The sequence below is a fragment of the Panthera pardus genome, unplaced genomic scaffold, assembly GCF_024362965.1.
Source record: "Panthera pardus isolate Hobbes unplaced genomic scaffold, ASM2436296v1 HiC_scaffold_8, whole genome shotgun sequence".
Taxonomy (NCBI): domain Eukaryota; kingdom Metazoa; phylum Chordata; class Mammalia; order Carnivora; family Felidae; genus Panthera; species Panthera pardus.
Window position 1 is genome coordinate 149,870,038 of NW_026527013.1, and position 236,182 is coordinate 150,106,219.

The 236,182-nt window shown below is 44.5% G+C and overlaps 6 protein-coding genes and 1 long non-coding RNA gene across 22 annotated transcripts; 3 read left to right on the plus strand and 4 right to left on the minus strand.

Moving 5' to 3' along the window:
• Positions 1 to 1,573: 1,573 nt before the first annotated feature.
• Positions 1,574 to 73,492, plus strand: AGBL3 (AGBL carboxypeptidase 3). 6 transcript variants are annotated; one of them, XM_053897299.1, is made up of 20 exons: positions 1,574 to 1,934; positions 3,090 to 3,197; positions 4,125 to 4,185; positions 5,288 to 5,316; positions 6,950 to 7,136; positions 21,433 to 21,540; positions 24,627 to 24,765; positions 25,960 to 26,739; positions 30,756 to 30,918; positions 32,513 to 32,639; positions 33,823 to 33,923; positions 34,144 to 34,256; positions 34,755 to 34,821; positions 40,110 to 40,196; positions 43,308 to 43,365; positions 44,880 to 44,951; positions 61,795 to 61,843; positions 63,018 to 63,214; positions 67,779 to 68,010; positions 71,704 to 73,492. In XM_053897299.1, exons 2-20 carry the CDS (start codon positions 3,099 to 3,101, stop codon positions 72,101 to 72,103), a joined length of 3,069 nt encoding a protein of 1,022 aa, XP_053753274.1. In that variant the 5' UTR covers positions 1,574 to 1,934; positions 3,090 to 3,098; the 3' UTR covers positions 72,104 to 73,492. The 6 variants fall into 6 exon arrangements, with proteins under 6 accessions (XP_053753274.1, XP_053753273.1, XP_053753275.1 ...); XM_053897298.1 differs by lacking the exon at positions 1,574 to 1,934 and adding an exon at positions 2,010 to 2,134; XM_053897300.1 differs by lacking the exons at positions 1,574 to 1,934; positions 40,110 to 40,196 and adding an exon at positions 2,010 to 2,134.
• Positions 73,493 to 87,577: 14,085 nt separating this feature from the next.
• Positions 87,578 to 91,112, minus strand: LOC109269044 (uncharacterized). Of its 2 annotated transcripts, none has more exons than XR_002080915.2 (3): positions 90,956 to 91,112; positions 89,770 to 89,877; positions 87,578 to 89,026 (listed from the first exon to the last, which is right to left on the minus strand). It is a non-coding gene; the product is annotated as an uncharacterized LOC109269044 (long non-coding RNA). The 2 variants fall into 2 exon arrangements; XR_002080914.2 differs by having other exon boundaries at positions 89,770 to 89,882.
• Positions 91,113 to 91,128: 16 nt separating this feature from the next.
• Positions 91,129 to 105,296, plus strand: TMEM140 (transmembrane protein 140). Of its 3 annotated transcripts, XM_019452832.2 has the most exons (3): positions 91,240 to 91,348; positions 101,810 to 101,905; positions 103,815 to 105,296. In XM_019452832.2, exon 3 carries the CDS (start codon positions 103,852 to 103,854, stop codon positions 104,404 to 104,406), a length of 555 nt encoding a protein of 184 aa, XP_019308377.1. In that variant the 5' UTR covers positions 91,240 to 91,348; positions 101,810 to 101,905; positions 103,815 to 103,851; the 3' UTR covers positions 104,407 to 105,296. The 3 variants fall into 3 exon arrangements, with proteins under 3 accessions (XP_019308374.1, XP_019308377.1, XP_019308376.1); XM_019452829.2 differs by lacking the exon at positions 101,810 to 101,905 and having other exon boundaries at positions 91,129 to 91,348; XM_019452831.2 differs by lacking the exons at positions 91,240 to 91,348; positions 101,810 to 101,905 and adding an exon at positions 101,923 to 103,246.
• CYREN (cell cycle regulator of NHEJ) lies at positions 105,180 to 109,197 on the minus strand. Of its 5 annotated transcripts, none has more exons than XM_019452836.2 (5): positions 109,149 to 109,197; positions 108,243 to 108,316; positions 107,433 to 107,713; positions 107,097 to 107,172; positions 105,180 to 106,186 (listed from the first exon to the last, which is right to left on the minus strand). In XM_019452836.2, the coding sequence occupies exons 3-5, from the start codon at positions 107,570 to 107,572 to the stop codon at positions 105,932 to 105,934; spliced, it is 471 nt and encodes a 156-aa protein (XP_019308381.2). In that variant the 5' UTR covers positions 107,573 to 107,713; positions 108,243 to 108,316; positions 109,149 to 109,197; the 3' UTR covers positions 105,180 to 105,931. The 5 variants fall into 5 exon arrangements, with proteins under 5 accessions (XP_019308381.2, XP_019308379.2, XP_053753281.1 ...); XM_019452834.2 differs by lacking the exon at positions 109,149 to 109,197 and adding an exon at positions 108,894 to 109,007; XM_053897306.1 differs by lacking the exon at positions 109,149 to 109,197 and adding an exon at positions 108,894 to 109,001 and having other exon boundaries at positions 107,433 to 107,585; positions 108,242 to 108,316.
• Positions 109,198 to 111,928: 2,731 nt separating this feature from the next.
• On the minus strand, positions 111,929 to 140,146 carry WDR91 (WD repeat domain 91). The gene is made up of 15 exons (XM_053897302.1): positions 139,974 to 140,146; positions 138,280 to 138,459; positions 137,521 to 137,728; positions 135,867 to 135,949; positions 134,755 to 134,885; positions 133,500 to 133,665; positions 124,804 to 124,959; positions 123,102 to 123,295; positions 122,227 to 122,377; positions 120,581 to 120,675; positions 120,271 to 120,439; positions 118,155 to 118,263; positions 117,251 to 117,363; positions 115,769 to 115,966; positions 111,929 to 113,355 (listed from the first exon to the last, which is right to left on the minus strand). The coding sequence occupies exons 1-15, from the start codon at positions 140,094 to 140,096 to the stop codon at positions 113,191 to 113,193; spliced, it is 2,241 nt and encodes a 746-aa protein (XP_053753277.1). The 5' UTR covers positions 140,097 to 140,146; the 3' UTR covers positions 111,929 to 113,190.
• A 13,241-nt stretch (positions 140,147 to 153,387) lies between these two features.
• STRA8 (stimulated by retinoic acid 8) lies at positions 153,388 to 175,817 on the plus strand. 2 transcript variants are annotated; one of them, XM_053896958.1, is made up of 9 exons: positions 153,388 to 153,493; positions 158,102 to 158,330; positions 162,404 to 162,479; positions 163,066 to 163,150; positions 165,211 to 165,432; positions 166,333 to 166,618; positions 170,893 to 170,966; positions 172,589 to 172,700; positions 175,743 to 175,817. In XM_053896958.1, exons 2-9 carry the CDS (start codon positions 158,139 to 158,141, stop codon positions 175,815 to 175,817), a joined length of 1,122 nt encoding a protein of 373 aa, XP_053752933.1. In that variant the 5' UTR covers positions 153,388 to 153,493; positions 158,102 to 158,138. The 2 variants fall into 2 exon arrangements, with proteins under 2 accessions (XP_053752933.1, XP_053752932.1); XM_053896957.1 differs by lacking the exons at positions 153,388 to 153,493; positions 175,743 to 175,817 and having other exon boundaries at positions 158,112 to 158,330; positions 172,589 to 172,823.
• LOC109269047 (solute carrier family 23 member 1-like) lies at positions 169,944 to 227,637 on the minus strand. 3 transcript variants are annotated; one of them, XM_053896956.1, is made up of 14 exons: positions 227,507 to 227,637; positions 226,817 to 226,946; positions 224,315 to 224,461; positions 213,872 to 214,029; positions 196,502 to 196,661; positions 189,428 to 189,609; positions 188,403 to 188,523; positions 187,161 to 187,317; positions 185,593 to 185,846; positions 180,761 to 180,925; positions 180,247 to 180,355; positions 180,056 to 180,151; positions 178,542 to 178,712; positions 169,944 to 171,612 (listed from the first exon to the last, which is right to left on the minus strand). In XM_053896956.1, the coding sequence occupies exons 1-14, from the start codon at positions 227,620 to 227,622 to the stop codon at positions 171,575 to 171,577; spliced, it is 2,004 nt and encodes a 667-aa protein (XP_053752931.1). In that variant the 5' UTR covers positions 227,623 to 227,637; the 3' UTR covers positions 169,944 to 171,574. The 3 variants fall into 3 exon arrangements, with proteins under 3 accessions (XP_053752931.1, XP_019308388.2, XP_019308387.2); XM_019452843.2 differs by lacking the exon at positions 169,944 to 171,612 and adding an exon at positions 175,352 to 177,837 and having other exon boundaries at positions 224,315 to 224,458; XM_019452842.2 differs by lacking the exon at positions 169,944 to 171,612 and adding an exon at positions 175,352 to 177,837.
• Positions 227,638 to 236,182: the final 8,545 nt, after the last annotated feature.

Genomic DNA, 236,182 nt, shown 5'->3' on the forward strand with positions numbered 1-236,182 from the left:
GAGTGTTTTTAATTGGTTTGCCTGTCTTCTCCCATAACCTCCATGAGGAATGTCTGTTTGGTTTCCTGCAACAGCCTTACACAGCAACAATCCCTGACTAGTAGGGGGATTTCAATAAAAATTAGTTGAATGAATGAAAGAATAAAGGATTATGATTTTCAAAGTTTTTTTAAATTCCTCAACATTTATTTACACGCTAAAATAATGTTCATCTATAGGATTGCTTGAAATATGCTCATGTAAATATTTGGACTAAAAAATCATGAGACTTAAGTAGCTGCTCTGCCTTTAATTTCCTGTGTCCCCTGGTTAGACCATTTCTTGGGGCTTCTTCACCTTGTTCATCTGACATTCAATGGCTTGCAACCATGACTCTAAAGTCCAACAGAAAAATAGAGTCCTTATTTAAATATTCTTTGCGCACGTCACCTTTAGTTACATACGTACGGCGTAAAACAAGGTGCAACAAGGCACCTGATGGGGTTCAGGGCAAGCATCCACCACCTGCATGCCACTTGGCATGCAGATTATTTTGAGCTGAAGACAGTGTAGGCCCAAAGGCTCAGGAGCAGCTTTTTATAGAGTGCCGGGTCCAGGAAAACAGCCATCACCAGAGATAACTGCAGAAAGTATGCGCTAGGGGTAGTAAGTTGGAGGGAGCTTGGCAGGGCATGTTCAATTCCTCTCTTTGTCCCATTGTCTCTGCGTGGCAAAGGCAGGTAAACATTTGTTTACCAAACATTTGCTCTTCCCATCTTCCTATGAATTGTCTTCCTGCCCTTTGACGCCCCAGACTCCACTCTCTCCTTAGTTCAGGATGGCATATGAGCCTCAGGTGTCCATCTTGGAGCCTCTCATGCCAATGTAAGGTGCCCATGTGGAAGAAATTAAACTTATTTTTCTCCTATTAATATACCAGCCAAAAGAACTTAAAAAGAGTAAAAATGTTTCCAAACATCTTAAGACTTTTTTTCAGCTACACTGGGACAACGGTTTAGACCAGGGGGAAATCAAGGTGATTTCAGGAATAACGTCTTCAAGTCTCTTATGGACCAGGGTGTCTACGTCTGTTATGGAAAGACCCCATTTAATTAGAAAAGACCATGCACGTAACGTGATGTGCGTAGCGCCTCAGAAGGTCCGAAGTGCTCGGTGTGTTTGCTAACAATTATGATACTTAAAGAATCTCTGAGCTGGGAAGAATTTAGAGTTCACCCTGGTATATCTATCACTCCTCTACCAAGTATTTAGAGAGAAGTCTCGTTTCCTGAATAAAGATTACTAGTCACACAATCGCGCAGAATGCAGTTCTGTGTGGGTACAAATAAAGACTAACAAGGCTCAAGTCTTAACCAGTACGTTCTACTGCCTCCTTGGATAAAGGACAATCGACGCGGAGAAGCGAAGGGACAAATCGCTGCCCGCTCCTCGCCTCTCCTAAGATTCCCCCCGCCCCAGGTAGGGCGCTCCACGCTAACGCCCTTGGGAACTCTCTCCGCCCCCCTCTCCTCGGCCCCTCGTTCCCGTCATCCTCTGGGCTCTCCCCTTCCTCTGGCCGAAATCCCGCGTGGGCTCTTCTCGGCGCTGGTCGCTAGGTGATTCCCGAGGGCGCTCGGAAGTCTCGCGAGGGTGGTCCCGTTGCTCAGGAAACGGAGGGCCTCGCCTCTCGGTGAAGGGCGTGGCTGGAGCTGTTGAACTACCCCCGCGTTCCTTCCAGACGCTGGACCTTAGGTGTCTCGGGAGGAACGGCTGCGCCCCGCAGGGACGGGACGACTGGCCTGGGCGGAGGACTCGGGGCGGGGGCGAGGGCCCGGCCGAGGCGGCCCCGAAGGAAGAGACTTCGCAGACGGGCCGCCCCCTGCGGGAAGTGAGCGCGCGTGGAAAGACCGCGCGTCCCAGAAAATGAGCTCCTCCCCACACTGCCTGGTCCCGAAGTGAGCGTGGGAGGCACACCTTGCAGACACAACTTGGGGCTTAAAAGTCTTTCCCACTGAGAAAGTCACCGTGGCTGGGCGTGGAAACGCCTGCTTTTGCCTCGTCTGCTTCAGCCGTGGGAGACACACAGGAAGCGCCCATTAGATAATCTGTGTGTGTGAGTGTGTGGCTTTCCTGAAATTCAGGTTTCACTGCTCAGGTCAGCACGTTGGCGTGCCTCCTATGTTCATGTTAGGAAATAGAGCGAGGATTTATGCCACGTTTTCCAAATGTGGAATTGTGACGATGCCCCCCAGGCTGAAACTTCGGTCTCTTAATACTGAAGGTGTCATCTCTATTGCATGAGTTATTTGCTCTCTGTAGAGAGGAGCATAAACCAATAGATTCGAAATTGGTAAATTCCTTTGGTCTCTCAAAAATAATAGAGTCTTGGCAAGGAATTTGGTATTCCGTTGTCTTAACCACTTGGGAGGATGTTTGCATGGAAGGAGTAGTGGTCACCGCCAATACAACCTTCGGATAGCTATTGAGATTTAAGAATAATTGACTATTAGAACAGAGACAGTATCTTACAGAATAGTAACCAAAATCTAAGGAGAAAAGTCTGTTGTAGTCCTTTGAACTTTTGGTCAATTGAAAACTAAAGCAGAAAAAAAGATTTTTTTTTAAGCTGTGCTGTTAGATATCATTGCCTGAGTAACTATAATTTTCCTTTGACCCATGATCTTTTTATTTTTTTTATTTTTACTTTATTTATTTATTTATTTATTTATTTATTTATTTATTTATTTATTTTTGATCCATGATCTTTTTAAATGCCTCAGGATCATTCTGAACTTACTATGCTGTGTGGTATTGGGAATACAGGATGTGAATGATTTGGCTGTGTAGCCTGGAAATTTCTTTTTCCAATACATTATTTACTTGATTAGCCTTTCCTTGTGATTTTTGCCTCTTTTTCATGGAAATGGAAAATGTCTTCAGTTTTTTGAAATTGAATGTCTAATTAGCTGAGTCCTAATATAGCTTTTAGAGAAGCCTGTTGTCACTGTTAATAAAATTGACTAAAAGGTTGGGGTACTCATTTAATGTAATAAACACCTTCAACTTAAACAGAAAACTGTCAAATAAGTTCCCTAGAAATTGTTTTACAGCCTACCTACATGATAAAAGAAATTTCAAGCCAGATATTGCCAGAAATGTCAGAAGATTCAGAAAAGGAAGACTATTCAGACAGAACGATCAGTGATGAAGATCAATCAGTATGTTTTTCTCAACTTCATTCCACTTAATTTCAGATAAACCGTATGTTATAAAATATAAATTTCCCGGTAAAAATATTACAAAATCAGTTGGATGTGAAAATCAATTCGATGTTTAAATCACTTGTCACTGAAGTTGGAAAATAATTTGAAAGCCAAGATATTGCTGTGTGCAGTATGCCCTGTCTAGAAAGAGAACCCGGATTGGTATTGTTTTTTGAGAAATTATTTTGGCTAAGATTCTTCTCAGTTTTACTTAAAAGTGTGTATTAAATCATTACTAAGGTTTTATTTATATAATTCTTCTTCACTTACGTGTTTTCTGTGTTACATCATAATATGTATCATAATACTGCAGCCTCCTATGTTCTAAATCTACTGTTTGTCACCACAATAGGTTTAATGTGGCTCTGATGTAACAAAGGGACACGGAGGAAGAAAAAGGGAAAAACAAAGCACAGTATTTCAAAAGAGTTTGCCTGGTTCTAGTACATATTTCTGAGAGATTTCCTTCACATTTTAGTAAAATATAAATTACCATGTATCTAAGTTAAGGTCCCAAAATAAGCTCCCTATTAGCCCTCTAAGTCTATGGCTTTTTGTGCTTCTTTTCTTTTAATTTTATTCATAGCTTAAATTGGGTTGCCAAGTTTACCAAGAATCTTTAAACTTTATTCCCTCCCTGCAATCATTAATCTGACCTTACCCAATGAAAGGAGGATGAAAGATAAAGGCTTGAAGGTTTGAGGATATTTGAAGTGTTTGGCACTTTGAGACTGGTAGTCCCTAATAATCCTTTAATTTTTTTCATTTATTAAAGATTAAAAAGAGGCACTCAATTCTCACTACTAAAATAGATGTAAAAAATTTCTGGATTTGGAAGCTGTTGGTTTTTAAAAGAATATTTTAAAACTCTTTTTGTTTTAGGATGAGGATAACTTCATGAAATTTGTAAGCGAAGATATCCACCAGTGTGCGCTTTTAACAGGTTTGAACTTATCCATATTTTCTTCCTTCCCTTTATGATAAAACCTTGAGTGAATAAATAGCAAATGAAAAATTCACTCAAGGTCCATGAAAAATAAGAAAATTAAGAAACTAGAAAAAAAGATTGAATAATATAGGAATGTATTCTGATACTGGATAAAGAGAGAAAATGTATCCACTCTTATAAGAATTTTTTAGAGCTCAAACTGTAAAGGTTTTAGGTAAACCTGATATTGAATGAAACTAAATAAAAGTGGTCATTACTTTATGAAGGACTACACTTAACATAAAGATTTACATAGGCATTTCTTTAAATAATTAGCTCTTAAATTTACAGTATGACTCGAGTTACAGTACACAGTGTTTTTAAAGTACATTTTTATTTTTTTTAATGTTTATTTTTGAGACAGAGGGAGACAGAGCGCGAGTGGGGGAGGGGCAGAGAGAGAGGGAGACACGGAATCTGAAACAGGCTCCAGGTTCTGAGCTGTCAGCACAGAGCCTGATGTGGGGCTCAAACCCACGAACCGTGAGATCATGACCTGAGCCGAAGTCAGTCGCTTAACTGACCGAGCCACCCAGGTGCCCCTACAATACATCTTTTTTAATTTATTTTATTTATTTATTTTTTTTTAACGTTTTTATTTATTTTTGAGACAGAGACAGAGCATGAACGGGGGAGGGTCAGAGAGAGGGAGACACAGAATCTGAAACAGGCACCAGGCTCTGAGCTGTCAGCACAGAGCCCGACTCGGGGCTCGAACTCACAGACCGTGAGATCATGATCTGAGCTGAAGTCGGCCGCTTAACCGACTGAGCCACCCAGGCGCCCCAATACATCTTTTTTTAAATGAAGTATGCTTGTACAGAGTTTTTTTAATAAAGCCATTCACTTGCAAAAGTACATATATGTGGAATCTTTGTGTATACTTGATTTTTAAAAATGTATACATTTAGAGTTTTAAAATACTAAAATATTTCTTCTAAATATCCACATATCTATCACAGATGATCTGAAATTGAAGATAAGGCCTTAATTCTTTTCTTTTTTCTTTTCTCTCTCTCTCTCTCTCTCTCTCTCTCTCTCTCTCTCATCGTAAAAGTCTTTCAAGATACCTACTATTCTCAGTTTGATATGTATCCCTCTAGACCTTTCTCTTTGCACTTAGACACATCTCTATGCCCATACTCATAAAATATTTGTAGTACTAGTTTATGGACATCTTGCCACCCTTTTTTGCTTTTTAAAATTTTGCCAGTCTGTTGGAAAAAAGAAGGTAACTCACTGTTTTAACCAGTGTCATCTTTATTGCTGAAGAAACTGAGAATTATTCCATATGCTTGTCTATTTATGTTTCCTCTTATAATGAATTCCCTGTTATAGTAATCCTTTGTTAATGTTGCTTTCATGATTTAGAATTATTTTGATGTTAAGTTTATCATTATTCATTTGTGGCTGTTTATTTTTAAATCTGTTTAAGCTACAGAGGCCTTCCCTACCCCAAGGTCATCATTATAATCATATAAGTTTTCTCTAAATACTTCGAATTTTGTATTTAATTTCTCTATAATTTACACTCATGAGCAGTATGAGATTGATTTAGTTTTATTTCCTACTTCATAGCTACCTTGCCATTTTTGAGTCATACTGTGAATTAGACAAAATGTGGTCTCTTCACATAATGAAAAACTAGATGCTTAGTAACTGTTGAAAAAATGGATCTAAATAACAATCCGGAGAAGTAGCAGGGAATATTATTATTCCTTATTTACATATAGTAAAATTTATGTTCAGAGAGGCTGCATTAGCCAAGAAAAATCATATAGAAACAAAGTGATGGAATAGAACTCAGTTGGTCTGACATCTAGTCCAGCTTGATATATCTGTTATCGTACAAAAATAGCCCAAAACTAAATCTAGGTAAAAAGCCACATTTTAGAGGTAGAAGAGCAAGAGGAGTCAGACAAATGGAAAACGAAATATGTGAAAGGGAGAAAACAGGAAAGTATAGCATCATAAAAGACAAGGTACATGAGGGGTGATTATCCACATCAAATTGATGTCCCACAGTTATCCCATTGAAAGAGACAGGGCCTCTGCGCTGCCTACTTGTGTTGTATTCTTTGTGAATTATGTGCTTGGGGTTGTGTCACACAGTGACCCTAGAATGAGCACTGAGAAAAATTTGTGACAGAGTTCACTAGCAACCCTTGAGAATATTCTTCTAGTAGGCGGTGAGGAATTATGATCGTGGACAAATCGTTGCCTCGGTGTGATTAAGTTTAAGAAGACTCGGCAGTAAACAGTTTGCTAGAATAACTGCGAGAAATAAATGTTTTTGGAGTAGCACGGAATTTAGCATAATAGTATCTGAGGTCAAAAACTACTTTTTAGCTATGTAAAGATCAATTGTTACAAAATTTCAATAGTAATTTTTATTTGTTTATTTATCTTTTATTTTTTAGAGAGAGAGGGAACAAGGGATGGGCAGAGGGAGAGGGATAGAATCTTAAGCATAGGCCGACTCAGGTCTCCCATCTCACAACCATGCGATCATGACCTGAGCCAAAATCATGCGTTGGAAGCTTAACCGACTGAGCCACCCAGGTGCCCCAGTAATTTTATTTTTTAAGTGCCATGAATTATAATATCCACAAATATTTATAAATTGATGGTATTGAAAGGGAAAAAGGAATGTATTAAAAAATTATAGAAATTGGGGTTTTGCTTCTTATCACTCATGATTGTGTTGAATCATTTTTCAGCTAACTCTGTTGGTGACCCATTTTTCCCCCGGACTACCCAGATACTGTTGGAATATCAACTAGGGAGATGGGTGCCACGTCTTCGTGAACCACGAGATTTGTATGGTGTTTCTTCTTCTGGTCCGCTGAGTCCAACACGGTGGCCGTACCACTGTGAGGTCATTGATGAAAAAGTCCAGCATATTGGTATGTTCCTAGATGTTTTTGGAATTCAAATATTAGCAAACTTACTTTGCCAAACTTAATGAGGAGACTCATGGTGTTAGAACAGTGCGTTCCAACAGGAATATAACATAAGCTGTATGTATCATTTAAAATTTTCTAGTGGCCACATTTTAAAAAAGGAAAAAGGGGCCCCTGGGTGGCTCAGGTGGTTGAGTGTCCGACTTCAGCTCAGGTCATGATCTCATGTCTCATGGGTTCGAGCCCTACATCGGGCTCTGTGCTGACAGCTTGGAGCATGAGCCTGCTTCAGATTCTGTGTTCCCTCTTTCTCTCTCTGTGCCTTCTCCACTCGCGCTCTGTCTCTGTCTCTCAAAAATAAACATAAAAAATATTTTTTTAAGGAAAATAAGTGAAATTGATTTCAAAAATATATTTAATTTAGGGGCGCCTCGGTGGCTCAGTCGATTAAGTGTCCAACTTCGGCTCAGGTCATGACCTCAGAGTCCATGAGTTCGAGCCCCACATCCGGCTCTGTGTTGACAGCTCAGAGCCTGGAGCTGCTTCAGATTGTGTGTCTCCCTCTCTCTTTGCCCCTCCCCTCTTGAGTGCTTTCTCTCTTTCAAAATTAACATTAAAAAAATTGTTTTAATATATATTTTATTTAAGCCAAATATATCCAAAATATCTTGCATTCTTTTTTTTTTCATATGAAATCTTCAAACTCTGGTGTGCATTTGCCCTGCATTTCAGTTTTAAGCCACATGTGCTTAAAAGAGGAACTTAAAACGTGCCAGAGTTTTGTAATTCTCAACAATTCCAAATAGCATGACGGTTCCAGTCACATTCAAACTCTTATGTAGAGTGAGGTTGCAGACAGAGGGTATGCCAGATGGCTGTGTAATCTTGCTCTTTTTTTCTCCCTACCTCTTTCTCCTTCCCCTCCTGCCCTACCACCACACTGAATATCTTCCTTCTCCTGTGTGTCTTTATACTCTTCACCTTCTGCCTTTCTCCCTTTCGCCATTGCCCTTCCTTTCTTATTTTCTATCTTTGTGCCCCTTTGTCGTTTTTCTCTCCTCTCCCACTTTATGCTTCTTTCCTTCAGTGTATGTTTTATGGACGTGAAGTGTGCATATTTCAGTGAATATTTTTATGTTTCTGTATGTGTGCATTCTCAAATTTAGTTTTCATTCAGTGGTTTACAGCCTTATCTTCCCAATTCTCACACACAAATGATAGAAACATTCCTATTAGCACTTCCTCATTGCCACTGTTTTCCACTTTGTGTTAATTATAGCATATTATAATGCTATAATAATATTATTGCCATGTAGAGATATTATTAGACATTCACTGGTGAGTAAAATTAAAAACCATCTATACTTACTATAATTGTCTACACTTACTTAAATTAGATGCTACTTACACATTCTTATAAACTAACTTTTCTCTTTATATTATTTGATGGAGAAAGGGTAAAGGAGAAGTCTGTCTCCCCCTCTCTGATTGACTCTCTCTCCCTCCCTCCCTCCCATCCTCCCTCTTTCTCTCCCTCTCCCTCTCTCCCTCTCTCCCTCTCTCCCTCTCTGTGTGTGTGTGTGTGTGTGTGTGTATATATATTTACATATATATACGTATATGTATATATGTGTATGTATATATATATATATATGTATGTATATGTATGTATATATGTATACACACACACACACACAGGCTTCAGATGACTTCTAAGTCAAAAGTTCCAGCTGAGTGTTTATGCCCCTGTGGTCATATGGTCAAGCCAGGCTGTCTGATTCTGCCAAATGAAAACCACCAGTAGATAAACTGCCCATGGTGGGTACCAGGGGAGTTTCAGACTTTAAATAGCACATTATAAATCTTAACTGTCCTTATCTTGGCCAACTGTCAAAGCTAGATATCCATACTTCCCCGGATATAAAAATAGAGCTTTTCTGCTTTAGCTATAAATGAACTCTGTCCTACACAACTATATATCTTAAAAGTCTTTCCACATCAGCTCACATATATCAGTCTTTTTTTATATAAATTGGTTTATTAGATTTAATTGGGTAAACAATATTTTCTGTAACTGCTACCTTATTAATGAATTTTAGATGTTTCTAGTCTTTGGCTCTGACAAACAGAACTACATGAACATTCTTTTATATGTGTCCTATTGTGTGTGTGTGTGTGTGTGTGTGTGTGTGTGTGTGTGTGTGTAGTGTTGGAAGTAAATGCCTAGATTTCTGGTTAAAATAATACTGCCAAATTGCCCTCCAAGAGGAGCTGTAATAATTTATAGTCATACAAACAATTTATATGAGCATGGTTGGGGTCTTCAAGATTACCCTCAGGTTCAATGATTATAGAAGGACTCCTAGAACTCAAAAAACTGCCATACTCATGGTTATGGTTTATTACATTGAAATGATACAGATTAAAATCAGCAAAGGTTAAAAAAATCAGCAAAGGTAAAAGGTACATAGACTAGAGTCCAGGATAGATCAGGCACAAGCTCCAGTTGTCCCCTTCTAATGGTGTCTTTTGTACAGTGTTTAATACTCCCAGCCATGTGAGATAACACATGAAGTATTGCCAATCAGGAAAGCTCATCCAAGCTTTGGTATCCAGGATTTCTATGAGGGGCTGGTCACGTCTCCATGGAGTATATATATGGTTGGCCTTAGTTACTCAGTCTCTAACCTCTCCTGTTAAAACTGATAGCATATGGTACAAGTCCCTCTACCATAAGTCACATTAGTGTAAATTACCTGGTGTGACCCAAAGCCCCAAGTAGACGATAGACTCTTATCAAGCAGGATAGTCCAAAGTCTGAGAGGTTATCTTCTAGGAGTTTTACAAGGGTCTAACTTTTCTTTGGTATGTGCAGAGTTTGGACAACCCAGGCCTTCTGAGTTAATCCTTCATTACACCGTAAGAAGGCCTGTTTTTCCATATACCCATAAACACTGTTTAGTTCCCTGATTTTCAACAATCTGGTGTTGTTTGCTTTATATATGTTATGTTTTAATTTATATTCTTTCTTTATTAGTGACATGGGATATCTTTACATATATTTATTGGCTATTTTAGTTTTTATATTTATTTTTTTGTGGTAAGAGCACTTAGCATGAGGTCTACCCTCAGCATATTTTTAAATGTGCAATACTGTATTGTTAAGTATAGGCACAATGTTGTTATAAATCTTACTCATCCAGTATTATTGAAGCTTTAAATATGTTGATTAGTAGCTCCCCATTTTTCCCTCCTGCTGGCTCCCAGCAACCACCATTCCACTTTCGGAGTTTGACTATTTTAGATAATTTATGTAAGTGGAATCATGTAGTATTTGTCCTTCTGTGACTTCATTTAGCATAATGTGTCAAGGTTTATCCATGTTGTTGCATATTGAAGGATTTCATTTTTTAAGACTGAATGCTGTTTCGTGTGTGTGTGTGTGTGTGTGTGTGTGTGTATGTGTGTGTAGCACATTCACTTTGTATCATTTGTCCATCAATGGACATTCAGATTGTTCACACATTTTCACTAATGTGAATAGTACTGCAATGAATAGGAGAGTGCTAATGTCTCTTCAAGATCCTAATTTCAATTCTTTTGGGTAAAGACCCAGTGGTTGGACGGCTGGATCATGTGGTAGTTCTGTTTTTAACTTTGGAATTTCTATACTGTTCTACACAGTGTTTGCAGCATTTTTTATTCCCACCAACAGTGTACAGGGATTCCAGTTTCTCCACTTCCTTGCCAAAACTTTTTTTTTATAATACCCATCATAATAGGTGTGAAATGATACCTCACTATGGCTTTGATTTTTCATTTCCCTGAGGATCGGTTAACAATGCAATCCCTATCAAAATCCCAATGGCATTTTCATAGAAATAGAAAACAACTCTAGGGGTGCCTGGGTGGCCCAGGTGATTAAGCATCCGACTCTTGATCTCAGCTCAGGTCTTGATCTTAGGGTTGTGAGTTCAAGCCCCATGTTGGGCTCTGTGCTAGGTGTGAAGCCTACTTTAAAAAACTAAAATATAAAAGGAAGGAAGGGAGGAAGGAAGAAAACTGAATGGGAAAGGGAAGGGAAGTGAAGGGGGAAGGGAAGAACTCTAAAAGTCAGATGGAATCACAAAAGACCAGATGGCCAAATCAGTCTTCAGAAAGAAGAACAAAGCTGGAGACATCACACTTTTTGATTTCAAAATGTATTACAAAGCTAGAGTAATCAAAAAAGGACAGCACTGGCATAAAGAGAGACCTAGAGGCCACTGAAACAGAATAGAGAGCCCAGAAATAATTCCATGCATATACAGTCAATGGATCTTTGAAAAGAGTACCAAGAATATACAATGGGAAAAGGATAGCCCTTCAACAAATGTTGAGAAAATTGGATATCCACATGAAAAAGAATGAAGTCGACCCTTAACATCTTACAGTATGCAAAAAAAAAAAAACCTCACAATTTATTATGGATTAAAGACTTAAACATAAGACCTGAAACTGTAAAACTCTGTGTGGCAAAGGGAACAATCAAAACTGAAAAAACAACCTATGGAACAGGAAAATATTTGCAAACCATATGTATGATAAAGGGTTAATCTCTAAAATACATAAGGAATTGGGGCACCTGGGTGGCTCAATCGGTTAAGCGACTGACTTCGGCTCAGGTCATGATCTCACAGCTCGTGAGTTTGAGCCCCGCGTCAGACTCTGTGCTGACAGCTCAGAGCCTGGAGCCTGCTTCGGATTCTGTGTCTCTCTATCTCTCTGCCCCTAACCCACTTGCATTCTGTCTCTGTCTCTCTCAAAAATAAATAAACATTAAAAAAAATTTTTGTTAAAAATAAAATACGTAAGGAATTTCTACAGCTCAATAGCAAAAAAAAAAAAAAAAAGTAACAAGATTTAAAAACAGGCTGAGGACTTGAATAGGCATTTCTCCAAAGAAGACCTGCAATTGACCAACAGGTGTATTCATTGGCTTTTTATGTCAACTGACAAAATTCTTTGCCCATTTTGTTATTGGTCTCAAAAGTCTTTGTATACTGCTTTCTCTTAAACCCTGTCCAGCCACCGTGGAACAATCCATAACTAGCTTGCTGGGTATGATGAGCATGAAGCAGAGATGAGCCAAGATTAGCCTACATCGTTTAGCCACTAGCCAAACCTGCAGCTTATCAAGATAAATGAGTGAACCTAACCCACCAGAAGAATCATGTAGCTGAGATAAATAAATGATTATTGTTTTGTGTCACTAAGTTTGGGGGTGGTTTCTTAAATAGTAAAAACACATATACTAGCATGGTTAGGAGTTCAGTCTCTGTAATAATAAACTATGGTCCACAGGCCAAATCTATTTTGAACCTTCTATTAATCATTGAAATGTGGAACATAAATTAATCTTGGAAAAGGAATATCTTTTATAATCAATACCCAAAAAATTTCTTTTAATAAAATACTATATAGTTCTGGGAGATATCAACAGATTTTCTAGTCTCAGACAAAGTTTACAGGGATAGCCAATGATATTCCATACACAGACATTAGGTTAATTCCTCCAAGAATTAAACAGGCTCCTTTTGCATTTAAGAGAGGAAAAAAATGAAATAACTTTGTAACATCACTAAGAAAACTCATCTTCAAACAAACTGCATGTACAAATATATAAATGAGATTACTATATTCTTTTTAAAAAATTTTTTTATTTCTCTTTTGAGAGAGAGCACGAGCTCTGAGCTGTCAGCACAGAGCCCGATGTGAGGTTCAAACTCACAAACCATGAGATCATGACCCGAGCCGAAGTCAGGATGCTTAACCAACTGAGCCACCCAGGCACCCCAAGAAAAATTATCTTCAAACAAATTGCACACACAAATATATATATGAGATTACTATATATTTTTAAGGGCAGTATATAGTACCTTATATTTCAATATGTAAAATTCACATGTTTTTTGATTTAGCGTTTCCACTGCCAGGTATCTAACCCACAGGTATTCAAACACATGAATCGAGGCATATTATAAGTAATGTAGTATAAAGAGACTGTTAGAACCAAAATGTCCATCAGTAAAGAAATGACTGTAATGTCTGTCAGTGGTCAGGTAATGGCAATCCATATTAGGGAACTCTACACGGCTATTAAGAAATGAGGGAGATCTATATATATTAATAAAAATCGGAGAGGCTGGGTGGCTCAGTCAGTTGAGCGACCGACTTTGGCTCAGGTCATAATCTCACAGTTTGTGAGTTCGAGTCCCGCATCAGGCTCTGTGCTGACAGCTCGGAGCCTGGAGCCTGCTTCAGAGTCTGTGTCTCCCTCTCTCTCTGACCCTCCCCCGTTCATGCTTTCTCTCTTGTCTCAAACATAAATAAACATTTAAAAATTTTTAAAAAGAAAAATCACTAAGATATTTGGTTAGGTGGGGTAGGAAAAATTGATGATCAGTTATACATAAAGTGATATAATATACAAGAAGAGGAATTGTAGTTGACTCCCAAGTATCCATTTCACCTCAGTTAAGTAGTATATGTCAGTTAGTCCATGACACTGTTTTACTGAAAGCCACATTGTTCTCATTTTACAACAGTAAGGGATCCAACCTTAGGAGGACCTCAGATCTGAAATGACAAAGTAGAAAGACATAAATAAATTGTGCCTTGAATGGCCACTGAGCCACTGATTGTACCAGACCTTGAATCCTCTCTGTTTCTAGATTTCTAGATATGTAAGATAATAAATTACTGTGTAAGCCAGTTTGCCTTAAGAATTGTTGTTACTTGTAGCTGGAAGCATCTTTATGGGATAGTTGAAAAAGACAAAGCCTGAAACTAAAAACCCAAATGTTCATATTTAGATCTGTGCGATGAATTATGGATAATTCTTTTTCTTTTGGCTTAAAGTATATTTTTAAATTTTTATACAGCAAATTTGTTTAATAAAAAATACTTATCAAAAGCATCCAAATTAAGCACCTTTAATTCAAGTTTTATTACTCCTGAGAATTCTGTGACTCTTAGACATGTTTTGTAAGATCACTTCCTTCTACTACATGTCTGTCATCAAAAAGTGGGATAAACCAAAGGTGAAGGGCAGGTAAGTCTTACAGAAAAAAGAGAGAGAGAAAAAATGCAATATTCACTGTCATCTACTTCGGGTTTTAAATCAGTGCTATGTGGGTGCCTCAGTCAGTTAAGCGTCAGACTGCAGCTCAGGTGAAGATCTCACGGTTCGTGGGTTCAAGCCCCACATCTGGCTCTGTGCTGACAGCTAGGAGCCTGGAGCCTGCTTCAGATTCTGTGCCGCCTCCTCTTTCTCTGCCCCATTCATGCTCACTCACTCTCAAAAATAAATAAACATTAAAAAAATGTTTTTAATAAATAAATCAGTGCTGTAAATGGTTGAATCAGTACTGGAGCTATTAATTTTCATTGCTTTTCCTCCATAAAAAGATGATAGGTATAGTACAAATAAATGTATTCCACAGATTTGGATTTACCATCATGAAAACGCTTTCTAAATTTATATTTATTGACTTTCTGAGAAACTAGTAGTCTCTTATTACCAAGAATAGTATCATTTACAGATTGGAACTTAACACAAACTAACGAAGTCAAGGAGGGAAAACACCAAGCAAATACTTTAAAACAAAATATTTGCTAGTCAAGTGTCACATTCTAAATTTATTTTTGCATAGAGTTTATAGCTTGAATGAATATAACCTCTTTTCAGACATGTCTAGGCTTGTCTGCTATCCTGGTAGTTAGGGCCTCAAGAGTCTTCTTTAACATGAGAGGTGTTTTATTTTTGTTTTTGTTTTTTTTCCTTAAAATGAAATGTATGTTATAGGGCTGAGGGCATAATGTTATCTCAGTATTAACCCTCCAAGCTAGACCTGAAGACAAAGGAGAAAGGAGCTGAAGGCCAGAATAAAAAACTTCACAAGATGATCCAAGAGACACAATGGCACAAACAGCACTGATTTGGTGCTCATGTGACATAGTAAATGCTAACTAAGTCTCCTGGGGACATGACTTTGACCCAAGGAGAACTCAGAGCAGTGCTGTTTTGTTTTCTTTTGTTTCTTGTTTTTGTTTTCCATTGAGTATTATGTTAGCTGTGGGTTTTTCATATATGGCATTTATTATGTTGAGGACATGTTCCCTCTAAACCTCCTTTGTGAGAGTTTTATCATGAATGGATTTTGTACTTTGTCACATGCTTTTTTCTGCATCTGTTGAAATGATCATATGGTTTTTATCCTTTCTCTTGTTGATGAGGTGTGTATCACATTGATTGTTTGGGAATATTGAATTACCCTTGTATCCCAGGAATAAATCCCACTTGATCATGGTAAATGTATTGTTGGATTTGATTGTTTATTTTGTCGAGGATCTTTGCTTCTATGTTCATCAGAGATATTGGCCTGTAGTTCTCTTTTTTTGTAGTGCCTTTATCAACTTTGGTACGAGGGTAATGCTGGCCTCATGAAACCTCCCTTCCTCTTCTATTTTTTGGAATAGTTTGAGATGAATAAGTATTATCTCTTCTTTAAATGTTTGGTAGAATTCACCTGTAAAGCCATCTGGTCCGGAACTTTTGTTTGGAGTTTTTTGATTATTGATTGAATTTCATTACTGGTAGTTAGTCTGTTCAGATTTTCTATTTATTCCTGATTCAGTTTTGGGAGGTTATATGTTTCTAGAAATTGATCCATCTCTTATTGGTTATCCAATTTGTTGGCATATAATTTTTTATAATACTTTCTTATAATCCCTTGTATTTCGGAGATGTCAGTTATTTCTCCTCTTTCATTTCTGATTTTGAGTTCTCTCTCTGTCTCTCTTACTCTCCCTCATTCCCTCCCCCCTTCTGTCTCTCTTCTTAATGAGTCTGGCCAAAGTTTTTTCAATTTTTTTTTTTTTTTTAATCTTTTCAAGAACCAGCTCCTGTTTTCATTGGTCTGTTATATTGTTGTCTTTTTATATTCTATTTTATTTCTTCTCTAATGTTCCTTCTATTGGTTTGGGGGTTTTTTTGTTGTTGTTGTTCTTTTCTAGCCTTTAAGTGTAAGGTTAGGTTGTTTATGTGAGATTTGTCTTGCTTCTTGAGTTAGGCGTATATTGCTATAAACTTCCCTCTTGGAGCAGCTTTTGCTGAATCCCAAAGATTTTGGACTGTTGTGTTTTCATTTCCATTTGTCTCCATGTATTTTTTTATTTCCTCTTTGATTTCTTGGTTGACCCATTTATTGTTTAGTACCATGTTATTTAACCTCCATGTATTTGTGTTTTTCCATATTTTTTTCTTGTGGTTGTAGAATTCCAGTTTCATAGCATTGTGGTCAGAAAAGATGCATGGTATGACTTCAGTCTTTTTTAATTTGTTGAGACTTGTGGCCTAATGATCTGTTCTGGAGAATGTTCCATGTGTACTTGAAAAGAATTGTATTCAGCTGTTTTAGGATGGAATATTCTGAATATATCTGTTAAATCCATTTGATCCAATGTGTTATTCAAAGCCACTTGTCCTTGTTGTCCAAAGTGTCCTTGTGATTATGTTTGGATGATCTATCCATTGATGTAAGTGGGGTGTTGAAGTTCCCTACTATTCTTGTATTATTATCAATTACTTCCTTTATGTTTTTTATTTGCTGTATTTGGGTGCTCCATGTGGGTGCATAAATATTTACAATTATTATATCTTCTTGGATTGTTCACTTTATGATTATGTAGTGTTCTTCTTTGTCTTGTTAGTCTTTGTTTTAAAGTCTATTTTGTCAGATATAAGTATTACTACCCCAGCTTTCTTTTCACGTCCATTTGCATGATAAAACTTCCTCTATCCCTTCACTTTCAATCTGCACTGAATCTGCATTCAATCTGTGTTTAGGTCTGAAATGAGCCTCTTGTAGGTAGCGTATAGATAGGTCTTGCGTTTTTATCTATTCTGTCATCCTGTGTCTTTTGATTGAGGCATTTACTCCATTTAAATTCAAAGTAATTATTGATAGGTATGTATTCACCACCATTTTGTTACTCATTTCATAGTTGCTTGTGTAGTTCTTCTCTATTCCTTCTCTTGCTCTCTCGTCTCACTATTTTCTGGCTTTCTGTAGTGATATTCCTGGATTCCTTTTCTTTACTTTTTGTGTAGCATCTATTATTAGTATTTTATTTATGGTTACCATTAGTTTTGTACACAACACCTTCTGCATATAGCAGTATATATTAAGTTATGGTCGCTTAAGTTTGAACTCATTCTTTACTCTTCACCTCACCCCTTGCCCCAAGTTTTAGGTGTATAGTACCATACTTTACATCCTTTTATTTTGTGAATCCCTTGACTGATTTTTATAGATATAATTAATCTTTTTTTTTATTTTTTTTTATTTTTTTTTTTTTAGATATAATTAATCTTACTGCTTTTGTGCTTCCTAATATTTTCTAACTCTTGCTTACAGTCTTTTCTTTTTTCTTTTTTCTTTTTTTTTTTTTTTTTAATTTTTTAATGTTTATTTATTTTTGAGAGAGAGAGAGAATCCGAAGCAGGCTTCGGGCTCTGAGCTGTCAGCACAGAGCCTGATGCAGGGCTCAAACTCACGAACCACAAGATCATGACCTGAGCCGAAGTTGGACACTCAGCCAACTAAGCCACCCAGGCACCTCTACAGTCTTTTCTTTTCACATAAAGAATCCTCTTTAACATTTCTTGTAAGGCTGGTTTAGTGATGAATTCCTCTAACTTCTTTTGTCTGAGAAACTCTTTCATCTCTCCTTCTGTCCTGAGTGATAGACTTGCTGGATAGAGTACTCTTGATTGCAGAGTTTTTTCTTTCAGCACTTTGAATATATCATGCCACTCCATTCTGGTCTGCAAAGTTTCTGCTGAAAAATCAGCTGCTAACTTTATATAAACTTTATGGGACTTCCCTTGTCTATAACTGTTTTCTTTTCTCTTGCTGCTTTTAAAAATTATTCTTTATCACTGCTTTTTGCCATTTTAATTCCTATGTGTTTTGGTGTGGAACTCCTTGGATTGATTTTGTTGGGATCTCTCTGTGCCTCCTGGATCTGAATTCCTGTTTCCTTCCCCAGATTCAGGAAGTTTTCAGCTATTATTTCTTCAGATAAAATTTCTTCCCCCTTCTCTCTCCCTTTTCCTTCTGGGATCCCTATATATGAATGTTATGCTTGATGATGTCACTGAATTCTCAATTTATTTTCAATTTTTCTTTTTCTTTTTTCTTTCTCTCATTCAGCTTTATTACTCTATATTACTCTGTCTTCCAGGTCACTGATCTATCTTTCTGCTTCCTCTAGTCTACTGTTTATGCCATCTAGCATAGTTTTAATTTCACTTATTGAGTTCTTCATTTCTCATTGGTTCTTTTTCATGTTTTCTGTCTCTTTGTTGAGGGTCTCACTGAGGTCTTCCACTCTTTTCTCAATTCCAGTGAGTATCTTTATGACCATTACTTTAAATTTTCTGTCAGACATATTACTTACCTGTTTCATTCAGCTCTCTCGCTATGATTTTGCCCTGTTCTTTCATTTGAGAGATATTCCTCTGTCTCCTGATTTTGTCTCTCTGTGTCTGTCTCTATGGGTTAGAAAAGTCAGCTACATCTCCTGCTCTTAAAAGTAGTGGCCTGTAGTGTGTTGTCCCCTGTTCAACAGAACCTGGCGCTTCAGAGTTGTCTCCTATGTGTGTTACATGCACCCTACTGTTGTGGCTGAGCCATGTTTGCCATCAGTCTGCATTGGTTCTTTTTTCCCTGTTGTGGATGGGGTTTGGTCCCTGTGTTGTTAGTGAGCAGTCTGGGGCTACATTGGGCTTGAGTTGAGTCAGACTAGGTGTTTTCCAGAGGTGTATAGCACCAACCTGCAGGGTACTCTCACTGTGTGGTCCCCTGGGAGGCTTTTGTTGTTGGGTGGGACCTGCAGTCAGATCATATACCTGCCCTCAGCAGTTGAACTGGTATGTGTGATTTTCTTCCCCATTTACTCAGGGAAGGAGGCACTTTGGGGTGGTGCTGGCCCCTGCCAGGGCTGATTGCACACTGCCGTGCTTGTGGTACTGCTTTGGATGGACTCCTGCTGAGGATGTGTTGGGTGGGCTGGATCTGTAAGAGAACACAAGGGCAGAGGAACCATGCTAGCAATTTCATGCTGGTCCATTGTTGAAGCAGTGCTATTTTGGTACCTCAAAAGTTTGCAGCTTTAAGAGAACTGGGAAGCAAAACATTTGTTATGCACAGACATACAATCTCTTTGAGACAGTGATTCCACCACCTTTAAGTAGTGTTTTGAATGGAAAAGATCAAAAAGTCTGGCAGGAGATTCTGATAATAGGAAGATTCTAAAAGAGTATAGAACTTGCCTGGCTATTTGACTTAATGACACCTGCAAAAGTTACCACTAAATAGCAGTAAAGAAGTGTCTGTATCAGGAATCCATTTGATGTTTAAGTCCCTCACAGGTGAAATTCTTTAATGGATTACTTCTCAAAAAATCTGGAAATACTTCCATTCCCAGCCCATATCTCTGCTTAAACAATTTTAGCTCCAAGCAAGCTTCTCTGCAGGGAAGGTATTGTCGGATAGAAAGCATTTATGGCAATAAGTCAGTATTACATTATTTGAATTTAAGGGATGCGTACATAAGAATCCCATCAGAGTTGTTCAACTATCCATTCATCCATCCAACAGTCTGTCAAATACAATGCAAACAGTTTTCATGGAGTAGAGCAAAAGCTAGATTGAAGTGGGTTAGACCGATTCTCAAAATATGGTTCTCAATAAGGGTACTTTGATAAGCTGCAAACTTGTTCCTATTGTATAAGTTCTTTATCCAATTCCAGTGATAAAGTTTCATACTTCTTTACAAATAGGACTATTTATTAGTAAATAGTTAAAGAAGAGTATAAACAGATTAATGAAATCTGTTTCTTTAAGAATTAAAGAAATCATGAAGCTTTTGACAATAAACATGCACAAAAGTAAATAGTTGAAATCCCCAAAATTGTCAGAATCAATGCTATGTTAGTAGTTCATGATTAAATTTGATTTGTGTTGATTAAGGCTTTCAAATAATGAGAGGCTCACTCTTTAGTTATAATTTTCTTTATGACTTACTATCAATTTATTTCATTGTGTGTTAATGCTACTATGTGTATTCATGCATATTTGCATAAATATTCTGTTCTGTTCTTTTTCTGTAGCTAGACTTGATCCATATTCATGTCAAATACACTTCTATTGCTAAAGCAGTTGTACACAATCCTTAAAACGTCAAGCAATACTTATTTCTCATCACCACATTTTAAAAAATTGTTCTAATGAATATATTTGGGATCATAGAGTATGGCTCCCTCTGTTGGAGCATACATATTTCCACAGCCATGCATGTCTGACACATATCAGCTAAAGATAAAAGGAAAGGAGGAGAATGCATCATCCAAATTCTGTTCTGCTAAAAAGTGGGAACTACTAGGGCAGCTGGGCTGTGAAGTACTTTTTTCAGTCAAATAGGTCGTGTTCAAAAGTTGGATCAAAAATAAGTCATTACAGCATGGTCTAGACAACTTTTAAGAAATTTGGTCCTCAAAATAATGAAGAGAAGGAAAGCTGGTATAGCTAAAGAAGAAGATGGGGGTTCGAGGATAGCCTTCCTTTGAGAAGATAGAAGAAATTTGAACATGTATAAGCTTAGAGGACAACCATTGTCAAGCAGGAGGCTAAAGAGGCAGGGTAAGGGAGAACAAAAGGTAGAGCAGGATTCCCAGAGGTGGGTCAAAAAGTCATCAAATGCTCAAGAAAATGGGATCTTCAGTATGAAATCCTTAATGACACAAAATAATCACGAGCTACTCACTTAAATAATTTAGAACAAAGTACAAATGAAATTTATGGGTTTTGTTACAGTGTGGCAGTGTTCATTATCACTTCCAATGAACCGTTGGTAAAATCTAGCCCTGCATAAAACACTAAATTTTAGAGTAAAAATACTAATGAATAATTTGAAAATATATGGTAAAAATTTCCTATTTTATTGGGGCATCTGGGTGGCCCAGTGGGTTAAGCATCTGACACTTGTTTTTGGCTCGGGTCGTGATCTCAGTTCGTGAGTTCGAGCCCCACATCAGGCTCTGCACTATCAGCTTGGAATTCTCTTTCTTCTCCTCTCTCTCTCTGCCTCTCCCCTTCTCACTCACTCTTTCAAAATAAATAAAGTTTAAAAACATTTCCTGTTTTATTTTGAAGTAATATTCAAATAATGTTTTCTCTTTTTTTTCCCCCAGATTGGACTCCTTCTTATCCTGAGCCAGTGTACATCCCAACAGGTCTAGAGATAGAACCCCTTTATCCAAACTACAAGGAAGATACTGTAGTTTATCTAGCTGAAGATGGTGGGTACATAATAAAACATGTTGCTATAAAATATAATTTGGTATCTATATTCATCTCTTAATTATATTTGTTTTGCTGTTTATAATGGAAACTGCAGAATACCATGAAGTCTCTGTCACCATCAAGATGTTTGGTTACAGATTGATTCAAGTGTGGATTTAGTGTTAATTATATTCTTGAAGGTGTACTGCAGTTTATGCAAAGTTGCTTTAAAAAAAAAACATAATGCCCACTAGAATGGAGAGTTATATTTAAAAGGAATTGTGTTCACATCACCTTTCAAAGAGAAATCCAGTAGAGTATTCTGCAACTATTGTTGCCTCTCTATTGATAGCTCACGTTCGTGAAATCTTTCAGATGACTTTATTTTCATTTCATGCCAATTTGATGCATTTCTTGAGATTGCATCTTTAAAAGGGGAAAATACCCCACACTGCAAATAACATCTAAGATTATACCTCAGGAAAAGTGTTCTGAACAGTCAAGATCAATATTTGTACTTTGAGAACTCTATTAATGCAAAATCTCATATCTGCTTTACAATAGTATGCTAATAACAAAACATAGATGTCTCAGCCTATATGCCAAACTGTGTTCTCCTAAAGCACCAGGTAAGGAAATATGGGATTCCTGCACAGTTTCACCATCCAAGTTCTATATCTTAGAGCATATATTAGAGATAACTTCAGGAAGCATATGTATTTTATTTAAAGGGCTGGCAAAACAAAAATGTACAAGGATTGTTTCCTATACAGTAAGCAATTCTATAAATCATATACTCACATATTTTTTAAGAACCAGAGTAAAGACAAGCATCTCTGATTTTTTTTTAATTTCAAATATTTACATGGCTAACCTGCCTTAGAACTTCCACACATAACTTAAATGTGATCTGATAAAATATTAAAATAGTTGAGGTGAGTCAATCAGGGTCTTGTCAGGAACTGAATAGCATACTGGGAGTAATTTAAGAAAGTTTACTGAAAGTATAACTTACCAAAGTGTGGATAGACTTAAGAGAGACTCGCAAGGGATGGTAAAGCAACATAAAACTGTCAAGAGAGCAAAATCATTGTGTGTCCTGGGCCTGAAAGAGTAAGAGGACAAAATGGTTTTCAGATCTGTAGCTATAGGAAAGAGAAATCTCCAAACAACAAGGTGCATAGAATTCTGGGTTCATGTTTTTTTTTCTTCTAAAAATTTTTTCTTTAAAACGTTCCATTGTCTTGTGACATCTTTTGTCTTAAATAAAAAGTTAGCCATAATTTTTATCATTGTTCCCTACATATATATATAATGTGTCTTTTTCTCTCTGGCTGTTTTCAGCAATTTGACTATGATCTGCCTAGATTTGGATACCATTATATTTGGATACCTGCTTGAAGTTTGCTGGACTTCTTTGATCCATAGGTTAATAGAGTTGGATTTTTTTTTCAAATTTGACAACTTTTCATCCATTATTTATTCACATATTTTTTCTGTATTCTTTCTCTTCTGTCCTTTGGAATGCCAATTACACATATGTTGGATTTCTAGCTATGTTCCACATGTCACTGGATCTTTTTTTTTTCTTCTCTGTCCTTGAGTCTGGATAATTGTATTTATCTGTTTTTAAATTTACTGCATCTGTCTTTTGCAGTATTCAATTTTTCTTAAGCCTCAGGAAAAGTGTTCTTAACAGTCAAGATCGATATTTGTACTTTGAGAACTCTATTAATGCAAAATCTCATATCTGGTTTACGATAGTATGCTAATAACAAAACATCTTTCTTAAACCCATCTAATAAATCATTAACTTCAGTTATTGTAATTTTTATTTCTAGCCTTTTCATTTGGTTCTTTTTTTGTAGTTTTTCAGGGTTTTTTTGAGATTACTTGATCTGTTTGTTCGTTATCTCTATCTTTTCCTGTAAGTCTTTAGATATATATTCAGAGTCATCTGTTAATCCCAACATCTCAGTTATCTTGGGGTTTGTTGAAAATTGTGTGCGTGTGTGTGTGTGTGTGTGACCATGGGTCACATTTTTCCTGCTTTTCTTCATGTTTCATATTTTTTCCTAATCATATGCAGGACGTTGTGAAAATATGTTTTAGAAGTCTGTATTATGTTCTTTTTAAAAATTATGCCACAGTTTGTTCTGGTAGGCAGCTAAATTGTTGGCATATCATTTTGCTTCTTTCAGGCTTGGTTTTATTTTTTTATAAGGGCAGACTTTTGTAAGGGCAAAATTTTTATTTTGTCTTAGTCCTTCAGTTAGTCCTAGGTCTTGGTCTTTACCCTTGGATGTGGTACGTATGCCTAGTATGCTCCCTTTCTTGAATCATGAAAGATTGCTTGAGATGCTCCATAAAGTCTTTCCATTCCGGATAGGTTAGAATTACAGTATATTCTAGAATTGCATATCTCAGCGCCACAGTGACATTTTCCTGTCTTACTCAGTCTTATCTTAGGCTTATACAGCCAAGCCCTCAGCCATGAAGGGAACCACCAGGGAACCACCATGTAGACTTTTGAGGCCCTCCATCTATGTAGCTTTCATCTCTCTGGTGTCCTGTCTCATAAATTTCCGTAGCCCCAAGCAACTGTCTTGCCTCCTCAGCTCAGCAAGACTGTTAGAGTATTCTTAAGTGCCACCTTCTTAGGATGTAGTCAGAAAGTATTCCCAGGAAGAAAGCCAGGGTTAAACATGGGCATACTTCATGCATTTATCTTCTTTCAACTATTATTATAGTTCTAGTCTGTGTGTTATCCAAATATATGGAAACAGCTCATATTTTTTTATCCAGCTTTATAGTTATTTATAGTGAATGGGAAAGTTCAGGACCAATTACTTCATAAAAATTAGAAGTAGGATAAATACTTTTAATGTAACAAATACATGAATTTATTTTAGGCATTGCTTTCCTAGTCTGAAAATTCTTAGACTTTCTTAACTTCAACAAATCTGTATGTTAGTGTCAAATTACTTTAAAATTTTAAATCCTTAGTGACACTTCAGTTATACTGTGGCTCCAAACTCTGTGCAGAATAATCTGTGTACTTTAGACATGGCTTGATACCTTTATGGTCTTCTTCTGTCATCAGCTTACAAGGAGCCCTGTTTTGTGTATTCCCGAGTAGGGGGCAACCGAACACCCCTGAAGCAACCTGTGGATAACTATGACAATACTTTGATGTTTGAAGCAAGGTTTGAGAGTGGAAATCTACAGAAGGTAGTCAAAGTGTAGGTTTTAGTTATTTTTATTTGAGGAGCTGGACCTTCAACTATTTATTATTTTCTGTATTAGGTACGTTAAAGTTTTAGTATTCATTAATGAACTGTAATCCCTTGAAGTATAGATGCCAATTAGAGATTGTGAAGGGGGTATGGAAGGTTCAAATTCTGGATTCAAATACTATGAACTTTAGCAGATTTCTGTACTGTACATTTTTAATATGCCAGTATGAACTGTCAGACAGACACTCACACACATAAACTCACACTGCTTCTCAAATTTTTTACTGGAATAGTGTTTGAGATGAGTGTTCTATAAAATATGTTTGGGAACATGCATGCTATCCAAGAGCATTCTTTAAGAGAATTTTTACTATGAAAATATTTACAGAGAATAATACAGTTCTCTATTAATCATCATACACCCATGACCTAGATTCAACAGCTCTGGTTTTGCATCCTTTATTTCACCTATTTCTCAATCACTATTTATAACACATACACACACACAGTAAGTACATAGTCCTGATAGAAGAGAAGGTTACTTGGCAAAGAAAAGTCACAAATAACCCAGCAAGATTTTGTGTGTGTTTGTGTGTGTGTGTGTGTGTGTGTGTGTGTGTGTGTAAAACAAATGTGCCAGTAAAATTTTTACCTTTATTTAAGTATCCTTAGTGATTAAGTACGAGGGATGCAAATAGTTACCAAAAACAGTCCTTAAAGAGTTTTCAAATTTTTTAATGTATGTGGTTGTATTAATTTATATATTTTAAACTTTTCCCAATGATAGTATTTCAGATCTCTAGAGTTTGAATCTAATAGAAAAAGGAATATATATCTGAAGTAAAAAAAAAAAAAAACAGTGGACTTTAATTAAGTTTTAAGAGCTCTTTAATCATTTCTTTTATAGGAAATGTAATCGGGGTAAAATACAGAATTTTTTTATCAAATGCCCATTTTAATGTGCTCTCTTGAATTACAAAGAAATAAAAAGGCTTTAGAGAATTAGCACAGAAGCAATTTCATATCCAGTAAGAACATTTCAAAACTTTTATCTTTTACAATTAGTTGCTGTTGGATGCTGCCTAAATAGTTTCAGGAAAAAAGGCTCTCAGTGAATAGGTAAAAGTAAAATAATTTTCCTTATGTAATTTAAATTTGAATGCCATTTTTACATGTTTTTTTTTCCTTTTTGTGTATTAGGGCAGAATATGAATACCAGTTGACTGTGCGCCCTGACCTCTTCACAAATAAACACACCCAGTGGTACTATTTCCAAGTCACTAATACTCAAGCAGGAATCGTCTACCGATTCACTATAATCAATTTCACTAAGCCTGCTAGTCTTTACAATCGGGGTATGCGCCCACTGTTTTATTCTGAAAAAGAGGCCAAGGCTCATAATATTGGCTGGCAGAGAATAGGAGACCAAATCAAATATTATAGGAACAACCAGGGACAAGAGGGGCGCCATTATTTCTCTCTTACATGGACATTTCAATTTCCACACAACAAAGATACCTGCTACTTTGCTCACTGCTATCCATATACTTACACCAACCTGCAAGAATACTTGTCTAGTATCAATAATGACTCAGTACGGTCAAAGTTTTGTAAAATACGTGTCCTGTGCCACACAATTGCTAGAAACATGGTGTATGTTTTAACGATCACTACTCCTTTGAAGAATGCTGACTCAAGAAAGCGAAAGGCTGTGATTTTGACTGCAAGGGTACATCCAGGGGAAACCAACAGCTCTTGGATCATGAAAGGCTTCCTAGATTATATTTTAGGAGACTCAAGTGATGCACAGTTGCTTCGGGACACTTTCATCTTCAAGGTGGTACCTATGCTGAATCCAGATGGTGTGATAGTGGGAAATTATCGTTGTTCCTTAGCTGGACAAGATTTAAACCGTAACTATACATCTGTCCTAAAGGAATCATTTCCTTCTGTTTGGTATACCCGGAACATGATCCGTAGGTAAGATAAGCCTCAAATTACCTCTCTGCTTATTTAGTAAACTTGGAAGTGAGAATTTGGTTACCACAATCCCATTCATTTTACCCTAGCTTCTTAAGATAGTTTAATCGTTTAACTATAGCTACTTAATTTTTTCTCCACTCTTGCCACTCTTCTTTCTGGCATTTCTTAAATAATGAATAAATTTCTAGAACATTTTAGTGGCTTTGTGAAACTAATAGTTAAATTTGCATATCCCAAATCTGGTTTCTTGCTAAAGGTAGCACTGATGTTTACTTCAGGATGCCTGAATCTCTTACATGTGAAAATTAGTTACATGTCATAGGGCCTCCTGGCACTATATTGTTCATACATTGCTCTTTGATGAGCCTTTTTTTTATTAAGTATTTTAATTCTAGTATAGTTAACATATAATATTATATTAGTTTAGGGGTACAATATAGTCGTTCAACATTTCTATACATTACTCGGTGCTCATCATGATAAGTGTACTCTTTTGACTATCAGGTTGCATAGTTATTGCAATTTTGATGAATAATAGTGTTTATTTCCCCCGGAAAAGAAATGAACAGCTTTAAATTTTCCAAAGAATCCAGAGCAGCAAATGCACATAATATTTAAATTTTTGTTGAATGGGTGAATTCTTTAATAGATTCAGTTAATAACAATCAGGAATAGGCATGTGCTAGAGCAGAAAGATTTACTGGAGTCAGAGAACCCCATTCCAAGTCCAAAGCCTCTTGACTTTTTTGGTTAAGAGTGTGGAGTGGAGTTACAATATCAGATTGGAATCCTGGAATGCCATTTGCTGTGTGGCCTTGAGCAATTTAAAAACAAATCTAAAGCTTGGTTTTCTCATCTATAAAGTATATAGATGTGGTAATAATAATACTTACTTCATAGGCAGGAGGATTAAATGAGAGTGTTATTTAAAAAGTGCCCAGATGGGGAGCCTGGGTGGCTCAGTCGGTTAAGCATCTGACTTCGGCTCGGGTCATGATCTCACGGTCTGTGAGTTCAAGCCACGCATGGGGCTCTGTGCTGACAGCTTGGAGCCTGGAGCCTGCTTCAGATTCTGTGTCTCCCTCTCTGCCCCTACCCTGTTCATGCTCAATTAAACATTTAAAAAAATTATAAAAAGTACCCAGAATAAAATACAGAACATTGAAAGATCTAAGTGTTTTCAGTGTTAGCTCAAATATAAAAAGAAAAAATTGATAATGAATCAGATATAGATGTAAAAACTCTTGGTAAACTATTCAGGATTATTCAAATATTTACAATAATAAGTACATTACAGAGACTGTTTATATCCTTATCCCACTTTGCTAGGGCCCCTAGTGCAAGTATAAGAACCCTGTTTCAAGGCTGAGGATGTCAAGGGTACCTCCAGTCCATCAGAGCTGCTGACAGGCTTAGGATGGCCCCAGTTATCTCAGTTCAGCATCAGCTTTCACTTCCGTGTGAATCCTTTTATCTGCTTAGGCACAAAGGGACTAAGGTGCAGATCCCCACCAAAAGGACTCAAAACTCTGTTTTCATACCCCTCACAGATGTGGTCTCCAGGATTCCCTGTAGTTATCTGAGAAATATTAAGTGATTAAAAAAATAATAACCTATGACGTCCTTTTTCCCCTGGGGATAACAAACAATAAAAAGAGAGCTAAGTAATGTGATGACCCTGATTGGATTCTGGGACAGAAAAGACATTCGTGGCAAAACCAGTGAAATCCAAATAAGGTTGGGAGTGTAGTTACTAGTAGTATACCAATGTTGGTTTCTTCATTTTGAACACTGTACCATGGTTAAATAATTTGTTAACGGGGGAAACTGGGTGAGGAGTACATGGAAACACTACTATTTTTGCAAATTTTGGGTAATCTAAAATTATTCTAGAATTTTTTTAAAAAAATCATAAGAAAGGATGCTGATTAGAATATCTATAGTGTCTGCTTAGTGCTCTTTGACATAAAGGGTCCCCGGTCCAACACAAGATGGATTATAGGCCAAGGCCCTTTGGCTTGTCTCTGTAGAAAATACTTTAAATGTCTTAGTTCTTCTCAGGTTGCCTTGTAAGAAGGTTAAGGCAGGAATCTACTCAGTAAGTTTCAGAAAGACTTCCAAGAAGGAAAACTACCTCAACGCAATTGATCATAGGCAGGTAAGTAGAATAAGAAGTCACATATGTGTGGGAAGGCAAGCAGCTATAAATATATCTAAGATTTAGTATAGTTAAAGAATATGAGAATAAGAGAAAGTAGTTTTAGTATACGTTACTTAGAATGTCTTAACCTGTGGGTAAGAAAAAAGATCCAAGATGTTTCTCAAGTGATTTAAATTCATGTAAAATTTAGAGAGACTCTTCAGAAGTAATGATATATCTTTGAGAATGAGTTAGAAGTTTGTTTTAACTTACATATAAGAAACTGAAAGGTCATTGAAACTGGGGAAATGTTTATTTCAAAATGATTAGTGTATTTCATATTTAAGGCCCTAACTTGATATTCTTGTTTTATAATCTACTTTGTTATCTAAAAACTTGTAATGATCATTTAGTGACTTTCTGTCAGTCTTCCATTTTCCATTAGAATTTATTGGGCACCAAATGAGAAAAGGGCAACCAATTAATACATGTAACAGACTTTACTTTGGGATTTCACTATAGTTTAAAGGAGTATTGTTGCTAATATAAGCTATGTTTTGATTTTAGGTTTTAATATTTTTGTTATAAAAGTAATATATTTCATATTACTATAAGTACCATTCATTACTAACATTTTGGTACTTACCCTTCCAGATATAATAGTATATGTGATTTTGGTTACTTAAGTGATAGAACACTATATAAAGTTTAGAAATATGGGGGAGAGGAGGCAAAAAATGCCCATCATCCTGCCATCTTAACACCACTTTTTTTTTAACCTTTTTAATGCCTCTTCATTAGTTATTTTCATCAGTTTGGAGGGGGCTTATTTTTTTATAGCTTTAATACTCATTGAATGGCAAGTTTTACAAGCCAAGGATTGTGCTCCTAAGAAATGTGTAGTAATTCGTTAAAAATTTACCAGAAAAAAAATTCAAACTTTAGGCCATTTTTCTCAAAATGATATTTACCATTTTTTTAATGTTTGTATTTATTTTTGAGACAGAGAGAGACAGAGCGTGAGCAAGGGAGGGGCACAGAGAGAGGGAGACACAGAATCCAAAGCAGGCTCCAGGCTCTGAGCTGTCAGCACAGAGTCCGATCCAGGGCTCGAACTCACGGACTGCGGGATCATGACCTGAGCTGAAGTCAGATGCTCAACCGACTGAACCACCCAGGCGCCCCAGATATTTACCATTTTAATCAAGGGTTGTGTAATAATTGGCTTCAGCACCAAGTTGTCTGGTACTCGGTTTTTAACAAATATTTGGGTACTTGTGTACATAGCACTGTTCTAGATGATTTGAAGCATTTCTTACCCATAAGGAGATTAAATATCAAAAATATAAAAAATTTCCAAGGCAAGTGTCAAGTAAATGGTACCAATATTATGTGCTACAGGAATTCAAAAAAAAGAAAAATCTATGACCCTAATTAGGAAGTGAGACATGAAGTCAGCCTTGAGGGGCAGTATTTGCACATACAGAGATGAAGAAAGATGTTCTAGTCAGAAAGAATCTCTGTGAAAGCTAATGGGCAAAGCTAGGAGTGAGCTGTTTTCTGTGTGCAAGGGAAAACCAGAATAATAAAGTAGAGGGATCCTGTTGGAGAGTCTTGGGTGGAAGGTAAATTTTATCCTTATAATGGAAGGTAAACATTCACATTTTATATATGTATATAGTTAATAGGAAATTATTAGAGATGTTTTAAAATTGTCAATAATGTGCAGTATGGATAAGAGAAAGAAGTCGAAAGCAAGGATATAAGAAATTCTGTTTATTTGGATATTAGACTTGTAAATCCATAGTTCCACCCAGAGAAGAAAAATGCAGAGGTGAAATTTAGTAACTTTGTTCTTTTTTTTCCTTGGTAGATTAATGGAGAAACGAGAGGTTATTTTATATTGTGACCTTCATGGCCATAGTAGGAAAGAGAACATCTTCATGTATGGTTGTGACGGTAGTGATAGATGTAAAGCATTATACTTACAACAACAAATCTTTCCACTTATGCTGAGCAAAAATTGTCCAGATAAAGTAAGTACCATTTAAGATTTTTTTTTTAAGATTTTTTTTCTTTTTTAACCTTTATTTATTTTTGAGATAGAGAGAGACAGCATGAATGGGGAGGGTCAGAGAGAGGGAGACATAGAATCTGAAACAGGCTCCAGGCTGTGAGTTGTCAGCACAGAGCCCGACACGGGGCTCAAACTCACGGACCATGAGATCATGACCTGAGCCAAAGTCGGCCACTTAACCTACTGAGCCACCCAGGTGCCCCCCATTTAAGATTTTTAACTTTTCTTTTATTACATGTTGCTCATGTGAGACTGCAGAATAGATCATCTCAGTAAACTGCTTTTTTACTTATTTTGCCTGGTTTATACAATTGACCATAAAAAAGCAACTGTGGGGAATGTTTAATTTGAAATGTGAAGGAAAAAATGTGCCTTATCCTTCCACCTTAATGGTAAAAGTCTAGTTTCCTCATAAGGTCGGGAACAAGGCCGGGAAAGCCAGCCTTAACCCCTTCAATTCAGCCTTATACTGGAGGTTCTAAGTGCTGAAAGGCAAGAGAGAAATAAAAGGCAGACACTTTGGAAAGGAACAAGTAATAAAGAGGACACAGTTGTCTTCATAGAAAATCCGAAGCAGTCCACAAAAAAAGTCCTCGAATAAGTGAGTTCAGCAATGTCCTACATGACAAGGTCCACCCACAAAAACCAGTTACATTTCTATAGACTCACACCAGATACTTGGAAACCACAACTGAAAATGGTATCATTTACTGTAGCTTCAGAATAAATTAAATACTTGTGACTATAAAGGAATGATACAAGGGAGAATTTTAGAGGTGATGGAATTGACCTATATCCTGATTGTAGTAGTGCTTGCACAGATCTCTACATGTGTTTAACTCAGAATGAAACACAAGTCACTTTTATCACAAGTAAAAAATAAAATTACGAAAACTTTTTTTTTGTACTAAAACATTTTATAGATATAACAGTCTTTTAGGACAGCTTTCCAGTGATCGATCTTGTGAAAATAAAGCATCCTTATCTATTCAAAAAATCTACATTAATCAGGGACACTTCGGTGGTTCAGTCAGTTGAGCCTCTGACTTGGGATCAGGTCATGGTCTCGTGACTTGTGGGTTTGAGCCCCACATCGGTCTCTGTGCTCACAGCTCAGAGCCTGGAGCTTGCTTTGGATTCTCCCCCTCCCCACCCCCCCATCTCTGCCCCTCCCCTTGCTCACACTCTTGGCTTTCTCAAAAATAAACATTAAAAAAATTTTTTTAATCTACATTAATCTTTATTTCTAAACATATTTAAGCCCTTTCCTATAAGTTTTTTAAAGTATAAGATCTTATCCCAACAGTATCAAGAATTAATCAATAGGTTTTGAAGGTATATGTTTTATATAGATTAAAAGTAAAATTTATTACCAGCATTCAAATCTGTAGTTCTCAGAAATGTAAATATGTCATCCTTAGGAAATAAAAGCCCGTGAAACTTTAGAGAGAATTACTGCTTTTGCACTACTTCCTCCTTTTCAATCCTAGTTCTGAGAAAGACATTGTACTCAGAAAAACACATTTTTCTCATTTTTATTTGCTTATTTTTAGTTTTCATTCTCAGCTTGCAAGTTTAATGTTCAGAAGAGCAAAGAGGGAACAGGAAGGGTGGTAATGTGGAAAATGGGAATCAAGAACAGCTTCACCATGGAGGCTACTTTTTGTGGATCTACCCTGGGTAAGACCAAGTGTTCTCATTCATGGCTGTCAGAGCTTCAAACCAAAGAGACGTTTTTAACGTAAGATTAATAGTGTAGACAGTTTGATAGTGAGCACTTTCTTCCTACTTAGAAACTTGCTGGTGTCCAATCAATTCTCTAAACGGGATGAATAAACAAACTACCACTATATGCATCTCCATCTCATCATTTTCCCTTTGTTTAGAAAAGGGAGTTTTAGCATATAGATAAAATACCTAATTGGTTATTTCATGAACTAATTTTTTATTGTTTTTGTTATGTTTTTAAGAAAGAGTCCTTATAGATGACTCCTGATTGCAAGAAAAAGCAATGTTCATACTTAAAACATCAGGATAGACATGTCTTTAGTGGATTTGCTATCTGCAAGTCAAAATAGACTGGGTTTGTTGGGGGCTCCTTGGGGGGGTCAATTTATATTTTAATGGAAGCACTGTTTCCTTTAAAAATAAAAGTGTGTGGGGGCACCTGGGTGGCTCAGTCAGTTAAGCATCTGACTTTGGCTCAGGTCATGATCCTGTGTGAGTTCAAGTGAGTTCAAACCTTGCCTGCATCAGGCTCTGTGCTGACAGCTCAGAGCCTGGAGCCTGCTTCAGAATCTGTGTCCCTCCCCCTCTTGTGCTGTCTCTCTCTCAAAAATAAATATTTTTTAAAATGTTTTTAAAATTGTGCTCTGTAGTTACATTTAAGAAATCTTTTGGTTTACCCTTAGAATGTTCCATATTAAGATAATGGTTATGTTTTTAGAAAGTTTATTGACTCAAAGGAAAGTGCTAGAAACCCACACATGTATTTCTGGTCTTTAAAGCACCTTGAAACTGATATAATGGTATCTATGATGATGAAAACATTAAAATATTTACCCAAGTTTTTCTCTAAGTGATTATGAGCATGTTTATAACTGATAACCAAGTATTCCATATGTTCTTATTAAATATTCTTCAGCCCTACAACATAGCCTACTATGTGTTAAGTCAGCTTTGATCCAGATGTGGAGAGGGAATGAAGGAAAGCAATAAGCTGTTAAATGACTTGCCCTGGAGAAGCAAATCCAAAGGACAGGAGATGGAATCTGACCAGAGGTTTTATTTATACTCTGTGAAAACACAGAACGTAAGCCTGCCTGTTAAGGACAAATGGTGGTTAAACTTATTGATGTTTTAGGTAATAAACGAGGTACTCATTTCAACACAAAAGACTTGGAGTCGATGGGGTATCATTTTTGTGATTCTCTTTTGGACTATTGTGACCCAGACCGAACCAAGGTAAGCAAAGTCCATTTGGTAATGCTTCAAACTCCACTTTATCAGATAACATAATCTAACTAAGGGCCTATAGCAGTGTTTTTCTTTTACTATCCCAACAGTGTTTGGGGTTTTTGGTACTTGATGTCCTCATAGTTGCTGTGCCAGGTATGTATAAATATTCAATTAGTTTAATTAGGAAATAAAGTTAATTTATAATTAATTTATCATTTTCCCCTAGTACTATCAGTGCCTGAAAGAATTGGAAGAGATGGAAAAACATATAAATTTGGAAAAAGTCCTTGAGGATTCAGATACTTCTCTGAAAGAAATTGCATTGGATCTAGAGTCTAGGTAAGTCAAGATAGTGGATGTAATATAACTTGTGTTTTACTATGCCCTTAATAATAACTGTAGGATATAAAATTATCAGTCTCAACTGAAAATCCCAACTATAGGTAGAGGAGAGAGGGAGAGAGAGACAGAGCGTGAGTGGGGGAGGGGCAGAAAGAGAGGGAGACACAGAATCCAAAGCAGGCTCAGGCTCTGAGCTGTCAGCACAGAGCCCGACTCAGGGCTTGAACTCACGAACCATGAGATCATGACCTGAGTGGAAGCCAGACGCTTAACCAACTGAGCCACCCAGGTGCCCCTGCAAACATAATTAGAACCATTTCTACCATTCCAATAAGATAACAGTTTAATAAAAATAACAGTTGAAAATTTAAAATGCCACCAAAATATTATTGTTTTAATATTTATAATATATAATTAATAAGTTACTTGTAAATATAAAATATAATTATAAGTATAATTAAAATAATTATTATATCAAAGTTATTTTTTTTGTAGTAGCCGAGGCTCTGACAGTTCAGAATCCAATGAGTCTCAGACTTACCTTCTCAAATTAACTTCTCAGGTATGATTGAAAATTTCTGCCTATGGTATGGATATACTAAATAGGTACTCTTCTCATTATGACTAATAATCAGGCAAAAAAAAAATGCTTGCAGTTGTGTAATTATTGTGTAACAGTAATTGTTATTTTCTGATTATGTAACATATCTTTAAATCATAGAATTTTCTAACCTTAGGATTTTTAACACTCTTACTTTAAAGATCCAGAGAGATTACTTCTCAAAAGCCACTTGTTAACAATTTGTTAATACAAATTAACCACTTGTTAATGAGAGTTGGTGCCATAACATACATCACATGCCTGCAAATCCAGTGTTCGTGTATTCATTTATTTAACAACTATATGTTGAGCTTCAACTGTGTGCTGGGGATAGAGCAGTGAACAAAAAATGAGACAAAAATCCTTCTCTTTCATAGCTTATATTCTAGTAGGTGGAAATAAAAAATAATGATAAGTAAAATATATGATGTGCCTAATATGTGATAAGTGCCTAAGGAGGAATATAGAGTGGGAGGAGGAGAAGGAAGTTCAGGTGGTGTTATGGACTGCTTATGTCCCCACCAAATACTACACATGTTGAAACCCTAACCATCAATGTGATGGTGTTAGGAAGTGACTAAGACAAACTAAGACACTACTCTCTTAGTACTGAGTGTGGGGTGCTATTGTAACTAATACCTAAAAATGTGGAAGTGGCTTTGGAACTGGATAACTGGTAGAGTCTGGCACAGTTGTGAAGTGCATGTTAGAAAATGCTGATATTGCCATGAAGGGACTTCTCAAGATGATTCTGGTAAGGACTCAGAAAGAAAAAAGGGGAGCTGTAGAGCAAGTTCCCATCTTAAAGACACACAACTAATTGTGTATAGGACGTTGGTAGGAATCTGAATATTAAGGGTGATTTTCATGAGATCTCAGACAGAAACGAACGTGTTACTGACCAATAGAGAAAATTTAATCCTTACTATAAAATGGTAAAGGATTTGGCTGTATTGCGTTTGTGTTCTATAGCATTTCATGGAAGGTAGAACTTGTGAGTGATAAAATTGGAGATTTAGCTGAAAAAGTCTCTTTGTAAAGTGTTGAAGAGCAGCTTGATTCCTCCTAACTGCTTATAGTAAAAAACAAGTAGAGAGAAATGAAGAAGGAATTGTTAAGCGAAAAGGAACCAGAAGGTGAAGATTTAAAAAATTCTCAGCCTACCCATGTTACAAAACAATAGGAACGTGTGTTCAGAAAAGAAGAGTAAGAGTGTGGGGGGATCAACTGTATGATAAGGAGATTAGTGTGGGTATGAACCACAGAACTAATCAACCACCCCATTAGGAAGACTGCCAGCTTGGACTGAAGGGGTTGGAGACAGGACAGAATGAAGGAAGGCTGTCAGACTGCTTGAATTTTACAGTATGGTACCATAGATCTATTTGTGAACATGCACTCTTCTTCAAGATAAGGGGGAAAAATAGCCTCAGAGGTAACTAAGAGATCATCAGGGTCACTACCACCTGGATTTCAACAGGATAAACAGCCTCTAACAGAGGCCATGAAGGCAAGCTGCCTCAAGCCATGACCTACATTGTGGGCAGTGCCCTAGCAGAGAGCCAGGCATTAGCAGCACTCTGCCAAGCCGTACGGGTGATGTTGCCACTCCAGTAGGTCCAGAAGGCAGTCCATTGAACCAGAGAGGATTATTCTTGAGCTTTAAGATCTTGTTGAATTTGCCTTGCTAGATTTTTCTATGTCCTTCCTGGCAACCCAGCACTCCATCCTTTTCTGTTTCTCCCTTTGGGAATGTCTGTCCTATGTCTGTCCCATCACTGTATTTTGGAAACCTTTAACTTGTTGGAATGGAATGGGATGGAATGAATGTATTTTGCATGTGAGAAGGACCTGAATTTGGAGGGCTCAGGGACAGAATGCTATGTCTGTATAATTCTATCTTCCCCAAACTCATATGTTGAAATTATAATGCCCAATATGATGGTACTAGAAGGTGGGCCCTTTGGGAAGTGATTAGGTCATGGGGCAGAGCCCTCTGGATTAGTGCCTTATTAAAGAGCTCCAGAGAGATCCCTAGCCCCTTCTACCATATGAGGATACAAACGAGAAGTTGGCAGCTTAAAAGAGAGTGCTCACCTGACCATACTGGCACATTGACCTCAACCTTCCAGCCTGAAGAACTAGAAGGAATAAATTCCTGTTCTTTTTAGCCACATAGTCTGTGGTATTTTGTTATAGCATCTGAAATGGAGTAAGACGGATGTTGTATTAGTTTTCTATTGCTGAGCAACAAATTTCCCCAAGCACTTGCCCAAAACAACAGATACTTATTTTCATGCCATTTCCATGAGACAGGGACTCAGGAGTGGCTTCACTATGTGCTTCTGTCTGTCTCTCAAAAGGCTGCAATGAAGGTGTTGGTCAGGTGGTCTCATCTGAAGACTTGACTGAGAAAAGATCCACTTTTAAGCTCACTTACATGATTGTTGACAAAATTCAAAAGGTGTTCTTCAAAAGCTGTTGGGCTGAAGACCTCAGTACTGCCCTTACTGGCTTTTAGCCTTTAGTATCATATCCAATAAGTCATTGCCAAATCCAGTGTTGTGAAGTTTTGTCCTGTTTTCTTCTAAGAGTGTTATCCTTTTGGGTCTTACATTTAGGTCCTTGATCTATTTTGAGTTAATTTTTGTATTTGGTATGAGGTAAAGACCCCATTCTTTTGCAAGTGGAGATACAATTTTCTGAGCACCATGTGTTGAAAAGACTGTCCTTCACCCATTGAATGGTCTTGACACCCCTGTCAAAAATCATTTGACTGTATGCAAGGATTTCTTTATTGGCTCTCTATTCTTTTTCTTTGGTCTATATGGCTATCTTTATGCCAATGCCACACTGTTTTGATTACTGTAGCTTTGTAGTAAATTTTGAAATCAAAGTATGAACCCTCCAATTTTGTTCCTTCCCCACCGCCCCTCCCCCCAGATTATTTTGCCTATTTGGGATCCTTTGAATATTAGGATGGATTTTTCTATTTCTGCAAAAAAAAAAAAAAAAGTCATTGGGATTTTGATAGGGATTGCATTGAATCCATAGATTGCTTTGGGTAATATTGATATTTTAATAATATTAGGACTTACATTTCATGAATAAGAGATATGCTTTCATGTACTTACGTCTTCTTTAATTCCTTTCAACAATGTTTTGTAGTCACTGTAGTTTTTTTGTACAAGAAGATGAAGTTTTCTTTCACCTTCTTGGTTAACTCCTAAGTATTTTATTCTTTTTGATGTTATTGTACATGGAATTGCTTTTGTAATTTCCTTTTCAAGTTGTTCTCTGTGTATAAAAATGCAGTTGATTTTTATGTGGTGACTTTGTATCTTGCTGTTTCGCTGACTTAATTAGTTCAAACAGGTTTTTTGTGGACTCTTCAGAGTTTTTAAAATATAAGATCATATCATCTACAGAGATCATTTTACTTCTTTCCCATTTGGATACCTTCTATTTCATTTTTGTGCTTAGTTGCTGTGGCTATAATTTCCAGTACTGTGTTGAATAGAAGTGATGAAAACAGACATCCTTACTTGTTCCTGATCTTAAAGGAAATGCTTTCAGCATTTCACCATCAAACATGTCAGCTATAGTTTTTTTTTATTGTGTTGAGGTGGTTTCCTTCTATGCCTTGTCTGTTGGGTTTTTTAATCATGAAAAGGTGTTGAATTTTGTCAGATGTTTTTTCTGCATCAATTGAAATGTTCATGTGAGGTCTTTTCCTTTATTATGTTGATGTGGTGTTTTACGTTCATTAGTTTCTTACGTTTGAACCATCCTTACATTCTGATCAATTGGTTATGTTGAACCATCCTTACATTCCAGGAATAAATCCTATTTGGTCATTGTGTACAATCCTTTTAATATGCTGCTGATTTTTATTTGCTAGTATTTTGTTGAGGATTTTTTGCATTAATGTTCATAAGAGATGCTGATCTATAAATTTTTTTGTTCTTGTAGTGTCTGTCTGGCTTTGGGTATCAGGATAATGCTGGCCTCATAGAATGAGTTAGGAAGTGTTCCCTACTCTTGAGTTTTTTAGAAAGGTTTGAGAAGTACTGATGTTAGTTCTTTAAATGTTTGGTAGAATTCTCCTGTGAAGCCATCATGTCTACAGTTTGTGGTTGGGAGATTTTTTTATTGCTGATTCATTATCAGTTATAGGTCTGTTCATATTTTCTATTTCTTTGTGATATAGTCTTGGTAGGTTTTGTGTTTCTAGGAATTTGTCCATTTTATCTATATTATCTAATTTGTTGCTATATAACTGTTAATAGTAAGTCTTAATAAGTAAGATTTTAAAAGCTAGCTGTCTTGCAGAGTATCTTCTCTGATCACAACAGGATGAAACTGTATTATTAACTGCTTTGTTTTTCTTTAAATGTATTGGAAAACAAAAAGTGCTCTTTAAAACCATTCTACAGTGATATGCTAGCTTTTATAATTGCCTGTGTTCAGATCTTTATTTCTCCCTACAGATTCAAGTTAGTTTCCAGTGTCTTTTCACCTTGTAGGACTCTCTTGAGCATTTCTTACAGGATGTGTCTAGTGGTCATGAACTCTTTCAGCTTTTGTTTATCTGGGAATGTCTTAATTTCTTCCTAACTTTTGAAGGACAATAATGCCACTTTTTAAAAGCACTTTGAATGTATTGGTTTATGGTCTTCTGGCCTCCAGTTTCTGATGAGAAATCTGCTAATAATCTTATTGAGGATTCTTCCATGTAACAATTTGCTTTTCTCTTGCTACTTTCAAGATTCTCTCTTTCTCTTAGAAAGATTAATTACAAGGTGTTTCATTGTGGGTTTTTGAGTTCATCTTACTTGGAGCTCATTGAGCTTCTTGGATGTTTACATCTTATCTTTCATCACATTTGGGAAGTTTCATCAAATTTTCATCCATTATTTCTTAACTCACTGGCACTTCTGGGTTGATGGCTTCTCTGGCTCTAAAGCTGGGATATGTAAGTAAAAACAAAACACAGGAATTACTCACTATTCTTCTGTCCTCTGCTCCTGAAGTCCCTCACCAGTCTACCTTCTTCTTTCTGCTTTTTAGGGCCTCTTATGCTTGTTTTGTGTAGAATACCCAGGATTTTCAGTTGTACTTAGTGGGAGGGATAGAAGAAGTACTTTATCTTCCTAGAAGTGGAAGTCTCAAGATAGCTTTATGTCCACATATATACGTCTTTGGTGTGTTGATTAAATATTGATTTCAAGTATGATTCTTTTACTTAGCTAAAAAACAAGAAAAAACACTTGAAAACAAAGAAGGAAAGAAATTCTACCATAGCAAGTAATCAAAATACCAGAGAAGAGCCAGAGGTATTCATTGACCTGGTTTTTAACAGTTTTTGAAAAATGGTTGTAAGAGAATGGCAAGTTGTTTCCTGTTACACTTTCTATCCCCAAATTTTTGCCCTGGGAAATGTTAGTGATTAAAACTTTGCTTATGTTATTTTCTGTTTATAAAAATATAAGAGAACCTTGACAGATGAGAAGTGGATTTTATTAATAGGTGCTATAAATTTCACTTTTACTTACTTTACTCTGAAAAGTATTTGAGGTATCTTACAAAGATACATCTAGGATAACTAGAAGAGATAAATTAAAATGAAGAAAAATTAAATGGCAATACAAGAGTGTAAGAATAGATGGTGCTGAGAGATTGACTTCTACCATAACAGCATGAGGAGCTCTGCAAATTCATTCACCTAACAAAAATTGGTGATATTAAAAACAAACAACACAACCATTGCCCTAAGGGCAAATAGCAAATGAAAAACATCTACTTGTGAAAATTTCCTAAAATTTGGTAAAAAGAAAACAGCAAGAGCTTTTGGCATTTGAAGCAAGATTCCTTCCTCCCCCTCCCAGTTCAGTGAGACTGAATCTCCACCCCAGACCAGCACAGCCAAGAACACAGAGCCCCCTCTCTCCACTCACGCCAGCCAGAGGGCTGTCTTCCCAAAAGGGGCGGGGCATCAGTAGTTCTTATCCCGCCTCCAGCTACCTGTTGCTGGGGCTAAGTTCCGAGTGAGTGCAGCCAAGAGGTGGGGGCTCCCTTCTTCTACCCACGCTCCATTCAGGAGACAGAGATTCTGCCTGGGGTGCCACATTACCCAGAATATTTTGGCCCTAATCACCCTTACCTTAGCTTGTGAAATGGTGATATCACACTAGAGGCAAATAGAGAAGGCCTGAGACTGCTGCCCTCTTTCCACGTACAGCTCAACTCCTAAAGTGGGTGTCACTGAGAGAAGAGTGCCATTGTCCCCACCCCCAGCTCCAGAGACAGGACAGAAATTTTGCCTTTGGGGAGAATCAGACAAAAACAGTTTTTAAGAACTTTTTATTTTGAAATATGTGTAGGAACTCTGCTGCATCCTTGACTTCTCCATTGTTAACATCTTGCATGTATCATGATACTATATCGACACCATAAAACTGATGTTGATCTAATCCACAGCGATTATTCAGATTTTATCAGGATGCACGCACTCATTTGTGTGTATTCCTCATAAATTTTTAATTCTAGTCTTTAAAGCACATTGTTATGTAGTATCGCATATTTTTATATTGGTATCTGATTTCTTGTTTGTAAATTGTGCAATCTAAGCAATGTGAGTATGCTTGGGAGAGGGCCAAGATTATAAAAAAGTTTTTGGTAAACAAACTCTCTAATTGATCTCAATGTGTTAAGTCATTTGCAGAACCCAATAACCAAGGTAGATTTTGTTTGGGAGATTGTTTTTTTTATTGTTTTGTATGTAGATTTTGTCAGACACATATTTACTCTTCATAAACATCTCCACATAGTGGCTTTTCTCCTCTACCCAAGCTATATTTCAGGCAAAATATAGTAAATTCCTTTACATTAAAATATTTATGTATTTTCCCCTTGGTTGATTGGAGCTTCAAAATTGTTATGAAATCATAATCTGTATTTAATGTTGGATTTTCCAGATGGAAAACAATCATCATTTGGTTATTTGAAAAGCTGCATACATAAGTGCTCTTATAAGCTAATAGGAGTTCTTAGCCATTGATCTTGAAATTTATTTTAACAGTCTTTGGCAAAAAGAGTGAACAGTGTCATCTTAACTGAGTTTAATGCCTAAGGACAACCTAAATTCATGCTCTGAAGTGTTTCTTAATTGTTTGTAAGATATCCATACATCCTGAAAACAATATTTGTAAGTTATTTTTAAAGTATTTTAGGTAACTATATTTCATACCTGGACATTCTCAATAATTGATTCAGAAGACTTAAGCAAAAACAAACAATTATAGATTACTGTGGTTAGAATTGGGAGATCATGTTCATAAGGAAGGACACTGGCCTGGTGATTTTCTATAGGATGAATGGAATAGTTTATAATGGCGTATAGCATCATTTCAACGAAGGGAAGAGGGCCAAAAATAACATGGAGTTCATCGAATCAAGTCTTACCACAAGTGAATTTCTCTAGCCTAATTTCACATCTTGTCTCTCCAAATTCTGATTATATAGTATTGCTTTTAACTTTGTGTAATTTTTTCTAGAATATTTCCTTTCTCTCTGCCTTCAGCAATCAAGTTTTTATTTTTGTACTTTCCTCTCATTTTTATGATTCTATCAATTTTTTTTTGCTGCCAATTTTATCTACAAAAAAGGGGGATTTTAGTTTTTAACTACTCCGTAGTCCACTTTTCATCATGAGTTGATATGGATAACATGTTGGCAAAAAAATATTGATGTCCTCAGGTTTTTTTTTCCCCTTTCTAATGCCCGTTCAGAAAGCTCTTTATAATATCCACATACCACAGATGCAGAAACAAAAGTTTGGAAACTTTTTAAACAAAAGTTTAAAGTGTTTTCATGGTTACATGATTTGTAGACTATTCAAGATTAGCTGTTACAATTCTATAGTGTTTTGTGTCTCATTTAGTGTACCTGGTCATTATTGGCAACTCCTTTTTCAAGGTAGAAAACAATATGTGTATGCTCTTCCTTACTATGGACTTCTACAAAATATTTTTCGTCTTTTTTATATAAGTACAGTTTTGTAATCAATTATACATTTTCATACAATTTTATGTTTTCACTCATTTCATATTATCTTCCTACATCTTTATTTAAATAAGTGAGATTATAACCATCCATTTTTTGTCTCTCATTGTAAATAAATTCTTATGAAGTGAAAAAGATTTTTAACTCCCTTTAGTGCCAAAATAACCATATCAATATTTTCTTCTACTCATTGTTGCAGGAGAAAAGTAGTGTTATGAAAGGTATTAGAAGGCTCTGTTTTAAGAGGTATTTTTGTCCATTCTAAACCTATGAGGATAAAATGAGAAATGTTGAAAACTACAATACCAAAGATGATACAGGAAATATACTTCCTTTTCATGTTTATAATATATTGTTTTCCTTCTGGTTCTGTGTTCCATTAGGTTTGTGATAAAGGACATTTAGTGCAAAGACACAAACAATCAAATTCTGATGTGAAAGGTAATGTTCTGCTTGTACTCTCTCTAGCCAATTAATGCATTTATTCAACACTTTTGTGCCACAGCTTTGAGGTTACCACTGTGCTTGGTGCTAGGGACATTAAGTAGTATACTATTACCATTTCTTACCCCCAGGAGCTCATCTTTAATAGGGGGAGAAAAACAAGTAAATAAATGAAGTGCAGTGTTACAGGTGTAATGCCAGTAGTCTAGACAGGGCTCCAAGAAAGTGCAAAGAACAGAAGGTTGGAGTGAGGGGGCCATGTACTTGAGGGATCTCTCTGATATGAGAGATTTTTCCCCAAACAGAATATAGGGATTTTGTTATAAAAACCATCTTGTTCCTCTCATTTCATAATTTAATAGAGGATGATCCCAGGAGGGAAATAAAATTATGGACCATTTACTTTTACTAGAATCTGCTAAATTGGATATGAACTTGACTCTATTTGAGATGACCTAATTAAAAAAAAAAAAAAAAAAAAAATATATATATATATATATATATATATATATATATATATATACATACACACACACACACACATACATACATGTGTATATATATCCATTTAGTTTATGATCTAGCAAGCTAACTGGAAATAGAAATGGAAATAAGAACCACACCAAGGAAAGGGGAAAATTCTATTATAACTAATGTGGTTAATTGATTTGAACTTTAAATTAACTACTCTTTCTCATAGTGATCATCCAAGCAAATCACTTTTTTTTTAATTTTTTTTTAATCTTTGTTTTTGAGAGAGAGAGAGAGAGAGTGTGTGTGTGAATGGGGGAGAGGGGCACACAGAGGGGGAGACACAGAATCCAAAGGAGGCTCCAGGCTCTGAGCTGTCAGCACAGAGCCAAACGCGGGGCTCGAACTCACGAACAATGAGATCATGACCTGAGCTGAAGTCGGATGCCCAACCAACTGCGCCACCCAGACACCCCCCAAGCAAATCACTTTTTATATATAATGTATTCATTCCTCTGTTGAAAATTTAATATCAAAAATTAGAACTGAAAAGCACACTTTAGAATACTTACTTTAGATCTTTTTCTACATCTGTGCACATACTATTAATCACAGAATGTTCATGTTGTTTTGCAATCTACATTTTCATTTAAAATTCAAGTATATTATAAACTTCTTTACATGTTACTAAGTGGTGGCAAAGTATTCCATTGTATCTGTTAAACACTTTTGCTTACATTTTTTTCTATTGCAAACAATAACAAAGACCTTAAAACTCTATATTTGTGTATATTCTTATTTATTTATACTAGATTCCTAGAAAGGAATTGCTGACCTAAAGAGTATGGACATTTTTTAATACTTTAACAATAAAAAGCAAAAATGTAACAAAAATTCATAATATTTGAGAACTGTGCTAATTGAGCTAAGCTATTTACATTATCTTCTAGCCTTTTTGTTTAGAAAAAGATAAAAAATATGAAGTGTAAAAGACTCAAATTATTTTCATGCTACAAATGATCTTTTATCATCTTTTCTAGCTACAAACCCTGATGTATCAGATGACTGTATATTTGATTTTTTCAGAAGACCATTCCCTAATCAAGGTTTAGGTGAGTAAAATAGGAATAGAGGCAGTAATGAATCTACATGTGAGCTTTTTAACCATATGTGCCTGATCAAAATCTACATGTAAATAACTAGCTTATCTTCAAAATGGATAGCCAAGAAGCAATTCGCCTTCCCAGAAATTATGACCTCAAATTTTTATTTTTCTCTCAAGCCCAAGAAATTTGTAAGGGAAGCCAGTAGAAATTCATTATATGTCAATTTGATTCCTTGTAATTTTATCTGTTCAAAAAACAAAAAGAATATTCATCTCATTATCTAATCTCTTCATTCCCATCACATTGAATCCTAAAGAGAGAAACCTTGAGAGTCCTCTAGTCGTACCTATTCATTACAGTATCCAGCCTCATCCAACCTTTGAGTGAGGACACTTGGTGACAAGTAGTTTACCCAATTGTACAGTTCATTCTGTTGCCTGAGAGCTATAGCATTGAGAACATCCTTTTTGTGTTAAGCTAAAAACATGTGTCCCTATAAATTTCATCCACCTCTTTAATTACACAAAACCAAGAGTGAAGTAACCTTAAAGGTAAATATTTCTGATTTTCCCTGATTCTCCTTGAAAAATGCAACGTCTCTTCCACATAGATGTTAAGTATTTTTTTTAAGCAATCATTTATTTCCTTGAAACTTTCCTTCCATTTCTTTCAGCCATCCATAATACAGCATGATTCAAGTCCTTTACCACATGTTTTTCTTTCCTGTCACTCTGTCACTGTTCAAGCTTGATTGAAACTGAACACAGCACTGTAGACGCCAGTTAATGAGTGTACAACAAATCATCACTTTCATTTGCTTCTTTCTACACCTTAGATTCCCATTAATGCAGTCTAAGGTTGCATCTGTTCTTTTGGAAACTAGCCTAAAACATTGATAAATTGCATTTATATACACTCAAACGTATAAAGTTTGCTGCTGCTCAGTGTTGTCTCCTCCATTTTCTACTTCTTCAATTGGCATTTTGATTCAATGTTTATTGAACCAAATTTATTTATTTATTGGGTCTTAAATTTATTCCTGTTAAATTAAATCATCTTAGATTTAGCCTTTCATGAACTCTCAATCTTAAGTGTGTCATGTCATTGTACTTGCTATATATATATATTAGTGTGTGCGTATACAGATGGACATATCTCTATTTACATTTGACCTCTTGTCAGAGCTTTAAACTCTTGGATTTAACTCTCTCCTAAACATCTCCACAGAGATGTCCCACATATCCAAATTCAAATTCATCTAATTCCACACTAAATGCTTTTCCTCCTGTATTCTTTGTAACCTTGGTCACAGTATTAGATACAGAACCACCCGTTTTAACCTAGAAACATGACGGTCTTTTTTTTCCTTTCATTTCCATCCCTCGGATCCAGCCACTGAATCCAACTGATTTTACCTCATGATCTCTGTATCTCCTATTATGTCATCATTCTTTTCACTCATCACCTGTTTACAAAGAGATTTCTAATTGGCTTTCTTGCCACCAATATTGTCATCCTAATTCCGTCTTTCTTACTACCATAAAAGTGATCAAAAACACCAATCAGATTATGTAAAACTAGTATGTAAAGCCTTTCAGTAATACCAGTTTCCTAATAGTGGTTGAAGTTGGCACAGTCCTAAGACTTAAATTTTTTTTTGGCTTTTTTTTTTAAATATTTTTTAATTCTTTTTTTTTTTTTTTTTTTGAGACAGAGAGAGACAGAGCATGAGCAGGGGAGGAGCAGAGAGAGAGGGAGACACAGAATCCGAAGCAGGCTCCAGGCTCTGAGCTGTCAGCACAGAGCCCGACGCAGGGCTCGAACTCACAGACTGTGAGATCATGACCTGAGCCGAAGTCGGATGCCCAACCGACTGAGCCACCCAGGTGCCCCTAGGCTTTCTCTTTTTAATTTTTTTAAAGTGTATCTATTTATTTTGAGAGAGAGAGAGAGAGAGAGAGCACAAGTCGGGGAGGGGCAGCAAGAGAGAATCCCAAGCAGGCTCCGCACTGTCAGTGCAGAGCCCGACGTAGGGCTTGAACTCACAAACTGTGAGATCATGACCTGAGCCAAAGTCAGACGCTTCACTGCCGACACCATCGAGGCACCCATTTTTTTTTTAACTTTTAATTTCAAAATAATTTCAAGAATAGTATGAAGAACTATACCTAACTATATTTCCCCAACCCATTTTTTGTAGACATGTTTATTCCTAAACAATTTCAATACATATTTTCCAAGAACAAGAACAGTGTCTTACATTAAAATCAAGAAATTCAATTTTGATACAATACTATTTTATATACTACAGTTAAATTTTGCCAAATGTAGCAGTAACATCCTTTAGAGCAAAAATTCTCCCTGATTCAGGATCACAAATTGCATTTAAAGGTCACATACCTTTATTCTCTTTCAGTTTGGAACAGCCACTCAGCTTTTCTTTCTCATTCATAGCCCTGGCATTTTTGAAGATCATGGGCCAGTTGTCTTATAGAATGTTTGGCTTTAAAATTTTAATGTACATGAGAATTACCTGGGGAGCTTATGGAAACCCCAGCTTCTGATTCTGAGCTGGTCTTTGTTGTCAGCCCCTGAATCTACATTTTTTATAAGGCACTTCAGAGAATTCTGATGTTGGCAATTAGCAGACCATACATTGCGACTCACCACTTAGGAGACTATAAATGAGAGATGGCAAAAGGCCAAGTAGTTAGGACCTAGCCCATCCAACCCTTACTCATCCTGACTAGCTTGCTTTCTTTTGATAATGTTGTTAGTTCAAAAGAAAAAGATTTTTTTTTAATTTTTTTACATTGATTTATTTTTGAGAAACAGAGTGAGACAAAGCGTGAGCAGGGGAGGGGCAGAGAGAGAAGGAGACAGAGAATCTGAAGCAGGCTCCAGGCTCTGAGCAAGTGGTTAGCACAGAGCCTAATGTGGGGCTCGAACTCACAAACTGTGAGGTCATGACCTGAGCTGAAGTCAGACGCTCAACCGACTGAGCCACCCAGGCGCCCCAAGAAAAAGATTTTCTGACAACCATTAGCTACCGCACAGAAACCAGATTCTATAACATAATGTTACAAGAACTGCAACGAACTGGCTCCTGACTACCCCTCCAGTTTTACCTCTTGCCATTCTCTGCCTTTTACTTTAGACTTCAGCAAAGATAATCTTCTTGTAACCTCAAAATCAGTCTTACCTTTTTGCCTTTCCTCATGCCATCTCCTGTGCTTGAAACTTAATTCTCCCTCTCTTCAACTACATTAGCTACTCATCACTTAAGGAGTAAGTATCAAATTTTAGTAAGACTCATATACAGTTTATTACAATAAGAGTTAGATAAAGTCATAATGATTTGCACAAATTGCTCAGATTGTTCAGAAAAGAGGATCAGATCCAGCCTAGAAATCTCAGGGCATATTTTTTTGAAGAAATTGATACTTAAATTATGATGCAGTCTTAAGTGACAAGTTAGACATTTAGCAAGAACAGAGAGTACCTTCCTTGAATTCTTAAAAAAAAAAATTGTTGTCAGTGGTTTTGTGATCTTATGTGTAAAATTTTCCCTTACTTGAGATGTAATATGTCTGGGACTGGAAATAACCCATTCAAAGCCTTTTGACTTCTGTCATCTCTTACCAATATTTAGTCTCCTCTTTCTAGAGAAAAGAAAACTCTATTTGATAGAAAAGACAGAAGCAACTTAAGAGCTGAGGGATTCTGCTCTTTGTCATCACTCAGGATGATTATCATTAAAATAATCCCAGCAGATCAGATTTAAAAATTGTGATAGATTTTCATTCTGAATATAGCTAAGTAAAATTTACATCTTTTTTATAAGTTTTTTGAAGTTTACTTATTTTGAGAGAGAGAGAAAGTGAGCAGGGGAGAGGCAGAGAGGAGGGATAGAGAAAGAGAATCCAAAGCAGGCTCCACGCTGTCAGCGCAGAGCCCAACGCAGGGCTCAAACCCATGAACCGTGAGATCATGACCTGAACCGAAATCAGGAGTCAGAGGCTAAATTGATTGAGCCACCCAGGCACCCAGATTAAAATTTACATCTTGTTGTCAATATTTATTTCTTTTTTTTTAAATATTTTTTATGTTATTTTTTATTTTTTTAAATTTGCATCCAAATTAGTCAGCATATAGTGAAACAAAGATTTCAGGAGTAGATTCCTTAGTGCCCCTTACCTATTTAGCCCATCCCCCCTCCCACAACCTCTCCAGCAACCCTTAGTTTATTCTCCATATTTTTGAGTCTCTTCTGTTTTGTCCCCCTCCCTGTTTTTATATTATTTTTGTTTCTCTTCCCTTATGTTCATCTGTTTTGTCTCTTCAAGTCCTCATATGAGTGAAGGCATATGATTTTTGTCTTTCTCTAATTTCACTTAGCATAATACCCTCCAGTTCCATCCATGTAGTTGCAAATGGCAAGATTTCATTCTTTTTGATTGCCAAGTAATACACCATTGTATATATATATACCACATCTTATTTATCCATTCATCCATCGATGGACATTTGGGCTCTTTCCATACCTTGGCTATTGTTGATAGTGCTGCTATAAACATGGGGGTGCATGTGTCCCTTCAAAACAGCACACCTAATCCTGTGGATAAATGCCTAGTAGAGCAATTACTGGGTCATAGGGTAGTTCTATTGTTAGTTTTTTGAGGAACCTCCATCCTGTTTTCCAGAGTGGCTGCACCAGCTTGCATTCCCACCAACAATGCAAAAGAGATCCTCTTTCTCCGCATCCTCACCAACATCTATTGTTGCCCGAGTTGTTAAAGTTAGCCGTTCTGACAGGGGTGAGGTGGTATCTCATTGTGGTTTTGATTTGTATTTCCCTGATGATGAGTGATGTTGAGCATTTTTTCATGTGTCAGTTGGCCATCTGGATGTCTTTCTTGGAGAAGTGTCTATTCATGTCTTTTGCCCATTTCTTCACTGGATTATTTTTTTGGGTGTTGAGTTTGATAAGTTCCTTATAGATTTTCCATTTATCTGATATGTCCTTTGCAAATATCTTCTCTCATTTTAGTTTTGCTGATTGTTTCCTTTGCTGTACAAGAAGCTTTTTATTTTGATGAGATCCCAGTAGTTCATTTTTGCTTTTGTTTCCCTTGCCTCCGGAGATGTGTTGAGTAAGAAGTTGCTGCAGCCAAGATCAAAGAGGTTTTTGCCTGCTTTCTCCTCAAGGATTTTGATGGCTTCCTGTCTTACATTTAGGTCTTTCATCCATTTTGAATTTATTTTTGTATATGGTGTAAGAAAGTGGTCCAGGTTCATTCTTCTGCATGTCGCTGTCCCAGCACCACTTGCTGAAGAGACTATCTTTATTCCATTGGATGTTCTTTCCTGCTTTGTCAAAGATGAGTTGGCCATACGTTTGTGGGTCCATTTCTGGGTTCTCTATTCTGTTCCATTGATCTGAATGTTTATTCTTGTGCCAAATATTTATTCATATCTTAACTCACTTGATATTTTAACCTTCCTAACAGTATTCCTCTATGTCTCAGACACTCTCTTATAATCAGTCTTTGGTAAAAAATCTTTCCATCTTTGTTCATGTTTTTTTAAGGATCTGATGGCTATCTGCTTCCCAGAAGTGTCAAGTTATACTAGTCAAAGATTGTACTAGATACTAGGATACAAAGGGAAATATAGTCTGTTCTCAAGAAGCAGAAAGTGACAAACAGGTAAAGAGACAGCAGAAATATAATGGGATAAATGCTACTTGCTGTGTTACAGGATTACATAGGAGTTGTTTGAGGACAGGGGTGTATGAGACAAAGTTTCTCAAGAAGGCAATTGTTAGGATTCCAGGGGCCAAATATATAATCATTTTTCTTTACCAAGATCTGAATCTATTAAGAATTAAGACAAAATACTAGCAAATTGAATCCCACAACATATTAAAAGGATTATGCACAATGACCAAATAGAATTTATCCCAGAAAGGCAAGATTGTTTTAACATATGAAAATAATGTAGACTTCCAGGGAAGATAGTGGAGTAGGAGGACCCTCTGATCACCTCATCTCATGGATATAACTAGGTAACACCCACATCAGTGTAAATAACCCAGAAAACAAACCAAAGATTCGCAGAACAGACGCTCCATAGCTAAGTGTAGAGAAGAGGACATATCAAAGAGGATAGGAAAGGCAGAGACAAGGTCAGGAGCTAAATAGACAGGTGGGACTGTGCTGTAGGGAGGAATGCCATGAATGTGGAAAGGAGAGAGTACCAGACCCTCACACCAAGCACCCCAGGCCTGGAGAAGCTGCAAAAAAACAAGAGGGGCATAATTTTGCAAGTTCTTATAATCAGCAGAGCTTAATACCTGGAACTTTAAAAATCAGTTGACTCAACTCTGGCAGAGCCAGGAGGGCAATAGGAAACTCAGTCCACACCCTGAAAGAGACAGCACAAGAGCCTCACTGAGATACAGCATAAAAGTAGTTTGAAAAACGCATGGGGTATACAGGAGGGAGATTTATTTATTCATCTCAGAGCATGTGCTAGAGGGGCAGAGATCTTTGGGAGACTTCTCCGAGAATAAAAGAGTTGGTGGGTGCCATTTCCTTTCCCCACCTCCCAGTCTAGACACATGAACACCTGTGGGAAACAGTATAGTGCCAACACTCACTACAGAACTTGCTAATGGTGTGCACCACCCCCACATCCTCCTCCAAACACAGCCCTCTAACCGGACATTAGCTCTAGATTGTCTCCCACAGCAGACCTGCACAAACCTTGCTAACACCACATGAACTGCCCCTGCATTCTCCTCCAATACAGTATTGACAGGAACCCACCTAAAGCAGTGCTACTGGCCTGAAAGGATACATGCAGTCATGACAGAGACCAGCACCACTCCAAAGTGACCCCTACCCAGGGGAGACTGGAGAATAAGCACATACACCAGTCCAACTGCGGCCCTAGCCATGGGCTGGGGGCAGACATGTAGTCTAACAACAAGGGCCCATCCACCAGCCAAAGCTTCTCAGAGGACAACACAGAGAAAATGCCCAGCAGTTTGGTACTACAGTATCTCTGGCAGTTGCCTTGTCTAACTCCAACTCAAGCCCAAGGCAGCCTCGACTGGCACACCAGAAACACGGGGACGAAACTCTACCCACAACAGGCAAAGAGAGCCAAAGCAGATGACTAGACTGGAGGCAGAAGTGGCTCAACCACAACAGTAGGGTGCACAAATAGATACCCCTCAAGCACCAGGTTCTGGTGAACGAGGGACACTGCACTGTAGGGCACTACAGAGCCCCTCCTTCATAGGCCACTACTTTTAAGAGCAGGAGATGCAGCTGACTCCTAACACGTAGAAATAGGCTCAGAGAAATATGTTCCAAATGAAAGCACAGGGCAAAATCACAGCAAGAGAGCTAAACAAAATGGAGGTAAGTAAATGCCTGATAGAGAACTTAAAGTAATGGTCACAAAGATACTCACTGGGCTTGTGAAAAACATGGAGGGACCTCAGTGATACCCTCAACAAAGAGATGGAAAACCAACCAGAGATGAAGAACTCAGCTGAAATTAAAAATACACTAGTTGGAATAAATAGACTAGAGGAAGAAGAAGAATGGATCAGAGACCTGCAGAACAGAATAATGGAAAGCAATCAAGCTGAACAAGAGAGAGAAACATAATAGAAATTGAAATTAGACTAAAAGAACTCAATGACACCATCAAGGATGATAACATTTACATTAATAGGGAATCCCAAAAGGAGAAGAGAGAGAAATGGGAACAGAAAATGTATTTGAAGAGATAGCTGAAAAGTTCCTGAATCTGGGGAAGGAAACAGAAATCCAGGTACAGGAGGCACAAACGACCCCAACAAAATCAACCCAAGGAGGTCCACACCAAGATATATAGTAATTAAAATGGCAAAAAGTAATGATAACAAGAAAATTTTAAAAGCAACAAGAGAAAAGAAAACAGTTACATACAAAGGAAGCCCCATAAGGTTATCAACTGATTTTTCAGCAGACACCTTGAAGGCCAGAAGAGAGCAGCATAATATATTCAAGTGCTGAAAGATAAAAATAATATTCTAGCAGTCAGTTATACTTTACCCAGCAAGGCTATCATCCATAATGGAGAGATAAAGAGTTTCCCAGACAAATAAAAGTTAAACGAATACATGACCACAAAACCAGCCTTGAAGAGATATTAAAAGGGAGTCTTTGAGGGGAAGGAAAGACCATAAAGCAGGCGTGAGAAAAGTAGGAAATACAAAAGCAATAAAATTAAGTATATAAAAGTCAGTCAAGGACTTCACTAAATAAATGTAAAATATGATACCATATGTCTAAAATGGGGGGAGAGGAGTAAAGAATGGGTTCAAAATTAAGCAACCATCAATTTAATATAGGCTGTTATATACATAAGATTTACATACAAAACTAATGGTAACCACAAATAAAAAATCAGTAAGAGATAGGCAAAAAAAAAAAAAAAAGAAAAAAGAAAAGAAAACAGAATCCAGGTATATTACTAAAGAAAGCTAGCAAACCATCAGGGAAGAGAACAAGAGAAGAAAGGAACAAAGAAGAACTACAGAATCAACCATAAAACAAGTAACAAAATAGCATCAATTATTACTTTGTAAATGCTCCAAGGGTAAAAGAATGGATGAAAAAGCAAGACCCATCTGTATACTGCCTACAAGAGACTTGTTTCAGACCTAAAGACACATGCACATTGAAAGTGAAGGAATGAGAAAACATTTATCATGTAAATTTAAGTGAAGAAAGCTGAGATAGCAATACATATATCAGAAGAAAATAGACTTTAAAACAAAGATTGTAACAAGAGTCAAAGAAGGACACTATGTAATCATCAAAGGGAAAATCCAGCAAGAAGATATAACAACTATGGGTATTTAGCACCTAAATACATAAAGCTGCTGGTAACAAAGTAATAAATAGTAATACAATAATAGTAGGGGACCTGAACACCCAATTTATATCAGTGGTAGATCATCCAAACAGAAAATCAACAAAAACACAGTGGCTTTGAATGACACATTGGCCCAGATGGATCTAACAGATATATTCAGAACATCCCATTCTAAAACAACAGAATACATGTTCTTTTGAGTGTACATGGAACATTCTCCAAAATAGATCACATATTGGGCCACAAAACAAATCTCAACAAATTAAAAAGATTAAAGTCATACCGTGCATTTTTTCCAACCACAATGCTATGAAACTAGAAAGCACCTTCAAGAAAAAAATCTGGAAAGAACACAAATACATGGAACTTAAATAACATGCTACTAAACAATGAATGGGTCAGCCAAGAAATCAAAAAGGAAATCAGAAAAATATATGGATACAGGGGCATCTGAATGGCTTGGTCGGTTAAACGTCCAGTCCTTGATTTCAGATCAGGTTGTGGGGTCGAGCCCTGCATCAGACTTCATGCTGAGCAGGAAGCCTGCTTGGGATTCTCTCTCTCTGCCTCTGCCCCTCTCCCAGCCTGCTCACTCACTCTCCCTCTCTAAAATAAAAAAAAAAAAAAAAAAAAAATTCTAATTATATGGAGATAAATGAATATGAAAACACAATTTTCCAAAATTTTTGGGATTCAGCAAAAACTGTTGTAAGAGAGAAGTTTATAGCAATATAGGCCTACCTCAAGCAAGAAAAATCTCACATAAATAATCTAACCTTACATCTAAAGGAACTAGAAAGAATAACAAAACCAAACCCAAAACCAGTAGAAGGAAAGATTAATAATAAACATTAGAGAAGAAATAGAATCTAACATAACAGAATAGATCAGTGTAACCAGGAGCTGGTTCTTTGAGATCAACAAAATTGAGAATACTTTAGCCAGTATTTTCATCAAAAGAGAGAGAGAGAGGACTCAAACAAAATCAGAAATGAAAGAGGAGAAATAACAACTTATACTTCAGAAATACAAAGCATTATAAGACAATATAATGAAAAATTATATGCCCACCAATTGAACAACCTAGAAGAGATACATCAATTCCTAGAAAGCTATAACTTCCCAAAACTGAATCGGGAAGAAATAGAAAATTTGAACAGATTGATTATAAGCAGTGAAATTGAATCAGTAATCAAAAGACTCCCAACAAATTCCAGGACCAGATGGTTTCACAGGTAAATTCTACCAAACATTTAAAGAAGAGTTAGTACTGACTCATCTCAAACTATTCCAAAAAAAAAAAAAAAAAAAAAAAATAGAAAGGAAGGAAAGCTTCCAAATGCGTTCTATGCAGACAGTGTTAAACTGATACCAAAACCAAGTAAATGCACTACAAAAGAAGAGAATTACAGGCCAATATGTCTAATAAACACACATGCAGAAATCCTCGAAAAAATACTGGCAAGCCAAATCCAACAATACATTTAAAAAATCATTCACCACAGTCAAGTGAGATTTATTCCTGGAATGCAAGGGTGGTTCAGTTTTCACAGATTAATCAATGTGATACATAAATAAGAGAAAGGATAAAAACTATATGATCATTTCAATAGATGCAGAAATATCATTTGACAAAGCACAACATCCATTCATGATAAAAGACCTCAACAAAGTAGGTTTAGAGGGAACATACTTCAACATAATAAAGGTCATATATTTAAAAACCCACAGCTAACATCATACTCAATGTTTAAAAACTGAGAGCTTTTCCCCTAAGGTCAGGAACAAGACAAGGACATCCACTTCACCACTTTTATTCAACATAGTACTGGCAGTCCTAGCCACAACAGTCAGACAACAAAAAGAAATAAAAGCATCCAAATTTATAAGGAAGAAGTAGGCTTTCATCATTTGCAGATGACATATTACTATACATAGAAAACCCTCAAGACTCCACAACAGAACTACTAAAACTGATTAATGAATTCAATAAGGCCACAGGATACAAAATCAATACACAGAAATTTGTTGCCTTTCTACACACTAATAATGAAGCAACAGAAATTAAAACAATCCCATTTACAATTTCACCAAAAATAATAAAATATCTAGGAATAAACATAATTGAGGTGAAAGACCTGTACTCTGAAAACTATAAAACACTGATGAAAAAAACTGAAGATGACACAAATGGAAAGATACTCCATGATCATGGACTGGGAGAACAAATATGGTTAAAATGTCTATACTACCCAAAGCAATCCACAGACTTAATACAATCCCTATCAAAATACTAACAGCATTTTTTTATAGAACTAGAGCAAGTAACACCAAAATTTGTGTGGAACCACAAAAGACCCTGAAAAGCCAAAGCAATCTTGAAAAAGAAGAACAAAAGTAAAGGTATCACAATTCCAGATTTCAAGATATACTACAAGGCTATAGTAATAAAACAGTATGACTGGCACAAGAATAAACACATAAATCAATAGAACAGAATAGAGAACGCTGAAATAAACCCTCAAATATTTGGGCAATTTATCTTCAACAAAGGAGGTAAGAATATGCAATGAGAAAAAGGCAGTCTCTTCAACCAATGGTTCTGGGAAAACTGGATAGCTGCATGCAAAAGAATGAAACCGTACCACTTTCTTACACCATACAGAAAAATAAACTCTAAATGGATTAAGGACTTAAACGTGAAAACTGAAACCATAAAAATTCTAAACTAAGAGAGCATAAAAAGTCTACACTAAGAAAACATGTGAGAACCGAAACCATAAAAAGTCTACACTAAGAAAACATAGACTTCAATGTGAGAACTGAAACCATAAAAAGTCTACATTATGAAAGTCTACACCAAGAAAGACATTGGCCATGGCAACATTTTTCTAGATATGTCTCCCGAGGCAAGGGAAACAAAAGCAAAAATAAACTATTAAGACATCAAAATAAAAAGCTTTTGCACAGCAAAGGAAACAATCCACAAAACTAAAAGATAACCTTCTGAATGGGAGAAGGTATTTGCAAGTGGCATATCCAATAAGAGGTTAGTATCCAAAATATATAAAGTATAAAGAACTGATACAACTCAACCCACAAAACAAATATTCAATTAAAAAATGGGTAGAAGACATGAACAGACATTTCTCCAACAAAGACATATAGATGGCCAACAGACACATGAAAAGATGCTCAATATCACTCATCATCAGGAAAATGCAAGTCAAAACCACAGTGAGCTATCCCGTCATATGTCAGAATGGCTAAAATCAACAATATGAGAAACAACAGGTATTGGCAAGGATGTGGAGAAAGGGGAACCCTTGTGCACTGCTGGTGGGAATGCAAACCAGTGCAGCCACTGTGGAAAACAGTATGGAGATTCAGAAATGAAAACCAGAATTACCATATGCTCCAGTAATTCCACTACTGGGTATTTACCCAAAGAATATGAAAACAGTAATTCAAAAATATCTGTGCAGCACCCCTATGTTTATTGAAGCATTATTTTTAATTGGCAAGATATGGAAGCAACCCAAACATCCATCAACAGATGAATGGATAAAGAAGATATGGTGTGTGTGTGTGTGTGTGTGTGTGTGTGTGTGTGTGTGTGGCAAATCTTGCCATTTGCAACAACATGGATGGAGATGGAGAGTATAAGTGAAATAAGTCAGAGAAAGACAAATACTATATGATTTCACTAATATGTTCAACCTAAGAAACAAATGAACAAAGAAAAGATTTTAAAAAAACAGATTCTTAAATATAAAGAACTGATGGTTATAGAATGGAGGGGGGATGGGCGATATAAGCAAAAGGGATTAAGATTACACTTATGAGGAGCACTTAGTAATGTATAGAATTGTTGAATTACTATTGTACACATGATACTAATATAACACTGTAGGTTAATTATACTGGACTTAAATACAATTTTTAAAAAGACAACTATGATTAACGTTAAGAGCTCTAATGGGAAAAGTAACCAATATGTAAGAATAGATGGGCAATATAAGCAAAGATCTGGAAGCATTTAAGGAAGAATCTAAATGAAATGCTAAAAACCAAAAACACTAACAAAAATGAAAAATGCCTTTGATGGCCTCATCAGTAGTGGACTGGAAGTGGTCAAGGAAAGAATCAGTGAGCTTGAAGATAGGTAAGACCAACTCCCCAAACTGAAATGCTAAGAGGAACATGGAAGGGGAAAACAAAGAATATCAAAGGTCAGTGGGACAATTTTAAAAGATGTAAAGTACACATAATTGGAATACCAGGAGGAGAGGAAAAAGAACAGGAGCACAGAAAACATAAATATTTGTATTGTTAATGTGTTGTCAAAATATAAACTATACTTTGCTCATGCATCTGCATGCTTAGCAGTTAAAAGGTAAAATTTGGCAACTTTCATTCCATCTATAAACTTTTACTAAAGAAAATGAAAAGATCTTACCTTCTAAAATATCTTGCACACCTTATACTAAAAAATAGTGTGATTTTCTATCCTGTTAGATATTGAGTCTTTCATAATGAAAGTTTTGGGTCACTTTTTAATTTCCTCAAAACTTTCAGAAACACTTAACGAGATTTTTTAACTTTATAGAATGCAAGAAGATAGCCTCCTTGTACCTGTGCCTACAAGATGTCTATCATGGTTGTCAAATATCAAAACGCTGGTCTGCCAATAAACCACATTTTTGACATGTGGGAGAAGAATGTCCTCTAATTTGGAAGTAGTTTGAATGTGAGAATATAGGAAAGCACTACAGTAAAATAATTTACATTCTGTTTTCTCTCAAACTGTTTGATGATCTTTATAGAAGTACCAAGGACTGTAGAAAAGGATTCACTACACCTGAGCTATTTGGTATTGTGTGTAGATTGTGACAAAAACTCAAACAGTGGGGGGGAAAATGACATTTGGGGGGAAAGAAGACTGACTCAAAACTCAAAGGTGTCACCAGAAGGGGCAGCCAAATGAAACAGCCATGAAAACTAATTTATTTGAAATCCACCTTCAGTTTAAGTTCAGATTACCCCTGTGCTTTAAAAACATTTACAGGGTGCCTGGGTGGCTCAGTCGGTTAAGCGCCGACTTCAGCCCGGGTCACGATCTCGCGGTCCATGAGTTTGAGCCCCGCGTCGGGCTCTGGGCTGATGGCTCAGAGCCTGGAGCCTGCTTCCGATTCTGTGTCTCCCTCTCTCTCTGCCCCTCCCCCGTTCATGCTCTGTCTCTCTCTGTCTCAAAAATAAATAAACATTAAAAAAAATGTTTTTTAAATAAAAATAAAAACATTTTCCCTGCAGGTGCCTGGGTGGCTCACTCAGTTAGACATTCAATCTTGATTTGGGCTCAGGTCATGATCTCATGGTTCATGGAATCAAGCCCAAAGTCAGACTCTGCACTGAGAGCACGGAGCCTGCTTGGGATTCTCTCTCTCCACCTCTCTCTGCCCCTCCCCTAGTTTCTTCCCCCCCCCAAAATAAATATCAAATTCAACACCCAAAAAACTAATAATCCAGTGAAGAAATGGGCAAAAGACATGAACACTTTTCCAAAGAAGACATCCAGATGGCTAACAGACACACGAAAAGATGCTCAACATCACTCATCATCAGGGAAATACAAATCAAAACCACAATGAGATACCACCTCACACCTATCAGAATGGCTAAAATTAGTAACTCAGGAATCAACAGATGTTGGTGAGGATGCAGAGAAAGGGGAACACTTTTGCCCTGCTGGTTGGAATGCAAACTGGTGCAGCCACTCTGGAAAACAGTATGGAGGTTCCTCAAAAAATTAAAAATAGAACTACCCTACGACCCAGCAATTGCACTACCAGGTATACAAGGATACAAAAGTTCTGATTCAAAGGGGCACATGCACCCCAATGTTTGTAGCAGCACTATCAACAATAGTTAAATTATGAAAAGAGTCCAAATGTCCATCAACTGATGAATGGATAAAGAAGATGTGGAATATACTTACAATGGAATATTACTCAGCGATCAAAAAGAATGAAATCTTGCCATTTGCAACAACATGGATGGAACTAGAGGGTATTATGCTAAGCAAAGTAAGTCAGAGAAAGATAAGTATATGATTTTACTCGTGGAAATGTAATAAAACAGATGAACATAGGGGAAGGGAAGGAAAAATAAGATAAAAACAGAGAGGGAGGCAAACCATAAGAGACTCAAATACAGAGAATAAAGTGAGGGTTGCTGATGGGGAGAGGAGTGGAGGGATAGACTAAATGGGTGATGGGCATTTGAGGGCACTTGTTGGGATGAGCACTGGGTGTTATATGTAAGTGATGAATACTAAATTCTACTCCTGAAATCATTATTACACTATATGTTAACTAACTTGAATTTAAATAAAATTTTAAAAAATGTTTAAGTAAAATTAAAAAAAAAAAAACAGTACACATTTTCCCCAAGTTTAACTTATGGTGACATCCAGTGTGCTTCAGTGTCTAACAACAATGAACAATCCAGACATGCAGAACCTACATGATGAATTTAAAGATGCAAACGGCCTGAATGCCAAAAAGCTAGTCTACTAGATAATAAGTGGATGGACATTTTTGAAGGGCTGGAAACTAATTCTTTACAGGTTGAAAAACCTGCTGTTGCTAGTAAGTAAAATCGTATTCCATGTTCAAACTCCTCTGTTGACGGGATTATCTAATTTGATGTCATTGCACTGGACTGCCACCAGGGACCAGTGTAAAGTGGGTTTGATAAGAGACCTGCAAGTGAGAGAGAACTTGACTTTGAATGTGTTCAGTGTTACCACTACACGGAAGAAAAGAGGGATGTCCTAAAGGCTGCAGGGAGTTCAGAGAGTATTATCAGAAAAGGAAATACAAAATGCAAAAATACTCTATTTTATCATGGGACATAACCATATCATTGTTAATTTTTATTAAATATAGGAAATATCTATTAGCCTCATTATATTTACCTTCAACTTTTAAAAGTCAATATTTATGTGTCTTAAGAATAGACAATAATATGGCTTATAAAATTTAAATATCCAACAAGGAGCTAAAATCTGTATCAGAAACAAAGATATTAATATATTATTATCACACATACTATTTGTTTAATTTCTTCTATAAATTACTAATTGCCACTGTTAACTGCTCCAATTGTTTTTGCTTCATAGTGTTTATATATCAGAAAAGGAAATATAGACTGTTATATTAATTTTAAATACCTATTTTATATTTTACTGTGAAAATCATAATATATGTGATGTATAGCTACCTATTACATACTATTTTGGGGGGGGGGAGGGTCTGGGATGGCTGTGTCCTAGGTTGGCTGTCTACTATACATGTAGACAAACATCCTTCATAGATGTTTATATAAATATAAATATAAACATATATATTCAATTCTGAATTGTTTGACAATTATTGGATAGGTATTTCTACTGTCTACTGTTCTCTTGAAAGAGTTTAAAGGCTTCTAGGGGAAATATGTACAGGTATACTTCATGTCTGGATGAAACAATGGCAGATTAATTGAAAATAAGCTCATTTAAGCTAGCCATTAAATGTATGAATGAGGTAATTGTCAAGAAGTAAAAACAAGTTTTGTTAATCTCTAAAAAAATCTCCATTTATGGGGCCCCTGGGTGGCTCGGTTGGTGAAGCATCTGACTTCGGCTCAGGTCACGATCTCGCAATCCGTGAATTCAAGTTCCGCGTCAGGCTCTGCGCTGACAGCTCAGAGCCTGGAGCCTGCTTCAGATTCTATGTCTCCCTCTCTCTCTGCACGTCCCCCACTCACGCTCTGTCTCTCTCTGTCTCTCAAAGATGAATAAATGTTAAAAAAAAAAATTTTTTTTAAATCTCCATTTAGAAATTTTATGGTATACTCTCTTTTTTAGTGAAAATACCCGCACGAGCTACTTCTTGGCTTCTAAAAAGATATGTGAGGTAGGAGAACTATACTTGATTTCTTCCACCTGACTACATTCCTCCTTTCCCTCTGGCTTATGTGATTTTGATTTTGAGTTAAAGCAACAGGTAAAAGTAACTTTTTTATAACAATTGCTAATTGAAGTCTCCTTATATTCTCCATAGTATCTGTGACTAGGCCAGTGTTGTACGTAGCAGTGTTTACATGATGCATTTTGAAGCGTTGTGAGATTTCAGTATTCCCAAACTGTCTCCATTGGATGCCTTAAAATCTACAATTAGACATTTATTTCTCTGCATGTATCATTGCATTATCTGAGTTTCTCTTTTTGAAAAGAAACATTTCTGGCATAAGGTAATTATTTAACAGTTTACAATGGATGACTATCAAATGTGTTACTATCTGTAATAGCAGTTGGAGCACTGGCCACCTATTTTTTGATACTCGTACCTAAAACACATATAATACTAGCACCAAAAAACTGGAAAAAGAATAGATAGTGAATTCAGGGATAACAGATAAACTGTGCAGTTTTGTCTAAGCCAGGAATACTTATGTCACCATTCCCCTTGGCAAGTTAGAAACAGTGACATGAACAACCATCTAAGCAGTGGAAGAGTAAGTATCTGAGGATCGACTGACTTTATCCAACAGAGGAAACATGGTCTGTACTTTCTTCCTTCCTCAACTCTTCTAAGAACTTGGTTTCTACTTAGCATAATGGGTTCTGTAGAAATATGTAGGCTCTCCTGCCCCAAAAACTTATAAAATTAGGTAAGATACCATCTTTAGGCATACCTGTACTTGGATCTAGAATTGATCAAACTAAAACAATTTTTAAAAATATATTAGTTATCATATCTATGGAAAGCAATCAAATGATATATCAAAATAGGAGAAAGTAAAGTGTTCGAGTTACAGGATGTGAATTCTAGACCTGCCCCTCCCTCTTATTAGCTACATGATCTTAAGAAAATAGTTTAACCATCCTGATTCTCTAATACTCCCTCTCTGATATAAGATAGGGATAACATTGGCCATCCTGCCTATATCATAGGACTGGTAAGATCTCCAAGTCAGGTAATAGCTGTAAGAATCCTTTACATACTCTGAGGTGTAATATACATTACATTACTCTTGATTAGATAGCTCGTGGTTGACATTGAAATCTGAGTACCCAATTTCTTTCAGCTCCCAAAATAAGATTCACAGGCTCAGCAAAGACCCACAAAGACAATTGGTAGAAACTGGTGAGAAGTCAATCCAGGAAATAATTCAGCCCAAGAGCACTGATTTGTATGGAAACTGTTTCAAAGTGACATCCTTCAAGTGTCCTATGAGCACACAAATTCCCAGTTGGACTGAGAAGACAAGGATCCCAAGAGGAGGTGTTTTGGGTTTTTTCTTATTGTTTCAGATTTTAATAAATACCAAGGTTGTTTTCACTGTATCATTAATAAATCCTATGAAGTTTGGATTATGAGAACTGCTTTTATAAACAGAGAGGATTAATAGCCATTTTATTCCTGATTCTGAAAAATATTTGCTTAATTTCTATATGAGTCTATTACAGAAAAAAATTATTTCAGTTTAATATAGCTTTGAAAAAAAACCTAATTGCCTTATTCCCAATACCCCCTTGTTATTGGTGTCCTTTCCATACTATAGAATAAAAAAGTAATGAACTGATACACATGACATGAATGAATCTCAGAATCATTGTGTTAAGTACAAGAAGACAGATACAGAAAAGTAAATGCTATATGAAATCTCATGTATATGAAATGCAAAGTAACTCACAGAGACAAAAAAAAAAAACAAAAACAGATAAGGGTTTCCTGGAGGAAGAAGGGATAGAGAAGGAAATGAAGGCAAGAATGGACTGGAAAGGAACACAAGGAATCTTTTAGGGTTATTTTCTAGGTCTTGATTGTGGTGATGGGTTTCACAGTTGTTTACAACTGTTGAACTACCAGGGTTTTAGTTTCCAGGGCAACAAGCTGGGTAGAGTTATCCTCTGCTGAGATGGCAAAGACTGAGGGCAGAGCAGCAATTCAGTTTAGACTTGGTTTTGAAATGCCTTTCAGACACTGAAATACAGGTACTAACTAAGCAGTTGGATAGGAGTCGAGTTCAGGGAAGAGGTCTGGGCTAGATGTACATTTGGGAATTTTCAGATAAAGATAGTACTTTAGGGTGTGAACCTAGACAAGACTTCTAAATGAGTACAGATAATAGAAGAGGGTTAAGGAGCAAATCCTTAAGAATTCCAGTACTGATCAGAAAAAGAAAAGAACCAACAAAAGAAGCATAAGGAGCACCTTGTGGGCTAGGAGGAAAACCAAGAGGATGTGTTGTGCTGGAAGCTAAGTAAGAAAGTGTATCAAAGAGGAGGCAATAATCAACTCAGTCTGATGCTTCTGATAAATGAAGTGGATTTACTTTTGGGTTTTACAACATGGAAGTATTATTCAGGATCTTGATCAGAGAAATTCCAGTAGAATGACAGAAGCACAAATCTAATTAAAGTATATTTTAAAATAGGAGAGAGAGTGGAGACAGGTAGTCTTCATGGAATTTTGTTGAAAAAGGGAGGTTTTTTTTCAGTGCCCCCCCTCCACAGCTACTAAAAATTATGTTTTTCAGCCTCATTCAGCCTTTCCTGAGCTGAGCTGAGAGTCTCATCACTTACTGATTACATTATCTTACAGGCATATGTCCTCATAAATCTTGATGACATACGAATAAAAACTCTATAATTTTTTTTTTTACTGAAGTCATTTCAGAGGGACTTGTCTTTAATTCTTTTCTGTTGCCCCTTTCTTTACAATATATACATTTAGAGCTGTACATTTTCCTCTAAATTCCTAGCTTCATTATCTGTTTATTACAGAAGGAATTCTGTCCTTTCCCCTTACTGAACTTACCAAGTGGGAAATGAGATGAATTCTGTCAGAGAATAGTGAGAGATCTAGGCAGACTTCTTCAGTTCTGGAAGAGTTCATATTTACTGATGAGCTATGGTACAAATACAGAGATTCAGCTGACTGAGAAGAGTAGGGGAGGAGTAAATTTATAATAAATCCTGGCAGACAGGCTTATATCCAAATTATTTCTTTGAATTTGGTAAACAAACAGTATCCAGTCTTCTATTTAGCTGGACCACCAACACCCAGAAGTGAGTCATGGTATTTCAGGCATCATTTCTGTTTCCTCAGAACATGATTTCCCCACAGATTCATATTATTAGCTGCCTATAAACATTTCATCTAGTGCTATTGCTGGACTCTAAATACTGGTCAATCCTAACAGCAAAAGGAAATCCAGTTATTGAAGCTGAGTGATGGATTTAAGAGGGTTTCTTATACTACTCTCTCTTTTGGGGGATAGTGAAATTTTTAAAAATGAAGTCCAAATGTTTCTCTCCCAGGTAGCAGTTGTGCCCTAGAAATCGTACCCATCAATTTCCTCAGGGACATAATTCTAATGACTACCCTCTTTCTCACTTTCTCAAAATATAGAAGCATTCACTTTTAAATTTTTTTAAATGTTTATTTTTGAGAGAGAGAAAGTGCAAGCAGGGGAGGGGCAGAGAGAGGGAAACAGAGGATCTGAAGCAGGCTCTGTCCTGCTCTGAACAGTGAGATCATGATCTGAGCTGAAGTCGGACACTTAACCAACTGAGCCACCCAGGTGCCCTGCAACATTCACTTTTAATAATGGACGCTTCCATTTTTAAAAAGCCAAATTGTGAAAAATTCAAACATAAACAAAAGTAGAATATAATAATGAATCTACCGGTGCCCATGACCCACCCTTAGTAGTTATCGGCATCCTGCTATTCTTCCATCTATATTCCCACTACTTTTTTTGTGTGTGCTATTTAGAGCATTTAAAGTATCTAAAGCATTTAGAGCAAGTTCAGCAAATCATGTCATTTTGCCCATAAATAGTTCAATGTAGGTCTCTAACTAGATAAACTTTTTATTTTTTAACAAAGCATAACCTATTTCTTGCTTTTATTCTAAGTGTATTCTCCTTTTTCTTCTGTGGTCTACATACCACCTTAAGCATCCTAAGTAATCCTGCCACGTCCTTTAAAATGTCTACTAGTCTTCTTCAGGCTTTATTCGTGGTTTCCTTTTATCCCTTATCTCTCTTCCTGAGTACACTGAATTTTCAAGAATTGTGTTGAAATGTACATGAAATAAAATGTACCATCTTAACCATTATGAAGCGTAAAGTTCAGTTTTGCTAAGTATATTCACATGGTTGTGCACACAATCTCCAAAATTGTTTTCATCTTGCAAAACTGAAACTCTATACCCATTAAGCAACTCCCCGTTTCTCCTTCCTCTCAGCTCCTGGCAAGTATCTACTTTGAGTCTTTTTGACTCTGACTATTCTAGGTACCTTATATTAAGTGTAATCAAGTATTTGGAAGACAAATACTTAGCATTTGTTTCACTTAGCATAATGTCCTCAAGTTACATCCATGTTATAGCAGGTGTCAGAATTTCCTTCCTTGTTAAGGCTGAATGATACTACATTGTAGGTACATAGCATGTTATTTATCCATTCATCCATCAGTGGGCACTTGGATTGCTTCCACCTTTTTGGCTACTGTGACTAATACTCCTTCTATGAACATGGTTCTACAAATAACTCTTTGAAACCTGCTTTCAACTCTTTGGGGCATATACCCCGGTGTAGAATTGCTGGATCATATAGTAAGTCTATTTTCAATTTTTGAGGAGCCACCATACTGGTTTTCATAGTGACTGCACCATTTTACATTCCCACCAATAGTGCTCCAGGGTTCTAATTTCTTCACATCCTTACCAACACTTACTTTCTGGGTTTTCTTTGGTGGTAGTCTTAGTAATTGAGAGGGGAGATAAACACTTTTTTAAAACATTATACTAATTATCATAATTAAAATAAACAATTCCTTCATATCATGTAATAAAGAAGGGATTTCTAACATACTCTTCCCATGGTTTTTCCCATATCTCCATCCTTCTGTTTCCCAAGATGAGAAGCTTTGGAGTCACCACTGGTTCCTCTCTTCTCTCGTCCCACATTAATTCATTAGAAAAATCTCAAAATACAGTAAAACCTTGGTATTGGAGCATAATTCGTTTTGGAAACATGGTTGTAATCCAAAGCACTCATTTCTCAAAGCAAATTTCAAGAACCATTGGCTCAGTTGTGATCATACGACATTTGGCATTACCTACCACTCATATTGCAAGATACCGCTTGTTTATCAAGTTAAAATTTTATTAGAAATGTTCGCTCGTCTTGCGGACACTCACAGAACAAGTTACTCGCAATCCAAGGTTTGACTGTATAGGATTATATAACAGCAGGATCCTGTTAAAACAAATCTTAGATTGTGACACTCCTCAAAATCTTTCAGTGCTTCCCCATTTCATACTTAGTAAAATCAAAGTCTTTACCATGGCCTGTGAGGCCTCATGTGAACAGAGTCCAAATTACCTATCTGAGCTGCTATCTTAATCTGCTGTAGCCACTTGTGCCATCTTGGTGATCCTTCAACGCACAACCATGCACCTAGCTCAGGGCCTTCACACTTACTCTTCCTCTTGCCTAGAATGCTCTTCCCTCTGGTATCTGCCTGACTCACTCCCTAACTCCTTTGACATGTCAGCTTCACAGGGAGGCCTTCCCTGAACGCCTTTAAAAAAAAAGAAAAATCTCTCCCCTAAGAATTCTTTATTCCCCTCCCCAGCTTTATTTTACCTCATAAGTTTTATCCCCTGACGTATATTTTCCTTTTGATTTGCTTATTTTCTGACCCTGTAATTAAAGTATGAGGTCCAAATGGATAAGAATCTTTAGGTAGATCTTGGCACATAATGTTCAATAAATAATTGTTGAGTCAATTCAGTTCACGTATTTATACATATTTTTGTGGTTGCTCCACAGATCTGCATCACAACTTGAAAAGAAAAATGAAAGAATGTACTTCTTTCCAAAGCAAGACGACTGGCATAAATTGGACCGATGATGAGAAAAGAATCTCCAGGGATAAAAGAATAGCTCAAACTCAAGAAATACTGCAGTATTTGCTCCCTATCATGGAAAGCACTAAAATTGTGCAAAACCCCCAGATAAAACAGATACTCAATCCAAGAACCAACTTCCAAATTCAACATCAGTAAGTCAATACAATTTTGTCATTCTCAGCTATTTAATACATTTTTGGTAAAGAAGGAATGCTTATTAATTCATTAAGAATTGTTAAGAAACAAACATACCCTCTTAAAAATGGCAGCTATATCACATTTGACAAAGGAACAAAAGCCCAAAGCCATCAAAAAACATTGGCTATGTGAAGGGAGTAGGTTATCCGGACTTATTTGATTGTCTATTTGCATGACATTACTCATTAGTTTGAATCTATGAGTAAAGCATGCATGAATAAAGTGTGACCGTAGCCTGACTTCAGATTTCTCCAATGTGTTTAAGCCCTATAATCCTAGGGAGCAACCAGAATTAGAAAAAATTAACTTGAGTTACTTCAGTTTATGGATATTCAGAAGAAAGCACAAAGGATAAGACCAGATTAGGGCGCCTGGCTGAAGTACTTTCTATGTGCCACACACGATTCTATGTTTATATACACACATGCACATATTTTACATTCTACACGTAAGGAAATTGGGCTACAACGAGGTTAAGTAATTTGTCCAAGGTCACACAGCCAACAGGTAGCAGAACTGCTACGCCAGTTAGACATTCTGCTTTCAGAGTCTATCATCACTGTGCTTTGATATTTCTCTTTAAAATATAAATGATAGGACACCTGGGTGGCTCAGTCGATTGGGCGTCTGACTGCTCTCGCAGTTCGTGAGTTCAAGCCCCGCGTTGGGCTCTGTGCTGACAGCTCGGAGCCTGGAGCCTGCTTCAGATTCTGTCTCCCTCTCTTTGCCCCTCCCCCACTCATGCTCTCTGTCTCTCAAAAATAAATAAAAAATATTTTTAAAAAGTTTTTAAAATACAAACAAAAAACAGAAGATCAATATACTTAATATTCACAGATCACCTACACATCAGTGACAAAATGTGAGTATTTCGATAGGAAAATGAGCAAAGCCTATGAACCATAAATTCACAAAAGGAAAAAAATGGCCAACGAACATTTACAGTGTTTAATTTCACTTAAAGGAGTGCAAATTAAAACAATCATGAAATACTGTTCATTTTTGCCTCCAAGTGGAAGAATTCACTCACTGGTGATTGGAATATGAACTGATACAGAGGCTTGGGAAGGCAGTCCAACAATATAAATGAAAAATCCTCAATGTCATACATTCATTTTGACTAAAAAATTCCACTTTTAGAAATTAAACCTAATTTCTAAAAGGAAAAAAAAACCTAGGTAAGAGCTTTCTGAATGCTCAACAGAAGATTGCTGAAATAAATTATAGTATATCCATAAAATTAAATGTTATGTGACTATTAAATATTATAAGTACATATTAATTAACAGGGGATAATGTTCATGATTCATAAGTGAATAAGAGCTACAGAACAGCTTTGGTATGGTTGCATTTGTACACTATGCAAATACATTTAATGTGTGCATATTATACACACTCAAACACAAGGATACCTAGAAAAATCTCTGGTAGCACATAGTCCCAACAATAATCATCTCTGGATAAAATATTGGCAGAGGATGATACTACTCTTTATGCTTTTTTTTCTTAAATTTTGATTAATGCCTATTCTTTATTATATAATCAGCAAAGTCAAAAAATTATAAAAAATAGGCAACTGGTAACAGTTTTTAGTCAGATGGGATAGCTATCACTGAAGGCAGTGCCTAACAGAAATTCTATCTAATGGATCAGTTAATATGCAAGAAACAGATAGCCTAGGCCTAGGCAAACAAGGGATCCGTCACATATAATATCAGCAGACTCAAAAATCAGGAAACTAATAACAAAATACAATGGACCTAGGCAAAGGTGACAACTAAGACATAGCTTGATTTTTTAATCATTATTTTCATGAGAGATTTCTTACATCCTTCAAACCCATAAATTTACTTAGTGTGGATTACCCTGAATCTAGAAGAGTAGATATATAGTAGGTTATATTAATTAAGAACTCTTTGGTTGCAAATAACAGAAACCAGTTTAAGCTAGATTAATCAAAAAGCATAAGGTAGGGTAAGCGGGAAGAGTTCTGAGAAAATCCAAGACTATTTATGGAAATAAAGAGGAGAGAGGATTCAGCCAGGTCTCAGAAAAGGACTGACACTGGGGAATGGAAAGCTACCAGGGCTCTTTATCCATCGTCAGTCTCTGCTTTTCTTGCTCTACAAAAGTGTTTTCATACCTCTTACCCTCACAAATTTGCATCCTATAACACTTTAACTTACAAGACACGCTATCTTTCATTGCCAATTCTAAATTATAGAGAAAGACAATGTGGTTGGCAGCCATACCAGTGGGTTACAGATCAGACAGTTACAAATATGGCTGATGGAAGGCCTAGCTCTGTGGATCAAGAGGCAGTCCCCAGAGAAGGACAAATTGTGCCTGGGGCAGACACTTCCCAAAAGTTTCTAATGTAGGTATACATGGATATAAGAAAGAGTACGAAAGTAGCAAGCAAGACCATTCTTAACAGATGGATTGACTGTATATTTAAATTATTTTTATAATTGGGGCGGCTGGGTGGCTCGGTCGGTTAAGCGACCAACTTCAGCCCAGGTCATGATCTCACAGTCTGTGAGTTTGAGCCCCACATCGGGCTCTGTGTTGACAGCGCAGAGCCTGGAGCCTGCTTCAGATTCTGTCTCCGTCTCTCTCTCTACCCCTCCCCTCCTCACGCTCTGTTTCTCTCTCTCTCAAAAATAAATATTAAAAAAAGTCTTAAAAAACTATTCTTATAATAATTAAATATTTTTTGTTCTTTGAACTTTTTTATGGCTGCCTTTCTCTTTTATATATACTTGGCCTGACTGGCTCAGCACACATACCCAGAGTAAGTGATTACTGAGTAAAGTGAGAATAAACAAAAAATGAGAAAAATCACACCTTGGTTAAACCACTTTACATCTCAATCCAGGTTTAGACTAGAGAGAGACTACTTAATGTATTTTATGGCAGAATTATCATATTAAAGAATGTAACATCTGAACATAGGGCTTGAACTTAAGTGGTCTGTTCTGTTCTTAACCAAAATGAATAGAGTCTAGTATATTAGCAAGACGATTTACGTCTCTTAACTTTACCTCCAGTCCAACACTGGTCAGAAGTCAGACATTGAGGAATAAATCTCATGTTTGACATTCCACCTAGTAAAGATACAAATTCTTGTGAAGGATTATATAGATCAAAATGTGATTGGAGAGAGTTTTCACTTCTGGGAAGATGAAATAGATGCAGCTCCCCTCTTTGGGATTCATACTGATCTTTTTCCTGACTATAGAAAAAAGCCAAGACCTATAGCAGTATACCAAGCACGTTCTAATAGGATAAACAAGTCGATTTTTAGAGAAAAGTGGAATTTTAGAGAACATTTATTGTAACTAGATGTATAGGTAAGGCCCGGAGGCCCAGAGTGGCCATTATATCAGGAAGCCTGGGTCAGGGCAGGCATCTCAATAAACATATCCTCTGGGCATTCAGAAGTACAGGAACGGAGTACTTCTGAAAAATCGTGACCAGAAATGAAGACATAGATCATTCTCATAGAAATAATGGTGAAAGTTTTAAGGGAAGAGGAACTCACCAAAGAATTTAAAAATATGACTTAAGCTATCACAAATACCTCAGGACTACAAACACCTAGGGTACGTGTGGACAAAAACTCATGTATTTTATTTCATTCCTAGATTAAAGCCAGCTACTTTCATAAATATAAAGAGATACAGCACATCCTGGACACAACCCAGAAATCCCCGTTTTACAAGCCAAAGTAACCTTGCGGTACGCTCTTCAGAGTGGCTCCAGTCCGTGTCCCAGCGGTCATTTGAAAGTTTGTCACCTCTCAAGGTGCCCAAGAAGAAGAAAAAACACTCTCAAATCAAGGCCACAAAGACTCAAGATGTGAAACCTCTCAGCAGCAAATGGGAGACTGCTCCCTCAAGTTTTGAGAAGGATGCAGATATCAAAGGAAAGAGTCTTCAAGCTGAAGGATCCAGTGACCAAAACTCTAAGCAAATAGCTCCACATCTAACTAGGAATAGGGATGAGCAACCAAATAGGAATTATGGACAACCTACTTCCATTTGAAGTTCCAAAGGGACAAATAATTTAGCTTTATGCTACTCTGAAAACTGTGGATGAAAAATAACATATGCTTACATAGTAAAAAGAAAAGGAAAAGAAAGAAAAATGAGAAAGCCCTCCCCACCCCTCTATCTCCATCCCTCCCCTTACACATTCATATACTAAACTACAAACTCTAGATAACTCTTCTTTAGTGGGAATATCTTTTAGAGATTTAAAAAGAAATCCAAAGAAAATACAGAAAATTTAGAATTACTTACTTATATATAATTTTTGTCAAGATGGAAAAAAATCTATGAACTTTTGAATTCTCCTAAAACAACTTATGCATAAAACTCAAGGAAGGAATGGCATATACTATGACTTTAACATCCTACAAGGCACCTTAATGAATCAGCAAACATCATTTCTTGATTTTCTGTTATGTCTTTAGTGTGCTAGAAACCACCAATGATATAAAAGACATTTCTCCCCACTGGAAGGTTATTGTATAATTGTACATATAAAGCACACATGACTAAAATAATTATAGAATAAGATAGTACATAGTGAAGTGCTAAGTTGTACATCTCCAATAATTAAAATACTATATATTAAAGGATGTTAAGTACACAGAGCAAAAGTGTGTCACAAAATAACACTGAAATGCATAGATTATGGTTCATAATAGTTCTTTTACTTCTCAAAGTATAGCAAAAATGTAAAAGATTAGATGTGCAGTTTCCTTTAGAGTGGACAAATGTACATCTCCAGCCATTCATTCATGGGAAAGCAAGTGGAGCATCTCACAAGTTTATCATTCATAAGACAGTGAGCACTGGTGGGATTCCTTGAGGACACTACAGAGAAACAGATAGGTTGGGCAAATAATAAAGATGGATGTGATAGTGAGAAAACAAGAGCCACGGGTCACCAATGGTGTCCATTACAGGGTAAGGTAAGCAGAATGAGGATCTGGTAGGTGAGATACGTAAAAGTTACAAGCTACAAACCTAGCTCATGGTAGCAAGCCCAAACTAGGAAAATCTAAAGCTGGGTAGTCTACTCTCAACAATAATTCCAATAGCCAAAGGTTCAAGGAGAGCTCACTGGGATATTAGAAGAGTAGCTACTATGTTTTTGTTTTATTTTTATTTTTGTTTTGAATTTTTAGAGAAGGTTCACAGCAATACTGAGCTGAAAGTACAGAGATATCCCATAAACTTCTTGACTCCCACACACATATAGCCTCCCCATTATCTCCATTGTCCACCATTTGGTACAGTTGATCAACCTACACTGATAAATCATTACCATCCAAAGTCCCTAGTTTACCTTAGAGTTTTACTCTGGGTGTTGTATATTCTATGGATTTGAACAAGTGTCTAATAAAGTATATCCACCATTACAGTATCATACATAGTTTCACTGCCCTAAATATTCTCTCTTCATATTCATCCTTCTCTCCCCACTAACTCCCGTCATTATAGTTTAACCTTTTCAAGAATATCACATAGTTGGAATCATATAGTATGTATGTGGCCTTTAAGATTGGCTTTTTTCACTTAGTAATATGCATATAAATTCTATCATGGCTTAACAGCCAATTTGTTATAATGCTAAATAATATTCTATTGTCAATAAAATTTATAAACCACTAGCAATAAAAACTAAGAAAAAAGACACAAATTACTAATATCAGAAATGAAAGAGGGACTGATCCCATAGACATTAAAAGGTTAGGGGCGCCTGGGTGGCTCAGTTGGTTGGGCGTCCGACTTTGGCTCAGGTCACGATCTCGCGGTATGTGAGTTCGAGCCCCGCATCGGGCTCTGTGCTGACTGCTCAGAGCCTGGAGCCCGTTTCAGATTCTGTGTCTCCCTCTCTCTCTGACCCTCCCCCGTTCATGCTCTCTCTCTGTCTCAAAAATAAATAAATGTTAAAAAAAAATTTTTTTTAAAAAAAGGTTAATACAAGAATATTATGGAGGGAGCCAAGATAGCAGAAGAGCATAGAAGTTTTTTTTTTTTTTGCATCTCACATCCATGAAATACAGCCAGATCAACACTAAACCATCGTGCACACCTAGAAAACTTATTTGAGGATTAACACAACAATCTGCACAACCTGAACTACAGAACTCAGCAGGTATGCACAGCAGAGAGGTGAAATGGGGGAGAGAGAAGCCACGGAGGGCAGGGAGCTGTTTTTGCTTGCAGAGAGAGGACAGAGATGGGGGGAGAATATGGGAAAAGCAGCCCCCCCAAAAGCAGCTGGAGAGAAAGTGGAAAAGTGGAAACAGCCACAGGGACTGAACTAAAAAGAGAGAAAGGAGAGGGTTTAAATTCCATTAAGACTGTATAAACAGGGGGAGCACAGAGTCTGAAACTCTTCAGCTTGATACCTGGTGGTGCTCTGGTGGGAAGAGTGAATCCCCAGGAGCATAGTGGGGTCTAGGAGGTTCTCGGGCCACACAGGGAGAAGTGATTCCACTGCTGGAAGGACATTTGGTAGAGGCTCTATGGCCACCCGGTCCCAGCAGACCCCAGATAACAAACCACATTCACTGGTGCTAGAACAAGGTCATTAAGGGTGAAGCCTGGTGCCAGATGTATGTTGTGATTTTCCATAATCCCTGAAATGCTGCTACTACACAATCACGAGAACATTTTTGGGGGTGGGCTGGCACCCAGCCACAGTCTCTGGGCTTGGGCAGCAGCACAGTCCTCTGTGGGTGTGGCCAGCACCCAGCCATTGCTCAGTGAGACACTCCCCCCAGAGGATCTGAGCGGGTCAAAGCCACAGTCCCTCAGAAGTGAGGGGTCGAGAAACACAGCTGCCTCTGAGATAAAACTCAGGAGGGAAGTGCCCTGGCAACCTGACAGCTTGGTCACAGTGTAAAAGCGGGGAGTGGATGGAAGCCAGAAACAAATGATGGGTGTGCAATTGTTGATTGAGGAGAATAGAGTTCCTTTACTGGAGACTGGGTGGCTGGGTATGCCATTTTCACCACTCCCACGCATGCACGTACACACTTACAAGTGCCACAATAATCCACCCCAGTAAGCTAAGCAGCGCCATCTAGTGGAGAACAGAGCCATTACACTAAGCCCTGCCCAATTGGGCCAACCTCGCTCTTCAGGAACACCACAAGTCTCTGCGCCTACTTAGTTTGTGGACTATCAAGGGCTTCACAGTTTGACTTCTACAGGAAAATGATGTAATTTCAATTGTATTTCAGTCTGCTAACTGGTCCATCTATTCCATTTTTTTCTTTTTTGTTTTCTTTTTCTTGAATACAAAAAGAAAGTTTTTATTTTCAATTTTTATTAAAAATATTTTGTTTTAATTTTTTCTATTATATTTTTTACCTTTTTGTAAAATTTTCAAATTCTGTTTTACTTTCATCATTTCATTTTATTCTCTTTCATTGTATTCATTTTCTGAAATGTTCAAACTTTTCTTTTTTTTCTTTCCCTTTTTTCTCTAATCTATCAAGCTCCTTTCAATAGCCAGACCAGAACACACTTAGAATCTAGCATCATTTATTTTATTTGTGTGTGTGCACTTTTTAATTTTTTTTATTTTAATTTTTTTTTACCTTATCAATTCCTTTTCTCCCTTCAAAATGACAAAACAAAGGCATTAACCCCAACAGCAAGAGCAGGAAGAAACAACAACCAGGGACTTAATCAACACACATACAAGCAAGATGCCTGAACCAGAATTTAGGATCACAATAATAAGAATACTGGCTGGGGTCAAAAATAGATTAGAATCCCTCTCTGAAGAGATGAAGTAAAAACTAGTCAGGATGAAATAAAAAACGCTATTGCTGAGCTGCAATCTCGAATAGATGCCATGGCAGTAAGGATGGACAAGGCAAAACAGCGAATCAGCGATACAGAGGACAAACTTATGGAGAATAATAATGCAGAAAAAAAGGGAGACTAAGGCAAAAGAGCACAATTTAAGAATTAGAGAAATGAGTGACTCATTAAAAAGGAACAACATCAGAATCATAGGGGTCCCAGAAGATGAAGAGAGAAAAAGGGGTAGAAGAGTTATGTGAGCAAATCATAGCGGAAAACTTTCCTAACCTGGGGAAAGACACTGACATCAAAATCCAGGAAGCATAGAGGACTCCCATAAGATTCAAAAAAACTGACCATGAACAAGGCGCATCATAGTCAAATTCACAAAATACTCAGGCAAGGAGAGACTCATGAAAGCAGCAAAGGAAAAAAGTCCTTAACCTACAAGGGAAGACAGATCCGGTTTGCAGCAGACCTATCCACAGAAATTGGCAGGTCAGAAAGGAATGACATTATGTATTCAATGTGCTGAATCAGAAAAATATGCAGCCAAGAATTCTTTATCCAGCAAGGCTGTCATTCAAAATAGAAGGAGAGATTAAGAGTTTCCTAAACAAATATTAAAGAGTTTGTGACTACTAAACCAGCCCTGTAAGAATATTTAAGGGGCATTCTCTGAGGGGAGAAAAGACAAAAAAAAAAAAAAAAAAAAAAAAAAAAGACTAGAAAGGACCAGAGACCACACCAAAAACCCTAACTCTACAAGAAACATAATGACAATAAACTCATAACTTTCAGTACTCTCTCTAAACGTCAATGGACTAAATCCTCCATCAAAAGACATAGGGTAACAGAATGAATAAGAAAACAAGATCCATCTATAAGCTGTTTACAAGAGACCCACTTTAGACCTAAAGACACCTTCAGATTGAAAGTAGGGATAGAGAACCATCTTTCATGCTAAGAGTTGACAAAAGAAAGCCAGAGTAGCCATACTTATATCAGACAATCTAGACTTCAAAATAAAGACTGTAACAAGAGATGAAGAATAGCATTATATCATAATTAAGGGGTCTATCCACCAAGAAGACCTGACAATTGTAAACATTTATGTTCCAAACGTGACAGCACCCAAATATATAAATCAATTAATCACACACATAAAGAAACTCACTGATAATAATACCATAATAGTAGAGGACTTCAACACCCCACTTACAGCAATGGACAGATCATCTAAACAGAAAATCAACAAGGAAACAGTGGCTTTGAATGACACACTGGACCAGATGGACTTAACAGATATATTCAGAACATTTCATCCTAAAGCAGAATATACATTCTTCTTCAGTGCACATGGAACTTTATCCAGAACAGATCACATACTGGGACACAAATCAGCCCTCAACAAGTACAAAAAGATCAAGATCATACTACGCATATTTTCAGACCACAATGCTATGAAACCTGAAATCAACCACAAGAAAAAATTTGGAAAGATAGCAAATACTTGGAGACTAAAGAACATCCTACTAAAGAATGAATGGGCTAGCCAAGAAGTTAAAGAGGAAATTAAAAAGTACATGGAAGCCAATAAAAATGATAACACCACAGCCCAAAACCTCTGGGACACAGCAAAAGCAGTCATAAGAGGTAAGCATATAGTAATCCAGGCCTTCCTAAAGAAGGAAGAAAGGTCTCAGATACACAACCTAACCTTATACCTTAAAGAGCTGGAAAAAGAACAAATAAAACCCAAAAAACAGCAGAAGACAGGAAATAATAAAGATTAGAGCAGAAATCAATGCTATCGAAACAACAACAAAAAAGGTCAGATCAATGAAACCAGAAGCTGATTCCTTGAAAGAATTAACAAAATTGATAAGCCACTAGCCAATCTGATCAAAAAGAAAAAGATAAGAACCCAGATAAATAAAATCAAGAATGAAAGAGGAGAGATCACAACCAACACAGCAGAAATAAAAACAAGACAGTATTATGAGCAATTATACACCAATAAAATGGGCAATCTGGAAGATATGGACAAATTCCTAGAAACATATACACTACCAAAACTGACACAGAAAGAAATAGAAAATTTGAACAGACCCATAACCAGTAAAGAAATCATATTAGTAATCAAAAACCTCCCAAAAAACAAGAGTCCAGGGCCAGATGTCTTTCCAGGGGAATTCTACCAAACATTTAAGGAAGCATTAACACCTATTCTCTCGAAGCTGTTCCAAAAAATAGAAATGGAGGAAAACTTCCAAACTCTTTCTATGAAGCCAGGATAACCTTGATTCCAAAACCAGACAAAGACCCCAATAAAAAGGAGAACTATACACCAATTTCCCTGATGAACATGGATGCAAAAATCCTCAACACGATATTAGCCAACCAGATCCAACCATACATTAAAAAATTATTCACCACAACCAGTGGGATTTATGACTGGGGTGCAGGGCTGGTTCAATATCTGCAAAACAATCATTGTGATTCATCACATCAATAAAAGAAAGAACAAGAATCACATGATCCTCTCAATAAATGCAGAGAAAGCATTTGACAGAATACAGCATCTTTCTTGATACAAACTCTTAAGAAAGTAGGGATAGAAGGATCATACCTTGAGATCATAAAAGCCATATATGAAAGACGCAATGCTAATATCATCCTCAATGGGGAAAAACAGAGCTTTCCCCCTAAGGTCAGGGACAAGACAGTGATGTCCACTCTTGCTACTGTTATTCAACATAGTATTGGAAGTCTTAGCCTCAACAATCAGACAACACAAAGAAATAAAAAGGCATCCAAATTTGCCAAGAGGAGGTCAAAGTTTCACTCTTCACAGAAGACATGATACTCTACATGGAAAACCCAAAAGATTCCACCAAAAAACTGCTAGAACTGATCCATGAATTCAGCAAAGTTGCAGGATATAAAATGAATGCACAGAAACCGGTGCATTCCTATGCACCAACAATGAAGCAACAGAAAGAGAAATCAAGGAATCAATCCCATTTACAATTGCACCAAAAACCATAAAATATCTAGGAATAACTCTAACCAAAGAGGTGAAGAGCCTATACACTGAAAACTATACAAAGTTTATGAAATAAATTGAAGAAGACACAAAAAATGGAAAAATATTCCATGCTTCTGGATACGAAGAACAAATATTGTTAAAATGTCAATACTACCCAAAGCAATCTACATATTCAATGCAATAACTATCAAAATAACACCAGAATTCTTCATAGAGCTAGAACAAACAATCCTGAAATTTGTATGCAACCAGAAAAACACCCGAATACCCAAAGCAGTCTTGAAAAAGAAAACCAAAGCAGGAGGCACCACAATCCCAGACTTCAAGCTGTATTACAAAGCTGTAATCATCAAGACAGTATGGCAGTGGCACAAGAACAGACACTCAGATCAATGGAACAGAATAGAGAACCCAGAAATGGACCCACAAACGTATGGCTAACTAATCTTTGACAAAGCAGGAAAGAATATCCAATGGAATAAAGATAGTCTCTTCAGCAAGTGGTGCTGGGAAAACTGGACAGCGACATGCAGAAAAATGAACCTGGACCACTTTCTTATACCACACACAAAAATAAACTCAAAATGGATGAAAGACCTAAATGTAAGACAGGAAGCCATCAAAATCCTCGAGGAGAAAGCAGGCAAAAACCTCTTTGATCTTGGCTGCAGCAACTTCTTACTCAACATGTCTCTGGAAGCAAGGGAAATAAAAGCAAAAATGAACTACTGGGACCTCATCAAAATAAAAAGCTTCTGCACAGCGAAGGAAACAATCAGCAAAACTAAAAGGCAACCGACAGAATGGGAGAAGATATTTGCAAAGGACATATCAGATAAAGGGTTAGTATCCAAAATCTATAAAGAAGTTATCAAACTCAACACCCAAAAAATAAATAATCCAGAGAAGAAATGGGCAAAAGACATGAATAGACACTTCTCCAAGAAAGGCATCCAGATGGCCAACCGACACATGAAAAAATGCTCAACATCACTCATCATCAGGGAAATACAAATCAAAACCACAATGAGATACCACCTCACACCTGTCAGAATGGCTAACATTAACAACTCAGGCAACAACAGATGTTGGCAAGGATGTAGAAAAAGAGGATCTGTTTTGCACTGCTGGTGGTAATGCAAGCTGGTGCAGCCACTCTGGAAAATAGTATGGAGGTTCCTCAAAAAATTAAAATAGAGCTACCCTACAACCCAGGATTGCACTACTAGGGATTTATCCAAGGGATACAAGTATGCTGTTTTGAAGGGGCACATGCACCCCAATGTTTATAGCAGCACTATCAACAATAGCCAAAGTATGGAAAGAGCCCAAATGTCCACTGATGGATGAATGGATAAAGAAGATGTGGTGTGTGTGTTGTATAACACACACACACACACACACACACACACACACACACACACACACACACATATATAACACACACATACACACAATGGAGTATTACTCAGCAATCAAAAAGAATGAAATCTTGTCATTTGCAACTATGTGGATGGAACTAGAGGGTATTATGCTAAGCAAAATTAGTCAGAGAAAGATAAATATCATATGACTTCACTCATATGAGGACTTTAAGATACAAAACAGATGAACATAAGGGAAGGGAAGCAAAAAAAAAAAAAAACAGGGAGGGGGACAGACATAAGAGACTCTTAAATGTGGAGAACAAACAGAGGGTTATTGGAGGGGTTGTGGGAGGGGGGGATGGGCTAAACGAGTAAGGGGCATTAAGGAATCTACTCCTGAAATCACTCTTGCACTATATGCTAACTTGGATGAAAATTTAAAAAATAAATAAAAATTAAAAAAATATTATGAACAACTCAGTACCCACAAATTGGATAACCTATATGAAATAGACCAATTCTCTGAAAGAGACCAATGACCAATTCTGCCAAAATTCATAAGAAGAAATAGACTAGCCGAATAGGCCTATATCCATTAAAGAAAAGGAATCAATAAATAAGTTGCCAAAAGAGAAATCACTAAGACCAGATTAGACTGATGAATTCTACAAAAATTTTAAGGAAATCTCTATAATCGCTAACAAAAGATAGAAGCAGAGAGAATATTTCCTAACAGTGTATGGAATGAAAAATGGTACCACCACTTTGTAAGACAGTTTGGCAGTTTCTTACACAACTAAACATACTCTTACCATACAATCACACTCCCTGGTATTCACCTGAAGGATTGAAACTTATGTCCACACAAAAACTACTGCAGATGTTAATAGCAGTTTCATAAGTGCCAAAAATTGAAAGAAACCAAGATGTCCTTTAGTAGTTGAATGGTAAATAAACTATGGTACATCCAGCCAATGAATTACTTAGCACTAAAAGGAAATGAGCTATCAAGTGATGAAAAGACATGGAAGAACCTTAAACATTTATACTGCTTTTTATTTATAAAAATAAATGAAGGTGTCTATTTTCATCCATTACAGGATAGCTGGTAATGCATTAACCCACTCTCTATAAACTAAAGCCAGACCATCTATATGAAATAATTGATTTCAGGCAATATATGGTGAATAGCACAGGACTGAAACGTTTGTGAGAAGGAATATATGGGATAAACCCTACATTCACTCCAACTTTCTCCCTTAGAGTCATTTTCTAAACTGTAGTTCAGAGAAGTGGAACCCAACAGTCTTACTGACCAGACTAAATAGTGATCAGAGTTTGAACCTGCTGCAATAGCTGAAATTTGGAGGCAGGGTACTGAAGAAGAAGAAACCACAGAAAAATAGCCCCCAAAATCTATGTAGAAGTTCTCCTCAGGTCTTTGACCATATCCGAAAATGATTATGTAAAAGCAAAAGTATGGTAAGCAAAGTAGGAAAGAGTCCTGGGAAGACTCTTCCCAGGAGTTTCAACTCAACCAGAGTACAGAAACCTTAGTGAGCATCCCCAACATCAAATTGGAACCAGAAAAACTATGCCCTGTGAATAAAGACCATGCATAGGAGCAAGGGCTACATCCTAGGACTAAAGACAAAACTGGAATAGAACATTCTAACAAAGATTCAAATAGAACCCCAACAAGATAATCTGCTAGTAATATAAATTCTTCCAAAACAAAACTATTCTTTAGAAGATAACAATAGTCCAGCCCTTCTATAATGTATCAACACCATGTCTAACATGTAATTAAAAATTAGGCGACATTAAAAAAGAAAGGAAAAGTGACCAATAGTCAAGTGAGAAAACAGACAACAGAAGCAGACCCAGAGATAATCCAGTAAATGGAGTTAACAGAAAAGACCTCAAAATGATCATTTAAAAATTATACAGGAAAAGGTAAACAAAACAATGAAAACATGGAGCATTTCAACACAGAATTAGGCTTTATTTTAAGAAATAAATTGACATTCTAGGGGCGCCTGGGTGGCTCAGTTTGTTAAGCATCCTACTTCAGCTCAGGTCATGATCTCAAAGTCTGTGAGTTCGAGCCCTGCATTGGGCTCTGTGCTGACAGCTCAGAGCCTGGAGCCTGCTTCGGATTCTGTGTCTCCCTCTAACCCTCCCCTGTTCATGCTCTGTCTCTCTCTGTCTCAAAAATAAATAAACATTTAAAAAATTAAAAAAAAAGAAATTGACATTCTAGAACTGCAAAATATGTCTGAAATTAATAATTTATTACATGGATTTAACTGCAGACTAGATACAGCAGAAGACCAAATCAGTTTTAAGACTCGTCAACAAGACCTATTCAGAATGCATCTTATACAAATAAACAAATTTTTAAAAAGAAAAGGAAAGAAAACACCAGAATAGAGGGTAAGAGAGATTTGGGATATACAGTCTCTTAAGTTTTAACATGTGTAACTGAGTTCCAGAAGAAGAGAATTAGATATGCAATGTTTGAAGAAAGCTGCCAAAAGGAAGCTCAGCAGAGCTGAGGCTAAATATGAGGAAAATCAAACTCAAATGCATCATCGTCAAACTGGTAAAAACCAAAGATAAAGGAAACATTGTGACAGCAGCCAGAGGGTGGGGAAAAGCCACATTTCCTTCCAGTGAAAACTATGAGAATTAGATTTAATTTCTTTACCAAAACTATTGAAGCCAGAAGAAAATGGAATTGCAATTTTAAAGAAGGAAAACGGACAACCTGGAATTCTAGGTCCATCAAAAACAAACAAAAACCCTTTAAAAATTGAGGCTTCTATGAAAGGAGGGCTAAATGCTTTTGAGTGTCTACTGTGACCCCATCCTCTCTGGCAAATGTGACCCAGACTGTATTGTCTTTGACTCCCCATGCCCATGGAGCTGGGCTTCTGGAGACGGCACTGATACTACTGACTCAGGCAGAAGGGCTTGATCAGATGAAACAAAAGACACACTGAGTCTGGGGCTTCATCCTGACATCATTAAATTGTTCTGTACTCATGAGGCTTAAGATAAGAATGATCTGAGGATGCCTGGGTGACTCTGTCAGTTAAGTGTCTGACTCTAGGTTTCGGCTCAGGTTATGATCTTGCATTTCATGAGATCGAGTCCCACACTGGGTTCTACACTGACAATACAGAGCCTGCTTGGGATTCTGTCTCTCCTTTTTTTCTCTGCCCCTCTCCCACTAGTACATGCAGGCTCTATCTCAAAATAAGCATTTTAAAAAATAAGAATGATCTGCCTATCACCACCAAATAAGTTATATTTCACTTGTATCCCAGAAGAGCGAATACCCTTTCTGCATATAAAACAGATTTGCTTAAGTAATTTTTTCCATAATAAAGATCTTCTGTACCATGGCTGAATTCTTTACTTTTAGAAACATGTTATAAACTCTTAATTTGTGATTTCTCTTTCAAATAAATTATAAACAAAGAAACAGTCATCACTCTACCAAACATTGACCATCTTCGCCCCCACCTCCAAGCCTGGTAAGAGCCTCTATTCTCCACATTCTTAGGTGAACCAAACCCTGATGCGGCAGGATTTCCGGATCAGTCTCTGCTGATTGTTCTTTCTCCTATGAACAAAGGCTGTGTGGAGAGAACTGCTCATGGCAGAGTCCTGGGTATGGACAAAAGAGGCTCTGGGCCTGAATCTGCTAGAGAGATACGAGGAGAGTACGATTTTGTTTAAAGAAACAAAAGATGGCAAATCCAGCTGATAGAATGATGTACTCCCTCCACAGAGGCAACCACGGTTCTGAAGATGACTGTGCTGACGGTGGCAGGGCCACATGATGGTAGGAGCCTGGGTCATTGAGTCACCTCGCTAAGGGCACTTGGATTGAACTACAGCAAGTTTCCGCTGAAAATACATGAAATGTTAAGACGTCAACAGTTTTCCTTGATGTCTCCCGAGTTCTTATCGGTGAAGTAGCACCTCTGGCGAGGCCCTTCACTTCTCTGACCCAGCTTGTCTGCACTGACCAAACCCAAGCTCAAGCAAGCCTACAGGGAAGGGAGATCCTTGTAACCTTGATAAGTAGGATCTGCCTTCAAGGCTGCAGAAGGAAACTAACTCAGAAGGAGGCTCACCCCAGAACGTGGGCATGTCTCACTATTGTGCTCTGACACACCTGCATGCAGAGAATGTAGGTTATGGCACGAAGCTACTTTAATCCTCTAGGTTTTACGTAGTGTCAGGAGAGGCAAAAATTCATGGGCTAGTCTCTTCTGGCTGCAATCAGCACAATAGAAATACGCTTTCTGTGTGTGCAGCAGTGAACAAAGAGTGTACTTTGTTTTATTAGGGCGTAGTGTTTTATTCAACCAGGCCTCACTTGCCCTCCCTACCGGTAGTCTGGCCTAGGTTGCCAGGCTCTAGTTTGTTTTAGAAATAGAACACTCCAGGGGCACCTAGGAGACTCCGTCAGTAGACTGTCCAACTCTTGATTTCAGCTCAGGTCATGACCCCAGGCTCGTGGGACCAAGCCCCATGTAGAACTCCGCACTGGGCGTGGAGCCTGCTTAAGATTCTCTCTCTCCCATCTGCCCCTCTCCCCCGCTCACACTCTCCAAAAAAATTAAAAAGAAATAAAAAATAAAAAGAAATACAACAGTCCACAGGGTTCCAAGCAGATAGTTGTGGTCCACCGGATACCAATAGCCAGCAACCAAGCTTCAGTGCCTTTGGAGTCATGCAGGGCCTTTGGACTGCCACAGAAATATCTTTCCACTCTGGTCCTAGAGCAGGGCTCTGGTGGTAGTATCTGACTACTTGAGACAAAGCTCTTTGGGTTTCCCCTTCAGTATATGCTGCTATGATTTTTTACTTTTTGATAAGAAGCCAACATACTTTAAGGAGGAATAAAGAGGTAGCCGAATGCTCTTCTGTCTTGGTTAAAGAATATCGTTATGTCAGTGAAAAGACTAAAATGAATTTATACAAGTCTATGGATCTCGCAGGTCACCTCTTAAAAAGGCCAGTCCTCTGAAGGTACAAACTCTGTGTTTGGCAACACTTAAGAGAAATGTGAATGGGTTGACCTCTTCACTTGAGGACACCTTTGAAAAAACAATCAAAAAGAAACCCCGAGGGGCGCCTGGGTGGCTCAGTCGGCTAAGCGGCCAACTTCAGCTCAGGTCATGATCTCGCAGTCCGTGAGTTCGAGCCCCGCATCGGGCTCTGTGCTGACAGCTCAGAGCCTGGAGCCTGTTTCAGATTCTGTGTCTCCCTCTCTCTCTGACCCTCCCCCGTTCATGCTCTGTCTCTCTGTCTCAAAAATAAATAAACGTTAAAAATTAAAAAAAAAAAAAAAGAAAGAAACCCCGAACTGTCATGTTACTGGGTGATAATGGCTCATCTTAATTTAAGCACAGACATGATCAGTCAAAGAGGGATTGAAACCCTTCCAGTCCCAACTAACTAATGCTAAAGGCATCTCAGAAGAAAACGTAGAACAACTTCAGAGGGAAATAATGGATGCTTGGATGAAAACACTCATCAATAACAAAACCTAAGCCTGCTTTCCAAGAAGATAAGGAACGAAAAGTGTGGGGACTCAAAGGCAAAACAAACAAAAACAAAAACCTTGAAAGTATTACCCATGAACGACACAGGCTGTAAATGAGAAAGGAGCCCATAAACTCTCTCACTGAAACTGTGCTGAGAATGAGGTTTACCTGCTCTCTTTAGAGATAATCACCCAGATGATAACAGTTCCCCTTTCAAGGAAAAGAGGACAGTTACTCCATAGGGACCCAGATTCACATGCAGGTGTAATTCAGAGGTCAATGCAGCTGCCCCTGAACATCCACACCCACTGCAAGACATTGGGGTTTTTTGTCTCCTCAAAAGTAATTTAGATTTCAAGTACACAATACATAGTTATTAACTCTAATCAGGCTGTACAGTAGGTCTCCAGATTCATCTTCTAAATTAAAAGACTGTACCTTTTGATCAACTATCTCCCCTTTTCCCCTCAACCAGCCTCTGATAAACTCAACTATATTCTACATTATTGTAGGTTTGATTTTTTTTTAGAGTCCATATGTGAGTGACATCATGCGGTATTTGTCTGTGTCTGGTTTATTTCACTTAGTATAATGTTCTCCAGTTTCATCCACATTGTTGCAAATAGCAGGATTTCTTTCTCATGGCTGTGTGATAGCCCAATATATATATAAGGGTATATAATATATATTGTCTGCACTGACCAAACACAGGCTCAAGCAAGCCTACAGGCAAGGGAGATCCCTGTGTGTGTGTGTGTGTGTGTGTATACATACACATATATATACATATAATCACGTTTGTATATATATATATACAAATGTGATTTATATATATATACACATATAATCATATATATATACACACATATATATACATATAATCATGTTTTCTTCATTCATCTGTCCATTTGCTTAAGAGAATAGATCTCAAGTGTTATCACCACAAAAAAAATAAGTGAAGTGATGGATATCTTAATTAACCTGATTGTGGTAATCATTGTACAGTGTGTATGTATACTAAATTATCATGTTGTACACTTTAAATATATGCAATTTTTATTTGTCAATCGTAGTAAAACTGGGGAAAAAAACATAAAAAAAGCAATTTAGATTTACCTCTGTTGAACACTTTCACTGTTGCTATTTGATTTTTGTTTGTTCTTATTGATGTTTGATAGAATTATAACTCCTCAAAGCATTTTAAATATAGATGGGTTTTGGGGCACCTACATGGCTCAGGTGGTTAAGCATCCAACTCTTGATTTCAGCTCAGGTCATGATCTCGCAGATTCATGAGTTCGAGCCCCGCATGGGCTCTGTGCTGACAGAGTGGAGCCTGCTTCAGATTCTCCCTCTTTCTCTGCCCCTCCCCTGCTCGCAGTCTCTCTCTCTCTCCCTCTCTCAAAATGAATAAATAATCTTTAAAAAGAATTAATATAGATGGGTTTAACTTCATTATGATACATTAGTTCCATTTCATTGTGTCCCCTACAATGAAAGGATATAAATACTACATTTTTTACTATTACTTAAACCATCACTAACATTTTAACAAAACCAGGCAGGATATTTGGAAAAAAAGAAAAGACTATTTCAATATACTATTAGAAATCTGTAAAAGTAGCTTCTTAATAGTAACCTCAATAAACTTTTATTGGTATTATTAGTTTTAACAAATTGAAAAACCCAAACAACAGGCATCACAGTTAAACCTATCAGTATTTTTATCAAAGTTCTAAATTCACAGACGAAAGGACTTGTGAGTTACAACCATTTGTTTCTTACTTTGTAATTTTCTGAAATGTTGCCATTTCAGATTTGTTCATGTATTCTTCAATACTTAAATGTCCTTAGATTTTATTCAGTCAAAATTTTCCCTTTAAAAAACAAGGGGCAGACACCCAGTTCTAGAACAGCAGCCCCAGAAGCCCCTCCATCTACTCCCCCCCCTCCTCCGAGAATACCATAACTGCTAAAACTTCAAAACAACAACAAAAACCCTCCTGTAAAGTCTCGAGAAACCGTCATGAGGACACACAACAGATGGAGAAACATTCACTCAAGAAAAGTTACTAAAATCTGACTTGAGCCATAGCTACTGCTCCCTTCCCAGTAGTTCAGCAAGAGGGAAGCTCCCCCCTCCCAGAGCAGGTGGTCAAGGACACGGGAGTCACCCTCCGGCCCCCAGCTCCCAGCCAAGGGCTGCGGTGTCTCCCCGGGAGGGGCAGGCTGCTAGTGTTGCTCAAGTCCCTACCTCCGTGTTGCAGGGACTCGGTTCCGGCGGGCCCCGCCGAGAAGTCAGGGCCTCCCTCCCTCCGTCCAGCCAGAGGGCACAGGCTCGTCCCCAGAGCCAACAGGCCAAGAAAGCCGGAGCCCTGGTCACCTTTGCCCGAGCGTGTTCACGGGGCGGGGAGGGAAGCGAGCTGAAAAGACCAGAGGGACTGCCCCAGGGCATCGCTCCACCAGCAGAGGTGTCACCAGAGGGAGCCGCCACTGCCTCCGATAATTCGCCCCGGGAGGAGGGGCATGCCCTGAGAACCGGGAGCTCTGAGGGTCTCCCCAAGCCAGCTGGTGTGTGGGGACCAGTGCGGGAAAGTTCGCGCCCGGAGGAGGGTGCAGTCACAGCCTGGAGGTTGGGGTGGTAAGCGAAGAAGAGGCTGAGCTTGACGGGAGCAACAGGCTCGGCCAGACGCGCTGTGCCGCTAGGGGGAGCCCGCGAAACGACCGCTAGGAGGAGCCTCCAGGGTGTAAAAAAAATTACGTTTCCAGTTAAGAATGGCAAACTGGGTACGTTTAATTTTTTTAAGTTTATTTTTGAGAGAGAGACCATGAGCGGGGGGGGGGGGGGGGTAAGGGCAGAGAGAGAGGGGGAGACAGAGGATCCCAGACGAGCTTTGCATTGAAAGCGCAGAGCCCAAGGTGGGCTCGAACCCACCAAGTGAGATCATGACCCGAGCTGAAGTCGACGCTTTACCCACGGAACCACCAAGGGGCCGCTGGGCACATTTAATTTCGTTCCTTCTCAAAAACCCACAAAAATCATTTCTGGTTGGTTTGTTGTTTTTTTGTGTTGTTTTTTTTTTCTACCACTTTTGTTTCTGAAGACAAAGCTGCAAGGCTGAGAACAAGAAAGGAGACGATCTGGGAAGCTGTAAAATAGACCAGTTTTAAACTCTCAAAACTAACAGGAAGGCCAGATGGAATGGAATAAAGCTTTCAAAATTATACAGGCAAATTATTTTCGCCTAAAATTCTGTACTCGATCGACCTTTGATTGATCAAGTTTAAGGGCAGGATAAACACTAAATGGATAAAAGCCTTTGATACCCGCAATAAGAACTCCAGCACAGGACAGGGGCAGAGGGAATCCCTGGGGTGGTGGGGAGGGTCCTTGAGGAGGACTGCTGGGTGCCGGGTGTCAAGACCCAGCCCGGCGCAGAAGTGGGTTCAAGGGCGCTGGGGGAGCTTTTCTCAGGAAGAGGTCAAGCACCACTCATACACATTTCTTGAAAAAAGATTTAAGTTTTGAGGGTTGCATCGGTATTAAGTACGGAGAAATCCAAGCAAACACAGAATTAAGACAATTATCTCCAGAGAAGACTAACAGACCGGGAAAGGCGGCAGGGGGAATCACAATTTTCTACATGACTCCACTGCTGTGTGTGGTATTTACATAGTTACAATAGTGCAGACGCTGGATATTGATTTAAGCAAAATCTTAACAGAACCAGTTTGGAAGGAGGAGGAAGATAAGACTCATGCTTGTGGACAGGGAATCAGGGAGAAGAAAGCTGAGAGTCAGTAGATGATGCCTGAAACTGAGAAACCAGAGAGCACGGAGACAAGCAGGTTATTTTGAGAACTGGGGTAAACACCTGAAGAATCCGCTTACCCAGGTGAAAGTGCTTGGCTCTGGAGAAGAAGGGAGAATGCGGCCGCTGCTTTTCACAACGAACTTTGAAGCTCTGTTTGGCTCTCTTACAACTATGTGCATTGGAACCTGTACTGAATGAATAAATATATGTTTCTCTCCCTCTTCCACTACATCTCCTTACTCACCGGTGTTTAATTTTCAGAGTAACTACTTTATATTCGTACCGAAAAGTTCCTTTTGTCTCTGCCTTGAAGGCATTACCAAGAAGGTTACTCTCAATATTTAGAAATTCTGCTTTTAAATAGTAACAGCTGCGGGGGCGCCTGGGCGGTTGGTCCAGCGGCCGACCCTGACTTCAGCTCAGGTCATCAAGGCACACTTTGCGAGACTGAGCCCCGCGGTGGGGCTGTCAGCCTGCTTGGGATTCTCCCTCTGCCCCTCCCCTAGTAACAGCTGCCATCATGACCTGCCCAGCACTGAGTGCCCAGCACTTCCACACTCTCTCTCGGTTCCCACAGCAGCCACGCTTCCATTTCGCGGGTGAGAAACTCACGCTCAGCTTGGTTAAATAATTTGCTCCTCTGTAGCTGGGAGCCCTGACCCCAAAGCGTCATCAGACCTCATCTTTCTAGGGTTAGAGTTTAAAGGAACTCCAAAGGGGAAAACATGTGGCAGTTCAAAGAACTCCTGGGGGTTGGGGCGGGGGAGGAACCCGAAGAAACCCGCCAGGCCAGGCTTCTGCAGTATTACTAGGGCAGCTTCTACTGACTTAACCAAGCCTGGCTCCAAATTGGAGTTCCCAGCTGGTCATGTGGGCAAAGGAAGCAATTTTTAAACTCTGGCCGGGAGCCCCTGTGATTACAAAATAAAAGCTTGGTTCAGCTCTTATTTTGAAGGAAGAGATGTTCCCGCTGCTCCAGCACCGGCCCAAACACCCCTGGCGGGACGCTAAGCCCACAAGGTTTTGTGGCCAGAGATGCGCGGATTCCTGAAAAGGAGGGGACAGAGGGCCTGAGTGCTTCCCAGTGGGGGATGGGGGGGGTGGGGGACCTGGGTCGGGATCTTAGACCAGATGATCTTAAAGGCCCCTTCTGAGTAAAACTGGAGGTCGTGTTTACTCGGAGTCTAAATCACTGGGAGCTTTGAGAGTGTCCTGGGCAGTTCCCTTTCCGGAGCTGTCGTGTGAGAGCGTCAGGACCCTTACCTGGCTCCTTCGGTCAACTGCTCGGGCGCCTCTGGCGTGGGTAAAGTACGCGATCTGGTGAACAACAACAACGTTGTTTACGTTCCCTTTTTCTGAAAAGTCACGAGCCACGGGCAAGTGAGGAAATGAAAGTGAAATCAGCTGATGTGACACCAGTCGGCGGCATCAGTGCCCTGACCTTCAGCGAGCTGTTTACTTGGGCACAACTGCAAGCGCGAGCGGGTGGGAAGCCCGGGCCGGCCTCCGGCCGCCCTTCCCCTCTCCACCGGCCTCGGCCTCGGCTCCGTCTCCGGAGCCTGGCGTTAGGAAGCCAGCGAGAAAGGGGACTCCGCCAAACCTGACTCCCTGCCCGTCCTCTTTACGAGCGCCTGTGCGTTCTGCCTCTTCTCGTTCGTAAGTACCCACCCTGCGTGGAGCGCAGCTGGCCTGCGTCTGGGCTCAGCGTGGGCTCCGGCCTTTCGCGCTCTAGCGGGGCCACGCCGCCGGGCCGTGTCCGCACACCCGCTCCCCCCCACCCAGTGACCTCGCCCGGCCTCTCTGCCCTCCTTCCCTCGGCTCCCGCCACCATCATCCTGGGGGGCTGCGGCCCCCAAGATGGTGAGGGGACTGCCAGCGCACCCGGTTAGAAACACGCGGCGATGGGGGCGCCTGGGTGGCTCAGTCGGTTAAGTGTCCCACTTCGGCTCAGGTCATGATCTCACAGTCCGTGGGTTCCAGCCCCGGGTCCGGCTCTGTGCTGACAGCTCAGAGCCTGGAGCCTGCTTCGGATTCTGTGCCTCCTTCCCTCTCTGCCCCTCCCCTGCTTGCTCTCTCTCTCAAAAATAAATAAACACTAAAAAAAAATTTTTAAAAAACACACACACAGGGATAACCTGGCGACAGGGTGTTGCAAAGTCTGTGCAAATAGATGTTTATGGCCCGCGGGGCGGGTTGCTCATCAGAAACGGGCAGCCAGACAGAAGCAGGTCACTGACTCGAAGTGGCTCGACTATTACTATTCCGAGTTACAGAAACACCCTGAGTGCTTAAAACATACACCGCGAGTTGAGATTGTCAGAAAGACCCGTGTTCTTGACTCAGAATTGAACAGGGTCTAACATATTCAGAGCCTATGTCATTAGACTACAGTGCTTCTCATGCCTGCCAGCGCTGATCTTAAAATATTTTCTTAAATATGGACTGTTTCCTTAATAGCTTCCGTTATACTTCTTCACCTGTAAAATCAAAGGTTCCTTTGGGAAAGAAACACACACACACACACACACACACACACACACACACACATTATGTGATTCCTCCTTTCCTTCTCAACTCCTGACAACTAATGTGCATTTCTCAGTATCTTCTTCCTACACCCCAACCCTCGCCAAGCCCCAGACCTAAGAATCTGTTCATAAGACATCCCTTTTGATCCTGCACATAATCCCCTTTCTCAGGTTCTCGCCAGCCGACTCCTGCCTTACCTTACCTGATCACGAAGTCCGTTTGTGTTTGTTTTCTGCATTTCACTTTTACATAAATGCAACACATAATTCTGGAAATGTTTTTCAGGCAAAAAAAGAACAGTTCACAATGCCACCCCCCAGAGACAGATGCATTAACATTTTAGAATGTTCCCTTAGTCTCTTTCTTGCAGTCATACTCTATTAGTGTGATTTTAGACTGGCTTTTCTAAAGTCTGCAGTCTCACCACTTTGGCGCGTCACAGTTTAATTCCGATGGTGGGCATTCAAGCTGCTTCCCGTTTTTTGCAAAATGCAGTGATGAACATTCCTGTATATAAACCATTGATTGCATTTCTGATTGCTGCCTTGGGGTAAACCCCTAAGTGGAATTACCAGGCCAAAAAGATAGGACTGTCTTTTGGTTTTAAGGGTTTCCATGCATATTGCCAAATCGCCTCCTGGAAAGTTTGCGCAAATGTTTACGGGTCACTTGGGCCACTGTCACCGTCACCGTATGACAAGGCTAGCCTTGCCATGAGCTAGGTGCCATCCAAAGTTCTTAGCCGCAGTTTTGATACGGAAACTCACAGGTTATTTGACTTGGCTTTTCTTTGCTTGCGCTACAAAGGCATAGACCTTTTTTCTCATGTTAGTTAATGAGATATAGTGATTTATATAATAAGAATATATATTTGGACTTTGTTGCCCTTGCTGGCACAGAGCTCCCAAAACCCTTGGAACACTTAGGAATAAGTGTGAATAGCGATAAAGGTGTCTTCTTTATTCATTAAGGAGCTCCTTCCAGCCACGTCTGGGTTTATGCTAATGAGCTGACTTTTGGAAAGTCCCTACAGACGGGGTTTGTTTGTGGGAGAAAGAGCCCTGTGATTAGAGGGTCTTGTGATTAGAGGGTCGGAACTTTTAGCCCCACCCCCCACAACCTCCAGGGAGGCAGACTGGCTGGAGATTCAGTCACCAACACCCAGGGATTCGTTTCGCCAGTCGGGCCCAGGTGACTAAGCCTTGGTCAGGAGCCGGGAAGGAGGAAGGGGAGACGGCTTTGGGGACTGAACCCTTAGCCCCAGGATCTGACACTCTCTTCCTGTAGATAATGTCAGAATTGGCTTAAATAGTAGGACACCCGCTGGTGTCACGGAGAACTGCTTGGTGGAGGAAAACGCCCACACATTTGGTAGAAAGTATGACAGCTACACTTACCTACTTGGCAGCCCTTTCCTGAAATCTCTTTGTTCCTTGTCCGTTTTGACGGACGGTTAATGTTTTTCTTACTCGTTTGTATGAATATTTGACATATTGGTAATATTAATCATTTCATATCTGTTGCAGATGCTTTCCACACTCGTTGGCTTTTACTTTTATTAGTTTGTTTTTGTTATACGGAAATGTGTCTTTCTTGTAAATAGTTAAATCTGCACTTTTTTTTTTTTTTTTGTAATTTCAGTTTGCTTTTAAGCTCAAAGTGTTCCTTCTCATTCGTAACCGAATCTTGACTTGTTTTTAGATCTTTTTTTCCCCTCTGTTCGTGGCATTTCACTCTTGGATCCATGTGGCGTTCACTTTGGTATGTGAGGTGGACATGAGGACTTAAACTAGTTTTGCTTTCAGGAAGCTAATCGACGGCTTCCGCACCCGTTCATGAAAAACCTTCCAGCGAACTCTAAGACTTTGGTCACGTATTAACCCCGCATGTGTGGCTTTTCTGAGACACTCCACTCTTGAGCTGTCCATCCCGGTAGCCCTGGGGGGGTACCGTTCTGGGGGCTGGGGCCCAATCTCGCCCCAGTCATCTCTGGGAATCTACCCGGGAGCCGGGTACCGCGACTACGTCAGTGACTCTAGCCTGCCACAGGCCTCAAAATGGTACACCCGAAAGTGACTTCACGAGCGTGACAAGCGTCTGCAAATGTCATCTTCCGGCACGTGGGCCGTATGTTCTCATTAGCGACTGGGATCTTCAGAGCTGTACTCGGTGCGCCTGGGTCACGCCACCTCAGCGTTCTCAGCCCTGTCAAAGGACAAAACGGAAACAATTGAGCGATGAGCTGACCCTTCCTTTATCTGAGGGAAGACAAGCCGTGGATTGGGGGAGTACAGAGCCTCCCAAGCATGGAACAGTCTGGCAGGATTTGGGGCAAGAGCCAGTTGTGTAGAGAAGAAGCAACGTGGGAAAGAATGGGCACGATTGGCCGGGAGGTCGGGGTTTCCTTAGAAGGCGGGCAGATCCTGTTTTCTAGGGTAAGGTTGTGCTGGGGGGGGGGAGGGCTGGGTTTCCCTGACAGGTGTTTCACATGACTTAGGCTTAGAACTGTGACATGGGCTGGGCCACCAGGGCCGCCTCCATTTTGTGGTCCCGGTACAGGAATTCACTTTGTCAGCCCAAACCTGGACTTCAACAGACTTTGGGAGGTGAGCCCTGGGTCCCCCGCACTTTTGTGGAGAGGTACCCTCTGTCCGCTGGGCAGCAGTGGGGCAGTGGGGGTACCGACGGCCAAGTCCCCGGGCAGAGCAGAGAGCGGCAGGAACCGCAGCCTCGGCCCCCTCCTCAGGCAGCCGGGCAACCGGGAGGCAGAGGCCACAGCTGACGCCAGCAGGGTGATGAGGCAAAGACTCGTCAGAGTGACCGAAGACTGGCTTTCCGAGGTTCTCGAAACTGGCCTCGAAGGGTAGAGGGGGAGGGCCCCTAGGTCTGCTACTCAGCTTAGCTGTGATCTGCTTTCTTTGAGTTAATCTGCATGTGTTTTGAAGCCCTTCAAAACGGGGGAAGAAGCCTCTCTCTCGAAAGACCTCTTGCAAAACTGAAGGTCCGACTCTTTGGGTCTATTATTCTTTGCCTCCCCTTCTTCCAACGGTTGAGTGCCAGCCACGTCCAAGTAGGTCTCGGTGCTTGCCGAGGGCCCAGCCGGCAGGACGGGTGTGAGGTGACCCCTGGCCTCCGCGCGTCTGTCCTGGCTCACAGATCTGTCTGTGCGCTCAGCCCGCCACCATCTGGACGCCTAGAGCCTCGTGTCTGAGGGAAGAGGGACAGGAGTTAATAGAACACTCGGGTCGAGCGATGAAATCCACACCTCTCACCCTGGCCTACAAGGCCCCCAGGGACCTGGGTCCCCTCCCTTCAGTCACGGGGCTGCAGCCACCCCGGCCCCGGAAATCTGATCCTCTCCCAGGCCGGTGTTTATAACAGCCGCACTGTCTCCCTGGAGGGCTCTTGCCCAGGCCCAACTCGGGATGGCTCTGTCACATCCCTCGGGCCTCAAACAAATGTCTCCTCTGCACACAGGCCTTCCTTGACCCACTAATCTAGACTCACGGCTTCCACCACCTTCTCTCCTTTGTTTCATCCTGTTGGTTTCCTTCCCAAATCTTTTCAAAACTTGGAACGGTCTTTTTAAAAGTACACCACTGGTGTTTGTGTCCTCAACCGGAAGGCAAGCTCAGTGAGGCCAGGTTCCTGGTTTGCCCTGAGAGCTACTGATTCCACAGGGCCTACGGCTCAGGGAACTCTCCAAAATGTGCCTTTCGTGGAGTCACCAGATGAAACCCTGGCCTCCTCAGTAGAAGCGGGGCTGTGAATGTCTATCGGGATTGCAGGAGAGGGCTGGGCAGGAGAACCAAGAGTGACAGCCAAAGGCTGTCCTGCCTTCTGGTACGACTTATCCTCAAACTCTGCTCTGGGTCCTTAGCTTCCCATAAGCTAGCTGTGGAGTCCCGCCACTAAAAAGCAAGTGAGGAGGGGCGCCTGGGTGGCTCAGTCAGTTGGGCATCTGACTTCGGCTCAGGTGGTGATTTCACAGTTCGTAAGTTCGAGCCCCGCGTCGGGCTCCGTGCTGACGGCTCGGAGCCTGGGACCTGTTTCCGATTCTGTGTCTCCCTCTCTCTCTGCCCCTCCCCCGCTCATGCTCTGTCTCTGTCTCAGAAATGAATTAAATAAACATTAAAAAAAATGTTTAAACATTAAACAAACAAAAACACCAAGTAAGGACGGGTCCAAGACGCAGGCGCGTTCTTGTGATGAAGGATTTTTTCTCCCGCTAGATTTTTTATGTTTTGACCCTCGTTCCCAGCTGGATCATCTGCCCGCCGCCGAGGCTAACAAGCAACAAAATAAACGAACAGAGAGCTAGTTAACATTCACAGAACCGCTGACACGGCCCACGTCCGTGGCTCGGTGTTCGTGGAGGTCTGGAGACGGACGGTTTTGACCCTGCGTGGCGGTCTCGTGGCGTGGTCGTGCTTCTGCTGGTGAAGCTGCTTTTCGTTTCCCTGGCACAGGCAAGCAAACCCAAATGTCACGCGCTGCCTACAAAGCTGCCCTCCGGCCTGGCCGTCCTCAGAGCGCGGCGCGACCCCCGGGGGCTGCCTCCGCACCTTTGGGACGCACCAGCGCGGGCCGGTTGTGAAAAATAAGAACCTGGGCTCACGCTTCTGCCAAAGGAAACATGACACATTTCCCTTTCTTCTTCCCTTTTTATTTCTGTCAGAGCCGCACCCACACCGCCAGCCACCCTGTCCTGCGTGTGTTCAACGGGGAGGTTTTCGGCAGGGCCGCTGGCTGCTCGGCTCAGACCCTGTTCTGGCTTTATCCGGACGCTTTATTCCCCCCGCTTTGCTGCTCTCTCCCCCTTGGTGCCGCACCCCCAGCCCCCCTCCCCTTGCTCTTCCCTCACCTCCCTTTTCTCCACAGTCAGGGCTCCAGTTGGCAGAGCGGGCCGGCCCAGCGCACCCGGCCTACGGGCGGGCGGGCGTGGAGACAGTTGCCACACCTCAGTCTCGCCACAGCCCCCGGGGACAGGCCAGCGACGGGGTCCGGAGGGGGAGCAGGTGCCGGAGGCCGAGCCGGGTGCTGCTCGAGCTCACGGGCCCTGAGCCCGGGCGCTCGGCCCCCGGGTCCATGCCCTTCCCCACCACCTGTGGCGGCCGCATCAGCGTCCAAGGGCACAAAAGACAGCTCCCTGGGGTGCAGGTCCCCCAGCGGAGCTCGGCAGGTGGACGCAGGCACCGTCTGTCTCCTCTAGGGCCGCACCGCGGCCGGGCTCCTTTCCCCGAGTTCCAGTTTCTTCTCCATGACAATAATGACTGACACAGTACTTACTAGGTCACGTTCCACGTGCTGTACATAAGCTACAAGATAAATTCTATTGTAGCCATTTTACAGATGGGAATGTTAGGCGCTGGGATGTTAAGTCAATGGTAGAGCTGGGATTTGAACCCTGGACACACAGCTGCAGAGTGTATGCCCAGAACGCTCAATTCCACATGGTCTCCACCGCACGAAGAGCCAATAACGACAACAGCGTCCGCCAGGCCTCAGCGGGCACGCGCACAATTCAGTGGAGGCAGGTTCTAGATGATTACGACAAGCCTGCCTGATGGACTGTCACTGGCCACTGGCCGGGGGACCTTGGGGAAGCTCCTGACCTTCACCGAGCCTCGGTTTTACTCCTCTGGAAAATGGGGATGGCAATCGTAAACCTGCTCCCACAGGGTTGCCGTAAGAACTTAATAAAATGGTACCTACTAAGTGCTCGGCACAGGGCCTGGCACAGAGTAAATGCCCAAAGAGCTTCTGAAATCTGTTTTTAACTATTAATAAACTCTCAGTCAAACCCGATTTCTCCCTGGACGCCTTCACTGGTCAAAGAGAATTCTCAAAACAAGTTCTTCCCTCTGTTGTCCCCTAGAGCTCTCTTAAATCACGAGTGAAAAGGAAGGCCGGGAGATGAATTTACAACTAGTAACAACCTCATCAGCTCGCCATTTTTTCTTTCAAGCTTCTGTTCTGTTCTGACAACAAAATGATACCATCAGTTTCTACCACGCGGTCCTGGGGGCCCCAGTAGGGACCGCTCGTGGGTGTGCCCTTGACCTCCGCTGTCCCCACATCTCATGTCCGTCGTCGGGGCTCTCGGTGTGCGGCTCTCACAGCTGTAGGCCTACGTGACGTATCTGAGAGGAGAATCCTGTAGAGAGCTCACGTTTAGAAACCAGGAAGAAGAGGGAGGGGCCAGAAGGAGGAGGAACCAGGACAGGGAAGCAGATGGAAAAAATCGACACAGGGAGGGGTCTGAGCAACTCTGTGTGCCGTTGCTGACGTTCATTCAGTCACTCGCGTGTCCTTTAACAGGCTTTTACTGAGTGCCTCCCGTGTGGCCCGTAGTCCCGGGCGTGGGGGACGGAACAGTGAAAGATAGGTCTTTGACAGATAAACAGACCAGCTAACCACAGACACATAAAAATGAGCAGCAGATACAAGTCCTTGCCCTCATGGAGGTTACAGTCTACTGGGGACCGGGGTCGGGGGGGACAAGAAATGTTGAGAATGTTAGATGGCACCAGAGCTATGGGGAGAGAGCAGGAAAGGGGCACAGGCAGTATGAGCTGTGGGGACGGTGGAGGGGTTGTCACAGGTGGAGACGCTAACCAGGGGTGGCCTCCGTAAGAAAGGGACGGTTGAGCAGAGAGGCCCAAGGGAGGCGTGTAATAACAGAAGAGCATTCCGGGCAGAGAAAATGGCAAGCATGGAAGTCCTGACTTGCCTTAAGTTCTTGGAAAATAAGGAAGAAGCCACTGTAGCCGAAGCTGAGGGAGGGGGTGAGGGGCGAGGCTAACAGGAGAGGTCCAAGAGGGGACAGTATCGAGGTGTCCTGTTCCTAAAGGAGCAGGAAGAATACCAGGTCGTCATTGAGGTTGCCGTGGAAAGAGGGCACCCTGGGCAGAAGTCATCCTTGGTAGCACATTCCGGAACATATACACCCCTCCAGGTAGAACATACGATATATTCCCGGTGGAAGAACTCAGAAGTTCCAGTCTAGTCCCCACGCTCCTAGAGGGGGACTCTGAAGGGGACGTTCTTCGTGGGCACTCCGTTCCCCTCCGCGGGGCTCACTCTGAGAGTTCACCAAACACTTAATGAGCGAAGTAGAATTTCCACGGGTGGTGAGTGAGCGGTTGCCTGGCATGAGAGACAGTCGCAGGGGGGCTGTATATATATATATATATATATATATATATATATATACACACACACACATATATATTGTGTATATATATGTGTATATATATTTACACACACACACATATATTGTGTATATATATATATATACTATATATATAATATATACATATACTGTGTGTGTGTGTGTATATATATATATATATATATATACAATCACGTGGACGGGTATTCTCACAGATCACAGACAGGTGCCAAGTATACTCGGGAGATGGAGACCGGAGCTACAAACCTGCCTCCGGGAAAGGGAACGAAGGCACTAGGACAGTTCGTAAAGTTCCTTTTGATTCTGTGACTCAGGAGAGCCATGGCACTTGAGGCGTCTTGAGAAGCGAGTGCCAACAGTAAGGGACGGTGATTCACAAACATCGCCACAGCGTTGTGTCCAGTCTTACAAAGTAATGTCCTAAAGTACGGGCAGCCACGAAAACCATCGTGCAGGAAACACTTCTCGTGACATAGGGACATGCTCACGCCGTAATGATGTTGACAAAGCAGGATGCAAACACATATATTCGCATGAGCCTGACCGTGTAAAACAACATGACGGAAGGAAATGCATTGAGAGTGGTGGTTTCTACAACCCAAAGTTACAGATGAGTTTTGGTCACTCACATATTTTTCCACTTTTCTACCATCATCACGTGTGGCTTTCTTATAAACAGGAAAAAGTTCAGCTAAAAATGGCAGCAGTGACGCAGCAGCCTGCTGGTTCACCCTCTGAAGGAGGCAAGGCTCGTCATGAAAGGGAATTCAAAAGCTCGTGGTGGCGAGAACGAGATTATGCGCATTGTCAAAAGCCACGAAAGCCAGGGTGGGCTCTTAGGACAACAGAGAAGAGCGCCACGGGGTTTTCCGACGGAACGTCCAGAGGCATCCGCTACGAAATGTTTAGACGAAGAAGCTGCGACCAGCCTCCAGCCTCTCGGTCCCTGAGGTCCTGAAGTCTGTCCGGATGTCTGATGGGACACGGGGAGCAGCCAGCCCAGCGCCGTGCTGAGTGTGTCTGACACACGAAACACGGCCCCTCGCCTCAGGAAGCCTGCTGGCTTGTCAGGACACGCACACAAGATGTACACGCGCAATAACTGAGGGGTACCACAGGGCTTGGCTTTACTTTTGCTTTAATTTTCTTTCTTTCCTTCCTTCCATCTTTCATTCTTTCTCTCTCTCTCCCCCCTCTTCCTTTCTTCTTTCTTAACAAGAAGTTCCTTCTGTGTGTCAGGCACCGTTCAGGGGATAAGACAGACGGCCAAGTGGATAAAGGGGGCGGGGATCAGTAGGGTTTGGAGGCAGGGGGCAGGGCAAGACCTCAGGAGTTTCAGGGAGAGAGAGAGAGGGCAGATGGGGTTGGGGGCCGCCTGAGCACAGCCAGAGTGGAGAGCACCGGGAGCAGGCGCCCCCTACAGAGAATTAACTGCCAGTACAAGTTCAAAGTTGCCCAGTGGCGCTGAGCCCCAAGCTCCAGGCGTTGGAGCTGAATTCTGTGCCTATAAAGACGGGGGAGAAGAAGGGGAACGAGGGGCGACCACCTTCCCCATATCTGTGCTCCTGGGCTTTCCAGGTCCGGTTTTATTTTGTTTCACTCTCTACTGAAACCCTCCCAAAGGGCAGTTGAGAGAAAGGCAGGAAGTCAAAAACAAAGGCCGGTCGCCTGGGAGCCACAGCCAGAGTTGGCTGATACGATGTCCTCAGGCCGCCACGCCTTTTGAACCTGGCTCTGTCTTCAAGTCAAAAATGCTTAAAAATAGCGATTTTTTTGAACCCAACTGTAACAGGCCTGAAATAGGGGCAAGAAGAGAGAACATCCACGTAAGGCCACCTGCACTCCCAACCAACGGAGGCAAGTCAAAGTTCATCTGCTACGGCACACGCGCACAAATCGGGGTTCCAGCCCTGGAAATCCATCCCGCACCCTGAAACACCTAAACCCACTAAAAACGTAGATACAGGTTTTTACAAGTATTTGTGAAATACGAAAACCGTACAGAACACCTACTGCCGGGGATGTTCCCGCACCGTGGGCTGGGCCAGCTAGAACTTCGGCTATGCTACTCTCACAAGGCACGGACCAAAGACACCTTTCCATACCTGCTAAGCCTTGCTGTTGCAAGGGGGGTAGCGGGAGGTCCCAGGGCCTCCGCGGGATGGCCCTTCTCTGCCACCTCGGCGCTTCCCTGCCGAGCTCCCCTGAAGGAGAAGCCAGGGGCTGAGGCCCTTGGTGGACGGTGGCGACAGGAGTTCAAAACCTCACTGCAGGCACAGGTGTATGTTTCTGTTCTGACGGGCACCGGCCTCCCCCCAAGGTGCTGTCCCGGCTCTCGGTCAAAGGAGTTGCTTGCTGACAAATCTTTATTCTCATTGTCTGCACTGACTCAGGTCCTCTGAAGGGAGCCACCTGCTATAGAGTGAATCGCTGTGTCCTTCAAATTTCGTACGTTGAAACCTAACCCTCCAAGGTGATGACAGTAGGAAGTGAGGCCTTTGGGAGGTGATGAGGTTGAGAGCAGAGCCCTCATGAATGAAATCGGTGCCCTTGTGAAAGAGGTCCCAGAAAAAAATAAAGATGCCCCAGACAGCTCCCTTGTCCCTTCCACCATGTGAGGACACTGGGGAAGGATGTCCCTCTACGAACCAAGAAGGGGGCACACCAGACACCAAATCAGCCAGTCCCTTGATCTTGGACTTCTCCGCCCCCGCCCCCCGAGCTGGGGGAAATAAATGTCTGGTTTATAAGCTGCCCAGTCTGTGGTAGTTGGTGCAGCGCCCTCTCCCTCAGCGGGGCCCATCTCCTCTTCCCTCACACTTGTTCTCTTTCTCCCTCGGGGCACTTCCTGTTCTAGCAGAACCGAGATGGGATGTGGTGGGACGCACCTTCCTTCCAGCCAGCGGAGGGAACGAGGGAGCGGCTGCTCCCTTCAGAAGCCGCCCCCCAGGGCTGGACACGTCCCCTGAGCCTCTCCCCGGGGCCACCGCTGGCTGGCTGCAGGAAACCACCTGGCGCCCCAGGCTGGGTGCACTGACAGGATGGCCCTCCGTCCTTTGTCCCCAGCACCTTGTGTCTTGGAAGGCTAGTGGCACTTTGGCATGCAAATGGCTATTTTGTTCGGTAGTGGAAACTTTACAAATACAAAGGTATCGCAGGCAGACTACTGTGGTAGAAGAGCAATTTGGAGAAGTCCTTCTGATTAAAATCATAGTGAAAAGACTGTTCAAATACGATGAGGACGGTGTACACTATTTTACGGGGACTACAATTAAGTTTTCTGCGGATCAATTTGGCAATATGCAGTAAGATCACTCAAAAGTATTTCTACCTTTGGCTCCACTTTAGATATCTAGCTGAAGGAAAAATCAGATTCCAACCAAGAATCATACAAGCATCTTCCTTAACTGTCACTTATAATAGTAAAAAATGGAAACAATCTGTCTAATGGCGGGACGGATAAATCTACGACACGAACTATCACACAGCCATTAAACATGTTTTTGCAGGCTATGTAACAGCTTTGAAAAATGTGCATAATATTCAGCGAGAAAATCATTGTGGTCAACAGTGTGACTATTTAAAAACACATCAGCGCATAGGAAAAAAATATTGGTAAGAAATTAACAGTGGTTCTACGTACGTGGTGGGATAAGAGGTTTTTTTTTTATGTATTTTTTTCTTTTACGTATTATTTTCCAAGATTTCTATGATTCCTGTTCTCAGGAAAAAAAATCGGAGACACTAAAAAGGTAGCCAGTGCTACTGTGTGATTTCATGAGCAGGTGGCCTCTTGCCTTCACCAAGTAATGACTCCCAGAGCAGGGCAGGTAAGCTCCCGGAGAAGTCTAGCAGACCTCGTCCCCCCCCAGCTTGTGTTAGAACAGGCTACAGGGCTTCTAGAACACACCAGTGCCCCACCCCAACCTGGAAGTTCCGATGTGCCGGGTCTGCCCCCTGGGGGGGTGCTGCGGACTGACAGCCGCCCTGTGCCTCTAGCGCCTTCCTCCTCCTTCAGGCCCCCAGGGACAGCGAGCCTCCTCCCTCACCCCAGACAAACCCACCCTCGAAAGGATCTGAGAAACTCCCTCACAAACATGTCCAGGGGCTTGTGGTGTTTAAAGGGCAGCAAAGCCTTTGTTCAAAGGGCATCCATCATTGTCACCGCTTTCCGGCACTCAGAGGCGGGGGGAGACCCTCCTCCTGAACGAGGCCAGAGAGGGGGCTCGCGGTGACTTACCAAGTGCATCCCGCCTGCAGGCTCCCTCTGACTTCCTGTTCCCGCTGGGGTTGGAGGGAAGGCTGCCACAGGTGTTTATGGGATTCCAGAAGGGAGAAGGCGAGCTTGTGAGGAAACCGGGAGGGAGGCCGGACATTCACGGGTGTGACTTCCCTCAGGTGCCCCGGAAGGCGGCCTGCAAAAGGGCAGGAGACGATGACCCTCCCAAGGCCAAGGCGGGGCAAGCAGCTGCTGTTCCTGGGCATCATGACAGTCACGGTGGCGGTCATCTTCCTGCTGTTCTACGCTCTCCTCTGGAAGGCCGGCAACCTCGTGGACTCGCCCAACCTCAGAATCGGCTTCTACAACTTCTGCCTGTGGAACGAGGGCACCGGCTCCCTCCAGTGCCGCCAGTTCCCTGAGCTGGAGGCCCTGGGGGTGCCGCGGGTCGGCCTGGCCCTGGCCAGGCTCGGTGTGTACGGGGCCCTGGTCTTCACGCTCTTCGTCCCCCTGCCCCTCTTCCTGGCCTGGTGCAACAGTAACGAGGCAGAGTGGCGGCTGGCGGGGGGCTTCCTGGCGACGTCCTCCATGCTGCTGGCCAGCGGCCTGGGCCTCTTCCTCACCTACACGTGGAAGTGGATCCGGCTCTCCCTCCTGGAGCCTGGGTTTCTGGCTCTGGGCACCGCCCAGGCCTTACTCCTCCTCTTGCTTATGGCCATGTGTGTGTTCCCTCAGAGAGCAGAGGACAAGGTCAAGCTTGACAGCTGCTAGTTCCGTCGAGAGGCTCACGATGGCAAGAGTTCAGTTTGAACTATGCTCAGAGAAGGTGCCGGAAAACTCATGGGCTGGCATGTCTTCTCAGCCTGTTTCATAGCAAATGCCGGCCTCAAGCTCTGGCAGACGGGACCCACCGCGGAGGAGGTGGGGGTACCCAGTGCCGAGAAGGCCAAGGGCGCAGCAGTGGCAGCCGCGGTACCTGCGGCTTGTTAGCGTGGGGCTGTCCATCCTTTGGGACTTCCGAGGTTCCCAAGGACACACCACAAAAAGCTCATTGTCACGAGAACTCCTTTGACATAAGGATTCCCATCACGAGGCCTGATTGCTAGGATAATTAGCCACATGTCACACTGGAACCGAGTGAAGGTTCATGGCAACAAAGGGGGGACGTTATGAGAGAGTGCACCTCAGCGTCCCTGGGGCCCTGGTTAGCAGGCTCCCCCTCCCCACGGTGGGTGTGAAGCCATGAGCCCGTCTCCCAAAGGCCCACGAGTGATCCCTGAGGGAGTCACTAAAGACAGAACACGTGGGCACAAAGACAAGCCTTGGTGGCTTTGAAGGTTCTCCCGAAAAGTCTCCCAGACCTGAAGCCAGACAGGGCAGGGGCGTCAGCTGGCAAATCGTTCCCAGCATGTGACCTGGGAGTTGGGAACACAAAATGCCGAATCCCTGGGCAGGAGGAAGGTGAAAAGAACTGAGGGGTTCCATACAGATGTCGAGGCCTTCGCTTCTCCACCCAGAATTGGAAAGGACATAAACACAGCTCGCACACTGGGGAACTGTTTGTATTTTTCAGCACCTATATATTGGAAAACGTATACAGCAAATGACTGCCTCATTCTGTGCCTGTCAAAAACCACACTGAATAGAGTCAGAAACACGGACTCTGGCGTGATCTTGTCTTTAGGGTCTTCGCAGGGCTCCCGTCCCACTGGCGCTTTACAACTGCCCAGGGACTGAGGCTGAGCCGCCAAGTGGCAGGACGGTGGCCGCCTGGGGGAGGGGGGCTTCCGATCTGCACACGGGGTTTCAATATCCCACACAGAGCAGAGCGCTGTGGGCGGGGCAGCTGCCTGGGGGGGGGGGGGGCGGGCGGGCTGCGCGAGTGACGGGAACTGTGTTCAGAACAGCCGTCCTCCTTCGGGAGAGATCAGGGGGACCAGACGGTGGGGATTCCACTGCACTTAGCAGCAATGCCTCTTTTTTGTTGAAAATTATTAAGTTGGCTCTTCGGTTCCAATAAGTTTGGCCACCATGTCCCCACCTTCCCTGGACCTGGAAGGCCAATAAAACCACGGCCTCCGACTGGAGAAGGCACAGCGCAGGGAGAACTTCTGACGGAAGCGCATTTGGACTCCTCACGTGCACACACTCAACAGGGCAGCTCCCCAAGGAGGTGACTGCCTGCCAGGGAGGAGCGGACGAGGGGAGGAGCGGGAGCGGCCGGCAGGCCCCGGGCGGGAGGGGAGGCCGGCTTCCTCCAGCGCTCTGGGTAGAAAGTCCTGGGAAGCCTGTCCGTTCAGCTGAAAAATATCTCCCTGACGTATTTTAACATGTCCTCGTCCTCCTCGGGGCTTCTGCTGCGGGCAGAGTCAGACCCCGCGGGCCCCTGAGGGCTGTGGCCTGGAGAAAGGGCGTCTTTTTCATTCTCCTCGTCCTCACTTCTCCCAGGAGAGCTCGGTGACGGTGACAAAGCGGAGTGGGCCTGGGACAGCTCCGGCTTATCAGCGCCAGCCGGAGTCGGTGGCTCCAAGGGCTGTTCCTGTTTCCGGGCCTGCGGGGTAGGAGAAATGAGGGGCAAAACAGACATCGTGCTATTTCCCGAATGAAATAACCGCCGGCGACGCAGAACACATGCGGAAGCCACTGTGAAGCGTGTGACGGGCTCGAGCACCGCCCCAAATCAGAGCCTCCCCCTCTCCACCCCCGGCGACCCCTCACAGCTCCCGACCCCTCACAGCTCCCGAAGAAGTCAAGACCCCCTTGGGAGAGAGGCGGGCAGGGGCCTGAGGAATGGCAGAGTGGAAAAGAAAAATAGGAAAAGCGTATCTGGAAAGGTGGGGGTGACAGAACGGAAGGACCACGGGTACAAAACTTGAGTGTGGGCCTACGTTCTGTCACTTATCGGCTGTGTAACTATGGGAAAGTCCCTGGGTGTTAATATCTCCATCTGTAAAATGGGGACAGTAATACCTGCAATCACTATCACCGGGTTATTGCAAGGGTTAAATGAGGCAACAACCTAGGAAAGCACCTGGTCAACTAGAAAGTACTCCACAACACTAAGGTGGCAGTTACTGTTCGCTTCAAAAGCCAGGAGACTTGGGTGGCATTCGGCTGAGAAGTCACCTCACCCACCCGAGACCCTTCAGGGGACGTAGCAGTGAAAAACTTCCGTCCCCTCCACATACCACACACAGTCACCCAGAGACAGCTGCTCTCCCACCCACGACTACTCCCTCCCCAGGTGTCCAGCCCCAAACATTCAGTGACACCGCACGTGGGGAGAGGCCAAGGGGAGCACAAGAAGCGCTAGACAAGGGACAGCTGGACGAAGGGGGATGACAAATGACAGGGCTCCCCAAGGCCGACTGAGAATGCAGGGCGTCTCCTTTATTGCCATTAACCAAGGGCCCGGTCCGGTTTCTGGTCGTGAGAATAAGAAGAGACACAGTGGACTTTACCTCAATCAGTATCCCCAGGGCGACATCCACCATTTCGGCTTCACTCATGCAGTACACAGTCCTCGTGGCAGGAAGTCTGAAAGGAAGGCATGATGCTACAGATGGGGACAGACGGGTCTCGGGTCTCAGGTCTCACGAGGGGGTAGAAAATGAGGGCAAGAGTCCCATTCCCAGGCCTCCCGATTTGCCACGCGCACCTCTGTGGGGCTGAAACCCCACCTCCCCCCCCACCTCACCGTTCTGCCCGCACCGCAAGACTCAGCCCCAGCAACTGTGACGCCTCCAAACCCTCCCTCCCTCCTCATTCTCCAGGACCCCGACCGGAAGTTGTCCCACCTTGCGGCAGCAGCCCTTGGCATTGCTGCCGATGTCCTCGCTTTCGGGGTCTTCACGGGCACTTTTCTCTTCTCGGCCACCTGGGCTGTCATCCATGTGGGAAGGACCCTCTTTTTATCCCCAGATTTGAAGGTTTCCATCTCTCTTTTCTCTCATGAAGGAAGACGAGTCAGGGCCCAGGCTTAATGACTTGCTTTTCTAATTCAGGACGGGGAACCCCACTCTCATCCGACCAGGAACTTTAGGTCTGTTTGTCCTGCATGGGAGTCACGCTTGAAATCCTACAAAGAACAAAGTCCAGTGAGCTCTAATAAGCTGGAATACTTCCAGTCACCAGCTGAAATTACTGGTCAGGACAGGCCAGAGGTGGACAGCAGGCCCCAGGAGACTAAGATGGCCCATTCCCCTTCTCCCTGCCATCCAAGATGCTCGCTGTCCCCAGGGTGCCTAGCCTACCCTGAAAATCTCTCTCATGATCTCTCCCTCATCTCCCCAACTCCAGACTTCTCATTTCCTCTACCTTAGTGTGGTTACAGACAACTCCAAGACCATTTTGATTCCCCGCAAGGTTTAAATGGCCAACACTCCCTCCCTTAATCCAAAAATACTTCTGGGTGGCCAGATTTTAGCCAGCAGTAGGGATTAGGAACCACAACCGGACCTGCTCCAGGAAGGAGGTAATCCAGAAGGTGCCCTGACAGCCTGTCTCATCTAACCTGGTCTCTCTTCTCCCCACCCCCACTTACCACCGCCACAGCCCCTCCCCCTACAGCTCAGTCCCCACCCAGGGACTCGGGGTGCAAGTCTCACCCTTCCACTTGGCAGTCCACTCTGAAAGCAGTCCAGCTCCGCCTAGGGAGGCTCTTACTGGAGCAGAGGTTTGCCTAGAAAAGGGTCAACCATGAATAAGCGATCCCTCTCTGAATCACAGTCATTTATTGCTCATCTTAGAAGACTGTTTACAACTTAAGAAAAAAAAATGAGCATGACGTCATCCTAACCTGTCCGGCCAGAGGGCAGAGCTTGGCCAGTGTACCTGGTTGCTGTCAAAATTCAGGCAGTGATGATAGCCGACTGTTCCCACAACTACCCGAGCCCTGCTAACCGCCAGGCACACCGACATTTATTCCACCCGCAGGCAGATATTATCAAGCCCATTTTTACAAACGAGGAACTGACAGCAATGTGCCCAAGCTTCCAAAAAAAAAAACCGGAACGGCCAGCCAGGCCTCGCAGCCGGGTGCTGCAGGCCGAACCCTGTGCCTAAGGGCCGCCGCGCTGCCGGGGCTCCGAGAAGCGCAGAGGCCCGGCGCGGGGAGCCCGCGAAGCCGGGCAGAGCCCGCGCTACCTGGGTGAAACCCGGCCCCGCCGGCTCGTGACGTGCCCGGCGCTCCCCAAGCAAGGCCCGCCCCGCTCTCGAGGACCCTGCGCCACCGGGGCCGCGGCGAGACGCGTGCCAACCTGCGGGGGACGAGGGCGGAGCGGAAGCACGTGGACAGCCACGTGAGGCCTCGCCGGCCGCGGGAACGGCCGGGACCGCCTCCTCCGGGCCCGCAGCCTCGCGGCCCCGTCGCTCGGCTACGGCGGGGCGGAGCCGAGTCCCGGACCACGCGCCCCTCCGGCCCGGCCCTCCAGCCTCCCGGGCCCGCGCGCGGCTCTCGGCTTCCGGGGCGGGCCCGAGAGGCGGCGCGGGGCGGACCCACACCCCACCCACACCTGGCAGGCCGGAGGGACCCGGCTCGGCCCCGCGCGCACCTCCTCCGCCCCGCGCCGCCTCGCCACTTCCGGCCCCCGGCGCGCCCCCTGCAGGCAGCCCGCGCAGTCGGCGTCCCCGCCCCCGCCCCGAGCGGGAGCCGCCAGCTGTCCCGGGGCCGGGTCCGCGACACTCTCTCCTTGACCCCGCTCTCGCTCTCGTCGGGCTCCTCTGAACCCTCATCTAGGCCCTGCCTCTGGAGCTTCCCTGCTCCTCTCTGCATTGTCCAATTTTCGCAAGCATCCTACCAAGTCATTTTAGCCAGGAGCCCCACCCTCCAATCCTGATCGCCCTCAAATTTGGGCGGGCTCCTCATTTTTCACCATTCCCCAGGTAGTGTCTGATCGCCTAGATTGCCTTCAGCAAGGATCCTGGTCGCCGAGTTTAGCGAGCTCCAACCCTTCCCCTCCCCCCACCTCCCACGCCCCCTTTACCTTTGGTGATTCCTCTTAGCAGCTTTCCATCCACTCTTTGGCTATAAAGTCCCTTTCCCTCTTGTATTCAGAGTTAAGCCTGATGGCTCTCCCTTACTATAAAACCCAATTGTAATACACACCCTTGAATAAAGTCTGCCTTTAAGTTTTTAACAAGTGTCAGTAATTTTCTATTTAATAGAATAGTTTTTCTTTAACAGGCCCCAAACATGGCTCCAATTGAGGTCTGCTAGTCGGATTTTAATATTATAGTGTCAATTCCTGAACCCCCAAATCAGAAATTAGGGTGAGGGGAGGAGGGCCTGCATTATTTTAAGGCTCAGGATTCCCACAGGGACCAAGTTCAAGTCTCGCTGCTGGGGTGTAGGCATCCCAGAAGGAGGGGGTACAGGGTGAGACCCTCAGGTGCAGGAAAAGAAATTATCTTAAAGTAAGTAGGTGTCACTAACACTTAACATTCAGATTGGTGGCCAGGTGTTCCCTTTTCCAAACCGGCAGCTCCACAAAGCTTCCCAGGAGTCCGCGGTGTTTGCGTTCAGCCTGATGCGAGCACTGCGGTGGACACGTGGAGCTAGCATCTAGCTTTAATTAAAATCACACTCAGTTTGGGGCCCCTGGGTGGCTCAGTTAAGCGTCAGACCTCGGCTCAGGTCAAGATCTCAGGGTTCCATGAGTTCAAGCCCCGGGTGGGGCTGGCCTCCCTCCCCCTCACTGCCCTCCTCTGCCCCTTGCTCACTTGTGCCTTCTCTCTCTCAAAAAAAAGTCACACTCAGGGGTACCTGGGTGGCTGTCAGTTGGTTTCAATTCAGGTCATGATCTCACTGTTTCATGGGGTAGAGCCCCAGGTAGGTTTCTGCGCATGCTTGGGATTCTCTCTCTCTCCCTGCCCCTCCTTCACTCGTACTATCTCTGTCCCTCTCAAAATAAATAAACTTAAAAAAAAAAATTTTTTTTTTAAATCACAGCGTACAGCAGCCTCAAAGAGGCCAGCAAAGAGACCCCAGGTTGCAGATGTGACAGACATGACAAAAACACAGAGGAAACTTCTCCCACCAGAGGAATCTTCTTCTACCGCATTTTGAGGTAAAAGGATGATTAGAACTGACCATCTGGCCCCAAAATGTGAAATTTATCAAGACACCATCTGAAATGTGATTTGCAACAGATCCGCCAATGGAATAATTACCCTCCGCAGGCCAGAGGTGCACAACTGTGGACCTTGATCCGAAGCTTGGAAACTCCCTACCCTGAAGATCTCTACTAAGTTGTGTGGCACTTTTGGTTTCTCTAAAGCACGCTCACCTGCTGGGCCAGGAGAGTTTAACTCAATCAAGGCTTGAAGAGATAAACCAATGGTTTCAAGTCACAAAACCAACCAGTCCAGCACCGAGGTCACCTGGCTGCAGGCTGCACCCGAACTCTGCCTGCAGTCTTTCCAGAGGGGGCCACACCAGGGGCAGGACCCACCTCTCTGGTTCCTCAGAAGTATTAGAACCACTGACCTCCAGGGTCCTCTGCTCTCAAGCTGGGAGCCAGAACAAACCCAAGTCTAACTGGTGAAGTGTCATTTTTTTTTTTTTTTTTGTCAATTAAAGAAAATACTTATCAGTGGAACCACTCCCTCCATATGTGCCTCCCTAAAACTTCTTCCCAGCAAGCCGAAAAATGAGGTCTGAGAAGCAGGAAACCTTTGCGTCTGCATAGAAGCTGCTTGAAGGGAGAGAAGCCCAGGCAGGGGAGAGAACACCCGAGCGGTGGGATCTGGATGGGTTGAAGCGAACCGCTGAAGTGCTCTGAAAGCCGTGCTCCTGGGGCCGAGAGGAGGCGGCAAGCAGACCAGTCCTGAGGACAGCGAGGGGCGTGGAGCCTGGGCCAGAGCCGGGGTCCACACCTGCACCAGGGACACAGGCTCCAGGACCCGAGGCTGGACTGGCTTTGATGGCTTCCCCGCTACCCTGCCCTTGCCCCAAATAAGGGGAGGGGTCTTGCTGGGCTTCTGGGTAGGTGCCAAGCAGCTATTGTGAAGAAGGGAAATTTCAAGTTTTGACACATTTTACTGGAGGATGAAAGCCCATCCTGGAGGGGGTATGGATGCGACCGGGAGGAAGGCCAGGGTGAATGCATCCTGACGAGCCCTCAGGATGGCGCGAAGACTGGGGAGAAGCAGGCCAGGAGGGGGCAGGTTTCCGTATTTGCTCATTTCAAAAGGGTTTGGGTTTTGTGTTTTTAGGCAGTGCTGTGGAAACCCACACAATCCTAAACTGAACTGAAAACAAATGCCCAGAGCATAAAGGAAAAGACAGAAGACACAGCTTTTCAAGTGTTTCTTTGCAATCCTTGAAGACGTTTCGGTAGCAGTGGAGACAGTACTGACGAGAGAGAATGGGTACAAGATAGAAAGTGAGACAAAACTTTGAAGTTCAACGGGCCATGTTCTCACTCGAACGAAACACATGACCGCTTCTTAAACGTCCTACAGCATCGCTGGGGGACGTGAACAATTTGCTGTTTCAGTGCAGAAGATGGGGAAACTGTAAATGGAGAGTCTTGGTTTTCTTCGTTTGAGTAGAGGGTCACCAAGGTAGAAACAGGTAAAAATGTGTAAGTCACTACTTCTTAGTCTCTGGTGTTCTCTCATAATGGAGCCACATAAATACCTACTTTCCTCCACATCCCAGCAGAAGGGTGCCAAGGCGTCAGCACCAACTTCTTCCCGATTTTCCAGAAGTAGGTAACAGGCCAACGCCCGGCCCGCCTCAGATGGAAAAGCAAGCTAGGGAGACCCGCTCCGGTGCTCTCGCCATTCACCAGCAGAGGGCGCTGGCACCCGGCTCCGGTCAACCTCAAGGATGTGAAGTTGACAGAACGACAGGAGCCCCAGTGGCAGAGGGACAGGGAAACCGAGTGCAGAAGGCAGCCCGGAGCAGAAACCTGGGACCCAAACTTCATCCCGAGAAGCTCCACCGACGCAGGGAAGAAAAGGAACGCTGTGACCTGACTGGAGCTCAAAGAAACAGAATAGCACATGCCACAGCTGGCCAGCGGGGTGCGGGAGAGGCCGTCCTACCCCGAAGGCGGAGCAAACCTCCCCCAAGGCTCAGCCCTGCAGCAGTGGGCGCGCAGGGGTGGCTTGCGGCTGACTGGCTCCCTGCGGGAACATGTGCCTCTTCAAGGACAAGGGGTGAAGGGACACCCTCTGCTGCACACACACGTTCCAGAAAGAGATACCAGGTGACAGCGAGAGCATTCTTTTTTTAAAAAAATGATGAAAAACGAGCAAATATATACAAAATACTGTCAATCTCTCCTGGGCCAACAGAGCAGCCATCAACGATGCGTCTCCTGCTTCCCGAGCTCTCCTCCTGCCCCCGGAACAGGCCTGCGGCACAGCCCAGCCTGTGGGTCTCCAGGGCACTCGTGCCACGACTCCGTGCGGCTCCCGTCCAGTCTCTCCCTGAAGACTCCCCGCACCGGCAAGGAGTGGAAGCAGACTGCCCTGTCTTCCCGTCCCATCTCCCCACACCCCCCAGAATAATACTGCTTCCGTGGGCGTCCCTCGGGTTGGGCCCCATCAGAGTTTATGCGCCAGGAGGGTGGTCAGCTTGATCTTGCCATCCATGGAGGCAGTGAGGCACGTCCCACAGTCCATGGCGGTGCTCCAGTCCACAGTGACCACGGGGGCTCGGTGGCCACCCAGGCTCAAGCAGCTCTCCAGAACCTTCTCATCCCCACCCAGCTGCAAGACAAGAGAGGCGGCGTCAGCAGGCACTGTTCACAAACACAGCTACTTTATTCACCAAACTGCCTCGAGCCTGGTGGCTGCTACCCCAATCTGAGGACGTGCCCGGGCACACATGCCCACCTTTCCAGAAGATCTCAGTTTAATTTCTTGGGCCAGGAAGCGCCTTCCCTACCTCAACTATAGTTACTCCTTCGTCTCAGGTGGAAAACAAGATCATACGTTCTCAAGGACCAGAGAATTTTCTCTGCCACCTTTAACCGGCACTCCCCGCCCAGTTCTTTTCCTACATGGTTTACTGCTCCCCAGCATTAGATCCTGGATCTGCTGCTCGGCTGCCCATTTGCTTCCCACAGGAATACGAGCTGTGGCACCCAGCACAGTGCTGGCACAGGCAGGCCCCTGAGGACACATGCACAGGCTCCCCCTCTCCCACCAAGCCCACAGCTATGAAGAGTCAGCAGGTAACGAGGAAGGGGAAGCCAGGAGCACGATGAATAATGATTAATCCGGCTATGGATAACACCCAGGAGTAGGACGCAGAAGTCTCTGGCCTTTGTGGAGAAAACATCTTTAAAAGTCATAAGTTATAAATCAATATCAAATACAAAAATAAAAAAATAAATTTAAATCATAAGTTGTTTAAAGATCATAAAAACAGGATCCAAAGTTCATTATATTCCTTAAGTAAATCAGACCCCATAACTGGCATTTCAAAAATTGTACAGAGGGAAATCTTCGGACCCATTAATTGGTTACAGAGCACGTCTGACTGCAAATCATCAGGCCATAGTGACCACAGAGGCTTGGTGGCCACCCAGGCTCAGGCAGAAACCCAGAACCGTCTCCTCCCCACCCAGCTGCAGGAGGACAGGAGAGGAGGAGGCATTTGGGACAAACGACAAAGGCTGATGGGACAAATGACAAAGGCTGATCAGGACAAATAACAAGTGACAAAGGCTCATCGTTACAAATACACAAACACATGCAACACACATAAAATCATACAGAGAGCGAAGTATAACCTAACTGAAACTCAATTTTTAAATAAAATAAACTACAATTAGGCTTGCAAACAGAAAGCTCTTATTTTTACAGCATCTCCCGACAGCAATTACAAGAAACTGCAGAGCTAATTTTAAGAAGGCCAAGAGCCACTAGACACATCATGTGTGGAAAAGAGGAGCCTCACTGATGGTAAACCCAGATGCCCCAGGGCCACGCTCCAAGCCAACAGTCTAGAAGGCTCCTGACACTACATCTCCAGAGTCCTCCTTACACCCCATCCCATTCGAGTGCTCTCACGTGCCTTTATCTCTGTGGGGCCCCAAGGCCTGCCTTCCTCCCTGTCTCTCCTCTGGCCTCAAATCCATAGACCACCCCCCACAACCTGCCAGGGGATCTTCCCTGAGGACTCGGCCCCTGCCCAGCTCCCTCCCCTCGGAACCCCAACACTACCCTGTCCCTGGTGGTGGTGTCTCGAGTGTGAATCCCAGAAGAACAGGATCGCGCTCTCTCCCCCACGTGCACTCCACAGCGCCTAGACCAACAACTGCGCACAGCTTCTGTCCACACCACGTGCGGTCCACTGACTGATGAGCCATGGCAATGAGGGCATGGAGAGCCCCCAAGCAGAGGACATTCCACCTGTGACTCTATCCCTACAGCCTAAATACCACCGTTAGGCAAAGAGTTAACAGTGAGGCTAAGAATTGGTTTGTGTGGTTACCATAAACATATGCTTAGGCTACAACTCAAATCCTCATCACTAGTCTGTTTGATAATATTAGTAAAATACAAGACGTTTATAAATTCATACAATTATATTTTACAAAGTACATGAACCAGAGAAACTCGGACACGAGAATTAAAACAAGCGTATAAACTGAGGGACAAAACCAAAGCGGACAACTTACATCATGCTGTGATCAATCACACCCCCAGATTTCTGCTTTGGCCATGGGACTGGAATATCCATGATCCATGGGATCCCCAATAAACTAATAAATCTATACCACATTAGAGTAACTAAAGCAGACCACAGAAAGCTCTTGCTTGTGTGAGGCATGTTCCCCAACCCAACACTCTTTCCAACCCTTCTCCCTATTTCTTCGTGTTTTCTATAATAGGTATTATTCCCAAGGAACAAAAGCAGAAAAGGTCCAGAATCTGCAAATGGACAAGCAGAGAAAAGGACAGGCGTGCCATACTCTGTCCCCACTCCTGAGCTAAGAATCGGCCCCCTTGCCCGGCCTGCAGCAAGGAGACCCCAGGAGCTATCCATCCGGGGTCAGAGGCTTCTCTGGGGCCACACAGGGCAGGGAGAGGGATGGAGGCCCATGCTCAGCCTGACCCAGACCTCCAGGGGGGACCTCCCTACCCACCGTGACAGCCCCCCCACCCCCGGTACCTTGTAGATGACTCCGCCCGTGGCAGAACATGTCAGCATGTAATTTCCCTCCGAGTCAAAAGCGAAGAGTCGGCCCCGGGGAACTTGAACCTGCTTGTAGCCGCTGTAACCTGACAGCACAAAGGGGCCCGTGGCGTCGGCGGGGAGGGTGTACTCAGACACCTTCAGGCCACTCTTGTGGATGTTCCACTGGATGAACTGCAACCACAAAGCACAACCTGAATGCTCTTCCAGAAGGAGCTGGCCGTGGCTCCCCGGCACCCAGCCCGGGAGGAGGAGCAAAGGTGGATCCCAGAGCAGAGGCCGTGGGTCTACAGCCCACCAGGAAAGGTGGCGGGATGACCCCTCAGTGCACCCCTGCCCAACACAACTTAAACATTCTTTCAGAGAAGAACATCTAGAAAGAGTCTGTAACTTCACATGAGAGCCTGGGCTTTCTCTCTGGCCTGACTCCAGGAGAGGAAAAGGGCAGGCAGCTGCCGTTGTTTGGGTTCCTGTCTCTGAAGCAGGGGAATGCTCCAAGCGATCATGACTATTACTGCGATTGTTGTTGTTGTTTCTAGGGTTAGAACCCAACCAGATCTTTCTGACTTAGAAGCAAAGAGAGGACACATCCCAAATATCTTCCCGATGTCTCCGCATTGTTATCAACTGAACATGCGCGGTATCATCATCAACTAGCTTCACGCACTATAGTGTATATAATCCTTTAGCCTACATCACGGACAGGCCCGTCTGACCACCTCTAACCTGAGAGTCCTACTCACATAAATAGGAAGTCAAGCTTTAATTTAAAACTCCCTTCCCACAGTTTTCAAATGAAGGATTTATTTTGTAATTACAGTTTTCAATGAATACTACAGGTACATCGTATAAAATCCAAATGTACCGGAAGGTACACATGAAAACCAAGACTTTCTCCCACTTCTGCCTTCCTGCCTCCCACCCCCAGCTCCCTTTCCACAGGTCCTAATGTGTCTTTCCAGAAAGAATAGACAAGGGGGCACTTCTCTTTGCTTTTATCCCCGGCTTATTTTACCTTTCTTGACTCCACTCAGGCCTATCGGCACTGACTCTAGGAAGCAAACTCTACACGTGATGCTGTGACCACCCAACCACCAAGGTCAATGCAGCACAACCCGGCCCTAATCTGGACGCCGCTAATGCACCTGTAGTGGGAAGAGTCACTTCTGCTACAAGGAGGGAGGCTGGGTTCTTCCCTTTCATAACCGCCAGCTCCCACTAAACTTGTGCAAACCTCACAACGGTCCTAGGAGACTGGTTACTACTACACCCCTATTACACACAGGACACGGTGAGGCAGAGAGGGGCCCAAGGTCACAGTGCCAGTAAAGGGCACAGTCAGGATTCATCTCACACACCCCCCCCCCCCCCCCCCCGCTTCTCTGGTGCTCTCTGGAATCTCTCAGATGGCTAACCCAGCGGAAGGGAAGTTCCCGATCCAAATCCGCTCCCACCTACCTTCCCGTCCTCGCCGATACTGTACACGGTGTTCTCGTCGTAACTGAACTCCACAGAATAGACCTCCCCGCAGTGGGCCTTCCAGCTCATGGCGCACTCGTGCTGCTGCATATCTGAGGCAATGAGGTGCCGCTAAGACCCCCGCCCGGGCCCCGGGGAGGCATCCGCCCCTGACAGAAGGGCAGAAGCTGTTCTGGAGGCAGAGGGCCTCCTGGAAACTACAGGTATCTCGGAGCTGAGCCCTGCCAAAAAGGCCTTTCAGTTTGCTAGTTCTCTCTGCCAATGTATTAATCGTCTGTTTAACAAATGTAAAATAGAAGCTTTTAACACTGGGTCAAAAATGAGGTTCAGGAATCTCTTGGCAGAGCCTGAGCTCCTCTGGGGAGCCCAGAAGTTGAGGGGGACACACAAATCCTTCCTAGGAGGCCTCCCACCGCTTCCTAGGTAACTTCCCACCAGGGCGCCTGGGGGATCTGCTGGACACAGTCCCTAGTTCCCTCCCAGACTCTCTGACCCGGAGTCTCCAGAGGCAGGTCTGCCTCGGGGATCCTCAAACGGCGACACACCTTTACCAGAGAACGCACGAGCCACGCCAAGCGGACGGCACGGCATTACTCTCACGTGTCCTCCTGGATCTCATTCAGGCCATAGGACTCGGATCAAACAGTCCGGACTCAAGGACTGCTGAGCCCCAGCACTCCCGGGGTCCCCCGACACTGACCGCATGCAAGGTGACTGGTTCCGGAGGTTTTGAAAAGAGCAGACTCGGACCAAAGTTAAGCTCTATTTCAAGCATCTTGAATTGGGCTTCTGCAGTAGCCTCTAGTCCAGCCGGCAAAAACCCAACTCTCTTCTCTGAGACACCGGAGGAGGGGACCAGACTGCCGTGAGCACACCCACTTACCAAACAGGCGGATGACGCCATCAGCCGCCCCTGTGACCAGCAGGTTCCCATTGTGATTGAAGGCCGTGCAGTTGATGGCAATGGGCTCGGGGTCCAGGGAGAACTGGAGCTAGTTACAAACAAAAACCAAAACAAAAAACAACTAACTAAATTGGAAATTGTAAAACAGTAACAACCCGAAATTCAAAATAGGTTGTCTGCAAGGGGAAGGGGGCCAAGAATGCAAAGGGCACACGAGAGCATAAAAAGCGTTGAAGGTTCCACTTTCAAACTGTGACAATATGTACGGGTTCACGTTACAGCTTCTCTTCTCATTACCCTATACACCTTCGATTGCAACATTCTTTTGTACGTACTCAGTATTTCATTAAAACTCTGAAGATAACAAGTGAACATAAAATTACGGGACGTGCTTTTGAGGAAAAGAACGAGATTAAGAAGGATCTAATTAAACTGGAGAAGGGAAAGCATCTAAGAGACACTGGAGGACAGATGTCTGCCAGACTGAGTGGGATAAGAACTCTCTAGAGAGGGGAGAGCATGTGGGTAGGGCCTGCGGCCGCAGGACACTCCACGAGGCCGAAGGGCGGGGACGGCAGACCGTGCAAGGCCCTGGGCCAGTGTGGGTGGGAAATCTGGAAGAATGGAGCGGTGTGACATGCCACAGGGTCTGCCATTCCCTCCGGTGGGAGGGCCGGGGGCGCGAGTCTAGGCTGCGTCCCTGGAAGTGCAGAGAAGTGGGCAGAAACACTCTGCAGGTGGGGCCGTCTGCTCACGGACTGACCGCGTGGAGTGAGGGAGAAGGACGGCTCCAGAGAGGCACCTGTTTCTAAGTGGAGCACATCTGGCAAGATGAGGAAAACTAGAGAGGAGAACAGACGTGGCAGGACACGGTGGTCAGGAATTCAGGCGTGGCCCTGAAACCTGAGCTCCAGGGAGACCCCTTGCTGGGAATATACACCATTTCTACAGGCAGACGCAGGGAGGTGCCAACTGGACCCTCGGAACACGGCCCGTCTACAGAACAGGGACCCTTCCCAGTGTCCAGTGACATCAGAAAACCATTTGTTCGAGGCAAGGGCCATGCCACGTTTGTGTCCTAAAACTAATTTTAATGAGCAACGTCACCGCCTTTTAAATGTGTGAGTTTACACATCCTTTCTCTCTCTAGGGGCTGAGGGTCACAGCTGCGGGGACCCACCACTTTAGGTGGGAACCGTCCTCGGCTCCTGAGGAAGGTGGGCCACGTGGCCCACAAGTCAGCTTTCACGTGGCTGTCACTTCTCAAGAACATGCATGCGTCCTCACCTCTTTCAGCTGCTGCTGTCATTTTTATGAAATACTAAGCTAACGGAATCAGAAAGAGAGTCCACATCTGTCTCCTAAAAACTAAGCCACTTGAATGCCTAATAATAAGCGAGAGAAGGTAATGCGAAAATGCCGTAAGATCCCAGCTACATGGCATTATGGAAAACGCAAAGCTACGGGGACACTACAAAGGTCAGAGGCTGCCAGGGTTTGGGGGGACGTGGTAGGACAAATGGGAGGTGCACAGAGGGTTTTTAGGCAGTGAAAACGGCCTATGTGATACTACAGTGGTAGGTACCTGTCCTCATACATTTGTCCAATCCCTGAGAATGTACAACACCAAGACTGAGGCCTGAGATCAACTCTGAACTTAGGGGATTAGGCGGTCACTGCAGATGCTCTGGTGGGGGACGCAGTAGGGGTGTGTCTACGTGGGGGCAGGGGGCATGTAGGAGACATCTGTATCTTCCTCCCAATTTTGTTGTGAACCACAACTGCTCAAAAAATTTTTAAAGCTTTTCAATATAAACAAAAGTAAACAAATTTTATAAGCCATAAGGGCCCTCTGATAGGCTGCGTATGACTTCTCAGCCGGGGGCACAATTCTCAATGACTTAAGTCGCTAGCAAGCTGCCCAACCTGAGTGTTACTGCTTTTCAACACTTCCACTTCGAACCCTCCTCACAAATCAAAATCAGAGGAGACCAGAGCAAAGAGAGGAGGCGGCTCATCGTAAAGACGGGAGAGCGAGCCCGGAGTGTGACCCCACACAGACCCACGGGGAGACCCACAGGGGCAGGGCCTGCACCTGCTGCTTCATGGTTTTCGTGTCCCACAGCAGCAGCTTGCCGGGAACCTGGTCAGTACCCTTGCTGCCGGTATCTGGAGCCGAGAAGTCCACCTGGGAAGCGAGGCTCGGAGCCGCGGCCGAACAGACGAAAGAGGCCCCGTTGGGGCTACACGCGAGAGACAGGATTCTGCAACAGACGCGGGGCTGGGTCAGCACTCCGCCGGCCCCCGGAGGCTGGTCCTGCCACAGAAGACGGGCCAAAAGGCCCGGCGCAGAAGCAGGCCCCCCCACAGAGCACGGCAGGGGTGGGCAGTGGCTTCCCACTCACCTGGGCATGTCGTCATTGATGCTGATCTCACAGAGATTCTTCTTGGCTTCTGTGTCATAAAGACGCACTGTCCCCACACCACTGCCCAGCAGGAGCTAGAATTGAGAAGGGGCGGGAGGCACGAAGGACAGAGAACAGCACGGGGCAGGGGGGGTGGGAGGAGGGGGAGTGTGTCAGGGAGGAGCACTGCGGGGCTGGGCCTACTCCTGCGAGGGGCAGGTCTGGGCAGGCAGTAGGGGCGAGGCCCACTTAAACACACCTCCACACAACCAGGTGATATCTGGCTACAACGGACCTCATTTAAAAATTACATGAAGACCGGGGCGCCTGGGTGGCTCAGTTGGTTAAGCATCTGACTTTAGCTCAGGTCACAATCTCGCAGTCCATTGAGTCTGAGCCCCGCGTCCGGCCCTGTGTTGACAGCTCAGAGCCTGGAGCCTGCTTTGGATTCTGTGTCTTCCTCTCTCTGCCCCTCCCCTGCTCACGCTCTGTCTCTCTCTCTCTCAAAAATAAAGATTTGAAAAATTTTAAAAAAATTACGTGGAGACCTTAGAGGTGACCTTGAACAGAAACAAAACTATAGAAGGCATCTATGAACTGGGAGAGAGAGAGAGATCACCTCAGATACACCTGGAAAGGTGCCGGCTGATTAAATGAGATGCTCTGATCTTCGCTCCCTGTCAGTTTTAAATGTCAGTTGTTCCCGTCCTTCCTTCTCCCTCACCTACCCGCCACCACCGGCAGCCTGCCGGGCCTGGGTGAGGCCCCGTTTGCATGTTCTGGGGACAGCTCTGGCTCTGGGCCTGTAAAGGTCTCCAGGAAAAATACAAGAGGCTATCCTTGCCTTCAGGCATTTGTGACTGATTGGGTAAAAAGCTTAAAAGATAATAATGGGTAATGCCAGAAGAAGAACCAGAGGCAGGTCTGAGGGTGTCCCCCAGGAATATTACCTATATTCTAACTTCAAATTCACACTGGCAGATAACACTTGTATAGGCTAAGTCCTGAGGTCCTAGTAGCATAAGGATAATCCCTGCAGGTTGTCAAAAATTATTTAAAAAAACAATGAGGTTTGCCCCTTGGGCTGCCTTGCATCATCTCCTCAAAACAGAATACAAGGAAAGAAAACACTTAAATCAACTTGACCTCTTCAACTGCAAATCCTCTCTCAAGTATTAAAAACGTCCAGAAAGAAAAAGAGCGCTGTGCTAACAGCACTGTAGTAGATGTGTGGGGACCCCAAATAGGACACCATCCCCACCAGCTTCAGCCACTTCCCAGAGTGCCTGGCCCGGGGAGGGGTCTTGCAGGAGGAGGGGCAGCTGGGAACATCTGTGCTGGGCTGTCAGAGGGGACAGACGACAGGAGCTGATGGGGGAGAGCAGGGGGCAGGAGAGACACTCACCAACTGGCAGGAGCGTCCTGCAGGTCCCATGACCATCTGATTTCAATTCTTGCTAATCCAATAGCTTCCCTGCCGCCCCCAAGCAGGAGCCCTGATCGGACAGTCTGGAGGTGTGCCCCCCCGACTCCCAGGAAGAGAGAAGGGAGGGGCCTGGCCTGGCTGCCTCGGCTCAGCCACTGGTGCCAGAAGCTGGAAACTCCTCACTTAGACCGCAATGAGGCACGCATCGCTCGTCACTCACCAGCCTGTCCCGCTTGGTGGCCCACTCCAGAGAGAGCAGCGGCGACTTGGAAATGGAGGACGCTTTGGTCTGCATGATGGGATTGAAGGACCATACTTTGATGACCCCGTCCACGTCTAAGCTGGCGACCCTCCTCCCCGAGCAGTCCACTCTAAGACAGGAGAGAGAAGGAAGCTGTTACCATCCTTGCCTCAGCGCACCGTCCTCTTCAGCTAGTGCCCAGACTGCTTTGCTGACTTCTCAACTGTTTCTCAAACCGCCTACACGCCAAGGATGGGTGTGGACTACTTCTAGAAGTATTCATGTGTTTGGTCGCCCAGGAACTGCTTACAAAGGACCTAGTATGTGCTGAGCCCTGTGGTCCAGGACGGGGACAGAACAGCAGGGAAGGTAGGCACGGCCCCGGCCCCGAGCACTGGGGTGCCTCCTGCATCACACTCCAGAGCCATCGGCTCCCGGGGCAGGGAGGACACTCACTGTCTGAAAACTACCTTCCGTGAGGGCTTCTTATAAAGATCAACCTTTTACCACGTGTGACTAAAACCTTATACATAAATATTTACCTAAAAGTACAAACGTGAGGCAAATTACAATGAAGTCTTAGGGAGTTCCAATAAAAGGTAGCCTATTCCTGAGACTCCAGAGTCCCACAGCTAGAGAGGACAGAGAGGCTGCCCAGGCCAAGAGCAGCTGTTCAGCCCTCCTGTGACTCTGGAGGGACGGCCACAGTCCTTCGGGGACCAGCCCACCACGCGTACCTCCTGTCTGCCACACCTTCGCACACACAGCCTCGTAACCCAGGCTTCCCAGGGAGACCAGCCCCCGCCCCAGTCAGCACTTTCCTGCCGGGGCCTTGCCCCCAGACCCCCACCCACCTGCAGTGCATGATGGAGGAGTGGTGCTCCCCGTACTCCTCCTGCCCCAGCACAATGAACGGCTGCTCAGGACGGACCCCTCCTCCCTCGGCGCTTGCTGCGGAAGCCCGCGTCAATGTCTCCAGCGCCTCCACGTGGAGCTCTGGGCAGGACTCGGCCTCCGGGCCACTAGTTTCAGGCTTCTTCTCTGCACTCTGTGACAGGCAAAGTGGGGACGAGTTACCTGCGAAGGGTCTGCACTGGGCCCAGCCATTCGGGGACACACTGCAGGACATCTAGGATGCCGGGCTACGGCACGCTGGGGGGGCTCTCATGGGTACAGGGTCTGTAGACCTGTAGAAAGAGCTCCGAACGCCAAGAGCAGCACCCAGCTTGCCCCAGGAGAGGCAGGTTCCCGCTCTGCTGATGGCCCCTGTCTAGAGACCCTGCTGAGGGAGTAGTGGGCCATGGGTACCCTCTGCCTGTCACAGCTGACAGGACCCAGGACTGGCCGACAATAAAAATTAGTGAGAACCTACTAGGTGCCAAGCACTGTGTGACCACATTTGATTCTCATTTAATCCTTCCTGAAACCATCTGAGATCCTATGATTAACCCCATTTAATAACTGTGGAAACTAAAGACTGAAAGCAGAAGTTAAATAACTTACCCAAGGTCAAGAGCTGGCAATGGGCAGGACTCAGATGTGAAACCAGATCAGAGGCAAGCCTAGCCCCTCACCAGCATCTCCCCCATACCAACCCGCACCTCCTCCTGAAAAGGAGGTACCAAGAGACTGAGGTAACTGGCCGGGCAGAAAGATAGAGACTCAAGGACAGCAGCAGAGGCCGGAACAAGGCCGGGCACCAGAAGGCACCTGCCCCTCTGCCACCTGGCGCGTCCGCAGCTGCCCTGGTCTCTGCCCCCCTGGTGCACTAAATGCTGACCGCCATGACTACTAGCCTTTCACCCACACATAACCCAGGCCAGGCGGCATCAGCCAGGGCAATCTCCACCAGCCCCTTGGCTCCCAAGGCTCCTCTAAGTGCTCCTTAGGGTAGCAGAAACCACGGGTCTACAGGATAAAAATAACAGAGGAAGAGAGACCTCTGAGCTCAGACAGGTGCCTTCCAGGAGCGGCCGAGCTCAGGTGTGCCTTTCATCCTACGGTGTCGGAAGAGGACAATCTGAGATCAGAGGCTTAAGGGTCTATGCCATCAAATTGGAACCGGCACAGGGCTGGTAACCGGCAGCAGTGCTTTTAAAAGTAGTCCCGATCACGAGATAAATGGTCAACAGGATGACTCAGCCAGTAAACCCCTTGGGTTTCTCCTTTCACGCTGGAGTAGGTGACAGAAAGAGAAGCAGCTTTACTGCCACAAAGAGTAGACTCTGACCCATTTCCAGGGTGAGGAGAGTCCCGGGGTTTAGCGTGGCAACGGCCCGGGGCCGCACCACTGTGTGTCAGCACAGCATCTCCAGCAGGCGATGCAGGAGAAAGGGAGGCTGTGAAGGGGCAAGGCTGGGTGATTCTGGCCTAAACCAAGGGAAACAGGCCTCTCCTGCCAAGCCTCCCAGAGCCTCTGACACGCTAGCCGTATTACGTAGAAGTCAAGAGAGGTACAGGCAGGCTCTGCGCCACCCCACCTCCTTCCGTGGTCCCCAACGGTAGCCACGGGGATGTCCCTGCAGGCACTTGTGTGATGCCAAGACTGAGCCATACCTGCAAAGTCATAGACAGAAGCTCCTTCCTTTCTTTGCCGTGATCCTGCAGGCGCCGCTGCCGGTGCTGGGACCAGCTGGACTCCCCAGAGGCCAGCCCGCCGAAGAGGCTCTTCCCGTCCTTGGGCCCACACGCCGGGTCCCTTCCCTTCGCGGTCTACAGGACGACATGCGGGCTGTGAGAAGTCACTTGCTGCCTGCGCCCAGGCCACAGCACCTCCGCTGGGGGGAGGGGGAGGCAGAAGCCAGGGAGCAGCTCCTTCAGCCCACAGCTCCCGGGAAAGGGTCCTCCCGGCCAGAATGCTCTGATCTCAGCCTACAGGCTAAGTCCAGAGTGGAGCACGAGCAGTGTGGACGCCCCCCTTTCTGTTCTCCCTGTTTTAGGAGGTGGTCACCAACACTCCTTAGCCTGCCATAAGCATCACCTGGAGACAGATGCACACATTTCCTTCCTCTAATCAGAACAATTAACTTTAGTGAAGGGGGAGGAGACCAGTGCATCCTAAGTGATGATTATGAGGCAAGTCAGGTCCTATGTTGTAAACATCTTCAAGCAACCGTATGTTTGGACAATACAAAAAAATGTATGCAACATACAATCACCTCCCTGGAGGCAAAAATGAACACGATACCCGCTCTTGTTTTGGGCCAACCTAATGACTAAGCCAGCTAATGTTAAATATCGAGGTATGTGGAAATGATTACTAGAAAACCAGAAATTCTTAACAGAAACTGTTGGAAACTCAAGGACCTATGAGCAAGATAAGAAACTGGCAGGAAAGAAACTGGCATCTTCTGGCCCCTTTTCATGACAAGAGTGATAAAGTCCACCAAGGCTATATATATATAGCAAATGAATTCAATAATCCTCACCCTGCTTCCATGGAGAGAAGATTCGTAATCTACAGCCTCTTAATTTTTATTTATTTATTTATTTTTTTAATATTTATTTATTTTTGAGAGAGAAAGAAAGAGAGCAGGGGAGGGGAAGAGAGAGAGGGAGACACAGAATCTGAAGCAGACCCCAGGCTGAGCTGTCAGCACAGAGCCCAATGCAGGGGCTTTAACTCACAGACCATGAGATCATGACCTGAGCCAAAGTCAGACACTTAACTGACTGAGCCACCCAGGCGTCCCTCTAGAGCCTTTTTAATTTTTTTTTTTTAATGTTTTATTTATTTTTTAGACAGGGAGAGACAGAGCATAAACAGGGGAGGGCCAGAGAGAGGGAGACACAGAATCTAGAGCCTTTTTAAAAGGAGTTGTCACCACATCATCTTTCCAAATTATCTGGCTGGGTTTTTCCCAACCTTATTCCCACAAAGTGTGATGCTCAAAACTGCTCCTTCCTCTGCCTTATTTTATATTCTTAGCAAAGGGATTTGGATGCAAACAGCCACTCAGGTTTTAGACCTGAAACCTGCACGCCATTTGCACATAAGACATAAGTCAAGAGTATAAGCTTAACCAAAGTCCACTTGTTGTTTTCTACTTCTATTTATTATTTTTTTAAGTAGGCTTCATGCCCAGCGTGGAGCCCCACATAGACCTTGAACTCATGACCCTGAGATCAAGACCCGAGCTGAGATCAGATGCTCAACCGACTCAGCCACCCAGGCACCCCGTTTGTTATTTTTTATGTTAACACTAAACAACTTAAAATGATTAACACAGGAGTGCCTGGGTGGCTCAGTCAGTTAAGTGTCCAACTCTTGGTTTCGGTTCAGGTCATGATCTCGCGGTTTCGTGAGTTCAAGCCCTGCGTCAGGCTCTGCACTGGCAGCAGGAAGCCTACTTGGAATTCTCTCTCTCCCTCTCTCTCTGCCCCTCCTCCACTTGCACTGTCTCTCTCTCTCAAAATAAATAAATGATCTTAAACACTTCTTTAAAATAATAAATAAATAAATAAATAAATAAATAAATAAATAAAATGATTAACACAGACTCCTTGGAACCCTGGAGTCATCAGAGGAGTTAAAAAGGAAATTTTAAAGAACTATTAGTTCATGTAGAGCCTAACTGAGGCTGACCTTCAGGGTATTTGTTATTTCTGTTTTTCTGACTGAGGTGATCGTCAGGGGTATCAACTTCTGCTTGAGACAGAACTTTCTTCTAGGGAAAAGTATTTGACTCTCCACATTCTGCCTTATTCTGAGAGAAGTAGGGTTCTCAGTCAAGATAAAAGAAATAACCTAAGAAGAAAACCAACAGTAACAATAACCAATACATGTTATTCATTGAATGTTTACCATAGGCAAGGCACCATGCTAATAAGAACTAAGAACTTGCGGCACCTGGGTGGCTCAGTCAGTTAAGCATCCAACTTCAGCTCAGGTCATGATCTCACAGTTTGTGGGTATGAGCCCCACGTCAGGGTCTGTGCTCACAACTCAGAGCCTAGAGCCCGCATTAGATTCTGTGTTTCCCTCTCTCTCTGCCCCTCTCCCACTGGTGCTCTGTCTCTCTCTCAAAAATAGGTAGACATAAAAAAAAAAAAAAAGAAAAAGAACTAAGAATTTTACAAATGTCCCCTTAAAATAGAGATGAGGGCATTATTTTAACACAAGGAACGGAGGCTTAAGTTACTGCTCGTGTAGGGAAAACTAGACAGAGGTGGAATTCACGCCCAAATCTGACGGCAAACCCCATGCTCTAAGAAACCTAATGAAAGCAATATCATGAAAAGAGCACAAAAAAAAGTGACAGTGAGTAAAAAAGATAAGAAATATCCTAATTCCAGAGCTAACAAAGACAAGGCCCTTCTCCATTTCTATCCATTTCTGAGAAGTAACCCATGGTTCATGGAACACGGAAGAGGTTCCACAGCTTTAGAAAGTGGGAGAAGACTTCTCTTACCTGCCCAGAAGTAAGAGATGGTCAAGATAACTGTTAACAAAGAGGTCTTGAAACCATGGTGTACTTCACATGGTCCCGGGGGGGCAGTACTCACTCCCTGAGACGTGACACAATGGTGCCAGGCCTCATTACACCAATCCATTGATTCCTCTCTCTATCTCCAATCAACAGGGCAAATCAGACTGAAGAATTCCACAGGCGTGGCTATGCTTGGATCAGACAAAATAGACTTTAAGCAAAAGACTGTAATAAGAGACAAAGAAGGTCATTACGTAATGATAAAGGGGTCCAACCAGTAAGAGGATATGATATTTTTAAGTATTTATGCACCAACAGAGGAGCATAAATATATAAAGGAGCAAATATATAAAGCAAACATTAGGGAGAAATAGGCAGCAATGCATGTTAGGGACTTCAGTACCTGCCTTTCCACAATAGAGATATCATCCAGAGAGAAAATCAATAAGGAAACATTGCACTTGAACTATACATTATATCAGATGGACTTAAAAGACATAGAATATTCCATCCAACAGAAGCAGAATACACATCATTCTTAAGCACATGGAACATTTCCAGGATAGATCATGTTAGGCCAGAAAACAAGTCTTAACAAATTTAAGAAGATTGAAATCATATCAAGCATCACAACAGTATCAAACCACAAATCAATTACAAGAAGCAAATTTAAAAATTCACAAATATGTGATGATTAAACATGTTCCTGATCAATGGATCAAAGAATAAATCGAAAGAGAAATTAAAAAAATATCTTGAGACAAATGAAAATGGAAACACAACATACCAAATCTTATGAGATGCAGCCAAAGTAGTTCTAAGAGGGAAGTGCATAGCAATAAATGCCTATATTAAGAAAAAAGAAAGATCTTAAATGAACAGTCTCCTTAGGAACTAGAAAAACAAATGAGGCCCAAAGTTAGAAAAAGGAAATAATAAAGATCAGAATTAAAATTAATGAAATAGAGACTAAAAAGACAATATAAATGATCAATAAACAGCCAGTTTTTTAAAAAGATAAAATAGACATTTATCAAGAGAAAAAGAGGGCTCAAATATAGAAAAGGAGAGCTCCAAAATATATCTCTAAAAGTTCTAACATTTTGATAGAAAAGACCAAAAAAGTCGGCAGTCGAGGCCATGTTTTCTGAATAAAAGGTGGCTTTGGCAACCCTAGAGCTAGCTACATAAGCAGTGGAAGGAGAAGGAAGATCAGTTTCCCAGGTTGACAGCTATTTTCCAAAATAATGGGATCCGGGCAAGTGAGGAAGTCTCAAAAAGCCTGGAACAACTATTATGCAGTTTTGACAGATTAATCAACCTGACCAAGAGATCTTTACACTGGTAACTCAGAAGAAAAGGGAAAAGAATCCATATACTATTGCATTCATGCCCTGGAAGTACACAGACCACAGGGGATCCAGCCTGGAGACGAAGGGGGGGAAATGCTACAGAGGGCAGGCAGGTATTCTGTGGCACTCTTTTTCTTCCCTTACTCGCCCACTATATAGGAGAAATGGTGTCTTTTCCCTTTTCAGTGCTAAGTCTTAAGAGCGTTCAATTAGCCCATACCGATAGAATAGAGAGGCTTGGGATGGACTTCAAATTCCCTTAGCTGACACAAAAGCCACGTGTAGTGCTTCCCCAGCAAGGACAGGAAATGCAACATTAAGAAGTGCAAAGGCAGTGCTTGCCAAGTCAAGACAGCAGGGGAGCTGTCCAGTAGATCATCAGGTAAGGGCTGGACCATACTCCAAAATGAAAATTCAAACAGGTGTTAACAAAAGGCACGACAACAAATTAAGAAGAACTACCTTCTTCATGATAGGGTAGTTTACAGCAAGAGAGCTATGGACCTACACGTGACCTATCAGATCCTGCTTAAAGAGAGCTTCTCCCTCAAACAGATCTCAGTTATTCACTAAAGAAGGGTGAACAACACCAACAAAAAATAAGGTGCTAAAAGCTGATGAATGCAGCTCTCCACAAAACACTTTAATAAGTAGGTTAAAGTAAACTTGTGTCTCGCTACAAATGTACATAACTCCAACAGTGTTTACTGTGATAATACTGGTAATCCACAGTTGTAAGAGCGAACCTCATCAAAGTCTCAACTACCAGAGTTATAGAACAGTCCAAATGGCCCAGATTAAATTCTGTCATATTCTATCACAACCTACCTGTCTCCTACAGTTCAGAAGAGATATTTTAACCTATGTTCCATCATTTTGCCTTTGCCTTTCTCTCTGGAGAAAGACAGAATTGTCACTGGCCTGAACAGTGTTTACCAGGTGGTCATCCAAATGGGGCAGGACACAAATTCCAGTAATCTGGTCTTGCCTGAAGTAAAAATAAAGCCACCCAGAAGACAGGCCCTCATAACACATAAAATTATGGAACAAGGGTCGTGGAAGAGGACCCCCTTTTCCTCCATCCCCATACAATCCGGGCACACAGCCCCAGGGGCAGCTGTCACTGACGGCTCAGTAGCTAGGAAGTAATTTGATACTAATAAGAATTACAAATACAGAAGTTTGCTTTCTTTACATTACAGCCAATGAGAGGTTATCTCTGTGACGAGCGCAGTCTGAGTGGGTGAGGAAGAAGTGGTATCACATGGCTGGAGGGGAGGAGGGAGCAAAAGCGCAGGCAGCATGAGCCAGGGGGGAGCTGCCCTCAGGTGCTATTGTAACGGACACCCCCGAAGAGTTGGGAGCTGTGGTTTTAGAGTTATGTCCACTTGCTTCTTACATTTTGCCTCCAGATTCATAAAAGCACAGAGAGCGCATCACCATACACTTTACCACCTATAATGCCACGAACATTTCAGTTACAATGACCCATCACAAGTGGGCAAAATGCTGATGGGATTGAAACTTACAATGTTACATATAAATAACATTTAAAACAGGAAGGCCTGATCATTTTTATTGCTAAGTTAATAACACAGCATATGTTTTTTGTTTGCTTATTCACTAGTGAAAAAGAAAGAGAGCTCTGGTGTGGCAATAGTGAGAAAAAGACTAGGTGCTTCAAATGTGCTAACAAAGCAACGTGGTTTATTAAAAAAGCCAATGTCATTTTCTACTAAATTAAAAGCTATGCATCATTAAAATCAAAGGAAGTGATCACACAACTAACTGCATTTGCTATTGGTAAGAGCGCACAATCTTGAGTTGTACACTCAAATTTAGCATATCAATTGTAACAGAAGAATTAAAAAACAAGAATGCCCCACAGAGAAGGGGTGCAGGATGGTGAGGGGTCTAGAAATCACATCATATGGCAAAAAGAGTGGAGGGGAGAGAGAAGAATGAACAGTGAGTGCTTAGCATGGAAAGACAGGAAGTGTCCTAACAAGAAGCCTTATTCGACGTAGCTCAAAGGGCAAAGCTAAGATTAGCAAGTAATAATTATACAGAGGTTTCTACAAACAGGTTGCTAACAGGCAAACATCCCTACATGGACAAGTAGTGAGCTCCACATCACAGGAGGCAATCAATCCGATGTGCTCCTCTATACAGATGACCTTTAAGCTTCCTCTAACTCTAAAATTCTGTGATTTTCTTGAACCTCAAAGTTCAGGTTGTTTTCAGAATTGAATGCTGAGTCTAGTTAGTAAATTAATAAAACCGCAAGTGACTCACAACCACTGGATTTTTCAGATGTAGATATCTATCACCTCCATTCATGAAACGGAAAGAGAGCTACCTTTGCTCTGTTAATATGCCACACAGTGACCCAAGTTCTATTTGAATATATTTTAGAGGCAAGGACTGCTTGCTGCAAATTACAAATTCTTTTTTTTTTTTTTTTTTTGAGAGAGAGAAAGAGAGAGAGGGTGGGCAGGGGAGGGGTAGAGAGAGAAGGAGAGAGAATCCCAAGCAGGCTCCACACTGTCAGCACAAGCCCAATGTGGGGCTTGAACTCACGAACTGGGAGATCACGAGCTGAGCCGAAATCAGGAGTCAGATGCTTAACTGACTAAGCCACGTGGCCTGCCACAAATTACAAATTCTTACCCTCATCTCTTGAACACGAACTGCACAAAAAGTTCCCAACCCCATTCCAATCTCACCATGTGACACCTACTTCCTGATCTCATAAAGAACAAGGCCACCAGCTTAACCCCGAGGAACCCATCCTTGTGTTTTCTTTCATTTCAACTTAATGAAACTGAATTTCATGATTTCCTGCATTTTTCAAGAGACCTAGCATCCCATGCATCGTCTATTACACTTAGAAAATATCGCACTGTGACAGAGATCTGCAAAGCAAACAGTAAAACTTACTCAGCCACATTCCATAGAACTGGAATTTGAATTTTCAGGTTTGGAATTCAGGAAAATAGCCATAGCAATCACCAGGATTGTTCTGACTGCCACAGGCCTCATGAATGCCAGGTGACAATCATTTTGCATTGCTGGCACCTCAGGTCTGAGGGCTGAGTCGGGTGCCCAAGTAGGCCAGTACCTTCACTAATACAACTAGCACTACTAAGATGTACTGGGTGCGATCTGCCAGGCCCTGCATACACCGAGGGCTCCTGTAGCAGTTCGAGGATTATGTATTAGTATCAGCCCAGGCAAATCGGGGTGAGTTCAAGCGATCTAAGCAAGGATGAGACACAAGGAGCCAGGGCTGAAAGTACACCGCTGGCCTCCCGAGCCTGCACTCTTTCCTCTCCAGTGTCCTGCTCAGCATCTGTGCTTCAACAGAAACACCAAAGCCAAGGGCTGTGCTGAAAGCCCCGCCATCCCAGTGGCGGCCTGGAGTAGACCCCCGTTTCCCTGCCGCAGAGGGCGGCCCCAACCTGCAACTGTTCCCAAGCCAAGGGTGGTAGGAGAGGAAGGCAGACTTTATGACAACTGACTTTACCTGTAACTTAAAAAAAAATACATTAAAAGAGAAAGGGTCCCTGCCCAAGCAACGGAGTGTAACTGTGGGTCTGTCAAACTTTCACTCTGGAAGGCATTGCGGAAAGCAATGAATTCTGACCATCTCTGCCAGGAAAACTACTCAGTGGGACCCACGGCTGTTTGGGGTGTGAACTGGCATAAAAGAATTCTCTTGCAAGTTTCTATAAAAGTGAAAAATCACAAAAAGTCCTTTGCTGAATCAGTGAATACCAACTTGTAGAAGAAATACACTGATTCAGAAGTAACTCTAATTTACTCTTTCTCTACACACCACTTTATATCACCAAAAATTCAAAATTCCAGAATGGCTCGAATTTACCCTTGAGCCACCAAATCCCAGTCACGAGCCTTCAGGAGTTCAGAGGAATTTATGAGAAAAGAGAAGAGATTCAAGCATACTCGTCACGGCCATGTACCCACTCCCCTGCAGGGTGTCACAGACCTCTGACGGTTGGAATGGGACTGCAGGTGCCAAAGAGCGGCAGCGTGCTGGGTGAAGGTCCCTCTGGGTTAGACGTGGGGCTGTGACCTGTCTCAACCCTTGGTTAGCAGCACGCACCCGCCTACTGTCTCATTCTGCCCACGACACCTGCAATTCTGACCAGAAGAGGGGACGCGGGTAGGCACGGGATGTGTGAAGTGGATTCCCTCCTTACTGTCTCGGATCCCCCACCATGGTCTTATCTATGCCCTCGTCCTGCAGAGCCATCGCTTATGCATGAGGGAGAGGCGGGAGAGAGGAAGAAAGCAGACGGGATGTGAATGTAGGAATCTCATCGGCATAGCAGAGAAATCAGTCCTAACAACAGGGCAATCAAGACCGCACTTGACGTGGGTCTGAGAGCCCAGTCAGAGGTCAAGGGCCTCCAGGAAGGAGTTAGAAAGGCAGGTCTTGTGTGCTCACCTGACTGCTGAAGGGCTCTTTCTTGGCCGAGCTCGGAGCCTGCGAGGGACCCTGGGCAGGTGACAACCTCGAGGGGCTCTTCTTACTCTGAGGCAGCAACGAGGACAGGAAACCCACTCGAGGCGACTGGGAGAGGGAAGTGCTCCTCTGGCTGCACACCATGGCTCTGGAAAGCAGACACACAAGGTCATGGGGCTGGAGGGGACCCGGGGAAACCCGAAGCACAGGCCTCCTGAGCTGTGGACGGCTCCAGGGGCACACGCCTGTGCTCTAAGTTGGCATTATCCTCGGTACTATTTCTTGTACCCAAGGGAGCCAGCAGCCTATCTGGCACAGCGGTGAAGTGTGCAGGGCCGTGGTGAAGCTCAGAGCTGTGCGGGCCAATGGCCACTGGCCACATGCGCCACTGAACACCTGAAATGTGTCTGGTCCAGACTGAGGCGTGCTGGAGGTACAAAACACACAGCAGAATGCAAGCCTTAGCATGAAAAAAGAGTGTAAAATAGCTCATCATCAATACTTTGTTTACATTTATCACATGTTGAAATGTTTTGAATATATGGGGCTAAATAAAATATATCATAAAATTACCTTCACTTGTTTCTTTTTACTTTAAGTAAAAATGTTTAAGTTACATTTTTGGCTTGCCTTTGCTTTCCACCAGACCCTGCTAGCTCAGAAACTGGACCAGCTGCTCCTGGGACAGCCCTTGGCCACGTGCAGGTGTGGAATACGCCTGCCTGGGTCTGCATCCTCACTCACCAGTCCATGGCTGGGTGACCACTGTGTGCCTTGGGTTATTCAAGGCTACAACCATTAGCATCAGCTGGGACTTCTGCTTTAACGTGCTATATTTTAAGGTTGCTCAAATACCTCTCTCCCCATCTGCCTACCTCTTCAAGCCCTCAGACAGGTGCATGCTTCCACCGCCCGCTGAGTGCCAACCTTTTCACCCTTGAGGCCCTCCTTTCAACACACACAGACTTCCCCAGGCTGCACGACAGCGTCGGGTTTATTTATCCCTGCTGCGCACATCTGGATGTGCAGTCCCCCTCCCTCGGGGCGGGCTCAGAGGCTGGGGGCCCGAAAGGCCAGGGGACCTTACTCAGAAAGCTCAGACAGGAACAATGAGGGCCAAGGAGGCTCTCTGGCCATTCCCTGTCACCAGGAGTGAGAGGGCCGGGGCGAGGTGAGAGCACAGGGGCAGATGGGAGAGGGGGAGGCCCTCCCACCCCCGAAGCGGGCACACACTCACAGTTCTGAGTCCCCCAGGCGGTCCATGTTGGAGACATAAGGAGGCAATTTGTGCTGGACCAAGGCCTCTTCCTCCTCTGGCTGCAGCTCCTCTTTCTTCAGGCGGTGGATTTCGGCTTGCAAGGCAAAAAGCTGCGCAGGGGTGGGGGCGAGTCAGGTGGTAAACTCACCTTGCCTTCCCTCTGCCAAGGCGCATGAGACACATCACATCCAACACTCAACCGCACTGGCTCAAAAGGACACTGGGCGTCAGCCCCAGGACGCCCGTCTCACCCTCTGCTCACCGCAGAGCGGGCGGGTGGAAAAAGGGCAAGTGGCACCTGTTACTTGACCACCATGAGGTGAGAAAACAACGACTGTTAGACGCACAAATCCCACTTTTTTTCTTTGTATCATTTGACTTGCTTCTTCCTGAATTCATGGAGAAAAAGAGCTCCATGCCATCCTTTGCTCTTTGGAACCTACAAAATCTACAAAATCAGGTTCTGGAACTCTCACGGAACATTTTTTTCAGTAAAGTTCAGCATTTTTGACTTTTATGCCTGGAAAAAAAAATTACATAGGCACATGCACCCAAAATCTAAACAGCTTATAATCTTCCTTTTTCTGGGGGAAAAAAAAAAAAAAAAAAGACCTACAGATGCCTTAACTTCAAGGACAGAGAAATGCTCCTCAGACAAAATGCAAAGGCAAATGTGGGTCCCCTGGCTCTGTTGTTTTACACACCTAGAGGATCATGGAGCTGAGCAGAACAATTAATTCATATCTGGGCTGTAAACACCATAGATGTGGATGTATGTGGAAAAGGACTGGAAGTATGAAAGAGACATACAAAAGTTATAAGGCATGAAAGCACATGGGTCCTTCTCCTCTGAAAGTTCATTACCATTGCTATGCTTTTCGTGCTATACACAAGACTCAAAATATGAACTTGGCCTCTGGTTTTCAGAGATTGCTCCAGACCCCAAATCTCCCATACTGACTTTCTGGTGGCTCACCTCCATCTGAGATCAGTGCTTTCCTATTTTTAATCAGCCCTCCACCACCACTACCCAATTTCACACATGAAAAGCAGAAGTTCTACCCAAGAAGCAAGTGTGTTTTAGAACCGACCTTCTGGCGAAGAACTTCATTTTCTTCTTGAACCTGGTTGGTCCTCTGGCATTCCGCATCAAAGTTCAGAATCACAGGTACAGGTGCACAAAGTTAAAGAAAAAGACTGACTGAAAATGATTAAAAGTCCTTCCCAAACTCTTGACCCAGCAGCAAAACCCTTGAACATAAGTCAGAGGGAAAAGAGTACAGACTTGGCCCTCCACAGCTGTATGAAAGTCCCTCCCCTGATGCCAGCTCTGGCCTTTCTTCAGACATACAGACACTCATAACAATCTGGCTGGTCAGCCCACAGAGAGGACATAAACCCAACCCTGAGCGTGTTCTCCCAAATACCAGCAGGAAAGAGCAAGCATTCAGTGGACTTCACGGCCTGTCTAAGCTGTAGCAAGGTCAGTGCAGACACTCAGTTAGAAGCCACCCCAGGGGCCAACTGGTCTACCAGCTGGGCCGAAGGCTCGGCCACATGGCCTTCCCCTCCCCAGACCGAACCTCTCCCTAGCAAAGGTTTAGACTGAAGAGAGAGCTTTCTGCAGATTGGACAGTAACATGCCATCCTATGAATATCCACATTCTAGATCGGGGGTCAGTCCTTCCCAACAACCCTCAACTGCTTCAGTCAGGAGGAGCACAAAGCAGGCAGGGCCTCAGTACTGGGGACGTGAACTGTGCTCAAATGTATGTGACCTAGTTTGCAGGGCACTGTCCTACAATGAAAAGACCTAGAAGGCCCACATGGTCATGCAAAATGCTACTGGGCAGAGCCCCCTCCTAGTTTAGTCTGAAAGTCCTCAGGATAAAGAGCAGGGGGCAGAAGGAGCGGTTGTACCCGGCAAGAGTGGAATTGACACCTAGACTCACAATACAAAAGGAAAGGGCACCCTTCCTACCTCCACCAAACAGTGCCCCTCCCAGAGGCCAAAAACGGCCACCCATGGGCCGGCCTCTACAACGCCCGATTTATCAGTGACTCACCAAGCAGCTCCATTCAAACTGGACTCCCTTCTCCTCCTCTAGAATTCTAGCCTAGAGAGCATGAGCAATGGGGATCTCCTGGGCCTCAAAAGTGCAGGCTTTCCATGACAAAATGGTAAACAGGGTAGGCTATAAATATCAATATTCTTTCTCTCTCTCTTCATTACCCATACATATATTCCTACCGCTGCTCTGTTTTCTGGCAAGTTGAGGAACTCTGAGGTCACTGTCAGAGTGTGACCCAAATGCAAACACAGGAAGGAAGTTCTAGCCCAAGAAGTATTTTGACCTGCTACCTAATCTCAACAGAGGCAAGTAATATCCTCGGGGGCACAGGGCACACACGGAGAGGGTGTTCTCGGCTGGCCAGTTCTGCTAAGCAGCAGCAACCCCTGCTCAGCCCGATTTGAGGGCTCCTCCCAGGGCCAGCCACTTGTCCCCCACTGCCACTGCAGTCCCTGCTCATGCCCATCAGCTGTCTAGCAGCATCCGGACGAAGATTGACGATTTCCTGGCCTACTGACAAAAATAATCACAATCTGTCCAGCCCCCTCACATAACACATGACAGCCGTCTTTGGGCATTTTGCAGAAGCAATTGCATCGAGAGCAGCAGCCACTGATCACGTTGTCTGGAAGCCTCAGAGGAGGCCCCCGGCCCCAGGCGGCTGAAAGGATATGCATGCACTGAAACAGTACGCTCAGGAAGTTGTGCAGGGACACAATGAAGGTATCGGCCCACTGTCGAGAGAAGTACGTAGCAAAGGTGGGGTTGGTGTCTGGGGACGGCAGGAAGGGCAGGACAAACCAATCCTTCCACTCAGCCTGGTTCTGGAGCTCTGTGGCCTGCTTTGCAAAGAACTCTTGAGCTTTGTCATTTCTGTTTGTCTGCCAAGACAAGGAGGAGGTAGCAAGAAGGGGGAAGAGACAGACGTCCAGAGTAAGATTCTTCATCAGCCTCTGGGTATCAGCCTGCCAGGTAAGTGGCCAAATATAGTCTACAAACTCCATAAAATAAATGACATCACTCTTTTCTCAAGTTCCTTATAATTTTAAAGAAGCTCGTTCAAACTGAAGTCCTGGAGATAAAAGCCACCCTAAAGAAAAATTAATTCTTCGTTGATTTTCAAACAATCTAAGTGACTTATTCCCCCGGGTAGGCTATAATCTTTATTCCCCAAGCTTTAACCCACCTACTTATATTCTTTAAAACACCACCCAGGCTTATGTGCTGAAAACGAGAGGAAACAGGAATGAGGAAGACAAGTCAGATGATCTACACATGAGAAGGGAAAAAAACTAGGAAAACAGTCAAGAAATAATTTGCATTGTGACGGTTCCACCCTCTCCCAAAGTAACACAGACAGGTCTCCCCAGAAGTTAAAATCTATTTCGGGATCAAAGAACTCTCTCCGAGGAATCCGTGAACTAACAGGCACCTGGATCGTGTAGACGAGATAAAAGCGGAACAGGCTGGTTTTCAGCTTGTTGATGGTGGGTCTATATATATCCTCCAAGCGGCTGAAGAGCCTACGTTCCAGGTAGCTCCAGTAATCCCGAAGGGCAGCCAAGTCATACACCTGCATTAACTGTTGCAGCTGGTCCACAATCTTGTCCACCTGGCGGAGAAACATGGGACACAGGCGGTGGTGAAGGACAAGAGGGGATTTTCCCATCACCTCACACAGTTAATACACCTTTTTCCTCTTGCTTGGGCTTCGAGTATGAGAATTTTTTCTAAATCGGCAATCTAGAAAACATTCAAAACATAGTAACGTAATAGCTTTTGAGCTATTTCCTGATGTTAGATATGGGGTTTGACCCTCCAGCAAGCATGGAAAGCTCAAGGGTAAAAGCCCTCTGGCCCTGGAAGCAGGAGGTCTAGGTCTTGGATCTGTGTCTGTCTTCCTCAACCAACTTGACAATGTCACTTCGACTCTGTGGTCTCGGATGCCTAAGATTTCAAAAAACACACACATAAAAGAGAGAACCTCCATAATCCTCCTCCTAGCTCCAACATTCCAGGAGTCTAAGACTCCCAGAGAGAAGCTCTGACTGACCCCTGCAAGTCATGGAAGTATTACCACAGCCCCTGCGGTGGCTCAGAGTGAAAGGCAAAGAAGTCACCTCCTTGTGAGAAATCACACCAGAGTACACAGTCTGTAAAAGGCTTTAGATGCCAATACCAATCAAACATCCCCATTTCTTTTCTTTTTTTTTTTTTTTTTTTTTAGAGAGAGCACACAAGCCAGCAGGGATGCCCACCCAGCCCCGGGGCTCGATCCCACGACCTGAGATCAAAACCTGAGTCCCACGCTAAACCAACTGAGCCACCCAGGTGTCCCAGGAACATCCCCATTTTACAGAGCAGGACACCGAGGCTTGGAGAGCTGAAATGATTTGCTTTTGCCACTAAGTACCACTAACTTTGGCAAGAGGAGACCTCAGGTCTCCTACCTCGCCCAGCGTTCTTTGCTACTAGCTCACTGCTTCTCTCACAGTTCACCTGCCAACACCAATTAGAGTCAGCAAACACACAAATCACACACAAACTCCAAGAACTTCTCAACAAAAAATCACATCTGAGAAGGGGACATATAATGTTTTAAAACGTACAGCAAGGTTCTCAACTGCAGGGGCAAACTGCCAATAAGTCACCGGCAAAGCCATTTTTAACAAACACCAAAAGATATTTGAACCCAGGTGACATTTTCGACTGCAGACCCCTTTGCTCCCAATGACATCGGAAGCCAACTTTTGAATGTTTCTGTTGCCCAAACTCAACTATCTACCCATCCTTAGCTCCTAAAACCTTTATCTCCATCCTAGCCGACAGGCCAGCACCTGCTGGGAGGCTGGAGCGGAGGACCGCGACCTGGACCAGGAGTCAGGGCACCTGGGCTCCAGCCTCAGCGATGCTCCTGACTCGCTGAGCAACTTCAGGCAAGTCGCGTTCTCTCTCAAGACCTCAGTTCCTCGTGTGTCAGGAGAGGGCCAGACGCGCTGATATCGACAGTCCCCCGGCGCGGTGACAGCGCCACTCCCGCCCCGGAGGGCAGTGCTGGGGTGGGGGAGCCCGCTCCGGTCTCCCTCGGGGCCGCCTCTGCCCGCGCCGCGCCCGCCAGTCCCTCACCCGGAACCCTTTCTCCTTGTCCGCCTTGATCTCGGCGTCCAGCTGCCGCAGCGTGTGCGTGAAGCCGCGGAACAGCAGGTACTCCCGGACTAGCTCGTCGGTGCGCTCCACGGCCTCCGCCATCGCTGCGCCAGCGCCGAGAGCCGCCGCGGCAGGCGAGGGAGTGAGGGCGGGGCCTGGGCCGCGCGGGGCGGGGCCCGGCGCGGGCGCCAAGCACGTCACGCCGCGGCCCGCCTATCAGTCCGCACGCACCGCGCGCCGCGCTCCTGTGGCCCCTCCCCATCCCCGCCCCCAGCCCTGCCCAGCCGCTTCCGTCAGCCTCACCCTCCGGGATGAGCGGCTGGAAAACCCATTGCTCGCCTGGGTTTTCTGGCGTCGCTGGCGCCGGCTTTGTGATCTGAGTTATTGAAAGTGGCGGCTGCCGTCCAAGTCAAGTATGGTTGGACCTTGGAGAACATCCCAGATAGTCACGAGGCGGGCAGGGGGTGAGGTGCCCTGCTCATTGGCATTCCATCGCGGAATCCTCTGTGCCGTGTCTTCGTTTTACAAATAAGGGGAACTGGAGTCTGGAGTCCGGAGGTAAAGTGACTTGCGTGCAGTCACACAACCAGTTTGAGTCATCAGAGAGTTCTAGAGAAAACCTTACTTTCATTAATAAGAGTAATCAACTACACGGCCAGATAACCAAGATACACTGTTAGGAAAAAAGAAAGCAAATTTCAGAACAGTGTGTATACTATGGTCCCAGTTTCTTGTTTAAAAAAAAACAAAAAAAGGGATGGGGCGCCTAGGTGGCTAAGTCAGTTAGGCGTCGACTTCCGCTCAAGTCAAAGTCAGGTCATGATCTTATGGTTCCTGAGAGATCGAGTCCTGCATCAGCTATTCTGACAGCTCGGAGCCAGGAACTTGCTTCAGATAATGTGTCTCCCTCTCTCTGCTCCGCCCTGGCTCATGCTCTTCCTCTCTGTCTCTCAAAAAATAAAATAAACATTACCAAAAAAAAAAAAAAAAGGGATGTGTTATGTGTTTGTGTGTACATTTTAAAACTTAAGGAAGATTATACACTCATCACATAGGGTTTCTTTGTCTAAGAGGTGAGACTGTGAGGTACTTTCACTTCCTATTTTTTACTTTATCTTGTTTGAAATATTTATAAAGTATATTTTTGTAAGCAGATAAAGAGCCAGTATCTTTGAGCCTTCCATTTCTCCTCTGTAAATTAGTGACAATGATATCTACCTTGCAGAGTAATGAAAACTTAATAAGATAATGTATGTAAAAAACTTAGCACAATCGCCCATCATTAAAATGCAGTATTTGTTCCCATCTTCCCTCTAATGGTATGGCTTTCTGTAGTTATCAAAGTAGAACTCAGAATCATTACTGCCACTTTGTCCAGACCCTCCAACTCAACTATATGGAAACTGAACTCCGGCAGCTCTGATCTACACTAGAGAAACCAGAAAAGATATCAGGGAGCAAGCCACAACGAGACCAGCTTCACCCTTTGCCTGCTTTCGCTGTCTTCACAGGTGTAAGACACCTTGCCCCACAGGGCAGGCAAGGCGAGTCACCTCTGTGACTCCTGGGAGGACCAGACCAAAGTCCTACTTTGACTGGGATCTCAGATCATCAAAAGAGTGCTTGGGAAAATCCCCCAAAGGGAGTAATGGCCAAGACCTCTGCCTCCCAAGAATGTTGCTAATTCAATTTTCCTAAGGCACCTGACACGCACTGCCATAGGTCCCACGTGCCTCACCTCCACCTGCGCTGGCACTTCCCAGACCAGACCCTGTAAAATCAGCTAAGGTTGGCTTTCTGGTCAGTGAAAGGCAGCTCCCCCAGGCCTTCGGGCAAGCACTTTCCTCTAACAGGAGTGTCTTCTGCCACATACCCACGCGGACAGCTCATCCGAGCAACGCGTGAAGGAAGCTCCGCGTGTTTGTGCTAATGTCATCTCAGAAAGGCTCTCTCTGACCATCCCGTACAGAAGAGCAGTACTCTCACCTTGGAATTCTCATCCCCCTTGCCCTGCCTTCTCTGTCTGCACAGCACTTACCACCATCTGACAAGCTAGATGTTTGACTTATTTATTGCCTGTCTCCCTGTACGCTAAAACATAAGCTGCACGAAAGCAGAGATTTTGTCTGAGTCGTTTGCTACTATATCCTCAGAACCGAAACCAGCGTCTGCCTTGTAGTAAATGCTGAATAAATATTTGTTGAATTGTATGAATGAGGGCAATTTCAGTGAGGGCTCAGCCACCTTCAAACAAGATAGCCCGGCTCGAGGGAATGGAAACTCTTGGATCCCTCCCGTGTGTAGGCTCTGTGGCATTACCAACAGGTTCCCTGCCCAAAGCATTCCTTCTTTCCATCTTCCCTCCCTATTATTTTGCTCACTCTTGAAAGATTTCTAGAGACGTTTAGCTGAGTTGTGTTTATGTAACTGGAGAGGGCACTAGATTCTCCAGCTTATTCATCAGTTCCAGTTAGTTGATCTGATTAATCTTTTACTGCTTATGCTCTGGAGCCTGCTCTGAAAGTAGCAGGTAGCCTGGGGGTCCCTTAAGAAGGTGTGGTCGGGGGCCTGCAGCAGTTACATTATGCCCAAAAAAAAAAAAAAAAAATTACAGGGGCATCCACAAGGTGAACCACAAATTTTCTTTCAATCTAACCATCTCCCTTTGCCTTTGAGTCAGGAGAGAAGGAAGGACGGGGCGGGGGGAACCAGTGAACATTTAATGAGTACCTACTAGATGCCAGGCAGTGTGCAAGGTGTCAGGAACAGGACAATAAGGAAGACCAGGGTCTCTGCCCTCGGGATTAGCTCCCCCGGGGGGCAGTGGGGGGAGGGGGGTTGCGGTTTGCTATCCAGACGATTGAAGCACACACTTGGCTGCAGAGTGGAGGCTGGACTGGCTGTGGGCAGGGCCGGAAGGGCGATGGAGGCCAGACAGAGCCTGTGGCATTCTGAGCAAGGGATGAGACTAGAATGGTAACAGTGAGGATGATTTGAGAATTCCTGAGAAGTGGAATCAGCTGGACCTGGTGACTGATTAGCCAAGGTAAATAAAGAGCAGGGCTGATCAGTAATTGGCAAGTTTCTGGCTTGGGCATCTGGGTGGATGATAGGGCCATTCGTGGGCAGAAAGAACTCAGGAAGAGGAGACCGCGGGACTTCCAGACACATTGTTTTTGGTGAAAGCTGAAACAGAGACCCAGAAACTGTAAATAATATTAGGACCCGGAGCACGGCTGGTCCACCTCACTCCCCTGGAGGCTTCAGCTATTATCTATACACCGATGGTTCCTCAATCTGACCTCCAGCCCAGCCGTTTCCCCTGAGCTCCTGCCCAGATACGCATGGCCATCTCAAACTTAACCGTACTAGTTCAGTCAGAAGCATTTATGGAGGCTTTAAGTTGAAAATGGTGGGGGCTCCTGGGTGGCTCAGTCGGTTGAGCGCCCGACTTCGGCTCAGGTCATGATCTCGCGGTCCGTGAGTTCGAGCCCCCCGTCGGGCTCTGTGCTGACAGCTCGGAGCCTGGAGTCTGCTTCGGATTCTGTGTCCCCCTCTCTCTCTGCCCCTCCCCCACTCATGCTCTGTGTCTCTCTGTCTCAGAAATAAATAAACATTAAGAAACATTTAAAAAAAAAAAAAGAAAGAAAGAAAATGGTGAATGAGGCTTGAGGCCTGCCACGTGAGACTGTAGAGTTCAGCTCCTGTTTCTCTGAAGTGTGGTTCTGTTACTACCACATCAGAATTACCTCAGCAGCTTATTAAATTACAGAGTCTGGGTGCCAGAATTGCCCAGAGTTGCCTGGGATGGTGCCTGGGAATCTGCATTTGGAGCAAACTCCAGGTGACTCTTAAGGACACCCACGTGTGAGAACCACCTAGTTCATGGTAATAGAGGGTAGAGGGGCCAGCTATCAGCCAACAGAGCTTCCATGCCTAAGTGACTACTTTAAACTTAAAAGTAATACCAACATCCATGTTGGTAACTGCAAGACACTTTTACATACCCTGTTCCGTTTGAATTTTCATGCGGCCCTATAAAGTTTTCTTTTCCTCATTTTACAAATAAAAAGCTGAGAGGCACCTGGGTGGCTCCGTCGGTTAAGCTTCCAACTTTGGCTCAGGTCATGATCTCACGGTTCGTGGATTCGAGCCCCACGTCGGGCTCTGGTGCTGACAGCTCGGAGCCCGGAGCCTGCTTCGGATTCTGTGTCTCCCTCTCTCCCTGCCCCTCCCCCACTTGCACTCTGTCTCTCTCTCAAAAATAAACATTTTTAAAAAAATTTTTTTAAAGAAATAGAAAACTGAAGTTTAGGAAGACTAAATAGTCAGTGCCTCAAATTTACGTTTCTGATTCCGAATCCTCCCGGGCTCTGCCGAGAGATTCGCAGCAGCATCATTGAATCGGTCAACTTGTGAGACAGGTGAAAGACAAGGAGTTATCCCTCCTCCTGAAGAGTTTTAGAACTCAGACTAAGCACACCGGGTCTCTTTGGTAGCTGGAGCATTCTTCCCGGGGCACGGATCAACTTACCCCTCCGTAGCCAAAGATAACAGGTCAGAGGAGCAAGAGCACCTGAAGCCATCCAAGGTTCTAGGGTTTCCTCCGAATTCCGCCTTCTGCCATTCTAATCTTGATGCTCTGGGATGCCCTTGGCGTACCCCACAATTTCTGAGATTTCTTTTCACCCGGTCCTTTGCCTGACTCTGCCGTGCTTTCTCGCTTGAACTCCTGTTGTCCTTTTCAACTCAGTCTAGTTGTCCTTAGCCGCTACCTCTCTCTGATAATACTGGCTATTCTCTCTGTTCTCATGGCATAGCACCCTGTGTGTGCTTATCCCATTGCTTTGTAACCATCTGTCTCATCTCCTTGGTTGTAAACTCCTGAGAGCAGAGAAGGTGTCTTGCTGGTCCTAGTGTCTCCGGTGACTAGCACAGTCCTTTAAAAGTAGGTGCTCAGTAGCTATTTGGGGAATTAATGAGTGAGGAAATAAAGTCCACATGACGGTACTGCCGGGAACTTTAGGTTACATCTGCAACAAAGAGCACCCATTGCCATTGCCAAGGGCAGAGGAATCTTTTCTACCCCGGGGTCAGTGCCATAAAAGCTATGAGCACTTCTGAAAGCTGGAGGAGGCCCACCATGACCCATGTAGCAATTTGTGGGGTCCCTGTTGATAACCTTCAACCTTGCCTGCTTACATGCTGGTGTTTAACTTACTAAAAATTAATAACATACCAATTAAAATAAATGCCCTTTTCACCTATCAAAATCGCATTAAAAAAAATATTGTCCAGTATTGTTAAAATGAAAGGGACATTCTCATAAAGCTTCAGAATAAGCTGCTTTTCCAGGAATGAATTAATAAATGTTCAAGCTTCTCCAGAATGTTCTTGAACCCAATGGTTCTCCTTCTAGAATTTCCCTTAAAGAAATGATAAAAAATGACAAGGTTCATGTCAAACAGGGTCAATTGTAAGAGTGTGAGTTATTTGTAACAATGAACGTGGTTTACAATAGTGAAAGTTGTAAGTATTTGGAGGCTATGGTGAGATATCCCCCCAAGAAGTCAAGATTGAGGAAAAGTGCATTTCCCACTGAGTGTCAAACTGCAAAAACCACCTAGATAGATCGGACACCAAAGATGCAAAGTCAGCGGAAAGAGAGAAAAGCTACGAGGCTCACAGGACTTGGCTGAAGGGCACCAACTCACAAAATAAATATGGTGTCAGAAGAGGTTTTATTTTTATTTTTATTTTTTTTTTATTTTTTTAACGTTTATTTATTTTTGAGACAGAGAGAAGACAGAGCATGAATGGGGAAGGGTCAGAGAGAAGGAGACACAGAATCTGAAACAGGCTCCAGGCTCCGAGCTGTCAGCACAGAGCCTGATGCGGGGCTCGAGCTCACGGACTGCAAGATCATGACCTGAGCCAAAGTCGGCCGCTTAACCGACTGAGCCACCCAGGCGCCCCTAGAAGAGGTTTTAAACACAGACACACAGAAATCCGGAGAGCGACCGTGGCAGAGCCTATCAAAGCCCTCGTGCCCGGCTCAGCCAGCAGATGACGTTCTGTGCTCTGTCCTGTCTTTCTCAAGATGAGAAGGAGGCTGTAGACCACCCCCAACTGGACCATTAAAGGCATCCCACCTCCCTTTTCCTGGCTCCAAGTTCACCCAGCGACCATCTGATTCTCCTGGCACTTGACTACATGAAGATCTGTGACATTCCGGTGTTTTTCTCCTGGCCAGCTAAAAGGGAATTTCTGACTATGTTAGCCTTCCAACGTAGGTGGAAGGGGACGTCGTTGTCAGTGCCACCGTGAACCCTCCTTGCCTGCGTGACAGTTGCGTCTCTCATTGAACCATGAAAGACCCAGCACTGCAATGTCCCTCCCGCCCTTGTGCGGCCAAGTCAGCCTGAATCCGCCTTTCAGAACCTGCTCACCCCCCCCACCGCCAACCCCCCCCCCCCCCCCGCCAACCCCCCCCTCCCCCCCCCCGCCAACCCCCCCCCTCCCCCCCCCCCCCCCCCCCCCCCCCCCCGCGCCACTGCAAGAACCGGTTCCAGCTGGCCTGGTTTTCACACCAACTCCACGTGCGGAAGTCTATTAATGATTTCTGCAGGGAAACAAAGAAACGTGAAGCAAAACGTTCAACATTCAGGAAAAGCTTAAGTAAGTTATGCTACATCTATCCCACGCAATATTATGTCGTTGTTAAAAATCACATTTTTTCAAAGACTCTTTAATTACTTAGAGAAATAGTCCCACCACCTGTTAGAAAACATACGAGTCACCCTCCAGGGAAAAAAACCTGACAGTTTCTTATAAATTAAACACGCAATTGCTACAGGACTCAGTAATTGTACTCTCGGGCATTTTTATCCCAGAGAAATGAAAATGTCCCTTCACACGAAAATTTGTACATGAAAATTCATGGCAGCTTTATTCATAAACGTCAAAAACTGGAAGCCATTCAAATGTCCTTCATGTCTTTTTGAAAGAATCTAGAATAAACAGGGCTGACAGGCAATGCTGGGACCCAGAGCAGAGCCACCCCACCTCACCTCCTCTGGTTAAACAGACTGTGGCCCATTCATGCGATGGAATCCTATTCAGCAATAAGGAGAAATGAATTAGTAAGACACGCACAACCTGGATGGATCTCAAGCAGATTCTGCTGCTGGAAAAAAGCCAATCTCCAAAGGTAACATACATACCAAAGATAGGATTCCATTTGCGTAACACTTTGGAAAAGACAACATTTGGAGAATTTGGAGACCAGGTTAGTGGCTGCCAAGGGCCAGGGGTGAGTTGGCACGTGTGTGTGGAAGGAAGTATGATTATAAGGGGACAAAGTGAAGGCTCCTTGTGATGGAAATGTTCTCCGTCTTCACTCTGTTCGTGGATGCGTGAACCTACACGTGCCATAAAATTGTAGAGAACTAAACACACACACACACACACACACACACACACACACACACACACAGATGTGTACAAGTAAGATAGGGCTATCTGAATAATACTGGTAGATTATAAATTTCAACATCCTGGCTGTGATACTGTACTATAGTTTTGCAAAATGTTACCGTCGGGGGAAACTTGGTACATGGATCTCTCTATATTAGTTCTTACAACTGCATATGTATCTACAATTACTTCAAAATATAAAGTTTAATGTTTTATTTATATATTTTATTTTTTTTAAGTTTAATTTTAAGAAGTGTGCTATGGGGGTGCCTGGATGGCTCAGTCGGTTAAGCGTCCAGCTTTGTTTGGCTCAGGTCATGATCTCACAGTTCACGAGTCCAAGCCCGGCATCGGGCTGTGTGCTGACAGCCCAGAGCCTGTAGCCTGCTTCGGATTCTGTGTCTCTCTCCCTCTCTGCCCCTCCCCTGCTGGCGCTCTGTCTGTCTCTCTCTGTCTCAAAAATAAACATTAAAAAAATAAAAAATAAAGAAGTGTGTGGATTGTATCTTTGATATATACGTACACACAAAATATCTACAGTTATTGGCTTTAGGTGTTAGAAGTGTGGATTTTATGGGGGGTTTCTGAATTTGTCTTTTTTTTTTAATTTTATTTTTTAACATTTATTTATTTTTGAGACAAAGACACAGCATGAAGCGGGGAGGCTCAGAGAGAGAGGGAGACACAGAATCTGAGACAGGCTCCAGGCTCCGAGCTGTCAGCCCAGAGCCCGACGCGGGGCTCGAACTCACGGACGGCGAGATCATGACCTGAGCTGAACATTGGCCTGTCTGTTTAGTGATCGTGGGCCCCCGAGACTGAAAGTGAACCACCTTTCTCAGACCACTGTGACCATACCCCCCTGAGGAGTAGCTCAAATCAGAGACCCCGCCCCTCTCCCACACCTCCGCCTTCTATCCCAGAAGGCAGCCAAGTCCCATTTACACAGGACAGTAAACCACCAGTAATGGCATCCTTAGGCTGCCAGCAGTAGGAGTCCATAGGTTTATGAGTCTATAAAATCATTCACTTTCACTGCTAGAACAATCCAAGACTCCCAGGTTAATAAGTAATACTGCCTTCACAAACAAGGGGAGACTGCATGGGGGAATCCCACCTTGATTGCCATGCTTCCTAAAAAGTAACTCCCTGCGCTCTGCAGTCCTGCTTTTATCTACTGCAATAACTGGGGCAGCCCCCCTGCCCACCCCGTGTACATATGTGTATACACACATATATATAAATGAATGTGCGTACGTATACTAATCTTCTAAAGGACCCTAACACACGTTGCAAGAGGTTTCTTTGCTTTCAAATGGATTCACCTTTCCGCCCTAGTTATGGAATCTATGGAATACTGTGCAGCAGTAAATGAACGAGGTAGATCTCCACCTACGTGGTCGAGTGAAAATAGCAAGCTTCGGAGTGACATGCTTATGGAAACATTCTTTCCTCTGAAAATTTGCAAAACCAAACTACATTTTCCAAGGGACTGTCCGTAGGCATGTAAACATCCAGCAAAGGATCTGGAAGCGTTCATATCAAGCTAATGACGGCAATTAATTCTACAAAGTGGAGGGAACACTAGGAGTGGACTCAAGATGTTTTCGTTTTTCACAAGGGGAATGTGTATTGTTTGCTCAATTAAAATTAAGCTTATCTAGAAAATTAATAAAGGGGTTGACCAATGATTTGACTCACATGTACTGATGCCACCTGGCCCATGGTCTTCCCCATTGTTTCATTTTCTTCTTCCAGTTGTCCAGGTTCAAAACCTGGGGGGTCACTCTTGACTCCCCTCTTTCTGCCATGCCCCCACCTCCACCGTCAACACATCGGGATATTCTGTGAGCTTTCCCTTCAATATCCAGTGATTTCTCAACCTCACCACCACATTTCGTATTTTCTCTCCTGTATAATTCTAACGGCTCACCTGATCTTCCCGCTTCCACCCTGGCTTCCCTGTCTCGTCTCAACCCAGCAGCCAGAGTGGCCACGTGAAAACCCTGCACCCCTCTCCTTTGCCCCTCTGATCCCATGTCTCACTATTTTGCCCCTCACTCACTGCCTCACTCTGCTCCAGCCACAGGGACGCCTTGCTTTGCACTCAGCACACTTCTGCCCCAGGGCTTTTGCATGTACCGTGCCCTCCGCCCAGAACACTCTCCCCATTGTTATATACTTGGCTTACTCTTGGCCTCCTTCAAGTTTTGGCTCAAATCTCTTTTCTGAGAGATCTTCCCTGACCACCCTATTTGAAATGGACCCTCTCCCCATACTCCCTATTTCCCTCCTTATCAAACTTTCTAATATACTAGAAACACTTTTATTTTTTATTCCCTCCCCCAACACTAGAGTTAAAACTCAACAAGAATCAGCTTTTATGTCTGTTTTGTTTATCATTATATTTCCAGCACCTAAAACACTGTTTGGCACATAATGGACACACAATAAATATTTATTAAGTAAGTAAAGAATATATCCATAGTTTCATGAAGGACACTATAAAAATGGCAAAAACTCCACATTGAGACACCACTGGTTGGCTTTTGAATTTTGAGTAAATCACTTAGCCTCAACTTGCTTTTTTTAATTGTAGTAAAAACAACAACAACAAACCATGTAAGATGAGATCTACCCCCTTAAAAATTAAAAAAAAAAAATTAATGTTTATTTATTTTTGAGGCGGGGAGGGGCAGAGAGAGAGGGAGACACAGACTCTGAAGCAGGGTCCAGGTTGTGAGCTGTCAGCACAGAGCCCCGTGAGGGGCTCAAACTCACGAACCATGAGATCGTGACATGAGCTGAAGTCAGACCCTTAACCAACTGAGCCACCCAGGCGCCTCTACCCTTAACAAATTTTTTAAGTGTATAGCACAGCATTGTTAACTACGTGCCCAGATCTCTAGAACTTTTTCATCTCACGTGACTGAAACTCTATACCCATTGAACAGCAGCTCCCTATTTCCCCCTGGTGACTGCCCCCAGCCCCTGTAACCAGCATCTTACTGCCCCCAGCTGCGGACAACCACTCTTTAGCAATCTGCTTCTATGAGTTTGACTACTCTAGATAGCCCCTACAAGTAGAATCGTGCAGTATTTGTCATTCCGCGACCGGCTTGTTTCACTTAGCATAATGTCCTCTAGATTCATCCATCTTTTTTCATGACTGAATACTATTCCACTGTGTGCACACCACATTTTCTTTTCCATTCATCTGTTGATGGACATTTAGGTTGCTTCCACCTCTTGGCTGTTGTGAATGATGGTAAATGAACATGGGAGGCCAACACCTCAGGATCCTGCTTTCATTTCTTTTGGATAAATATGTCGTAGTGAAACTTCTGGATAATACGGCAGTTAGTTCTACTTGTAACTTTTTGAGGATCCTCCATACTGTTTTCCACAGCAGTTGTACCGTTTTACATTTCCGCAAACAGGGCACAGGGTTCCGGTATCTCTACATCCTTACGCAAGAGCCACTGTCCACAGCCCTCTGTTCAAAGCTGCGGGTCTTTCGTTCGGAAGCTTATAAAATCAGGTAAATTTCTCTCTGGCCTAAGGTAGTTGATAGTCATCTCACTAGATGTCACCCCAAAAGCCATGGAAAGCAAAGAACCAGAAAGAACCTTAGATGTTGAGATCTTAGACAAATCACTGCCCTCCTCGGAGTCTGGCTTCCCCATCTGTAAAACGGAGTTAAGACTCTTCACAGACTTGTCCATAAGGATTAGGAACATAGTGGGTACCCAATACACAACCCATCACTCTCATTTAGTTTGAAGGATGTAAAAATGGTAGGGTCTGAGGCCCCTGCCCTTCACCCCATGAAGTCGATAGACCAACAATGGGGAACAAGCACAAAAGGCTTTTCTTCTAATGAGAAAGTCAGGGCCAAGTGGCGCAGAACAGGGGTGGCCCCACAGGGGTGGCATTAATGCAGGGATCTTAGAGGCGTCCTGGTGGACCTGGTGGTCAGCTAGATCCAGGAGAAGGGAGTGCCCTCCAACCGATGGAGGGAGGGGGGGTTTTCAGAGCAGGATCTATGCTACTGTGTAAGGGGGGTGGTATTTCAGGGAGGGATCTATGCTACTGGGAGGGAGGGGGCAGGGTCAAAAGTGACAGTGTGTGTGAATGTTGCCGAGGAGAACTCTGATTGTATCTGAAGCTGAAGAGAGCCACCGGGAGGTACCAGGGTTCAGGAGCAGAGCCTTCCTCCTTACAGCTGTGGGGAAGGTTGACTGACGTGGACAGAGATCTCTGTGGACAGAGATCTCCATTTCCAATCAAGAAATCAGGCTGCTGCAGGTAAAGCGGTCTCCTAGTAACATCCCCCTGCCCCCCGACTGCATTTCTTCTGGATGCAGATCTGGTTCTTCCAGGGCGGCGCATCCAGAGAGGCAGTGTGGTGTGGGTTGAGGGGTGAGGTGGGGGGGGGGGGGCACTGATCAGATGAAAACCTGAGGCAGGTAGGTCTCTGAGCCCCTCTGTGTCCTCTCGGTGCAAAGGGGAGGCTCTCCAGGATGGAGCTGCAGACTCCCCAGCACCCTCTGCTCCCCGGGGCCCCAGCAGTGCTGCGGAGGGTGGGGGGAGGGGCTGATGGTGGGAGGCAAAAAGTGGTGGGGGGGAGAGAAACCAGGAAGGGGTGGGGGAGAAAGGAGTTCCTCAGGGGCCCTCAGAGACCCTGCATCAAAGGCCACCGGAGAGCCTGGACCTAAGCAGAATTGAACTGAAATGAACATTTGACATTTACCCTGAAAAGGAGGGTAAGTGATTCTTACCAGGTGCTTTCTATGTGACAGTTTCTTTGTACATAACACATAATTCAATAATCCCCCAAAATCCTTTTAAAGAGGAGTCTGGCACTCACCGCAGTCGAATTTCTGGAGTGTGGACGGAATGCCAGGTGGCTTATTTGCACGGTTTAGCTAGGACTGGCTCACTGATGGTCCTTACAGTCACGGGGAGGGCACTTCTGGACAGAGATCCAGATCTGTGCACCACCAAGCCCACAGCTAGGTGTGAGACCTCTGTGTGACCCCTGCCCCGGGGTGAAGTTCGGCCCCCTCAGAGGGCAGCAAGGGGGCACCTGGCCTGGCTACTGCTCTTGGTGCACAGCTGATGCGATGGGGTCACGACCATCAGGAAATATTTACGGGTGCAGGGGAATCAAGCAAAAAGAGGCCAAAAGACAAGAGTATATCTAGATTTGGGGAAAAGGAATTTTTCCCCTTCAACTGAAAGAATGCCTGCTTCCTGTTGTCCCAAAGAGTGAGTCCTTTTTTTATTATTTCTTGATATTTTAATCCAAGCTTTTGAAGGTCTCTTTTCTAACCTTCTTACGCCCCCCTCCCCAAAGTTCTCTCCCCTTATTTAAAACATCATTTCCCTGGCCCACCCCCTTTATGCCGGTTTCCTTCCTACCTACACGTTTTCATCTTTTCCCTGAGATGGGGAGCCCCTAGTTCTCTGGACCCTTTATTTAAGGTGTCTTCTGTAAGCCTCAAGATATCCCTGTAAGGTAGGTGTCATCGTCCCACTTGACGGATGAGGAAAACTGGGGTCAGTGACCGGTGAGTGGAACCAGTTAGAGAACTTCCCTTTAGTCCTCTGTGGGCTGTGTGGGGCACCTGGGGTGGCAGAGGCATCCCCCCACCCCCTCCCTGTCCCCGCGTGACCTCCACTTGAAAAGGAGCCACCTGGCAAGGTGAGAAGGTCAGTCTCCCCCTTTTGTGTGTCCTTGAGACAATTCGTTACATTCTTTCTTCCACGGCCCGCACCCTCATTGGCCCGCCACCGCACTTCCCCATTGGCTGTGTTGGCCGGGGACGCGCCGTGATTGGTCCCCAGCCTGGTGCCCAGGCGCTAGGTCTGTCTCCTGGTGGGGGTAGGATCTAGAGTCCCCAGTCTGGCTCGCGCGCGAGGCCAGCGACAACTGTCCCGGCAGTCAGGGCTTCAGACAACCTCCCGCATGTCCTGGGAGAGGGGACGTCGTGTGCACGGGCACGCACCTCCCGCAGCGCGTGAGTATAGACCAACCGCTGCTATCACTGCGCCGGCTCATCTTCGCAAAGGTGCACTTGGCCATGTGGGTGTTCATGCACAGGTGTGGGCTGTGCGTGCCCGTGATCCGAGCAGGTGAACGTTGAGGTCTGGGGCCAGACCTTCAGTGGGCGTGTGTGTATGGCATCGTGACAAAGTACAGAGTTCTGAGAATGATTTTGGCTTTCTCTTTTACGTGATGTAATAAGCGTAGGGAACCAAAGGAAGCTGCCTGGGAGTTACAAAACATTATCCAGCCTATTGTGTACTTTCGCGCAGGGTGTGCTCATAAGCGTCACACTCAAACGTTTCGTGGAGTGATGCTAAAAACCGATGAAAATTTCTCTGAATCGCAGAAGAGGCAGAGGTCATATTTTTCAAAAATTTAGTGTAGGGAGTTTTTAAAATGTCGACTCCAAGTGTGTACTAAGTGGTGTTTTGATAGGAACGGGTTAGTGTTCAATAGGCAAGTCGAGAAAGGTAACTTGAAAGTGTGCTTTGCTCTGCAGATGAGGAGTAGCAAAAAAAAAAGGCAGGACGGTATGAACCGTCCCAGTGCCTTTCTAGAAGAGTTCGTCAGTGAGGCTGTCTACTGACTTTGTTGGACTGCAGAGCGATGTGCTTGCTGGTCTGACCCACAGGTTTGAACACAGTGAAAAGCTTTTAAAAGGGAATATATGTCAGGCATTCTGAAATGCCTATTATCTTTGGCCCGGGTTTCCTGCAGAATGAATGGGGTTTTCGCAGAAAAAGTATCCAGCAAACCTCTGTCCACAGGGCTGCAGAGCCCGGAATTCCTCCAGATTCAGCTTCCCACTCTGTCGTGCACTCCACTTCTGCTAAAAGGAGTAGCTCGTGCTGCGTGCCTTTGCTCCGGGTGGTCATAGAATCGTGACAGTGACCTTACAGAGGCAGCAAACTTTCTAAAGACTTTCTCCCCTCCTTTGTACAGACAAATTAAGACCTCGGGCTTCTTGGCTCATACAAAGTCACACGGGAGATTAACACGGAGCTGGAGGTCCAGTCCAGGTCTTGAGCCAGTGGATAATCCAGCCGGCCTTGCCCTACACCAGTTCATCCCACTGGCCGGGTACCAACTCTGAGTGCAGCGTCATCCCACCCACGGTGGGTTCTTAGGCCTAGTGCCCTGCCCCCCCCCCCCACTAGCTCTGTCCTGAATTTCCAAGATTCTCACACATTTTGGTTGCCCAAACATTTACACTCATCCCCCAAACGTGGCCAGTTTCTGGAGTCAGGAGAGGTATCCAGATTCTTGCCCCTGGGTAATCCCTCCCCTCCTCTCCAGCATCCCCTTCGAAGGCTTTTTAAGCTTCTGAGATGTGTGCCTCTCACTGTGGATCTGGCCAAAAACTGAATTCAAGAGATCGTTATGCTTAGGATCCAGAGAGGGCTTTTGGGTTTTGGTCGGACTAGCTGTTATTCCCTGCCTCCAAGGTCTTTTCGTCATCCTATCCTGTCTTACTCTGACCTGCCGTGCGAAGGATGGTTTAGATGCCGATACGTTAATCCCAGCCAAGGATTTTACTAATTTGTTGGCAAAACAAGATTAAGTTAGAAACCAGTGTGGATGGGGCTGGCCAACTTCTTAGAGGAATTGGGGCCTAAACTAGGAATAAAAGGACAGGTTGACTTCTCAATAGGTAGAGACTGGGGGGCAGGGGACAGAAGGAGGGGCGGCATCCCAGGGCAGACAGGCAGGGGCCACAGAATAGAGGGTGGTGGGCAGGAGAGCAAATGTTTCTGTTATTGGTGTGAGGGAAGGGAAAATGGGAGAGTCTGCTATCAAAATGCAGATTTCCAGGTCCCGGGGACAGAGTCTGGGACTCTGCTGTCCTTATACCTCTGGGGGCAGTTTCCTTAACACACGTGGCCCCTGCACAGGACATTTAGGGGAAAGGTTTGTTTTTGTTCTGTTCTGTCATAAATAAAAGATCCCTTCTCAACCTCATTTTTACAGTTGGTTCCCCCTTTCCTAGCAGAAGAGCCAACCTGGGGAAAAGGCAGAAGGAGGGTCTTGCTCTCCCCTCCCCCCACCGAGACTGTGGCTTCTGCGGTACTCACCCCGTGAGCCACCCCCTGACACAGACCACAGGTGCGGACAGGCCAGATCCACCTGTATTATCCCAACAAAAAGCTCTGTCTGAACAATACTTACACCTCAGCTCCTGTTGGGTGCACAGCGCAAGTTAATAAAGACAACTCGAGACGCATGCCTTCTGGAGGTCCTACCAGCTCATTCCTAGCAGAGAGCAGGATGGCATTTAGGAGCAGGACGTTTAAAATTGCCCAGGGTCTTATCAAGTTTCATATCTGCTTGGCTTGAGGGAAGGATCCTCTCCCATCATCCCTGCGTCCTGCCCTGCTCCTGCCTCAAGGGGGAAACTATCTCAGACTCCTGACCGTGGGGCGCCTGGGGCAGGCAGGGTGAGGCAGAGGCCCCGGCTCGGCAGGTGGGCAGGATGCTCTGGGACTGGCTTCACCCCTAGTGGCAGGCAGTGAAGACTGGCCCAGGGGGTCCGTCCCCTTTGCAAGAGGCAGGGGGTCACAACCCTTATCCTGTGACTGAAACCACACAGCCCTCCAGGTATTTGGGTGGAGTGTGTTTGGGGAGAAGCCTGGGAGGAAACCCCGATTACCAGCATTGGCACCGCGAGAGCTTCAGATTTCCCATAAGCCCAGGGGCCTTTGGTGTCAGTATTTTGAGACCCTTAGAGAATTCTAGATCCTGGGAGAATCCTAGTGTTTATTTTACTTCTGCTCACTGACCTAAATTCCCTGCTGTCCAGGCACATTCATTTCTTCTTAATTTAAGCAATTAAAGAAAACCTATGCTCTTCGGTTCAAAAGATTTTTATTTCTTCCCCAGGCAAATCAAAAGTTTCTTTGTTTCACTTTGCTCCCTATTAAAGATTTGTCAGTGTCTGGGAAGTGAGGCTATAGTTTTTAACCCAGCCATCAGGCTGGATGGGCTTGTGCAGATTCTGCGGCTGTCCTCTGTGCACTGATGGTGGCATTCTGGGTAATAAATGTTACAGGAGCTTCACAGATCAGTGGCACAGACACCCACAGACGTAGTGGCACCCACTTACTATCTTCCTGCCATTGTTTTGAGAAGCAAAGAGAGGGAAAATCGACCCATTGGTGAAAATTACGTTGTTGGTAGATTTGTTTTCTGATCTAAAAGGTGTTTTACAAATCCCACGCTGCCTGATTGGGTTCACTGTCTCTGTGGCTGGTTTTCCCTGTAGAACTTAGTGGGAATGCTTTCTCAAGCCCCCTTCCCCGACATTCCCTCTATGGAGGAGACTTCGTTCCCAGCTGCCAGATGTGGTGCTTGGAGAGAGGTGTTGCTGTATGGGCCCTAGTGATGGCTCAAACCGTGAAGGTATCAGCATCACCTGGGGAGCGGGCTGCCCACCAGATGCCTGGGCCCAGTAGATTCCGAACCAGTATTTTCAAGGTGGGGCCTGGGCATGTGTATTTTCTACAGTCCCCCCGGTGATTGACATACATCAAAACAAGCAAACCCCAGGCTGAGGTCATGGAATGTCCCTGGGTGGCAGGCAGGACCGAGCTCAGGGAAGCCTGGGACCCAGTGGAGGGCTTCCATTAGAATTCACTCAAAACCCCAGCACTGAGCACCTTCTGGGAGTACAGAGGTGATGAAGATGTGGCCCCTCTGTTCAAAGGGCTGGCTGTCCTCTGGGTGGTGGGGTGAGTGCCTGAAGGAGGAGTCTATGACTCAGGTAAGAGACCTTGGTCCCTGTCTTTTACTAAAACTGTTATGGATCCATCCCAGAATTGCCTCTCCTAGGGGAGGGCTCCTGCTTTGTAAACTCAGATGTGACAACCTAATGATCATCCTCAGAATGCACAGCAGGCCAAGGCACACCTGCTTCTAAATCTCTGTCATTATGTGACTTTTGCTTTCACAGGTATAAAAGTGCATCTCTCCTTTTTTGAGATTATATATATATTCGTGATATTCGTGATATAGATATTCGAGATATATATATATAGATATAGATATATTCGTGATATATATATTCGCGAATATATATATATTCATGAATATATATATATATATATATATATATATATATATTCACGAATCTAAGGACACACCTTGTTGGATTTCTTTTTGTACATATACCCGTGTAACCACTACCTAGATCAAAGAGGGGTGCATTCTCATGGGAGGAAAGACCTCAAAGGGTGTGGACACATGCCTGTTCAGCTTTTCACAGACTGTAAGGAATGAGATCTCAGGGGTATGGCTTGTTCTCCTTGGCCACGGCCAGTCAATTTAACAAGTGTCTGGTGAGTACCTGCAACGTTCTGGAAAATCCCTGGGGTAAAGCAGCAGTGCCCTTCAACTGTAAGTCAAATATGAGCAGCTTGTGTTCTTAGGAGTCCAGTTTAAATTCCGGATTTTTGTGTCCTCTGTTCTTTATTGTGTATGTTATTGATTATATTCGTCGGTTTGGGACCTGTTACTTGGGAGTGGTAACCCCTTTCTGTTTCAGTCTGCCTTCCTCTTTCTTTAGTACTGTATTTTTATTATTTAGGACCAAAGAAGGGCATACTGTTACATAGCAGCTTGTAATGGCGACCTCTGGAGAAGGCAGTAACCCCAGTGGCAGAGCAATACCCTGGCCCCTGGCACAGCTGTGGGAGCTTGAGCCGAGGGTGGCCCGCCGACGCCTGTCCCAGGCCCGCCACCGAGCCACCCTCGTGGGGCTGTTCGGCAACCTCCGGAAAATGGTCTACTCCCAGTCTGATCTCACAGCCTCAAAGGTAAGGGGACCTGGGTGTGGGAGGAAAAGTCTCCAACGTGGAGGGACTGTGGGGTGAGGTGGGGACCGGCCTGGAGCCCCCAGTCCCCCCACCCCCACCCTCAGGGCTGCAGTCGGGATGGGGTCAGTGATCAGAGGCGGGCACCTCGTGGCGCACGGAGTGTGGCTGCACATGGGTGACGCGTGAGCTGGACCTTCCCTGCCCGCAGCAGACAAGCCTGGCATCAGAAGGGAAATAACACCCCGAGAGGCCTGGTTAGCCAGCGGCTCCTGTGTCTGTCCCTCGAGCGGACAGGGGTGACCTCCGGCATCTGCTCCGGGACCCTGCCTCTCCACTCAAACACACACGCACACATGCACACACGCGTGCACATACACACACAGACACACGCACGTGCGTGCGACTTGGTTCTGGGCACCAACCAGATCTTTTCCGCAAGGCAGCAGAGCCCTCTGGGTAAGCATTTATCTGTTCCTGCTCTTGATTTTGCCTTTCTCCCTCGATAGCTTCTTTATTGCCTGTTAGTGCCTCTGGCAGAGCATGGAGGAAGGTTCGGGTGGTGGTGCTAGAAGGAACGGAGCTCGTGTTATTGGAGGAGCCTTATAGGAGGTCTCCAGTAGGGGAGAGGGCCCCGAGATCTTCTCGCTCCCCCTGCCCTCTTGGAACAGCGGAGGCACAGGGGTCCGAAGGGACCTGTCAGCTAGTTGGTGGCAGGGCCGGGAGGAGGGCCTCAGCTCCCGGCTCCAGACCTGGTGGTCTTTCCAGAGACCAGCCGGTTGCCTGAGACAGTTTCTAGCCAGCAGATTTTCCCTCGCGGGCTGGTGGGTTTCAGCGGAGCCGCATTTAAGGACAGGGACCGCTTGAGGGGCATGAGCCCCCAGCCTCCTGCTGCCGGAGCTAACAGCCTTCTCCTACTGAGGGCCAACACAAGAATTCCTCCTCAGCTGGCACGGGGCCAGGGCCTCTGTGACTGTGGCTTGATTGAGTGGCACCTCAAGCACCTTTGTGCAAGACGCCGAGTAGGGCCGAGAGGGTTTTTGGGTGAAAGAATCTGAACAGAGATCCTGCCTGCTCTTGTAGGAGGGTGTGGAGGGTGAGAGGTGCGGGGGCCACTGTTCCTCCTCTCTCTGCTGAGCCAGGCTCGGGGGCTCAGGGCAAAGAGCCCGTCTGGGCATAGCTCTGCGCCGTGTCCCCTCGCCGAGGAGGAATCTGCTACCTGTGCCCAGGGATGCGCCGAAAACCCAAAGTCCCCATCACTGGCCAGTGAAGTAGTGTGCACAGACTGGCAGCATGACCAGAGAAAGAACAGGGCCCCAAAGTAAATAATCGAAGTCAAATATAGAGGAAAACTATATTTTCCTCTATATTTGCACCCCCTAAAGTCTGTACCTCGTGACGTGGTGATGGAGAGCCTGGCGGATTGGCCTGGGTCCATGTGAGACAAGGTACTTGCCAGGCTCCCATCACCACCTCCCTTAAACACGGGCAACAGTAACGGCTTCCTCAGAGGCCTGTCGTGGCACCTAATAAGATCGCTGCGTGGAAAGATGTGGCATTGTCATAATGGCTTCCGTCTTGGTCACTTACTAGTGTATTACCTCATTTATCTGCCACAATTCCATTCTGATCTCATTTTACAGAGGAGGAAATGGAGGCTCCAGAAAGGTAAACAATTTGCCTGGAATGGCACAGCCAGGAAACAGCAGGCAGACCAGGTGTTCTCTCTCTTCTCCTTTTTCCCTCATCCTGCTTGAGGGACAGCCCTGAATTCTGCCTTCGTCATAGGCATGAAGAAAAGGTTCGCCCTAACAAAATACCAGGAATAGGGTGGCTTGAAACAACAGAAATGTATTGTCTAGGAGTCCTAGAGGCTCAGAGTCCAGAATCAAGGTGTCCACAGGGCCATGCTCCCTCCCTCTGAAGGCTCTAGGGGAAAAGCCTGCCTGCCTCCCAGCTTCTGGCGTTTGCTAGCAATTACTTGGCGTTCCTTGGCTTAGAGATGCCCCACTCCAGTTTCTTGGCCGTCTTCTCACTGTGTCTTCACCTCATCCTCCCTCTGTGCACGTCTGTCTCTGCATCCAAATTTCCCCATTTAATAAGGACACCAGCCACGTTGGATGGATTAGGGCCCATTCTATTGACCTCGTTTTAGTTTAGTCTACGAAGGACCTATTTCCAAACAGGGTGACATTCACAGGTTCTGGGAGTTAGAACTTCAACATATCTTTTTCAGAAGGATATAATTCAACCCAGAACTAAGGTCCTAATTAGCCTGCCAAGAACATTCTGGAAGCACCCGGCTTCCATGGCTCTGTGTTGGCCCTCTAAGACTGCAAGTGAGCATGGGGTGTCTGGGCCAGAGGGCCAGAAAGGCCTCACCTCATCCTGATTAAGAACAAGCCTGAGATGCTGGGAACCAGGTAAAAGGAGTATTCGAGGGCCGCCTGGGTGGCTCAGTTGGTTAAGCGTCTGACTTCAGCTCATGGTCTCGTGGTTCGTGAGTTCAAGCCCCTCATCGGGCTCCTTGCTGACAGCTCAGAGCCTGGAGCCTGCTTCGGATTCTGTGTCTCCCTCTCTCTCTCTGCTCCTCCCCTCACTTGTGCTCTCTTTCTCTCTCTCTCAAAAAATGAATAAACCTGTAAAAACATTTACAAAATAAAATAAAAGGAGTATTCGAGATCTCGCCATCAACTGCATTCTCCTGTCGCGGTTTTGGGGGCAGCAGAGTGTCGTGCTTCTCGCTCCCCTCAAGCCTCCTTTCTGTGTACCAGGCAGGACGCTGGGACAGCACCGGGGCTGTGCGCCCGTGGCTGCTTTGGCTTCCTCTCGCACTGCCCGCCCCGGCCCTGACCACACCTGGCTTCCCCAGTCCCCTGGGGCGGCCCACGTCCCCAGCCACCCCGTCTCTGTCCCTGCGTGGAGGCCTGCCTTTGAGACACTGCGCTCTCCAGAGCTCAGCTCGGCCTGCTTGCTCGGCTGCCGTGCTCTAGGTCGTCTGGACGCCTCCAGCTGGAATCAGTGTCCCTTCCCACGCGTTTCCACGGCCTTCGGCTTCTACTCCCTTTGGTGCCTACTGAATTCTAGCCTGTGTTACAAGTCGTTTCCACGCTTGCCTTGTCCTTCCTGCTGGAAAGCAGGTGCCATCTGATTTACTCTGTGTCCCCAGGGGCCGAACACACAGCTCTGCCTGTTGCACTTGCCTGATGAACGTATGGAACTCTGGACAGCTATCGGTGGTCAGCCAATAAACAGTATTTAGCATTTCTTGTGTTTGCATAATCTTGCAATCACCATTTGACTTTAGGAATAGGGGCGCCTGGGTGGCTCAGTCGGTTGAGCATCCGACTTCGGCTCAGGTCATGATCTCGTGGTTCATGAGTTTGAGCCCCGCGTCGGGCTCTGTGCTGACAGCTCAGAGCCTGGAGCCTGCTTCGGATTCTGTGTCTCCCTCTCTCTCTGCCCCTTCCCCGCTCATGCTCTGTCTCTATCTCTCAAAAATAAATAAACGTTAAAAAAAATTTTTTTAAAGGAATATTACACACAGGAGAGAAGGAAGGGGAGAAGGAGGAGGGGAATGCTTGTGACTTAGCCCTGCAGCAACAGGAAATTCAGAGTTCAAGTTGACAGGGGATTTGGTGTTTTTTGATCAGCTGAAGTGTATGCATCTAGCAAATAAGAACTATTTATTTCATATTAACCAGCCAGTTGCTCATTGCGATAACTGAGCAGAAGTTAGTTCTGGGTCTTGGTGTCAGCCTGGGGCTGCTGTTCGGCCACAGTTCACTCCGTCTTCAAGGAGCATATATAGCTGTTTGCCCTTCGGAAGCCCTAGTAGTTTGCAGAACACAGCCCCGTTGCCAAATATTTTAGCATTTCTGTGAGAACCGTCTCCAGAATACAAATTAAATGCTTCCGAACAAACTTCCCGACCTTTTTATTGACAATGTCAAGGAATGTGACTTTGCATCTGAGGGAGCATGGCGTCAGCCTGCGGAACGGACTCCTGTGTCCACGAGACCGCAGCCTCGGGGATGGAAGGCTGGCTTTTCAGCATTGTCTGTCTCGGTTCCCAGTGGCAGGTTTTGAATAAGGCGAAGAATCATATTCAGGAGCTGGAGCAAACCTTGGACAATCTTCTGAAGATGAAAGGTAATGGACCCCTGTCGGCCACCCCCGTCTCCTTCCCAGGGAAAGACTGGTTGGTCTTTCCACCGAAAGCAGAGTGATTGGATTAAGCCAAGTGAGCAGGTATTTCCTGCGTGCCGACCGTGTGCCAGGCACTGTGCTGAAGCCAGGAGTGCAAGGAGATTCGTGCCCCTGCACTCAGGGAGCTTATAGTCTGGCAGGACAGACGGAAGCCATCAGGTACCTGATCCCATCTTGAGAGACCAGAGAGGAAGCGGACCGGTACTTATCACGCCCAAAAGCAGAGCCTGGCTCCCTTTCTTGGCACTCAGTGTGGGAACGGTGGCTGGCGAGGAATTTGGGTTTACTAAGCTGGTGGAAACCGAATTCTAAAAGGGATACTTTTGGTGTCTTGATTGAGAAGGGCCGGTTTAAGAAACTTCTCCCCCTTACCTCTAGAAGAAGAGGTGAGACTGGACCCTTGACACCCTAACCCGAATCTGGGTGGGCTCAGGGACCACTCATGGTCCACCTGGATCAGAAGGGCAGGAGGGAGTCGACAGAGGCTGGGCCTCCCCGTTTGTGACCCTTGCCTTCACCTCCCCAATAGAATCCTTCAAGCTGGAGGACGGGAATGCAAACAGCTTAGAGGAGGTCAAGGCAGAATATGCCAGTATGTACTCTGGAAATCACAGGTAAGACCCCCAGGCACCACCGTGCAAACAGCAAAGGAGGGATCATCTCATTGAGGCAGACAACTGCATTGGCGGTTCCTAAATGATCAGCCACTGATCCCAACCCCATCCATTTCCGTAAGCCATCCTTCCCTTACCAAGTTAAGATACACCCTGTATCCCATACTAAAATCTGATCGATACTTACATCATGTGCCCATGCGAGAATGGCTACATTTCTTTTTAAATCATAATAATTAGGATTTTTCTCTAGATAGATTATAGACCTACAGCAATTAAAAGTGTGGCATCAGCTCAGGAATAGATTAATTATATTTTATAGTTATTGTATTTTAATTCATTAAGTTAGGAGTGAAATTCAGTGTCTTCCTTCAAGATCATTTGTATTTCTTTTCCTGGCAACCTTTAGTGCCTATTTTTTGCCCATTTGCCTGTTGGGTTGGTTGTCTTTTTCCCACATGGCTGTAGAAGTCCTCTGTATAGACCAATTAGCCAGCCATCTTTTAGGATATGACTTGCAAATAATTATCCTTTGGTCGTTTGTTTTATTATTTTGCTTTTGATGTTTTTGCTTTTTGTTTTGGCCATGCAAAAATGAAGTCTCATCCGTCCATCTGTTATGGTTACTCAGAAAGGCTTCCTGTGCTCTGAAATTTAAAAAAGAAAAAAAAAAAAAAAGAAGGGAGCCTGGGTGGCTTAGTTGGTTAAGCATCCAATTCTTGATTTCAGCTCAGGTCATGATCTCACAGTAGTGAGATTGAGCCCCACGTCCAGCTCCCCACTCAGCGTGGAATCCCTCTCTACCCCTCTTTTTTTGCTTCTCTCTCTCAAAATAAATAAACGTTTAAAGGGGCGCCTGGGTGGCTCAGTCGGTTAAGCGGCCGACTTCGGCTCAGGTCACGATCTCGCGGTCCGTGAGTTCGAGCCCCGCGTCGGGCTCTGTGCTGACAGCTCAGAGCCTGGAGCCTGTTTCAGATTCTGTGTCTCCCTCTCTCTGACCCTCCCCTGTTCATGCTCTGTCTCTCTCTGTCTCAAAAATAAATAAAAACGTTAACAAAAAATAAAATAAACATTTAAAAAAATAATGTTAAAAATAAAAGAATCTTCCCAGGTTTTCTTCTGGTGCACTTGCTTCTTAACATGATGCCTTGGAGATTACTCCTATCAGATGAAGAGATTCTGGGTTACAAATCCTGGTTTTCCAAATCGTGTCGTGCTGTTCTGCTCTCTTAAAACTGCCTTTTGAAGAGCAGAATTTGAAATTTTTGATAAAGTCTAACTTACCCATTTTTTTCTTTTTGAGGTTGAGGTTTTGGTGTGAACCTAAGTATTCAGTGCTTTGGGGTGCTGTTACAAACGGCACTTCTTAAAAATTCAATTTCCAGTTGTTCACCACTGGAATATAGAAATACTATTGGTTTTCATATATTGACCTTGTATCCTGCAACCTTCCTAAACACCCTTCTTTGTTCTAGTCACATATTTGGAGATTCTTTGGGATTTTCTACATAGATTATAAATAAAATCAGTTTTACTTCTTCCTTTCCAATCTGTGTATCGTTTTGTTCTTTTGCTCGCCTTGTTGGACGGGCTAGAATCTCCAGTACTATATTGGATAGAAGTGGTAAGAGTGAACATCCCTGTCTTGTTCCTGACCTTAGCAGAGACATATTTTGTCTTTTACGGTTAAGTATGATGTTAGCTGTAGGTTTTTCATAGATGCCCTTTATCAGGTTGAGGAAGGTCCCTTCTATTCCTAGTTTGCCGAGAGTCTTTGTCATGAATGGATGTTAAATTTTGAGGAGTGCTTTTCGGCATCTATTGAGGGGATCGTTTGGTTTTTCTTCTTTAAGTCTGTTGTTACAGTGAATTCCACTGATGGAATTTCATCAAAGTTTGAGCCAGCCATCCTGCATTCCTGGGATAAACCCCACTTGGTCGTGATGTGTGCACACACACGCACGTGCACACGCTCACATTAAAATTGTCTTCAGAATGTCAGTGTCAGTGTTCATGAGGGGCATTAGTTTGTGGCTGTCTTGTTTCTGTTTTCTCACCAGCCTGGTCTCAAATAAGGTTTGTCATAATGGCTCTGCCAACTGGTGCCCAATCGAGGCAGTTGGGAAGGATGCTGAGGGGGAGGAAGAGGAGGAAGAAGAGGGGGAAGACCAAGAAGAGGAGGAAGAGGAGGAAGAGGAAGAAGAGGAAGAGGAAGAAGAGAAGAAAGTGGAGCCCTTACACTCCCCAGTCACCTTGTTGCCAGACCTCATGGAATTTGAACGGTGTGAACGGCTGGGAGGGTGGCTTCACGCACGGCCTGAACTCTTGTGGGGAAGGGGTCAGAGGCTCTGTCTGCAGCAGGCTGCATCCCCGGTGCACTTCCAGACCAGGCCCCAATCAAGGAAGCTCCAGAATTTCCATATGTTAGGGGCTTGGGATGGGGTTGGCAGAAGAGCTAGAGAAATAATCTTGAAGTTACATTGCACAGCACATACACTGAGTTTACTTAGACTGGGTATTTATTTGGGGTGACTTTGTGGGGGCTATGATGGGGATTAGGAGGACCAAATACCCCCATACACACACACACACACACACACACACACACACACACACACACACACACACACCAGCTGCATTACTGGTCTTATAGTAAGAAATACAGTGGATGACTGGCCTGGACTCCAACAGCCACCCACTGCCCCTCCACAGACTTAAGACCCATGGCAGCCATGTTGGCTTCCGGAGGCCAATAGAAGGAGGCTCGCTCCACAGCTGAGCCTTTCCGGCCCTGAAATAAAGCAAGCGTCATATCATGGCTGCACATTCATGGGGCTTAGAATTATAAGCACTTTTCCCATGGGCTGAGAGGTGAGCAGGGAGCGTGGGCTCCTTGTTCTCTCTTCTATTAGGCAGAGAGCTCCATGGGAACTCTGGGAAGACGTGGGGGAAGGACCCTGGAGCCCAGATCTATATCATTCCACGGCCCCCCAAGTGGCTTCTGCTCTCCAAGTGTCAGGGGCATGCAGACTAGAAAGGCTAAGCCCCTGGTAAACCACAGAGCTGTGGCACTGCCCGTGTGGTGTGGACCACCCCACTAATGGACACCTGAGGAGACGGTTTGGGGAGGGACCTTCGGCCACTGGCTTCAGGTCTGGGAGATGACGCCATTTCTGTTCCAGGTATCTCAACTTTTACAAACAGATGATGGACCTTCTGATCGGGAATGGGATTGTCTCCTCACAGGAGGTGACACTCCCCATCGTCTCTGCAGCCATCTCCCACCTGTGGCAGAACCTCTCTGAGGAGAGGAAGACCAGTCTCCTGCAGGCCTGGGCACAGAGGAACAGCGGCCTCCTGGGCCTTGCTGGTACCTATCAGGAGGCAGGCTGTGCCGAGGGCAGCGTGAAGGACAGTGGGGTTGACAGCCAAGGAGCCAGCTGCTCACTCGTCTCTACCCCAGAGGAGGTGAGCAGACCGTCTCTGGGTCAGGGGGAGGAGTGCGTGGGAACGATTCCGTTGCCTTTGGCCTGGAGACACCAGGGGTCTGCTTGGGGTCATTTACCAAATGTGAGGTAGTGTTTAAATTCTGACTCAAGCCGTGTGTTTCTGATTTTCCCGGCCTAAGCGCTACCACCACAGAATGGCATTCCTTTTTCTCCTGCTTCCTGAGCTTTCCACGGGGACCATAGAAGAGAAGGCTTAAAAGGTCATTATCAGTTGGGATTGTTTTCACTGCCAGTTACTCGCTCATTAAACCATGAAGGGAAAGGTGCTTCTCCCATGCAGGGAGGTCCCAAGGTCAGGAGGGCTTCCCATTAGTCTCAGTGAGGTCACCATGGACTTGGTCCTTCCCCTCTCCCTGCTCTGCCTCATCGTAAGGCTGACCCCTCACCTTGTCTCCCCTCCCCACCTTCCCGTGTGACTGTAGAATGGCAGCTAGGAGCCTTTGAGCTGTATAGTCCCTCCTCCACATCAGGTAAGAGAGAGAAAGATTCATGTGGCTCTTTCTTAATGGTCAAGGAAGACCTTTTCCAGAAATTTCTGCCATACCTCTCCTGCCCTCCCATTGGCCAGATTGCCAGATTACTGAGCCAATGACTGACATCATCGAGAACGTATTATGTTTGGACCGGCTAGGCTCAATCCCTAAGAGGAGCTCAGTTCCCACCCCCAAGAGCATTGCTGCCATTCAGTGAAAAGAGAGGAATTCACTATCGACTATTGGCCTCTCAAAGCAGTGTGTCTGGTGGCATTAGTGGTCACTCAATGCTGAAATCGAAGCGGGCCCCTCAGCTGCGCTTCCAGAATTAGAACAGCCTCAGGAGGCTGCTGCCACCTCACGGCCCTTCTGACCTGCTTCTCTAGCTTGGGGCAGGCAGTTCTGTGCTCTCTGCACCTGTCCTGTGCTTTGCAGGACACTTAGTAACCATGGCCTCCACCAGGTCAGCCGCACCCCTCTGCTTGCCCTGACTTTCCAAGCACCCCTTAGTGGGTGGTCCCTTTGAGAAGATGTTCTGTGGCTCTGTGGGGAGCCTTAGAGCCAGACAGCTTCGTAGTGCCTGGGACCCCGGGGATACAGCCCTGAAATGCTCCATCGTCCAGGAAGTTGCCCAGCCCTCAGGGCCCGGGGCCCGGACAGCAACAGAATGTCAGTCACCTAGTCCAGGGCTTCCGGTTTACTGATGAGGCCTAAGGAGTGAGGTGGCTTGTCCAGGATGCTCAGCTCCTGCTTCAGAGGTTGTATCTCCTTCATCAAAGAATTTTTCAAATCTTTCTTTGGTCACCTGTCTATGGTCAGCCTTCCGTGATCTCCCCTGATCCTTCTCAAGTGGAGTCTAGTAAAAAGGCAGGTACCTGGCTAATACCTCAGACCCACTGAAGTGGAGTACCTGACCCCTCAGGTGGCTCAGAACCTTCATTTTTTAAAATGTTTGTTTATTTTTGAAAGAGAGAGAGAGAGAGAGGGAGAGAGAACGAGTGGGGGCGGGGGGCAGAGAGAGAGAGGGAGACACAGAACTCGAAGCAAGCTCCAGGCTCTGAGCTGTCAGCACAGGGCCCCATGTGGGGCTCGAACCTGTGAACCACTAGATCATGACCTGAGCCGAAGTCGGAAGCTCAACCGACTGAGCCACCCAGGCGCCCCAGAACCTGCATTTCTAACAAACACCCCAGGTGACTGATGTATGAGGGCATTTTGGAAGGAACTCTCAGTGCAGATATGCAACAGTGAGTCAGCTTTTGTGTATGTCCCCTCTGCTCCCCCAGTTGGACTTGGGCTTCTCACCTATTTGTCCATTAATGTTGGCTTCACCACGAGAGTTCCTGAGTTCTCCTCCACAGTGGTCAAAGCGGGGCCAGGAAACCAGTCGCTGAAGACCTCATACCCAAGGCATGTCAGCCAGCCTCGATGTCTTTGTAGCCCCGAATCGCCTGGCCCTGAGGTCTCACACAAAGAAGGCAAAAGGAAAACATATGCCAAATGTGCGGACAAGCGTTTCAAGCTGTAAACCGATGTGTACAGGCGTGTATGTGCATTTGCGGCATGAACCTTTCCTCAGGGAAGGGCAGACCCAACCCAGAATCTAATGTCCCCAAATCATGGAAGCAGCTGATCTTTTCCAGAAAGGGCTAAGGGCTCACATTCTTCTGGCAGCAGAGTTCCTCAGCAGTGCCCAGATGAGGGCTCTGCCTCACTGCCATCCCTAGGCTTGGGCCAACCCAGGGCTGGGTGACCAGGTGAACAGAAGAGAGAACAGTTACACCCAGAGCAGGGCCAGTCACTACTCTGGCTTCCAACTTAGTTGCAGTGAAGTCTTTATAGCTCCTGGTCCATCTGGAGAGGTTCTGCTGCAGAACAACTGTGTTTGGGGCCAGCTCCTGGATGCAGGGTCAGGTGTGCCTGGGAGGGTCTGAGAACCAAGGCCCCATGAGTGTGCTGGGTGCTCCAGAAGGGCCACAGCGCCTGGCAGGGCACCCCTACCCCCGGCCAGGCTAGCTTCGAGAGCCGTATGCACAGCTGAGGACAGTGTGTGGCCCGGAACTTCAGTGGGCTGACTGGTCAAAGGCAGGAATTTCGGGCCCAGGACCCTGCCTCCCACCTGCTGGGGAAGAACACAGAGTGGATGGGCTTCTGGGCTGGTCCTTTCAGTGACCTCTTCCCAGACCCTCTTGGAGATAAGCAAAGGGATATTAGAAAGAAGGTTCATCATAAAATGTCTAAAAGATCAGGCAAAGGGCCATCGGGTGCCTGGGTGGCTCAGTCAGTTCTTCTGACTTCAGCTCAGGTCATGATCTCATGGCTCGGGAGTTCAAGCCCCACGTCGGGCTCTGTGCTGACAGCTCAGAGCCTGGATCCTGCTTTGGATTCTGTGTCTCTGTCTCTCTCTCTCTGCCCCTCTCACACTTGCCATCGGTTTCTCTCTCAAAAATAAATAAACATTTAAAAAATAAAAAAAAAAAAAAAGAAGAAGAAGAAGAAGAAGGGCCATCCACATGGCCAGAGTCCCAAGGGATTCAGTTCAGGGGAAGCAAATTGTAAGAAGATAAGAAAGACAGACACAAGACCTCCAGAGATAGAACAGTGTCTCAGGTAAGGGGAGAGACCCTATGGAACCTCCCAGAACCTGCCAGCTATGGGCCAGAGAGCTCCCTCTCCTCTTCTCAGGGTGACTGCCCTCGTAAATGGGGCGTCCCTGGTGAAAATTATATAAGAATGTCCCGCCCAATATCTGGGACATTCTTGTACTGAAAACAAAAAACAAAAAACCATTCTTTATTTAAAATTCAAATTTAACGAAGCATCCTGCATTTTTATTTGCTAATCCTTGCATTCCTAAGTGTATATATCACATTCCTGTGGAATATTTAATATTCTTCAAGAAAGTAAACAAAAGCAGGACTGAAAGCCATCTAAATAACAAGACTGCAAAATCGAAATATCCAATGTAACACGCCCCAGGAAATGACCAGAGGGAAATAGGTCAATGTGTCAACAATAGACCTCTCTGGGTGGGACGGCTTCTCCGTGGTTTTCATTTCTTTCTCTGTTTCTATTTTCCAAAATCTTCACGATGAGCATGTGTTTCTTTTATAAAGCAGATTAATATCAATAATAGCTAACGTTTCGGAGGCGGGTGCTTCACCGACCTCATCTTATTTAATTCCTGCAGTGTCCCTGTGGGTAGGCGCTATTGTGATTCCCTTTACATAAGAGGAGGATTCGAGAAATGAGGTCACTTGTCTGAAGTCACACGGCTTAGTGAGTGGCAGGACTGGGAGCTGGCCCTCCTGCAGCCTCACCCCAGGGCCCCCAACCTCTCGGAGGGCTGTCCTGGCTGATAGATGACTGCCAGCTTGGGGATCCTGGGCTCGTGTGGCCTCTGCATCTCGGGAGGTGTAGATGAGCCCTCTCCCAGGGCAAACTGAAGCCTGACTCTGGCTGCTGCGTCTCACGCCTGGGCTCCCACCTTCTTTAGAAAGAGGAGACCGCAGTCCCTGGTGCTCCCCCGTCCCTTGTGGCCACCTCTGGGGTTGGCACTTTGTTCTGGGCGGGCAAGCGCTTACTGTGCACGGCCTGGGAAGGTCACCAAGCAGAGATCGTGTGTTTGGGCCCCGGCTTTCACATACCCATCCTTTGGGGAGTGAGGGTTAAAGAGAGAGCCTTTCTATTCGTGTCCGCCAGCGGCCCAGAGCAGGTGCCAAGCTAGTGCTGACACATCACGTTCTGTGCCTTCCTTCAGATACTCTTTGAAGATGCCTTCGATGTGGCAAGTTTCCTGGACAAAAGTGAGGCTCCAAGTACTTCTAGCTCTAGGTGAGGAAAGGGGTATGAAAGAGTGTGAGTGTGTGTGTGGACCCCGGCGCGGATGCTTAGGGGCCGCTCCCCTGCAGCCCCACAGAGGGGCGCAAAATTCCGCAGAAGTTCTTAGAGATCTACTTTTGTCTGTGGTTCGAAGCGGGCTGGTCCTAGGATCGTGCCACTGAGCTGAGGCTTCTTCTACGTAGAAAATGCTTCCATCCTGGCCCAGGGCTGAGACGCAGCGGGTCATGAGCTCGAGGCTGTTCACACTGCACCATCTTCCCAGGGTGAGGGGCCACAGGCAGGTTGCTGCGGTTGTCTGGTCTGAGAGGTGGGCAGGGGCTCCGGCCCCCCCACCCCGCCCCGAGAGGCTGGGCCAATGTGGAAACGGGCCGTGCCCTGAGCTGGACAGGGGAGAAGTGGCTTTTCACGGTGCTTCTGGGGATGGAGGTGGGAAGAGGGGAGGAGGGGACAGCTGACCCCATGAAGCGAGAAGACACAAAATAGGATCTGGGGAGACTCCCAAACAAGCAGCTTGACTAAATCCGTAGCACAGGGGCTTTTCGCAAAGAGAGCTTGATTGGGACGCAAATTCCTTTGTTGCTTTGGAAAGCTGTGGTCTTCTAACCTATAGGCACAGGTACCTGCGCCCGTGTCATGGCTAAAAAAAAAAAAAAAAAAAAAAAAAAAAATCCCGATTATTTAGTTTTTCTTCTTTGGGAGTGAGGAGACATTCCTGTCCTCATACCCCAACAAATATCCCCACTCTCCGCCAAGGCCATGCGGCCAGGCTGTCCCCGGTCACCTGACATCAGCCTGTGTCCCTCCCACCTGCCTGCTCCACTCGGCCTCAACAGACTTGTCCAAACTCTCCAAAGCTGTTTGATGAGGTGACTCGAGCTCCTCTCAGCTGTGTGTGGGGTTTGGTTCTGCTGAAACGGGCTGGAAGCGGATGGATGTCCCTGTTCCTGAGCTGGGCTTGGGCTGTGGAGACAACTTCGCCAACCTGGAACTCCTTACTGTGCCGATGGAACACGAGAACAACCTATTAAAAATGTTTCCTGCTCTCCCTGGAAAAGGCATGGATTGCTGCCGGAGGGTTCCTACGCGGCTTGTGGGACCTCGGTCCCAGGGGAAGTGAGGTCAACATGCAGGCTCTCCCCGCATGACTTGAGGCTTCTTTGAAGTTGTTGGGAAGGCAGCGGGAAGGAGTCTGCAAAGCAGGCCTTCTCCGTGCTGGTGCTCTGTGTTAGACCTACCGAGGGGAGGCATCTCAGGGGACTGAGCCCAAGTGTGGCGGATGCCCCCTGAGCTCCGTCAGCTGCCACAGGGGGACCAGGACCGTGGAGCGTGGCTATGCGAGGGCGAGCCTGAGGGACAGAGGCAGTTTAGCTCCCTTCTTCCAGAGGCCACAGCTCAGAACGCTAAATTAGGGCGCAGGAGCCAGTCTCCCTGTAGTCTCTCTTTTCCCTTGGGCTCCATTGAAGCCGCGGCAAGGCAGACCTCCAGGCTGTCTGAGAATTCAGCCGGGTGCTTCCAAGTGCGTGGTTCACCCTGTAAGCCACATATTTTAGGGGGTACCAGCCGAGGCCGAAGATTAGGATTCTAAATATTTGCTGTTTCTTCTCCTTTGTCAGTTCAGCATTTGCCGGCAGCAACCCAGAAAATCCAGAGGAGAAGTTTCAGCTCTACATGCAGATCGTCGATTTTTTTAAAGGCCTTTGCTGCGTTAACACTCAGTTAAAACAGGTAGGACTGAGCAGAGCGATGGGAGGCCTCCGCTCACCTCCCGCAGGATGCCAGAAAGGACTCTCGAGACGAGAGTCAGCCTGATGCACCCTGGGGAATAGAAGATGTCCAGGGAAGCTGAGGGACGAGACTGACGGATGTTCCCCGGGCAGGCCTGAGATGGGGACCTGGCTCTTGGCAGGCATTTGTAAATGTTGTGTGACTGGGTGACAGCTTTTGGAGGGGCTGAGCTGTTCTGTCATCTTCTGAGCCCCTGTGCTAATGTTTGCTGTCAGCTTTTGAAGGGCATTAATTTCCGCTTCCCAAAAGCTGACTGTGTCTTCATTAGAAGGTACGTTCCAGAAATTTTCATGCGGGGAGGGGAGTGAGGCTTGAGGCACCAAGGGCACAGGCCACTTCAGATTCATAACCCAGGAATTTCTCTCCGAATTTAGCAAAGACACAACTGTTAATTTAAAAAGGTAGGCAATAGGGGCGTCTGGGTGGCTCAGTCAGTTAAGCGTCCGACTTCGGCTCAAGTCATGATCTCACGGTGCGTGGGTTCAAGCCCTGAGTCAAGCTCTGTACTGACGGCTCAGAGCCTGGAGCCCACTTCAGATTCTGTGTCTCCCTCTCTCTCTGCCCCTCCCCTGCTCGTGCTCTGTCTCTCTCTCTCAAAAATAAACATAAAAAAAACTAAAAGAAATAAAAAAGTAAGCAGTAATAATGACAATGCTTGTCTAAAAATAACTAGGACAGCTTTTCAATAGGTTAAGGTATCATCCTATTAGCGGCCCTCTTCCTACTGACCCTTCCTTGCCTCTGCCGAGACCACTCTGAATCTCCACTTGGGGCCCAGGGCCCCCCCTCCGCTTGCTCCGCACCACCCATCAGCTCTTGGCCGTCCGGCCCTTACTGCTGTGTCCGCCTTCTCTTGGACACAGGAAAGTCAGTCCACTTTACCGAGGCCAGTCTTTGCTTTCCCTGCTTCCTTTTCCCCGCATGTGGTAGAAAAGAAAGACCAAGCAGGACTGGGTATCCGTATAAAGCAGAGGGATGCTCCAACTTGAATCCTCTTGGGAGCTAACCGGAAATGCAGATTCCTGGTGCCCCGGCACCCGAGATTCTCATTCACTGTTGTGAGGCAGGGCCCCAAGAATGCGTATTTTGAACAAGCTGGCCAGGTGGCTCTGGGGCAGGAGGCCGCCAGCCTTCACCATACGCTGTATAAAGAGGGAAATCTCATTCTCTTCCCCATCCACCTCCCCTGTCAGCTTGACCGAGGTCGTTGGATGAAACTCTAATTAGCACCTGTATGGTGTCCTAGGAAGGCTGTGTTAGCACTCAGCACCTGGACAGCACCTAGGACTGGCTTAAAACAACAAAAATGTCTTCTCTCACAGTTCTAGAGGCCAGAAGACCAAATCAAGGCCAAATGTAGCCAGAAGCTAGAGAAGGTGCAGGGCCATGCCGCCCCAGAAGGCTCTAGGGAAGAGTCCTGCCTTGCCTTTTCCTAGCTTCAGGTGGCCCCCACAGCCCTTGGCTTGCAGCTGAATCCCTCGAGTCATGGTCTCTGTCTTCACATGGCCTTCTCTCTTCCATGTGTCTCCCAGTCCCTCGCATCTTCTTATAAAGACAACAGTCATTTGGATTAAGCGCCGCCCCTAAATTCAGGATGAGCTCATCTTGCAAATCTTATTACACCTGCAAAGACCCTCTTTCCAAGTAGGGTCCCAGGTGGGCGTGAACTGGGGTGGATAGGCTACTATTCAGCACCCAAGACCAGCAGATACCTCTCGTGACCTGCTGCTTTTGCAAATCTGCAGCTCAAAAACGCCTTGGACACCATTTTCGGGGGCTTAGGGAACTGGACCCTTCTGAACAACATTCAAGCCCTTGGTGTGACACAGACTTGAGTGTGTGGCCCCTCCTGGGATGCTTGGCCTCCTGGCGCCCCCTGTGCTCCACTCCCTCTTTTTCTCAAGCTTTGCTGTGGTCTTCACCCTGAATGAAGGGCCCACATGACTTTCCTAGAGACCACCTGGTTCCCTCTCGGATACGCTGGCTCCCCACGCACCCTGCCTTCCTCGGTAGAGCACCGTGAGCGAGGACGTCAGCAGAGTCTTCTCCCAAGCTGGCCATCACCCGGGGGACTATGTCCCACATTCACGAGGTGGTTGACTGGGCTTAGGGATGCCTCCCAGGGCCCAAGGGGACCGGCCCCTGACCAGCAGGGTAACAAACTACAGGGGTCACTTTCTGCCAAGGTGGGGAAAGACAGGAAGAGCAAAACCCAGGAACACACTTTTAGGGGGAGAGGTAATAGCGAGTCAGGTCAGTGGGGGCCATTGTAAAGGGAATAAAAAACCCCTGCTAAACACACACCGTGCTGCTGCTTAAAAAAATTATCTAATAGTCAACCCATGTACATAGTTTAAAACTTGAAAGTTACCAAAAGATATACAAAGAAAACTCAGTCTCCTACCAGCGTCCCTTGGCTATGCCCCCATTCCTTTCCCCAAAGGCAGTCACCGTCACCAGTTTCTTGTGCAGCCATCCAGAGATACTCTACAGATATTTATATATTCTTTCAAACACAAATGGTAGTCTACTCTGCACACTGCCTTGTACTTCACACTTTTCCTTTTAAATTGTATACCCCACAGAGAGAGAACCCTCTCGTTCCTTTAATTTCAAATAGCTGCATGGTATTCCCTCGGTGGGTGCACCATGGCATAACTCACTGTCCTCCATTGATGGGCATTTGGAACAAGCTTCGATGCTGTCCGCCACCCCCCACCTCTTACACGATCCTGGAAACCCCCAGGATGGAAAAGCAGCCAAGAAAACCCTTTCTGAAGATCATAGAGTGTGGAGTTGAGTGAAACGGAAAAGGGACCTGCCCCCCGCCCTCCCCCATAGCCCTTACTTCCTGGCCGGAAGCTAGAGAAGATGCAGCAAGAGATGGGGTGGACTCTCTGGGAGACATGGGGGCCTTCTCATCTGCCTGGGGACTGGATTCCTTAAATAACAACTGATCCTCTTCCACCCTGTGTTTTGCAGGAACCAGACCTCCCCGTTGACGATGAGATGATCATGTTGAGGTGCATGGAGACCTTCGATGATGAAGACCTGTGACGCACAAGGGCTGGGAAGGGAGGGGGTGAACGGCGGTGGGTGGCTTCCAAGTACTATGCCGACAGCCAAAGCTGTACCTGCCTCGGCCTTCCGGGACATTTTGGAGTGGCTGTCCCAGAGCATTTGGATGGTTTCCGTTTCTGATTGTTATAAAGTATTTGCAAAGTAGTGTGGCCCTGTGTCAGTCCCTCAGGGTTGTTTGGTGTGAGGGGTTGGCCGGATGCCAAGGCACACACCTGCTCCTGCTGTGTTCCTCTTCACGGGGGTCCTGGGGGCAGCCTGGCTGGAGCCCAGGCCACGGGCCTTTCAAGAAAGGACAGGTAGGGTCTGTCCCCAGAGGTGCCATGACACTGGGTACTTTCAGCATACCTTGGAGTCAGGACATAGTTCTGGTGGGTTCTAGAGAGTTCTGGAGGCCACTCACTCATCCTGCATGCCCTGGGAGCCCAGGAACGGTGCTGACCACTCATGTGCTGTAGGAGCTACAGGACATCGGGGCAGAACCAGCTTCCTCTGCTGCTTCTGGTAATAAAGACTCCTAAATGGAGTTCAAGCCAGATCCCAGAGTGTTCCGAGTGCTTTCTGGTGAGGCTCCTGGCCGCGCATACGGGATGTGATAGTTGATTCTATGTGTCAGCTTAACTGGGCCACGGAACCCAGGTATTTGGTTGAACATTATTCTAGATGTTTCTATGAAGGTATTTTCAGATGAGATAAACATTTACAATAGTAGACTTTGAGTAAATACAGAATAATTACCCTCCTTAATGTGGGTCAGCCTCACCTAATCAGTTGAAGGATCGAATAGCCCTGAAGCCTGAGCTCGAGGAAGAGGGAAATCGCCAGTGACTGCCTTTGGACACAGACAGCAACTCTTCCCAGTCTGTCCGCCTACTCTGCAGATTTGGGACATTCCAGCGTCCACAATCACGTGAGCCCATTCCTTAAAATCTCTATGCGTGTGTCTGCACACGTATGTAATATGTAGATGTGCTTGTGTGGACGTGCGTGTACACGTGCGTGCACACACATCCTACATCCTATTGGCTCTGTTTCTCTGGAGACCCCTCACCAATACACCGAGCGTGCACAGAAAGGATTCCCTGGCTTTTTACCGCTTCCCATCATGACCACATAAGAAACTGAGGCGCAGGTTAAGGGTTAGGACGCGAGCGCAGTCCTGCCTGCCCTGAGCCCCAGTGCTGGCCCCTCACCTCATGTCCTGTCACGAGCCCACCCCCGAGGCCCCCCCATGGGGGATACACGAGGACTGTCACTTCACTATTTATAAACAACCAAAATGGGGGGGGCAGGTAGGGGCTCTCCGCTGGGGGCTGTGCTGAGCAGAAAGAGGGGGGCTCAGCACCTGTGCTCACAACCACCCCCAGCCACTCCAGCAGCCAAGAACAAGGCAGCACGTGGGAAGGAAGAAAGAAATCTCTACAGAGGTGCCGGCACATAGTAGGTCCTCAAGGAATGCGGGCCTAACCAGCTCTAACCAGCCCCCACCCCACTCCTGTTTAGTCCTCATTCCTGGAGCATCGCGTGCTACGGGGGCCCCCGGTCAGCGTGGACCTCAGGGGAATACAGCATCCTTTCTCCCCACAGCCATGTGCAAGGAGCGCCCCTGCCTTCACACCTCAGCCCCAGCGGCCGTCGGCTCCCCACCCCGCAGGGCTCACTGGATACGGCACGGCCCGGGATGGATATGTTGCTTTAAAATCCCCTCAGATGCTACTTATCCTCCCTTCCTCCCCACCTAGGACTCTTCCGACATCAGTCAGATATCTACCTGTATCTTGACTGATGATATCTTTTCCCTTGTTAGCCAGTCCTGTATCTGTCAGAGATACAGAACCAAGAGGATATGGATGGGGATGGGTATAGGTGCGGGTATAGGTTTAGGTATTTTGCTTTAAGGAACTGTTTCACACAATCGTGGAGACTGCAAATCTGAAATCTGCGGGGCGGACCAGCCAGCTGGAAACTCGGGCAGGAGTTAACGCTGCAGGCCTGACATCTATTAAAATAATGAAACAAGGAGGCCATCAGGTGGAGTGGGTTCTGATCCCTTGGCAGCCTACAGGAGCACACCGAGGCCTACGCAGGAGTCCGTGCACTCGATTCCAAGAAAGTGAAATTTAGGAACAATCCATCACAAACAGCCTGAGCCGGACGCGGGCTGGAGCACCAGGAGCTCAGAGAAGGTGCTGGGGGAACAGAGGGTCGTCCTCCCCTCTCCTGAGGAGCCGGCCGAGGGCCGGGTGCACGGAGGGGGAGGACCGGAGGGGCTGGGGCATCCTGCCTCTTTGAGGAGGAAGAGAACTGTCCCTGTCACCTTTCAGCAAACAGCCCCAACTCTGCCCCCTGCCCCACCCCAGGCCTTTTCCTCCCCCCAAGTCAGTATGTTGCCAAGCGCATATGCACTAAGAGAGTTTCTGTGTGGACGCTGGATTACACTGGAGACTGGTTTTCACTGTGGTGACTAAGTGTGTCAAAGCCCACGCTTCACAGTCTTAATCTAATATTTATCTGGCTGCCACAGCGTGCGGGGTGCCCACCCATCCTCGCGTGGGGAGACGAGCACCCGAGGTGGGGGGCGAGGAGCACCCTGGGGCAGGCGTGAGGACAGCTCTTCTCATACCTTGGTTTCTATAGTGCCTTCCGAGAACTCTCGCGAGGAATTCTGGGAGAGGCAGGTGAGCAGGCTCACTCCCTGCTCACCTTTCCCAGCTTCCCCCGTGGGCCAGAAGGGGAGACGCTGGGCGCAGGAGGACGTGCAGGACGTGGAGCCAATCCCACAGGGGAGGCAGTACACCTCCAAGGCCCTCGCAGTCTCCTCAGACTCCTCCTGGATTTGATTCCACACCAGGAGGCCTCTCTCCTCCAGGCTTCCTAATGGGAAGACGGCAAGCAGTCAGGACTGGGCACTGACCACGCGGCCCTTGGGCCGGGGGAGCCTCTGGTGCCCCCTGCAGGCACCCGGGAGGTCTCCCCTGCCAGCCCGCCAGCTGCCGACAGCGACAGCATCGTCTCCTCCTCCTCCGCTGCTTGTCTGGAGCATTCCGGGAGCTCCCGCTGGGGCTGATGTGCAGCAGAGCTCCAGGGTATAACCCTAACTGAACCCTACCCTTTCCTCACCTTCAGGGGGTGGGCCTCTCCACCACTGTTTCTAGAATGCTGGCGCACTTTACACTTGGTAGAGAGAACAAATGTGGAAAACAGAGTGCCATCAAGCAGGTGATAGAGAGCCTAGAGGTCCTCTCAAGGCGCCATGGGAGGTTCGAGAAGGGAGCGCTGAAAGCCACCCCTGATGGCCGCTCTGCACTGCTCACGGCGACATCCTCAGCTCCCAGAGACTCGGTTTGCTCATCACCACACTGGTTCCCCTCTATTCTCATTGTCTGTTCCCTTGTCTCTCTCCCCTGTTAGCCTGTGGGTTTCTGGAAGGTGGGGGGGCCTGTCTCTCTGCTCTTTGTATTCTCAGTCCAGAGCATGTGGAATACAGCAAGTGTTCGGTGGGTTTTCATTGAAAATGTGAGTGAATGAATGAATGAATACATGTGTCCTCTCCCTCGCCAACTGAACTTTGGACTGTAAGACAGCTGGGGCTGTGTCCTTTTCTTCTTGCATCTGGGGTATTTCTCACCTACAGCTCTGTTACAGCGAAACTGTCTCCCTCCCCCACCCTCCCCAAAAATCATATGTTGAAGCCCTAACCCCCCTACCTCGGGTTGTGACTGTATTTGGAGATAGGACGTTTAAAAGGGTGATCAGTTAAAGACGAGGTCTTTAGGGTGGGCCCTAATCTAATCTGACTGGTGTCATAACATGAAGAGAATAAGACACACAGAGAGACAGCAGGGAGGCACCCACATGGAGGAAAGGGCATGTGAGGTCGCAGCAAGAAGGCCGCCATCTGCAAGCCAAGGAGAGAGCCCTCCGGAAAAACCAACTCTGCCACCTCCTGGATTTCAATCTTCTAGCCTCCAGACTGTGAGAACACACAGTTGTTGTTTAAGCCAGTCTGTGGCATTTTGTTATGGCCGTCCTAGAAAGCTAATACCATCCTGTACATCCACTCCCCCCCCCCGCCCCCCACCGCCAGACCCAGGGCCTGCTCGACATACGCTGTGGTCAGCCTGACATGGTCATTGGGCTCAGCGAAGCAATGTGGGTGGCCCAAATGCTGACCGCCTACCCGAACCGCTAGCTTACAGAGCGAAGGTGAGCCCTACCGGGGATGGTGTTGTCCAGGAGAAAGCCCAGGAATCCACCGACAAACATGCCCGTGGTCAGCAGGACCTGGATGACCTGGTCCAGTTGGAGAATCCCTAGAATGGAGACAAAAGCAACCAGGATTCCCAGGGGCCGAGGGCCCCCTGCCTCTGCCCCTGGAGAGGTCACAGTCTAGGAGACAGAGAATCACCTGTCTGGAGCTTCTCAGAGTTCTGGTTCACCCAGTTGGGAATGGCGAGACCACAGTAGATGGAGAAGCCAAAGATAAAGAGGTTCCTGGACGAGTTCATGTCCACGTACTGTAGGAGAGAAGCCCCCAGGGCAGCCCAGAGCCATCAGCCCCCGTATTGCACAGCGATCTCTCTCTCCTCCAAATGCCCCCTCCCCTCCCACTGCCACCGGAGATGGGGGAGGGAGGCTGGACTCAGGGCATCACACGCAGCCGGCAAGCCAGGCCGGGGTTCCACTTGACCCTGGGAGCTCAGTGGTCGGGACCACCCGAGTCGAATTGCTGCAGTTTCTGTTTTCCAGAAGTCTGGGTGCATCCGGCTATTTCTTTCTTCCGTTCAGAGCCCACTGTGGTCTCTGGGAACCAAGGATTCCTTCACCTCCTCCCCTGCCCAGCCCTGTTCTCTTCATCCCAATTCTCACGGGCTCCTTTCAAGAGATGCACTGGCCGCTCTTCAAAGGGTGCCTCGCCTCACCTGCAGATTGGAAATCCCCACGGCAGTGATGACACCAAACATCACCAGGAACATGCCTCCGATCACAGGGGTTGGAATGGTGGCAAAGGCAGCCCCGATCTTCCCAAATATGCCCATCAGGAGAAGCACGCAGCCGGCAGCGACCATCACCGTCCGGCTCCCCACCTGCTCAGGGAGACGTGGGACAAGACGCTCAGCTCCAGCCAGGCCTCGGCCTTGCTCCAGGGGCACCACACATCACAATCCGGCGGACTTGAAAGAGCAGCCGCATGAGCCCAGATGGCCCCCCTCTGCTCCCACATGGGGGTTGGGAAAGGATGAGGGTGTGACCTTGGGTCTCAGCCTCTGCCCTCATCTCTTCGCGCACTGCTCTATCCCCATCTTAAAGTCCTGACTCAAATGCTCCTCTAAGAAGGCTTTCCAGTGAGGCCGAAGGTCTCTCTTGGGAGGCAGTTGACCCAATGCTTAGGAATGGGCGTTTGAGAGCCAACGCCAGCTCTGCCCCTAACTGCCTGTATGACTTCGGGCACATGACTTAACCTCTCCAAATATCAGCTTCCAAAACTGCCAAAGGGAGTTAATTAATAATACTTCACAGGGAGGGAGCCAAAACTCAAGAGACTCTTAAAAACTGAGAACAAACTGAGGGTTGATGGGGGGTGGGAGGGAGGGGAGGGTGGGTGATGGGTATTGAGGGGGGCACCTGTTGGGATGAGCACTAGGTGTTGTATGGAAACCATTTTGACAATAAATTTCATATTTAAAAAATAAAAATAAGAGAATACTTACTTCACAAACTCATTTTACAAGGCTAGCATTACTTTGATACCAAAGCCAGACAATAAAAGAAACTGCAGACCCACATCCCTGATGAATACTGAGGTTAAAAGTCTCAATAAAATATTAGGAAACCAAATTCAACATCACCTTAAAAAGATCATACACCGTGACCAAGTGGGATTTATCCCTGGGATGCAAGGATGTTTTAACATATACAAATGATAAATGTGATATGCCACATAAATAAAATGAAAGATAAAAACCATACAATCATCTCAAAAGATGCTGAAAAAGCATGAGACAAAAATACAACATATTTTCATGATGAAAACTCTCAACATATTGGGTATAGAAGGAACACACCTCAACACAATGAAGGCATGAATATATGACAGTAGAGATGATATGATCTTATATACAGAAAATGCTGAAGAGTCAACCAAGAAACTGTTAGACCCAATCAATGAATCAGTAAAGTCACAGAATACAAAAATCAACATATAGAAATCAGTTGCACTCCTCTACAAACAACAAAATATAGGAAAAATAAATAAAACAAGCCATTCATAATAGCATCAAAAACAATAAACTACTTAAGAATAAGGTTAACCAAGGAGGTGAAAGATCTGTACACTAAAAACTAAAAGACACTGATGAAAGAAATTGAAGAAAACACAAACAAATGGGAAGATACCCTGTGTTCATGGGTAAGAAGAATTAATGTTAAAATGTCCATACTATCCACGGGGCACCTGGGTGGCTCAGTCAGTTGAGCGTCTGACTTCGGCTCAGGTCATGATCTCATGGCTCGTGAGTTCGAGCCCTGCATTGGGCTCTGTGCTGACAGCTCGGAGCCTGGAGCCTGCTTGGGATTCTGTGTCTCCCTCTCTCTCTGCCCCTCCCCTGCTCATGCTCTCTCTCTCTCACACAAATAAATAAACATCCAGAAAAAATTTTTTAAGAAAAGACCATAGTATCCAAAGCCATCTGTATAGTCAATGCAATCTCTAACAAAATCCCAATGGCATTTTTCACAGAAATAGGAAAAAAAATCCCAAAATGCATATGTAAATACAAAAGACCCCAAATAGCCAAAGGAATCCCAAGAAAGAAGAATAAACTGGTGGAATCACACTTCCTGATTTCAAATAACACTACAAAGCTATAGTAATTTAAACAGTATGGTACTGGCATAAAATCAGGCACATAGACCAAGAGAACAGAACTGAGAGCCCACAAAAAAACCCATGCAAACATGGTCAACTAATATTTGACAAGGAAGCCAAGAATATTCAATGGGGTAAAGGACAGTCTTGTCAATAAAGAGGGCTGGGAAATCCAGAGAACCACATACAAGGAATAAAACTGGACCCCTACGTTTCATCATTCAAAAAACTAAATGCAAAATGGATTAAACACTTATACGTAAGACCTGAAACCATGAATCTCCTAGAAGAAAACATAGGGAAAATCCCTTTGGGATTGATTTTTACAATTTTTTTTGGATATGACACCAAAAGTGTAAGCAACAGAAGCACAAATAAACAAATGGGACTAAACAAAACAAAAAGGCAACCTACAGAATGGAATAAAATATTTGCAATCCATATATCCGATAAGGGGTTAATACCCAAAATATATAAGAACCTATACCACTCAGTAACAACAACAATAACAACTTAAAAATGGGCAGAGGAACTGAATAGACATTTCTCCCAAGAAGACATACAAATGGCCAACAGGTACATGAAAAGATGGTCAACATCACTAGTCACCAGGGAATTCAATCAAAACCACAGTGAGAGATCACCTCAGGTGTATTAGATTCAGTTATCATTAAAAAGGTAAGATGGGACACCTGGGTGGCTCAGTCGGTTAAGCAGCCAACTTCAGCTCAGGTCATGATCTCGAGGTCTGTGAGTTCGAGCCCCGCATCGGGCTCTGTGCTGACAGCTCAGAGCCCAGAGCCTGTTTCAGATTCTGTGTCTCCCTCTCTCTCTGACCCCCCCCCCCCACTCGTGCTCTGTCTCTCTCTGTCACAAAAATAAATAAATGTTTTTAAAAAATTTAAAAGAAAAAAAGGTAAGAAATAACAGGTCTTGGTGGAGACATGCAGAAAAGGGATCCTTTGTGTACCATTATGTACTGTTTATTGCAACATAAACTGGCACAGCCACTATGGAAAACAGTATGGCTTTTCCTCAAAAAATTAAAAATAGGATTACCATATGATCCAGCAATTCCTCTTGTGAGGATTTAAAACAGAAGCCAAAACACTAACTGGAAAAGATATCTGCAACCGTGTTCACTGCAGCATTATTTACCACAGCCAAGATTTGGAAACAACGTAAACGTCTACTAATGGATGAATGGATAAAGAAAATGTGGTATACATACACAATGGCATATTACTCAGCCATAACAAATGAAATCTTTCCATTCTCAACAACATGGATAGACTCTGAAGGCTATGCTAAGTGAACTATGTCAGAGAAAGAGAAGTATCGTATGGTATTCACATGCGGAATCTAAAAAAAGCTAAATTCCCGGAAACAGAGAGGAGAGTGGTGGTTACCAGGGTGGAAAAAACAGGGAGAAAATGGGAAGATGTTTGCCAAACAGTATAAACTTCCAGTTAGAAGATGCATAAGTTCTGGGGATCTAAGTACAACATTGTGACTATAGTTAACAGCACTGTATTATATGTATACTTGAAAGTTGCTAAGAGAGTAGCTCTTAAATGGTCACACTGTTAAAAAAAAAAAAAAAAAGAAAAGAAATGGTCATTCTATAACCTGATGGGAGGGTTAGCTAATGGTGGCCATCATGTTGCAATATGCTAGTGTATTTTCTTTTTTTTTTTTTAATTTTTTTTTTTTAACGTTTATTTATTTTTGAGACAGAGAGAGACAGAGCATGAATGGGGGAGGGTCACAGAGAGAGGGAGACACAGAATCCGAAACAGGCTCCAGGCTCTGAGCTGTCAGCACAGAGCCCGATGCGGGGCTCGAACTCACGGACCGTGAGATCATGACCTGAGCCGAAGTCGGACACTTAACCGACCAAGCCACCCAGGCGCCCCTGTTAGTGTATTTTCAAATAAATACAGGGTACAGCTTAAACTTACACAACGTTACATGTCAAGTATGTCTCAGTAAAGCTGCGGTGGGGGGAGGTGGGAAGGAAAATCTGGAGCACAGTGAGACACAGAGAGGCACCTGGGAGAGGAGATGAAGAACAGCAAGGGTTCCTCCATGAAGGTCAAGGGCCACGGGGAGGAGTTAGAATACAATCCAAAAACAAGGCATAAACAAAATGTGGTGTGTGTGTGTGTGTGTGTGTGTGTGTGTGTGTGTGTATTATACATGGGATGGAATATTATTGGGCTGTCTGTGGACAGTCCTGGAGATAAGCCAGTCATGAAAAGACAAATACTGCACGATTCCACTCCTGTGATGTAACTAGTCAAATTCAGAGACAGAAAGTAGAATGGTGGTTGACAGGTGCTAGGGAGAGAGGAGGATAAGGCCTCGTTTAATTGATACAGATTTCAGGTTTTGTGTTATGTGCCCTTAACCACAATGAAAAGTACTTTTTAAAGTATTTTTAAAAAGATACTCTAGTGTCGGCTACTGAAGTCCATTAATGCCACGATAAGTAGCAGATTCTGCCTTTGTTTCTTTTTCTTTCTAGCCTAAGAGCTTACTTATTGAACGGTCTTCATTACAGGACGTGTGGCAAGAATTTAACCACATCAAAATACATTTCTTTTTTTTTTTTTTTTTCCGTTTTGTTTATGGTCCTAAAAAGGAACAACAAACAAAGGCTGGAATCAAAGCTAAAGGGAACACAGCCCTGGCCAGGGTTTTTATTTGGGCTCGCTGAGACCCGTGTTGGACTTCTGAACTCCAGATCAGTAAAAGAAGGAATCTGAGTCGTTTGAAACTGCGAAGTTTGTGATAATTTGTTCCAGCAACAACAAGAGACTGAAGCACTGAGGACCGATTCGGGGGCACCCAGCCCACCCCATCAGTCACCGTCAGCAGACTTACCCTGGTGATACCCAGCGCCCCGACGTTCTCGCTGTAGGACGTGGTCCCGTTCCCGGTCCCCCAGGCCCCTGCCAGCAGACAGCCAAGACCCTCGATGCCGATGCCTCGGTTGACCGCGTGCCTCGGAGGGGGTGGGGCCCCCACCAGCCGCGCGCAGGCGTAGTAATCGCCTACCGACTCCACCATGGAGGAGATAACCCCGGCAATGATCCCGAAGACCCCAGCCAGGCTGATGGTGGGGAGGCCCCACTGTCCTGAAAGAGCAGCGCAGAGGGAATGTTAATCCAGAAGGCGGCAGGTTGCTGAACCCCAAATAACTTCTTTGCCGGGGGCGTCTTTGGAAAGCTTATAAAAATTCTTTTAACCTTTATTTACTTTTTGAGAGAGAGAGAGAGAGAGAGAGAGAGAGAGAGAGAGAGAGAGAGAGAGAGACAGAACGTGAGCAGGGGAGGAGCAGAGAGAGAGGGAGACGCACAATCCGAAGCAGGCTCCAGGCTCAGAGCTGTCAGTGCAGAGCCTGATGCGGGGCTTGAACCCATGAACCGCGAGATCATGACCTGAGCCGAAGTTGGACGCCTAACCGACTGCACCACCCAGGCGCCCCTGCAAGGCTTTCGAGACCAGGAAGTATGTCTTCCAACCCCACGACTGTCCAGAGGCTTTGGCCTGGACTCCTGCCCTCCCACTCCTTCCTGAGGGTAAGTCAGACACGCAGACCTGGAGGTCACTGTGCAAAAGAGCAAGCGACAGGGCTTCTTCCCAGGGCACATCTTGAAGCATTTGGAAGCAGAGATTCTCACTCAGGGAGGCTCTGGGTCCACAGTCCGCGGGGCCAGGCCCTCCCTCCCTGGTACCTGGTTATTAATACACCCCGAGCCAAGAAGTGCTAGGAAAGACAACCAGAAGTGGGCTATGGGATGGCTGTGACCTCATCTTCCTGGAAATGTTCTCATTCAGCCCAGGGATCCCTTGGGTAGATGCAACTAATCCAGGAAGAGTCCCAAAGGTCTAGCCAGAAGGGTGAAATGTCTCTGATCTGCCCGCGCTCAGGCTGTGGGTTCTGGGTAACATGGAGGAGGGGTGGAGGGATGTAGACAGTCTTGGAGGAAGGTCCTGGAATGGGAGCCTTTGGTCTATCACCCTCAGAGGAATTTTTTTTAATATATGAAATTTATTGTCAAATTGGTTTCCATACAACACCCAGTGCTCATCCCAAAAGATGCCCTCTTCAATACCCATCACCCACCCTCCCCTCCCTCCCACCCCCCATCAGCCCTCAGTTTGTTCTCATTTTTTAACAGTCTCTTATGCTTTGGCTCTCTCCCACTCCCACTCTCTTTTTTTTTTTTTTCCTTCCACCCTCAGAGGATTTTTAGGACAATCTGAGGGTCTCCTTCTTCTCCTAGGGGTCTGACACAGACTCCCTAGAGCCTGCTCCTCCTGGTCAGATCTTTTGGAAGAGATCCATCCTTTGCCCCTATTCAGCTCTCCATCCAGTGCCCTGGGCCCCACGGACAGTCCTGGAAAACACATGTCCCAGTCAAAAAGGGGCCCTATCTTGTCATTACCTGGGTAAGGGAAGCGAAACCAAGGAGCCCGGCTCAGGACATCGCCTTTGGTGTCGGTGCGGGCCAGGTGCCCGTAGGCCGTGGGGGCCGTGGGGAGGGTATTGGTGACTGTGAGCACGAAGCAGAGAAGCCACGAGATGCAGAGCGCCAGCAGCACCTGCCAGAGGGAGGGGTTTCACTACCCATCCCAGACCCCCGGCCCCTGCCAACGCCTCCCAGAGGTGCTGGGCCAGGGAGGCAGGTCAGGGAAGCTCTTTGAAATAAGCAAGTGCTGGGTTACTGGACCTGGTGGTGACAACAGCAATCTGCATCATAATTAGTGCATTAACGGAATGTAGAAAATAAACTCCGGAAAGACCTTGTATCAAACAGAGGCAGAAATGTCTAGCAAAATAGGCACAGCCTGGGGCAGAAGGATTACCATCTGTCTTCCTTTCCACTGCCTGCTGATCACATGACCTTGGATCAAACTCCCTGAGCCTCAGTTTCCTCGTCTGTGCGATGGCATTACAATCACTGCTCTGCAGGGCCTGAAGCCAGATTTCTTAGAGCAGGGTCTTCAGATATACTGATATTTCATCCCTGGTGGCAGAACCCCAGAAATGTGTATTTTGAGCAATGTCCCCAACTGATTCTTGCACACAGTGAACTGTAGAACCGCTGACCTGCAGGGTGGTGAAAGATGGACGAGACGTGGAAGTACCTTTGTACAATTTGAGACGTAGCTCACGGTGCAATCAAACCAGAAAACATACCGTGTGGTTGGTAGCCACACAGAGCTAACCCCGGTGCAAATCCAACAGCTGGGTGTCTGAAGAGGGGGCACCAGCATCGCCGTGAGGGATCTGGCTTGCCCATGGGCCGCTGAGGAGGAACGTGATCTGAGCGACAGAGTCCTTAGTTTTGTGGAGTCGGGCGTGAACCTTGCTGGGAGCACAGCCCCAGGAACGTGAGAAGGCTGTCCCGCACTGGTGCCCAAAGCAGTGACCTTGGGGCAGGGTTCTCTGCTCCTGGGGGAGCAGCTTTGTGGAATGAGGGGACCACATCGCACCAGCAGCCAGGGAGCACTCCCACGGACGGTCGGCGGGCCTCCTTCTACAGAGGATGAATGCAGGTGGGGGGGAGGAGCCACCACACGAGGAGGAGCATTTGCTTTGGGGACCTTCTGGGAGTGTGAGGGGATGCCCCCCACTCTCCGGGTAAGTCCACTAAGAACGGAAGAGGGCGGGGAGTGCTTCTTACCGGGAAGACCTGAAACAGGTAGAACTTAGACACGCGGCACTTCTTCTGTCCTCTGTAAATGGGCATGGGCACAGCGACATTTTTCAGGTACTGAGAAAACAGCACGATGAGGAAGATGGTCCTGAAACAGAAACATGCCATGCCCAGCCCGGCAAGCTGGGGCTTATCCTCAGCAAGCGTCCAGGAGGCTGAGCCACCACTGTCTCGGGGATGGGGAGGCAGTGGCCGCACCGGGAGGGTCCCCATCGAGGCCCCTCTTGGCAGCGCGGGCAGCGTCCTGCCATCTCTGAAAAGGTGGGCTGTTCCCTTTCAGAGTCGCCGGTGGCTGGAGAGGAAGAGCGGGGAGGGGGGCTGTTATCCCCTGGGGGTGGGCAGCTGGATGGGTCCAGCGGTTGGAGCCGGTGAGGTGAGAGTCCAAGACTGTCCTCTCTCCTGGGTCGTTCTGCAAGTCCTTGTGGTCAGACTGCAGTGGCAGTGTGTCCGGTGCTGTCCCCAAGTCCCTTTGAAGCTCTGTTGAAACGCTTAAGGCCTCTTTTTCCATAAAGCCTTCCTGACCCTCCCATTTGGCTTCCACCACCCCCTCCCCTGAACGTGCTTGGCATTCTGCGACTCTCATCACTGTCTCCCGGTGTCACAGCTCCGTGGGTCCAAGGCTCATCTCTCTCCTACGCCGTAAGCTTACTGAGAGCTGGAGCCACGTCTTTGCACCCTTCTCAGGTACCAGAGATTTACGGACATTTGCAATAAAACCTAGCAGGCAGAGGACCAGCAGTATCGATTTTTTGTGAACACTAAGTATTCTTCTATGCTGCCTGTGATTACTTCATTGTTTTGAGTACTAAAAATGCAACAAATAGTATTAATAATAAATTGTGGCAATTCTGCTGTTTTTTAAGGTATCGGAGTATTCATGAAAATATCCGTAAACCACAAGAGTTTGCCAATATCCAGAACACATTCTTCTTGCTGGGGAATCTTCCACCAGAAAGAACTTAGGTGCCACTCCGTTCCCAGAGAGTACTTACATGGCGGCAATGCCCCAGTGGATCCCAGCATTGTTGCCCGCAGAATCAAAGAGAGGCAAGGCCACCAGGGAGATGGTCGGAGCAATGGTCAAGGGGCCAATGAAGCGCATGAGAAACCCAATGAGGCCTGAGAATCCCACCAGCATCTGGACGCAGGAAGCGACCATGATAGCGCCCTGCAACTGAGGAGGGAAAGTACAGTTCATGTGCCTTGAAACTTGCAGAGGCCAGGGGCCACCATGGCAGACCCAGCTGTGGCAGCCCCCTCCCCAACCCGGTCCCCCTGGGTGGCGCACACAGAGGCAGTGCAGCGACAAGGCTAAACCCTGGAGGAACTGAGGCAAGGAGAGCCCTGATCTCGCTCTGCTCTCCACTTCGGGATTTCCCACCACACGTTGAGCATCTTTACTTAATTTGAAAGTTTTCAGGAAATAGCCTTCAAAAGACCTTCACGGTCATAGTGATGATGCTGCTGTCTGGGAATCCTAACATCACCCAGTAGTGTGTTGAACATCTTGTTGCTTTATTTTTCTGTTTTCCCACTATCTGTTGCAAGCCTTGGCAATTTTTTTTTTTTCGGTAAAGGACCAGATAGTGAATATTTTAGGCTTGATCAGCCATATGGGCTCTGTCGAAACTTCTCCAGACAAGATGTGAACAAATGAGCCTAGCTGTGTTCCAATACGATTTCATGGGTAGATACTGAAATTAGAATTTCATATAATTTGGGCACATCATGAAGTAGTATTCTTCTTTTTCAACCATTTAAAATATAAAACCATTCTCAGCTTGTGAACTATATAAAAACAAGCAGCAGTCCAGATTTGGTTCATGGCCTGAAGTTTGCCAACCCCTACTTTGTAGGACTGATTGAATTCACTTTACTTCTCCTTTTTTACTCTTCCAGTTTGGATGTTCCACATTCCATTTTGGCCCTGATAACTCTCCCTGTTTTGAAGTCTGCTCTTTCTGAAAGTAATAGAATGACTCCTACTTTCTTTTGACTAGTGTTAGGGTGGTATATTTTTCTCCATCCACTTACTTTCAATCTCTGTGTGCCTTTATATTTACAGTAGGTTTCTTACAGACGATATTTAGTTAGGTCACATTTTTAAAAATGTTTTTATTTATTTTTGAGAGAGAGAAAAAGAGAGAGAGAAAGAGCGTGAGCGGAGGAGGGGCAGAGAGAGAGGGAGACACAGAATCCAAAGCAGGCTCCAGGCTCTGAGCTGTCAGCACAGAGCCTGATGTGGGGCCCGAGCTGTGAGATCATGACCTGAGCTGAAGTCGGACACTCGACTGACGGAGCCACCCAGGCACCCCGTTTTTTAAATGCACTCTGACAATCTCTGTCATTTAATTGGTACATTTAATCCATTGACATTCAAACTGATAACTGATGTAGTTGGGTGGGTATCTACCCTATTCATTACTGTTTTCTATTTGTTGCCCTTCTTTGTTCCTATTTTTGTCTTCCACTCTGTGTGTGTGTGTGTGTGTGTGTGTGTGTTTTAGGTGTTTTTTGTTTTTTTTTTTAGTTTATTTTATTTTGAGAGAGAGACAGAGACAGAGAGACAGTGAGTGGGAGAGGAGCAAGGGGGGTGGGGGGACAGAATCCCAAGCAGGCTCCATGCTGTCAGCCCAGAGCCCAACGCGGGGCTCAAACTCACAAACCATGAGATGACGACATGAGCTGAGATCAAGAGTTGGACGCTTAACCAGCTGAGCCACCCAGGCACCCCCCTTTTTGTGCTTTTAATGGAGCATTTTGTCTGACTCCGTTTTTTCTCCTTTCTTAGCCTATCAGTTATACTTCTTTCTTTCTTTCTTTCTTTCTTTCTTTCTTTCTTTCTTTCTTTCTTTCTTTAAAACTTTTTTGAATGGTCGCCCTCGAGTTTGCAACATACACTTACAACTAATCCAAGTCCGCTTTCAGGTAACAAGATGCCAGTTCACGAGCAGGGTGAGCACATTAATAACAAAGTAATCCTAATCCATCCTTATCATCGCTTGTATCATTGCTGGCACCTCTTGCATTTACATATGGGGACACATCAGTATATAAATAGAAACCACCATGATCCTGGAAGGGGAAGTTTGGATGGGTCTAATGACGTGTTGAAAACTGAACTTGTCTTCTCTTCCCAGTTATTTTTTACTTTTTCTGCTACCACCATGTTCTTAAAATAGAACCACTGTTCACTTTTACTTCTCCATTATTTATAGCCCAGCAAGTAATGCCCTTCCTATCGGTGGTACATTTGCACCACTTTCCCTGGTGGCTAGTATTGGGATAGACAGCTGGTGTGCTGACCATCAGGGTTTTCAATCCTTGAGATGTGCGTGTAAACCTAACTCAGTTAAACATGGAATATCTACCTTAAATTCCAATAGGCTGGCTGGGTAGATTCAACCAATCCATCCTATTAATGAAACTAGGTTGAAATTTAGAACTTTCTCCTGTTTACAGCACTGGTGAAAAACATTGGACCAGCAGATGGAGCTAAACTACCACAGAAAAGGCTCTGGCTTTGGTTTACTGTGTGGGAGCCTTGGAAACCATGTGGGAGAAAATAGTGGAGACTATTGTCTTAGACCAGTCAAAAGGAATCCCTACCGCGGGCCCTGGGCTTTCGAGCAGCTGTTGGCAAACTTCTGTAAAAAGCTAGATGATAAATAGTTTAGATTTTGGGGGCCATGTGTGGTTTCTCTCACATCCTCTTTTTTAAAACAACCTTTTAAAAATGTAAAAACCATTCTTACTTTGTGAACAGTTAGAAAGCCAGACCTCAGGCTGGATTTGGTCCAAGAGCCATAGTTTTCTGATTCCAGCTCTAAGGACTCCATATATCATAAACACAATAAAGGTAATAAGAAACTATGGGGTCTCTGCCACTTGGGATCCCATGTTCAATGCAGGCACAGCGTGGCCCATATCCCTCAACATCTCCCTATTAATACTGTTCAAGCCCCAGGGAAATTATTTTCCAGAACTCTTGCCCAGCATCCTCAAAACACAAGGTCGCTGCTTCTGAATGCGGTAAAGCTTTGTGAGTCGTGCCACTGTAAAGCCAGAGTCAGATACTTCATGAGGACACAGGAAAGATCTGAGCCAGGAGTGCTTAGGTGGGAGAAGAGACAAATGAACTCATCACATCTTTCTTCTTGGAAGGTATAAAGGCAACAGATTCTTGCATAAGCAAGTCCAGTCCTGGGGCACCTGGGGCGCTCAGTCAGTTGAATGTCCGACTCTTGATTTGGGCTCAGGTCGTGATCCCAGGGTCAAAGGATTGAGGCCCACATTGGGCTCTGTACTGAGTGTGGAGCCTGTTTAAGATTCTCTCTCTCACCCCCCCCTTGCTCCCTCTCTCTCTCTCTCAAAAAAAGAGGGGGGGGGGATTCCAGCCCGCAATAGGTCTGAGCGAAAGGGAAATCTTGCCCCTGGCATCTAGCAGAGCAGGGTAAGGAAACTCTACTTCTTGTTTTCACTTAGTTTCAATTTGGACTTAACGAAGCCAAATACAGACTCCCTGGGGGACAGAAGAAGCAAACAAACAAACACCCACAAACCACGTGTGTTCTGTGATTCATTCTGTTGGTGGTATCATAAAACTGGGCTTCGCTGAAGAAGCATAGCCTAATTTGGAGAAGGTGGTACAACACACAGCGTTCTGAGATTCGCCAATCCACCTGGCAAGAATCCAGGGCCCCACTAGCTTGACAAGGGAAATTCTTAGGACTATCTTGGTCTAGAGCGATCTAGAACTGTTCTTTAAAGATTAGGGGCGCCTGGGTGGCTCAGTCGGCTAAGCGTCCGACTTCGGCTCAGGTCACGATCTCACTGTCCGTGGGTTCGAGCCCCGCGTCGGGCTCTGTGCTGACAGCTCAGAGCCTGGATGGAGCCTGTTTCAGATTCTGTGTCTCCCTCTTTCTGACCCTCCCCCGTTCATGCTCTGTCTCTCTCTGTCTCAAAAATAAATAAACGTTAAAAAAAAATTATAAAGATTAAAGGACGTTGGTAACTCTGGATTCACTCTGAGATAAAAAGGAAGCATGAAGGCTGGATGAGATTATGGAGGTACACATACTTTTGGCCTGTGTATCAGAGCATAGGTGTGTGCACAAAAAGCTGCTTTTGCAAGGGAAGAAGAACAACCGAAGGTTCTGGCTGGAACTCGACAAGTGATGGCTCAGACTGATCTGCTGTGCCCTTATAAGCACAGTGCTTGCTGAGCTATCAAAAGTGTTGGTGGGAGAGCCCACACTGAATGAGAACAGACCCTGTTAGAAGCCAGGTGGCCTTAGGTGAGTTTGTGGCCTGAAGCAGCTACTCAACCCCCTCTCCCTTTGACAGACCATCACCATCACTAACTAGTCTGCATTGTTTGGAATTAGACCACAAGCAGATGGCACCAAATAATTTTAAGATCGGAGATTCCCGTCACATCCCGAGTGATGCCCCAAAGGCATCAAGTAAGGAAGGACAGATCCACAAAATCCCCTGATTAAAGGAAATAGTTATAGTCAGGTAAAGAGAAGGCACGTATACAGGGAGCGTTCGTAGGATTCATGAGCAAGTGACAGTCCTCTCCCACGGCCCCCATCGGGACAGACACTACCTCACAAGATAACCTGACTCCAGGAACAAGGACTTGGATTTCACTGTGTGAGTCTTTGAATTCGGAAAGCACTAGTTGGGGCCACGCTAAAGGTACTGCTCACCTAACCGAGAAATGGAGGCTAGAAGCATATAACATTTCAACAGAAGGACATTGGTGGGAGAAGTAAAGCAAGTCTAAGTGCAGCCAATGGACCGAGTGACAAGGCTGACTATGCGAACATACGGACCCGGGATTGCCCCCGTATAATTACACAGGGTCTTGGGCTGCGGTCAGTGACTAGCAGTTTGGGCTGGCAAGTGGCTCATACAGGGCTCCTTTTATGGCACACGAGTTTATAGTTAAATCTCAAATATCGGTGGTTCATGGTGATGCCCCTGAGTCTTAAAAAGAGGAGTGAAGTATGACTTTGAATGTAGTCACTAGGGTCCACAAGATGATACCTTGCGCCACAATCCATGCACATGTGGGCTCATGAACAACATAATCCCTATCTCCATCTGAAGTCACTTAGGTTGCCCAGGATGGTCCCCGTTGCCAATAGCAATGGGCGCATGTGCCTTTGGTGGGAGAATATGAGGGCATATGGCCCATGTCTCAGAGCTGGCAGTCTGCCTGTGCTGGACATTTCACAGAGTATGGGAGGTTTTGATATTTTTAAAAACTGGCATTGACAGTGTCTCTGGTTTGACCTTTGCCTATTTTGCAACCGAAGCCCCGGACCAGACTACTATAAAAAGACTGGCAACCCAGGTTGCCCACCAACATGAATGTCAACATATATGTGAAAAAGCTCAAGGACTTCCTGGCCTCCATAACCATAGGAGTCAATTCCTATAATAAATCTCCTCTTACGTGTATCTCTATGTATCCCGCTGGTTCTGTTTCTTTGGTCATCCCTGACTGGCACACATATCTCATGACAGCAATCCCACTCCTAGCTGTATATTCAGTGGAGATACGAATATACATTCACCTAAAAACAAGGACACAAACATTTATAGCAATACTATCTATAACTGGAATGCCATCTATAACTATCAATAACTGGAAACCACCCATAAACACAGTCTGCGTAACAGCAGAATAGATAAATAAATTGCTGTAGAGTTATATAATGGAACACTACTCAGTAAAGACAGTGAAGAATCTACCCCAACATATAACAATACGGAAGACTCTTGTAAAAATAATGTTGAGGGGGCGCATGGGTGGCTCAGTCAGTTAAGCATCTGACTTGGGCTCAGCTCATGATCTCATAGTTCATGGGTTGGAGCCCTGTGTCATGCTCTGTGCCGACAGCTCGGACCCTGGAGCCTTCTTCGGATTCTGTGTCTCCCTCTCTCTGCCCCTCCCCTGCTTGCACTGTTTCTGTTTCACTCAAAAACAAATAAACATTAAAAAAAATTTTTTTAATTATGGAATTGAGACATGGACTTTAGGTAAATCATCTATTTAGAAGTAAGCACTGATAGAGAGCTTTATCTTGACTTTCTGTAAATTTGGATATAAATAGCTTGAGCACTACAAATCAACTTGAAACAATTAAATGTATATGTTTCCTTGAAAAAAAAATAATAAAAAAAAATTTTTTTTAATAAAAAAAATAATGTTGAAGGAAGAAGACAGACCCAAACTAGTATGTACTGTGTAGTTCCGTATATAACGTTCAAAACCAGGGGGAACTAATCTATGGTATTGGAAATCAGGTCAGTGATTATCCCTGAAGGAGGAACAATGGGGCCTCTGGGATGCTGGTAATGTTCTGTTGCCTGATCCAGGTGCTGGTTACACGAGCAAGTTCAGCTTTTGGGAATTTATTGTGTTCTTTTCTATCTGTATTAAACTTAAGTTAAAAGTTCATTTACAAGGGGAGTGGCGCCTGGGTGACTCAGTCGGTTGAGCATCTGACTTCGGCTCAGGTCATGATCTCACAGTTCGTGGGTTCGAGCCCAGTGTCGGGCTCTGTGCTGACAGCTCAGAGCCTGGAGCCTGCTTCGGATTCTGTGTCTCCCTTTCTCTCTGCCCCTTCCCGCTCATGCTCTGTCTCTGTCTCTCAAAAATGAATAAACATTAAAAAAAATTACAAAAAAGAGAAAAGAATAGAGGGGCATCTGGTTGGCTTTGTCAGTTAAGCATCCAGCTTTGGCTCAGGTCATGATCTCATAGTTCATGGGTTCGAGCCCCATGTCAGGCTCTGTGCTGACAGCTCGGAGCCTGGAGCCTGCTTTGGATTCTGTGTCTCCCTCTCTCTCCCTGCCCCTCCCTGCTCATATTCTCTTTCTCTCTCTCAAAAATAAAAAAATAAACATTAAAAAACATTTTTTTTAAAGTCCATTAACGAAGGTACAAGTTCTGACTTTGGAAGGAGGGGAGAAACAATTGAACTAGAGCAATATTATCAAACATATGGTAGTAGTACACATTTCCCCTTCCAGCCCCCTTAGCCCCTTACCTCTCGGATTCTCTTCTGCCATTCTTCAGTGAATTCAGGAGAGCTGGTGTTCACGAGGCTGGCATTGAGTGTCCATGGTGGGCACTTCCAAGTGGGGAGGGAGAGCATGGCCAGAGAGGGTGCCACAAAAGCAAATGTCCCTCCCTGGAGAATGGGCAGCCTGGAGGAGGGGGAAAAGGATGCAGTTACTCAAAAGATCCATTAGCACTGGTCTGAAACTGGGCCCAATGGGGGATTTTTTAAAATCCCAAGTCCTAGCTTGATTTAGAGGCGATACATGACCTAGCGGGTAAGCTCCACATCAGACCCATGAACCCCGGCAAACTTTGGACAGGTGGGAGAGGTGAGTACGGGGAAGACAAGCAGACCTAACCCCAGTCTTGGAGATGCAAACTAAGGAGAAGAGTCGGGCACTGGGAAATCATTCACAGACCAGCAGAGCTCAGCGGCCATGTGCACTGGGTGCCATTGTCCACCCCGGTCTCAGAGAATCTTCCCCAGAGCCCAGGATAAAAGCACAGCTCCCATGTGGAGTTCTCCCTCCAAGAGATGCACAGCCTAAAATCTGGGTCGCCAGACTCCTTGGTGTCTTCCAAAATGATCAGCAATCCCAGACCTTTCCCTTCAAGCCTCCTTTTCATCATATGGACAGAACAGTTTTCAGGTCAATTATCAGGGTGCGTTTTTCCATCCAGGCCCTTCTCACTCCTGCCTGGCCTCTCGCTCCATCCTCTGTGAGAACTTCTGGAGGTGCCCACCTGCCTTTCTTCTCTTTGAGGTAAACACAGCCTGGTAAGTCAACCTCCAACAATCCTCTCTTATCAGATCAGAGGCCACCAAGGCTAACCTAGTCTGCCCACCCATGACACTAAAATTTGGGGTAGGGTGGATCAGAGGCACCCCAGTATCTTGATTGCATTTGTCACTATGATGCACCCACTTTGTCTTAACAATCCCAGAAGGGTATTTTTGAACTCAGGATTTCATAAAGATCTCTTAAAGGCTTATTCTCGAGAATGACTGAGCACATTCTATGTAATGAAAATATAAAGTTTATGAGAGTTTTGTCGCCCAAGTGGCCTTTGTATTCTGGCTGAATAGTAGAGTCAGTGACACTTGGGCATCACCCTCAGTGGGTGGGCATCACCTTAGCAGGCTCGTCTAGCAGTGCACTCAAGGTGATTCTAATGTGCAGCCGGGGTTGAGGGCAACTGATCTAGATCCATAAATCTAGGCCCACAAAAGGCTCCAAAGTAGAATGGAATACATTGCCCACATAAGGCAGGAATCCACAAGCGGTGTATGGGTATGTGCGAACAATTTTTTTTTTATTTAAAAACTATGAATCTAAATATCTTGACACAGAAGGGAAGCATGCTCTATTTATCTTTACAAAATCTCCTTGAGGTTTTAAAACAAACATATAGGGCTGCCTGGGTGGTGCAGTCGGTTAAGTGTCCGACTTCGGCCCATGATTTTTGGTTCATGGGTTTGGGCCCCGCGTCGGGCTCTGTGCTGACAGCTCAGAACCCGGAGCCTCCTTCGGATTCTGTGTCTCCATCTCTTCCTGCTCCTCCCCCGCTCTCTCTCTCTCTCTCTTTCTCTTTCTCTCTCTCTCAAAAATACAGTCCACCACGTCAGCCATTTCCATTGTGCTGGGCTCCATGAGGGCAGGGATTCATTATTTTTCACTGCCATTCCTCCAGCACTGAGCCTGGCGCCACAAAGAAAACCTACCAACACTGGGTTTATCGTTGTTTTTTTAAGTTTAATAGGCGTGTAAGGAAGTCCTAACAAATGTTAATTTGCATTTCATTAAGCTATGAACGATGTGCACTCATTCATGTGATTTAACGTCTGTTTTCTCCTTGTCTATAAACTGTCTGTTCATTACATAGAATTTGGATACTGTTAAAATAAATAACAATTCTCATGATCATGAGCTTTCTTTTCATTAAAAAAAATGCTTTCTGTTACTGTATGCACCCCCATTCAGAAGTTATTTAAGAGAGCATTTCAAAATTTTCAAGTAGTTGAGCACCTTTCTAATTCTGTTTGTGTCCATTTCTTCCAAGATGATTACATGTAGTTGGGGTAATACGATATATGGACTTTCTGCCTTTTTTGCATTTGCTAAATATCTTTTATGTTCAAGAACAAGGTGAATTTTTTCCATTTATTTGCTTCAGTGTATTATCATGCTTTATGTTTAGGTTCACACGGTGTATCAATAAATTTTTCCCTTATTGTTTTATACTTAGACCTTGCAGTTCCATTTTCTATTCCTTCCTGCCGTTGTCCCCACCCCATTTTGTTAGGTAGAACTTCTTTTTTTTTTTTTTAACGTTCATTTATTTATTTTGAGAGAGTGCATGCACGTGCACAAGGGAAGAGGGCAGAGAGAGGGAGAGAGAGAATCCCAAGCACTGTCAGAGCAGAGCTGGATGCAGGGCTCGAACTCATGAACCATGAGATCATGACCTGAGACGAAATCTAGAGGCAGTTGCTTAACCTACTGAGGCATCTAGGTGCCCCCGTTAAGTATAACTTCTTACCAAAAGTACCCTTTTGGTAAATAGATGTGAGCAATAGAAAGAGGGAAACAGAGGAAGATATATTGATTTACATACTCTCCTTTCACTGCTGCTAGTTCTTTTATGCACATCCCAGTACATGCATAGGGTACGTGCACTCAGTACTATCCGGGGCTTTCATTGTTCTATGTATGCTTTACCTTCTACGGTGACCTTGATGCATATCTCAGGGCTCTTTTTTTAAAAAAAAATTTTTTTTTTTAACGTTTATTTATTTTTGAGACAGAGAGAGACAGAGCATGAATGTGGGAGGGTCAGAGAGAGAGGGAGACACAGAATCTGAAACAGGCTCCAGGCTCTGAGCTGTCAGCAGGGGCTCGAACTCACGGACCACGAGATCACCACCCAAGCCGAAGTTGAACGCTTAACCGACTGAGCCACCCAGGCGCCCCTCAGTGCTCTTTTAAATTTTATAATTATCTACTACCGCGATGGCGACCCCTATATTTTTAAATCTGCCCATGAGTATGATTCAGTATTATTCTACATGTGCCTCTGACATCAGTCTCTCTTATAAACTATAGACTATTGATTTGAAACCAACCCAACATTTTAGACCTAGAAGAGAGTCCCTTGAAATATAGCCAGCTTGGCCTTGTCATTATTGTAGATAGGAGATCTGGGCCCAATGTCATAGAGGTAACCAGGACGAGTGCTCGGGTCTCCTCCCTTATCATCTGGGTTTCTCGCTGCTTCTTGACACCGATCGAGAGCAAGGCATCCACGAATGCCAAGTTTAAATCCGGCTCCGCTTCTCATCAGTTCTGTGACCTAGGTATGCTGCCCAACGGCTGCAAGCCTCAGTGTCCTCTTTGATAGAATAATATACATCTCCCCAGGGAGTAGCTGCGAAGATTAAATATGTATAAATGGGTAGCCCCATGCCTGGGGCATGTAACAGCTCACCGAAGAGCCGTAATTGCCATTACTTTGTTATTCCCTCTGAAATGTGTGGGTACTTCCTGAGAAGGTGGTGTACATTAAGACATTTTCTCTCCTGTTTTCTCTAAATAACAGATGTTCTAGTGTGGGCTTTTTTTTTTTTTTTTTTTTTAACTGTTTGGCATTCCCAACTCTTGCAGGTTGGTTCTCTAAGACTTGTTTTCTGCATCCCTTGTTTTCTTTCGTATTGTTGGAATCCATGTGTGGGCTGGTCCAAGGCTGTGTCTTCGTATTAATTACTCCCTTGCTCTCTCCGGCCAACTGCTCAGCCCTGCAGGTAGTATGATGTCACCTGCTCAGAGCTCCACAGCTTTTGCTTCACTCCCCCTCATTATTCCTCCTGTTCTAGTTCTTAAAGTGGACAGTATCTGTCTACCCTAAGGTCAATGTCTGAGGCACAGCTCTCTTCATGTGATGGCACGACACGTATCAGTTGGGATGGAGCTGCTTTTGTCGGATCCCCTAATCGTCTGGAAGCTTACTGCTCTCGTAGTACTGTTGGATCTATTTCAGATGCTACCCTCCCCGGTTCTTTTTATTTCTGTTAGATTTGATTTGAAGGAGGTGCTCTGACAATGCCCCATAAGTTCCGACATGCTATGTCCTCACTCTAGAACTGACACTTCACCTGGCTCCAAACAGGATTTAAGGGGGCTTATGATTATATTACACTACAGTGATAAAGGACCTACCACGCTATCCTCAGACCCCCCAACTTCACTTTCCAGCTGTTTCTCACCCCTTCCCAAGCCCACTTGCCCACACCCAGCCTCTTGAACCCTTACAGAAAGAGCCAGTCTGGGCTCAGATGGAGTGGGATCTGGGTGCAAATCTCCACTGCCGCCCTCACGACACCCCATAGAAAAGGTGGTCTGATTCTTCCTGTGCCTCCTACTCCTTCCACCCTTCACCGTGTCACCTGTGTGCTCAAGCCTGAAAAAGGGAAGACGCCCAGCCGTTTTCTTTACAACAATGACTTGCATGTTTTCTAAGAAGAGGTTAAATGTCAAAATCTGTAGTCACAGGAATGCATCTTAAGAATCTCACAGGATAAGTATTTTGTAGGAATGTGTCCCCGGGACGACTCCTAACATCTAAGTTTACACGGAATTTTAAAAAGCACTCGGCATTTTTATCCAGTTATCTCAACAGCCCTCCAGGGCAGTCGGTCCACACTGCTTTGCCTGCACAGGAGGAGACTGCCTCTGGTGGGCAGTGCCAGTGGGAGGGCCTGGCTCGGATGTGGGGAAGCCCTGATCAGAAAGTCCGACTCGCCAGGTTGAATTGCAACGGCACGTTTGTCATAAAAACAACTGCTAACAAGATGTGAAGTAAGAACAAACTAGAGTTTATGTTAATGATTAGAGAAAACATTTTTCTCCTGTCTTCATAGTCCCACTCTAACCCACAAAACAGAAACATCTACCCTTTTGGAAGCATTGAGAAGTTAAGGCTCCCCCCGTTCCCTCTGAGCTCTCAGGTACTTCTGTTAAGGAAAAGTTATTCATGACACCAGTTAATGATGTGAAGGTGACTTTATTCCAGGGTGGGACTACAATGGGATTTTGTAGTAGGGGAGAGCATCGGGCTCAACTCTGAATATAACAAGGAAAGATGGGAATTTATAGCCCAGGAGCGGGGTTGGGTCAGGGGCTGGAAAGTTTCTAAGAGGAAACATAAGGGATAAGGCAGGGGGGATCCTGCTGAAGGCAGGCCAGGGTGATCAGACATCATCTGAGTGATGGTAGAGAACTGACGAACCCAATCAGATATGGAGGGCAGGGATTCTGACTACACTGAATTAGTAAGATTCTTGCTAAAATTGGAAAATGCAGAGACCAACATGAAAGCTCAAAAGTCAAACCTAGTTGAATAGTTGTCTGCTGGGCTGAGCAACAGAATGGCCATAGTTGATCCTGTCCATTAGACACTACGACTACATAGACCTCTTATCCAGGTAAGTGATGAATAGGCAGAAAATCCAGCGTGACTTGGGCCTGAAAAAGATCCTGCGAGTTTTCCTGCTCTGAAAACTTAAAGGAAAAAATTTCCTTGAAGAAATAAGTGAAAATTGTTGAGTATGTTCAAAAAATATAAGGGGATACAGCTGCATGATAAAATAACTTGAGATAATATTTTTAAACAAAATGCTAATAGAAGACGTACGATGACTTGAATAAATGAGACATATACTATGTTCCCTGAAAGGAAAACTCAATATTACAAAGGTCCACTTATTCCAAGTTAATCTATAAATGTAATGCAATTGCAACCAAAATCCCAATGAGAATATTTTATTTCATGTAATGATTTAAAAATTCATCTGGAAGAATTTAAAAATTAGAATTACTTAGAAAGACTTTTAATTTTTTTTAATATTTCTTCTTTTTTTAATGTTTATTTATTATTTTTGAGAGAGAGAGACAGAGCATGAGCAGGGGAGCGGCAGAGAGAGAGAGGGAGACACAGAATCTGAAGCAGGCTCCAGGCTCCGAGCTGGCAGCACAGAGCCTGATGTGGGGCCGAAATTCATGGACCGCGAGATCATGACCTGAGCCGGAGTCGGGCGCCTAACCGACTGAGTCACCCGAGCGCCCTAATATTTATTCATTTTTTGAGAGAGAGAGAGAGAGACAGAGTGCGAGTAGGGGAGGGGCAGAGAGAGAGGGAGACAAAGAATCTGAAGCAGGCTCCAGGCTCTGAGCTATCAGCACAGAGCCCGATGCGAGGCTCAAACCCATGAACCACAAGATCATGACCTGAGCGGAAGTCGGATGCTTAACTGACTGAGCCACCCAGGTGCCCCAGAATAAATTAGAAAGACTTTTAAAGTAAAGAATAATGAGGAAAAGCTTGCCTAACTAGATAAAGTCACGACAAAGTTATTAATTTTAAAATAGGGCAGTAATGGTTGAAGACTTAAAGAAATCAATGGCAGAAAACAGTAGCCTGAACAGATTGATCCTAGGATTTATAAGAACTTAATATGTGATGAATAAAATCTTGATTCCCAATGAGGAGCAGATGGTTTATTCAACAAATGATACTGAGAAAATTGGCTTTTACAGAGAAGAAAATCAATTTGAGGACTTACTTCATACAATGCACCTGAATGAATCCTAAATAAATTCAAGAGTTAAATTTAAAAAATCTAAACAACACACAGACAAGATACTTTTTTAAAAGGTTATTACTTATCTATTGGATATAGAAAGGATTTCTAAGTTAAAAGTAGATCAAGAAATAGCAAAGGAAAAAAGTAACACATTTTACCATAGAAACATAAAAGCTTTATTATGGCAAAAATATCTTAATCAAAATTAAAGCACAATAAATATGTTTATGGCAACTAATAAACACAAAAATTTAATAGTCTTTTTTAAATTAATTAAAAAAATTTTTTTAATGTTTATCTATTTTTGAGAGAGAGAGAGAGAGAGAGAGAGAGAGCATGAGCAGGGGAGGGGCAGAGAGAGAGGGAGACACAGAATCTGAAGCAGGCTCCAGGCTCCGAGCTGTCAGCACAGAGCCTGACGTGGGGCTCAAACTCACAAGCCATGAGATCTTGACCTGAGCTGAAGTTGGAAGCATAACCGACTGAGCCACCCAGGCACCCCAATATTCTTAATATGTGTTGACTTTTTTACAAAATAATAAAAATGACTTCTGATTAAGAATGCCAGATTATACACTTGCCCTCTCTTGAAACTTCAATAAAATGATTAAAATATATTTTAGAAGAATAAATTACAAGGATAAAAAGACCTGAGCAGGAGACAGTTGCAACAAACTGAAAGCTGAAGAGCAGATGAACAGTGGTAACTGATTTAACCTCCTGGGGAATCAGTATCCTATGGAGGCAATCGGGAAATGACAATATACTGAAAAACTCACCACGTGTCAGGAGTTCGTTCTTGAAGTAGGGTTAAACGTGGAGCTAAAACAGGTTAAAAATCTTTCTCAGAACACCAGCCAGGTAACTATCCTTCCCCCATCTTGGCAGAAGACTTTAAGTTTATTCCCTGAAAAAGGCAAACTGCAGACTGCAGGGACACGGGCACAGTTGAAGTGGAGATACCGTACTGAACACTGGGATGATTCATTTAATATATGTACACTGAACACGAAAACTTCCAGCTCACTTTCCCACTGAGCTTCTAGCACACTTCCAGCCAGGTCTTTACCCTCTGGGCAAGAGACTGGAAGGTCCTTTTCTGGAGGATAGGACAACCTGAGAGGAAAGCATAAAGATGCTGAAATTCAGGCTTCCCCAGCTATGCTAGGAAAAACACAAAGATGCTGAAATTCATGACACCATATTAAGACTACAATGTGAATTGTGACCCTTGCTGTTGGGACATGTGTCATTCCTGCATGTCATGCTATGATGAAGCCCAAAGTGAACGAGACACACTCTCAGGTTCAGAACATCTAGTCAAGCTTCTGAGGCCCTACCTTAAAATATGAGCAGATATACAAAGATCGCCAGACAACCACAGGACTATCAATGACAGAGACCCAAATAAAGAAACAGATGAAAGTTACTTGTCTTGGGGCGCCTGGGTGGCTCAGATGGTTAAGCGTCTGACTCTTGATTTTGGCTCAGATCATGATCTTAAACTCATGATCTTCATGAGTTCGAGCCCCACATGAGGCTCTGTGCTGATGGCGCAGAGCCTGCTTGTGATTCTCTCTCTCCTTCTATTTCTGTCCCTCCCCTGATCATGCTATCTCTCTCTCAAAATAAATAAATATTAAAAAAAATTAAAGGGGCACTTGGGTGCTCATATTTTAAGGTAGGGCCTCAGAAGCTTGACTAGATGTTCTGAACCTGAGAGTGTGTCTCGTTCACTTTGGGCTTCATCATAGCATGACATGCAGGAATGACACATGTCCCAACAGCAAGGGTCACAATTCACATTGTAGTCTTAATATGGTGTCATGAATTTCAGCATCTTTGTGTTTTTCCTAGCATAGCTGGGGAAGCCTGAATTTCAGTTGGTTAAGCGTCCAACTTCACCTCAGGTCATAATCTCACAATTTGTGAGTTCAAGCCCCACATCGGGCTCTGTGCTGACAGTTAAGAGCCTGGAGCCTGCTTTGGATTCTTTGTCTCCTCTTTCTGCCCCTCCCCCATTCATACTGTCTCTCTCTCCCTCTCTCTCTCTCCCACTCTCTCTCTCTCTCTCAAAGTTAAACGTTAAAAACATTTTTTTAATTAAAAAAATAAAAGAAAGTAACCTGTCCTGCAAGGGGATGATACTTTTAAAACACACCCTCATTTGTATCTTTAGCAAGTAAGAGATCTTGCATTCATAGAATAAGAATAGGATGCAAAAACAAGAATATTCAGAGAACAGAAAAAAAATCTTTTAAAACTTATAGTATAAATAAATTAAGCAGAAGAGTTGGAAGATAAAATTGATGTAATTTCCTCCCCCCAAAAGAGCAAAAATACAAAGAGATGTAAATAAGGATAGAAAAAGTAAGAAAATTAGAGAACCAGTCCAGGAAATCCAGCATGTGAATAAAAGGAGTTTGAGGAAAAAATTCAAAGAAACTGAAGGACGAGTATTTGCATATTAAAAGTATAATGGATAAAAATAAACTCAGGCCATGACACATAACTAAACATTTATAACACAGGATTGTAAAGCAGTTCTTTCCATCTTCTGGGGTGGGGTAAGGGGGAAAGATTACATAAAGGTTTGGCCTTCTTAAAATCGCATTGGAAGTTATAAGACAATGGAACAATACTTTCAAATTCTGAAAGAAAAGTATTCCCAACCTACATTTCTATACCCAGCTATCAATGAAGCATGAGAGTAGGATCAAGATACTCTCACATATACGAAGTCTTACAAAATTTATCTCCGATGTATTCTTTCTCTCTCAGGAAGCTACTGGACTCTTGTGTTTCTCCAAAAAGGATACCACTGTGGGAATAAGAGACCTAGACTGAGAACTGACATGAAGGGGGTTCTCAGGATAGGGATGAAGGGTCATCTCAGGATGACATATATAATGGATACCAGGCATATAGAGCAGCCACTCCAAATTGCAGCAAGTCAGAGAGCTCTAGGAGATAGTTCATCAAGAAGATGAAGCTGATGTGAATGAAATTATTAGGAAGAAATTTAGACAATAAACAAAGAGTATATAACCGAATTAGAAATAAGGACATAGAAAATGAAGTATAGAAACAAGAAAGGTGTTAACTCCAGGGAAAACAAAAATCTGGGCAGGAAAAGCACGTTGTGATTCAGCTCCAAATAGCATTCTAGTCATTAATTATAATGTAAATATGGAATATTGATCTATGTTGGGAGCATGGGAGAATAAGAGGATGGGAAGTATGCTTGTTTGCAGTGAGAGGGAGTGGGCTGTGAAAGAAAAGGAGATCATAATCATTCATATTGGCACATCAATTAGTAATACCTAAAATGGAAGTGTGTTAATTAGAGATATGGAGCTAAATAATCAGCTTAAAGGGATGAAATGTTTGACTCTGCCTAGGGGGAAAAAATAGGAGGAAGATGTGAAATAGGAGGGGAAGCCTATTTGTCTATCTTCTTTAAACCCATCACTGCTCACTACCCTTTGACCACCCCCTACACCTCCTCCCTCCCCCACCACCCAAAATCCATGCTGGATTGGGAGCCATTGCTCCAGCCCTCCCTTCTGTTCTGCCCCAAAGACAAACACACGTGTCCTTTTTTATTTTTAGGGCTTCAATGCTGATCATGGAGAAATGACTTGGGGAAACGAAGATGAAAGCAGGTGAAGTGGAAAAGGTTGCAGGATCTCAGAATTTGTCTCAAGGTTGGGGCATAACTCCCAGCCCCAGTCCCCCCCTCCAATACAGTAATAGGCAGCCTACTGGACTTTTGTTCTCAGGCACAGACTCAAAGGGTATGGCTCATGAAACATACCCTGGTACTTTTCTAAAAACACCTTTTAAATGGTTTTTACTTTTCCCAGTTATAAAGTAATACATGAACACTGAAGAAAAATAAATGGCAAATCAAGACAAATATAAAGAATAAATTTAAATTACCCTAATTCTATAACCCAGAAATGGTTATTAACATTCTGCTCCAGTCTATTTTTAATCTTTAACCAGATAAGCTTTATCAGCATACGTATAATATATACCTTTTATATATATATGAAAAATATAATCTTAAACATTTCTATCAGCCTTTCTTCTGTCTTTAACTAGATAAATGATTGTCAGTATACATGTAATTTCTACTTCTCATACTTAACAAATCACGTTGGTTGCTATTGCAATAGTGAAAAACCTGAAACAACTTAAGTCTCCTTTAATAGTAAATAGTTAAATAAATTAGAATATAATTATATTTTCTAGAATATGAAATACTAAGTGATCATTTTTTAAAAAGAACTATTGCAGAAATGTGTTTGTTGGAAATGGAAAAATATTATGGTGCATTGTATATGTTTAAAAAAGGGGAGGAGGACTGTTTCTTACAATCAAATGTTTTTAATTATTAAAAAAGGGAGGGAGGGTGCAAAATTTGTGTATAGTACAATCCTTTGCCTGGTGTGAAAAATAAATTTTTTGTACCTGGCACTAAGCTAACCTCTTTGTATGCATTATCTAATTTAATTCTCACGGCTTTGGAAAAATTAAAAAACCGTTCCTCTTCACAGAAACAAGAGGACTCTAAGAGAAAATAATGCAAATATTGTCCAGGGAAGAAAGGAGAAGGAGCATTAAGTCTCCACTAGGTAGGGCCGTAAGCACCTGGGAACCTGGAAGGGATGATCCCCCTGAGGAGTTCTGGGGTTGGGACATGTGGAATTTGAGAAGCCTGTGGGTAAGGAGGGGAAGAACACGGGTGAACGGGGAGGCGGTCAACAGCTGGGGACAGATGCATCTGGAGGGTGATCTGCTGGAATCCAGCCTCACCATGTCATCATGTTAATGTTCCTTCTTGAGTCAGTCCCTGAGTGGGCAAAGGAGGATGTCACATGGACTTTTCTTTGAAACAGACCAGAATGGGGAGCAGAGTCTCAGGAACGTAAGACAGAACTGATGAATTCGCCTTGAATTTAAGAGGGTCACTGTGTTGTAAGAAATCCCGAGCACTCTGAGGCTCAACTACTTCACTAGTGGACAAAGAACACTCTGTTCATGTTTTTCCTGAGTTCCCTCCATCAAGCAGGTACATTGTAGGAAATACCACTGGTGCCCTCCCTGTGGGTAACTACTCAACTTCAACCCAGAGGAAGCACACCAGCCCCCTCCTTAGGACTCCTCTGATGTGATGAATTGTCAGGTCACTCTTCTATCCCAACAGCCACCACTGTTCCTGCTCCCGTCAGAGCCCCAATGGCACATCTGGTGTCTTGGCTGTCAAGAGGGCAGGAGCAAAGTGGCTGCATACCTCTGGTGATGGCCATGGCCTTTCTGCATAACCAATGACAGGCACAGGGTAGGGCAGGGCTGGGCTCAGCCACAGGAAGTCACTGGATGCAAAGGATCAAGGCCAGAGCTGACTCAGGAAAAACTGTATGCGAGTAAGCATAAGACAAGCGGATGGACTTTGCCAGAAGTACGTGTTCCACACTTGAGCTATTCCCAGGAAAATGGAGAGACATGTTACCTGGAACCACTCCAGAAAAAGAAATTACCAGTACAAACTATGAATAATTCCAGAGATGGCATTAAGGCCTAGAATCACACGTAGTCAATATCTGATTTCTTCTAGTGATTTCCTTTCAAAATTAATGTCTTATTTTGAAATGAATGATAGAAGTATGCCCTTCCGTGAATTGCAGAAGTGAACACCTAAGTGAGGAAGGCTCTTAGGGGATGCACCCAAGACCCTTAAAGCCGTACCAGGGAGACAGCTGTCCGTGTCGCCAAGGATTACAGCCGCCTGCCCCACACTGGGCACAGTGCTTGTGAACTCCTATATCAAGAGCAGCAGTTATCGTCTCTTATCATTCCCTTTTGATTATTTAATGTGGTTTTAATCATGATGACCTTGTTGCAACATCAGAATTTTTGGTTACCAGCAAATAACCAGTAGCCAGATCTACTTGGCCTTTGAGTCATCAACTCTCAGTTAGGTTTCACAATCTATAATGTCTTAGGGAGTTGCTCATCAGCACCTGAGACAGAAGCTTATTTCCTAGAACCAAACTCACGTTTATTCCTGACCCCACCCTAATGGCATTAACATTATTTCATTTCCTAATTTTATTTACCTCTTTCTCTGCATTTTTAATTAAGGTGTAAGTTCAAGTTCTTTGGGCCCTAACTGCTGATTAGTTTGTGTTTCTTACGGAGCCTACCAGAAGGCTAGGTCCAGAGGCACTTTTACTACTGATTATCCCATTGAAACCCGGGGCTTCATCATCTTCTCTGTCAACATCATATCTGTCCACAACAGAGACAGAAGGGACTTTCAGACATCGTATAGTTGAATTCCTTCGTTTTGTCGACGAGAAACTGAGCCTTAAAGAGGGCAGATGATTTGTCTAAGTTCCCATGGTACAGAAGCCAAGACGGGAGTTCCGTCCTCCAGTTTCCAAACTCAGTACTCTTCCATAATTATAATTAATGCCATCTCAGATTTATGGTGGGGGGACTCCCCCACCCAGAAGCGCTTTGTGTTTGTAACTCTCCATGGGGCGGGGTGTCCTGGGACCCAGGCAGGTTACTGCAAGCCGTCCCTAATCCCACCGCACCATCTCACATTCCCAGAGCCGATCCTGGAAAATAGGGGGTCTGATAGATAGACCACAGCAAACCCTGCACCTCTCTGAGTCCTTGGTCGGGGATTTGGAAGAAGTCTTAGCTCACCGAGATGGTGACAGAAGAAGAGAGAGCAGGGAAATAACCCTCCAAAGCCGTGGGCACTGGTCTCCACTCCTCAATAGAGGTTGCAAGAACTTAAGCCTTGGCGTCTCGCCTGGAAATGACTTGCAAAGGAAGCACTTTGGAAAGTGCCTTTGATTTGATTCAGGCAAAAGGGACATGCCAGCAGTGAATATACTCCTCTGAATGTTGTCTGCAGTCAGTCTATCCTGGAAACAACCGGCCAGCCCCATATCCGTCTATACCTGTGTGGTTTGATTCAGATAATTGACACTGAACAGATGGATATTAATTTTTCCTGTCATGTCACCTTCTATCAATATAGGTCAGCAGAAGCACATTGTAGGAAATGTTTTCCATTTCCCTTCGCAACTCCAGGGCAGGACACAGGCCTGGCACAGATTAGGTCAAAAGGAGATTTAGGGTAAAGGGACCCTCACTTGCCGGGCTCCTTCTCAAGTCCCGGGGGTCCTGCAACGTGTGCACTAGCCATAGGCCTTTGTCAACTTTGTAAAAGTAAATGGTTTCAGCCACATTTGGCCAGCTACTGCCTCTTTGCACTGCCTCCTCACGGACTCTAAATCTTGCATCAGATGGCATTTGAAAGGTCATAAGCACTCTTAGGATTTGGCCAGGGGAAGCTGAGTCAGGATCAATTTAGTTTGAATGTGGCAGGATAGATTTATGTGGGTTGAGACCACTAAACCACCCATGTTTGTTTGTTTGTTTATTTAAAAATTTTTTTTAATGTTTCTTCATTTTTGAGAGACAGAGAGAGACAGAGCATGAGTGGGGGAGGGGCAGAGAGAGAGGGGGACACAGAATCCGAAGCAGACTCCAGGCTCCGAGCTGTCAGCACAGAGCCAGACGCGGGGCTCGAACCCACGGACCGCGAGATCGTGACCTGAGCCGAAGTCGGACGCTCAACCGACTGAGCCGCCCAGGCATCCCCACCCATGTATATTTAATTTCCTGCTAGCCACCTCAGGGTCATGATTGGGTCTTGCAATACTCCTACCTCCCCTTGTGCCAGCTCACTCACTCTACTTCGTGAAGTTGCATGAACCCGAGGTCACGTTATGTTATGAATGTGTCCTATGGCACCTGACGTATGTGGACGTTGGAGGAGAAACAAAGGTTGAAATGTAGGGTGCCAGAAGCAAGTCTGTGGAAAATCTGAAAACCATCAGATACGCAAAATCGCCAGAGAAGACGGGAGTCTCATTGATATGCAGGCAAGATGGAAGTTTTCTCCTATCAAGAATATAGTTGATAATGTACCATTTACACTTTTAAACGCAGCATGCATTTTAGACATTTCTGATGGAAATCACGGACAAGAGAATGTCTGTGTTTGTAGGGCACAAATCTATAGTGGTATTACAGTTTTGTGTGAAAGGATGACCACGCATCTTAACTAGCAGTAGTAACAAACAAATTTGGACCGACCCACGGAAGCAGAATGACTGAATTATCTTTCCTTCTCTTCAGAAAATGTCGATCAAAGAGTACACCACTTTCAATTCAACAAGAAAGGAGTAGGGGCTCCTGGGTGGCTCAGCCGGTTAAGGATCTGACTCCTGTTATTCAGCTCAGGCCTTGTTCTCGCAGTTTGTGAGTTCGAGCCCTACATCAGGCTCTGCTGCTGACAGGGCGGAGCCTGCTTGGGTTTCTCTCTTTCTCCCTCTCTCTCCGCCCCTTCCCTGTTCGTGCTCTCTTTCTCTCGCAAAATAAATAAATAAATAACTTTAAAATAAAAAAAAAAAGATTGGAAAATTTTGGAATTTGTGACATTTGTGGTGTTAATCTGCTTTTTAAATGTCGTAATTTGGTGCTCCTGGGTGGCTCAGTCGGCTAAGCATCCTACTTCAGCTCAGGTCATGATCTCACGTTCTGTGAGTTCGAGCCCCCCCGTCGGGCTCTGTGCTGACCGCTCAGAGCCTGGAGCCTGTTTCAGATTCTGTGTCTCCCTCTCTCTCTGACCCTCCCCCGTTCATGCTCTGTCTCTGTCTCAAAAATAAATAAACGTTAAAAAAAATTAAAAAAAAAATGTCGTAATTTATCATGATTTTTTTTTCAATGTAATAATATTGTGTCTCATGCAGGATTTTGTACTCATACTTTTGTGTCCTTCTTAAAGGGGACACCGAAAACTGAACATCCTTCAGGCTGAACAAAACTTGGATATGTCCTTGGACTAGATGTTAAATAAATGATAAAGGAAGAAGGCCCACGACTAACAGATCTGGGGTGAGCAGGAGAGGTCTGGAGGACCCTCAGAGAGGGATGTCCTGATCCCTCCTGATAATAGAAGGGAGCCACGGTGCAGAGTTCTTTCTGGGAGACAAGCTGGGGCGGGGGTGGTGGTGGAGAATATGAAGAGAGGATGTGTCAAAATGAGGAGGAAAAAGTTCTGAAGACACATTTTCCAGGCCTCGCAATTTTGTCCAGGCCAACTCCAGAGCAACAGAACCCCATTTTACTCAGGCTAATTTTTGCAACCTACATATGAACATAAAGGACTTGATGTTGTTTTTATTTATTTATTTATTTATTTATTTATTTATTTATTTATTTATTTATTTATTTTTTAAAGGTGATTCCACTGGTTATAACGATTTTGCTCATCTCAGTCTTACTGTCAGGGAGAAAGGGCCATACTGTCATCGGTCTTGTTTTCCGGGTACCAAACCACATACACAGTTCAGCGAATCCCTGCTGTCTCGTCTGTTCAGAACAGAACTCTCCTTCCCTGACTCTTTAGGAAGTTTTCCCGAACGAGAGCCGCCATATGTGTTGCCCGGATGGGTGAGAGCTGGGCATCTGGCTTAAGTCGCACCCATCAGAGCTCTTCCCTGGAATTTTAAAATGCGAGGCCAGCCAGAGCAGTCCTCAGCTGCTCTGGGAGACAAGCGTGAGGACTGCCAGCAGCCTGCCTCCGGTCCTGTGCGGGAAGCGTGACCGCGACAATGAAGCACAGGCACTGACAGTGTGAGGAAGAGACAGCCCTGCATCCAGACGAGGAAAGGAGAGCCCCCTGTACTTAGCCTGCTGTCCCAGGGGGCTCCACTCTCCCTCCTCTGGGAGGCATCTGCGGGGCCAAGGGATTCTGTCCACCTCATGTCTGTGTGCCTCTCCCCTTTGAGACTCAAGAATTCCTCTGCCCAAATGGCCCTGAGCCTCTTCCAGAACCTGCTTGGACCTCTTCCCCAGGTCTGCCCTGCTGAAGGCAGACCATGATGCAGGTGTACATACCCCTAGGCCTATGAAGGATGGCCAAGCGTCAGCTATTTGGAGAATCTGGTGTATGTGTGTATGTGCATGAGCATATGTGTGTTGGGGGTGGGTATGCAGCCCACATTCATGAGTGTAAGGACATTTACGATCTGGAGCAAAACTTGACATAAGAAGACAAGGGGGAAGGCCACAGGCTGGGGGTTGGCCCTCCCCATGTGGCTAGGTCCCAAAGCAGAACTTAGAGCAGTGAAAAAATTTTAAATTCAAACCCGGCCTTCCAGGTAGAATGACCAGAACATATCTTATTTAAGAGTTTGTAAGTTTGGTTTTAGACATGCAGTGTGTGGGGCTCCATTTGTATCCTTGCCCTGCATCTCGCAAATACCAGGGGCAGGCCTTTGTAGAGACAAGAGGAGAAGAAAAAGTCCCAGTGGCACTTGAGCCCCTGGTTCAATGTGCTCCTGATGCATGGCGTAACCTTGCCTTTCTCTTCCCTTGGCCTTATACACCGATAAAGAACAATTTTTTGCCTAAGCCAATCTGGACTTATGGGACTTTCATCAAGAATCCTAGCTAACATGGAAAGTAAGTGTTGGAGCCAGGACCTGAACCCAGGCTCTGATTCCCAGTCCCATGTTCCCTCCATCAGGTCTACCTAAACACCTCTGCAGCTGTAAGCCAAGCAAATCTTGCTGATACCCCAGCAGGTAAAAGTCAGAATCTCGGGAAAAGAGTTTTACCTACCTGACTCCAAAAAACACTTGCAGGAGAGTGCAGAAGCCAGAGACGAAGAAAATTGTGCTGATGAGGTAGCTCTGAGTCAGGGGGTCATGCTGCAGACACAGGTCCTTGGCCAGGATGAGTGGCACTGACACGAGCCCCCCCAGGGCCGTGAGGAAGTGCTGTGGGCAGAGCAGAGAGAGTGGACGGTTAAGCAGATGCCAGGTTACCTGATCCCACCGTCATTCCCATTCTTCCGCCAGAGGAAAGGGCACTACTCAAGCCGGACCATGAGTGACAGGCAGAGATCCAGATAAGCAGTAGGAAGTAGGAAGACCAGACAGCAACTAACAGGGACCTATCCAGAGGGTCTGGGGTTCAAGGGCAGAACCCTGGCACTGGGAACCGATATCCTACATGAGAAACCAAGGCAGGGACACAAAATAGCAGGACATAACAGGAGCCAAGGAAGGGGCCTTAAGAATAAGAAGAAGGCAAGAGGCTCATAATTAAAACAAGGTACAAGGTGAGGGCAAGACTAATGAGCAGGAAGCCCTGAACACATTCTCCAGATAGATCATATATTAAGTCACAAAAAGTCTTAGCAAATTTCATGAATGAAATCATACCATGGGTCTGAATGGCATGAAACAGGAGGAAAACTGGAAAATTCACATATTTGTGGAAATTAAGCAATACCCTTCTGAACAACCAACGGGAATAAGAAGAAATCAAAAGAAATCAAAAAATGTCTTGAGACAAACAAAAATGGAAACGCAACATATCAAAACTTATGCAACGTGGCAAAAGCAGTTTGAAGAGGGAAGCTTATAGCGATAAACACCTAGAAGAAAAATCTCGAATGACTTTACACCTCAAGGAACTAGCACAAGAAGAATAAACTAAGCAGAAAATTAGCAGGAGGGAGGAAGAATTAATGCTATTAAAATTTCCATACTATCCAAAGCCGCGTATTGATTCAATGAAATTTGTATCAACATTTTAATGACATTCCTCACAGAAATAGAAAAAACAATGTCACAATTTGTGTGGAACAACAAAAGACTTCAAACGGCCAAAGTAATCCTTAAAAAGAAGAACAAGGCTGGAGCCATCCTAATTCCTCATTTCAAACTTTTTTTCTTTTCTTTTTAGTTTCTTTATTTTGAGAGAGAGAGAGAAAGCAGGGGAGAGGAAGAGAGAGAATCCCAAGCAGGCTCTATGCTCAGTGTGGAGCTAGACAGGGGGCTCGAACTTACAAACTGTGAGATCATGACCTGAGCTGATATCAAGAGTCAGACGCTCAACCGACTGAGCCACTCAGGCAAGCCCCTTGTTTCAAATTTTTATTACAAAGCTATAGTAATCAAACAGTATGGTACTTGAGAACTGGTTGATATTTTGATATTTTCCTTAGTTTAAAAAGTGAGACAAAAATGAAATAACAAAAACATACCAGATTTTCATTTTGCAACGACATAAATAAGCAGCCTCTTTGCTAAATTTTATGGCAGTTTTTGAAAACTGGAGGAACGTTATTTAAAAAAAAAAAAAAAAACTCACAGGGGCGCCTGGGTGGCTCAGTCGGTTAAGCGTCCGACTTCGGTTCAGGTCATGATCTCGCGGTTCGTGAGTTCGAGCCCCGCGTCGGGCTCTGTGCTGACAGCTCAGAGCCTGGAGCCTGTTTCAGATTCTGTGTCTCCCTCTCTCTCTCTGACCCTCCCCCGTTCATGCTCTGTCTCTCTCTGTCTCAAAAATAAATAAACGTTAAAAAAAAAATTTTTTTTTAATAAAAAATAAAAAAAAAACCCACAAAAAAATCAGTATGGTACTGTCATAATTTTTTTCTTAATGTTTATTTATTTTTGAGACAGAGACAGAGCATGAACAGGAGAGGGGCAGAGAGAGAGGGAGGCACAGAAGCTGAAGCAGGCTCCAGGCTCCGAGCTGTCAGAACAGAGCCCGACACGGGGCTTGAACTCACAGACTGTGAGATCATGACCTGAGCCGAAGTCGGATGCTTAACTGACTGAGCCAGCCAGGTGCCCCAGTATGGTACTGTTATAAAAGTAGACAAATAAACCAGTAGAACAGAACTGAGAGCCCAGAAATAACCCCATGCATATATGGTCAACTAATATTTGACAAGCAAGCCAAAAAGGCTCAAGGGGAAAGGACAGTCTCTTCAATAAATGATATTGCGAAATCTGGATAACCACATACAGAAGAATGAAAATGGACTGCTGTCTTGCACCATTCACAAAAAGTAACTCAAAAATGGATTAAGGACTTAAACATAAGGCCTGAAACTGTAAAACTCCTGGAAGAAAACACAATGGAAAAGCTCCTTAACATTGGTCTGGACAAAGATTATTAGCTATGACACCAAAAGCTCAAACAACAGAAGCAAAAATAAACAAGTGGGACTACATCAAACTAAAAAGCTTCTGCGCAACAAAAGGAACCATCAGCAAAATAAAAAGGCACCTGAAGAATAGGAGAAAATACTTGCAGTTTGCAAACCATCTATCTGATAAGGGGGTTAACATCCAACAAATGTTAACTCATCCAAAAAAGGAACTCATAGAGCTCAATAGCAAAAACCAAACCATCTGATTTAAAGACGGGCAGGAGACTTGGAACTTGGGAAGATGGCTTAGTAGGAGGAGCTCACCCCCTCCCACGCTTACAAGTAGGTATCATCCACATCCAAGTCAATAAACCGGACAGCGATCCAAAGACTGGCAGTACAAACTCCACGACTAAATATGGAGAAGCTGCATCTGAAAGTTTAGGAAGGTCAGAAAGGTGGAGGGAGGCTGCCCACGGGAGGGAGAGAGCTGCGCACACATACAGGGCAGAGAAATGGGCCCTCGCACCAGGGAGCTCACACAGGGAAGCCTAATCCCTATAATGTTTGGCTTTAAAAGCCAGAGGGACTGAATTCGGTGAGTTTGTAAAACCAGGGGGACTTGGAGCCTGGAGCTTTAAAAGTCAGCTGACTCAGCACCGGGCCAGCTGGAAAGGCAGGTGATAGTCGGGTCACTGCCCTTAAAGGGCCAGCAGCCTGCATGGAGAGGCAAGGTAAAAATGGCAGTTTACACAACCTCTGAGGCAAACAGGAGACAGATCTGCTCAAAGTGATTTTGGAGTGTGCCGGGGGACTTTGAAAAGGAGAGAGCTGGCAGGTGCCATTTTCCTCCCCCTCCCCTCCCCCCAGCATGAACACAGAGCCACCTGCCGGAGGTGGGCTGCACAGACACTTGTAGCCTCAGCTCGGGGCCCAGGACAAATTTTGTTAAAGCCCCGCCCAGTGGTGTTTGCCCCGCCCAGTCACAGGCCACCCCAAACCACCCCCACCCCTGCCGCGGCCCCATTCCCACATGCATGGAACTCAGCCTCACACCCCTTGCCGCCCTGACATGCAGCCCCCAGCTAACAACCACCTCAGTGCTTTGGGGGATTTGGCAAAGGACTAGTGGCCCAATGCAAATTTTCCTAACACCACTGCCCCGTTCCCCAATTCCCTGGCAGGTATGCCCCCTCGGAGCCGGCCTGCCTGGGTCCCACTAACACCACATAGAGGAACTGCTGCCCACAACAGGCAGAGAGCCCGTGCAGACGACTGTACTGAAAGGAAAGATGATCCAGATACAACAGCAGGGTGTAAGCAACACATACAGGCTACTTTCCTGAAGTGCCAGGTTCTGGTGAACAGGGACACTGCACTGCAGGGCACTCCAGGACCTCCTCTTCGTAAAGTCACTACTTTGAAGAGCACAAGTCATAGCTGACTTTCTTGACACAGAGAAACAGACACGGAGAGGGCAGAAAAATGGGGAGACAGAGAAATTTATCCCAAATGAAAGAACGGGACAGGGCCATGGCCAGAGATCTAAAGAAATGGAAATATAAGCAAATATAAATAACCTGCCTGATAGAGAATTTAAAGCAATGATCACAAAGACACTCACCAGACTTAACAAAAAAAAAAAAAAAGAGTGGAAGACAGGAGTGAGACCCTTAACACAGAGATAAGGAATAACACAGCAGAGATAAAGGGCTCAATAAACCAAATGAAAAACACACTTGATGGAATGAATAACAGGATGGCAGAAGCAGAGTAACAAGTTAGTAACCTAGAAGAAAGTAATGGAGGGGCGCCTGGGTGGCTCAGTCGGTTAAGCGGCCGACTTCAGCTCAGGTCATGATCTCGCGGTCAGTGAGTTCAAGTCCCGCATCAGGCTCTGTTCTGACGACTCAGAGCCTGGAGCCTGTTTCAGATTCTGTGTCTCCCTGTCTCTGACCCTCCCCCATTCATGCTCTGTCTCTCTCTGTCTCAAAAATAAATAAACGTTAAAAAAATTTTTTTTTCTTTAAAAAAAGAGAAAGTAATGGAAAGTAATCAAGCTGAACAAAAGAGAGAAAAAAAAATTACACAAAATGAGAATACACTTAGGGAACTCAGTGACTCCATCAAACATAATAACATTTGTATTACAGGAGTCCCAGAAGAAGAAGAGAGAGTAAAGGGGGCAGAAAATTTATTTGAAGAAATAAGAGCTGAAAACTTTCCTAATCTGAGGAAGGAAACAGATATCCAGATCCAGGAGGCACAGAGAACTCCCAACAAAATCAACAAAAGCAGACCCACACCAAGACATATTGTAATTAAACTTGCAAAATATAGTGATAAAGGAAATATCTTAAAAGCAGCAAGACGAAGCAGCAAAAGAAGTCATTAACTTACAAGGGAAAACCCATAAGGCTAGCAGGAGATTTTTCAACCGAAATTTTGCAAACCAGAAGGAACTGGCATGATATATTTAAAGTGCTGAATGGGAAAAATCTGAAGCCCAGAATACTCTGTCCAGCAAGGCTATCATTCAGAATAGAAGGAGAGATAAAAAGTTTCCCAGACAAACAAAAACTAAAGGAGTTTGTAAATCACTAAACCAGCCCTGCAAGAAATATTAAAGGAGACTCTCTGAGTGGAAAGGAGAGATCAAAAGTGACAGTATAAAGGTAGGAAACACAAAAGCAGTAAAAATGAATATTTCTGTAAAAAATCAGTTAAGGAACTCCCACCCACAAAAATATAAAGTATAATAACATACACTTAAAATGTGGGAGAGGAGAGGAGAAAAGAATGGGTTCAAACTTAACTATCAATTTAATAGAGACTGCTATATGCAGAAGTTATATACAAACCTAATGGCAACCATATATCAAAAGCCATTAATAAACATGAAAAGAATAAATAGAAATAAGTCCAAATATACCACTAAAGAAAATCAGCAAAAGATGACAGAGAGAAAGACAAGAAAGGATCAGAGAAAACTTTCAGAAACAACCACAAAACAAGTGATAAAATGTCAATAAACATATATGTATCAATAATTACTTTGAAGCTTCTGCACAGCGAAGGAAACAATCAGCAAAACTAAAAGGCAACTGACAGAATGGGAGAAGATATTTGCAAAGGACATATCAGATAAAGCATTAATATCCAAAATCTGTAAAGAACTTACGAAATTCAACACCTAAAAAATAAATAATCCAGTGAAGAAATGGGCAAAAGACATGAATAGACACTTCTCCAAAGAAGACATCCAGATGGCCAACTGACACTTGAAAAAATGCTCCACATCACTCATCATCAGGGAAACACAAATCAAAACCACAATGAGATACCACCTCACACAAGTCAGAATGGCTAACATGAACAACTCAGGCAACAACCGATGTTGGCGAGGATGCAGAGAAAGAGGATTTCTTTGGCACAGCTGGTGGGAATGCAAACTGGTGCAGCCACTCTGGAAAACAGTATGGAGGTTCTTCAAAAAATTAAAAATAGAACTACCCTATGACCCAGCAATTGCATTACTAGGTATTTATCCTAGGGATACATACCACTGTTTCGAAGGGGCACATACACCCCAATGTTTATAGCAGCACTATCGACAATAGTGAAAATGTGAAAAGAGCCCAAATGTCCATCGACAGATGAATGGATAAAGAAGATGTGGTATATATAGACAATGGAGTATTACTTGGCAATCAAAAAGAATGAAAGCTTGTTATTTGCAACCATGTGGATGGAACTAGAGGGTATTATGCTAAGCCAAATTAGTCAGGCAGAGAAAGACAAATAGCATGTGACTTCACTCATATGTGGAATTGAAGATACAAAACAGATGAACATAAGGGAAGGGAAGCAAAAATAATACAAAAACAGGGAAGGGGATAAAACATAAGAGACTCTTAAATATAGAGAACAAACAGGGTTGCTGGAGGGGTTGTCGGTGGGGGATGGGCTAAATGGGTACGGGGCATTAAGGAGGACACTTGTTGGGATGAACACTGGGTGTTATACACAGGGGATGAATCACTGGAATCTACTACTGAAATCATTATTGCACTATACGCTAACTAACTTGGATGTAAATTAAAAAATCAAAAAATATAAACAAACAAACATTATAAAATTAAAAAAAAATTACTTTGAATGCAAATGGACTAAATAGTTCAATCAAAAGGCCTAGGGCAACAGAATGAATTAAAAAACAAGACCCATCTATATGTTGCCTGTAAGAGACTCATTTTAGACCTAAAGACACTTGCAGATTGAAAGTGAGGGGATGGAGAAATAGCTATCATGCAAATGGATGTCAAAAGAAACTCAGAGTATCAATACTTATTTCAGACAAAATCGACTTTAAAACAAAGACTGTAGCAAGACACAAAGAAGGACACTATATAATAATAAAGGGGACAATCCAACAAGGAGTTGCAACAATTGTAAATATTTATGCACCCAACATAGAAACTCCCAAATAAATAAAAACAGTTAATAGCAAATATAAACATAGAAACTCCCAAATAAATAAAAACAGTTAATAGCAAATATAAAGGAACTAATCAATAATTATACAATAATAGTAAGGGACTTTTACACCCCACTTATATCAATAAACAGATCATCTAAACCGAAATTCCACAAGGAAACAATGGCTTTCAATGACACACTGGAACAGATGGATTTAACAGATATATTCAGAACATTCCATCCTAAAACAGCAGAATATACATTTTTTCAAGTGCACGCAGAACATTTTCCAGAATAGATCAGATATCAGCCCACACAGCAAGCCTCAAATTCAAAAAGATCCAAGTCTTACTATTCATGTTTTCTGATCACAATGCTATGAAACTAGAAGTCAACCACAAGAAAAAATCTGGAAAGATCACAAATACATGGAAGTTAAATAACATGCTACTAAACAGTGAATGGGACAACCAGGAAATAAAAGAAACAAATGAAAATGAAAACAACAATCCAAAACCTTTGGGATTCAGCAAAAACGGTTCTAAGAGGGAAGTATATAGCAATACAAGCCTACCTTAAGTAGCAAGAAAATCTCAAATGGATAACCTAAACTAACCCCTAAAGGAGCTAGAAAAAGAACAACAAACAAAACCTAAAACCAGCAGAAAAAAGGTAATAATAAAGATTAGAGCAGAAATAAATGATAAACTAAAAAACAAAAACAAAAACAAAAAACAATAGAAAAGATCAATGAAACCAGCAGCTGGTTCTTTGAAAAAAAAAAATCAATAAAATTGATAAACCTCAAGCCATGTTGATCAAAAAGAAAAGAGAAAGGTCTCAAATAAATAAAATCACAGATGAGAGAGGAGAAATAACAGCCAACATTACAAAAATACAAATAATTGTAACAGAATATTATGAAAAACTATGTGCCAACAAATTAGACAACCTGGAAGAAATGGATAGATTCCTAGAAACATATAAAATACCAAAACTGAAACTGGGAAGAAATAGAAAATTTGAACAGGCTGATAACCAGAAAAGAGATTGAATTAGTGATCAAAAAACTTCCAACAAACAAGTCTAGGGCCAGATGGCTTCACAGGTAAATGCCATCAAACATTTAAAGAGGAGTTAATACCTGTTATTCTTTAACTCTTCCAAAATTAGAAAAGGAAGGAAAACCTCCAAATTCATTCTATGAGGCCAGCATTATCCTGACACCAAAACCTGATAAAGACACCACTAAAAAAGAGAACTGCAGGCCAATATGAATATAGATGCAAAAATCTTCAATAAAATACTAGGAAACCAAATTCAACAATACATTTAAAAAATCATTCAGCACACTCAAAGTGGGATTTATTCCTGGGTTGCAATGGTGGTTCAATACTCTCAAATCAATTAATGCAATATATCGCATCAGTAAAATAAAGGATAAGAACTATATGATCATTTCAGTAAATGCAGAAAAAGCATTTGACAAAGTACAACATCCATTCATGATAAAAACCCTCAACAAAGTAGGTTTGGAGGCAATATATATACCTCAACATAACAAAGGCCACATAAGAAAAACCCACAGCTAATATCATCCTCAATGGAGAAAAAATGGAGAGATCTCCCCCTAAGGTCAGGAACAAGACAAGGATGTCCACTGTCATCAGTTTTATTCAACATACTACTGGAAGTCCTAGCCTCAGCAATCCCACAGCAAAAAGAAATAAAAGGCATCCAAATTGGTAAGGAAGAAATAAAACTTTCACGATCTGCAGATGACATGATACTATATAAAGAAAATCTGAAAGACTCCATCAAAAAACTGCTAGAATTGATATATGAATTCAGTGAAGTCACAGGATACAAAACCAATGTACAGAAATCTGTTGCATTTCTATACACCAATAATGAAGGAGCAGAAAGAGAAGTTAAGAAAACAATCCCATTTACAATTGCACCCAAAGTAGTAAGATACCTAGGAATAAATCTAACCAAAGAGGTGAAAGACCTGTACCCCGGAAACTATAAAACATGGAAACATGGAAAGACGTTCCATGCTCATGGACTGGAAGAACATGCATTTGTTAAAATGTCCGTGCCACCCAAAGCCATCTAAACATTCAGTGAGATCCCCATCAAAATAGCAATAGCATTTTCACAGAACTAGAACAAACAATCCTAAAATTTGCACAGAACCACAAAAGACACCCCCCGCCCCCAATAACCAAAGCAATTTTGAAAAAGCAAAGCAAAGCTGGAGGCATCACAATTCCAGACTTCATGTTATGTTGCAAAGTTGTAGTGATCAAAACAGTATGGTACTGGCACAAAAACAGACACACAGATCAATAGAACAGAATTGAAAATCCAGAAATGGACCCACAACTATATGATCAATTAATCTTTGACAAAGCTGGAAAGACCATCCAATGGGAAAAAGACAGTCTCTTCAACGAATGGTGTTGGGGAAACTGGACGGCAGCCTTGGGCTTTCTTAAATTCCTTACAGTTTTCTGAGTCAGGGAATATAGATCTACATTATCTATATTATCTATTTCATTGGCTCATAATAATGTTTTTAAAACAGTATGGTATTTACTTTTCTTATTTTGTAGAAAAGCATAAATATGTAAACAAGAAGTGTAACCCATCTCTAATATTCCATATTGAACAGTTTGTAAAATTAAGAGACACATCCATGTCACAAAAAGCTACAAAATAAAAGGTGACAGGGGAAAGCCACCTCCCCTTTCCTAGCTCTTCTTCCCAAAGCTAAATCCCTTTATGAGTTTATGAGTCCTTCAAACCCCCAAATCACTGCATATACTTATTTCTGTCTTTCCACCTCTTTGTTTTTAACACACACACACACACACACACACACACACACACACACACACTAACACTCTATACACAGTTACTTTGATTTTTTCACTTGCTATATATTGGGGCACATTCTCTAACTGCAAGATAAATATATATCTTTCTCTTTTCTCTTCTCTGCGTAAAAAAGTCATTTGCTAAGATGTGTCACAATTTGTTAACCTGTCTTTTTGAAGGATATTTTGGCGTTGTTTCTAGGGTTTTGTTTATTTGTTTGTTGTGTGGTGTGAAGTTACTATTACCAATAATGCTACGAGAACATCTTTGCATTTATCTTAGCAAGTCCTGCCAATATATCCAGAGAAATTCTTCAGCACTGAGGACTGGGTTAAAGGGTATATGATCTACACCGGATTGTCATCCAGAAAGGCTGCATCAAATAATATTCCAGCGGAAGGGTTTGAGAGTACCGGTTTCCCCAAATTCGCCAAGCATTGGTTATCAAATTTTTTAGCTGTTGCAAATGAAATAAACTGGAATTGGTATCTTGAAGAAAAACATGACACAGCGTCCTTGATGGGACCTCTCAGCTTAGCACGAGGGAGAATCTTCCCCTAATTCCTCACCCCCATCCCCAGCATCTGAGAGAAAGAGACCCGAGGAGCTCTGGGTTCCCCTGGAGGTCACCTGCATGGGAGACAAGGACACCAGCGCCTGAACTTGTGGATCTTGACTGATTTGACCGGGGCGTGTACTGATGTCGCTTTGGAGGCAGAGCCTCTTCGGACGCAGTGCCTGCTGGGTGGCGTTACCTGGATTCCCATGAGGATGCAGAGATACCATGGTGGGACCTCCAAGATGCTATAGACCAGGTTGTTGCTGCTGGGGCTCCTGGACTGCCGCCCCTTCTTCCTGTTTGGGCCCTCAGTGTGACCGTTGAGCACATCGTCTTCTCTCTGCTGGGAACATGAGAAGGGCACAGAAAGGCATTTTTTTTAGAGAGAGAGAGAGATAGGGAAGGAGGGAGGGAGGGAGGGAGGGAGGGAGGGAGGATCTTAAGCAGGCTTCATGTCAGCACAGAGCCCGACATGGGGCTCGATCTCACAACCATGAGATCATGACCTGAGCCCAGATCAAGAGTCGGATGCCTAACTGCCCGAGCCACCCAGGTGCCCCACATCAGGGCATTTTAGGAGGAATCAGTGGACTTCCTGATTTCAAGTGGAGAGCTGGACGGCCTGCAGGAGGCACTGGGACCGCGATAACGGTGGGCCTGCTCGGGATTTCTAGGTCCAGACTCAAAAGACCGGTGATTTTCTACACTATACATCTTCAGTAGGGCCTGCATGTGAAGTCTGGGACCACGCGAGGGGAGCGGGCGCGTTGCCTGAAGCCCCGGCAGAGAAGCAGCTTTGTGGAGGAGAGGTGGGGTTCAACTCCAAGGTCAGAAGATGGGCAGATTTCCCTCCCAGACAGGGAAATGGGGATCCTGACCCCGAACGGTGTCGCTGCCCTCGTAGGTGCTGTGTTTACATCTGCCGAACGGGCTCTCATCTCAGCCTGTTTCTATAATAGTCAGTTACCTGATCCATCCCTTCTGCTGGGCTGTGAGCTCCTAGAATGCACTAACTGTGCCTTACCCTTCTGTGGCGTCCCCGCTTCGAGAGCAGCCAGCGCTCGTGTTCAGTACAGACCCAATGAATGGACGGAACGTGCAAATGTGAGAGAGTGCAATGCCACCTCCCTGCAGCTGCCGGGACTCCAGTGCAGGGACAGCATGAGCCGGAGGTGGAGTCCCCGGGGGGGTGGGGGTGGGGGCAGATGGATCCCTTGCCCCTCTGGCTCCACTCATACCCCCCACAGCTTCCGTTCCCCCACCTGGCCCTCCAGGTGTGTTTCCTAACACTCCCGATTTACGCGGCTCCGACCAATGGGGTTGTCCAGGTGTCTCCGAATGTGGCCTCCGTTATCCTGCATCAGTGCCTTAGCTTACCCTGTGCCCCCAACTTGAGCCCCTGCTTCTCCTACCCACTCCCTGATGGCAAGAGCTCTATGCCTCCTCCACCCATATGATTTTTTCTCCCGGTAACTCCCAGCGCGCTGCACCTCTGTTACATAATGTACCATTTTCTCTCTAGTTCTAGAAACATTTCTGTGCACCCTGCCTTCCCCTAGCTGGGCCACAAGCTTTCAGGGTCAGGAAGCTGTCTTCTCCCTGTTAACATGCCTAGAAATTTCTAGCAGAGCAACCTGCAATGTGAAACCAAAAACATCCTAGAAAAATGGGTGCTTATAAAGAAGGGAAGACAGGCCACCGAAGAGAGGGGTGGGTACATGCCCAGACCGGCCACTCCCCAGAGAGCCTCCAGGAAGCCAAAATGTGGGAGTCTTCGATTTCTTTCCCAAGGTGTTTGTTTTGTTTGCCTGACGTAGAGGCAGAAAGAACTCTGAAGAGAAATGAAGAGAGTTCTCTCAGGTGCCTCCCATGAGTTTCCAGAAGAGACGGCCAGGGCCTCTTCCCCAGAAGGCTGAGCAGCGGTGGGCAGGGGTCTGGCAGCTCTCAGAGCCCAGCCGAGGTTCACGGGGGACACCCGTCCCACAGGCACCCTGGGCTGCAGCCCTAGCCGGGCACAGAGGGGCTCTCTCTGCCTGTGGTGGCCACTGGCGAGGTCAGAGCGTCTCCACTGGGTTCACCCTGTTATTTTTAGGTGGTCAAAAATCGGTCAGAAGGGTGGTGGGGTCAGGGCTCGAGGCCCTGCCAGAGAAGCCTCCGGAGGCTTCTCTCTGCTTCTCTGGGCCTCGGGTTCCTCACCTGGGAACAGAAGCGCCTGGATCATTGGCTCGGAAGGAAGAAAATAAAGCACGTTAAGTGCCGGGGGGCGCGTATCGGTTGTTTGGTAAATATTAGTTCTCTCTCTCTGCTGACCTCTCTCTTTCCCTTGCTTTGTTGCAGAAAGTCCTTCTGTCCAAAGAAATTGTAACACTGAGAAACCTCGAAAAAACAAAAAAACTTAGATCCAGCAGAGACCAACCCGTGAATAAAAGTAAAACCTCCTCCACCTCCTCCTCGTGGCTTTCGAATTTATTCACAGAGTTTAGCCCTCAGGCAGGAATCTTTGCCGCACGACGGCCAGGCTGGGAGCGGCACACCTGTCTAGTAATCTAAACTCTGGTCTAGGACGTGAGCCACCGTCCTGGGCAGGCGGAATAATGATTGAGGACACTGGGACTCCCCCTGGACACCCCCTCCAGGCCTCCTTCTTCCTCTCTGCCCCTCCCCCTTAGCTTGCTTCCTCTCTTTTCGGGGCACTCACCAAGGCTTGCGAAGGCTCACAGCTGGTGATGGCAGAGGTCATGGCAACCTGGGGTCGGCTCCTTTTGGCCTCCTCTCGGGATGAAAACAGAGTGAAGCTGCTCCAGTTGGAAGAGATTAACGTCTCGCTGCTCGCCAAAACAGCAAGGGAGGGAGAAAGACAGGGATCCTGGGCCGGCTCCGGGCAGGGTGGGGCTTCCAGACTTTCCCTCCTGCCCCCTCCAATCGCCACAGGAGATCAAGGTGCATTCAGGTGCACCGAATGTTTCATAATTAAGTTTGAGTAAGTGCAGAGAAGTTAATGATCCTCTATGGCACTACAGGAGACAAACTGGGCACGGCCTTTCGGGGAGCGGCATGACCACATTTTCTGGAAGTCTGATTCTAGGAGCTGGGGGGGAGGGGGGGGGTTGGTGAGGGTGAGGCTCTGGGCTGAACACAAAGGCTTTGCAGTTTTTGAATGTTGATTCTTGGTGACTAGTTGAACCGGAATGGAGAGCATTTGAAAAGATAAGTTCAACCAGCCTGGCCTCTGATGATATCATCACAAAACAAAGGGCATTACTGTGGATCCAGGAGAAACTGCTAAGGTGCGTTGGGTGAGCAAAGCCCTTGGGTGAGAACCTGAGAAATGTGCTTCTAATCCTTAGGTGTTTGTCTTCCCCACACCCGGAAATGTCTAATAACCCACCTTGTAGAGAGAGAAGTCCGGGAGGGTGTACTCTTGCTCTTATTCTGCACAGGGCCCTCCTCAAAAACTCCGAATAAAGCCCCCTCCATGAAGTCCAAAGTAAGCCGGCTACTCATGATGGTAGAATGTTCTGGAATGGGTGGCACTGGGACCTAAGGTTCGGGAAACACATGGTGGGATGCACATAGATGTCAGTGGGCATTGGTCCAAGAGGAGGCCCTGAAAAAATGCAACAATGAGGTGTTTGACAAGGGAGGGGACAGACCTGCTTTGGGCTGTGACAGAAAAGCCGGCGGTAAGTAGCTGGCCTTACTGAATACTTGGCTATGTACACTGTGCTACGCCTTTTTGGTATTACCTTGCTTAACATTCACAACAAACTAGCGTTCCCATTCCTTTTTTACAGATTAAGAAAGTAGGATGTTGATGGGCCCGTTAAGCTCCCTGCCTAAGGTTCATAACAAATGTAGAAGGTGAGATTCAAAACCCAGACAGTCTTGCTCCACAGGCTGTGGAGGCCAAGGAGGTCCTAGTGGAGACAGGCCCTCTGGGTCTGAAGATGTAAAGGATGAGGCTCCAGGGGACATGGCCGCAGAGCCGGCTTCCCCCCACTATCCCTGAAGGGAACCGTGGATCCTCTCCAAATGGCACCCCGGGGCCACGAGTTCACCTCAGAAGTGAAAGTGAGACTACTTAGCTTCGGAAAGGTGTGGATTCCGGCCTCTGTTGGGTTTCCCTGAACACACTAAATGTGCAGTTCTGAGCGGGGCAAGTTATGAGGTGAACACAGAGAGCAGGTGCCACCGTTCACGTGGATCTCTGTCCTGAGCAGCACAGGCCTCGTTGCTCCAGGAAGACCCGGCAGGTGTGAGGCAGAGTGGGGGGTGGCCTCTACTGCCCACCACAACCCCTACCCTCACAGACCTGGGGGGCACGGGCAAAGTTGGGTTTGTGTCAGACATGTCTTTTCCCTGTCACCTTCTGGGATAACATGGAAGAAGGGGACTTCTCAAAGACTCTATCCTCCCGACACTGAAGGTCCTGCCTTTCGTGGCTACGTTCTTTCCTCTCCCTGGCGACTGCTTAGGTATACAGTTAAACTCCCCTACGCTATGAGGTAAAATCCTTAGCTACACACAACTGAGGTAAAACAGAAAGATGGTCTCCTGTTACCCACTTTGTTTGGTTGCCTATACAGTATGTTCCAGAAACTTCCTCGCTCTTTAAGTCCTCTCTTCTGGGCCCGACACTCTTTGTCTCACGTGGTTCCTCGTATAAGTCCTTTGGCTTGTGGCCGCTGCTGATGTATGTCCGTGGAGTCCCCACCTCCCTCAGCAGTTCAGATGAGGAACCAAGCCATCACCCCTCCTTTTCCTCTACCTTCCACCCCTCAGGAGTCACTTCTACAGACTGTGATCCCTCAGCTCATCATTGGCCTGGCCTGGCTTCTGCTACCATCTCTTACCTTAAAGCTACTGTGGTATTCCACAACTCTCTACAGTCTCAGCTGCCCCAGCTGGCGGCCTTGCCCTCCCTCCCCATCTGGAATCATCCTGCCATCCCGTACACACACCAGCCTGAAGCTCTCAATACACAGTCAGCACATTTACACATGATTATTTATAACCCTTGTGTTTCAAGTTATGGAAATCAAGTTCTAATAATTAGCTCAAACAGAGGAATTTAAGAATATGGGGCCTGTCTGGAAACCCATGATCTTTCCTCAGACACGGGAAGGAATGAAAACCCTTCCATTACATTTTCACACCTAAACATCTAATCCCAAATTTGAGGCAGTTCCTCAAGCCCCAGGCACTTTGGGAGGGGAGAGGCACCAGGCTTCTCCATACATAATGCATGACGGCCCCATTGGATGCACCACCTTTGTGTGTGGAGTAGGCTATGCAGGCAGGCTTGACCTGGACCTTTGCACCACTGCAGATAAACTGGCAATTGCCCGCTATAGGAGGGAATATGCCAAGAGACCGCCGTGAGGCAAATCACACCTGACAACGAGAATGAAGGAGGCCGACAGGGTTTCTCAAGAAAAGGTCCAACAAAACCGAAGGCACAGCTCTTGGTTTTGCTGTTCGGACCCGTTGAGCCTCCCTCATCTTCCTCAGTGAACCATTCTGATCCGCAGTCTCCCCGCACAGGGGAGACGACGCGTGTGTGCACATCTATTCCAATGCTAACAACCTCAACATATTTTTACACAACAGAATTGTAGAAAATGTGGCAGAGGTAATCCAAGAGAGCACTGGGGAAGCAATTTCAAGGCTACTTGTCTATGAGATGCTTTACTCCAGTGAACATCTAATTTCGTATACTCTTGATCTGAAAGGTCAAGAAACCAAGCTTTATCGTCGGAGGGTGGGTTTCCTACATCCTCATGGAGCCCTGACTTTTTTCATGAGGAATTGGAGTTACAGACTTTCAGGCTTGGACGTGCAAAATGGTTTACTTCGAGTTTTGGTATGTGCAGCGTGGAAGAGCCACCACGAGTGGATTGTGGCACTTGATTTATGACTTCATGGCCTCAATAATTCCCATACTTATGTTTAATTGAATCTCAGTTTATCTAACAGGGGTTGACAAACTGACTCAGGCCAAGTCTGGCCCACTGCCTGTTTGTGTAAATAGAGTTTTATTGGAATATATCCCATTCACTTAGATACTCTCTAAAGCTGCTGGTGAGTTACAATGGCAGATCTGAATGGTTGCGACAGCCCACAGAGCCTAAAACGATCTGCTACCTGACCCTTTGCAAAAAAAGTTTGCTGACCTCTGCTCTAGAACACCAGACCAAAAACTTGTTTTTTAAAAAAAAAAACACTTAACTTTGAAAGTCTTCAGCACGTAATTTTTCATCTGTAATCATACAGCGTCAAGAATGGTTTAAATAAATACATTTAAACAAAATATAACTAAGTACTTAAAAAAAAAAAACTTATTTCCTCCTCTTCAGCTGAATCCTGCTTTTCTCTTCCAGAAAAGATACTACACATTCTTCTTTGAGTTCACTCTTGTAGAGGACAGGCAGGATTTGGGGGGCTAGTTACCGGAAGTCATGATAAAAACCTTCTCTCTATATGCTCCTGTCACTAAATGCTTCTGCTCACCCCTTCAGCTTATCTTTGTTTTTCCTTGTGTAAGCCCTTGTGTTGGACAAGCAGGGCTGAGGGGAGACTATGCAGTGGGGTCCCGGAAACCAGGACTGGACACGTTCATGGAATGGAACTGCCCTGGGGCCGAGATCCAAACCAGCTTATGGAGAGCAGGTTTGAAAACCACTACTCTAGGGACACCTGGGGGGCTTAGTTGGTTAAGCGTCCAATTCTTGGTTTCAGCTCAGGTCATGATTTCATGGTTTGTGAGTTCGAGCCCCATGTCAGATTCCGTGCTGTCAGCAAGGAGCCTGCTTGGGATTCAATCTCTCCCTCTCTCTCTGCCCCTCTCCTGATTGTGCACTCTCTGTCTCTCTAAATAAATAAATAAACAAACAAACATAAATAAATAAATATTTAAAAAGGAAACCACTACTCTAAGATGATAGGGTAGATTCCAGAATTTGACAATGGATTGCTCAAGTTTAACTGCTGCTCTAAACAATCCCTTCTCAGCGGGAGCGGGTCCTGCAACCAGCTTTGGTGTCTTTGAAATCTCAGGTCTTCCTTCTAGTGCACTCTTCTTCCCCATGCTGGGCCACTGAGGCTGGGAGAGAAGGCTGGACTAGAGGGACCAGAGGATGTCAGGTGGATTTTCAGGCAGAGACACCTCTGCCATGAGACGTCCTAGACTTACAGACTCCATCACCTTGAAGATGTCTGTTGGAGTGCCCCATCTGACCTTTCACCTGGGCCTGACCGCCAGTCATCAGAGGACAGTATTCCAGAGTCCTTCTTGGCAACCCACGAGTCACCCTGTTACTGTCTGGCCATTCGAAGATCGGGGAAATCACAGGATGCCTGATTGGCGTAAACCAGAAGCTAGGAGTTAGCATGCTTAGTCGCAAGCAACAGAAACTGACTCTGACCAACTGAAGCCAGAAATGGGCATTTATTTGAAAAACCCTAGTAGGTAGCTCAGTGAATGAAGAGTCGAACAAGCAGGCACTAGGAAAGACGGCAATAGTGAATTCAGGGACAGGAATCCCGGGACTTTCTCTTTCAGGGTAGTACTATCAGGTGACCCAGCTCCACCCACCCTCTGTTCCTGGAACCATCACTCACAAGTCAAATTCCACGGGGACAAGATCTGATTGGCCCAGCCTGTCCCCACCCCTGCAGGCAGCCCACCGGGATCGGGGTTGAATAGGGTCCTACAACAGGTACACAGAACGGGGAAAGGACAGTCTTTCCGAAGGAGAGGGAAGAAAGGCAGGAGGAAGACACAGGAAGGAGGTGGCTACTCCCCACAGTTACCATGATAGGGAGCATCCTGTGTGGAGGAGCCCAGTGAGTTTTCCCATGCGAGTTCCCACGCAAGTTCCCACGCGAATTCTATTGCAGTGAGTGAACCAGCCACGTGATAAGTATGACAGGAGAGTGTGCCCACTTCGTACGCTTCCCCAGCCACTCTAGATAGAGCTTTCCGCCTCTATCTCCTGTACTAAGCACAAACCTGGAAGGTGATTATCTACTGCCCACCTCCCCTTCCCGAAAAAACAGGAGTTCAGTTCAACAGACACTGTTTTTGCATAACTGATGTGCGTTTTCTGTGCCATTGTTTTCCTCTCCCCACCCTCCACCTATTCCAGAGGACACGTTTCTTTTTTATTTTTTAGTATTTATTTATTTTTGGGAGAGACAGAGAGATCAAGCAGGGGAGGGCAGAGAGAGAACGGGACAGAGGATCTGAGGCAGGATCTGTGCTGACTGACAGCAGAGAGCCCGATGTGGGGCTCGAACTCACAAACTGTGACATCATGACCTGAGCTAAGGTCAGACGCTCAGCCTACTGAGCCACCCAGGTGCCCCTAGAAGATACATTTCTAAGGAAGCAGGCAGGAACCCTGAACAGATCGAGTTTTAGAATATTGTTAATTTCCTGCAGCCCTGGTTTTTCAGACTGAGAGGCTTACCCTCCAGTATGGGGACTCACACAGTTTGCCAAGACTCCTCAGGCAGAAGGGACTGATCAGTTCCAAGAGGGAGAGTCATGCCGAGGCTGTGGGGAGCTGGGCAGCATCCTGAAGACCTGCAGCCTCCTGGAGGGGTGGGTTCAGGGTGTCTCTCCAGGCTGCATGGGGGACAGCCCACGGAATAGTAAATGGCTTGGGCAGATCCAGGGCTATCGGCAGGACAAAGAAAGCAGGTGGTATGGACTTTAGAGTCCAGATTAATCTCTAAATCACAAGAGGATACTCGAAAAAGAGGGGCATGCAGGGTGGATTTCAAGCCTCCTATGCCAGCCTTGAAATTTCTCAAAGAACTGATCCTCTTGGGGTGCCTGGGTGGCTCAGTCGGTTAAGCATCTGACTCTTGGTTTCAGCTCGGGTCATGATCTCACAGTTCGTGAGCTGGAGTCCTGCACCGGGCTCTGTGCTGACAGCATGGAGCCTGCTTGGGATTCTCTCTCCCCGCCGCCCTCTCTCTCCCCCCGCTCCTGCTCTCTCTCTCAAAATAAATAAATAAACTTAAAAAAAAAAAAAAGAACTGATCCTCTTCTCAGAGAGGGAATGAGCAGTGCCAAAAGCACCTGCCAGGGGTCTGCCTCTAGGGCAGAAGGTTTTTATAAGAACCAGCAGCCCTGGCTGGCACTTAGCAGATGTCAGGAGACATCAGGCGGGAGCCTCTCTACCTGAGGCAGGTAAGACTGAGGGTCCCGAGTGTCCACAGTCAGGGAAACTTAATGCAGAAACGGAATTCAGGGGAAGATTCTGAACCCACAGCAAAGCTAGAGTGAACAAGGCATAGTGCTAAGACCACTCTCTAGAGTTTAGGACCTGTAAGTGTCCTCTTGGGCTGTCTTCTAGGATTTGTTGACATTTCATGGGAGTCTTGACCCATAAACCCAGAACTTTCAGCTCAAATTGCGAAAGTGAGGTGTGCTTGGAAAGGTCTCGGCAGACCAGGGGAGCAGAGGCAGGAGCCATGAGGGTCCCACAAGATTCTAGACCCAGCTGACCCCACACCCCTGCCACATCAGGCAGCTGAGGCCCAGGGATGGGACGATAACTGAGGAAGAAGCAGATGTGGCTGGAGATTGAGGGCAGGAGGCAGTGTGCATTTACTGCTGCTTTTAAGGCAGAGTCTACAGGGAAAGCGTCTCCATTTGAGGGAGACACTCAGAAGCTAATCCAAATTCAAGAAAAGTTCTGCTGGGCCCCTAGCTGGGGAGGACTCGGTGCTCCAATCAGGGAAGAGTACAGCACCAGGAGGAGGGAGGAGAGATCTTTGCCCACTGTCCAATCTTGGCTAGCTCTCTCTGATGACCCCGGGGAATGATTCACCCACAGAGCTAGGCACAGTTTGTGGGGGGTAGAGCCCAGTGTCTCCCTTCTTTGTGGGGACACAGGAACTTATTAGGAAGATACTGTGGAAGAATAATGTTTTGGAAATAATAATAGTGCTAAGTTTCCCTGGCAAAAAAAATTTTTTTAAAAATCACCATTTACGGAGGGAGGGATTTCACCGTGCAGGTAGCTGAGGAAGTCACCGGTGAGGAGAAATGGAAAAGCAAGAGCATTGGGGGGGGGGGGGGGTGTCTTCAAGAGGTGGCTGTGCCCCAGTGAGACCTCAGAGAAGGACCATTGGTCTGACAGGTCCAAGTAGCAGGGTCACAGGTGGCACCACCAGGACACTGAAGCAGAGATTCGGACGTGGTCAAGCCGGCCCATGGGTCCGAGAGACAAGGCCTTCTCAGTGGGACACACATGAATTGGCGAACATGGGATAGATGTACAGCAGACACCTCAGGGGACACCTGGGAGCACAGGTGTCTCAGGGCCAGCTGGGGCCTTCCCTAAGCCTTTGCACCACCCAAGTACTCCCAAATTTAGCCACAAACTCCAGAAAAGGGGGACAGCCCCAACTGGAAGGCTGAATGTCCACCAGTCCAGCAGAATGGGGGTTCGCAATAAAAATGATCATTTTTGCTTTTTGCCCACCTGCATTTTTGGATGGAAATTCATACTTGCTATGAACATCTTAAGGAGGAAGGAGGGCTGAGCCTCTGCATCACCAGAAAATGTCTCCAGGGGTAGCAGCTATGGTTGTTGGGCCACGGACAAAGCAGAGTCAGTGTCTGTTCTTCCCACACACCACCTCCGTTAGATGTCCAAATCAGGGCTCAGTCATCAAGGAGGGTGCCCACGGTTGGCCCATCACTGCACCATCCCACTCACACAGATGCGTCCGGCCCTGGGCTCCTTCGAAGCTCCTCTGCTATCCAGGGCCTCACTGAGGTGGAGCAGGTGTGGGCCCAGCTCTGAGAACCCTCCCAGCTCCTGCACATCCTCCCCACTCTACTGTGAGCACCAGGTCCTCTTCATGAAGCAGTTGCAGCTGGGAGGTGTGGGAGCCCAGGACCAGACTTCTAAGATCTGTGCTATAGACTGGTCTCCCCCAAATTCATGTTAAATCCTAATGCCCAATGGCATGGTATTTGGAGAAGGGGACTTTGGGAGGTGATTAGGCCCTAAGTGTGGAGCCCTTATATATGGTGCCCTTATAAAACCACGGGAATCGCTCTTGACCCTTCAGCCATGTGAGGACACAGAGACAAGATGGCCATCTACAAACCAGGAAGTAGATTCTCACCAGACACTGAATCTGCCAGCGCCTTCATCTTGGGTTTTTCAGCTCCCAGAACCTGGAAAAATGAACATTTGTTGTTAAAGCCCCCCAGCCTATAACAGCCCAAATAGATTAAGACAATTTGGCATGTGTGGAATTCTCGTGTGATTGGCTTTATAAGAAGAGAACAGTGGTTTCAGACTCTGCCCTTCTCTTTGCTCAATTCCTTGTAATAGGAGTTTGACCTAAATACTTTTTGCACACAGTATTCATCTTCCCTTCGATCACTTCCAAGGAGGCCGAGTAGCAGTGGAGCTTGGGCAGCATCTTAAGATGCTTCTCCTGAGGAGCACACAAGGTGGCCATCATGGGTAGTTTCTGGCCAAGACCTCCATGTCCTCTGTCCTCTGCTGAATCCCAGCCTGGCAAAATGTTCAAAGGCTGACTTCAGGGCCCATTAGGGTAAACATCCCTTCTCCCTTTTTTCGCCTCCATCTCATTGCAGAGACATTATCTTCCTGGGAAGAACTCTAGATTATGAAAGCTGGGAAGAACCATAGGAAAAAACAAAGGCCCAGAGAAGGAGGGGAACTGCTTGGTCCACGTTCCTCATCTCAGTGAATGACACCAATGTCCACCAAACACCCAAACCAGAGCTTGGTCCACCATATGCAATTCTTCCCGAGTTCTGCCATATTCACCTCCTAAATATGTCTCTCGTGTGTCCAATGCTCTCTAACGGTAGCAAATATACTAACTTCATCTAAGCCAACTTCTTCGTTTCTCTTTCAATTCTACCGTCAGCGTCCCTACGATTTTATGCACAGCAACCTGGATAAACTGTTAAAACATAAATCTAGTCGTGTCATTGTCCTTTTTAAACCGCTTTATGACTCACCTGTGCCCTGAGGATACAGTAAAACGAATCCTCAGCATG

Bases quoted from the DNA above. Each gene is read 5' to 3' on its own strand.
- CYREN (XM_053897304.1), bottom strand. From the start codon at position 108,555: ATGTCGGTGTGCCTGGCGGTTAGCAGGGCTCGGGTAGTTGTGGGAACA. The intron at 108,317-108,433 runs GTTAGGATGACG...ACCCTTTTCTAG, and splicing joins TCTGCCCTCTGGCCGGACAG to GCAAACCTCTGCTCCAGTAA. The intron at 107,586-108,241 runs TGAGACTTGCAC...TCTTCCTTCATG, and splicing joins TGGACTGCCAAGTGGAAGGG to AGAGAAAAGAGAGATGGAAA.
- WDR91 (XM_053897302.1), bottom strand. From the start codon at position 140,096: ATGGCGGAGGCCGTGGAGCGCACCGACGAGCTAGTCCGGGAGTACCTG. The intron at 120,440-120,580 runs GTGAGTGGGAAG...CGTCTGTTGCAG, and splicing joins ATCAATGACGACATGCCCAG to AATCCTGTCTCTCGCGTGTA. The intron at 117,364-118,154 runs GTAAGTGGGTGT...TCATTGCCTCAG, and splicing joins TGGCGTCATCCGCCTGTTTG to ATATGCAGCAGCACGAGTGC.
- STRA8 (XM_053896957.1), top strand. From the start codon at position 158,139: ATGGCGACCTCTGGAGAAGGCAGTAACCCCAGTGGCAGAGCAATACCC. The intron at 162,480-163,065 runs GTAATGGACCCC...CCTCCCCAATAG, and splicing joins CAATCTTCTGAAGATGAAAG to AATCCTTCAAGCTGGAGGAC. The intron at 166,619-170,892 runs GTGAGCAGACCG...GCCTTCCTTCAG, and splicing joins TCGTCTCTACCCCAGAGGAG to ATACTCTTTGAAGATGCCTT.
- TMEM140 (XM_019452829.2), top strand. From the start codon at position 103,852: ATGACCCTCCCAAGGCCAAGGCGGGGCAAGCAGCTGCTGTTCCTGGGC.
- AGBL3 (XM_053897299.1), top strand. From the start codon at position 3,099: ATGATAAAAGAAATTTCAAGCCAGATATTGCCAGAAATGTCAGAAGAT. The intron at 3,198-4,124 runs GTATGTTTTTCT...TTTTTGTTTTAG, and splicing joins TCAGTGATGAAGATCAATCA to GATGAGGATAACTTCATGAA. The intron at 32,640-33,822 runs GTAAGACCAAGT...TTGATGTTTTAG, and splicing joins TTTTTGTGGATCTACCCTGG to GTAATAAACGAGGTACTCAT.
- LOC109269047 (XM_019452842.2), bottom strand. From the start codon at position 227,622: ATGAGTAGCCGGCTTACTTTGGACTTCATGGAGGGGGCTTTATTCGGA. The intron at 180,356-180,760 runs GTGAGGCGAGGC...TCTCTCCTACAG, and splicing joins TGGGGATTTCCAATCTGCAG to TACGTGGACATGAACTCGTC. The intron at 177,838-178,541 runs GTGAGCAGGGAG...TTATTTTAATAG, and splicing joins CACGGGGGAAGCTGGGAAAG to ATGTCAGGCCTGCAGCGTTA.